The sequence below is a fragment of the Phytophthora cinnamomi genome (genome assembly GCF_018691715.1).
Source record: "Phytophthora cinnamomi strain GKB4 chromosome Unknown Contig7, whole genome shotgun sequence".
Classification (NCBI taxonomy): Eukaryota; Oomycota; class Peronosporomycetes; order Peronosporales; family Peronosporaceae; genus Phytophthora; species Phytophthora cinnamomi.
The window spans coordinates 511787-790646 of NW_027150940.1; the positions used below are offsets into that span (position 1 = coordinate 511787).

The 278860-nt window shown below is 53.3% G+C and overlaps 52 protein-coding genes across 58 annotated transcripts; 24 read left to right on the forward strand and 28 right to left on the reverse strand.

Moving 5' to 3' along the window:
• Positions 1–4742: 4742 nt before the first annotated feature.
• IUM83_11035 (Testis-expressed sequence 10 protein) lies at positions 4743–4952 on the reverse strand (the record flags this gene model as incomplete). The annotated part of the gene is made up of 1 exon (XM_067935571.1): positions 4743–4952. One exon carries the CDS (start codon positions 4950–4952, stop codon positions 4743–4745), a length of 210 nt encoding a protein of 69 aa, XP_067798716.1.
• A 1875-nt stretch (positions 4953–6827) lies between these two features.
• Positions 6828–10397, forward strand: IUM83_11036 (pyruvate carboxylase; the record flags this gene model as incomplete). Its single annotated transcript, XM_067935572.1, has 1 exon — positions 6828–10397. One exon carries the CDS (start codon positions 6828–6830, stop codon positions 10395–10397), a length of 3570 nt encoding a protein of 1189 aa, XP_067798838.1.
• Positions 10398–10875: 478 nt separating this feature from the next.
• IUM83_11037 (myosin-like protein) lies at positions 10876–14115 on the reverse strand (the record flags this gene model as incomplete). Its single annotated transcript, XM_067935573.1, has 1 exon — positions 10876–14115. The coding sequence occupies one exon, from the start codon at positions 14113–14115 to the stop codon at positions 10876–10878; it is 3240 nt and encodes a 1079-aa protein (XP_067798837.1).
• A 3768-nt stretch (positions 14116–17883) lies between these two features.
• Positions 17884–20608, forward strand: IUM83_11038 (Rho GTPase effector protein; the record flags this gene model as incomplete). Its single annotated transcript, XM_067935574.1, has 5 exons — positions 17884–19497; positions 19577–19680; positions 19752–19983; positions 20054–20332; positions 20411–20608. 5 exons carry the CDS (start codon positions 17884–17886, stop codon positions 20606–20608), a joined length of 2427 nt encoding a protein of 808 aa, XP_067798835.1.
• Positions 20609–20946: 338 nt separating this feature from the next.
• On the forward strand, positions 20947–21539 carry IUM83_11039 (uncharacterized protein; the record flags this gene model as incomplete). The annotated part of the gene is made up of 3 exons (XM_067935575.1): positions 20947–21211; positions 21281–21372; positions 21468–21539. The coding sequence occupies 3 exons, from the start codon at positions 20947–20949 to the stop codon at positions 21537–21539; spliced, it is 429 nt and encodes a 142-aa protein (XP_067798834.1).
• A 2260-nt stretch (positions 21540–23799) lies between these two features.
• On the forward strand, positions 23800–24168 carry IUM83_11040 (uncharacterized protein; the record flags this gene model as incomplete). Its single annotated transcript, XM_067935576.1, has 1 exon — positions 23800–24168. The coding sequence occupies one exon, from the start codon at positions 23800–23802 to the stop codon at positions 24166–24168; it is 369 nt and encodes a 122-aa protein (XP_067798791.1).
• A 74-nt stretch (positions 24169–24242) lies between these two features.
• Positions 24243–26663, reverse strand: IUM83_11041 (Dethiobiotin synthase; the record flags this gene model as incomplete). The annotated part of the gene is made up of 1 exon (XM_067935577.1): positions 24243–26663. One exon carries the CDS (start codon positions 26661–26663, stop codon positions 24243–24245), a length of 2421 nt encoding a protein of 806 aa, XP_067798792.1.
• Positions 26664–28508: 1845 nt separating this feature from the next.
• Positions 28509–29942, reverse strand: IUM83_11042 (Glycoside-Pentoside-Hexuronide (GPH):Cation Symporter Family; the record flags this gene model as incomplete). Of its 3 annotated transcripts, XM_067935580.1 has the most annotated exons (2): positions 28826–28835; positions 28894–29942. In XM_067935580.1, 2 exons carry the CDS (start codon positions 29940–29942, stop codon positions 28826–28828), a joined length of 1059 nt encoding a protein of 352 aa, XP_067798793.1. The 3 variants fall into 3 exon arrangements, with proteins under 3 accessions (XP_067798794.1, XP_067798795.1, XP_067798793.1); XM_067935579.1 differs by having other exon boundaries at positions 28509–29942; XM_067935578.1 differs by having other exon boundaries at positions 28509–29798.
• A 1883-nt stretch (positions 29943–31825) lies between these two features.
• IUM83_11043 (Serine protease) lies at positions 31826–32896 on the reverse strand (the record flags this gene model as incomplete). The annotated part of the gene is made up of 1 exon (XM_067935581.1): positions 31826–32896. One exon carries the CDS (start codon positions 32894–32896, stop codon positions 31826–31828), a length of 1071 nt encoding a protein of 356 aa, XP_067798796.1.
• A 163-nt stretch (positions 32897–33059) lies between these two features.
• On the forward strand, positions 33060–34151 carry IUM83_11044 (putative serine protease family S33; the record flags this gene model as incomplete). Its single annotated transcript, XM_067935582.1, has 1 exon — positions 33060–34151. The coding sequence occupies one exon, from the start codon at positions 33060–33062 to the stop codon at positions 34149–34151; it is 1092 nt and encodes a 363-aa protein (XP_067798790.1).
• Positions 34152–34446: 295 nt separating this feature from the next.
• Positions 34447–35198, forward strand: IUM83_11045 (WW domain; the record flags this gene model as incomplete). The annotated part of the gene is made up of 2 exons (XM_067935583.1): positions 34447–35091; positions 35166–35198. The coding sequence occupies 2 exons, from the start codon at positions 34447–34449 to the stop codon at positions 35196–35198; spliced, it is 678 nt and encodes a 225-aa protein (XP_067798737.1).
• An 874-nt stretch (positions 35199–36072) lies between these two features.
• IUM83_11046 (Maintenance of ploidy protein mob1) lies at positions 36073–36867 on the reverse strand (the record flags this gene model as incomplete). The annotated part of the gene is made up of 3 exons (XM_067935584.1): positions 36073–36533; positions 36601–36668; positions 36761–36867. 3 exons carry the CDS (start codon positions 36865–36867, stop codon positions 36073–36075), a joined length of 636 nt encoding a protein of 211 aa, XP_067798738.1.
• A 151-nt stretch (positions 36868–37018) lies between these two features.
• Positions 37019–38428, forward strand: IUM83_11047 (Phosphotriesterase-related protein; the record flags this gene model as incomplete). Its single annotated transcript, XM_067935585.1, has 2 exons — positions 37019–37600; positions 37673–38428. The coding sequence occupies 2 exons, from the start codon at positions 37019–37021 to the stop codon at positions 38426–38428; spliced, it is 1338 nt and encodes a 445-aa protein (XP_067798739.1).
• A 240-nt stretch (positions 38429–38668) lies between these two features.
• Positions 38669–39205, forward strand: IUM83_11048 (NUDIX domain-containing protein; the record flags this gene model as incomplete). Of its 2 annotated transcripts, XM_067935586.1 has the most annotated exons (2): positions 38669–38892; positions 38967–39036. In XM_067935586.1, the coding sequence occupies 2 exons, from the start codon at positions 38669–38671 to the stop codon at positions 39034–39036; spliced, it is 294 nt and encodes a 97-aa protein (XP_067798740.1). The 2 variants fall into 2 exon arrangements, with proteins under 2 accessions (XP_067798740.1, XP_067798741.1); XM_067935587.1 differs by having other exon boundaries at positions 38669–39205.
• A 2889-nt stretch (positions 39206–42094) lies between these two features.
• Positions 42095–43510, reverse strand: IUM83_11049 (CENP-b protein 1; the record flags this gene model as incomplete). The annotated part of the gene is made up of 1 exon (XM_067935588.1): positions 42095–43510. The coding sequence occupies one exon, from the start codon at positions 43508–43510 to the stop codon at positions 42095–42097; it is 1416 nt and encodes a 471-aa protein (XP_067798742.1).
• A 50397-nt stretch (positions 43511–93907) lies between these two features.
• Positions 93908–99348, forward strand: IUM83_11050 (pectin methylesterase; the record flags this gene model as incomplete). Its single annotated transcript, XM_067935589.1, has 4 exons — positions 93908–94165; positions 94235–94372; positions 94470–94494; positions 98351–99348. 4 exons carry the CDS (start codon positions 93908–93910, stop codon positions 99346–99348), a joined length of 1419 nt encoding a protein of 472 aa, XP_067798764.1.
• A 296-nt stretch (positions 99349–99644) lies between these two features.
• Positions 99645–102481, reverse strand: IUM83_11051 (Retrovirus-related Pol polyprotein from transposon TNT 1-94; the record flags this gene model as incomplete). Its single annotated transcript, XM_067935590.1, has 2 exons — positions 99645–99685; positions 101362–102481. The coding sequence occupies 2 exons, from the start codon at positions 102479–102481 to the stop codon at positions 99645–99647; spliced, it is 1161 nt and encodes a 386-aa protein (XP_067798844.1).
• A 435-nt stretch (positions 102482–102916) lies between these two features.
• Positions 102917–103645, reverse strand: IUM83_11052 (Retrovirus-related Pol Polyprotein from transposon TNT 1-94; the record flags this gene model as incomplete). The annotated part of the gene is made up of 2 exons (XM_067935591.1): positions 102917–103148; positions 103410–103645. The coding sequence occupies 2 exons, from the start codon at positions 103643–103645 to the stop codon at positions 102917–102919; spliced, it is 468 nt and encodes a 155-aa protein (XP_067798854.1).
• Positions 103646–103816: 171 nt separating this feature from the next.
• On the reverse strand, positions 103817–105047 carry IUM83_11053 (Zea mays Retrotransposon Opie-2; the record flags this gene model as incomplete). The annotated part of the gene is made up of 3 exons (XM_067935592.1): positions 103817–104210; positions 104306–104463; positions 104550–105047. The coding sequence occupies 3 exons, from the start codon at positions 105045–105047 to the stop codon at positions 103817–103819; spliced, it is 1050 nt and encodes a 349-aa protein (XP_067798768.1).
• Positions 105048–110659: 5612 nt separating this feature from the next.
• Positions 110660–112006, reverse strand: IUM83_11054 (uncharacterized protein; the record flags this gene model as incomplete). Its single annotated transcript, XM_067935593.1, has 2 exons — positions 110660–111052; positions 111125–112006. 2 exons carry the CDS (start codon positions 112004–112006, stop codon positions 110660–110662), a joined length of 1275 nt encoding a protein of 424 aa, XP_067798755.1.
• Positions 112007–114892: 2886 nt separating this feature from the next.
• Positions 114893–115643, reverse strand: IUM83_11055 (Choline/Carnitine O-acyltransferase; the record flags this gene model as incomplete). Its single annotated transcript, XM_067935594.1, has 2 exons — positions 114893–115059; positions 115112–115643. The coding sequence occupies 2 exons, from the start codon at positions 115641–115643 to the stop codon at positions 114893–114895; spliced, it is 699 nt and encodes a 232-aa protein (XP_067798843.1).
• Positions 115644–125954: 10311 nt separating this feature from the next.
• On the reverse strand, positions 125955–128795 carry IUM83_11056 (Proline rich antigen 2; the record flags this gene model as incomplete). Of its 2 annotated transcripts, none has more annotated exons than XM_067935596.1 (9): positions 125955–126112; positions 126869–126898; positions 126980–126998; positions 127835–128022; positions 128094–128246; positions 128321–128392; positions 128455–128541; positions 128635–128730; positions 128792–128795. In XM_067935596.1, the coding sequence occupies 9 exons, from the start codon at positions 128793–128795 to the stop codon at positions 125955–125957; spliced, it is 807 nt and encodes a 268-aa protein (XP_067798766.1). The 2 variants fall into 2 exon arrangements, with proteins under 2 accessions (XP_067798766.1, XP_067798767.1); XM_067935595.1 differs by lacking the exon at positions 126980–126998 and adding an exon at positions 127003–127019 and having other exon boundaries at positions 126834–126898.
• Positions 128796–132398: 3603 nt separating this feature from the next.
• Positions 132399–133551, reverse strand: IUM83_11057 (uncharacterized protein; the record flags this gene model as incomplete). Its single annotated transcript, XM_067935597.1, has 3 exons — positions 132399–132441; positions 132503–132603; positions 132679–133551. The coding sequence occupies 3 exons, from the start codon at positions 133549–133551 to the stop codon at positions 132399–132401; spliced, it is 1017 nt and encodes a 338-aa protein (XP_067798842.1).
• A 478-nt stretch (positions 133552–134029) lies between these two features.
• IUM83_11058 (uncharacterized protein) lies at positions 134030–134681 on the reverse strand (the record flags this gene model as incomplete). The annotated part of the gene is made up of 2 exons (XM_067935598.1): positions 134030–134386; positions 134448–134681. The coding sequence occupies 2 exons, from the start codon at positions 134679–134681 to the stop codon at positions 134030–134032; spliced, it is 591 nt and encodes a 196-aa protein (XP_067798846.1).
• Positions 134682–135715: 1034 nt separating this feature from the next.
• On the forward strand, positions 135716–136957 carry IUM83_11059 (Carbohydrate-binding protein; the record flags this gene model as incomplete). Its single annotated transcript, XM_067935599.1, has 2 exons — positions 135716–135884; positions 135966–136957. The coding sequence occupies 2 exons, from the start codon at positions 135716–135718 to the stop codon at positions 136955–136957; spliced, it is 1161 nt and encodes a 386-aa protein (XP_067798845.1).
• Positions 136958–137589: 632 nt separating this feature from the next.
• IUM83_11060 (putative secreted RxLR effector protein) lies at positions 137590–138054 on the reverse strand (the record flags this gene model as incomplete). The annotated part of the gene is made up of 1 exon (XM_067935600.1): positions 137590–138054. The coding sequence occupies one exon, from the start codon at positions 138052–138054 to the stop codon at positions 137590–137592; it is 465 nt and encodes a 154-aa protein (XP_067798753.1).
• Positions 138055–141904: 3850 nt separating this feature from the next.
• On the reverse strand, positions 141905–143134 carry IUM83_11061 (Inositol oxygenase; the record flags this gene model as incomplete). Its single annotated transcript, XM_067935601.1, has 1 exon — positions 141905–143134. One exon carries the CDS (start codon positions 143132–143134, stop codon positions 141905–141907), a length of 1230 nt encoding a protein of 409 aa, XP_067798754.1.
• Positions 143135–144172: 1038 nt separating this feature from the next.
• On the reverse strand, positions 144173–144523 carry IUM83_11062 (putative secreted RxLR effector protein; the record flags this gene model as incomplete). The annotated part of the gene is made up of 1 exon (XM_067935602.1): positions 144173–144523. The coding sequence occupies one exon, from the start codon at positions 144521–144523 to the stop codon at positions 144173–144175; it is 351 nt and encodes a 116-aa protein (XP_067798743.1).
• Positions 144524–147030: 2507 nt separating this feature from the next.
• Positions 147031–148819, reverse strand: IUM83_11063 (Inositol oxygenase; the record flags this gene model as incomplete). Its single annotated transcript, XM_067935603.1, has 2 exons — positions 147031–148562; positions 148669–148819. The coding sequence occupies 2 exons, from the start codon at positions 148817–148819 to the stop codon at positions 147031–147033; spliced, it is 1683 nt and encodes a 560-aa protein (XP_067798833.1).
• A 3580-nt stretch (positions 148820–152399) lies between these two features.
• IUM83_11064 (TKL protein kinase) lies at positions 152400–153986 on the reverse strand (the record flags this gene model as incomplete). Of its 3 annotated transcripts, none has more annotated exons than XM_067935606.1 (1): positions 152400–153986. In XM_067935606.1, the coding sequence occupies one exon, from the start codon at positions 153984–153986 to the stop codon at positions 152400–152402; it is 1587 nt and encodes a 528-aa protein (XP_067798749.1). The 3 variants fall into 3 exon arrangements, with proteins under 3 accessions (XP_067798749.1, XP_067798750.1, XP_067798751.1); XM_067935605.1 differs by having other exon boundaries at positions 152400–153872; XM_067935604.1 differs by having other exon boundaries at positions 152400–153635.
• A 2319-nt stretch (positions 153987–156305) lies between these two features.
• On the reverse strand, positions 156306–158378 carry IUM83_11065 (TKL protein kinase; the record flags this gene model as incomplete). Its single annotated transcript, XM_067935607.1, has 1 exon — positions 156306–158378. One exon carries the CDS (start codon positions 158376–158378, stop codon positions 156306–156308), a length of 2073 nt encoding a protein of 690 aa, XP_067798752.1.
• A 574-nt stretch (positions 158379–158952) lies between these two features.
• On the forward strand, positions 158953–161043 carry IUM83_11066 (Eukaryotic translation initiation factor 3 subunit; the record flags this gene model as incomplete). Its single annotated transcript, XM_067935608.1, has 1 exon — positions 158953–161043. One exon carries the CDS (start codon positions 158953–158955, stop codon positions 161041–161043), a length of 2091 nt encoding a protein of 696 aa, XP_067798747.1.
• A 989-nt stretch (positions 161044–162032) lies between these two features.
• Positions 162033–162859, forward strand: IUM83_11067 (Protein Kinase; the record flags this gene model as incomplete). The annotated part of the gene is made up of 2 exons (XM_067935609.1): positions 162033–162120; positions 162216–162859. The coding sequence occupies 2 exons, from the start codon at positions 162033–162035 to the stop codon at positions 162857–162859; spliced, it is 732 nt and encodes a 243-aa protein (XP_067798748.1).
• A 552-nt stretch (positions 162860–163411) lies between these two features.
• Positions 163412–164683, forward strand: IUM83_11068 (uncharacterized protein; the record flags this gene model as incomplete). Its single annotated transcript, XM_067935610.1, has 5 exons — positions 163412–163427; positions 163490–163908; positions 163983–164144; positions 164212–164452; positions 164517–164683. 5 exons carry the CDS (start codon positions 163412–163414, stop codon positions 164681–164683), a joined length of 1005 nt encoding a protein of 334 aa, XP_067798746.1.
• Positions 164684–165367: 684 nt separating this feature from the next.
• On the forward strand, positions 165368–165832 carry IUM83_11069 (SMG9 protein; the record flags this gene model as incomplete). Its single annotated transcript, XM_067935611.1, has 1 exon — positions 165368–165832. The coding sequence occupies one exon, from the start codon at positions 165368–165370 to the stop codon at positions 165830–165832; it is 465 nt and encodes a 154-aa protein (XP_067798832.1).
• A 174-nt stretch (positions 165833–166006) lies between these two features.
• IUM83_11070 (SMG9 protein) lies at positions 166007–176263 on the forward strand (the record flags this gene model as incomplete). The annotated part of the gene is made up of 3 exons (XM_067935612.1): positions 166007–166045; positions 166116–166980; positions 176169–176263. The coding sequence occupies 3 exons, from the start codon at positions 166007–166009 to the stop codon at positions 176261–176263; spliced, it is 999 nt and encodes a 332-aa protein (XP_067798850.1).
• Positions 176264–178404: 2141 nt separating this feature from the next.
• On the reverse strand, positions 178405–179522 carry IUM83_11071 (ubiquinone/menaquinone biosynthesis methyltransferase ubiE; the record flags this gene model as incomplete). The annotated part of the gene is made up of 4 exons (XM_067935613.1): positions 178405–178542; positions 178626–178688; positions 178785–179262; positions 179341–179522. 4 exons carry the CDS (start codon positions 179520–179522, stop codon positions 178405–178407), a joined length of 861 nt encoding a protein of 286 aa, XP_067798849.1.
• Positions 179523–180079: 557 nt separating this feature from the next.
• Positions 180080–180385, forward strand: IUM83_11072 (Lysosomal thioesterase PPT2-B; the record flags this gene model as incomplete). The annotated part of the gene is made up of 1 exon (XM_067935614.1): positions 180080–180385. One exon carries the CDS (start codon positions 180080–180082, stop codon positions 180383–180385), a length of 306 nt encoding a protein of 101 aa, XP_067798852.1.
• IUM83_11073 (transient receptor potential Ca2 channel (TRP-CC) family protein) lies at positions 180193–190187 on the reverse strand (the record flags this gene model as incomplete). Its single annotated transcript, XM_067935615.1, has 8 exons — positions 180193–180257; positions 180327–180362; positions 180545–180707; positions 187105–187224; positions 187292–187344; positions 187411–188229; positions 188503–188626; positions 188694–190187. 8 exons carry the CDS (start codon positions 190185–190187, stop codon positions 180193–180195), a joined length of 2874 nt encoding a protein of 957 aa, XP_067798851.1.
• An 11068-nt stretch (positions 190188–201255) lies between these two features.
• Positions 201256–201693, forward strand: IUM83_11074 (ATP-binding Cassette (ABC) Superfamily; the record flags this gene model as incomplete). The annotated part of the gene is made up of 1 exon (XM_067935616.1): positions 201256–201693. The coding sequence occupies one exon, from the start codon at positions 201256–201258 to the stop codon at positions 201691–201693; it is 438 nt and encodes a 145-aa protein (XP_067798821.1).
• Positions 201694–201714: 21 nt separating this feature from the next.
• Positions 201715–204141, forward strand: IUM83_11075 (ATP-binding Cassette (ABC) Superfamily; the record flags this gene model as incomplete). Its single annotated transcript, XM_067935617.1, has 4 exons — positions 201715–202407; positions 202464–202562; positions 202623–203157; positions 203231–204141. 4 exons carry the CDS (start codon positions 201715–201717, stop codon positions 204139–204141), a joined length of 2238 nt encoding a protein of 745 aa, XP_067798853.1.
• Positions 204142–204254: 113 nt separating this feature from the next.
• IUM83_11076 (ATP-binding Cassette (ABC) Superfamily) lies at positions 204255–205106 on the forward strand (the record flags this gene model as incomplete). The annotated part of the gene is made up of 1 exon (XM_067935618.1): positions 204255–205106. The coding sequence occupies one exon, from the start codon at positions 204255–204257 to the stop codon at positions 205104–205106; it is 852 nt and encodes a 283-aa protein (XP_067798745.1).
• Positions 205107–216535: 11429 nt separating this feature from the next.
• Positions 216536–216949, forward strand: IUM83_11077 (Serine/threonine-protein kinase Nek2; the record flags this gene model as incomplete). The annotated part of the gene is made up of 1 exon (XM_067935619.1): positions 216536–216949. One exon carries the CDS (start codon positions 216536–216538, stop codon positions 216947–216949), a length of 414 nt encoding a protein of 137 aa, XP_067798822.1.
• A 970-nt stretch (positions 216950–217919) lies between these two features.
• On the forward strand, positions 217920–218247 carry IUM83_11078 (uncharacterized protein; the record flags this gene model as incomplete). The annotated part of the gene is made up of 2 exons (XM_067935620.1): positions 217920–218124; positions 218222–218247. 2 exons carry the CDS (start codon positions 217920–217922, stop codon positions 218245–218247), a joined length of 231 nt encoding a protein of 76 aa, XP_067798848.1.
• Positions 218248–226220: 7973 nt separating this feature from the next.
• Positions 226221–231155, reverse strand: IUM83_11079 (reverse transcriptase; the record flags this gene model as incomplete). Its single annotated transcript, XM_067935621.1, has 1 exon — positions 226221–231155. One exon carries the CDS (start codon positions 231153–231155, stop codon positions 226221–226223), a length of 4935 nt encoding a protein of 1644 aa, XP_067798847.1.
• Positions 231156–231274: 119 nt separating this feature from the next.
• Positions 231275–232324, reverse strand: IUM83_11080 (putative Polyprotein; the record flags this gene model as incomplete). Its single annotated transcript, XM_067935622.1, has 1 exon — positions 231275–232324. One exon carries the CDS (start codon positions 232322–232324, stop codon positions 231275–231277), a length of 1050 nt encoding a protein of 349 aa, XP_067798756.1.
• A 3581-nt stretch (positions 232325–235905) lies between these two features.
• IUM83_11081 (Nitroreductase family) lies at positions 235906–236720 on the reverse strand (the record flags this gene model as incomplete). Its single annotated transcript, XM_067935623.1, has 3 exons — positions 235906–236315; positions 236391–236541; positions 236613–236720. The coding sequence occupies 3 exons, from the start codon at positions 236718–236720 to the stop codon at positions 235906–235908; spliced, it is 669 nt and encodes a 222-aa protein (XP_067798880.1).
• A 909-nt stretch (positions 236721–237629) lies between these two features.
• On the forward strand, positions 237630–237926 carry IUM83_11082 (ATP-binding Cassette (ABC) Superfamily; the record flags this gene model as incomplete). The annotated part of the gene is made up of 1 exon (XM_067935624.1): positions 237630–237926. One exon carries the CDS (start codon positions 237630–237632, stop codon positions 237924–237926), a length of 297 nt encoding a protein of 98 aa, XP_067798757.1.
• Positions 237927–238584: 658 nt separating this feature from the next.
• IUM83_11083 (M96 mating-specific protein family) lies at positions 238585–239928 on the reverse strand (the record flags this gene model as incomplete). The annotated part of the gene is made up of 1 exon (XM_067935625.1): positions 238585–239928. The coding sequence occupies one exon, from the start codon at positions 239926–239928 to the stop codon at positions 238585–238587; it is 1344 nt and encodes a 447-aa protein (XP_067798758.1).
• A 23361-nt stretch (positions 239929–263289) lies between these two features.
• Positions 263290–263720, forward strand: IUM83_11084 (uncharacterized protein; the record flags this gene model as incomplete). Its single annotated transcript, XM_067935626.1, has 3 exons — positions 263290–263477; positions 263561–263586; positions 263716–263720. The coding sequence occupies 3 exons, from the start codon at positions 263290–263292 to the stop codon at positions 263718–263720; spliced, it is 219 nt and encodes a 72-aa protein (XP_067798759.1).
• Positions 263721–268368: 4648 nt separating this feature from the next.
• Positions 268369–268773, reverse strand: IUM83_11085 (Coiled-coil domain-containing protein; the record flags this gene model as incomplete). Its single annotated transcript, XM_067935627.1, has 1 exon — positions 268369–268773. The coding sequence occupies one exon, from the start codon at positions 268771–268773 to the stop codon at positions 268369–268371; it is 405 nt and encodes a 134-aa protein (XP_067798760.1).
• A 2280-nt stretch (positions 268774–271053) lies between these two features.
• Positions 271054–271503, forward strand: IUM83_11086 (polyprotein; the record flags this gene model as incomplete). Its single annotated transcript, XM_067935628.1, has 1 exon — positions 271054–271503. One exon carries the CDS (start codon positions 271054–271056, stop codon positions 271501–271503), a length of 450 nt encoding a protein of 149 aa, XP_067798761.1.
• Between the last annotated feature and the right edge of the window lie 7357 nt (positions 271504–278860).

Genomic DNA, 278860 nt, shown 5'->3' on the forward strand with positions numbered 1-278860 from the left:
CCTCCCGGCTGCTGAGTACTTTCGATATGTTGCGAACCACGGCAGTCGGTCTAACATTCTCTTTGGGCACATGTTCCTTGCCACAGTACACTTCAACTCTGCACACATTAACACGTAGAGCATGTCAGTCATATTCACCATAGAAAAGAGCATAGGACTACTTTACTTTCCTTGCACAGTACGCCATAGTAGAGCAGCAGGTCAAATAAAAGTTGGTACCCCACTTGTTAGGCTTCTCCTTGTTGTAGACTTTCAGTGGGTTGAACGTGCTCTTGTTGGGGATCATCCCTACGTCAAACGAAACACTAGGGTCAAGGCGGTACCCACGGCGAGAGGTAGTCTCAATGGCTTGTAAAACTGGGCGCATCTTCCAGGATTTGTCATGAAGTGCACCGGGGCTTTCGTTGTCGTTAAAGGAAGCGAATAATTTCTTCGTAACGTGCACGCTACATGTAACGTCCCCATGTCCCTCGAGGCACAGTTCCGTCATCTGTAGTTGACCAGTGCTTTGCTACACCATCATGCATCGGACACATCGAGCGGGAAATCAACAGACTGATCACCAATTCGTGGGGTCGAACTTGATCGTAGCTCCTGAGATCCGCTTCAATATCAGCTAATGTCGGCACGCTCGCGCTTGGGTCACGCTGCCGTGCTCTATAAATCATTTCGATTTTCATCCGCCTGTGCTGGGATCAATTGTTTCCGATATCGATTCGTATCTTCCGCGATCCCAAGTCACAGTGCCTTTGGAAGAAAGTAGAACAATCCGAGCGGCGAGTCTCCAAAAGCGGCCGCAGACATCGCTGGTCCCCAAGGGCCTGTGTAGTAGTCTGCTGGAGCTTTGAGTCTCAGTTGATCTGCAAATAATAATGCAGCAAGTGTTATGTCAGATGGTCAGACCAAATTAAAATCAAGGGAAATTCTTGCCTGAATACTGCATGTCGTAGATCTCCCAACTTTCAGTCGCAATGTTGCGAAGTGCATCATTGGTGACGCCAAAGGTTATGTCTGCGATGTCATCCTCCCTGTCGCTGGAATCTACGTCATCAGCGTAGCACATTGGTTCAGGAACTTCCACTTCCTCGTTTGAGCCTTCGCTAGGTGCCTCCTTCGATCCGTAGCCACGATCAAGATCCTCAGGGCACAAATTGATATCATCATCGCCGACGGGATGAAATAATTATTGCGTCTGCATGCCTTCCAAAACGCTGTCGCGGTCAAATGCTGATGGTGAATCATCAAGCTCCTCGTTCTCATTGCTTTCGTTTCTTCGAGCAGCTGCAGGCGAAATTGTGTTGTGGGCAGCGCTTGAGGCAGCAGCAGTCTATTCTGCTGCATCAATGTGTGCCATAAGCCCTTCCTCCCCTATACGAGCCACAATTTTTTTAGGTTGAAAGGGTTAATGAGTAGTGAATACGCCGTGATGAATAAATAGTTACATACCTTCAAAATAATCAACACCGTGAGTGAGGTGCGATAGTCGCCTTTTTCCAGGCACCACAAAAATGGGTGTCAACCTTCGAGGTGTTGGTTTTCTTCTCTTCCATCCATTACGCGACAGTTGTCTCCACACATCCTTACTCAGCCCAACACTGTTTATCGCAGTTGACTGTGTGTACTCCGACAACGCATTACCCATCGATCCCCCTAGTAGGGGCGCTGCCACGCTCCTCTGCGTACGCGCTGCTGGCGTCGTTTCCACGCGCTGTGCTGCGGCTTCTAACCCGTGTACGCCGCAGGATTGGGTAACCCGCGTACTACTTGTTGACCGTCTTATTGAAGTTGTTCTGGTGGATCGGGTTGACGCTGCTGCCGTCCCGGTCGCTCGCCCATTGGTCAGCGTTGGTGTCGTCAGTAACACTCCCCCTTGCGTAAGAACTGCAGGCGCCTTCTCCATATTCGCTGCTGCTATTTCTTCCGCGTGTACACCGCTAGACCGGGTACTTCTTGTAGCTCGTCTAGCCGAAGAAACTCCGGTAGACCGGGTAGCAGCCGCTGCCGTCGCCACCACACCCCCATTATTAATACTGCAGCCGTCAATGCAGCGCCCGCGTTAGTCAACGCTGCTGGAGACTCCGAGCACGCCGCGCTTGTCATCACTGCCGCCACCGCCGACGAAGCATCGTGGTTGGGCGTCGCTGCCGCCCTTGTCCGCGGTGCCACCGTCGACGACGCAGCACCTTCGATGGATGTCACGGCCGCCGCCGTCGATGCAGCATCCTTGAATGTCACTGCCGCCGACGACGACGCAGAATCCTGGTTAGTCGTACCCGCTGTCATTGACACCGAGCCATCACAGGGGTCGATGCCGCCGCTGCGTCCGTACGTGCACCCTACATATTCCAAGCTCTTTGATTGTTATACAAATCAATTCTGTAAAATCCCTATGGTTATGTTTTGTATCCACGCAATCGCTAATCCAGCATACAAAGTCGCATATGCGAAACAAATTGCCAGTATCAACCTTCCTGATAATTATTCATGGTAAATTCCGCCGAAGTTTGTATTCTGTATCATACAGAATATAGGATTGAATGGGTTGATATCGCTAAATATAAGCGATGCTTCGCAAAAAAACTTATTCGCACTTTACGTGCTCCCAAAACTCACGTGGTAGTTAACTTTAGGGCGGCGTTACGAGGGTTAAAAAATACGTCGAGATAGACAGCAACTAGAGCTTCATTTTTAAGGTATCGAGCTACGTCAACGGACTACACCTTTTCCAGTCCAAATTCACCAGGAACAAGGCCAAGTTCACAAAGAACAAAATCAAATGCACTGAAGCCCAAGCCAAATGCACAAAGGGCAATGCCAAATCTATAATCCTTAGAAAAAGAATGGTATTGCACTACGCGTTTAGATAGGGTGACCCAATGCAAGGATTGGAACCTGATTCCCTCTATTGTTACAACCCATATCATCACGTCTCCGACCGTGAATGCAACTCCGACCAGAATCCGACCATATCACAGAACTTTATATCGAACTAATTTGGGGAGGTTTTCGTAAATAGGATGACAGCAGGTAATTACGCGCGTAAATAACCTAACAAATGAGTGGTGCACGCGTAAGTTTGACTGCGCCGTTTGCCCTGCGCACTCAGTGCTCGATTGACCACCCGGGAGGGTGAATTGAGGGGGTTGTGCCGCGCATCGGTGCACCTAAGAGGGTTGTCGCTTCCACGAAGAACTGTGGTCGTTAATTCCCCGTCGAGCACTCCAGTGTAAAGTATCATGCGATGTTGTTGTCTAACCCCCACCGATGTAGCTCAATGGAAGAGCCCCCGAAGGGGATGAAGGTGGTTCGATTCCACCCATCGGTAAAATTTCTATGATTGAATGAACGATGCAGACCTCCACGCAAGCGGGCGGCATCAACGGAAGCAAGAACAACAAACACGAGGAACAATGACTGTGCTATTGTGTTGGACTATGGGACTTGTTTGAGTGTGTTTTGATGGTGTACTGGTGCAGGATCTACAACTCTTCCGATGGCAAGGCGCTTCCGATAGTCTCCGATGAGAACGTTCAGGCTTCCTTCGCGATGCAGGTGCCGAAGCGCTTTCAACACAGCGCAGGATCCTGATGAGGGTACGTTTCGCAACCGCAAGAACGCCATCACCTTGCCTGATGCTAACTCCCCAAGCTGACGAACATCGTCCTTGTAGCTGGGTGACGATTCGTCGAGCACGTATCCATCTTCGATAAAGAGCTTCAAGAAGGCCACAAGCTGCTTGGCGTCTGATTTTTTGTGCTTGTCGTTGCATCTCCAGCCGCGCGGATCTCCTGCATACCACGCAAACCAGGTGTCGGTTAGCGGTTGCAGCTTCGAACGGCGTCTGCGCTTCTGGGGTACGTTTGATTCTTCTGCTCTCACTCGCTTCGATCCTTGCTCACCTCGTCGTGCGATTATATCGTCTTTTTTACTGTCGTTTGCAGATTCTAACGAGTTTACGCGTGCTTCCAGTTGTCGATTCAGCTCGATTAAGCGTTCAATCAAGGCCGTTTGATGATCGAATGCAGCTTTCGCTCCTTTACTTCCTTCGGTCATGTCTTCAGTGACTCCGTTTGCTTGGTTTGATGATCTTGCGAGCTGATGTGACCAGTGAGCAGGTTGGTCGTCGTCACTCCGGATTCCTCGGCGCAGTGCTCAATCTTCGCGACTACTTTACCGCGTGGGTTAATCTTCAACAGCGACGGATAGTGAAGGATCAGCGTCGCAGTCAGCACTTCTCGCACAGCAGCGCTGATGTTGAAGGCCGGATTTCCCAGTGAGTGGCTTGCACTGAATATTTTATGGCTGACTTCATGGATCTGATCTTGCGTAGTCGAGTCGAAGGCTTCCAGTGACGGTAGCACAGAGGTTTGCTTTGGTGCCATACCACTGAGCACCTTCGCAACTTGGTGGTCATCCTTCGGTGTATTGAAGACGTATGCAAATGCCTTGTTTGTCGTAGTCATGTTCCAGGCTCCGCAGTCGAAGATCCACTGCGCTGTCAAGTCCGAGCAAGCGTTTGCATGCTGAGCACCTCCTCGGCGAAAGGAGTGCGAGCTCAGCGGTTCTTCCACTCCAGCTGGACCCGCAACTCGATCGAGGAGACGATTAACTTGAGCGTGGATCCCAAGAGGTGATGGTGTCCTGGATGAATTCGACTGAGCTGGTGCACTTGAAGGAGTTTGGTAGCATGCCAGCGCAAGCGCAAGAGCCAGCAACGGACACGACCGGAAGTCAGCGTCAATTCATCTAGCAGCCAGCACTTCACCTGTCGAAACGCCAAACTTGTCCATTGTCGTCAGGATGATGGCGCTTGCGCGGCTCGGTTCGGCAAAGATCATGGCGCCAACGTGCTCGAGGCTGGTCCCTTCGCTCGAGAGGAAGCGCTCGAACGCCTTTACAGCGGTCGAGCGCGCGCGCTTGGTGTTGGCGGGCTTGAGATCGTTGAGGCTCATCGTAATGGGTCGGAGAGGGAGGTGATATCTAAATGGTATGTGGCTGGGCGGCCTTCTCTATACAGATATACATATCTGAGGCTTGCTTCCGACCCGATACGTCGGAGTTAAGGGGGTTCCGACCTCTGTCTAATACTGAGCTTTTATTGGTAAAAAATACGAGCTATGTCTCGAGTGGATTGGTGGAAACAGAATCAATGCAAATCATTGGTCAATATTCACGAAAAAACGCCTTACAAAAGATCAGTGAGGTCGGAGAGATGATGTTATTCATCCATAGCACCCAGCTGAGCTCGACGGGGCTCTTCAACCAGGCTAGTGCTACTCCGCCTGCTTTGTGTTAGCAATGAACTTCTTTCCCATATCGCGGCAGTGTTGCTATGCACGTCGCGTCGTTTACACACTCGAGACAGGTCGGCTAACAGTGTGGTAGCTGCTGAAATCTGGGAGATATTTTTGCGTATTTGTCAGGGTATACGATTAAAAAGGTGTACGGTACATGCTAAGTGCATTTTGACCTTGCACTTTGTGGATTTGATTTGAGATTCGATGCATTTGATTTTGTTCGTTGTGAACTTAACGTGGAAAAGGTGTATTACAGCCTGAGTTAGGGAAGCTACAGTGAAGTGCCGATTCTTACGTGGGCCGCAGTAACTGTTGCAACCTGGTGCACAACTCGCTGGTATTTATGACACTGGCTGCTGGTACAGTATGGTACATGTATGCCGGTGACCGGCATACGCGACGCAGAACCGGAAAAACCTCCCAGCTCGGCAAAGCTCCTGCACTTGCTCGTGTATCACTTTTGTATGGTCCTCCGTTTTTGCCCTTGACCTGCACCTAATCGAGCTGATTGGATGCCGATGCAAGAACGGTGCGCGTTGCTGGCGTGCATTCCCTCTCCATGGTGCCAAAGCCTGTGGTGCGTTTGTGCCTGAATTCCGGTGGGCGTGCTGTGCTGTTCCCGTCCTGTTGTCGGCACAAGAATGCAATCGCGCGCTGAGAAACGTTCCTTTGACAAGCACCACGGCACCAGCACCGCAGTCGCCGCGAGGAGTTCTGTGTCCGGACGGCTTTCCAGTGCAAATACTCACCGGTTGGTTTCAGCGAGCGATGACGGCTTCAGCCGATACGCAAGTCCAACCGGAGTGACGATGCTAGGCGAGATTTGTCGTAGCAGGTTGAAGCGCAAGATCGCAGGTGTTGCTTGGCCTCGACGGTCATATGCAACTTCCGCGCTGGTCGAACGCGGCACGCAGCGAACCCTGGTGGTTATGTTTTTCTGCTTGGCCGATCCCCATCTCCTCGAGCGGCACGAGCAAGCAAGCCTTCCGCGGCGGGTTTACACGCTGGTCCAACTGGCGCCGTGCAGGTTTGCATGCTCATCCCGGGCGGGCCATGATTTCAGCGTTGCGACGCCGCCTCATCTCCTTCCGCGGCAACTCGCCCAGCTGGGCGCCGGGCAGCAACAACCGGGGCAGCCTTCATCCTTCAGTCTCGGCGGGTGACAGCGGCTCGTTGCGCCGACAACCACCCGCACCCAACACTGTCGGTGCCTGTCGTGGCCGGCGTTTGAAGTGGAGCCCGCGGCCGGTCTTTGCCACGTCAGAATCCATGTGCCGCACACAAACGGGGCCATCTGGTTACGGACATCTTGAACTTTGTATGCTGCCCCCAAAGGTCGTGACACTCTCCGTGTCACCGACGGGGGCTGGCGGCACCAAAACGTATCTTCCCCAGCAGCTCACGTTGCGCCCTCACCACCTCACGTTCATTCGCGATTTCGCCGCCGAGGGCCCGCACGCTCTTCCTCCGCTTCCGCCTCGCCTCGTCCCCGCGCCTCAGCGTTCGGCTCTCGCGCCCGAATCCCTCGCCATGCTCCGCTCGCAGCGCCTTCTCGTCAGCCGCCGCGCCGGCTCGAGCCTCGCGCGCCTGCAGACGCAGCAGACGCGCGACTCCAGCACCATCAAGAAGCTCATGGCTGCCAACCGCGGCGAGATCGCCACGCGCATCATGCGCGCCGGCAACGAGCTGGGCCTGCGCACCGTGGGCATCTTCTCCAAGGAGGACCGCTTCACGCAGCACCGCTACAAGGCCGACGAGAGCTTCCTCGTGGGCGCGGGCAAGTCCCCCGTCGGCGCCTACCTGGACGTGGCCAGCATCATCCAGATCGCCAAGGAGAACAACATCGACGCCATCCACCCGGGCTACGGCTTCCTGAGCGAGAACGTGGGCTTCGCCGAGCAGTGCGCCAAGAACGGCATCAAGTTCGTGGGCCCCACGCCCGAGAACCTGCAGCGCTTCGGCGACAAGACGGCGGCGCGCGAGATCGCCATCGAGCAGAAGGTGCCCGTCGTGCCCGGCACGGACGGCCCCGTGCACACACTCGAGCAGGCGCGCGCCTTCATCGACTCGGGCGTGGGCTACCCCGTGATCATCAAGGCCAGCATGGGCGGCGGCGGCCGCGGCATGCGCGTCGTCACGTGCGCCGAGGAGCTCGAGGAGAACTTCGAGCGCGCCAGCTCCGAGGCCCTGGCGGCCTTCGGCGACGGCACCGTCTTCATCGAGCGCTACGTGGACCGCCCGCGCCACATCGAGGTGCAGATCCTCGGCGACGGCAAGGGCAACGTCGTGCACCTGTTCCACCGCGACTGCAGCGTGCAGCGCCGCCACCAGAAGGTGCTGGAGACGGCCCCCGCCGTGGGGCTGGACCCCAAGACCGAGAAGGCCATGATCGACGACGCCGTGCGTCTCACCAGTGCCGCCAAGTACCTCAACGCCGGCACCGTCGAGTTCCTGGTGGACCAGCAGGGCCGCCACTACTTCATTGAAGTGAACCCGCGCATCCAGGTCGAGCACACGATCACGGAGGAGATCACGGGCATCGACCTGGTGCAGAGCCAGATCCGTATCGCCGGTGGCGAGAGCTTCGAGGACCTCGGTCTCAGCCAGGACAAGATCAAGCCGCGCGGCCATGCCATGCAGTGCCGTGTGACCACGGAGAACCCGAGCACGGGCTTCCAGCCCGACTCGGGCGTCATTGAGGTGTTCCGTAGCCCCGGTGGCATGGGCATCCGCCTCGACGACGGCCCTGGATTCGTCGGCGCTCACATCACCCCTCACTACGACTCGCTGCTGGTGAAGGTGACCGCCCGTGCTCTGGACCGCGGTGACTGCGCGCACAAGTTGAAGCGCGCGCTGTCCGAGTTCCGTGTGCGTGGTGTGACCACCAACAAGAGCTTCCTGGCCAACGTGCTGAACCACCCGGACTTCATCAGGGGTGTTGTTGACACGAGCTTTATTGCCGAGAACCCGGACCTGCTGCTGCCGTCCAAGTCGACCAACCGTGGCCAGAAGATGCTCAAGTACATCGGCAACACGATCGTGAACGGCCCGGAGAAGGCGCTGGGTGCCACTGGCCCCGCTCCGTCCAAGGTTGACCCGATCGTTCCTACCCTGGACGCCCCGCCTGCCTCTAAGGAGAAGTCTCTGCGTCAGATCTACGTGGAGCAGGGCCCGGAGGCGTTCGCGAAGGCTGTACGTGCCAAGAAGGGTCTGCTGCTGACCGACACTACCTGGCGTGATGCCCACCAGTCGCTGCTTGCTACGCGTATGCGTACGCGCGACATGCTTGCTATCGCTCCTGCTACTTCCATCGCCATGCGTGACGCCTTCTCGCTCGAGATGTGGGGCGGTGCCACGTTCGATGTGTCCATGCGCTTCCTGCGCGAGGACCCGTGGGACCGTCTTGCTCTCCTGCGTGAGGCCGTGCCGGACATCCCGTTCCAGATGCTGCTTCGTGGTGCCAACGCAGTTGGCTACACGAGCTACCCGGACAACGTCGTGTACAAGTTCTGTGAGAAGGCCCAGGCTACGGGCATGGATGTCTTCCGTGTGTTCGACTCGCTCAACTACCTGGAGAACATGAAGCTGGGCATTGATGCTGTTGGTGCTGCTGGCGGTATTATCGAAGCTGCTATGTGCTACACTGGCGATGTCTCGGACCCCACGCGTGGCCCCTACAACCTCGAGTACTACCTGGACTTCGTGCGTCAGCTGGTGGCCCAGGGCATTCACGTGCTTGCCATCAAGGATATGGCTGGCCTGTTGAAGCCGCAGGCTGCGCAGATCCTTATTTCCGCCATTCGCAACGAATTCCCAGACCTACCGATCCACGTGCACACCCACGACACTGCCGGCACCGGCGTGAGTTCCATGCTTGAAGCCGCGTACGCCGGTGCAGATGCCGTTGATGTTGCCTCGGACGCCATGTCGGGCACGACGTCGCAGCCCTCGATGGGTGCGGTCGTCGCGGCGCTCAAGGGCTCCAAGTATGACACCGGTGTGAAGTCGGAGGACATCATGGAGCTCAACGACTACTGGGAGACGATGCGTGGTGTGTACGCGCCGTTCGAGTCTGGCCAGAAGTCGGGTTCTGCCGATGTGTACAACCACGAAATGCCCGGCGGCCAGTACACGAACCTACTCTTCCAGTCGAAGCAGCTCGGTCTTGCGGGTCAGTGGCCGGCGATCAAGCGCGCTTATGCTACCGCTAACCGTCTTCTGGGAGACATCATCAAGGTGACGCCTTCCTCCAAGGTGGTGGGTGACTTCGCCCAGTTCATCGTGCAGAACAAGCTGACGGAGCAGGAGGTGATCGACCAGGCCGAGACGCTTTCGTTCCCCAAGTCTGTGGTGGAGTACTTCCAGGGCTACCTGGGTATCCCGCACCACGGCTTCCCGGAGCCGCTGCGTTCGCGTGTGCTGAAGGGCAAGGTGCTGCCAAACGGTCACGAGATGTTCGAGGGCCGCCCTGGTGCGGAGATGGAGCCGTACGACTTCGAGGCGGCTGAGAAGGAGCTGAAGGAGCAGTACGGCGCGGACAAGATCCGTGATGTTGACGTTATTTCGCACGCTATTTACCCGGACGTGTTCGCGGGCTTCATGAAGTTCAAGGACGAGTACGGCTCGATGCACTTCCTGGACACGCGCACGTTCCTGACGGGTCTGGAGGTGGACACGGAGGTCGAGGTCGAGATGGAGCACGGCAAGACGGTGTTCATCAAGCTGATTGCTGTCGGTGGCGTGAGCAAGAAAGACGGTCTGCGCGATGTGATCTTCGAGCTCAACGGTCGTCAGCGTGTCATCAAGGTCAAGGATGAGGCTGCTGGTGTGTCTACGGTGACGAAGCCGAAGGCTACGGGCATGGCTGGCTCTGTCGGTGCCCCGATGCCGGGTGTTGTGCTCGATGTTCGTGTGAAGAAGGGCGAGAACGTCAAGGCTGGCGATGCCCTGCTTGTGCTGAGTGCTATGAAGATGGAGACTGTTGTGGCCGCCCCCGTGAGCGGCCGTATCGTGTCGATCCACGCCGACGTCGGCGACAACATGCTTGGCGGCGACCTCCTCGTGGAGATTGACGAGACTGGCGATGATGAGGAGGAGTAAGTTTATCCAGCCGCATGGTGTTGCATGTACGAAGTTAGTGCTGGGGAGGATAAGTAAAATGAATCATTCGCTTTGGTATCATCAACTACTCTGCACCTAGGTTGCTTGCTGTCTTCCTTTCGTAAGCATCACCGCAGGTACCTTACACAAAAGTATTTACTATCCGGATACATAGAAGCTGATGGTGTCATCGAATGCTCGGTTGCCACCAGGAGCGACATCAAAACTTGTTGTCACTGACAACTTGTCAGTGCAAAGCTACGAAGGTATAACATGCAAACGAACCGTTAATTTGTTGTTTGTATGCTGGATCTGCTACGCTACGCCGACACCACTTCATCGTGGCATGAGTTCACGAACAACTTCCTGCATATGTACGTGTAAACTGTTTTTCTTTCTGTTGTTTGGTCTCGGGTGCCTTTCACCCGAGAATTGAGCTTTTATCGCGACCATTTCCTCCATCACTTACTCTCGGCGGTTAGATGATGCCAACCTTGACAAGCATCGTGTGACGGTCCACCTTGCTCCACTCCGAGTCCTTCATCGATCGGTCGAAAGCGAACTTGACCTTGAGCTGCTTGCCCTTCGCGGCGTAAAAGTCCAATTCGTCCGAGAACTCGACAGGAAGCTCACGCCCATACGCCTTCTGGATACGAGCGCGGAGCGCCTGCACAACCTCCGTCTTCTGGGAAACCTGCACCATCAAGTCGATTTCTCCCTTCACACGGAAGATGAGGTAGTTGTCCGGCTGCGTGCTCATCGCAAGACCCGTGAGGCGAGCCAACTCAAACACACGGCGCTCTTTCGGCTGCTGGATCTTGTCGGCCTTCAGGTTGAAAACACGGCTCTCGCTGATCATGAGCACACGTGTCTGGTGCGCCCAGCGCTCGTTCACCTTCTCCACAGTGCCCAAGAACAGCAGCTTTTCCTTCTGGCCACGCCCGCTGCCAGCCTTGGCACCACGGCCTTCCGTATGAGCCTGGATAATGGATGCGTAGGCAGGGAACTTGTTCACGCCAATGTAATCGCCGTGGTACGTACGGTCCAGCGAATCGCGACGGCGCTTCTTCTTGCCCAGGTAGCGCTCAAACTCTGTGCGCACGCCGAGCAAAGCGACCTTGCACGATCTCCACATGTCGTTCGCAAGCTGCTTGCGCGTCTTGAGGCCACGGTAGCGCTTGCTAAACACGATTTGCGCCCTCTTGAGCTCCAGGAACTGGCGGCGCTGGGTGCGCGCTTGCACGAAACTCTGCATAAAGAGCACCGAGTTCAACTCCTCCTCATGCTTCAGGCTCTTCACCAAGCGGCTGTTGTTGACGTTAAGCAACTTGGTGGACACAGCATCCCAGTTGCCATACAGCTTCGCGACGTACTCCTTGTTGGCGGCACCAGGCACACGCATGCGGCGATCCTGGCAGTTCTTCCACACAGCGCCATACGCGGTGAAGAGCTGCTTGGACGCAGCCGAGAACGCACGAAGAGCGATGCGGTTCTTGTAGCGACGCCAGGCGTTCTCGATAATGTTGACGATCACGGGAATACGCTCTTCGCGCAGGATCTCCAGAGCAGACAGCGCCTGTGGGTGACGCAGGAAAATTTTGTTACGACCAAGACAGAAGCATCCAAGTGTGTTCGAGTCCTCTTCGAACGGAATCAGCTCGTTCTTGTTGTCCGGGTCTCGCACACCAATTCCAGCCGTCGTAAGCAGGTCCACCGCAGCCTTGCGGCTCGAGTGGGCAACCGGGTTCGGCCAGGTGGACTCCGACAGGAAGCTGTAGCGCTTGATGAACGGGCCGTACGGCTGGCTGTAGCAGAAACCCTGGCGACGCACGCTCAGGTTTTCCACCAGACCAAGGTATCGAACTTGCTCAGCAACAAGTTCCTTGTTCACGGCCAGCGGCTGCTTGTTCTCGTTGGGCTTAATACAACGGATGTAGTGCGGGTTGCAACCATCCAGCTTCTCGAGCAAGTCGGCAACCTGCGTACGGAACTGCTGCGAGGTCGACGGCGGGCGCTTGAGCTTCTGCTGCTTGGTGCGCTTGTCAAGGAAAACCTCGCGCACGAAGGCATTCGACGAGTGTTCCATGCCGTCCTGCAGGTCGTTGAAGAACGTGTCCACATTGGCATCGAAGAACAGCGTGACATCGTACTCGACCTTGCCGGCGTAGTGAACAATGCCGAAGTTGGGGCCACGCACACGGGATGCAATATAGTGCGGGTTCCTCGAGTGCTCGCTGTTGTAGCGCTCAATCAGCTCCAGGTCCGACAGACGCGCGATAGCGCACTGCTCGTCCAGCAGCGGGAAAATACCGTGCTGCTTGGGGTCCTCGATCAGGTCGCACACGACCTGGTTGTTGAAGAACTTGATGTTCTGCCAGCTCAGACCTTCACGACGGTAGCCCTCCTGCTCGCTCTCGAGCGTCTGGCTGATGAAGAGCTGCTGCAGCTTCTCGTTCACGTAGTTGATGCAGAGCTGCTCGAAGGCGTTGACCTCGAAGATCTCGAAGCCGTAGATGTCCAAGATGCCGATGCTGTTGTTGATGTCGCGCTTCTTGCACGTGACGTTCGTGTTGATGCGCGCGACGATCCAGTCGAAGATCTTCTCGTAGAGCGAGCGCATGATCGAGTCGCAGACCTTCTTGGCCTGGCGGGCGTCGAACAGCACCTTCTGGTCCTCCTTGTAGATGTTGACGATGCGGAAGGTGAGCAGGGCCTCGAGCTTGTCCTTGTCGATGCCCATGAGGCTCGCGGCCTTGGCGAGCGCGTCGCGGGCCTCGGGGGTCTCGATCGCGGCGCGCGGGTTGTGCGCCTCGTCCGTGGTCTGCTCGAACTGCACGTTGCCGAGCCAGAGGATGGCGGCGAGCTGCTGGAAGATGTCTCGCTGCTCGGCGTCCGTGATGCCCACGGCCGTCATGTTCTCGCGCACGTTCGTGTAGTTCTCGGCGTCGTCCACGCCGTCGATCGTGGCGTCCTCGTTGCCCAGCACGTCGAACTGCTCGGCGCTCTCGGGCAGCTGCCAGGCCTCGCGCTCCGCGGGCGTGGCGCCCGAGAGCAGCTGGTAGAAGGCGTGGAAGTTGCGCTCGCCCTCGGCCTGGCGGATCACGCGGCTGCGCTCGAGCAGGTAGTTGTCGATGTAGCCGCCGATGACCTGGCCCACGCGGTTCATCTGCAGCACGATGTACTTGCCGAAGCGGCTGCTGTTGTTGTTGCGGATGGTCTGCGCGTTGCCGAAGGCCTCGAGCACGGGGTTGCTGCCCCAGAGCACGTCCGTCACGTGGCTCGTCATGTCGTCCGCCTCCTTGCGCTGCGCCACGGACATGCGGCGGTTGGCGATCACGGCGCTCTTGGCGCGCGAGCGCGTGCTGATGGTGGTCAGGTAGCGCATCACGTGCTTGGACGTCTCCGTCTTGCCGCTGCCGGACTCGCCCGTGATGAGCAGGCTCTGGTCCAGCCCGAAGCGCATGAGGCTCGTGTACGCGTTCTCCGCCAGCGCGAACGGGTGCGGCTCGCACAGGTGCAGCTCCTTGCCCTGGAACGCGTCGATCATGTTGCGCGCGTAGATGGAGTCGCCCCCCGGCTGCCGCAGCAGCTTGTACGGGTTCATGGCGATCAGCACCGGCCCGAGGAACGTGTAGACGTGGCCCTGGCGGTAGCGCGTCACCAGCTCGTCCACCACGTGGGCCTCGTCCACGGCGTCCACCATCAGCAGGTCCTTCATGGCTGGCGGGGGTCACAGGACCAAAGGATCAAAGTGCTGCTATCGTCTCCCTCGCTTCGCTCCCGAGCGCTCTCTTTGCCGAATGACGATGGCGAGGGGGACGCTGACTCCCCCCCCCTTGAAGCACGGGAAAAAGTGCGCGACGAGACCTGCGAGAAGTAGTTAAGTTAGTGTTATGTGCGGGTTGGTGGATAGCTGAGAGAAGTGATACCCTGCGGAACAGGATGGATTCCGGATTTGTACGCGCTAAAGTGCGCGTTTCTAAACGACCGTTTGGGCCTTTCCGTGTCAACAACACCTCAACCTGGGCCGGCTGGAACACCCCCGTGGACACTATGCCGCCGTCGTACCTACCTACCGTATCTCTCCATTGTGCTGCCCTGGGCGCGCAAGCTTTGATACGGGCCCTCGCGACGCTTCAACCGCGTCGAGACGAGCTGAGCTCCCTCTGCGGTCGGGGACCGCTGGTGAATCTAGGGCGGTAAAGGCCCGCGCCGTACCTTCCAAGAGGGGCCCTCGGCTTTTAACGGAGACGCTGGTCAGCCCAGTGACGGGGTCCCAGTCTGGGAGCTCGTTGCGCTTGCCAATCCGACGGGCAACCGAACGACCGACGAGGCCTGCAACAACGGCGCCAACATTGAAGAGAGGGCGATTGCTGAACTGATTCAGGGCAGAGCGCGGACGCCGCAGAGGAAGATGTTCCCCCTCCGCGCCGAGGATGTGAACCCGGATCAAAGGCAAATTTGCTTGAGCGGGCGCAGCCAGCGTCGGCAACTGCGGCGCGGCCGGCGTGAATCCGACCGAGCATCGGCACCTGATTGCGCCGGCCGCGGCTACCAAAGCAGGGCCAAGGTTGAAGACCCGATCAGATAGAAACGTTTCTAACGATGGGTGTTATGTGACCCTCGCAGAACAAGACTGGTGTGTGGGGGTTGATCCAAGGCGTTGTTCGTGTTTCTATCTTGTTGCCGAGGACCTTGGTGTGCGAACGAAGACGCTTGACTCCGTTTGCCGTCTTCGAGCTCGAATGGCGAGCTTCCAGTACTGATCGCAGCAACGGTAAAGTGGACCAACTACTGGTCGCAATCCGCTCCAAGTCTACGACGGTGGCAAACTCTCAAACTGCATGGACAATTGGTCGACTCCACGATGGTGACGCTTTCATGAAATCCCGCTGGAATGGGGCCATACTTAGTACAAGGCGAGGAGGGGTGCCAAGGGGGGAGTGGCGTCTCGCTGGCATCGTCAAGGGGCCGACTGTGGGCCCGGGTGTCGAGGACGTTGCGATGTGCCACTTTGGTTGGTCGTGGCAATTCGCACCGAAACACACGGGCATCTGATCGACCTTTTCATCAGGACGAGTGGATGCTATCGGTGCGATGACCCATAACTATTACACGTGGGCACGGTTTGGGTTGCGGCAGCGCAATTACCTCCGACCGATGGCAGCTCAAAGCCGCTTTGAAAACGAGGTTTCACGGATGCGACGGACAACTCGTGCAAGGCTGTAAAAAATGGGGAGTCGCCCATGTATCAAGATCATGAATGGCTCGTGCATCGAACCTCTACGAAATTGTCCGTGGTTTCATATTTTGCGCTTGGATGCTGGTGTTGGTTCAATAGCGTGCGCGTGGTCATTGGCTTCAAGCGTGGATCAGCAACCCTCGCATTGTTTAATTCTGCGTGCTGCGTGAAATGGAGGCTACACTTGAACTACTGGCGGGATGTTGCTGAACTCGAATGAATGACTTTCGCTTTGATCTCCAACGTACTATACGTACTGCGCAGTCAGCATTAGCCGGGCCAAAACAATGCGCTGCGCACCGTTGTTGTGGGTTTAGTGTGCGAAGGGCATCCAGGGGTGTTGCGTCTGGAAAGCAGTTCTTTTTTCTTCCTCCATGTTTAGCCTGCACGCAAGCCAACGACACAGCTTGTACGCAAACCAGCATTTTGTTAATGCGCAACTCACAGCGTGAAAGTCGTAAGCGATCTAGTTTTCTGGGGAATCAACATAATAAACCGCGCCACTGCCACCAACGGCAACAGAAGAAAGCAAGGCGTTTAGTCGATAGCGCATGATGGCATAGCTCGTTGGACACCCAACGCCCGACTTGCTGGTGTGTTGCAGCTTTTCGCAGTAAATTTGTTCACGGAGAGTCGAATGGTGAAGCCATGTATTTTTCACTTAATCATCTTCGGAAAGTGTTATCCGACGAAAGTGATGCTGTCTGCTTGAAGAACGTGCGAGTTTCGGCGAACATTAACCTCGGCAATCCCCATGAAGCGGGAAGATCGGCTTACGCCAAGGCAAGCCTAAGGTGTTGTAGATGTTTTGCTTTCGTGTGTAGGACTTTGTCGCTGTTCTCAAGGCGCCGTGTATCACGCTGCGCAAAGTCCATCCTAATCGATTCACATGTCACCGGTCAGCTTGGCCCTGATCGAAGCTCGGCGATCGCAGCGAGCTGACGACCCGAAAGCACCAAGAGCTCAGCATCTCTAGCAAACAGGCGCAGGTTCGGGGATCCAGCACAACTCAACGGCGTGACCACACGTCGAACTCTCCCAATCTCGGCCGCACCAGCACCGCGGAAAAGTGTTGAGGCCGGCGACACCTCGTCGACATGGCGCAGCGTGAATCGCGTGTCCAGCTTGTCAAAGCGTGACTCCCGAAATGCTCGGGCATTTTGGCCAGCAATCGTTGCTGCCGGCTGCAACTTGCAGCTCGCCGGTGCATGCAGGTGTTGCAGCTGCCCATGTTCTCTCTGTGAGGGAGCATTCAGATGGGGCGCGACTGGATTTGAGGCTCATGTTCGTCGGAACAAAAGTTAAAAGCGGCCGGCAATGTGCCGTTGAAGAGCACAGCATTCCTCCCCAGCTATGTCCTGCCGCAGCGCGCTTGCGACGTGGCTGCACAGTGGGCACCTCGCTTTCCCGAGGCAAAAGTGCGGCGGCGGTCCTCCTCGAGGCCTGCAACCATGGCCCAATGCCTCCACCAACTTATCCGGTGCCAACGATCCACCAAAATTTGCAACGTCAAACCGTTTCAAAGGCACCGATAACGGACCCCTTTGGATGTCCTTCAAAGGGCATTCGCTGCTGATACCGACTCGACGTGTCCTGAAGTAGTTACTACTGCGCCCGTCCAATTGATTTTCTGTCCAAATGTTGTCAACATTCACCCACATAGTCGGGCGGAGCAGCCTCCTCACCAAAAAAGTATCTTTGCCGTCTGATATGCTCAGGAACATCCGAGGAACGCGAAACGGCTATAGCCCAGGACGGATCAGGCCACTGCAGTGCATGTACATTGCAATGAGTCCATTTAACCAGAGCCCGCGAGTCTGTGAGGTAGCTGGAGCTCTCCAGGACTCGAAGGAGCCGCAGAAGTACATGACCTGCTTGTGGTGCACCCGCTTCATCATGCGTACCAGCATTGCAGTGCAGTGCAATGCGCGGCAGCACTGCGGCGCCAAGCTGCCCGTGCAGACGCGGGTCTCTGCCACGGCCTCTCGCCTGGCTGCTGGTGCCTCGCGCCCGATGGGCATCTCGCCGTTATCGCCGCTGCGGCGAAGCTTCCGCAGGGCATCGCAGGGGGCGAGGCGGCAACGGACGGGGCGGCTCATTCGCTGGCTTGCGGCGTGGCGCCCGAGGTGTCTCCGCTTGACTGTCCCTGCGCATTCGCGCTTTGTAGTGCCGACAGCCTCTCGCACCCGTACGTACCCGACCCTGGAGGTGGCCGAGCGAGGTGCTTGCTAGTTGCTACAGCCGATGGGGAACAGCGGGAGCCGCCCGGTCTACGACGGGCCCGGCGGAAATTTCGTGCGCGCCGACGCCGCCGCAGTCGCACTCGACTGCGGTGCCTGCCCCTCGGTGTCGACAGGTGATTCCTGGCTCATCTTCCACCTCCTGCTGAGCTTCGTGCTCGTCGCCTACGTCCGCTGGAGCCGCGTGACAATCCACAACCACGCCTGCAACGAGCGCGAGCTGCCGCCTTGCTGCCGACGGCATCTGCAGCAGCACCACGTCGCAGAAGAGGTCGTTGAAGAGGAGGAGGAAGAGCTCGAAGTGGCGGAGGAGGAACCCGAGCAGGAGAAGGAAGAGGAGATGGAGGAGGCTGACACCAAGGAGAACGAGGTGTTACAGCCCACTGTGACTATCCCGACGCCGACACCGACGCCGACACCGCCTGCACTGTCGGCTGAAGAAGAGCTGGCTGCTGCCAGACTGATAGCTCTTCGGAGCGAGTACGCGCCGTACCTGCAGATGCTCAAGGTCGGACTTCCGAGAGTCGTCGTGAACCACAAGATGCGCGCTGAAAACAAGGACCCGGCCGTGCTGGACGAGCTCATTGCGACGACACCGAAGGCTAGGAAGGTACCAGCCCCCATTGAAATCCCGCCGGTTGTAGAACCGGTGGAGGACGAGGACCCGGAGCACAGGCAGAAGGTCGAGGCTTTCCAGCGGATGATCAAGGTGGGCGTCCCGCGACACGTCGTGGAGATGAAGGCAAGGAGAGAAGGAGTGGACCCCGCTGAGCTGGATGGACCACTCTCGAGTAGAGTCCGTTCGGTCGCTGCCGATGACAGTGATTTACCGGCGCCCGCAACGCTAGCGACCCGTTCCAGACGGTCCAGCGTCAGTTCGGTCGTGTCGACAGCACCCTCAACACCCGACGCATTGGCCATGCGCTCTGCATCGACGGTGGCTACTAGCAACGGACGCGCATTGGCAATGATGGCGCTCCGCAAAATGAACACGGGCATGCGCAAGAAATTGCACTGGTCGACTACCCTGAACACAGGCGCGATCGTCCCAGCCCAGCGACGGGATTCGCTCTGGAGCCGAATTCATGACAAGTCGAAGAATGACCGTGTGTGCATCTCAACTGAGAGTCGGCGCTGGATGGAAAAACTCTTTGTCAAGGTCGTTGCCAAGGCCAAAGCAGGACGTCGGCGACGCACCACCAGCGGAGACAGCCCCTCGTGTAGCCCCGCCAAGACGAAACAGACATCGTCGTCACGCTTTGGACCAGCAAAGCGCGAGCGGGCAAATTCAGACCCGGCAGTTTTCGATGGCGAGCCGGGCGAGATGGAGGCTGAGCCGGATCCGGAGGAGGAACAAGTCGCGGAGAAGGATCCCGGCAGTGCATTCCTGCACCGCAAGCTGTATGTCGTGCTTCTTGACCACAAAAAGTCCCAAAACATTGCCATTGTGCTCGCGCGAGTGAAGCGCTCGTTTCCGGAGTTGACTCACGAGATTTTGACGCTGAACTGCAACGTGCTGTCGAGTCCAGCTCTGCAGTCGCTCATTGACATGTGGCCTGATAGCGCGGAGCAAGAGGCCATCGACCAGTTCGATGGAGACGCCTCAGCTTTGGCTACGGTGAGCGAAGTGCAGTGTTTTGACTTTGCAATCTGCTGGCCGATTGTTTTAACCCTTTTGATTCTCTTGCGTATTTCAGGCCGAACAATTTTTGATGGTAGCTCGCAAAATCCCCAGAGCGCAGCAGAAGCTGCGTTGTCTACAGTTTAAGATGGATTTCACCCCGCGGGTCGAGGAACTTCGGTGAGTTGTATGCGATGGATCGATCTCATGTTGGTGTACGCACATGCTTACACCTTTTGTTTGGATTGCAGTGGCAACCTGAAGCTGCTTATCCGCGGCATCCAGCAAGTCTGTTCGAGCGATCGTTTTGCTGGTGTGCTCGAGTACATCTTCCACTTGGGCAATTTGCTCAACTTTGGTGAAGGGGTGGAGTACACGGAGTGGGTGAAGAGTATCTCCATCAGCTCATTGGCAAAGCTTTCCTTCACCAAGGCCTACGACGGACGAATTTCCTTCTTGCAGTATGTTATCCAGTCCGTCGAGGTAAGTTTTGTTATCCTCTATAACTGAAGAGCGAGGGATCCATCTGACTGTGCTGCCTTTGCTGCTATAGCGTGACGAGCCGCACCTCGCATTATTTGGCGACCAACTACCACTTATCACGAAGTGCAGCAAGCTGTCCGTCCAGAGCCTCGTCACCGAGCACCAGTCTCTCAAAGGAGGTCTTCGAATGTTGATCAACGAAACACAAAAGGCGGCAGTATTCAAAACGGACGACAACGATCTGCGCGAAGAGTTGGCGCAATCGCGAGAAAGTATGAGGCTGTACGCCGTCGAGGTCGAACAAGAACTTAACAGCGTACAGGAACTCGTCAACCAACTGGAGAGAGAGGTAAACGCCCTTGTACATTTATCCCCGAGGCATCCTTCACAGGTGCTGACTGTGGTGCTTGTGATTTGGTATCTGCAGAGAAAGCACTTTTTGAACTACTTTGAAGAAGAGGACACACTGCCGATCGACGAGCTCTTGGGTTTCATCGCCTCCTTCACCGAAGAGTACTCCCGCGAGCGTCAGCAACTCATTCTTCGAGCTCGAAACGCGCAGAAGGCCAGCCACAACCGCTCTGCGTCCGTCAACACGTTGCCCCGAAAGCGTCACAGCCTGTAAAACACCACCACCGCCTCTATCTTATCTAGTAATCGCCCGCGACCAGCAAGGCCGGCGCGATTAAATATTGCGAATATGAGACTTTCAAAGTCATGCCTCGAGTCATCAATTCATCGAATACAACTGCTCAACACCGCCCGAAGACAGCGTACACACCACGGTTGATCATGAAGGAGCTTGAGATGACCATCACTTGATCTAAGGACGCAAATTCGATGGAGATCTATAGGGAGTATTAAAAGGAAGCGGCTTCGCTACTGCCCACTGGTAAGATGGTCGTCGGCGTGGGCCACGTTCACGCTTAAGTTCCGCAAAGACGAGCTCGTCGAGACCAATTCATGGCTTCTAAGGAGAACTTCGCTCCCCGTGAAGTCGTGCTGTACCCTGCGAAGCACGACGGCAATTGGCTGAACGCCCGCAATGTCGCCGCGCTGAAGCGAGGATCCGTCCCTGCCATGGTTCAGGCGATCACGCCGCCAAGCAACCAACTGGACCCTAAGTTCCCGGTTGTCGAGACCGTTTTCGGTGCAGAGTTCGCCACAGTTCACCGTAAAAGTGACCTTCACGTTCTCGTCGATGTCCGCAAGTGTTTTTATTACTATGGTACGTCATGTGATTCTGACAATGTTACCAGCCACTTTGTCTGACTTATTGCGTGCGTGTGCAATCTAGCGTTCATGGTGCCTCTCGGCTGGAGCTCCTGGCTATTCGGCGTCGTAGCCTTCGTCTTGGGCATCTACCTGTGCAACCATGGCGAAAACCTTGTTCGAGGAGTCCTTGCTGGCCCAACGGGAAGTTGCTGTGGCGACGTAATGTGGTGTCGAGCGTCGTCCTGGAACTCGCTAACGTTTGTGCTAAGCGGAAGCGCGACAAGCACGAGGGGCATCTCAAATATGGGACGTTCCAAACCGTCCATGGCCTCGTGGCGTAACGCTACCGAACAACCGGTGAAAACAATATATTTTTGTTGAGTGAATAAACGATTGAATGAATTCTTGGATTCTTACTTCCCTTCCTGTTTGTTGCTTAAGGCGTGACGACGCTCGATGAGGTCAGAGCGGTTGATCGTCTGCTTCTCCTTTTGATGAATAGCGATAGCGCACTCTCGGTTCGCTGGTCACCGCCCAAGCTTCGTTCGAAGAAGCCCAGCACTCCCATGCACGGACGTTCGGCGCAAGGCTTGACAGTTCTTTCTGACACAACACCGATGATAAAGCAGTTCTCACGCGGAACCTCTAGCCAATGCAGTTTTTCGATAGCAAGGAACTCGGAGCCGTCTTCCTCCACCACTTTCTGGATCCCAAACGCTCTCAGCGCAGCCTTTTCGATGTAAAGCTTGTCTCCATCCCACGTGTAGCTATCCAGCAAAGTCATTCTGCACCGCGGCCCCAGTGCCATGTCGACGCAGCATGGTGCTGTGAAAGTCTCCCAGGTTCGATTCCTCCAAAATACGAAGACAACGGAAATTGTTGCTCGAACAACCAGGAGATATGTCATGAGGACAACAACGTAAATTGTGTGCCAGATGAAACTCCAGAAATAATAGGACACGTCCAACGCGGTTGGGTTGGACTTCTTCAAACCGGACCGGTTGAGTGCCACTAGCAAATGGTTTTGGATAGCAGCAGTCATTAACTCGCCAAAAAGCGAGGATTCGTAGCTGAACAAGAGCCTCTTGATCAGCATCCGCGATCTCTCGCTCAGCCATTTCGTGCTTTCGATGATTTCCCACATCAGCAAGAGAAGCCCAGATAAGTTGTAGCCTATGGAAATGTACTGCGTCTGAGCATTAATACCATCATGCGCAATTAGCAGGAACAAGTCACTCATGACGCCTTCAACAATCAAGTACAGCAGCGCAAAGCGATGGTAGTTCCTGGCTCCGTGGGCTGAGAGCCGCATACTTTCGTACGCGAACACAACGGACTCGTTTCGATGAAGTCTTTCTCCAATCCGCTCGCATTTCTGCCCATAGCGATTGCATGAAATGAAGCTTCGACGCAGGACAAGAGATCGATACAGGATCCAAATTCCACCAACGATGCCATACCAGTACGAGTACCTGTAGGTCGTGCTTCCCGAGTCGTGGGCCAGAAAAATGCCGTTGATGTCATACGTTCCCAGCCCATTCACAACGGCATAGGCCGTGTTGTCCTTGGTGCAGAATGAGCCTTGAGCTTCCTCGTAGAACGAATAGTAGCCGAAGCTCCCGTGATATAGGTATTGTTCAAATGGGTAGCTGTCGTTCCAGCAGTTTGAAGGTGTCGTGTGGAAGGGGGCATTGGTTCTGGAGCTCCCTATGCGATATCCTCCGTGAAGATTATACTGTGGAACCACGACATGGCAAATTCGGCCGTTCTCAGTGTTGTAGTAGTGTGTCGGGACGATGTTCCACCACACTTGAGCCATGAGGAAGCCTGTGGCAGAACAAAGCTCGGTTAAGTTGGCTGTCTCTCGAGATGCACCAGGAGGTGCAACGAGATTTTCGTTGATCTTGTGCGGCGTCACGAACTGCAGATAGCTGCGTACTTGAAGGATGAATGGTAGCAATCCGACACCACACCACGCTGCCATTAGCATCCGACGAGCTGTCATCAATTTCCGGATTTCCGCGATCGCCGGGCTTGTCTGCTCTCTTCGAGGCCCTTCTTTGAGCGTCGCAGCCTTCGTTTCCTCCATCGTTGGTTGCGTACTAGCTTCGGTAGTTCAAGGCAGGAAATGCGATTGCTGGAGAAAAATGAAGAATGCGAACTCGCACGCGGAGCGGGTTGATCGTGACGGTAAACACATTTTCTGGGCGTCATTTCGAAACGAATGCGATTGACCGCTCGTCGGTTGAGTTTTGATACGTTTGTTTCACTTACTACTGACTTTAGCCTGCGCGTGCAGCTGACGTACTCGTGTCTTGAGCCAACTCGCACGAACTGAGTCCAATTTTGTTTTTCCGAGGTGAAGAGCCAACCGAGACCTCCTACCGCGAAGCGTGTGCGTACGCCGCTGTGCCCGCACACCATGTTCATCTGCACTGAATCGTATCTCGGATCGTTCGTACATGAACCAAGGACTCGGTAACTGCGGTATTTTTTAAGACAATCGTCCGTCCCCACTTCAACTTGACTTTATGTAGCGCACACCACTTTGTAACGGATCTGGTCATTTGTGTCATCTCAGGTCGGGACAGTCTCCGCAGCATGGGGAACGCTCAGGCCGGCAAGGGGTTCGTGTACTCCAGCAACGACTACCAGCTCGCCATCGAGGCGTCCAAGGAGCTCGAATACCTGCTCGAAAAGGAGTTCGGCGCGTTCGGCCAGGGGCTGCACGAAAAGGTCTCGTCGGTGGAGAGCGCCGTCCCCGTGCCCACGGTGCGCTCGATCCGCTACGTTGCGACTCTGCGCAACCGCCTCATCCACGACCGCGACGTGAGGGCGCTGCCCGACCGTCACAAGTTCATCCAGAAGTTCGACGACGCCATGGTGGAGCTCAACGTTATCATCGAGAAGAAGCGACTCGATGCAGGCGGAGGCGAGACTCCCGCTGCTCCTGGATGCATCATATCGTAAAACGTCTAGGATTCATTCAGACCCACGAACTTTACATACGCTAACTACCCCCGTTCATACAGCTAAAGTGTCGCTTACTTGTTGGCCTGCAGGAGCTCGATCTGGCGGGTGAGAGTGGCCAGGTACTTGTTGCAGTCTTCCTGCGTCGTGAGCGGCGAGCACATAAGGTACAGCACGTTGCCGAGAGAACGCGCGTACACACCGTTCTTGCGCAGCACCTGGATGAGCTCGGCAGCCTCCGTGGACGCGTACCCGGCGTTCTCTGACGCCAGCTCCACACACGCCACAGTGCCGATAGCGAACGTGCGCGCGATGTACGGCCGGGTGGACAGCTCCGTGAGCGCGTCTACGTTCCAGTACGCACGCGTGGCGTCCTTCGTAGGAGCGCTGGCGTCGTTGAAAATCTGGTACATGTCTAGCGCCGTCACGGCGGCAGCACAACCCATCGGGTACGCCGTGAACGAGTGGCCGTGCAGCAGCGCCTCGCCCTTGGAATCGGCGTAGAACGTGTTGAAAACTTCCTCCGACGCAAGCGTGGCAGCCATCGGGACTACACCGCCAGTAAGCAGCTTGGCGTAGCACGAGATGTCGGGGTCGACGCCGAGCAGGTCACGAGCAGACTCCACTCCGAGACGCCACCAACCCGAAAACACCTCGTCATAAATCACCGGGATCTTGCGAGCACGGCACTCCTGCACCAGCATGCGCTGGTACAGCGGATCCACCAGGAACATACCGCCAGAGCCCATCAAAACGGGCTCAATAAGCGCAGAGCCCACACGAACCTTCTTCTCCTCGGTCGTGTCGATCATGCGAGCCACGTGCTTGCGGTACACATCGGCCAGCGGACTCTGGTCACGAGAAGCGTCAAACGCAGCGTTAAGAGACGGCAGCTTCTCCTCAGTCTGCGCGTTGCCGGCGATTTCAGGGTCGATCGAAATCACGTACTCGCCGTTACGCAGCGCCATTGTTGGGACCTTCAGGAAAATACCTTCCGGGCGGTACCAAGGGTGCTGTTTCTCATTGAACACGCTCTTCTCCGCCACGTTCATCACGCCCAGTGTGTCGCCGTGGTAGCAGTTGGCCTGAGCAAGCGTGACCATCTTGGATCCTGTCGCCTCATCCGACATGAACTCACTGTACTCCAACTTGTGATCCAGCACGTACTTGCGGAACGCCATCTTCAAGGCCACTTCCACAGCAGTCGATCCATCATCCGAGAAGTACACGCGCGAGGCCCAGCCCTTACCGACCGAAGCAAGGAGCTTCTCACTCAACTGCAACGCGGGCTCGTGAGCATTCTCTGGGAACATGACGTGGCCGTAGCGACCTGCAGCGTACGCCAAAGCCGTCGCCATCTTCGAGTTGCCATGTCCGACACCCTGCGTCCACCAACTGGCGCATGCATCAAACAGCGGCTCGACGCTGTTGTTGTCCGGGCGGTAGACGCTGAACTCATCCCCGTGGGCCGAGTCGATCATGGACAGCCTGCCTGCCTTCTTGTGCTGCGTGAACGGCCACCAGAATACCTGCTCCGCGCGCTCCTCCATGCGCTTGAAGCTGTCCAGCCGCGTCTGATGGAACGCCTTGAGCGCCTTGTTCACGTCGGCGAACACCTCGCCGTGCTGCGCGAACCAGTTGTCGAGGGGCTCGGGCATTGGCGGGACCGCGTCCATCGTGAAGATCGGGATGCCGAGCTCGCTGGTGCGCGGCTCGAGCGCCGCGGCATTGTCGAGCCCGTCCTGCTCAATAAGGCAGACGGCTGCCACGTCGTACCCGCGGATCAGCAGCGTCTCGAGCGCCGACATGGTCGTGGAGATGCCTCCGAGCTTGCCGTCGCCCACCAGTACCACGGGCAGACGCATGCCTCGGTACACGTCCACCTGGAACCTCATGGAGGCCGAGGGGCTGCACACACCGCCCGCCGTTTCCACGAGCACCAAACTGTCCGCAGCCTTCGCGCCGTTCACAGCATTAACAGCCTTCAACTTGTCGGCCAGCAGCTCCAGCAGCGCCTCGTCCGTGATGGTGTGGCCCTCCATCTGTGCCGCGAGGTGCGGCGACACCGGGTTCTTCCACGAGAAGAGCGTGGAGCACTCGAGCTGCCCCTGCTGCGTGTCCCGGAGCAGCGCGTGCTTCTGCACGAAGGACGCGTCGCCCGGGAAGGAGCCGGGGATGTCGTCGTCCGTGCCCGTCTGCAGCGGCTTGATGTACTCCACGCGGCCCCCGCTGGCTGCTGCGATGGTGGCGGCACTGCGGCAGATGCCGGCGGACACGATCGTCTTGCCGATGTCCGTGTTGCTGCCGAAGACCTGGAACACGGGCGTGTCCAGGCTCAGCGCCGCGGCTCCTTGTGTGCGCAGCTGCTGCTGCTGCCGGGCCAGCGCGTCGGCGCCGCGCCGCGTCTCGCGCACGCCCACGTGGTACTTCATGGCGGCTCGCTGCGGCCTGCGCAGCGCGGCGGCGAGCGGGCGGTGGAGCGGCGTGGACAGCATGAGGACTCGGGGGCTTGGGGGTATGCGGCGGATTGGCGACTGACGGACGTGATGGATGAGGCGCGTGCGTGTCAACGGCGTTGATTGCGCGCGAGCCTGCGAGATGTTGTGGAGGTTGAAGACGGAGGCGGCGGGGTATAAGGTGATGGAGGGAAACGACAGCTGGTCGGAGTGGCGCACACGATGTTAAACGGCGGAAGTGGGGCGAATTCGGAGCGATGATGCGGCTGGAGCACAGGCATGTTGCAGAGTGACGTCAGTGCGGTCGAGTGGAGAGGATGGATGCGCGAGGACGAACGTGAACGAACATTGTGCACACTGACATTGCGGCATTGCAAGACAATGGAATGCGCATGTTGGAAATTGCAGCTGATGACTTATTCGTAGTTATATTTATTCGTAGTTTTAATTAAGTTGTTGTTTTGTATGAGAGGGGGGTGTTGTTGATCATCAAAAATATCTCCCAACTTGATGGTACCCTGTGTACATGTACTATCTACGATCTGTTACACCGATCCCCGTGGGCCAGTGGTCAAACCCTGACGCGGAGACCGGGAGGTATTACCGGGATCGATCCCCGCCGAGTGCGGGACTTTCCACGGAGGCCGGAGATAGGCAATATCTTGGACGAGCAGCCACTCCGTGGAGTGGTCCGCCCTGCCAACCCGCACCCCGGTGTACTCCCAACCAGAGCAAGCCTCAAGCCTGGTGTGTGGGTTCTGGTGGCTTAAATCTCTACGATCTGTTACTGTACCGCTCTCAAGGGAGATATTGAAGCACACCAACTTGACCGCGCCCAGCTCATCCAAACCGGCGGAATATTCTGGTTGAGGTAATCGTCCTGTTCAACTATTTATATGTATCGTTGTGAGAAGATGTATCGAGCAAGACCGAATAGTATTCGCTTCACGTATGCTAGTGGAGCCGACGCGTGGGGCCCTCATCTTCGCCTTTCAGGATACTACGTGCCTAGTATTGCGACAAGATGTGAAATCAGCGTGTGGACCAACAACTGCGATGCAAACTCACTGCCAGGTTTCAGATCTCGACAGGCCTTCATATTACGGGTGACGTGATGAAGGTTCGCATGGGTTTAGCGGGATGTTCGGAGTTACACTTGATTTGGCCCTCTCGAACCTCACGTCCCTGTTCATGACGGGACCGTCGGAGGCAGACGCACTAATTGCGGAAGAACTTCAGAATACGGTCGCCCCGGCGAACGCGTACCGCCCCCGTGCTGGTCGTGCAAGGTGTCAACGATACGGCCGTTTTGCCTGAGACCGCGGAGCAAGCGTACAAGACGGCGCGCAGCAACAGAAGAAAGGTGTACCTGATGCTTTACCCGAAGCAGGACCACTCGGGTGTCCTCACTGCTGCTGTCCGGGACTGGCTGCAGTGGATGTCCAACCGCTTCGACACGGCGGGTGTGTGCTTAAAACAAATCAAACAAGCTTTTGATTGCGGGCACGTTCGCGCTGCGCCGGAAGTTGACCTCAGCTCGATCACTCTCAACGACGAAGTCCTCCGTTGTGACTTGTAATTATCTACCAAGGACAGATCGTGTATGTGAACACGCGCGTTCAGAAATTCGGCAATCTAACCTTTTCTACTAGAACACGCTCATATACCAATAGAAAAGGTTGGTGAGTCTCACTGCCCTGCTCACCCCTGAACCCGAGTCGAGTTCAGCCTGAACCCCTGAACTTCAGGGGTTGCCCGAGACGCGTCTCGGGCAATGGTGTAAATTTGAAGTAGACTGCAGTTTGGCAATTAAAACGTCTCCCTGGATTTACACAAGGTGATATTTTATAGGGAAAGAACTGGGCGTTGGGATCGTCGCCGCACCTACATCGAGTACATCTTCATCTTGAAGAAGAGCAGCGCGGTGATGAAGCCAAGAGCGCTCATGACGCCGCCGAGGAACACCGGGAGCTTGTAGCCCAGCGACGTCTCCACCAAGACGGACCCGATCGCAAAGTTCAGCAGCTGGCCGAAGCAATTGGCCGAGTTGAGTGCACCGACGTAGATGCCGATCTCCCCCTCGTTGCCGAAGACGTGGATGATGACCGGCACAATGAGCGTGAACCAGGCGGACTGGGTGATGCCGGTGATGGCGACGACGAACACGTTGAAGCTGACGCTACTGGTCCAGGCCATGATCATCAGCAACATCTGCGGGATCGTCGAAAGGGTCAGGACCCACTTGACACCGAACCGGTGCACCAGGTACGGCAGCGTCCACGAGTAAAAGTAGCCCACGATGTTGAACAGCAAGTCCGCTCGTCCGCCAGCGATGCTGACTCCGTCATTGTACTCCTTCTGCTCGGCGGTGCACGGGTTGCAGGAGTCGGCGTTCTCAGCCGAGCCGTTGTACACCTCAAGGCCGAAGAACTGACCCTTGTTGCCATTGTACGCCGTGTAGCCGTACTCCACGAAGAAGAAACATACGCCGTAGATGGCGAGCACACCGGGCAGCGTGCGGATGCCGTTGTAGACGGAGGCGAAGGCACGGCCGATACGCTTCCAGGTCGAGACGGCGTCCACCTTGCTGGGGTCCAGCGGGGTCTCCTGGGCGAACACCACAGCGACGGTGATGCAGATGAACATGGTGCCCGACAGCATCCACATGAACTCGTGCATAGTCTCGTGGGCGGCTCCGAAGAACTCGATGTAGCCGGCGACGAGGATCGATCCGAGCGTGGACCAGGCCGAGCCTAGAGCAGCGCCGGTGGTCTGGCGATCTCCAGCAAGGTCGGCGACGAGCAGCATGGCCGGAGTCAGCACGACGTTGACGGTGATGTCCATCCAGAGGTAGAAGAACACGGTGAAGACCGCCGTCCACGTGCGGTCGGTCTTCTGGCCGTCGGTGCCGTCACCGTGGTCGCCCAGAGCTTCTCCCATGTCTCGGGTGTAGCTCATGGCGATCCAGCAAATGATGCTGAGGATGCCGGCGACGATGAGAAAAGGTCTGCGGCGACCCATTTTGGCGGTACTGCGGTCACTGAGCACGCCAACGCTGGGGCCGACCAGCAGGCCGACAATGGGGCCAATGAACTGCGTCACTTGCACGGCGAAGTTGGGCAGCATCGTCGACAGGTACGGGCCCAGCGCAGCCCATTGGGCCGACCAGGCCATGCTGATCGCCAAGCCCGGCAAGGAGGCCGCGAGCAGCAGCCAGATCGGCGGGTGCGACAGCGGGGCCTGGTCACCGCCGCCACCTTTCATGGTCCCGGGCTTGGGCGAGTTCTGCAGGTCGTAGCCTTTCTCGATGTCTGCCATCTCTGGTCAAGCTGGAATTGGGGTCGAGTCGATCCACGTGAGCGAATTGGAGAATGACTACGAGCTGGAAAGATGCTGCGGGTTGCTGTAATGTAGCAGAGCCAGCCCGTGCGGTGGTGCCTGTTATTGACTATAATACATGTATCCTGCGTCCATAACCACCCGTGATACTAGCAACACATGCACAACCCCATAACACCATAAACAGCAAAGCTTCTGCTGTTGAGCATGAGCAGATGGGAAGCTGGGTCGCCATTGCCGCAGCACTTGGAATTTGCGGCGGGAGGAACGGATTGAACAAGTGGAACAGCGGCGGCAGGGGATGACCAGCCAGCTTGTACTGTACAATAACTCGGTTAACGCTCTTGTCTGCTTCGCTGCCACGAGGACGTTGCCAGCGTCTCGATGGACAAGAAGCATTACATGTACAGTACCACCAACACATTGCATGATGCAGCCTCAAGTCGACGGAGGCCACCCGCGTGGAAGCGGTGCCCTCCCGTTAAAACTTGCAGCTGGTGATGAACCTGCACACTCTCCGGACAGGAAGTAATCAGCTGATTTGATCTCTTCGTCCTCTCTGCCCCCGTTCAGTGAAGCACCGCGGCCAGCTGGGGTCTCGTTGTAATACATTCCGAGGGGAAAATGACTACATGTTCTGCATTAAATTTGTGATATGGTTGTGAGTCAGGAACCGGCCTCAGGCCGGTTCCTAACGGGATCATGCTCGGATCATGATCCTCTTTATAAAGTGCTGATTGGCTGATTAGAATACATCTGGAGGGTTCGGTATGACATATATAAAGTGCTGATTGGCTGGTTAGATCTAACCCAAGAGCGTGATCCACTTTCGGATCACGCACGGATCACAAGTTGTGATTCACCACAAATAACAAGCTAGCACAATGAAGGTGTCTCGGATTTCCGCGTGTGTTGCCGCGGTTGCGATAGCGAACGAATACAGTCGCCGAAAACGTGCGAAAGTTGTTAAGCGTGACCGCCTAAACTGGGAACGTCATAGAGAATTGTCATAGTCGTTGTGAATGCTATGATAATCTAGGAAAATAGACTTGGATTCACTATGGTGGGAGAGTAATGTGCCAGATTTACAGCGCTTGTGATACGGAGGAAATCACTTACGTATGAAGGACAACATCGCTCTGTTCAAGCAAATGGATAAGATTATGATCGCGCCGTTTGAGGTGAAAGAATGGTTGGGCCACACAGCAAAACCGCCGCTTCTTATGAAGACGCCTCGGAAGAGGTGATTACATAATATATAATATGCGTGGCATATTCGAAGTACTGGCGCCGTCAGCATGATCGCTGAAAGTCCGGAATCGAGCGAGTCATGCTCCGATTGAAGAGGATATTTAATTCGAAGTGAATGGTCAGCTGAAAAATGCGCCAGAACGTGCTGCTGTTCGATAGAGCCTTAGGGCACACCAAGCAGCGGATAGAGCACGGAGCTAACATCAGAATTCATTTTGCTATCCGCACCACTGGTAATACATTCGTTTCATACGATGTGTTCGGAGTTCTAATTGGATCCTTCGCATGTTTCAAGTTAGGCAGTGTTCAATTGCTGCGATAAGTGAATGCCACAAACCGCCTTGCCTCATCTCAGCGAGAAGCTTATGTGAAGCCTTCGCTTCCGCAGTCGATCGAGCTCAGAATATCACCTTGTATGTATCCACTTGACGGGTTGGCTATCAGGTGTGCTTCCCTAATTAAAATGAAAACCCGACATGCGCGACAGCAATGAGCGCCACGACTTCAGCTGGAGCAAGAATCCAGTACTGGCTACTGAGTCGAGAGGCATAGCCTAGAAACTGTGACCACCCGTGCTGTTCGCGCAAGTATGCCCTTGTAACCCGGGCGAGTTATAACAAACTCTGTGTTGAGTGTTGTTCTCCTTCGTCGTCTTCAGCCAAGACATTTTGGATCCACTTGGTCAAAGCCCCTGCAACTTGCTCTGCTCGGGTCTTTTGCACATTGTGGCCTCCACCAGCAAACGCAAGACGCGGACCAGGATAGCACAGTCGAGCGAGCTCTAGCGGGATCTCTTCCTCCATGAATTCATCGTTTTGCGACCACGCGACGAGAGACGGCAGCTTCTGTCTGCGTAGCGTATCAACTTGCTCTCGAATCACGCCAAAGTCGGTGGTTCCTGCACGTACAAGACCGGCAACGTAGTGTCCCGGTGGTGCATCTCGAGGGAAGCCCAACAGTCTGGTGTAGATCATCTTGACGAACGGCGGTATCAACGCATTAACGAGTGGATTCCGCATCCGCATTATGTTGACAACCATTGCACTCTCTTTTGGTCGTAGCACCTTGTGAGGTCGACAGCCTGCAGGAGCCAGCAACGCCATCCCTCGAATCTTGATCTCGTTGCGTGGGTTACTGTGATACTCGTGTCTCTCGGTCGCATGTAGGGCGGCCATATTGATCACAGTGTGCGCACCGAAGGAGTGGCCGACCAAGAACACACTGTCGCTTCCCTCTTGTCCTGCACAGAGCGTCTTCACCGCTTCTAGAGCCAACCCAGCAGTCGGTAGCGCGCTGATGTCCTCGAGATAGTGCTCTTTCGCAACCTTTGAGCCCGCGTAGCCTGGCAGGTTGATCCCAATGATCCTCAAGTGCGGGTGGTGCTCCAGCACCGGAACGAGGTGGCGGAAGTCGTTGTAGCTGCCTGGAGCGCCATGTACCAGCACAATTGTCACCGGCGCTTCGTGGCCACGCAACGCTTCTTCTAGCGGCGGGACGTCGGCGTATTCGAGCGCGCACCGGCCGCGAATGTCCAGATACTCTGGCGAAGGAAGAGGCGGCGGCGGAGCGCGAGCTTCACGCGGGGATGCCACCTCCACTCGAGGCAGGAAGTCCCAGCGGTCGTACGACTTGCGCGTGATAGCAGACGAAAGCAACCGCGCGCGAGGAACGCGCCGCAGCATTGTCCAGTTCAGATCCAGTCCGACGTAATGTCGACTCGACACTTTGGATCTATGTACGCGCGGCGTGAGGTTGCATTTCTGAAGGAGACCTTGCAGCTGTGGGACAAAGGCTCACCATCCTTGTAGGCGCGTCACTCGGGAATCAGAGACCAAGGTGCCAAGCATGAAGGCGGCGGTGCGCTGTGTCGGAAGAGCTGCCAGGCAGCGCAGCGTTGCAAGTTTCAACCGGAGATTCCCGAGATCGCTGATAGCCCAGCAGCAGTTGGTGTCCTCGACTCGTCCAGTTCTAGCTGCGGCCTCGTTCTCTACCATCACGGACTCTGCTGCTGCTGGCAAGCCACGTCGCCCTTCGTCTCCGCCGCTGCCGGAGCCGAAGTTCATTGACGTGGACGGCAAGTGCACCATCGAGTACATCGACGTCAAGCCTGAGGATCTTACTGCCGCGACGCCGACGTTGGTGCTGATCCATGGCGCGCCGGGGACGTACCGAGACTTCCGTCACATCATCCCGCTGCTGAAATACCGCGGCGTGCGCGTCGTTGGCGTGAACCTCCCAGGTTTCGCAGGCTCGACGGTCTTGGACACCACCAACTACTACGAACACATCAGCGCGGTGCCGTCCGTCCAGCTCACGTACAGGGCCATGCAGGGCGTGCTCAAGGACAGCGACAACGTGTTCGTGCTCGGCCACTCGTTCGGCGCCCACGCCGCTGTGCACTTCACGGGCATCAACGCGGACGAGCAGCAGATCGGCATCAAAGGATTGGTGCTTCTCGCTGGGGCGGGACACCGGCCGCACCACGCGCTGAGCCCGCGCTTGATTGACTTGCTGTGGAAGATGCTGCGGTCCGGCGTGCCGGCGGTGGAGACTGCGTCCAAGTGGCTCGTCCGCCAGCTCTACATCAAGTCGTTCAAGTTCCCGGACAGCAAACTGCCCGACTACTTCACGGCTGGCATCGTGCGCTGCGCCACCGCCGACTTCGCGCTGTTCGCGCAGCACCTGGAGAAGAACCGGTCGCTGCCCAGCTTCCTGGCCTGGGCCAAGGACGACGCGCTCATCGAGGAGGACATCTTCCTGGACGTGGGCGCAGTGTGCCACCCGGGGCCGCGCCTGGCCTTCGAGCGCGGCGGCCACAACGTGCAGAAGACCAAGGCCAGCTTCCTGGCCGACGAGCTCGCCGCCTGGATGCAGAACGTCGTACAGGGCAAGGAGCGCGGCGAAGTGTACTCCACCAGCGTGGACATCCACCCCTGAGTACACATCCTGGATAGACTTGTAGTTGCAGTGCCGTCCGTGTCACTGCAACTTGACCATACAGTGTACATGTAGCCATGTGTGCAATCCCACCCTTCCTCCCCTTCCCCTCGCCCTTCTCCCATTCGCCAAAACGCCGTCTCCAAACTCCCTCATTGGCGGAAAGTCCGCGACGTACCAGATTTCGGGCACAGCTGTCGCATGGGAGGAGGAATCAGCTTCCGCTCCTTCTTTCGAGATTCTCTCGACCAGTAGCTTCCATAGCCCAACTGCTCTGTATCAATCACTGCAGGCCATGACGCTCTCGTCGCCGACGCTCCCCGCGCGCGGCAGCAGCGGCAGCGACCCCGCCAGCTACCTGGCCAAGCCTCGGCGCGCACGCGGCAGCGTGGACTCCACCACGTCGTCCAGCGGCGGCGGCGGCAGCGCCAGCAGCTCGGTGCTGCGCGTGTCGCGCGAGGTGGAGAACATCGGCGCGCGCGTGCCCATGTCCAAGAAGCGCGTGACGTGGCGCTTCGTGCTGGCGGGCTCGGAGCAGGTGCACACGGTCATGCTGGAGCACAGCCGCATCTCGGCCAAGAAGCGGCTGAAGCTGGACGGCCGCCGGCTCTTCAGCTCGGACGCGTACGCCACCAACTGGCACTACGACTTCCACGTGGGCGCGGAGGCGCTCGCGCCCTTCCGCGTGGTGATCCGCGACGTCAAGTCGTCGGTCGTGGACCAGGGAAGGCTCGAGACGGCCTACGACCTCGTGGCGGACGGCGTGGCCTGGGACCAGCTCGCCGAGCGGTTCCTGCCCGTGGCGCACCGCCACCACACGGCGTCCGTCTGGAGCAGCGACATGTACGTGCGGCGCGTGGAGGACACGCGCGGCGAGCTGCTCAGCGACGGCGACGAGCGGCCGCCGGGCACGCTGCTCACCTGGACGTTCGCGTTCGGCGTGAGCGGCGGCGTGCACAAGCTGGAGCTGAGGGACCTGGAGAAGGGTGAGTTCGTCGTGGTGCTGGACTGCAGGGAGCTCAAGAGAGTGAGCTTCGACGACATTGAAGGCGAGATGTGGGAGTTCGAGTACGACCTGGAGGACCAGCACGAACTCGACTTGGTCGTGGCGCTCACGGACGACAACCAGAAGACGTACGACTTCTTCATCGACGGCAGCGCGTGGAAGGACATCAGTCCGACCAACTTCGTGCTGGAGTCGGGGTGGTACCCGGTGTATTCGCGCTCCAGGAGCGCCGTTTACTTCCGCCACGAAGGCACGGGCAACACCCAGTGGGAGAAGCCCGTCGTGGACCGCGCGGACGTGCACGCTAGCCGACCACTGCAGGAGTTCGAGCAGGTGTCGCCCGGGTCGCAGGGACTGGAGGATCTGATCCATGGCATGCATGTTGTTACAACGATTAAGGAGGAGGCGGATGACGAGCCTGACAGCGAGCAGGAGCACGCGCCGCAGCTTGTGCCGATGAAACAACCATTGCAACCTGTTCAGGAAGTGCCGGAGGTGCAGGAGGCGAACCTTATTGACTTTTCCGACGTGGCTGTGCACTCGTCGCCGGTGAAGAAGCCGCAGCAGAACGGATATGAAGGCTTCGACCCGTTCAACCCTGCCACGCACGCAGGCTTCGTCCACAAGGAACAGAGGGGCCCGCAGTCGCAGCCGCAAGTGGATCTGCTGGGACTTTAGAGGAGACAGACAAGTCCGTGTCAGGTCTATCTGGTGAGTTCGAGCGACTGCTGTGCGTGCATGAAGCAGTGCGTTATTTATGTTCAGGAAAAAGGTTCGTAGTTGCATTGATAATGAGGCCGATAACTTAGCAGAAGTGCTTTCAGGCAGGTGCAGTGATCGGGTAGATAATGCCTAACATCAGCTAATTACGTGAGGTCTTTCTTATTGTGTAGAGGGTGTTTGATGCGATGACGCCTAGTGCAGTAGCTTCTTGATGAGCTCGTTGAGCGGTTCCTGCTCGCGTTTGTCCACAAGGTCGAACTGCGTGACGAAGGCTATGAAGTGCTTGAAGCACGAGTTCAGATGCGCCTCGGCACCAATGCTGACGATCTTGTCGAAGTGCGAATAGTACACGTGCGCGTACACTCGGAAGAGGCGGCGGAAGATGTTCTTCACGACCGACTGGAAGCCACGGCAGTACGGAGCTCCCTCGCGTGTTGGGAAGAGTGTTTCGTCGCTGAGCAGCTCCTCGACCCACGTCATGAGCATGTCGATGTACTCGGGGGCCGCGAGCTTCGCCGGCGTCTTGTACTCCTTGCCGTCCTTCCACAAGTACTCGAACTTAGGCCCAGCACGCATCTCAGGGCACGACGCGCACGTGCAGAACTCAAGTATTGTGCCGTAAATGATGCTGATCTCGTTGAAGAAGTCCACCGCTGACACAGAAGTAAACTCCTCAGCCTAGCATTATCTCCAGTAGAACGTCGATGAGCTTTAACGTACTGTGGACAGCGAGCCATTCGTTCAGGTCCTCCCCGTCGGGTAGTGCGACGGCATTCCTCATATCCCCACTGCGTCCCCCACAACAACAGCAACAACGTGAGACCCTAAAAGGCAACTAGTTCGTCTACAACTTCAGCAAAAAAGAGTGATGGTGCCGTACTTGCCCAGCGTGGCCTGCGCCTGCTTGTGGAGGTCGTAGCGCTTGGTGCCGTGGCTGTGGCTCTTCTGCGGCCTGAAGGTCTTGTTGCGGTTGAACAGGTTGTTCATCGTCACTAGAGTCTTCTGTTCACTTCCAACCGGTAAATGAACACCTCCATCAGCCTCTTCAACGCAAGTGTAGCCATGAATAGCCTATCACCACAGAACCGTTACGCTGGTCGAATTCGTACTTAGCTACGCTCACGGTCTCCCCTACGTAATGATCCGCGGCATCCGTGAGCTCGTGGGCCCCGAGAGTGTGGGGGTCACCCTCCCCCACGAGCACGTTCTGCACAACATCGGGGCTCTGGCTGCAACCACCGACTCTAATGCAGACCTGGAGATCCGCACCGAAGACTTGATCGACTACCGTCGAGCGCCTTTTGCTCACGGGGGGCGCAACCTGCTGCTCCAGAAGGAGGACGAAGCTTTTCGAGAACTCGAGCGACTGCAGCAATGCGGAGATGAGAAGCTGAAGCCCCTGGTGGTGGACGTCACGCTGCCGGCGGAAGGACGCGACGTGTTCGTGAAGGAGCGGCTGCATTTGGCCAAGAGGCTGAAGGACCTGACTCTGCTGACGGTCACGACGTTCGAGATTGAGCGGATCACCGACGAGTTTTCCATCGGGTTGTCGCCGGAAGAACAGAGCGAGCGCATTGCCAAGACGCTGGAGGCGGAGCTGATGTTCGGTATTGAGAAGGCCGGAGTGGTGGCGTTCCCAGGCACGATGTACCAGCAGATCCACGTGAAGAGCGGACAACTCAGTGCGAAGGAGGAGATTCTGGTGCACGGTCTTGCGATGGTACGAAGTTGATACGGACGCGTTTGTGCGTACTTGAGGTTGGAGCTGACGTCGGTGGTGCTGTATTGACAGGCACAAGCGCAAACCCATGCTCCGCTTTATCTGTCGTTTTCCAAGGATGAGGCCGGAGAGACGACTGGCCTTGAGCAGTCTGTTCAAGTTTGGATTCGAACGCTACTGGATGCAGGCGCCGAGAGCAAAAAACTTGTCGTTTGTCATGCCGATCGCTGGTGTGGGGGAAGTCTCCAGGGCCCTGAGTATGCGTTTCTGCTGCAGTTGCTTGGCTTGGGTGTTTCGGTGCTGTTTGATCTCGTTGGTCTGCTGGCTGTGAGCGATGTGGTGCTGGTCAACCCAACCATGACGAACGTGTCGATTCCTTTTGAGGCTTCTGAACGAGAAACCAGTGAGCCTCCTCCTGATAGCCGGCTCGTCGAGTGGATCGCCAGCCTCCTGAAAGATCAGCCAAGGTATTTGCCGCAGATTCTCCTGTCGACCAATGTTCACCAGCGAATTCAGTATCGCCGCTACGGAGGAGGAGGCTACGCATATCTGTTTGAGAACTTCAAACATCGTCTTATGCGTCAAGGCGTCAATTCAATCCAGTGGGATGAGATCGTCCATGCCAATATTGTGAACTTGCTGGCTTGGTACGTGCCTCCAGACGCCCCACCGATCCCGAAAAACTACCTGCAGTGCTCTATCTGTGGAAACTACTTCGAGCCAATCGAGGGAGAATACTTCACCAAGTTCACGTTCACGTACTGCGGAACCAAGTGCCTTCGCCATCATAGCCGACAAAAGTTTGCCCCGCTTCCACCTAAGAAGTAAAATTGAGTGCGCGGCATATAACTAGTGTCTACTGGCACTATTAAGACCTGTGAAGAATCGAATATATCACGCGCATTTTTGGTTAAAAAAAATACTGGTGGTGCTATAATCTAGTACTTTTATTATTTTAATAAGTATTACTTAAGTACTTAAAAGTAAAATGTGTCCGTAAGGCATTCGTATTTAGCGTGATCGCCTGCTTGCCAAACCTGCCATTGATAGATCGGCCATCTTGCCAAGATGATCCCCAAGATGATCTTGGGGATCATTGTGCTAGATCGTGAAGACAAGATGCTGCTATTGCAGCATCGAAACGGAGATCACTGGTCGTTTTGCAAAGGACACAAGGAAGACACGGACACGTCGGACATCCACACGGCGGCCAGGGAACTGTTCGAGGAGACCAAGCTGCGAGTGCCCAGTTTGTGGATGGAGAGCGAGTCGTGGGAGGAGTATTGCACCCGGTGCTACCGAGAGTTCTTCAACGACCGCACTAGCAACGAGGAGGAAAACTATATCGATCGCATCACGCCATCAGATCCCAGAACCCGGCCCAGGATGTTTCGAGAGGAGTACAGATTCAGGAAGCACAACAGGGAGGTCGTTAAACGCGTTGATTTCTACGTCGCGAGAATCCGTGACCCCGCTGCACTGCAAACCCAAACCGAAGAGATCTTAAATTTTTGTTGGCTATCACTGGACCTAGTCGAGGATCAACTGAACTACGCCGAGGACCGCGAATTGTTCAATCGCGTCAAACAAGCGATATCGAAGTAAACACCTCGTTGTTAGAGAAATTCGAGAATGCGCAGTTTACTTCGGCGGGGTAGCGAAGAAATTTAGCACAGCGTTTATTCATAGGGTGGGATGGAGATAAGAACGAGCGATGTAATGAAACCCAATTAAGCCTAGCGCGGAACTGTGTCCTTCTTCATTGTCGTAAGAGCTGGCAAAGGGAAGATGCCAAGCTTGCTGTGTATCTTACCTGGTTGTAGATCAGCAAGGGTCGTGCACGAGCCTCGGCCCCCTCCACCGCCACTTCCAGACCCCAAGTATCTTCAGATCGAAGGTATTTGTAAGATCGAGTACGTCGATGTCGAGCCAATCCAACCGAAGGGCCATTGTTCAGCCACAATCGTGTGCGTTCATGGCGCTCCTGGAAGTTTTCGTGACTATCGATACGTTATCCCAATGCTTGCCGAGCAGCAACCTGGTCTTCGTATCATCGGTGTCAACCTCCCAGGCTACATGGGGTCGGAAGTGGAAACGTCCCGCTACCTCGAGACAGTCTGTGCTCTACGAGCTGCAGAGGTAGCGCTGCAAGCAATAAGACAGCTTTGCACCTCAATCGACAATGATGGAGGAGATATATTCCTCATCGGCCACTCCTTTGGAGCCCATGCGGTGATCAACATGGCGTCGATGAACGAGACGCAACGAATTGCCGGCGCAGCTGTCAACGTACTCAAAATTCGAGGCATTGCGTTGATAGCACCAGCAGGATGCGTGCCGCAGCGAATGGTAAAAGAAATACCCATAAAGATTATGGTCATTCTCCTTCGATCTCGCAGTGCAGTCGTCGTGCGCCTGGCGACACGTTTCGTCAAGTATCTGTATACCGAGATACTTGGGTTTCCCAGAAGGACACCGGCTACTTCGTGCGTTGCGGCAATAATTCGGGCAGGCACAACGAAATTCCCATTGATTCGAGCACAGGTCACTATGCTGAAAGAGGCTACAATGCCTGTGTTCATTGCATGGGCTCTCGACGATGTTTTGGTAGAGCCTTCGATTCCGGAAGAACTCGGCAAGCTCTCACATGTGGGACCACGCCTTGAGTTCGCTGGCGGAGGCCACAATATCCAGAAGACTCGAGTTGAGCAGATTACAGCTGACTTGAGTTCGTGGATCTCTGCCACCTTAAGGGGGTGTAGTGCTACTGAGCTCGGGATGACCCAGCACTTCCCATGAGCAATTACATTAGCAAAAACTGGGAGATTTTGAAAGTTTTGTGCACAATTCAGCCCAGCGAATTACTACATAGAAAAAAATCACGATTCGTATATGAACGACCCCACCTTTGAGCCATTTTTTCTGCGCGTGATCATAGCTTGCGTGAGTGTGTGACGACACTCATGGAGGCATGAAGGGCCTCTCCACAAACACTGCTCGCGTGAGTGCGAAGGAGGTCAAAGAGGCTACGAGTAAAGATTCTGTCGAGAGGGATGAGCGGCTCAGAAGCGAATTTGCTCCCTGACAGCGACATCTCCGGGTCAAGTTATCGTGTTCGGATTATCCAAGGACGGTTGAACCTTGAGAATTCAGGCATAGGCACGATGCTGCGTGCAATGTTGCGAGCGACTCCAGTCTTTCCCGCGCCTTGCATCAAGACACTTTCTCCAAGCAACTGCAGGATTCGCAGACACTACTCGATACTCAACTTGCTTCCGAGTAGAAAGGAACTGGTTCCGCGGGGGAGTCGAACACAGCCACCTCCGTTGCCGCCGCCGAAATATGTCGGGATTCAAGGTCACTGCACACTTGAGTACGTCGACATCCAGCCCAGTGGCGAGGAGCCTCTGGCGGACAAACCTGTGACGATTGTGATGCTGCATGGTGCCCCCGGCAGCTACCAGGACTTCCGCTACCTCATACCACTCGTGCAGCGTCCCCGGGTGAGGATTGTTGGCATCAACCTCCCAGGCTACGCGGGATCCACCGTGGCTAAGTCGCATTATCTGGAAAGCATCAGTGCGCTTCCAACGGCAAAGTTGATACTTGACGCACTAAAGCAACTGTGCGGAGGGGCCGACGGGGACGAGAATGTATTCATGGTAGGCCACTCGTTCGGTGCACACACTGCGATCAACGTGGCAGCGCTGAATGCAGCGATGAAGTCGACATCCCAATCCAAAGCCTCCATAAATTTTCGTGGAATGGCACTGTTATCTCCGGTCGGCTGCAGTCCTCACCATGTAATGCGTCCTCGGGCTAACGCGCTGGTGATCAAGATGCTGGATTCGGGGAACCCACTGCTAGTCTCTTTCGCGTCTCACGCCGTCAAAGCTATCTACACCAAGCTGTTGCGCTTCCCCACGGACTGGCCCGTGGATCCATTTATTGCGGCCGTTGTCCGCGCTGGAACCACTGACTTTGATCTTGTTCGCGAGCAAGTCGCTCTTCTGAGCAGTCTCAACTTGCCTACACTGATCGCGTGGTCGCAATCCGACGAGTATATCCAAGAAGAAGTTCCATTAGAGCTGGAGCAGCTATCCTATGCTGGCCCCCGCCTCGCATTCGCAGGTGGTGGCCACAATATCCAGAAAACTCGAGTCGAGCCCATTGCAGACGCTATCAACGGTTGGATTGCGGATGTGTTGTCAAACGAACATGTACTCGTGAACAAGAACACGACGCAATTTCTGCCGTAGCAGGATCACTGGAGGCCAGGAGCGTTCGAGCAATGACAAAATATACCATCTACCGATAAAAAAATGTTTACGCAGAGATACACCGACACCAACCAACCTCCACATAACAGGGAACTCGTTTTTTCCCACCACACTAGCATAGCTTCTGAAATGCCAATACATCGTATCACCAAAAACATTTACCCCTAGTATCGTGATCATACTTGAAGTAACACCGTGGACACTGCGTTATGATCTACGTGTTTCCACTTCCTCGACATCGCACCCGGGCAAATTCTATCACTCGTTGGAGATCAGGAGCGTCGATGCCATTGGCAAATGCGTACGCTGACAACTGAATAGCGGCTGCAAGTGCATCTCCATGACTGAGCGACTTCACTTCAGTTCGATCGTCGTCCTTCTCTACCATGCCGTCACACTCATGCTGTGGATGGGTCGCACGTCGAGACCGTGGGGCCGGCGGCAATTCCTCAGACAAAGGCATCCATTCCGGAACATTTTTCTCAGCGTTAATATACTCCACTCCAGTCATAGGCTCACTCGGATCAACCAGGGCGATTATTCTGTCCAACATGGTCGTATCTAGCGGGATCTTCGGCACATTGTGCTGTGGGAGCAGTGCCAATGTATCGCCCGAAACAATGCCGGTATGAGCCCAACAGTTACTGATGAAGTGAGTCGCCACGTGCTGCCAGGACTGAACAATGTGCTTCACAGCAGTAAGCAGTCCCATTTTTGCTTCAGTATCCCCCAAATTTCCACCGGAGCGTCGGTGGTCCAGCATCCACTGAACACCAAGTGCCTTCACGTGAACTTTGAATTGCTGGATGATGCCCGCTCGCATTGGCTGAAGGTGGGCCGGGGTACTGGGTGGCAGAAAATGCACTCGAACATTGGACAACTCAATCTCCGTCGTGCCGTGACACGGAGCGTTGTCCACCAACAGTAGCACGTGTCGGTCTTTCATCAACGCGTTGAACGCGTGCAGCCAGTCGGTAAAGTTGTCTCCCGTCATCCAGGCTTGGGCGTTGGCATAAAGCCGAACTGGAATTTGGGTCCCCTCGACCCCATTTTGCTCGCTGTGGATCACCACGGGCTCCAGCTTCTCGCTGCCGTCCATGTTACAGCACAAACCGATGCTCAAATGTTTTGGTCTTTTGGTCTCGGCAACTTGAAGTTTCCTCGGCGGCATCTGATAAAATAGTCCCGTCTCGTCCAGATTGAACACGTCCCGCGGCTCATAGTCGTCGATCAGTCTGCGCAGATTTTTGAGCGCCCCAAAAGCGTGGCGCTGTTTGAACCGGAAGACCCAGGATTTGGTCACGGACTGGCGCCCCTGCAGCAGCTCGTTGGCTTTTGTGCACAGGACCAAATCGCTCAGATCGCCCAGATCGGGCGAATTGAGCACAAATTGGTACAGGTCCCGCTCCATTTGGGGAAAGCGGCCTTCCTGATTGCGCTTGGCGTCAGGATTGAGGCTCGAGTCCTGCGGCGCCCGAAGGATGGAGCCCACGGTGGAGCGGCCCAGTAGGACGGAGAAGCGCAGCTGCGCCCAGCGAATGATGTCTTCATGGGTCAGGTCCGGGTGCGCTCGGTGGTACAGCCGCAGCTCCGCCTTCTGCGCCACCGACAAATGGGTACGGCGCGGCATGCTGGTTTGGGCACTTGGGGTGGAACGACTAATGAATGGAAGTAAGGAATTTGATTGGTCAGTAAATAAGTAAAATTATCTAATTGGTGGAATATATATAGACAATTCCCGGCCAAAATTGCAATTCCTGATCTACTGTATTTGCTCCAGCGCATCGGCGATTGGCAAAAAAAGGCAGAGGATAACGCCCATGTATTCAAATAGGGTTAGGTAACCGGAACCTGGATAATAGCCATATTTCCCCAGGTTTCGACCATGTTACACACAAATAGATTACGGATAAATTACGGTGATGGTAATATATGATGTCCATGTTTTTTCATCTCGATACATGGCCAAAACATGTTGGCAGTACAACATGAAAATTGAAGACTGACCGGTGTACCGGCTTGTCGGAGCCTGCTTAACTCAGATAGTGCATTACTTGAACCTGCTTTAAGTAATGGATACATTGTAGATGTGGGCAAAACACGGGGAAACATCGTCAACATGTACGACATGGATAACATGGTCAAACCAGCAATAACATGGATAAACGTGTATTAACGATCTTAACTTCTCACTTGCCCGCGCTGTTGGTATCGTTACATTCGTCGCTGAAGTCCTCCACAGTCTGCAGGATATTCCAACGTCGACGTAATAGTCCCTGTGCAGTGTAATCGTTCCTTGCCTCCTTATCCAAGCGGCGCCAGAAAAACAAAAGAATGAACAGCCCGCAGTTGTTACTGTCTTTCTGCATGGGACTGTGAACTGGGGTTACCTTGTACGTGTAACGGGGTTACACGCACAAGTGGCTACAAGCCACTTGTGAATTTAACAGATAGGATATCTGTTAAGAGTTTTAGATACTTCCTCACCTTGGTGTAAGACACACCAATGGATACATTGAAGTGGGCCACCACAATGAGTGGTCCACACCTACCCAAAGATCCTATTGGTAGAAAGCATCATCTTTCTACCAATCAGAGACATGCATATTAGCGGGGCTCTGACAGCCAGCCGCTGTCAACCCCTTTCATAGATGATAAACAGCTTTTAGCAGATTTAGGAGGAAGATCAATTTACGAACAATACAGTTCTCATTTTACCTTAAACTAGCTACTTGGAGTCTTATCTAAGTTAAATTATATTTGTGTATTCAAATATAATTGACCTAAGTAATTACTAAGTACTTACGCTTCCTCATACACGTAGCGCGACGTGTAAGCAAAAGTAGTGAGTCAAGTTAGACCCACTACACCTGGTAGCACTCTGTAGTCCGTCCAACGACCGACTGCTTGACGTTCGTAGGAGGTGTACGAACGCGGAGCCGAGAACCACATGAGCACGGAGGTGCCCATGGAGAGCTCCAACACGCCTGCAACGCATGTTGCACGCGCTGACTGCCCCCACCTGTCTGACCCAGAGTGGGAAGCCCTCTAACGGCTGTCAACAGTCATTGGAGAAGCGGCGATAGCTACGATGCTGCGTACGCTATCGCCTACGGAGCAACATGGTGTTGCTCTGGGGTTCATCATGAAGGAGCAGCGTGATGCTGCTTCCTCAGTGACGGCGTCGTCAGGGACGACACCGCGTGCTCAATTGTTGAAATTGAGCGTAAGCAATTACGTGGGAAGAGAGGACGAGCCTCTCCTCCGATGGCTTGTCGAGCTCGACATAGCCATAGCGGCTCGACGCATCGTCGACCCGCTGTCGAAGGTCGCGTTCGCCATGTCCTGCCTTGGCGGACGCGCAAGGAGTTGGGCGTATGGGCGCCGACTCTCCGATCCTACGTGCTTCAGCACGTACGAAGTATTCAAAGAGGAGCTCAGACAAGCGTTTGAGCCCCCGCAAAACGAGTTCCGGTCGAGGGCGGAGTTCCTCGACCTTCAGCAGGGTAAGCATGACGTTCATGCTTACGCGCAGCGCGCACGATACTTGGTCTCAAATATCGTGACCAATCCAATTGACGAGGCGACTAAGGTCGTCACGTTCATGAAGGGACTTAGAGATGGGCCCGTGAAGACCTGTAACGGGGTTACACGTACAAGTGGCTGCAAGCCACTTGTGAATTTAACAGATAGGTTATCTGTTAAACGTTTTGGATACTTCCTCACATTGGTGTAAGACACACCGATGGATACATTGAAGTGGACCACCACAGTGAGTGGTCCACACATACCCAAAAGATCCTATTGGTAGAAAGCAGCATCTTTCTACCAATCAGAGACATGCATATTAGCGGGGCTCTGACAGCCAGCCGCTGTCAACCCTTTCATAGATGATAAACAGCTTTTAGCAGATTTAGGAGGAAGATCAATTTACAAATAATACAGTTCTCATTTTACCTTAAACTAGCTACTTGGAGTCTTATCTAAGTTAAATTATATTTGTGTATTCAAATATAATTAACCTAAGTAATTACTAAGTACTTACGCTTCCTCATACACGTAGCGCGACGTGTAAGCAAAAGTAGTGAGTCAAGTTAGACCCACTACACGTGGTAGCACTCTGTAGTCCGTCCAACGACCGACTGCTTGACGTTCGTAGGAGGTGTACGAACGCGGAGCCGAGAACCACATGAGCACGGAGGTGCCCATGGAGAGCTCCAACACGCCTGCAACGCATGTTGCACGCGCTGACTGCCCCCACCTGTCTGACCCAGAGTGGGAAGCCCTCTAACGGCTGTCAACAGTCATTGGAGAAGCGGCGATAGCTACGATGCTGCGTACGCTATCGCCTACGGAGCAACATGGAGTTGCTCTAGTGTTCATCATGAAGGAGCAGCGTGATGCTGCTTCCTCAGTGACGGCGTCGTCAGGGACGACACCGCGTGCTCAATTGTTGAAATTGAGCGTAAGCAATTACGTGGGAAGAGAGGACGAGCCTCTCCTCCGATGGCTTGTCGAGCTCGACATAGCCATAGCGGCTCGACGCATCGTCGACCCGCTGTCGAAGGTCGCGTTCGCCATGTCCTGCCTTGGCGGACGCGCAAGGAGTTGGGCGTATGGACGCCGACTCTCCGATCCTACGTGCTTCAGCACGTACGAAGTATTCAAAGAGGAGCTCAGACAAGCGTTTGAGCCCCGCAAAACGAGTTCCGGTCGAGGGCGGAGTTCCTCGACCTTCAGCAGGGTAAGCATGACGTTCATGCTTACGCGCAGCGCGCACGATACTTGGTCTCAAATATCGTGACCAATCCAATTGACGAGGCGACTAAGGTCGTCACGTTCATGAAGGGACTTAGAGATGGGCCCGTGAAGACCTGTAACGGGGTTACACGTACAAGTGGCTGCAAGCCACTTGTGAATTTAACAGATAGGTTATCTGTTAAACGTTTTGGATACTTCCTCACATTGGTGTAAGACACACCGATGGATACATTGAAGTGGACCACCACAGTGAGTGGTCCACACATACCCAAAAGATCCTATTGGTAGAAAGCAGCATCTTTCTACCAATCAGAGACATGCATATTAGCGGGGCTCTGACAGCCAGCCGCTGTCAACCCTTTCATAGATGATAAACAGCTTTTAGCAGATTTAGGAGGAAGATCAATTTACAAACAATACAGTTCTCATTTTACCTTAAACTAGCTACTTGGAGTCTTATCTAAGTTAAATTATATTTGTGTATTCAAATATAATTAACCTAAGTAATTACTAAGTACTTACGCTTCCTCATACACGTAGCGCGACGTGTAAGCAAAAGTAGTGAGTCAAGTTAGACCCACTACACCTGGTAGCACTTCGTAGTCCGTCCAACGACCGACTGCTTGACGTTCGTAGGAGGTGTACGAACGCGGAGCCGAGAACCACATGAGCACGGAGGTGCCCATGGAGAGCTCCAACACGCCTGCAACGCATGTTGCACGCGCTGACTGCCCCCACCTGTCTGACCCAGAGTGGGAAGCCCTCTAACGGCTGTCAACAGTCATTGGAGAAGCGGCGATAGCTACGATGCTGCGTACGCTATCGCCTACGGAGCAACATGGAGTTGCTCTAGTGTTCATCATGAAGGAGCAGCGTGATGCTGCTTCCTCAGTGACGGCGTCGTCAGGGACGACACCGCGTGCTCAATTGTTGAAATTGAGCGTAAGCAATTACGTGGGAAGAGAGGACGAGCCTCTCCTCCGATGGCTTGTCGAGCTCGACATAGCCATAGCGGCTCGACGCATCGTCGACCCGCTGTCGAAGGTCGCGTTCGCCATGTCCTGTCTTGGCGGACGCGCAAGGAGTTGGGCGTATGGACGCCGACTCTCCGATCCTACGTGCTTCAGCACGTACGAAGTATTCAAAGAGGAGCTCAGACAAGCGTTTGAGCCCCCGCAAAACGAGTTCCGGTCGAGGGCGGAGTTCCTCGACCTTCAGCAGGGTAAGCATGACGTTCATGCTTACGCGCAGCGCGCACGATACTTGGTCTCAAATATCGTGACCAATCCAATTGACGAGGCGACTAAGGTCGTCACGTTCATGAAGGACTTAGAGATGGGCCCGTGAAGACCTGTAACGGTTACACGTACAAGTGGCTGCAAGCCACTTGTGAATTTAACAGATAGGTTATCTGTTAAACGTTTTGGATACTTCCTCACATTGGTGTAAGACACACCGATGGATACATTGAAGTGGACCACCACAGTGAGTGGTCCACACATACCCAAAGATCCTATTGGTAGAAAGCAGCATCTTTCTACCAATCAGAGACATGCATATTAGCGGGGCTCTGACAGCCAGCCGCTGTCAACCCGTTCATAGATGATAAACAGCTTTTAGCAGATTTTTAGAGGAAGATCAATTTACAAACAATACAGTTCTCATTTTACCTTAAACTAGCTACTTGGAGTCTTATCTAAGTTAAATTATATTTGTGTATTCAAATATAATTAACCTAAGTAATTACTAAGTACTTACGCTTCCTCATACACGTAGCGCGACGTGTAAGCTAAAGTAGTGAGTCAAGTTAGACCCACTACACCTGGTAGCACTTTGTAGTCCGTCCAACGACCGACTGCTTGACGTTCGTAGGAGGTGTACGAACGCGGAGCCGAGAACCACATGAGCACGGAGGTGCCCATGGAGAGCTCCAACACGCCTGCAACGCATGTTGCACGCGCTGACTGCCCCCACCTGTCTGACCCAGAGTGGGAGGCCCTCCAACGACTGTCAACAGTCATTGGAGAAGCGGCGATAGCTACAATGCTGCGTACTCTATCGCCGACGGAGCAACATGGTGTTGCTCTGGGATTCATCATGAAGGAGCAGCGTGACGCTGCTTCCTCAGTGACGGCGTCGTCAGGGACGACACCGCGTGCTCAACCATTAAAGTTGAGCGTAAGCAATTACGTGGGCAGAGAGGACGAGCCTCTCCTCCGATGGCTTGCCGAGCTCGACACAGCCATAGCGGCTCGACGCATCGTCGACCCGCTGTCGAAGGTCGCGTTCGCCATGTCCTGTCTTGGCGGACGCGCAAGGAGTTGGGCGTATGGACGCCGACTCTCCGATCCTACGTGCTTCAGCACGTACGAAGTATTCAAAGAGGAGCTCAGACAAGCGTTTGAGCCCCCGCAAAACGAGTTCCGGTCGAGGGCGGAGTTCCTCGACCTTCAGCAGGGTAAGCATGACGTTCATGCTTACGCGCAGCGCGCACGATACTTGGTCTCAAATATCGTGACCAATCCAATTGACGAGGCGACTAAGGTCGTCACGTTCATGAAGGGACTTAGAGATGGGCCCGTGAAGACCTGTAACGGGGTTACACGTACAAGTGGCTGCAAGCCACTTGTGAATTTAACAGATAGGTTATCTGTTAAACGTTTTGGATACTTCCTCACATTGGTGTAAGACACACCGATGGATACATTGAAGTGGACCACCACAGTGAGTGGTCCACACATACCCAAAAGATCCTATTGGTAGAAAGCAGCATCTTTCTACCAATCAGAGACATGCATATTAGCGGGGCTCTGACAGCCAGCCGCTGTCAACCCTTTCATAGATGATAAACAGCTTTTAGCAGATTTTTAGAGGAAGATCAATTTACAAACAATACAGTTCTCATTTTACCTTAAACTAGCTACTTGGAGTCTTATCTAAGTTAAATTATATTTGTGTATTCAAATATAATTAACCTAAGTAATTACTAAGTACTTACGCTTCCTCATACACGTTGCGCAACGTGTAAGCTAAAGTAGTGAGTCAAGTTAGACCCACTACACCTGGTAGCACTTTGTAGTCCGTCCAACGACCGACTGCTTGACGTTCGTAGGAGGTGTACGAACGCGGAGCCGAGAACCACATGAGCACGGAGGTGCCCATGGAGAGCTCCAACACGCCTGCAACGCATGTTGCACGCGCTGACTGCCCCCACCTGTCTGACCCAGAGTGGGAGGCCCTCCAACGACTGTCAACAGTCATTGGAGAAGCGGCGATAGCTACAATGCTGCGTACTCTATCGCCGACGGAGCAACATGGTGTTGCTCTGGGGTTCATCATGAAGGAGCAGCGTGACGCTGCTTCCTCAGTGACGGCGTCGTCAGGGACGACACCGCGTGCTCAATTGTTGAAATTGAGCGTAAGCAATTACGTGGGAAGAGAGGGCGAGCCTCTCCTCCGATGGCTTGTCGAGCTCGACACAGCCATAGCGGCTCGACGCATCGTCGACCCGCTGTCGAAGGTCGCGTTCGCCATGTCCTGTCTTGGCGGACGCGCAAGGAGTTGGGCGTATGGACGCCGACTCTCCGATCCTACGTGCTTCAGCACGTACGAAGTATTCAAAGAGGAGCTCAGACAAGCGTTTGAGCCCCCGCAAAACGAGTTCCGGTCGAGGGCGGAGTTCCTCGACCTTCAGCAGGGTAAGCATGACGTTCATGCTTACGCGCAGCGCGCACGATACTTGGTCTCAAATATCGTGACCAATCCAATTGACGAGGCGACTAAGGTCGTCACGTTCATGAAGGACTTAGAGATGGGCCCGTGAAGACCTGTAACGGTTACACGTACAAGTGGCTGCAAGCCACTTGTGAATTTAACAGATAGGTTATCTGTTAAACGTTTTGGATACTTCCTCACATTGGTGTAAGACACACCGATGGATACATTGAAGTGGACCACCACAGTGAGTGGTCCACACATACCCAAAAGATCCTATTGGTAGAAAGCAGCATCTTTCTACCAATCAGAGACATGCATATTAGCGGGGCTCTGACAGCCAGCCGCTGTCAACCCGTTCATAGATGATAAACAGTTTTAGCAGATTTTTAGAGGAAGATCAATTTACAAACAATACAGTTCTCATTTTACCTTAAACTAGCTACTTGGAGTCTTATCTAAGTTAAATTATATTTGTGTATTCAAATATAATTAACCTAAGTAATTACTAAGTACTTACGCTTCCTCATACACGTTGCGCAACGTGTAAGCAAAAGTAGTGAGTCAAGTTAGACCCACTACACCTGGTAGCACTTCGTAGTCCGTCCAACGACCGACTGCTTGACGTTCGTAGGAGGTGTACGAACGCGGAGCCGAGAACCACATGAGCACGGAGGTGCCCATGGAGAGCTCCAACACGCCTGCAACGCATGTTGCACGCGCTGACTGCCCCCACCTGTCTGACCCAGAGTGGGAAGCCCTCCAACGACTGTCAACAGTCATTGGAGAAGCGGCGATAGCTACAATGCTGCGTACTCTATCGCCGACGGAGCAACATGGTGTTGCTCTGGGATTCATCATGAAGGAGCAGCGTGACGCTGCTTCCTCAGTGACGGCGTCGTCAGGGTCGACACCGCGTGCTCAACCATTAAAGTTGAGCGTAAGCAATTACGTGGGCAGAGAGGGCGAGCCTCTCCTCCGATGGCTTGTCGAGCTCGACACAGCCATAGCGGCTCGACGCATCGTCGACCCGCTGTCGAAGGTCGCGTTCGCCATGTCCTGTCTTGGCGGACGCGCAAGGAGTTGGGCGTATGGACGCCGACTCTCCGATCCTACGTGCTTCAGCACGTACGAAGTATTCAAAGAGGAGCTCAGACAAGCGTTTGAGCCCCCGCAAAACGAGTTCCGGTCGAGGGCGGAGTTCCTCGACCTTCAGCAGGGTAAGCATGACGTTCATGCTTACGCGCAGCGCGCACGATACTTGGTCTCAAATATCGTGACCAATCCAATTGACGAGGCGACTAAGGTCGTCACGTTCATGAAGGGACTTAGAGATGGGCCCGTGAAGACCTGTAACGGGGTTACACGTACAAGTGGCTGCAAGCCACTTGTGAATTTAACAGATAGGTTATCTGTTAAACGTTTTGGATACTTCCTCACATTGGTGTAAGACACACCGATGGATACATTGAAGTGGACCACCACAGTGAGTGGTCCACACATACCCAAAAGATCCTATTGGTAGAAAGCAGCATCTTTCTACCAATCAGAGACATGCATATTAGCGGGGCTCTGACAGCCAGCCGCTGTCAACCCGTTCATAGATGATAAACAGTTTTAGCAGATTTTTAGAGGAAGATCAATTTACAAACAATACAGTTCTCATTTTACCTTAAACTAGCTACTTGGAGTCTTATCTAAGTTAAATTATATTTGTGTATTCAAATATAATTAACCTAAGTAATTACTAAGTACTTACGCTTCCTCATACACGTTGCGCAACGTGTAAGCTAAAGTAGTGAGTCAAGTTAGACCCACTACACCTGGTAGCACTTTGTAGTCCGTCCAACGACCGACTGCTTGACGTTCGTAGGAGGTGTACGAACGCGGAGCCGAGAACCACATGAGCACGGAGGTGCCCATGGAGAGCTCCAACACGCCTGCAACGCATGTTGCACGCGCTGACTGCCCCCACCTGTCTGACCCAGAGTGGAGGCCCTCCAACGACTGTCAACAGTCATTGGAGAAGCGGCGATAGCTACAATGCTGCGTACTCTATCGCCGACGGAGCAACATGGTGTTGCTCTGGGATTCATCATGAAGGAGCAGCGTGACGCTGCTTCTCAGTGACGGCGTCGTCAGGGACGACACCGCGTGCTCAATTGTCATTAAATGGAGCGTAAGCAATTACGTGGGAAGAGAGGGCGAGCCTCTCCTCCGATGGCTGGTCGAACTCGACACAGCCATAGCGGCTCGACGCATCGTCGACCCGCTGTCGAAGGTCGCGTTCGCCATGTCCTGCCTTGGCGGACGCGCAAGGAGTTGGGCGTATGGACGCCGACTCTCCGATCCTACGTGCTTCAGCACGTACGAAGTGTTCAAAGAGGAGATCAAACAAGCGTTTGAGCCCCCGCAAAACGAGTTCCGGTCGAGGGCGGAGTTCCTCGACCTTCGGCAGGGTAAGCATGACGTCCATGCTTACGCGCAGCGCGCACGATACTTGGTATCAAATATCGTGACTAACCCGATTGACGAGGCGACCAAGGTCGTCACGTTCATGAAGGGGCTTAGAGATGGGCCTGTAAAGACCTATCTCTTCCGAGAGTACCCGAGTACTCTCGAAGCTGCAATCACTCTTGCCATGCAAGAAGAGTTTAGCCTGCGGCAGGCTAAACTCCATGTAAACGTACCGAGGCCGCAACCGCGCCCGGTAGCGAGGACGGGAGGTCCGGAGCCAATGGACCTCTCGAGCGCAACAACTGCTGGTTACCAGCAGCAGGGAGGTAACGTGCGATGCTTCCGCTGCGGAAGGATCGGTCACTTTGCACGGGAGTGCACAACTCCCATGCCCCCTGGAGGTGGCCGTCGTGGCGATGCTAGGCATCGCCGCGGACCAACAAAAAACGCGAACATCCAGTAGGCGCGGGGCGCCCTACTGGTAATACAGTCGCGCGTGCCGACATCGGGCACGCGACACTGAGGACTGCAGCCCCCAGTGAGACCAGCTCTCACTGCAAGAAACAAGATGACAGGCCGAACCTAGTCATCTTGAAGGTTTACTCGAAGAGAGCGAGTGACTCTCTTCGAGCTTTGGTAGATTCAGGCGCGTCGAACAACTTTGTTCGACTACGAAGCCTGCCGAGACTTGACTTCGAGGAGGTAAATGTACCTCGAAGTCTTCTGGAGGTACGACTGGCAACAGGTGCCATCGTGAAGACTGAGAAGCGCGTCGTGAACGTGGGCTTCTCGTACAAACAACGAGTGTTTGTCGAACACTTTATCGTCCTGGACCTGGACGATAAGTTCGACGTGGTAATGGGCATGCCGTGGCTTGCACGGCATGATCCGGTGATAGACTGGAAGAAGCGCACGCTCGTGCGCTTCGGACGCGACAGCGGAACAGAGAGCGATGGCCCTGTTACTGCAGCGCGCGCACCTGCTGGTGCGCGCGGTTACTCAGTCGAGACAGCGCTTTATGCTGCTGTCCCGGAGTGCCCAAGAAGTGCGCGAGGGCGCGCACAAGTGAGACCCACGTCGGCAATGCTGCCGACGTCAGAAGAAAAAGATATGTTGGTTCCGGGAACCAACACCCACGTTCAAGCGTGTAAGGGACAGTCCCTGACCCGAAGCGGTCAGGTCGACAACGACGCGTCGGCTCCGGGAGCCGACGCACCCTCAGTCATGAGGGGCTCCGCCAATGAATGGCGTCGAGGTGACGAAGGCGTGTCAACTCCGGGAGTTGACGCTGCAAACAGTGCGGACGGTTGCAAACGTACCGCACTGACGCAATTTGTATGCTGTCGTGCAGTCGGGCTGCACGACGAAGCGCCATGCGATCAAGCCGGGCTTGATACCGCGCGCCCGCGGACAGGGTCTGCCGGCGAAGGGACACATTACCGTGCAGCCGGGCTGCACGAAGGAAAATGCGGTCAAGCCGGGCTTGATACCGCGCGCCCGCGGACAGGGTCCGCCGGCGAACAACTGTCCACGGCCGGGCCTGGACAAGAAGAACAACTGTGCGGAGCCGGGCTCCGCACAACAAGAAGACGGCGCAAGCGGAAAACGCTGCGCAAGTCTCGGTCCGGGACCGAGACGCAACAAGAGCAGCCTGCTGGGCAGACTGAGGCGGTGACGCCGAATGTCAAGACGCTAAGCGTCTTGACGCGCACCGATACTGGATTCCAGTATCGTGACATGGAACTCGCTAGTCCTCCGACGACGGCGTCGGAGTTGACTTCGTTTCCAGCCATGAGCTGGAAGCGCTTCACGCGCGACTTGCACGATGGACGCATCGAGCAGGTCTGCGTTCTTTCGAACAGCGAAAGAACGAAGAGCGAGAGCGAAGAGCTGAGGCAGCTCTTCATGGGAAGTACCACTAAGAGTGAAGACACTCTCAGTGCGAAGACGAAGCGAGAGCGCTTCGAGGAACAAGGTCGGGACTCGCTGAAGTCGAGTCCCTATTACGAATTATTGAGGGAGTACAAAGACGTACTCCCGGAAGAGATTCCTGCGGAGCTTCCGCAGGATAAGGGCATTCAGCACGAGATTGATCTCGTGCCGGGCACGAAGTACTGTGTCACGCGGCAGTGGCCACTGCCGCGAGAGCAAGTGAAAGCGATCGACGACTTCTTTGAAAGTCGTCGTAAAGCAGGACAAGTGCGGGAATCAAAGTCCCCGCACAGTGCTCCGACGTTCTGTGTCAAGAAGCCACAGGGCGGATGGCGCATCGTTCATGCCTACAACAAGCTGAACGATGCGACGGTACCGGCGCAGACGCCGATACCACGAAAAGATGTTATCATCGATTCGATGGCCGGGAGCACCGTTTACAGTGCTCTCGACTTGCAAGATGGGTTCTATCAGATCCTAATGCGTGAGAGCGATATCCCTCTCACGGCAGTGAGCACGCCAAGCGGCATGCTCTGGGAATGGCTAGTAATGCCACAGGGGCTTAAGAATGCCCCTGCGACTTTCAACAGGTGCGTGACGCACTTGTTGCGCTCGGTGCGCGACTTCGCACCGAGCTACTTCGATGATGTATTCATCCACAGCCGGGCTGTGGACGGGAAGACCGACGTAGAGATGCACAGGGTGCATCTCCGGCAGCTACTTGAGCTTATGCGAAAGCATAAGCTCTACGCGAACCTGAAGAAGTGTATCTTCGGGGCGAGCGAGATACCCGTCCTCGGGTGTCTCGTAGGGAAGAATGGTGTCCGCCCTGACCCAGAAAAGGTCAGAGTGATTAACGAATGGCCAACGCCTTCAAGTGTCAAGGAACTGAGGCAGTTCCTTGGCTTGGCCACGTACTTGCGCAAGTACGTGGAGGACTATGCGGGCAAGATCCGCCCGCTGTCACAGCTTCTTAAGAGGGAAGCTGTGTGGAATTGGACACCCGATTGCCAAAAGGCATTCGATACAGTCAAGCGGGGCTTGACTGAGGCGCCGATCTTGGCAGTGGCTGACCAAGATCGCCCATTTCACGTAGTGTGTGACGCATCCGATTTCGCGATCGGATGCGCGTTGATGCAGCACGATCACGAGGGCCGTGATCGTGTCGTCTACTACCAATCGCGTCAGCTGAAGCCAGCTGAGCGCAACTACCCGGTGCATGACAAGGAACTCCTTGCCATGAAGTATGCACTCGCAAAGTTCCGAGTGTATTTGCTTGGGAGTAGACCATTTGTGGTCTACACCGACCATGCTTCACTGCGTACCGCAGTGAAGTCACCACACATTTCACAAAGAATGGCGAGATGGCTCTCATTCGTTGCGGAGTATAACTTCCGGGTCGAATACAAACCCGGAAGATTGAATGTGGTGGCCGACGCGTTATCACGTCGGCCGGACTATGCAGAAGCTGTTGACGTCAATGCCATTGACGCCATACGATCGAGCAAACCCACATCATCTCTGTTGGATGATGTGAAGGCCGCGTACGCGCACGACGCGGACGCGAAGCTCTTGCTGGCCTATGGCACAGCGCCTTCTGACAAGTCCCGTCAGAAGCTGCCCAAGCACCTTCGAGCGCGTGCACACCGCTTTCGTGTGCACGAAGGACTGCTACTTTACAACGCAGTCGACGACAACGCGGATCGCGTTGTCGTGCCAAATGACCATGACCTGCGACTCAGGATCATGTACGAGTATCACGATGCCCCGACTGCGGGACATCTCGGACGTGAGAAGACATACGTCCTTCTCACGCGCGACTTCTACTGGCACCACCAGTATAGTGGGTGCGCAAGTACATCCGTGCTTGCGAGGTATGCCAACGCGTAAAGCCTGCGCCAATGGCGCAGGCTCCTGTAATCACTACCGACTCCGTCGGAGTGTTGGAAGTCCATATCTTTGGACTTCATCTTTGGTCTTCCCCGGACAGCGGAGGGAACACCGGTGTTGTGGTCTTTGTAGACCGTTTCAGCAAGATGGTACATCTTGCTGCGGTGCCAGCAGAGGTGACCGCGAAGCAGACGGCCCGTCTGCTCGTCGACATGGTGTTCAAACACCATGACATGCCGTCCGACATCGTGTCGGACAGAGACCCGCGCTTCACAGCGCACCTGTGGCAAGAAGTGTTTACACTTCTTGGGAGCCAGCTTTCCATGTCGACTGCGGATCATCCGCAGACGGACGGTCAAACCGAGCGCGTGAATCGCGTGCTCGTCGATATGTTGAAGAGCTACGCTCACTCGTTCCACTACTGGAGCGAGTGCTTACCGATGGCAGAGTTTGCCATCAATAACTCAGTGCATGCCTCGACAGGGCATACACCGTTCTACGTGAATGCCATGCGGCATCCACGTCTACCGAGTTTACTCGGAGTGATGGCTCCCACTTTAAGTGGGGGAGGATCTACGACTGCAATACAGCAGCCGCAGAAAACCGCTGACACTTGCACAGTGTCAGCTGCAACAATGGACAAACCACATGAGTCTGCGCAGGGCGCAGACTCCCCCAACAACAAGGCCAACTACCACGGGTCTGCGCAGGGCGCAGACACCGCAAAGAACCACGCAGAGGCCGGGTCTCTAGCGGAGAGCGAGCTGAATGACTTCAGCTCGGATGCAATCAGTTTCATCACCAAAAGACAAGCCGTGATTCGGTTTGTCCAAGACACTATAGCAGCTTCTGTTGACCAACAGAAGCTGAACGCAGACAAGGTGGGCAGAGGCAACACAAATGAATTTAAAGTTGGTTCATTAGTTTTGTTAGCTACACAAAACCTGCCTAGACATGCAGTTTCGGATTTCGGAGCAAGCAAGCTTGCTCCGCGCTTCATCGGGCCGTTCACTGTGTTGGCACGGCACGGCAACGCATACACGCTAGACATACCGTCTAGCATGCGCCTCCGTCCGACCTTTTACGTCGGACGGCTGAAGCCATACCTGCAGCACGAGCCATCTAGCTCTGCTGACCCGAAGCCTCGGCAGGAGCCGAGGCAGAAGCGGAGGACCTGGCCTCGGCGACGAGCAGCCTCCCCTCCAGCGCGCGGACGCGCTGGAGCAACCCCTTCATCTGGGTCCCCAGCTCGACCTGGATATTCGAGGCGGTCTGCGAGACCGCCGCGACTTAAGCCTTCTGGTTCGCCAGCTCCTGCTTCAGGGCGGCGAACTCAGCGCCTACAGACGCTCCACGACGGCCACCCGGTCGTGGAGAGGCGCATACTGATCAGCCCGGGGCTGATCATACCCGGGGCGTGTTCCCACCACCGCCACCGCCGATCCGTGACGCCCGCGGCTCAACCCGCTGGATTGTTGAGCGGATTGTTGACCATAGTATCCCGAAAACGAACCCTCAAGGGGCTCGTTTTCGTATTCGTTGGAGAGGATTTCCTCCCCATCAAGATACATGGGAGCCGCGGAACGTCTTGCTGGAGGACGTTCCGGAAATGGTGAGGGCGTACGAAGAGCAGTACGCGCTGGCGCAGCGGAAGTAACACGAGCGCTGCGATCATCGCTAGCGCCCGAACCCTCACGTGCTAAGAACTTAGCACGGAGCTCTTTGAGACTCTCGGGCACACGGAACGACGTGTACCCGTTCAGGTCGCGGTCGCTCAAGCGGACCGCGCCTGGAAAGCACTTCGTGCACTGAAAGCCCTCGGGCACAGCGCACGGCACATCTGCCTCCTCAGCAGCAACATGAAGTTGATCCAGCTTTCCACGCTTCGAGTACGTCTCGAAGCGATCACGCGCTTGCTTAATCCGATCACGGTAAGCACTCGGCCTCTTGTTGAAGTTCTCAACAAAGGCGTTCCAGCTTTGACAAAGTGCCTGCCATTCGGGCACGTTGCTGCGAGAAGAGGTCTTCTTGCTTTGAAACCATCGGAGCTCATGAAAGAGTCCGATGTAGTAATCGCGCCTTTGATGCGTTTCCGCATCAAAGTGCAGCTCGGCAGCCACAGCGTCATCTTTAATGGCGCTGCATACGTACAGCGGCACCTCATTCGGAGGTACCGAGTTCCCAAACCGGTCCGCGATCTCGGACGCGGACGGCATCCATGGATCGCGCGCTGCAGGCGCAGCGCGCGGAGAGCCTTGAGCTTTAACATCACGCGCTGCAGCAGCAGCGCGCGGAGTACTGAGAGCCCCAGCTGAAGCGAGTGGGGTATCACTCCCAGTACGCGAACGCTTCGAACTCGAAGCGTCCGATTCGTCCCTTTCACGCGGGCGAACGTTCTTGGCGTGAGGGTCGAGCGATTCGCTCGACACTGAGTCTTTACGCTTTGAGGGCGAGTCCTCCTCGCCCTCCATGTCTTCATCGTCGTCGTCGAAGTCGACGACGTCACCGTACTTCGCCTTCTGGCGTTCGAAGTAGTCGTCGATGGAGAGGTGACTCCCCATCGACTTTGCGGACTTCTTCTGAGGCGCGCTCATCGTTGAATGAGCGCGGATTTCTTCTCCAAACGCGGAAAATTGACGAATGGTCAATTCCAAAGATTGACGTGCGGGGACCCCGCGCGTCTAACCTTAAGGGGGGGATGGTGTAACGGGGTTACACGTACAAGTGGCTGCAGGCCACTTGTGAATTTAACAGATAGGTTATCTGTTAAACGTTTTGGATACTTCCTCACATTGGTGTAAGACACACCGATGGATACATTGAAGTGGACCACCACAGTGAGTGGTCCACACATACCCAAAAGATCCTATTGGTAGAAAGCAGCATCTTTCTACCAATCAGAGACATGCATATTAGCGGGGCTCTGACAGCCAGCCGCTGCCAACCCCTTTCATAGATGATAAACAGTTTTAGCAGCTTTTAGAGGAAGATCAATTTACAAACAATACAGTTCTCATTTTACCTAATCTAAGTCACTTGGAATCCTTTCTTACTTAACTTATATTTGTGTATTCAAATATAATTAACCTAAGTAATTACTAAGTACTTACGCTTCCTCATACACGTTGCGCAACGTGTAAGCTAAAGTAGTGAGTCAAGTTAGACCCACTACAAGACCTATCTCTTCCGAGAGTACCCGAGTACTCTCGAAGCTGCAATCACCCTTGCCATGCAAGAAGAGCTTAGCCTGCGGCAGGCTAAACACCATGTAAACGTACCGAGGCCGCAACCGCGCCCGGTAGCGAGGACGAGAGGTCTAGAACCGATGGACCTCTCGAACGCAACAACTGCTGGTTACCAGCAGCAGGGAGGCAACGTGCGATGCTTCCGCTGCGGAAGGATCGGTCACTTTGCACGGGAGTGCACAACTCCCATGCCCCCTGGAGGTGGCCGTCGTGGCGATGCTAGGCATCGCCGCGGACCAACAAAAAACGCGAACATCCAGTAGGCGCGGGGCGCCCTACTGGTATTGCAGTCACGCGTGCCGACATCGAGCACGCGACACTGAGGACAGCAGCCCCCAGTGAGACTAGCTCTCGCTGCAAGAAACAAGATGACAGGCCGAACCTAGTCATCTTGAAGTTTTACTCGAAGAGAGCAAGTGACTCTCTTCGAGCTTTGGTAGATTCAGGCGCGTCGAACAACTTTGTTCGACTACGAAGCCCGCCGAGACTTGACTTCGAGGAGGTAAATGTACCTCGAAGTCTTCTGGAGGTACGACAGGCAACAGGTGCCATCGTGAAGACTGAGAAGCGCGTCATGAACGTGCGCTTCTCGTACAAACAACGAGTGTTTGTCGAACACTTTATCGTCCTGGACCCGGACGATAAGTTCGACGTAGTAATGCGCATGCCGTGGCTTGCACGGCATGATCCGGTGATAGACTGGAAGAAGCGCACGCTCGTGCGCTTCGGACGCGACAGCGGAACAGAGAGCGATGGCCCTGTTACCGCAGCGCACGCACCAACAGGTGCGCGCGGCTCACCAGTCGAGACAGCACTTAACGCTGCTGTCCCGGAGTGCCCAAGAAGTGCGCGAGGGCGCGCACAAGAGAGACCAACGTCGGCAATGCTGCCGACGTCAGAAGTAAAAGATGTACTGGTTCCGGGAACCAATACCCACGTTCAAGCGTGTAAGGGACGGTCCCTGACCCGAAGAGGTCAGGTCGACAACGACGCGTCGGCTCCGGGGGTCGACGCTGCAAACAGTGCGGACGGTTGCAAACGTACCGCACTGACGCAATTTGCATGCTGTCAAGCCGAGCTTGATACCGCGCGCCCGCGGACAGGGTCCGCCGGTGAACAACCGTCCATGGCCGGGCCTGGACCAGAAGAACAACTGTGCGGAGCCCGGCTCCGCACAACAAGAAGACGGCGCATGCAGAGAACGCTGCGCAAGTCTCGGTCCGGGACCGAGACACCACGAGAACGGTCTGCTGAGCAGACTGAGGCGGTGGCGCCGGACGTCGAGACGCTAAGCGTCTTGACGCGCACCGATACTGGATTCCAGTATCGTGAAATGAAACTCGCTAGTCCTCCGACGACAGCGTCGGAGTTGACTTCGTTTCCAGCCATGAGCTGGAAGCGCTTCACGCGCGACTTGCACGATGGACGCATCGAGCAGGTCTGCGTTCTTTCGAACAGCGAAAGAACGAAGAGCGAGAGCGAAGAGCTGAGGCAGCTCTTCATGGGAAGTACCACTAAGAGTGAAGACACTCTCAGTGCGAAGACGAAGCGAGAGCGCTTCGAGGAACAAGGTCGGGACTCGCTGAAGTCGAGTCCCTATTACGAATTATTGAGGGAGTACAAAGACGTACTCCCGGAAGAGATTCCTGCGGAGCTTCCGCAGGATAAGGGCATTCAGCACGAGATTGATCTCGTGCCGGGCACGAAGTACTGTGTCACGCGGCAGTGGCCACTGCCGCGAGAGCAAGTAAAAGCAATCGACGACTTGTTTGAAAGTCGTCGTAAAGCAGGACAAGTGCGGGAATCAAAGTCCCCGCACAGTGCTCCGACGTTCTGTGTCAAGAAGCCACAGGGCGGATGGCGCATCGTTCATGCCTACAACAAGCTGAACGATGCGACGGTACCGGCGCAGACGCCGATACCACGAAAAGATGTTATCATCGATTCGATGGCCGGGAGCACCGTTTACAGTGCTCTCGACTTGCAAGATGGGTTCTATCAGATCCTAATGCGTGAGAGCGATATCCCTCTCACAGCAGTGAACACGCCAAGCGGCATGCTCTGGGAATGGCTAGTAATGCCACAGGGGCTTAAGAATGCCCCTGCGACTTTCAACAGGTGCGTGACGCACTTGTTGCGCTCGGTGCGCGACTTCGCACCGAGCTACTTCGATGATGTATTCATCCACAGCCGGGCTGTGGACGGGAAGACCGACGTAGAGATGCACAGGGTGCATCTCCGGCAGCTACTTGAGCTTATGCGAAAGCATAAGCTCTACGCGAACCTGAAGAAGTGTATCTTCGGGGCGAGCGAGATACCCGTCCTCGGGTGTCTCGTAGGGAAAAACGGTGTTCGCCCTGACCCGGAAAAGGTCAGAGTGATTAATGAATGGCCAACGCCTTCAAGTGTCAAGGAACTGAGGCAGTTCCTTGGCTTGGCCACGTACTTGCGCAAGTACGTGGAGGACTATGCGGGCAAGATCCGTCCGCTGTCACAGCTTCTTAAGAAGGAAGCTGTGTGGAATTGGACACCCGATTGCCAAAAGGCATTCGATACAGTCAAGCGGGGCTTGACTGAGGCGCCGATCTTGGCAGTGGCTGACCAAGATCGCCCATTTCACGTAGTGTGTGACGCACCCGATTTCGCGATCGGATACGCGTTGATGCAGCACGATCACGAGGGCCGTGATCGTGTCGTCTACTACCAATCGCGTCAGCTGAATCCAGCTGAGCGCAACTATCCGGTGCATGACAAAGAACTCCTTGCCATGAAATACGCACTCGCAAATTTCAGAGTGTACTTGCTTGGAAGTAGACCATTTGTGGTCTACACCGACCATGCTTCACTGCGCACCGCAGTGAAGTCACCACACATTTCACAGAGAGGCTCTGATTCTTTGCGGAGTATAACTTCCGGGTCGAATACAAACCCGGAAGATTGAATGTGGTGGCCGACGCGTTATCACGTCGGCCGGACTACGCAGAAGCTGCTGACGTCAATGCCATTGACGCCATGCTATCGAGCACACCCATGACATATCTGCTGGACGATGTGAAGGCCGCGTACGCGCACGACGCGGACGCGAAGCTCTTGCTGGCCTATGGCACAGCGCCTTCTGACAAGTCCCGTCAGAAGCTGCCCAAGCACCTTCGAGCGCGTGCACACCGCTTTTGAGTGCACGACGGATCACTGTTTTACAACGCAGTCGACGACAACGCGGATCGCGTTGTCGTGCCAAATGACCATGACCTGCGACTCAGGATCATGTACGAATATCACGATGCCCCGACAGCGGGACATCTCGGACGTGAGAAGACTTACGTCCTTCTCGCGCGCGACTTCTACTGGCACCACCAGTATAAGTGGGTGTGCAAGTACATCCGTGCTTGCGAGGTATGCCAACGCGTAAAGCCTGCGCGAATGGCGCAGGCTCTCTTGCAATCACTACCGACTCCGTCGGAGTGTTGGAAGGCCATGTCTTTGGACTTCATCTTTGGTCTTCCCCCGGACAGCGGAGGGTGTAGTGGGTCTAACTTGACTCACTACTTTAGCTTACACGTTGCGCAACGTGTATGAGGAAGCGTAAGTACTTAGTAATTACTTAGGTTAATTATATTTGAGTACACAAATATAAGTTAAGTAAGAAAGGATTCCAAGTGACTTAGATTAGGTAAAATGAGAACTGTATTTTTTGTAAATTGATCTTCCTCCTAGAACTGCTAAAACTGTTTATCATCTATGAACGGGTTGACAGCGGCTGGCTGTCAGAGCCCCGCTAATATGCATGTCTCTGATTGGTAGAAAGATGCTGCTTTCTACCAATAGGATCTTTTGGGTATGTGTGGACCACTCACTGTGGTGGTCCACTTCAATGTATCCATCGGTGTGTCTTACACCAATGTGAGGAAGTATCCAAAACGTTTAACAGATAACCTATCTGTTAAATTCACAAGTGGCCTGCAGCCACTTGTACGTGTAACCCCGTTACACCATCCCCCCCTTAAGGTTAGACGCGCGGGGTCCCCGCACGTCAATCTTTGGAATTGACCATTCGTCAATTTTCCGCGTTTGGAGAAGAAATCCGCGCTCATTCAACGATGAGCGCGCCTCAGAAGAAGTCCGCAAAGTCGATGGGGAGTCATCTCTCCATCGACGACTACTCGAACGCCAGAAGGCGAAGTACGGTGACGTCGTCGACTTCGACGACGACGATGAAGACATGGAGGGCGAGGAGGACTCGCCCTCTAAGCGTAAAGAATCAGTGTCGAGCGAATCGCTCGACCCTCATGCCAAGAACATTCGCCCGCGTGAAGGGGGACGAATCGGACGCTTCGAGTTCGAAGCGTTCGCGTACTGGGAGTGATACCCCACTCGCTTCAGCTGGGGCTCTCAGTACTCCGCGCGCTGCTGCTGCAGCGCGTGATGTTAAAGCTCAAGGCTCTCCGCGCGCTGCGCCTGCAGCGCGCGATCCATGGATGCCGTCCGCGTCCGAGATCGCGGACCGGTTTGGGAACTCGGTACCTCCGAATGAGGTGCCGCTGTACGTATGCAGCGCCATCAAAGATGACGCTGTGGCTGCCGAGCTGCACTTTGATGCGGAAACGCATCAAAGGCGCGATTACTACATCGGACTCTTTCATGAGCTCCGATGGTTTCAAAGCAAGAAGACCTCTTCTCGCAGCAAAGTGCCCGAATGGCAGGCACTTTGTCAAGCTGGAACGCCTTTGTTGAGAACTTCAACAAGAGGCCGAGTGCTTACCGTGATCGGATTAAGCAAGCGCGTGATCGCTTCGAGACGTACTCGAAGCGTGGAAAGCTGGATCAACTTCATGTTGCTGCTGAGGAGGCAGATGTGCCGTGCGCTGTGCCCGAGGGCTTTCAGTGCACGAAGTGCTTTCCAGGCGCGGTCCGCTTGAGCGACCGCGACCTGAACGGGTACACGTCGTTTCGTGTGCCCGAGAGTCTCAAGAGCTCCGTGCTAAGTTCTTAGCACGTGAGGGTTCGGGCGCTGGCGATGATCGCAGCGCTCGCTCTACTTCCGCTGTGCCAGCGCGTACTGCTCTTCGTACGCCCTCACCATTTCCGGAACGTCCTCCAGCAAGACGTTCCGCGGCTCCTATGTATCTCGATGGGGAGGAAATCCTCTCCAACGAATACGAAAACGAGCCCCTTGAGGGTTCGTTTTCGGGATACTGTGGTCAACAATCCGCTCAACAATCCAGCGGGTTGAGCCGCGGGCGTCACGGATCGGCGGTGGCGGGGTGGGAACACGCCCGGGTATGATCAGCCCGGGCTGATCAGTATGCGCCTCTCCACGACCGGGTGACCGTCGTGGAGCGTCTGTAGGCGCTGAGTTCGCCGCCCTAAAACAGGAGCTGGCGAACCAGAAGGCCCAAGTCGCGGCGGTCTCGCAGACCGCCTCGAACATCCAGGGCGAGCTGGGGACCCAGATGAAGGTGCTCCAGCGCGTCCGCGCGCTGGAGGAGAGGTTGCTCGTCGCCGAGGCCAAGTCTCCGCTTCTGCCTCGGCTCCTGCCGAGGCTTTCGGGTCAGCCGAGCTAGATGGCTCGTGCTGCCGGTATGAGCTTCAGCCGTCCGACGTAAAGGTCGGACGGAGGCGCATGCTAGACGGTATGTCTAGCGTGTATGCGTTGCCGTGCCGTGCCAACACAGTGAACGGCCCGATGAAGCGCGGAGCAAGCTTGCTTGCTCCGAAATCCGAAACTGCATGTCTAGGCAGGTTTTGTGTAGCTAACAAAACTAATGAACCAACTTTAAATTCATTTGTGTTGCCTCTGCCCACCTTGTCTGCGTTCAGCTTCTGTTGGTCAACAGAAGCTGCTATAGTGTCTTGGACAAACCGAATCACGGCTTGTCTTTTGGTGATGAAACTGATTGCATCCGAGCTGAAGTCATTCAGCTCGCTCTCCGCTAGAGACCCGGCCTCTGCGTGGTTCTTTGCGGTGTCTGCGCCCTGCGCAGACCCGTGGTAGTTGGCCTTGTTGTTGGGGGAGTCTGCGCCCTGCGCAGACTCATGTGGTTTGTCCATTGTTGCAGCTGACACTGTGCAAGTGTCAGCGGTTTTCTGCGGCTGCTGTATTGCAGTCGTAGATCCTCCCCACTTAAAGTGGAGCCATCACTCCGAGTAAACTCGGAGGCGTGGATGCCGCATGGCATTCACGTAGAACGGTGTATGCCCGGTCGAGGCATGCACTGAGTTATTGATGGCAAACTCTGCCATCGGTAAGCACTCGCTCCAGTAGTGGAACGAGTGAGCGTAGCTCTTCAACATATCGACGAGCACGCGATTCACGCGCTCGGTTTGACCGTCCGTCTGCGGATGATCCGCAGTCGACATGGAAAGCTATTCCCAAGAAGTGTAAACACTTCTTGCCACAGATGCGCTGTGAAGCGCGGGTCTCTGTCCGACACGATGTCGGACGGCATGCCATGGTGTTTGAACACCATGTCGACGAGCAGACGGGCTGTCTGCTTCGCGGTCACCTCTGCTGGCACCGCAGCAAGATGTACCATCTTGCTGAAACGGTCTACAAAGACCACAACACCGGTGTTCCCTCCGCTGTCCGGGGGAAGACCAAAGATGAAGTCCAAAGACATGGACTTCCAACACTCCGACGGAGTCGGTAGTGATTGCAAGAGAGCCTGCGCGAATGGCGCAGGCTTCACGCGTTGGCATACCTCGCAAGCACGGATGTACTTGCGCACCCACTTATACTGGTGGTGCCAGTAGAAGTCGCGCGTGAGAAGGACGTAAGTCTTCTCACGTCCGAGATGTCCCGCAGTCGGGGCATCATGATACTCGTACATGATCCTGAGTCGCAGGTCATGGTCATTTGGCACGACAACGCGATCCGCGTTGTCGTCGACTGCGTTGTAGAGTAGCAGTCCTTCGTGCACACGAAAGCGGTGTGCACGCGCTCGAAGGTGCTTGGGCAGCTTCTGACGGGACTTGTCAGAAGGCGCTGTGCCATAGGCCAGCAAGAGCTTCGCGTCCGCGTCGTGCGCGTACGCGGCCTTCACATCATCCAACAGAGATGATGAGGGTTTGCTCGATCGCATGGCGTCAATGGCATTGACGTCAACAGCTTCTGCATAGTATGGCCGACGTGATAACGCGTCGGCCACCACGTTCAATCTTCCGGGTTTGTATTCGACCCGGAAGTTATACTCCGCAAAGAATGAGAGCCATCTCGCCATTCTTTGTGAAATGTGTGGCGACTTCACTGCGGTGCGCAGTGAAGCATGGTCGGTGTAGACCACAAATGGTCTACTTCCAAGCAAATACACTCGGAACTTTGCGAGTGCATACTTCATGGCAAGGAGTTCCTTGTCATGCACCGGATAGTTGCGCTCAGCTGGCTTCAGCTGACGTGATTGGTAGTAGACGACACGATCACGGCCCTCGTGATCGTGCTGATAACGCGCATCCGATCGCGAAATCGGATGCGTCGCACACTACGTGAAATGGTCGATCTTGGTCAGCCACTGCCAAGATCGGCGCCTCAGTCAAGCCCCGCTTGACTGTATCGAATGCCTTTTGGCAATCGGGTGTCCAATTCCACACAGCTTCTTTCTTAAGAAGCTGTGACAGCGGACGGATCTTGCCCGCATAGTCCTCCACGTACTCGCACAAGTACGTGGCTGGCCAAGGAACTGCCTCGGTTCCTTGACACTTGAAGGCGTTGGCCATTCGTTAATCACTCTGACCTTTACTGGGTCAGGGCGGACACTATTCTTCCCTACGAGACACCCGAGGACGGGTATCCCGCTCGCCCCGAAGATACACTTCTTCAGGTTCGCGTAGAGCTTATGCTTTCGCATAAGCTCAAGTATTGCCGGAGATGCACCCTGTGCATCTCTACGTCGAGTCTTTCCGTCCACAGCCCGGCTGTGGATGAATACATCATCGAAGTAGCTCGGTGCGAAGTCGCGCACCGAGCGCAACAAGTGCGTCACGCACCTGTTGAAGGTCGCAGGGGCATTCTTAAGCCCCTGTGGCATTACTAGCCATTCCCAGAGCATGCCGCTTGGCGTGCTCACTGCCGTGAGAGGGATATCGCTCTCACGCATTAGGATTTGATAAAATCCATCTCGCAAGTCGAGAGCACTGTAAACGGTGCTCCCGGCCATCGAATCGATGATAACATCTTTTCGTGGTATCGGCGTTCGCGCCGGTACCGTCGCATCGTTCAGCTTGTTGTAGGCATGAACGATGCGCCATCCGCCCTGTGGCTTCTTGACACAGAACGTCGGAGCACTGTGCGGGGACTTTGATTCCCGCACTTGTCTCTGCTTTACGACGACTTTCAAAGAAGTCGTCGATCGCTTTCATTTGCTCTCGCGGCAGTGGCCACTGCCGCGTGACACAGTACTTTCGTGCCCGGCACGAGATCAATCTCGTGCTGAATGCCCTTATCCTGCGGAAGCTCCGCAGGAATCTCTTCCGGGAGTACGTCTTTGTACTCCCTCAACAATTCGTAATAGGGACTCGACTTCAGCGAGTCCCAACCTTGTTCCTCGAAGCGCTCTCGCTTCGTCTTCGCACTGAGAGTGTCTTCACTCTCAGTGGTACTTCCCATGAAGAGCTGCCTCAGCTCTTCGCTCTCGCTCGCCGTTCTTTCGCTGTCCGAAAGAACGCAGACTTGTTCGATGCGTCCATCGTGCAAGTCGCGCGTGAAGCGCTTCCAGCTCATGGCTGGAAGCGAAGTCAACTCCGACGCCGTCGTCGGAGGACTAGCGAGTTCCGTGTCACGATACTGGAATCCAGTATCGGTGCGCGTCAAGACGCTTAGCGTCTTGACATTCGGCGTCACCGCCTCAGTCTGCCCAGCAGGCTGCTCTTGTTGCGTCTCGGTCCCGGACCGAGACTTGCGCAGCGTTTTCCGCTTGCGCCGTCTTCTTGTTGTGCGGAGCCCGGCTCCGCACAGTTGTTCTTCTTGTCCAGGCCCGGCCGTGGACAGTTGTTCGCCGGCGGACCCTGTCCGCGGGCGCGCGGTATCAAGCCCGGCTTGACCGCATTTTCCTTCGTGCAGCCCGGCTGCACGGTAATGTGTCCCTTCGCCGGCAGACCCTGTCTGCGGGCGCGCGATATCAAGCCCGGCTTGATCGCATGGCGCTTCGTCGTGCAGCCCGGCTGCACGACAGCATGCAAATTGCGTCAGTGCGGTACGTTTGCAACCGTCCGCACTGTTTGCAGCGTCAACTCCCGGAGTTGACACGCCTTCGTCACCTCGACGCCATTCATTGGCGGAGCCCCTCATGACTGAGGGTGCGTCGGCTCCCGGAGCCGACGCGTCGTTGTCGACCTGACCGCTTCGGGTCAGGGACTGTCCCTTACACGCTTGAACGTGGGTGTTGGTTCCCGGAACCAACATATCTTTTTTTCCGACGTCGGCAGCATTGCCGACGTGGGTCTCACTTGTGCGCGCCCTCGCGCACTTCTTGGCACTCCGGGACAGCAGCATAAAGCGCTGTCTCGACTGAAACCGCGCGCACCAGCAGGTGCGCGCGCTGCAGTAACAGGGCCATCGCTCTCTGTTCCGCTGTCGCGTCCGAAGCGCACGAGCGTGCGCTTCTTCCAGTCTATCACCGGATCATGCCGTGCAAGCCACGGCATGCCCATTACCACGTCGAACTTATCGTCCAGGTCCAGGACGATAAAGTGTTCGACAAACACTCGTTGTTTGTACGAGAAGCGCACGTTCACGACGCGCTTCTCGGTCTTCACGATGGCACCTGTTGCCAGTCGTACCTCCAGAAGACTTCGAGGTGTATCTACCTCCTCGAAGTCAAGTCTCGGCAGGCTTCGTAGTCGAACAAAGTTGTTCGACGCGCCTGAGTCTACCAAAGCTCGAAGAGAGTCACTCGCTCTCTTCGAGTAAACCTTCAAGATGACTAGGTTCGGCCTGTCATCTTGTTTCTTGCAGTGAGAGCTGGTCTCACTGGGGCTGCAGTCCTTAGTGTCGCGTGCCCGATGTCGGCACGCGCGACTGCATTACCAGTAGGGCGCCCCGCGCCTACTGGATGTTCGCGTTTTTTGTTGGTCCGCGGCGATGCCTAGCATCGCCACGACGGCCACCTCCAGGGGGCATGGGAGCTGTGCACTCCCGTGCAAAGTGACCGATCCTTCCGCAACGGAAGCATCGCACGTTACCTCCCTGCTGCTGGTAACCAGCAGTTGTTGCGCTCGAGAGGTCCATTGGTTCCGGACCTCCCGTCCTCGCTACCGGGCGTGGTTGCGGCCTCGGCACGTTCACATGCAGTTTAGCCTGCCGCAGGCTAAACTCCTCTTGCATGGCAAGAGTGATCGCAGCTTCGAGAGTACTCGGGTACTCTCGGAAGAGATAGGTCTTCACAGGCCCATCTCTAAGTCCTTTCATGAACGTGACGACCTTGGTCGCCTCGTCAATCAGGTTAGTCACGATATTTGATACCAAATATCGTGCGCGCTGCGCGTAAGCATGGACATCATGCTTACCCTGCTGAAGGTCGAGGAACTCCGCCCTCGACCGGAACTCGTTTTGCGGGGGCTCAAACGCTTGTTTGAGCTCCTCCTTGAATACTTCGTACGTGCTGAAGCACGTAGGATCGGAGAGTCGGCGTCCATACGCCCAACTCCTTGCGCGTCCGCCAAGGCAGGACATGGCGAACGCGACCTTCGACAGCGGGTCGACGATGCGTCGAGCCGCTATGGCTGTGTCGAGTTCGACCAGCCATCGGAGGAGAGGCTCGCCCTCTCTTCCCACGTAATTGCTTACGCTCCATTTCAACAATTGAGCACGCGGTGTCGTCCCTGACGACGCCGTCACTGAGGAAGCAGCGTCACGCTGCTCCTTCATGATGAATCCCAGAGCAACACCATGTTGCTCCGTCGGCGATAGCGTACGCAGCATTGTAGCTATCGCCGCTTCTCCAATGACTGTTGACAGTCGTTGGAGGGCCTCCCACTCTGGGTCAGACAGGTGGGGGCAGTCAGCGCGTGCAACATGCGTTGCAGGCGTGTTGGAGCTCTCCATGGGCACCTCCGTGCTCATGTGGTTCTCGGCTCCGCGTTCGTACACCGCGTACGAACGTCAAGCAGTCGGTCGTTGGACGGACTACTAAGTGCTACCAGGTGTAGTGGGTCTAACTTGACTCACTACTTTAGCTTACACGTTGCGCAACGTGTATGAGGAAGCGTAAGTACTTAGTAATTACTTAGGTTAATTATATTTGAGTACACAAATATAAGTTAACTTTAGACAAGACTCCAAGTAGCTAGTTTAAGGTAAAATGAGAACTGTATTGTTTGTAAATTGATCTTCCTCTAAAAATCTGCTAAAAACTGTTTATCATCTATGAAAGGGTTGGCAGCGGCTGGCTGTCAGAGCCCCGCTAATATGCATGTCTCTGATTGGTAGAAAGATGCTGCTTTCTACCAATAGGATCTTTTGGGTGTGTGTGGACCACTCGCTGTGGTGGTCCACTTCAATGTATCCATCGGTGTGTCTTACACTAATGTGAGGAAGTATCCAAAACGTTTAACAGATAACCTATCTGTTAAATTCACAAGTGGCTTGCAGCCACTTGTACGTGTAACCCCGTTACAGAGGGAATACCGGTGTTGTGGTCTTAGTCGACCGTTTCAGCAAGATGGTACATCTTGCTGCGATGCCAGCAGAGGTGACCGCGAAGCAGGCGGCCCGTCTGTTCGTCGACATGGTGTTCAAACACCATGGCATGCCGACCGACATCGTGTCGGACAGAGACCCGCGCGTCACAGCGCACCTGTGGCAAGAAGTGTTTACACTTCTTGGGAGCCAGCTTTCAATGTCGACTGCGGATCATCCGCAGACGGACGGCCAAACCGAGCGCGTGAATCGCGTGCTCGTCGATATGTTGAAGAGCTACGCTCACTCGTTCCAATACTGGAGCGAGTGCTTATCGATGGCTGAGTTTGCCATCAATAACTCAGTGCATGCCTCGACCGGGCAAACACCGTTCTACGTGAATGCCATGCGGCATCCACGTCTACCGAGTTTACTCGGAGCGATGGCTCCAGTGTCAGCTGCAACAATGGACAAACCACATGAGTCTGCGCAGGGCGCAGACTTCTCGAACAACAAGGACAACGACCACGGGTCTGCGCAGGGCGCAGACACCGCGAAGAACCACGCAGAGGCCGGGCCTCTAGAGGCGGTCTACGAGACCGCCGCGACTTGGGCCTTTTGGTTCGCCAGCTCCTGTTTCAGGGCGGCGAACTCAGCGCCCTGCAAACGCTCCACGGCGGTCACCCGGTCGTGGAGAGGTGCATACTGATCAGCCCGGGGCTGATCATACCCGGGGCGTGTTCCCACCCCCGCCACCGCCGATCCGTGACGCCCGCGGCTCAACCCGCTGGATTGTTGAGCGGATTGTTGACCATAGTATCCCGAAAACGAACCCTCAAGGGGCTCGTTTTCGTATTCATTGGAGAGGATTTCCTCCCCATCAAGGTACATGGGAGCCGCGGAACGTCTTGCTGGAGGACGTTCCGGAAATGGTGAGGGCGTACGAGGAGCAGTACGCGCTGGTGCAGCGGAAGTAGTACGAGCGCTGCGATCATCGCTAGCGCCCGAACCCTCACGTGCTAAGAACTTAGCACGGAGCTCTTTGAGACTCTCGGGCACACGGAACGACGTGTACCCGTTCAGGTCGCGGTCGCTCAAGCGGACCGCGCCTGGGAAGCACTTCGTGCACTGAAAGCCCTCGGGCACAGCGCACGGCACATTAGCCTCCTCCGCAGCAACGTGGAGTTGCTCCAACTTTCCACGCTTCGAGTACGCCTCGAAGCGATCACGCGCTTGCTTAATCCGATCACGGTAAGCACTCGGTTTCTTGTTGAAGTTTTCAACAAAGCGTTCCAACTTTGACAAAGTGCCTGCCACTCGGACACTTTGCTGCGAGAAGATGTCTTCTTGCTTTGAAACCATCGGAGCTCATGGAAGAGTCCGATGTAGTAATCGCGCCTTTGATGCTCCGATCGAGAGACCTGGTGTGGATCCGGGGCCTGTTGTTGCCTTTTCGCAGGCGTTCCTTTCCTCTTCCTTTCCTTGAGTTTCTTGCCGCTTCCTATAGCGGGATCGAGTTCGGCTGAGAGGTGAAACGATCGCCGGCCAAGCAAATAACTCCGGTCGATCGAGTGCTTGCACACAGACAGTTAATCACTAGAGCAAGGAAAGCTGGCCAATGTATTACTCCAGACTTAACCCAAACTGCTAGATCAACTACCTTCTCCTTGTAACTTGGTCGGGGCCAATATGATTCCCCGAGATGTGAAGACTTGTGCCCTTGGATGCAAATTCAGCTCTGATTTATGTTTAGTCTGCGTCCTCCTACAGCATACCGTTCCTACTCTGATCCTACAACTCGACGTCAACTGGATTCGTGCTCTGGCTGTGCCCTCAGATGCTTCCCATCCTCCGCCGATCGGCGATCTGCCCGAATCTGTTTGCCGATCGGCGATCTGCCTCGATCCGTATACCCGATAGGCAATCCGTCCCGATCGGCCGCCAATCCTGCCCTGTCTGTAACGGGATTACACGCACAAGTGGCTACAAGTCACTTGTGATTTTAACAGATAAAATATCTGCTAAAAGTTTTAGATACTTCCTCACCTTGGTGTACGTCACACCAATGGATACATTGAAGTGGGCCACCACAATGAGTGGTCCACACCTACCCAAAGATCCTATTGGTAGAAAGCATCATCTTTCTACCAATCAGAGACATGCATATTAGCGGGGCTCTGACAGCCAGCCGCTGTCAACCCCTTTCATAGATGATAAACAGTTTTAGCAGATTGAGGAGGATCAATTCACAAACAATACAGTTCTCATTTTACCCTAACTAAGTTACTTGGAGTCTTTATTTGGTTTATATTATATACTTGTGTACTCAAGTATAATTAACTCAAGTTATTACTAAGTACTTACGCTTCCTCATACACGTAGCGCGACGTGTAAGTTAAAGCAGTGAGTCAAGTTAGACCCACTACATATTGCGAGCAAACCACAAACATGTTTGCGATAGATCATCGCGTGTCTGCACGGTAGCTTCATCGTCGATGAAAACTCGCAAGTACACAGCCAGTTGAACTTGTCAACGCGATGCGTTCTGCCATCACACCGCAACGTAACGTACAAATCATCGTCTTCCACGGTGTATGTAGCTTTAGCGTCAACCTCTTTCGCAAACTTGTACTCCGTCATAAATACGTCAGCCAGCCAGGGACTTGTCATCCCGAGGAATTGGTTCAACTCTTCGTCAGACTTGATATTTCGCTGCGTTCCCGGTGTGACCACACGCGTAACACATCTTCTTTTCGGCGCTGGTACCTAATTACTGCATCCAAGCGCTGCTTCATAGACATTGAGCTGTGTAGGTCAGCCTTAAGCTTCCCGAATAAATTCTCCAATCGATTGTTGGTGTTGTTGCGAAAATGTGGAAGTCCATTCGATATAGTGTAACCCACATATCTTTTGAAGCCATCCAATTGGCATCAAAGTAGCTCCATAATGTAGTGCGACCCTCACGGCATGCAAGGGCTTTGAACGCCTCTGCGTGGTTCTGCAACTCCTCAGACGACTTTGAGTACACCATGTTCGATACACAGAAGTCCATCTGCGTCAAAATGGCACTTGAATACGTCCCGTACTTTTTGTCATCTCTAAAGGCACCACGCAGCCACTTTATCACATGGAAGTGACACAGTAGAATGCGCACACCGGGAAACATAGTTCTCAACACCTCGATTTCGTTGAGGTCTTTGTCAACCATGATCAGTTTGGTCCGCTCACAGTCGTTTGCTGACCGAAACGGCTCCACAACCTTTATCATGGACCAGTCTGCATTTCGCTCGATTACCGAGTGTTGTACGGCTTGCCCATTTCCGAATTGGTCCATAACCATTAGCGTGCACAACTGGTAGTTGTATCTGTAGATTTCCATCGAAACATGGCGAAACATAGCAACCATAGCCAAATCATGGTTAATCCACGTCCAGACATAGAAAACATGGATATCGTGAAAAACATGGACAATGCATGTACCTGTTCGTCTTGTAGGTGCTGTCTATGAGCAGAATCTCAGGGAGTCTCCGGTACAACTTGCGCATGTGCTGCGAGCAAATGGACACGACGGCAGTATCCCCGGTCGCATTCTCATCAACCGAACAAACGCTTCCAGGTGCCCCCAGCTCAAAGTTTACCAACAATTCAACAACTTGATCTTCGTCGGACAATGTATCACCTACCGTAACATTCACCACATGCACCTTAGTCGGCATGCCGTAGCTCACAACATCTTAAATTAACACGCGCCCGACTTCTTGATTCTCGCAATCATGTTGTGCACATCGGTCAACTGCACGTAGTGAGGCGAATTGGCACGAATGTGCTCGTAAATGCGACTCGCCTTGCTGACCCTTGCAACCATAAGCTCGATGTCCTTCATAATCGGCGCGTTTTCTGGAACTTGACGCACCGAAGGGTAGCTGCGATAACATTCTTGTGATACCGGGTGACAATGACCGTAAAACGCATTCTTGATTTGAATCCGCCAATTGCCACTTGAACGTAACACCCACTGAGCCCAGAAGCGCATCTGGCATCCAACCCCTTTGACCTTATGTGCAGGACGCAGCCCTTTAGATCGTGTGCGTGTTTTCCACCAATGTGTGCATATGTACACGCGCTGGTACGGGTCCAATCCCGGTGGTACAAGCGGCAGCTCAGCCTTGGGCTTTCCAGCGTGAACTTTCATGGCTGCGATCTGGCGATTGCGTAACGTCATGTTCTGCGTCTCGCAGATTACGATGACGTAAGCGTATCTTGTTGATACTTCTCCAAATAAGTGTCAAATGCATCCCACGTCCGGTGGTACGTTTTCAAAGCTGAGACGTAGTAAAGTTCGTCGTTGTAATCAACAAACGCTCTTTTACGACTACCACGAGATGCCCCAGAAGTCTGCTCACTGCTCCCGGGATCATCGTTGCCAGCGGCTCCTTCTTCACCGGGGCCGGGGGAGGGGGGAGAGGTCCGCGCTCTTCGCGACGCGTGGCCGAAATGGGTGGCCGGAAAAATGAAATGAAATTTAAAATGCATAAGTTACACACATGGACAACATGGTCAGAATCATGTATAAACATAATGTGTAAAACATGGACCGTATGTTTTCCGAGAAAAAAAAACTTTCTAGCTTTAACAAGTACTACGTAGTAGAATGCAAGATTCCAGGTTGAAGTGAACAAGTACACCTTTTCCAGCCCAAGTTTGTCAAGAGCAACTTAAATTCATCAAGAGCAAATTCGATGCCATAAAGAGCAAGAGGATTGCAGTGGCGGAACTTGCGGTGAAGTCCTATCGTAAGGACGAGCTCGAAGAAGCCATAAGGGTTGTTTGCGAACTTTCAAGTCTATTTGGCGTGGCACGATTGAAGAATGGTTCGTTGACCACGACGCGGACAATCTCCCACAACGAAGAGACTTCGTTGTAGAACACCTCACGGCGCAGCAAGCGATTCACCAAGCGATTTTGCGATCCAAAACATTGTCGAATGTGCTGACATTTATATAGAATGTTAAGGGATTTTGACTATATGAATTTGGTCTAGGACGAGAGCTTGATTATAATATAATCCTAAAAAGTTCACATATTATGTGGACTTTAGGAGACGATTTCTCCGTTGATTTCGATCTTCGTGCCACATACGATACATTGCTGTAAAACCAATACGCCTAGCTTCTTGGTGATACCTCCACGAGCGCGCAACTCGATTTGGTAGTAAATGTGCAGCGTAATTTGTGGATTTTTGTGGCAAATTGATTACCCTTACTTTTCTATAAATCGTATTCGAGTACGAATCGCTGTAAGGCGTACATGGTCAATCAGCACCAAGTAGTGCACATTAGCCGTCTCATGCATGATTTAGCGCATCTAGCACGAATAAGTATCCTTATGGAAAGTGCAATTTCCGAGCCAAACCGGCTTCGAAACACGATTTGAGCAAATCGCATTCAAAGCCTCTATGCTTTATCACTAAGTACGAACACTAATTAGTGCACTAAACAGGAGGGCAAAATGGATGCAAAGCAATATAATATGGCGAGTATTCGGACGACGCAAGCGGAACACAACGAAGTGCTGTGAAGAGAAAGGGTCGGATGTTCTCCTCGCCCGGGTATTCTTGGCTGTCTGACCTTCTGACCGTTGCTATCTTCTGCTGTACTTTGCCTATGCAGGAAACCCGAGCATTCAGGCGCGAGGAAAGCTTCCGCAGTAAGGAGCAAAGTAGCGAGAGTTCCTTTAGGAAGAGTAGCCGTAGCACACAAAACACATCGAACAGCGTCCGTAGTGACTCGGCAATCTACATGCAACAGGACGCTAGCTTCCATCACATCCCACGGGCTATGATCAACAGTGCAGTTCAAGCCTCGGCTCTTTTTCAAATGAACTGCTCGAGATGCCGCACTGATGGAAGCTGCTCAGAACGCCGCGTTCTATTAACCCTTTCGTTCGGCCATACACTTCTATATTAAGCTGATCTATAGTGAAATCAAGTCAAATCTGTAAAAAGAGACATTATGTCTGGTTCTTACTGATCTATTCGTAGAGGTTTTGCTAAGTAAATCGAGTTATAACAGGATTTCTTATAAGAAGTGCAAGTGTTTTGGCGATCCTTCAACAAAATGGGGCATTAAGTATGGTTCTGCATACGACGCATCGATTTGCCGAAATAAATCTTGCATGATTGCTATTCGTCAAAAACCAAGCACAGCTCACCGTTTTGGTAGTACCGTGCGGAACGCCAACATTCAGAACAAGAAAACTGCTTTCCAACCGCCAATCGCGTAGCAGAAACACAAGCGGCGTGCCATCCTCGTGCTGAGCTCCACGGTGATAGCCAGGATTGGAGCTATCTGCCTTCTCGCTTCGACGCAGTGATGCAGCCGCCTTCGAACATACTGCTGCTGGTCTTCAGCGCCAGTTCTCTGGACGCGACTCGCTGTCCGTCATTCTCAGTGTCGATGTGCCGTTACAACAGCTTCAAGACCACGTTGCAGGCGGTCATGATCGCGAACACAGCGCCGCCCTCTTGAACACCAAGGGCGACAACCGCACGGGCTTCGTGCGCAGTTACACTTCGAGAGCAATCTCGAAAAGAAAAAAATGCTTTGGCATCAAGAGATGTAACCTGCTACTGTAATTCGAACCTAAATCAGCACAACACTTGTTCGCTGGGTGCGATTCTAATCTGGTAGCGGTATGTGCCCAAGCTCGATCACATCTACTAATTCGTTTGTTTGTTGTACTTACTAAGTGTGGGGTATTTCACTACACCAGGGTGCACCTACCATACGGGTGTTTCAACTCAAGATATATCGCTGCGACTGTGTAGTAAATCGTAACTTGTTGGCTGGGGGTATCGTTCTCATACGTGTCAATGACTGCGAGTGTTTTATACTATCAATTTGTCAGCTTTCTGCTAGTACCTGAATTGACGGATGGGATTCGCGCATTTCGCGCCCAGAAAGTGGTGCCCTCTCAAGAGCACCCAATGTATGTTCATGTGATATGTATCAAAGAAGACTGGAGGGATAATTTTCTGCTGGATTCTTTATGCTGCTAATGTGTGAGCCGTTGCTGCTGTGACGACAGGCTGTAGCTTGTACCTAACGAGAGGACGATTCTACAAACAAATTATCGCAGCTGGAACGTATAGAAGACATGTCAAAGCTATTCACCGCTTCGCGTATACATCGAGTGATATGAATTTTGCTGGACACGTGCATTTTCACTGAAGCTACATCTCCCAGGAGAGCGGCCTTGAATGAGAGACCCGGTAATATCAATGTGCTTCTAATATCCACCCCAACCTCCTCAAACTCTACGGCGTCTGCGACTTTGGTGCCGATCGCTACAATGTCTACGAATACGTGGCTCACGGTCAATTGAGTAGCTATCTCAACCATCAATGGAACGGATCTGTGGGCGACCCCTTGAAACCGGTGTGGAGAAAACTACTGGAAGTGGCCCAAGGATTGCATTATCTTCCCGAACGCGGACTCGAGCGCGGAAATCTGAAAATTAAAAATATGCTGGTGGATGGAACGGCATCGTCAATCATGGTGGGTTTGGTGACAATGGGGTTCCGCGGGAGGATGGACGTGGCGATGAATGGTTTGCCATCGATATTTTCGCGTTGGGTTTGTGTATTGTGGAGCTGGTGGACGGCCACGAAGTGCACTGAAAAACAATGCTGCCTGCAACAGCCCCAGAACTTATCAGCGACCAGTGGCGTTTAGTACGGCACTGGTGCAATTCGATTCCACAGGAGAATCTAACTGTCGATGCGGTAGTTCACAACGTTAGCCCTCTACTCTATAGTCTCACTACTAGCTTTCAGCCTGTACATTCAGATTCAGTCGGTAATGGCCTTTGAGTATGAGCGATGCCCATATGTAGGAAGGAACACGTCAGTGCATGAGTCTTTGTAAATACTTTTGACGCTAAATGGATGAGTTTTAAAAGCATGAATTATTTTATGAATACCTATTCTAACAGGTACACGATGTAGCAAAGCTATCAGCGTCCTCTGTGCTCTCCGGGCAGCTGGTTTCGTTGGTAGCACATCGGGAACGATCCTTGTTCCGCCGTCTGATAAATTGAGCTTGGGCTTTATAAATCGCTGAGCTTCGAAGCAAATTCCCACCAAGACTGTATACTTTTCGAGGTAAGTAGTAGTGCTGAAACTTTTGCCAGCAAGTCCAAGATACTTCTTGACACAGGTGTGATTTCGTGCTATCAACTGAAGAGGAGCGCTTACATAGCGCGACGTGGTGTGTCTCGCAAAAATCGGTTTTTTGAGTAGGGACTCTCCCCTCAAACCTACACACGGTGCACTCACGCTTCGCCCTGCTCCTGTTCTTCAAAATTACTGAAGATTCTTTAGCGACACAAATAGGTACTGCGCTCTCCGTTACGCTGCTTCTATTGCTTTCGCTGAGTGATTGAATGACTTGAGTAGATGTGGGATCTTCTCCGGCGTATGCAATACCCTCTGCAGGACTCAACCACTTTTTCCAAGATCCATCAAAAAGTTCGCGAACGAGCTCAGCGACAAACACACGGTGTGGATCACGTCCCTGGGGCACGTTACTGTCTTCGCAATGCGAGCTATCACTACCACCATCATTGTTCAACCCTCCAGCTGCAAGTTCGTGACAAATGTACGCGTTGCAACGTGCAATATCGATAGCAGACATGGCCACCTTTTTGTGCCATTTTTTGAATGAATGCCCGTCAGCGATAGAAAATCTACCACGAAGCTGGTCGTGGCGATCAACACCCTGCATGGCAGCGTTATATTCGCTGACACACGTTGGAGCTTCAAAGCCCACACGATCCTGTTTGATTCTACGCAGAACGGTAGTAGTGCTGGAGTCATCAGCGTTCGATAATGTTGACTATCGACCCGTCCATCCAACTTGCCGCTACAATATGCTTGTCCAAACACACACCTTGTTTCATACTCCCTCGGTCCTTATCCACTTTTGGGTCAAGCATGGTGAAGTGCGGGAAATGCTTACTGGACGAGCGAACTGTTCCCCGACCATGTAACCCAACTGAACGCAGACTCTCGAGAAGCAAACAAGAAGTATAAAAATTGTCCGTGTTTACAATTCGACGTGACCCCTTCAGTGAATTCGTTACTTCCAGTACGTGTCGTCGTATTTCTGACGATTTTTTTGTAGCCTCTGCCAACCGAACAATTTCAGAAGTCTCTAGTACACCTTCCAGACGGTCGTGAAGCTCACTGTCACAATGTAGCTTGAAGTCTACCACAAACCAGGTCGTCGAACAGCAGCACATGTAAAATTTGAAGTGGTACTTTCCTGTTGGTTTTCGTGGATTATACACAATTATATGCCTGGCATACTTGGATCTGCAAGCCACGCTGGCCTCATCGACCGCCACGTTACGGCCCACAACAACGTGGCGCTTGCAACGTGTTTTCAGGATTGTAAGTAGGGGGCGAATTCTAGCAGCCGGATCCCGCTCTATTTCTCGCGGCGTCACCTCTGCGCGAAAAGCTAAATTCTTTCTGATGTATATGAATCGATTCCACACCATAACACCCGCCATATTGGTTGAACCTGACCCGAGAAATATTCTTGATTCTTCGTTGTCTCTCCAATAGTTCTTCATTTCGCCTTTATCAACAAGAGACATGTACCAAAGGATACCCAAAAATATCATGAGCTCATCCAATGTAATAGGCTGACGGGAAGCATTGCCTCGTTCAACTGCATAAGCATTACTGAATTCGACAACTTGTTTCCAGAACGAAATCGGAAGAAACGCAAAAAAACTTGAGGTCGCTGAGTGACCAAAGTACTTGCGACTACTTTCATGCACCTTAGTCTTAGTAGACCCGTCGGCATGGGTAAAAAAGCCCGCTGGCTGTTCGAGTGATCCAGTTGGTACAAATGTCATAGATTCGATAGCTTCAACTTCATCGGGGCTCAGTGCGATCTGAAGTTCTTTCCTACCGCGAAATGCACTCAATTCTCGGTAGTCTGCTTCATCTAGTTCCTCATACTCCTCGGTAAGAGCCGGAATGTTGGAGTACTTGGGCACCATACTGCACAGTGAACTCCACGACTCCATAAACTCTATCTGACCTCGATGCAAACGAACAAACTGGGCGACACCACGAACTACAACGTCTTCAGATATTCCGTGAACGTGGTCTTTCGATTGGAAGGCTGTGTTTGTCCACTGCAATTTGAACATTGGTGTTGGAACCTTTACACGTTCACCACTTTCCATTTCTTCAATTACATAGCGAGTGATGATACCGGTGAGATATGCTGCTCCTACATCACGGTAAGATTTTGCTGGCATCCACGATTCTTCGGCAGGCGAAAACGAAACCTTTGCGTTGATAAACCGATCCGCTGAAATTTGGATTCTGCGCAGGAGCTCGGATCTGAAAGTGGCATCCACGTTGCTGGTGGATTTCTTTCCTTTCTTTTTGCCTTGAACACAGATGAACTTGAGCCAGGCTTTCTTGTATTTTTTCTTCGTGGGTGGCGAAGTTTTCTCTGAAGACGTAGCGCTTGTCCTCTTCAACGGAGAGGGATGCTTTGCTTTTTGCCGTTTTCGCTTGGTATGCTCTGTTATCGTTGTTGCGCGATCACACGTTTTGACCACCGCAATCGAAGTTGTCTTGCGTTTCGTGAGTGGCATAGGTACTGTTGTATTGCTCAGCGCCGACACAGGCACTAGGTCTGCCGCATGACCATCCAAACTCGGTTGTGAGTCCCTCCTTGCTGTATATAAATGATGGGTCCAAATAACTTCGCTTCGGTTTGCTGTAGCCGCCATGTAACATTTTTCACTACAATAGCATGACTCCCCAAAGTTAACAATCGCTTCACCGTTGCTGTCGTGAAGATCAAGTCTAGCGCACACATCATGCGAGCAGAAGTGGTGCATGAATGCACCACAATTCGAACACGAACGCTCGAGAGAGCACTCCATCTGACAAACAACGCATACTGCAGCAGAAATACTTTGCGCTAAACTGTGTTGAACGTTACTCCACGCGTCACTATGAACTTCAGCATCCTTTTGTTCCTCCAAATCATGTTCGCTCTGTGGAATCGCTTCGCGCGTACCACATGGAGCTGGAATCGACCCACTAGTTGCACATGCAAAGAGGCTTCGATTACCACTGACTTGCGATTTAGGCACACTCAGATTGGTAGATTGGTCGCGTTCACGTCTAGCACCAGCTGTCGCGATATCCATAGCCTCCGTGTCTCCATCACGTGACGGCTTTTCTCCACTCAACGATTCGTAGTGCTCGACAAGGCTCTCCTCGCCAAGAAAAAATCGCGGCCTTCTTTGCCATTGACATTTCCACCAGGAGGAATATATCTGTAACGGTTGTCTAGGCTCCGACGTTGAGGTGGCTTCGAATCCCATCCCGCGCGATGTAAAATCCGCCACACGTCTTTGAACCTCGCTGCATCGACTACATTTAAAAGAGCACGAATATAGATTAGGAGACACCAATTTATACGCCGTCATGATATGCCGCAATACCTCGTCTGCCCGATATAACGACAGGTTGAGATTGACCTCGAGTAATTCGACGAGGCGAATCATTTTCCATCGTTTGGCGAAGGCCAAACCGTGTACAATATACGCTGTCTAGACGGTTTGTTGAGGAATGAGCGGCTCCTGCGGTCGCTCCGATCATGAACAGTCTGGGGAGGACTAAATATCTCGTATTTTGTATGTCAGCCTTCGTGTGGTGGGCTGAGGGCTTCCAAAGATCTTCATGGGTTCATGAAGATGGTTCATGGAAAGAAACCCACTCCACCCCACGGAACTGAATATGGCTCGTTACATGAATTCAACTATGAGTACGTTTATTTACGTGATTGCCTAAAGGCTCAAAATCGAGCTGGCGTGCAAGGCGACCGGCTTCGCCTTCACCTCGGAACGACTTACATGGCGTCACGTCTTGCCACCAGCACCTCTTTTCGGCGCGCCTTGACGTCGCTATCGGGGAGCAAGTGTTGTATGGACAAGCTTGAAGTCGAGCAACTCTCCATCAGCCCCCGAACCCGGTGAGGAACGTCTTCAGATGATCACACGCCTCAAGTGTGAAAACGACTCCCAGCGCTTGTCCAACCGCTACAAAGACCGCATGTGACGCATCTCGTCCAGCGAAGGCACCAACCGAGTCGGAAACCCGACGGCGTACCCTTATCCCCGAAGTCCAACCGTTGGATAATGGCAGCGAACGCGATCAGACGTGGGTGGGATGAAAGCCATCGCAGCGCGAGAAACGGCGTCCGGCACTGGGTAAACATGGCCGCTCAATAGCGCTTGGTCCACGCGCGGTGTCATGTAGCGCGGCAGCGCGGTCGGTCCGGTGTGGCGTTCCTTCCCTGGGTTATGGCACTCGTTGTCACGCGGCGCCGTCCAACCCAGTCGTCAGTGTGTTGTGGTGGATAAGATCCAATGTGCGGGTGGGCGTAAGAACCAGCATTGTGAGTTTCAGGAACCGGCACGTCGCTCGGAGTCTAGCATGTCGCCATCCAACTTGCGTAGACTTGGTGTAGAGCATCGCAACGTTAGCAACTCAAGTGTGGTGCTTACAACGCCATCGCGGATCCGTCATCCGGGCACTCACCATCGAGTACGGGGCTGTCCACGTAGATGTATCCAGCAAAAGGCACCACAAACGACGGAATCTGGGGCACGGCGCTCGTTGCTGAGTGTGGAATCGCCTAAGAAGATAACGCTCGGCGTCGTGCAGTACGGCACGACAGAGCGATCAATCCGGAGTAGTGTTGGTAGATTCGCCGTTGGTCCGACATCCGGGTCACGGTACACAGCTTCGAGCACGGAGCTGTCCAGTACAGCGACCTCGGCGTCGAGTATGACGTCGCCAAGGGGCGCTTGAATAGTCGGCAAATGATGTACGGGATCAGCATACGCGGACCGACAGCGTGGGAGTGGCGAAGTCGTACGAGCGCATGATGCAGGCGTGCCGCATCAGCCGTATGGAGTCGACGCGGCAGCATACGGGCACCATGCTTGGTACAGCTTGGAGGCGACACGGACGTTGTGGAGTTGTGGGTGAAGCCGCACGGTGAAGAGCGTTCGTTGCAGCGGTCTCTTGGACAATGTGTGCAGGCCGAGGTAAATTGGAAACTGAGAGTCGATCAGCAATTGGAGATCTTTTCGCGCCACAGAGCATCAGAGCCATCGAGTGCCCGTTTAGATCTGGCGCGCGTGGTTCCGTCAATCACAGTCTTTCATTCAAATATGAAAGATGTTGATTGGCGGAACCGGACCAAAGCGAACCCAAGGAAAAACTTGTGGCAAGATGATTGGCGGAATTTGCCAACGCGAACCCCAAGACGAAACTCAGCACCGATCTTTTGTCAACTTCAACTTCGCGCCAACGCCATGCGTTGGCGTGGTTGACCCTAATGTACATGTTACACTATTAAATAAATTGATGATATGTGAAGTTAGAAAAAAGGAACTGAGTGTCCTCTGTTTGAATCGGTATTATTGAATTCGTAAAGACTGATTTCTACGACGAGGAATCCAAGTATTATTTCGCCTTGCGACAGCCCAGCAATAGGAAGGTCCCAAAATTGGCTGGAAGCGAATTTGATGCAGAACGCACCCAAGACACCGACCAGCATACCGACGGGGTTTCTGCTCAATGTGAATGCTGGAACAAGTCACTTCGGTAACGATATCATAGTCTACTGAACCTCATAGGGCATATGTGTATCGCCGTCTCCTCCATTTCAATTGTTCAGTATGAATATATTCCGCTTCGTTTTCATTAAACATAGGTCGTTCAGTAAATCTTCTCTATTGCGATATTACAATATTCAATTAGGTGTACGAGCCGCGGCTTCTGTAGATGTAGCTCAGTGCGTGATCGGTTTGGTGGTATTGCCAACCGTGAATGTGCGAGCCTCTGAGTAAGCGTTTCCTGCTTGGGTAACTATTACCCCAGCTGGTTCCGATCGCAATGTCGACGGCGGGTCAAGGAAGGAAAGATGTATGCGTGTTTTGGTTGCTGTAACTGTATAGCTCACCCCGAGAAAGGATTGGTGAGTTGACCAACCAACGACTACCGTAGTTTGTATGACCTTCTGAGTATGCGATTTTTTCTGGGGTGACATTGACCGAATATTGCCGCTGGTCGTTCCGACCAACAGCGGGCCGCTGGTCATTCCGACCAACAGCGGGCCGCTGGGTGAAAGGTGCCTATGTCGCGACTGCCGTAGATGTAGCTCAGTGTGAGATCGGTTTGGTGGTATTGCCAACCGTGAATGTGCGAGCCTCTGAGTAAGCGTTTCCTGCTTGGGTACCTATTACCCCAGCTGGTTCCGATCGCAATGTCGACGGCGGGTCAAGGAAGGAAAGATGTATGCGTGTTTTGGTTGCTGTAACTGTATAGCTTACCCCGAGAAAGGATTGGTGAGTTGACCAACCAACGACTACCGTAGTTTGTATGACCTTCTGAGTATGCGATTTTTTCTGGGGTGACATTGACCGAATATTGCCGCTGGTCGTTCCGACCAACAGCGGGCCGCTGGTCATTCCGACCAACAGCGGGCCGCTGGGTGAAAGGGGTGCCTATGTCGCGACTGCCGTAGATGTAGCTCAGTGTGAGATCGGTTTGGTGGTATTGCCAACCGTGAATGTGCGAGCCTCTGAGTAAGCGTTTCCTGCTTGGGTACCTATTACCCCAGCTGGTTCCGATCGCAATGTCGACGGCGGGTCAAGGAAGGAAAGATGTATGCGTGTTTTGGTTGCTGTAACTGTATAGCTTACCCCGAGAAAGGATTGGTGAGTTGACCAACCAACGACTACCGTAGTTTGTATGACCTTCTGAGTATGCTATTTTTTCTGGGGTGACATTGACCGAATATTGCCGCTGGTCGTTCCGACCAACAGCGGGCCGCTGGGTGAAAGGGGTGCCTATGTCGCGACTGCCGTAGATGTAGCTCAGTGTGAGATCGGTTTGGTGGTATTGCCAACCGTAAATGTGCGAGCCTCTGAGTAAGCGTTTCCTGCTTGGGTACCTATTACCCCAGCTGGTTCCGATCGCAATGTCGACGGCGGGTCAAGGAAGGAAAGATGTATGCGTGTTTTGGTTGCTGTAACTGTATAGCTCACCCCGAGAAAGGATTGGTGAGTTGACCAACCAACGACTACCGTAGTTTGTATGACCTTCTGAGTATGCGATTTTTTCTGGGATGACATTGACCGAATATTGCCGCTGGTCGTTCCGACCAACAGCAGGCCGCTGGGTGAAAGGGTGCCTATGTCGCGACTGCCGTAGATGTAGCTCAGTGTGAGATCGGTTTGGTGGTATTGCCAACCGTGAATGTGCGAGCCTCTGAGTAAGCGTTTCCTGCTTGGGTAACTATTACCCCAGCTGGTTCCGATCGCAATGTCGACGGCGGATCGCGGAAGGAAGCAGTTGTGGTTACTGTAGACGTTCGGCACGCTGTGATTTAACAAAACACTATACTTTCAGGCCATTTATATATTTAATTGTATGAAATGAGTTAGGAAATCTAGGGTGAAATTACTACCGGAAGTATAACAATTAGCGTACCGGTCCTATCTATACTAGCGCACGCAGTAAAGCTGTGACGTGAAGTTGAAGTTGACAAAAGATCGGTGCTGAGTTTCGTCTTGGGGTTCGCGTTGGCAAATTCCGCCAATCATCTTGCCACAAGTTTTTCCTTGGGTTCGCTTTGGTCCGGTTCCGCCAATCAACATCTTTCATATTTGAATGAAAGACTGTGATTGACGGAACCACGCGCGCCAGATCTAAACGGGCACTCGATGGCCCTGATGCTCTGTGGCGCGAAAAGATCTCCAATTGCTGATCGACTCTCAGTTTCCAATTTACCTCGGCCTGCACACATTGTCCAAGAGACCGCTGCAACGAACGCTCTTCACCGTGCGGCTTCACCCACAACTCCACAACGTCCGTGTCGCCTCCAAGCTGTACCAAGCATGGTGCCCGTATGCTGCCGCGTCGACTCCATACGGCTGATGCGGCACGCCTGCATCATGCGCTCGTACGACTTCGCCACTCCCACGCTGTCGGTCCGCGTATGCTGATCCCGTACATCATTTGCCGACTATTCAAGCGCCCCTTGGCGACGTCATACTCGACGCCGAGGTCGCTGTACTGGACAGCTCCGTGCTCGAAGCTGTGTACCGTGACCCGGATGTCGGACCAACGGCGAATCTACCAACACTACTCCGGATTGATCGCTCTGTCGTGCCGTACTGCACGACGCCGAGCGTTATCTTCTTAGGCGATTCCACACTCAGCAACGAGCGCCGTGCCCCAGATTCCGTCGTTTGTGGTGCCTTTTGCTGGATACATCTACGTGGACAGCCCCGTACTCGATGGTGAGTGCCCGGATGACGGATCCGCGATGGCGTTGTAAGCACCACACTTGAGTTGCTAACGTTGCGATGCTCTACACCAAGTCTACGCAAGTTGGATGGCGACATGCTAGACTCCGAGCGACGTGCCGGTTCCTGAAACTCACAATGCTGGTTCTTACGCCCACCCGCACATTGGATCTTATCCACCACAACACACTGACGACTGGGTTGGACGGCGCCGCGTGACAACGAGTGCCATAACCCAGGGAAGGAACGCCACACCGGACCGACCGCGCTGCCGCGCTACATGACACCGCGCGTGGACCAAGCGCTATTGAGCGGCCATGTTTACCCAGTGCCGGACGCCGTTTCTCGCGCTGCGATGGCTTTCATCCCACCCACGTCTGATCGCGTTCGCTGCCATTATCCAACGGTTGGACTTCGGGGATAAGGGTACGCCGTCGGGTTTCCGACTCGGTTGGTGCCTTCGCTGGATGAGATGCGTCACATGCGGTCTTTGTAGCGGTTGGACAAGCGCTGGGAGTCGTTTTCACACTTGAGGCGTGTGATCATCTGAAGACGTTCCTCACCGGGTTCGGGGGCTGATGGAGAGTTGCTCGACTTCAAGCTTGTCCATACAACACTTGCTCCCCGATAGCGACGTCAAGGCGCCGAAAAGAGGTGCTGGTGGCAAGACGTGACGCCATGTAAGTCGTTCCGAGGTGAAGGCGAAGCCGGTCGCCTTGCACGCCAGCTCGATTTTGAGCCTTTAGGCAATCACGTAAATAAACGTACTCATAGTTGAATTCATGTAACGAGCCATATTCAGTTCCGTGGGGTGGAGTGGGTTTCTTTCCATGAACCATCTTCATGAACCCATGAAGATCTTTGGAAGCCCTCAGCCCACCACACGAAGGCTGACATACAAAATACGAGATATTTAGTCCTCCCCAGACTGTTCATGATCGGAGCGACCGCAGGAGCCGCTCATTCCGCAATTTACCCCGTCGACATCAGATCAACAACAAGAGAGACATACTCCACCTGAGTTCTGAGATCAACCATGGACGACCGAGTGGACAAGATTCGCGTTAGTCACTCCAGCGTGGTTGTGTAGATATATCTAGATTTCTGATGGGCAATGTCGCAGTTACCTTTTAGAGCAGGCGCCTCAGCATCCAATGGACGGCGAATCTACGTAAACTCAACACTCTCGGTAGCGCTTTTCTACTATTGCAGTCCAACCAAAGTGAACTTCGACTCGTTGCTCCCTGTGTTTGTGCCGGCCAAAGATCGAGTATAGCCGAATCCGTACAATTGAATGGGTTGTAAACGCTTGTAGACTAACAGAATGTGTCTGTTGTAGGTTTTCGAAACAGCGTTCGGGTTCACTGAAGACATTGACGACTTTATCGACATGTTACCGGTGAAAGAGATGCACTCTGTCTATAAAGCAGTCTGCTCAGGAAACGAGAAGCGCTTGCATGACTGCTTGTGGATGATGCACTGGCTTCAATTATCCATGGATATTTCAGGGGTAAGAGTTTTAGTATGCATCGCACTTTCAGAAACAAGAACGCTCACAAAGCCCTTTCGTGTTACAGATAACTCGCCAAATGATTCGTGACCGTCTCGAATTTCTCAAAGATTTTCTTGTGCGCAAAGGAAAGTTTCTTGATGCGCATATTGAGCGTGGAATCAAGATGGCGCTAAACCCTTCGAATGACGAGAACGTTACGTCAAAGTACCGGTTTCAAGGCCTTATTTATGAGAACAAGTTCAATGGCATACAACACCTATGGACGGCGATGAACGAAGTGGACATCATCGCGGATCAGTGGCGGTTGGAATTGACTTGGGGGCCGTGTTCATGCACAAAGTGCACGTATTATCGCACACCTGCATGGCAGCAAGAGCAACCGTCGGAACTGGCGTACGAAGCTCTAACGCTCAACCAAGTTTACAAACTGGTAAGCCGTTGGTAATGGCGCTGAAATACATGTTGATACGGTTGTGCTGTGATATTTATTGTTTTTTTCATCTCTAAGATGGATAAGAGCATCTCCACCACCGCGGGAGCAAAGCGTTTGTGGAAGCCACCGTAGCGTTCCGGAAATTGGTCAGTGTGCCCCTGGCAGCGTATTCTCAAACAAAAATGACAACTCCACGTTGCAGGCGCCGTACAGAGCTACCACGTGAGAGTGATTCAGTCAAAACCAGCCATCCGTCTCATGTTTGAAGATTGTCTCGCCTCAACTCGAAACGTTTTTGCCGTCTCGACTTGAAGCACCCGCTTGATCACCAGTGATGAGTCGAGCCAGGTCCCTCGATGCGCCGACGCGAAGGCGCCACGGCCTAGAACTGTATCGCTGGTTCGCAACTCTACTTCATGAGGATGTAATAACCGCACAGGTAGAATCAGTGGCGTCCTTGTAGGACCTGAAATGGTATATTCGACTCCGGACACCGCACCTTCAATCATCGGGATCTCTTCATCTGCGTACTTACTCGAATAGCGCCGCCGCTCGAACTCGAGAGCTGCACAAAATCCCTACACTTGCCTCACCCAACTGTCCACATCGAACTGGTCACTGCCTTTCTCTTCCAGCTCTTTCAAAGTTGCAGCAGTATCCGGTACTGCTGCGCACAACGCTTTGTTCTTGATGTCTGCGTAGTATTCGCCACGGTGGCATTGATCTTATTGGCACGATGGCGACCTTCTACTTGAGAGCACAGCGGCGTTGAAGCACGCCTTGTCCAGCATGGATCTGTATAATACGATGGCGACCCTGCTGAGTCTGGACACCGTCAAGATCAGGGCGGCGTTTGCCAACGCACCCAGCTCGTACTACGCATACATCCGCTCCATCTACGAGCGCAGCCTTGAGCATGTGCTCATCGAGACGTCCCTCACCGTCTTCGTCATCTACACCACGTTTGGCAAGCGCGACAAGCCCAAGGGCACAGCCGTCAAGCTCTCTGAGCGCGAGATCGACGCCCTGTGCGACCTGTGGACGCCTGAGACCATCATCCCGCCCAGCGCCATGGTGGGCGATGTTGAAGTTAGGCTCGTCTTTGGAAATAAATGTGACTCATACTATTGCATATATGAAGAATGATAGTTCCAATTGGCAGGCAACATGCTAAATCGTGGGTGCCTGGCAATTCTTCACTAAGTTTTTGAGAATAGTATACTAGAACCCAATGAGCCTAAGTTCTCCTAAGCTTATTAAGCTTACCTTTTCTTTTTACCGCCTTCCTCTATAAGTCATTTTCCAAGCGCTAAAGACTGCTGTATCCGTGTTTAACAGGCTCTTAATAAAGCCAAGCGTTGAGGGGACTGGATATCACAACCGTATTTCCCCGAGACAGTATCTTTTGCTCTGTATGCATTTACGCGAAGTCACACTGCAATGCATTTCCGTCTTATTGACACGTTGAACGGGCTATGATGCCTTTACATAAAGTTCATTCTGACATTTGTGAACCCGTGGCTGTTCCTAGTATCATATATCTGGTCGTCCCCGAGCATAAGAAATGTTATCGCCTGATGAATGTTAACTCCCATGCAATTGTCTACAGTTCCGACGTGTTTTTTTTAATGAAGACAGTTTCCCATCGTTAGGTCAGAACGATATTCATTCATCAACACAAGTATACAACTAATGTCCTCAACAAGTTCAAACACCTTGTCACATACCCAACTGCGACACCATCAGACCGCAGCGCTAAACTGACGAAAGCCATAGGGCCTACCACTCAAGAAGAGAGGGAGGCGATGAAAGAAGTTCCCTACCAAGACGTCGTTGGTCGTATCATGTACCTGATGGTTGGCATTCGCCCCAATCTGGCATTTTATATATGCGCGAGTTAGCCAATTCTTGTCCAATCCTGGAAAGGAATACTGGAAGGCAGCGGTAAGAGGTCTTAAAGCCTTTCGGGTACAACAGATCAAGGTCTACTACTCGGTGGGCCACTATCTGCTGATGCCAACAACTTTGCTGATCATCTGACAGCTTACAAGACTCAGACTATGCTAATTGTCCTGACACGAGAAGGTCGATTGGCGGATACGCTACGATGAGCGGAACAAGTCCAGTGTCATGGCTGTCGAGAAAGCACCACACCGCAGTGCTCTCGACTACAGAAGCTGAGTACATTGCTTTATGTCATTGCATGCAAGAAATTATTTTCTTTTACCAAATCACTTGACAAGAATCAGTTCAGAACGTTAAGAAATAAGCTAGGAATGAGATCCATTAATTCGCTAACAAATAGATAGGTCAACACACTAACACAAGTGAATTCACCATTTCACAACAATTATTTTATGAGTCACAGGACAGCTTGAGGTTTCCCCTAACAATAGGTTTACTCGTAGCGTCTTATAAGGTTTTACCCTCATTTAGGTTTCTCTGGCACACTCACCGAATATACAACAATAAATAGTGAACATGAGTGACAGAGTCAATGAAGCAAATTTATTATCTGCTTAAGCCTGAATGACAACCTTGCGCACGAACATCACCGCGTCAATCCACCCGCCATAACGTCCCAAGGTCTTCTTGGCATCGCCATCGTGCACGGTTAGCTTCCGTCCGCTTACGTGAAGAGCAAATGCATGCCCGACGCCCATAGTACTTTGAGCTCCAACGACGTAGACCCCATTCTTGAGCTTGAGACGCCGGATTGCTGCAGCACCTCGGTGCCCGGACTGCTGGTAATTGAACTTGAAGTCGGGAACCGATAGGGGTGAACCGGCACGTTGTAGCTGGTTGAGGAAGGCGCACGTCTGTTTCCAGCTGATGCCACGCGAAATGTCCACGCCGCGAGCCGCAGCACCCTCCTGGAAACGCTCAACTTCTTCACTTGGCACTGCCGACGGAGAACCCTCAAGGACGGCAGCCTTCGCCAAAGCTTCAAACATGCACGTGCCATTGATGTTGGCGCCCAGCACAGCTTCGTGATGCGTTCGTGCCCAGACGAGAAAGTCGCCCTCACGCCCGGCATCAACCCACTCGTCCACGATGGCCATGGCGTCACCAAAGCCATCCTCACGAAGCTTGGTGGCAGGTTCATCCGTTTCGGGGCGCTGTCCTCCCACACGAGTCTTCCACACCACGGTGTACTTGATATCGGCGCCTGTTCCGACACGGTCGCGGAGGTAGGCAACCTTCCACTTCCTCGCCATGGCCCTGGCCATACTTGCCTCGGCATAGCCTGCTCGCACTGCCAGCTGCCGCTTCGGAGGCCTGCCACCCACGGATATCTTTGCTGTCTGCTTCGTGCGAGCCATTTTTGCAGAGAGCTACCAAAACTCTTAGTCAAAAACAACTAGGACACGAATCAAAAGCAAGAAGTAAGCAAAAACAGTATATTTTCTGCTTAAGCTCTGGGTGGCAAGTTGCTAAATGAGCCAGTAACGATCAAATGCGGACCGCACCGTGCGGCCCGAACCAATCCCTTGCAGATCACAGAAAGTATCCCGTCTGGATACCCATGAATTGACGGGACATCCACTCCAAAAACTAATGACTCTAAGAACTAATAGAATTTTTGCAAACGGCCTTATTTGAGAATTTGCCGAGTCGTACACACTTGTCCCGATCGGCAAACCGACCAGCTGACCCCCCTCACGAGGAGAGCTCAAATCCGGTCTCGGATTAGCCGTAGGCCCTCTGGAAGCGCCAGAAAACGCAAAAAACAAGTTTCGGCCTGGCGGTTTTGTCGATTTACAAAATCTGACTGAGCGATTTTGCAAGGGATGTGCATGCAAATTATGACCAATAAGAATGATCCCTGACGACGAGCCAGAGATGCTGTTAGGCTCGTCTTTGGACATAACTGCGACTCGTAATATTGCATACATGAAGAATGATAATTCCCAGCGACATGAAATGTGCTAAATGGTTGGTGCTGGCAATTCTTCACTAAGTTTTTGAGAACGGTATACTAGAACCCAATGAACGTCAGTGCTCTACCTCCTTCCTCTACAAGTCCAATTCCCACGCGGCGTCTACAGTCGATGAAGTTCCCGCCCTCGCACGTGAACGAGGACTCGTTCTGCGACGGCTGCGGCATGGACTCCATCGTGGAGAACATGTACTCGTGCTCCAAGTGCGTCAACTACCACCTGTGCGAGACCTGCTACCAGCTGGGCATTCATGGCTTCGAGGAGTCCAAGCTGCTGCTCGAGGTGCGCGAGGACTTCGCGCTGCACAATGTCATGGACGTGTCCAAGAACAAGGTGCCCGAGGAGGTCTTCACGGTGCTGCTCAAGACGGTGTGCCGCGGCGAGGTGGACTAGTTCAACTTCCTGGCCAAGTGGATCACGGCCGTCGTGCTATTCCAGCCCATCAATACGCTCGAGGTGCGCGGCATCGAGATCCCGCACCTGGACGCCGAGACACGCGGCACGCACGTGCAGCTGCTGACCCCCGTGCTGGCTGACCGCACGGACCTGGAGGTGTGCGTGGAGTGGTTCTGCCCCGTACGTCCGAAGTTTTTTATTTCGTGCTTCTCGTATTGTTCTCAGAATCTTGTGACTGATTTGTTGTGCGGTTGCCGGTGTATTGACGATGAACTAGGACGCCGACAACATGGACATGCCCGGTGTGCAGCGCCGGATGGAGACCATCCGTATCTGGGTGGCCACTGACAAGGATCAGAAGTCCCCCTTCGCCATGAAGGAGGGTCTCAAGGACGAGGACACCGAGTCGGACATGTCCCCGACGAGCTCCAGCGGAGACGTCATTGGCTCTCCTGGCCCGGCCAGCCCTGCGTCAGAATCGCCGTGCGTGACACCCCCGCCGTCCCTCTCGGGGGTTCGCCGCAAATCCACGGGAGCGACGTCAATGACTTCCGAGTCGTCCTCGCAGGTCTCTCCCCCGCGCCTTGATGCGCTGGCGCTCACCGACAAGGTCGCTGAATACACGTACGAGGTCGACGACACGCACGAGATCCTCGAGTAGGACATCGCGCAGATGATGGGGACCACCGACTCGATCACCTTCCCGGGCACGGAGGCCACTTCGTCCTCTGGCGGCGTTTGCCAAACGTGGCGACCACATTGTCATGGATGAGGGCTGTAACGACTCGGTCCTGGTGGACGCCATCCTGGCCCGCTCCACAGTGATTTACCACAAGCACAACGACATGGAGGACCTGGAGCACGTGTTGAAGCGCGTGCGCGACGAGGACAAGCGCAAGAACCGCGGTTCGGACTGCCAGCGCCGTGACGGGGGGGGGCTTCTAAACTGTGTACTGTAGGGTTACTAAAAATGCGGTAAGTGCGGCACATGTAGAGAAATAACTCCAACTCGACAAAGAATACTTTTTCAGATTCACTCCATAACAACTGCAGGGAAAGTTCTCCGCTACAAATGTATAAGATTAGAATATGCTATTCTCAATACTGAATATATATTACTCCGGCCGGGGTACTGAGTATTAGATGAAATGCCCCAGTGCAATTCAGTTGTACTGTAGCAGATGCTTTGAGCTGTGGCATTTACCCGACAGCAACGACAACCAGGGACATATGTTCGGTAAAGACTCCTTTCCATAGCAAGCTGTACTCTTCCGCGCAGTCTATAAAGTCCTATTTCCCGCTTTCACTTCCAATTTGGTGGACCATCGGCTTAGTAGCCATGGTCCCGTCCCGAAACCGAGCCCGACGCACCCAAGAAGAGCTCGACAATCAAGCCCGTGAACGCTAGAAGCAGCTTTTTGTCCAAGAGGAAGCTCCAATAGAGTTTGAACAACTGTGGAACACTCTGGAGGACCCCATTCCTGCAACGCTTCATCGCTTGGGCTGCATACAAACAAAACAATCGCAGACCAGGTTAGAATGAGAAGGTATTTGCACATGCGCATCAATGCTTAAGAGCTTGCTCGTCGTGGTGGACATCTTGGACAATTCGTGACACGACGGGCACTTGACCGCCGACGCGCCATTCTTCACGATCAGGTGCAGTGGCCGCAGCTCGTCGATACCAGACAGGGACTGGTCGACTCGCTCCCGACTCAACAGAGCGCACCGACGGCGTTGATGGCCTCTTCTTCTCGCCACAACATGCTGGCATCACTGACTGACTCGTCTTCTTCACCGCAGCCAGCTGCAGATAGCGGGGGTACACAATCTCCGCGCGACTCAATCAGCTCAATCGCGTTGCTACAGTTCACACAAACGAAGTCTGGCTCCCCCGCAGAGATCCCTTTCGAGCCATCGCTGAAGCTGTTGTCCTCCACGACGGATGGAATCGTGTCAATTGCCTCCGAGGAGGAAGTATCGGACGCAACAGCGACCGACTTCTGGCAGTATGGGCACAGCATCACGCACAAATTGGCGTTGGGGTCGATTGTGTCAGCCACCACAGGACATTTTCCAACCGCCGGGCGAGCGTCGGCAGCAGCAGCCTGCTTGACAGTGACTGCAGTACCGAGTACGGGTCGTCATGATTTTGTTTGCCTTTTGGCACCCCCTCGAGGCGACGGTCGATACTACTGCCGTAGGATAGTAACTGCGCAGTACGCCGACTAGATTCCTGAGTCTGAATACACCTTGCACGCTTTTCATTGAAGGTTCACCATCCCATCTGTTTGTTACAAATCTAAATCGACCTACCAGAGTCCATGCGACCTTGGGTACCCCGTAATTGAATTTAGGTTCTAATACTCCAAATATCGTGCGTAGAGCACAGTGTTAAACGAGCTCCAGATATGATTGTCTCACGCTGCCACTACCATTGTCGAACACTACTGCCCGGATCGAGGGACCAGCCCAGCCTGCCGAAGTGACGGGCTGCTCTAGTTGGGATGCCCTCGCCTTCACATTCTTGGCGAGTGGGATCGTCGACCGCTTGCTTGACATTGTATAAAAGCCGTTGTGACAGGAATAGCGGCAGCGTGCGACTGGTCCGGTGCATTGGTGGCTGAAAACTAAAAAGCTCTCACCTCTGCCATTCGTTCGATACCGACAGTTCCACCGGGTTTATATTTTGTGCTACTTTTATTTTCTGATCCAATTTTTAAAACATGGCTAGATTTCTATTTTGTGAAGGGTTTGTAATCGGTGAAAATCCGTTATATCTAATACACGTATTCATGGATCAGTATCCGTATCATTGTATTGCCTCCGCGGATTAATATCAGCCGATGTACTCAGCCTTAGCGTGGATCCAGGATCGGGATTATATTACTGATCAAATGCCAGATGCTCCGAACCGCTGAAAAAAATTTGCTGCGATTCAGTATGGTATTCCGAAGCAAGGTAGCTGCACGTGAGACAAATGGCCGCCTACGGTACGCGTGCCGCAGGTGTTGGACTGCAAAGGATACGCACGGCGAGCAATGGGGAAGCAGATCTCTGCGTACATTACGCAGAGATCCGTTTACGCAGAGATCCGTTTCCTCATTCCTCGCCGCGACGTCCTCATAAAATCAGCGTATGGGTGCCAACACGAGCATGCCATATGACAATCCATTTGATGGTCGTTGTGCAGACAGCTGCAGTACGAGAAACGGATCAAACTTCCGCTGTCAAAGCTGAACCATGTATTTTAATACATGCTCCGTATGTATTGATTAAATGATGAAGACGCTTCCGCTGTAGAAAACAATGTGTAAGACGGTGCAGGTGTCGGATGATTGTACAGAATCCCAAATCGTCAGAGCTAGGGTGCTGATGCTTCAAGCGTTCGAGTCGTGCAAACGTGCCAATTGTGGCCGCGACAATCGCTCCCCGTGATTCCTGCTTTTACAATATGGTATGTCACCCGACTGAAATACCAAATTTATACCACACTGCTAAATTGCCAGGGAGATGGTAACGAAACTATGCTCAGATGATCGAGAATGAAGTCTTATCACTCAGTTCGTATAATACGTTGGGATACTCTCGTTGTAGCTCGGTTTGTCACTGCAGCTTGACTCCTCAGGGCACTGTAGACAAAAAGGCGCTGTACATTATTGCTCCAGTCACTTTGGACAAGTGAACTACAAGGACAAGGAATACCCGTGTAAGAACTCAAAATAAACCGTCTTGCCGCGGAATGTATTACAATCAGCGATGCGGACAAATTGTCCCATCCTAAAGTTAATCCATACAGTTTGCCATATCGAAATTTGGAGAGTTTCATTGACCTCCCTTCATGTTACGCGCACCTCTACTTTCACATCCCCTGCCATATCTGCTGATTCAAATTTTACAACCTCAATAAAATACTGTCTTCTCTGATGCCATCAATAATCCCTAGCTAATCAGATCGTGTACCTATGCGCATAATGGTTTTAGCGCTCTCTCGGTGGCGCACGGCGTGGTTCATGGATAGGCGATCCAAACACCAAGGGTATGGCTAGAACTGGTTTTCCAGGAGCATGCAGACTCCTCACTTCCCATTTTCCTGTTCACGAACCAAGTCAACTCAAGCAACCATGCGCATTTTTGCCCTCCCCCTCGTGGTTATAGCCAGCCTTGTCGCAAGTGCAGCCGCCTCGTGCACCGGTCCCCACGCTCGTATTCAGCCTCCCATGGGTGCCATTGTCGTCGACCCCACGGGAACCTACAGCGGCAGCTTCCGTAACGTTTCAGAAGCCGTGGGCAACGTGCCCAACACGACCGACGAGCACACGATCTTCCTGTATCCGGGCGTCTACCACGAGCAAGTCTTAATCTCGAAGCTGAACGGACCTCTGGTGCTGCAAGGTTTCACGTGCAACACGACGTCGTATGCTGCAAATGAGGTGACCATTACCCACGCGAAGGCCCAGCGGGACATTCCTCCTGAAATTACGAGTGGACGTAACGACCTGACCAGTACGCTGCGCCTAAAAACCAACAACGTGAAGGTGTACAACCTCAACGTCGCCAACACGGCTGGCCGCTTCGAGAAGGATGGCCAGGCGGTTGCCACCATCGTCGAAGGCAACAACTACGGCTTCTACGCCTGCAACTTTACTTCGAACCAGGACACGGTGTATGCGAACAAGGGCCGAGAGCTCTTCGCTCGCTCGTACATCAGCGGTGACGTCGACTTCATCTTTGGTACCAAGGCGGAGGCGTGGTTTGAGTCGTGCGATATTGAGCCTGTTGGTCCAGGCTGCATCACGGCTAACGGCCGCGTCAATGAATCCAGCCCGTCGTTCTACGTATTCAACAACGCACGCGTGTTCGGCTCCAGTGGCAACGGAACGGCTTACCTAGGCCGGCCGTGGCGTCCTTACTCGCGCGTTGTTTGGCAGAACAGCGAGCTCAGCGACGTGGTCCATCCGGAAGGCTGGCAGCAGTGGAATAAGGACAACAACACGGCCAACGTGTATTACAAGGAGTATAACAACAGAGGTCCTGGTGCGGCTACCGAAAAGCGCGTCTCCTTCAGTGGGCAACTGGATGCTGCTGTAGCGATCACGCAAATTCTTGGCAACAACTACTCGAGCGAGTGGTGGGTTGACACCACCTTCTTGTAAGCGGCATGCGCGGATTACTGGGCAGGAAACACCGGGAAACACCCAAATCCATTCTTTCTTTTGATAGTTAGTATTGTGATCAACATAGATGTTTTTAATGCGGACAGCTCATCAAGCATGTTGGCCGCTCGGATATTGCTCGTTTTCAATGGATGTGGCATCATCAAATCGTGGTCCCTCAGAAAGACTAGGGGGGCGTGAGCATTGTGGTCGATTTGTATTCCCATTCAACGACAGTAGGCATAACTCAACGTTAACTCGTTGTCTTAGCAGCTATTCTATCTTAAATCGACGAGTTAGCCTCCTAACACAATGATGGGCTTATCGCCATAATTTGCTAAAACAACGAATTACGTCGTTGATTAGACAGAAAGCATGCAAGACACAATACCTGTACATATTGGCGCCCCATTCTGTAATAACTTATGTTCGTACTATTACTGCAATTATTTTGAGTGCAATGCACCTTTCAGGAGCCCTGGGATAATTTTACACATGGAAGATGTGACTTTCAAAATGCGATAAGTAAATTTAAGGGTAATAGAGGTCTTTTGCACTCGACAACGCCCTAAAATCACCTAAATTGTACGTATTACACACATTTCACAACCTCAGCACCAATATCAGTTGACTATCACTTGGGGTCTTCACCTAAGCCTTGGAACCTCGAACCTCGAAAAAAATAGTGACATTTTCCAGGTTCGAGGTGAAATCACCTTCACGTAAGCCCGATTTTGCCCTGGAACCGCGAAAAACCGCTCAAAACGTTCGCAGAAAACCCCACTTCAGTGACCTAGTTAGAGCGACCTATTTTGGTCCCTAATATAAGCGCTTGCCGCACTATGTGGCCCACACACCAAGATCCCCCTATCTTCAAGGGAAGAAGTGTCGTTGGAGAAGGAGTATCAGCATGACGAGGTGGAGCAGCACAGCGAGGAGACTGAGCCCGTGCCGATAGAAGATAGGAAGCGAAACTGGCGGGAGGAGGCGATGCTGGCTCTTGTGCGCGCGTGTCCAAAGGGTTACGTGACAACGCCGAGAAGACCACCATATATAACGCATCTACAGCGCGTACATGGTGGCCGTCCTATCAACCAACCGAACCGAAAATAAGATGGTGGGTCTTCAATGTTACGCGATGCTTCTCTGTGAGGCGGATAAATCAAAAGTGCATTGGTTTAGAGATTCTGTTTGCCTCCTTTCTGGTTCATGTATACGCATACGACGTCGTCCTTTAAGGTCCACTGGCCAACGCCCGCTGGCCACGCCTCCACTGTCACCGCGTCCAGGACAGTGGGGCAGGCTTGCGTGCAGCTTGTACCAGTATCACGCCGCCGATTTCCACACCTCACCCACAAACAGCACGCGAGCAGCTTTGCTACCCGGTACTCGCTAGGCAACACATGCCACACGTGCGTATTCGGGCTAGAGCCTTAGTGAGCAGATCGGCAGGCATTTCACCCGTCGGCAAATATTGCACTGCAATCGATCCCTCTTGAAGCAAGCTCTTGGCGGCCTTGAACTTGACGTCCACGGTCCTATGGGTCTCCGATAACCCGTGTCTCTTCAATCGGGCGATGGCGGGCTGACTGGCCATGCACAGCGTCAACGGTGTGTTCCGGTGCATGACCTCGTCGACGATCAATCGCACCATCATTGCCACTTCGATGGCGACATCTGCGGCGATGTACTCAGCAGCTGTGCTTGACTTCGCGACGACAGTCAGCTTCTTGCTGCCCCAAGCGACTGGACACCCGAAAAGGAACACGACGTGTCCGGAGAACGACTTCCTGTCCACGCGGTTGTTAGCCCAGTCAGCATCGGACGCCACCGTGATATCGTCGCCGCTTGGTTCAAATCGTAGCTGCATCGATTTGGTTCCGTGTAGGTAGCGGAACAAAAACTTCACCGCAGCCCAAGCCGCTTTCCTTGGTGAAGCGCAGTGCCTTGACAACTGACTCACTGCGAAACTGGTGTCCGGTCGGCTCACGCGAGCCAGATACAGAAGCGCACCGACAGCTTGACGGTACGGCTGGCGCTGCATGAAGGTGGTCTCTTCCGGACTTCGAACTTGATCTTCCAAGTCCAAACGCGTGTTCGGCACCATGGGTGTACTGGCTGGTCGCGTCTCGTCAACTGCAAAGCGGTGCAGCATTTCCTGCACGTACGCCGCTTGCGAGAGCAGCTGGACGGACTTCGATGGTCTCTCCACTCGCATGCCGAGGAACTGGTCGGGCTCGCCGAGGTCCTTTACGTGGTACCTGCGACTGAGCGCAGCAATAAGACGGAGCACTTGCTCCTCTTCTTTGTGTGCGATGAGGAGGTCGTCTACATACAAGCACACTAGCAGAAGTGAGTCATTCACATAAGCAAAGTACAGACACGGGTCTGCGCGTGTCGGCGAGAGCCCATACTCCCTGAGGAAACCATCAATTTCCTTGTGCCATTGTCGACCTGCTTGACGAAGTCCATACAGCGCTTTGCGTAGCCGCCAAACCAATCCAGTATGCTCTACGTCTGAAAATCCCGGCACGGGACGCATGTAGATTTCTTCGACGAGATCGGCCTTCTCATAGGCCGATGACACGTCGCCCTTGCGCACGTGCAGCTCGAGCCTCGCCACTATAGCCAAAAAGATGCGAATCGTGACGAGTGCAGCTACTGGAGCATAGGTGTCCAGGAAATGCAGGAGGAACTCTTGTTTGTCACCCCTGGCGCATAGTCTCGCCTTGAATCGAGCACTATCCCCGTCGGATCCCAACTTTAACCGAAACTGGAACATATGATCGAGGATCTTGGCATCAGGCGGGGGATCAACCCATTCAAAGGTCCCGTTTTCAAAGAGGGCCGCGATTTCCTCCCTTATGGCCTGTTCCCAGCGGGGCCATTGAGAGGATCTCTTGGCCTCAGCCAAATTCATCGGCTCCCGAATGACTTCGGCGAGCACCGAGAACGCATGTGCCTGATCCTCGTTTCGTTGCGCAATACGCTTGGAGCGTCGAGCGGCTGTCAGCTGCGATGGAGCTGGGGCAGCAGTGACCTCAGCACTAGAATCTACTGCATAGGAGTCATCTTCATCAGTTGCGTCACCGAGGTCTTCATCCTCATCGACTGGGTTGAGTTCGTGTACCATTCGGCCAAGCACACGTACGTCTCGAGATTCGATAACACTGCGGTTGGGGCCTGGAATGTGAACTTGGAAGCCCTTTATTGAATCGTTGCAGCCGACGAAAGCTCCCAGCTCTCCACGAGCGTCAGTGAAACGGAGGTTTTTGCGTCTGATCTCCGGTGGAATGCGTGCCACTACGGCCTGCCCGAAGATGGGTATCTTACTCAGGTCAGGTTTCCGGCCAAATATCCGTTCGTGCGGAGTGACACTGCTTCCAGCCTTTGGTATGCGATTGCGAATGAAGGCTGCATGCTTCAAGGCATCTTCCAACAACCAGTGGTGAAGACCCGAGTCCGCTAACATGGCGGACGCCATCTCAGTGAGCGTACGAATAGCTCTCTCCGCAACTCCGTTCTGGAACGATGAATATCTCGTCGTGTGCTCATGAAGTATTCCCGCTTATTGGATCAGCTTGCGGACGTCCTTATTCAAGAACTCGGCCCCTCCATCAGTCCGCAGCACATTTATGGAGGAGGCCTGCACCTCGGCGTGGCGCACGATTAGAGCAAGGAACTGCTTGATAGCTTGGGCAGCTTCAGACTTGCGCTTCAGACCGTAAGCGCTCACATAGTCTCTCCACACGACCACCATAATGTACCGCTTTCCATTTCGAGATTTCGACACAGGGCCACTACGATTGGCGTGACACACTCCGTCAGCAACTTCATCACTACTAAACTTGCGAGAGGGAGCAGGCACTTTGGTCGACTTCATCAGAGCTCAAATTGTGCAGATGTGAGGTTTGGTTCCTCGAGCCACCTTTAGTCCCTTTACTGCTCCACTGGACACCATCTACTGCAAAGTACCGTAGTTCATGTGTCCGAGTCGTCTATGCCAGCTCTCCAAGTCCCCTCCGAGCACTGCAGCGGAGGTGGCGCTTGGCGGAGCGTACCCAGCGTCTTCCTCGGTGATCACCGAGTACACCCCATTTAGTAGGCGGGCCACGCAACCAACTCGACGGCGATTACCGTTGTACACCGTGCCGCTGGACTCGGAAAATTCAACGCCGTGACCAGTTTTTACAAGCGTGGACACCGCCAGCAGTGTGCTCTCGAATCCAGGCACATAGTAAACGTTATCCACAACAAAGTCTCGTCGAATGGGGTTGCCACGGCCATCGTCCACCATGGCGTGAACGTTCAGTCTTCCTTTGGCCTTGGCCACTACCGTTCTTCCATCCGCGACCTTTACCGCCAGCGTTTGGTGGCTGTTGGTGATGGTCAAGGCGTCCAGTCGGCCCGTCACGTGGTGGGATGCGCCCGAATCCAATAGTATAGGGCTCCACCTGACGCCAACACTTCACTCGCTCCCACTGGATTCGTTCACAAAGGACTGGGCTGCGGCTTGGTTTGCTTCGGCCTTCTTTTCCTTGGCTTCAGCATCGCCGGATAGGTATCGGCGATGGTAGGCAGCGGTGTGTCCGGCTTGGCCGCACACGTAGCAGGTGAACGAGGCCTTCTCGCTTCCAACGTTGGTTGCTGTCTTCGTCTTCTTCTTCTTCTTGCGCTCGACAACAGCTGCTTTGGCTTCAGCGGCGCGTTTCTTCGGGTTCTTTTTGTCCTTTGCCGGCGTCTGGTGCAGCTTCTTGCTTGCGGGTTTCGTAAACTTGCTCTTTGCCGTGGGTGCTGTATGAGGCGCAGCCTTCGCCTTCTTGCGTTCCGGGAGGCGTCCGTCCGTCTCCGCCTTACGGTGACTGCGACCTTCAACTGTTCTTCAGGCTTTTCTTCTTCCAAGCTGATATTCGTCTCTAGGAAGTCAGTGAATTTGGGATATGTGTTGCGCACAAACGCAACGAGGGCGTGGCGCGCATTCGCGGGAACAGCCTTTCCACCCTCCAATGCATCTGCCATCTGACGGAGCCGGTCCGCATACTCGCGGTACGTCTCGTTCCAGCCCTTCCGCTCCTTATTGATGCGTTCGGCGATTCCACTCCGAGCAATACAGGCCTGAATTCGTAGGTCAGCGCATTCGCTCCGTCCGAGTAAAACGCCGCAGGGTTGGCGGCACGCCAGTCGCGATACCAACGACGCACCATACCCGTGAGGTCCATCTGCTCGTCGAGATCCTCACAGAACTCACGAGCCTTGGCGTCGAAGCTTCCAGACGCTACAGTGCCATCAAATCGTTCGACCTTGATATTACGTAGGTCAACCTTGTCAGAACGCTTTCCGGGTTCGGCGGCGGGGTTTGTACCGGCCTCGCCGTCTGATTCGGCGTCACCGTTCGGTTCTTGTTCGGGCTGTGGCTGCGAGCGTTGATTTCCGCCGTCACTGCGGTTCGCTCCGAATGCAGCAGCCAAAGCGGTGAGCGCAGGGCCCGCGCTAACAATCTGGGCCATGATTGCGGGGTCGAGCGCTGCGGCGATCGCTGGGGCTTCATCTTGCACAGCGGGCTGCGCAGCGACTTGTGGCGCATTGGCGGGCTGCGCGGCAGGCTGCGCAGGGTTAGCTTGCGCTGCGGGCGGTATTGGGTTGGCTTGCAACGCATCGTTCGCGGCCGCTGCCGCTCTTCCACGAGTGCTCATTACCATGAGCGAGTACGGCTGTTAACCTGTTACGCGATGCTTCTCTGTGAGGCGGATAAATCAAAAGTGCATTGGTTTAGAGATTCTGTTTGCCTCCTTTCTGGTTCATGTATACGCATACGACGTCGTCCTTCAAGGTCCACTGGTCAATGCCCGCTGGCCACGCCTCCACTGTCACCGCGTCCAGGACAGTGGGGTAGGCTTGCGTGCAGCTTGTACTAGTATCATCCGCCGATTTCCACATTCAAGAGATGCACCGGTTTGTCTGCGTCGTCAACGCAGCTCGGATTCGAGGGAGCTCCGGTCGACCTGATGGGTTTGAACAGCCAAAAAAGGAGATGCGATCACTCAGGTATTGCTAGGATCTACCGGTCCTCACGCTCCGCGTACGCTTCAATCGTGTGTATCCCCATGTCGAAAGCATTGTGCAGCAGCTTTATCGAGTAGCTTTATCAAGTGACAGGTCGTACCTTCTAAACTCGATGCACATAGCGCTGACTATTAGTTCGAGGTTCCAGGACAGAAGTGCGTGAAACCACCTCTAAAAACAATCTTTGGAACTTTTTTCCAGGTTCGAAGTTCCAAGGCTAAGGTGAAGAGGGCCTGGCGACTACACGATTGCAGGAATGCTCGAGGGTAATGCCTCTCCGCAACGAGGCTCTGCTCTGGCGTGGTCCCTCGAGACGAAATAGGTTTCGCGTTGTGGACGCACTCACGAGATGATACTCCGCTCTGGGGAGGGATACATAGTGGAGACGCTCGCGTGGAGGCTCAACATGCAAAAAAAATAATCCGATGGCACTGGTCAACACGTCCACACTCTGGCGAGGAAGGTTTGGATTCGCTTAAACCCTGCAACCTAGACGATCTCATTGCCTACCACTGTGATTGGTGCGAGCGGCGCGTTTAAACGTGTTTTTAGGGTGATTGGTGGTGACGGTGCGCGAATACTACATCTTCATCATCGCCTTGGGCCCCTTGGCACCGCAGCACACTTGAAACCTCCTTTGTGTTCTGGTACGCCTTACTTCCATTACCTCCGTCGCACCACTCGGACTAAAGTTAACTTTGTGACGTGGTGCAGTTTGAAGACACTAGAACACGGCAGATTGGGAGCTGGAACTCCCACCAAGAACATCGTGTATTGCTTGTTCCTGAGAGTGCTAGTTGAGAACTGACTCTAATCCACCCGCCTTCACCTGCCATTGCTACCAGTCCAGGAAAGCCAGGCAACCAATCCCAACACTACAGGATCCAGCAAAAGAGCCTAGTTAACCTTTTGTCTCCTACCCGTACGCGCGGCCTCCGATACCGTAATAATCGGGCCCAGTGCGACACAGTTTCCCAGTCATAATCAAATGCAGCAAAAAACCTCGTAAGGTTTTTCAAAGCGTTCGCTCGGATGACATCCGTCCCGCACGGTTGGTTGCGGTACCTCCCTCGCGCCATCGCAGTCGCACAAGAAAATGAAGAAGAGGCCGAAGAACAATAACAAGCCGAAGCTGAAGGTGCGGTCTCTCGGAAGTCATGCTCGATACTCGTTTCTTGATATTTTGCTGATGATGATCGTGTACAGGGTGCTGAGGCCTCTAAAACGGCTTCTGTTGTGAATGTTGCTATGCGGCTGGGCGTCCACCGGTCATCTGTGTACCGGTGGAGAAAACACGATGCTGCGCTAGCTGCTGGTAAAAAGACTGGTAGCAAGTTCTACGTGCGTACGAGTAGCCATGAAGCTCTTCGCGTGCGAAATCCCGTTTTAGAGAAAAGGTGCGTAAAACGTTTGTTTGTTCGATTATCTTCGGTTAAAAATTAACTCTCGTGTTTTAGACTTCTAGATTATGTAGCCGAGATGAGAAAGAATCGCAAACTTTGCGTAACCACGAAGTGCCTCATTCTAATGATGGCTAAATTTGATCCAGATTATGTTCGAGTGCGCAAATACGCTGCGCTGCGATCGTGGACTGCGCGCTTCCTCAAGCGAAACCGACTTGTGGTGCGCCGAATTACCCACAAAGACAGCAGGACGAGAAGTGAAATGCAGGTCAGTTTTCATGAAGAAATTAATCTGGTTTTGAACACTAAAGTTTTGTCTTTTTTTAGGAATTTGCTGATTCCATTCCTAATTCCGTGAATGTGGCAGTTAAAATGGATGATGTTCTATCGTTTCACACATCCTACAATGCAAAATACTCGGGTCTTTTCAACATGGACCAAACGGCTCTCTTCATGGATAACCCCGGCAAGTTGACTATCGATTATCCCGGGACAAGAAATGTGGACATAATACAAGGTAGTGTGGAAAATGGAGGGCGTTGCAGCATATTGTTATGCGCGTCGGCAACCGGCGAAAAGCTGCCACCGTTTGTGGTTTTTGCTGGCGTACCTGGTTGCCGCGTTGCAGATGAAGTGACGGCTTCATCGTCTGGCAGCGCTGCTGTGGAGCACACCGTGTAGCAGAAGGCGTGGTGCGACCATGCCATTATGAAGGAGTGGATCGCTTAAGTTTGATATCGCTGCTCTTTTTATTTCTGGCTTTTTATTAACATTGTGTTTAGATTTGGTGTCCTAGTGCCGATGGCTGCCGGATGCTGCTACTCGACACTCTCAAGGTTCACAAAATGACAAGCATCCGGCAGATCCTCGAGGATGACTGCGCCACCCAAGTTCAGTATATTCCTCCGGGAGTTACTGGACTGTGTCAGCCAATGGACGTAAGCGTGATGGCCTCTTTCAAGAAGAAAATTCAGTGAGTATTTCTATGGATAATTTATTTTAATTTTAACTGACGCTGTAATGGTACTGCAGGGATCTCTATCTGAAATACCACATTGATCATCCGTTCCCTGCTAACGCTGCAGAAAGACGTGCCATACTCTCTTTTCTCGTAGCCAAAGCATGGGATCTCATAAAGGTTAAGACAATCGTGAAGGGCTTTCGAATGGCGAAGCTCTTGCCAATTGGCCCCGCGATGATCATGGTGTGTTTCGGACATTTCTACAACCACTGCCAGAGATGACCATCACAGACGAGGAGGAAGATAACGATCAATAGACGCTAAACGCAAGTTTTTTTAAAGTCTTTTTTCTTAATATTTTTTAGGAGGGGAGGGGGTGTCACCCATACGTCTGCCGGTGTCGTACTCAAACTGTTTGTCGCACTGGACCCGATTATTACGGTAGTTCAATAGGAAAATTTGTATAAAATTACATATGGATAGCAGAAACGCTACGCGGATACGAAATCCGAGATTTGACGATCTTAGCCTACGTTTTCGAGGTATTCTGAGGAAAACTTTGTTAGCAATTTTTTGTGCGATCCTTGCTCATTTCCAGTATCTCTAAGTTGTGTCTAGCTCACTATGTGATCATCTTTCCACTGTGCTAAGCTGTTTCTCCGTTGCATCTCTAGTTCTCTCAAAACAAAAATTTGGTGATTTTTATCGATTTGTCCAACTTCCGACAGCAATGTTGGGCTGATGCGTAACTCGAATCGATCCAAGGAAAAAAATGAGTACTCTTCAGGTTTTCCTCTTTCTCCTCATCTATTTTTTTGTCTATTCGAGCTCTGTAGCGCTCAAACTTTGTTCTCAAGGTTGAGCCTACCCGTACGCGCTGGAGACTCACTATCCTACCCCTGGAGACAAAAGGTTGAGCTTTGCTCAGGATACAGGTGTTCCTACCCTCATCACTCGCAGTACTCCAAGAGTATTCCTCTTGGAGTACTGAAATAGCGTTTTCTGCCCAGCAAACAAAAAAACTAGTACTAATAGAGAATACCGCACTGTACGGTAGTAGTATTTCTAAATCGGGTAGTAGTATTATCGTCGGGTACTATTTTAGCAGGTACTAAACGCTACAGCAGATGGTAACAGACGGTTCTGCTGAGAGGCCCGCGTGCGCAGCGTGAGGAATTTTCATAATACAGTAGAAAACTACTGTTTTGTTTCCCGGTGAGTGCGGACAAGTGCAGTACTGACCCAGTAGTTACTAAGTTCGTTCATCAAAGCAAATGTATTTAGCCGTCACCCTAGTGCTTCGCCTATTTGGAAGCGCCCTAGCTCTCTGGATTTTAATCCAGAGTTGTTGGGGCGATCCCAAAAACACTCCCAATTTTGAAATGATAGCACCCCAACAGATTTATATCTGCATTAAACCGTTGCAATCATTTCACACCAAACTGAATGTTGCTTGTAACTCAATACACATCCAACACAATGATGGTCACGAAACACACTCACAAGAGCAACAACCAGAAATACCTACAATATTGCATACTATAATGTTACATATTAACGTTACTTAGCTCACAGTCCTGTCGTATGGAAGTTAGTTTGGTGCAACGACAGCACGCGGAGCTAACGGGTGCATGGTTTCTCTCCCACCCAACGGGAACTAGCTCACTTTCGTTTTTGCGGCATAAAACACACAGGACAAGACCTACTCTCACCGCTGTGGCTGATGCTTCAACGCATTCGAGAGCTTCGCGCGCAGGAGGACCATGCTCTTGACTGCACGGCTGTTGAACTTCGTGTTCTAGCGACAAAACCCGTCGAGGGAAATCATACTCCAGTTCGAGCTACGATGCGTCTTTACGGCAAAACGATGTTTGTGGGTGAAGTGTACCTGACAGTGTGTGATAATTGCTCACGCGCTGAGTTTGACGAGTCAAACAACGAGCTCGAAAGCTTGACGCATGGCGACCAGCAAAGCCTGGTCTTTCGCGTCTTAAAACGTGGACCGTCAACCAAAGCGGTGTTCACACTATCCACAAGTATGTCGAAAGCATGAAATTACCATACTGGCTATTTGCAGCTTGAGGCCTCAGAGCGAAGCGGAGGTCTACAATTACTTTAATCATCACATAAATTTTAAATATAAAATTTGAAAAACTGACTTGCAAATCCAGAGCGTCTCAAAAGAGCTCTCAACCTTGTTATCAGGTTAAATATAGAGCGATTCTCGACAATGCAATTCTGCACCGCCAGTGTAAGTGAGTTGGTGAAACTGCAACGTTATCTCATGCGAGGGGAGTAGGTCCCAACTCAACTCTTGATTTTCGTGGTCCATGAAGGAAGTGTAATGTTTTATGATAAAATATTTGACTTGATCCGAAGGCAATTTCCCCAAAGTAAACAAAGGCCAACGATAGGAAATAAATCAGAGGAGAAAGGTTTATGATCCCGTTGTTGGTGTAGGACGCTTCCTGTCAACTTAGCACCAGTTACATAATCAGAATGATCTCAGCAAAGACATCGTAGGTATAGATGTCTCCGAGAGTGTAGCTAGCGTTTTCAATGGATCCACACCAGGCATTCATCCCTTGATTGATTTGCACTAGAGTTTCATCCGTTTTTGTATAATACACGGTCATCCCTTTTACACTAGTTTTTATTCTTTTCTCCTGCACAACAATTGACAGGCGCGGTTGAACATACGTTCGTATTGCAAGTAGCAGCAGCCTCCGCTAATCCAGGCCTAAAGCATAGTATTGGGTTCGGTCTCCATTGGAGACTTCAAAGTATCTATTATCTACAAAAAACTCTCATCAATGCTAATCAACGCGAACAAATCTCTTCAACAAAGTAGATTCGAGGAACACCTTGCGGCTGATATTATAGATTAACTCGCTCGTATCAACTGGTCCTCCACGTCGTTATTGTGGCGAGTGATATTATTTTCCCAGTGTTCGAGACCAATGTCAAGCCTGGGGTCAGAAACCTCAAAAGACACACCTCCCCCACGAATTTCCGCCTCGCGGTGAGTCTGCATCACTGTTGTGGGGCCTAGCGACGATAAACCGCCGCGCTTCAAAACCATTCGAGTCGTCTCGACGAGTGCGAGCGACATATTCTCGTAAATTGGTTCAATTAGCGACCGCTTGATGAATACAACACGGCCTTTTTCCACGTACTTTCGCGTCACAACACGCATGACGACACGGAATTCCAAGCCTTCTATGGACAGCGCAAAACAGAAACTCGTCATGTGGGTGTTGCTCTCGGCAGTAAAATTCTACAATAAAAAAGCATACTTCGTGAGCAAGAAGCCGTAACAGCATCAAGGCGAGAACCAGTGGAAACTCACCTGTAAGAAGTAAAGGCTGCTACTTCCGGATTCCATCTTCTCCCGTGTCCAGATCACCTTGGCTGTCTTACGGAGATCGAATGGCAGCGCGTAGCTATCCAGAAATTCCACAAACTTTCCCATAGCCCGGGACTGTAGCGAGTTATTTCTCCGACCACAACAAGGCAGCTCCATCATCCCAGTCTTCTCAAAGAAAGCGTCCACACCTTCATACATCTCGTCCAAACCCGCCACCAGCTGGTTGAACACCTCCTTGTTATTCGCTGGCGGCGTGATGCCTCTGATGTCTAGCCGATACTGCTTGGTGAGGTCCATCGACGACGACACCAGGTCCTCTTTCAACTTCCTCTTGATGGTTCGCTGCAGACTCTTGGCCTGTTGCAGCTGGAGCTTCAAGACTTCGTGCAGCTTGGCGTTCTCCTCTTCACTCCTCTGCCGCACCATCGACTGGCGACCTGCGATCCCCTCCCAGATGACCGACGCCTCCGTCTTGTGTGCAGCTTGTGGCTTGGCTGTACTCTTCAGTCTCAACGTCTCAATAGCGGTGGGGAGGGTCGAGTGCACACCCGCAGCCAATTTCAGGCGCTCGAGCTCGGCCGACAACTGCTTCACCACTTCCCTCAGCGTCAAAACTTCTTCCTTGCGGCGCTGTCGCCACGATTTCTTCTTGTCGGTTGCGATTGGTCTCTCCGGGGAACTGGCGGAGCTGGTGCTGTCGGACCAGGCGACCAATGTATCACACCGCGTCGGGGTCGAGGAATTAGAGGAGACCGTGGGAGCTGGCGCATCAACTTCGTTGTCCATTTCGCAGTCGGCCAGGAACGCCAGCACGGACGACTCGTCCATGAGGAGATCCTCGTCACTTGGGAGCATGGTCGACATACTGCGGGGGTCAGCGGTGGTGTGCCGCGCTGCGAATTGAATTGTCTTGGCACTCGCGCTGGGCTAGCGGGACTGCTGGTCTGACTGACCGCTCTGAACTACTCGTGGAGTGGCGTCTGAAACGGATAGCCTGTAGTATACGGTGCTGACAGGGCTTAAATTAGGCTTAAAAGAACTGTACGAAATGATTTCTCGGTTTATCGGGTGTTGTAGAGGTTTCGGTACTGACTGTACGTCCCACATGGGCAATCATTTAGGACGGAACGAAAGCGGAGTTCTCTGGATTTTATCCAGAGTCCTTAGGCGGCACACAAATAACCGACGACACCACCGTTTACTACTTACTACCTTGGCGGATGCCACTCAGGTGCCATTATTCTCCAATCGAAATACCTGCTGAATATGATTCGTCGGTTCGGTTCAACAGGTGCTTGACTGGACGGTGATATTGAATTACCTGTGCTCTAATCAAATTATGCCGGTGTGTTGACCCATCCAGTTATTATTAAGTTAAAAAAACTATTATTTCAAATAACTCGTACTCCAGTATAATACCTGTGACAGGTAATTTATCTGATCACTCGAGCGACATCCGCGGATTTTTGCCGCGCTCAGGCAACATGCAGTCCTCGTGGAAGGGAGGGCCGTTCATTAAGACAAAGTTGTGCGCCGCACGAAGTGAAGCTCTGAAATTTCGTGGCCTAAATTTGAAGGAGCAGAATTAACAAAGCTACGCCCTGCCTCGATTTGTTTATTTCTCGTAGCCTATGAGACGTGGACGCGGTCGCAGGCAAGCTCTAACAAAGCCATGCTTCGCCCGGAACTGCTCTGGATTTTAATTTGCGGACCGCACAGCACAACAATAGATAAGTTCTTGCTGTAGTATAGTACTGCTCTCATCTTTTTTCTTTAATAACAGGAAATAGGTAGTTTAGTTGTTTCTTCCACCGCACGACTGCCCCAAACGGATATAGTACAGTAGTCGGAGCTAAAACAGAACTACATTGCAATACTAAATAGGAAATTCGCCTTCACTTTTTACCAGTCACACTCCGGTAGAGCACGGTTTGAAACTGATACTCTATTATTGTGCGTTCGATTCAAAATTTTCAAGAGCGATTGGTTGAATCGATCCAGCGAAACCGATCCGCCAATCGCCCGCCTATCATCAGGAATGATATTTATGCATGATTAGAGGCTTTCCTCTTGTAAGCTGGGGGGTTGCAGCTTTGCAGTTCCGGAGTCGCATCATGGTGGCCAGTCACGGAGGTCGCCACGCCAGCCCAGTGTTACGCGTGTCTCGCCGTACCCGTTGCGAAGCCGCGCCCCGACACCAGGCAGATCTCCGTCGACCTCGCAGCCCACAGTGGCTCCACACACATCTCCATCGAAAACAGACACCCGTAGTCAAGGAGCATGACCTCTACAAGTGGATGCAGCAGCGCTTCGGCAGCAGCGGTCTCCAGAGCTACGAGCTCCGGCAGCACCCGTTACAGCTTCGCCTGCACGAGCCGTTGGTCTGTTGTCAGCGCCTGCAGCTACACCAGCTGCATTGCCAGTGGACACGTCGCTGCCACGACCAGGGAGCGCACTTGACGCGGCAGCAGAACCAGACCAAGCAGCTCCAAGTCATCAGTACCAGTTGCTGTTGCGGCTGATCGTGAAGGCGACCATCGCCCAACGCTATACGTCAGCTGAGACCCTCGACGACATCGTTATCAACGGAGGATCCTTCCACGAGATCATTCAGAAGATCGGGAGCTTGTTCAGCGGCCGCATCAAGTGCAGAGCGGTGCGGACGGACGGCGAGTGCTGTCGAGACCTATGAGGTGGGCGAGTGGGAACGTGTCATGCAGTTCAGGGCCAAAAAGAAGGTGGTTGAGTCTACCAAGTCAGAACAGGCATGGAAGCAGTGGCTGCAAAAAATGCGAGGGCATTCAGTGACGCTCGTAATCTACGAGTATGGATTGTCGATTGCCAGAGCTCAAGATCGCGATGAATTTGTTGCAGCCTGCACACAACCTGAGGAGACCGATCGTGCTGGTGCAACCGCTGAGACCTCGTTGCGAGATGTTGTGGAGAGACTCCAAGAGCAATGGGGGGGGGGTGCTACATTCCAAGGTGAGAGTGTTGTTTGGCGTATGTGGGCCAACCATCTCACGCGGAATCTCAACAGGTCGACGTGGGACGCCGCGGTTCATCAACCACCACCAGAGTATATCGCGAATCTGCTTCGACTTGTGGACACCCAGGTGGAGCAACACATGGTCGATGTTACTCGGAAGGCAAATGTGGCTCTAGACGTTGTGGAGGCGACAATTTCCGACCACCAGCAGCTGCGCCAAAAATGGGATTTGTTTGGACAGTATCGCGATAAAAATGAGCGCCGTTTGGAGGTTCGCAAAAGTGTTATCATGGGGTTTCTGCGCGACATCACTCCTCCTGCTCGTGACGAAGTGATCGACCCTCTCCTTCTAATTGAGAACGTCGAAGACAGAGCACGCAGAGTGAGAAAAGAAAGAGGATTGCCTGTTGACAAGTTTAAGCTACTCTTACTATTCTAGTTCCGTAAATTCTAATTCATCTTGGTTGCTTTAGCTAGCGGCGGGTTCGGCTCTGTTCTCATTTGAAAGAGGTCCAACAGGATCGAAGTAACCTTGTTTCTTCCATCCGCAGTGGTCAAACACCTTGCTCATGTCAAAAGCTTTAAAGCGTTGAAACGTCCGAACGACGAATGGAGTTAAATCTCGCCCGCTAGCTTCTGAGTAGTGCCATCGAAAAGAACGCTTGACGTATCCGAAGAGGAACTCGATAGGATCAAAGAACGGACAATACACCGGCAGGAAGATCACATCGACACCGACATTTCGTCGATAGTGAATAATTTCAGGGTGACGGATGGTTGTCTCCATCCATGATCCAGATTGAATTCGGCCCAGGGTACTGGCGTATCGGCCCCTTCTCCGCGTGCACCAGGTCTTGACAGCACTTGGTGAACCCCAGCCGATCGAACGTGCCTTCCGAATTGAAGTAGTCGATAATGCCGTTGACGCCTATAAAGGCCAGGATCAATAGCCGGGGTTTTCTCTCGAAATCGCCACGGACGGGAATTTTTTTTCCCTCGGACGGTGTAGCCTCGCTGGCGAACCATCCCTCTGTTGTAGAATGACACCTCGTCGAGGAAAACGTGGTTCTGGTGGTTCCAGTCGAGGTGGCTGAGTTCTTCCACGAAACGGAAGACGTCTAGCTCCTTGATGTGAATCGCCCTGCGCTCCAACACCTTCCACGTCAGACCAATCGAGTGGATAATGTGCCACACTGAGGCCTTGGAGATCTCGGTGCCGTGAGCTCGTCTGAAGGCATCCTGATCTTCATCTAAGTAGGAGAGGGGATGGAGCTGGTAGTAGTTAAACAGCCAGATGCGTTGCTGGTTCGTGTACTTCCTCTCTCGGGTGGTCCGAGCACGCTGGAACACTCCGGTCTCGTAGTAGATTTGCAGCCAATTGCCGGTCGTGTGCTCGGTCTTATTAAAGACGTGGGCGAGATGGTTTCTGGTATACCCGAGCTTGAGGTGCGCGTAGAGGCAGTGGTAGACAGTGCTGGGGTGCGCGTGCTGCCGCGTTACCGCTGCCTCCATCTTGAGTTGACTGTGCTGAGTGCACACTCGGACGCTTATGTCGAATATTGGCCAATTAGCGTCTAAGTTTAATTCGCCGCCTGATTTCGTGACCAGAGCCAAACCGCACCCGTTTGGAAATTTTGGACAGAATTGACAATATTAGTACGTTAGACTGGACATGCATATGGGTCTGCACAAGGAACTGTGTCAATAATACGGACGTGTTAGCCCGCGCGGACCGTATTGATACGATGAACCAAAATTGTCTGGATTATTGGTCAGATAATTTTATTCTACACCCAAATTGTTGCACTTTCGCAACCTAAGTCGCACGTTTTGATCGAGAAATATTGGCAATCCGTGAATCTTGAGAAAGTGCCCTCAAGCCACCTATGTTGTAAAGTTTCGTTCAATTCACTTGATCATGGCATGCATTCTTTTTACGTTTCATTTTACTTTCCGCGCTCAAGGTGCACTCCAGTCCACATGTATGAGTTTCTCTATCCTCCGTACCTGCGGCTACGGCTGTAGTATATTTGTCTGGTTTAGTGGAAGAATAGCCATTTACAGATCAAGCTCTGCTGTGTCCAAAGCTGCACGAGCAACTCCCCGAGCATTGTGAAGTAGATATCAAGTGGGCGTCTGAACAGGCAAAGCAAATCAAGGCATACACTTCGTTGGAGCAACCAATTTGAGTTTCTTTTCAACACAAACAATACAAACCATGCCCTCGACTACTCGGTGAATCATCAAAATGAACGTGTCAGACAAATATATATTGTGTGTTACTTTCATTTAATGAAGTCCGCGCGGAGCGGGGCGGTGTCTGGGGAAACAAGACCAGAGCTCGGATCCCACTTGATGCCGGAAAATGTTTCGACGATCGATTCGGCTGGAATACACACTGTAGCACAACAAAAAACAAAAGGGATATTGCGAAATTCTCGTCCACTTCTGCCGCAGCTCATCATGGCGGTCATGCGCGCGTTTCATCTTGCCAAACTAGGCAATCCATCATGGCGGTCACGCACAGTTTCACCTTGCCAAACTAGGCAATCACCGGGGGTCACGCACCATAGCGCTCTTGCGTATTATATATATCACCCAATTCTATCAGGATTCATAGCTCGATCGAGCAACCGTCCCGGTTTAACCCCTCCAGCGCGAGGCCTTTTGGTTCTCACCATCTCACCTATTCCTACACACGTTAAGGTTTGGCAATAGGATGTGCATGCATACTGTAACCTTATTAAATTTTATCGTGTCTGTAGCAAAGCCGGTTCACCCCCCCCCCCTCCCACCCCTATATGCGCTATCGTGTCGCTGTCTTGCAAAAGTGTCTCATTAAAGACACGATTTCAACCGTATCGTGTCTGTTGAGTACATAATCTGCACACACAAAGATATAAATAGTGCGAAAGAAAAGGCAGGCTTCTGGCGACATGTCGGAGCAAGTAACAGATGGAAATGCACAAACAAAAAGTATATTCAATGCAAGTAAAAAAAAGAGTCAGAGACCGACTTCTCGCCATCAACGACACGCGCGCTTGTGCTGAGACGAAGTGTCACTTCTCCCTTCATTGCTGGATTCGCCCGAGAACCCGCCATCGCTAGCATTGCCACCGGTACGTTTCTTAGGCTTTCGGGCTCGAATCTTGCGTTTGTTCCGTGATTGAGGAATCAATGAACCATTTTCCAATGCTTGTGCCAGATCTCGAAGCACGACATTGCCACTCCGTTGCTTGAGTGCTTCACCTTGTTGCAGAGAAGCACTCGAGCTGCCAGAGCGGTTTTCGACGCCGACTTTAGCTTGCACTCGCTACAGAAGAAGGTTGTCTCGCCGCTACGTGCTTCCCCGTCCTTCTTGAGCACTGAGCATACCTTGCAAGCGCGTTGGCGGCGTTTACTAGCCTGATTAGCGCCTCCCACTCTCCACTCATCGGTCTGAATTGGAACATGCTTAGCATTGGCTTCGCGCGCCATTGTAGGTGTTGACTGGAGCCCCCGGTGCCTCAGCAGTTGACGCCAGTCCTCAGGTTGTAGCTGGCACAGCTCCAGGTGACTGCTTTAGGATCTGGACGTGTGGCAGCTTTGGGTTGCCTTCGCGAACTTGATGGCAGTTGAACACGATGTAGGCATTGATAATGACGAGGTCGATCAGACCAAGAAACAGTGACTTGTAGTATTTCTTGTAACGCAGAGCAAGCTGCGGGGAGTATCTGTAGACACACATTGTATCAGACACGATAAGTAAAAGTCTATAAAGCGTAGAATACACGATAAGAAACCTTGCCTTTGTATTCGTAGTTGATCGTGCACGTCTACGCCTCCCATGAACGTCTGATAGTCTTTCACGACCCTTGGGGCCATCACTTCAGCCCCTTCTCCTGTCAGGGGGTCACGCCGCACAATTCGGTCCTGCTTCGATCTTTCTCCAGTCGCCAGCACGTGGACGCCTTGTTTGTCCCAGCACCGGATTGCCTTCATTTCAGGAAAGTGAACTGAGGTAGTGTAGTGGGTCTAACTTGACTCACTACGTTTGCTTACACGTTGCGCTACGTGTATGAGGAAGCGTAAGTACTTAGTAATTACTTAGGTTAATTATATTTGAATACACAAATATAATTTAAATCAGATAAGATTCCAAGTAGCTAGTTTAAGGTAAAATGAGAACTGTATTGTTTGTAAATTGATCTTCCTCCTAAATCTGCTAAAACTGTTTATCATCTATAAAAGGGGTTGACAGCGGCTGGCTGTCAGAGCCCCGCTAATATGCATGTCTCTGATTGGTAGAAAGATGCTGCTTTCTACCAATAGGATCTTTGGGTAGGTGTGGACCACTCATTGTGGTGGCCCACTTCAATGTATCCATTGGTGTGACGTACACCAAGGTGAGGAAGTATCTAAAACTTTTAACAGATATTTTATCTGTTAAAATCACAAGTGGCTTGTAGCCACTTGTACGTGTAACCCCGTTACACCGCCCCCCCCCCTTAAGGTTAGACGCGCGCTGTCTCCGCACGTCAATTTTCTGAATTGACCATTCGTCAATTCTCCCCGTTTGGAGAAGAAATCCGCGCTCATTCAACGATGAGCGCGCCTCAAGAGAAGAAGACTCCGAAGTCGGTGGAGAGTCATCTCTCCATCGATGACTACTTCGAGCGCCAGAAGGCGAAGTATGGCGACGTCGTCGACTTCGATGACGACGATGATGACATGGAGGACGAGGAGGACTCGTCCTCAAAGCGCAAAGACTCAGTGTCGAGCGAACCGTTCGACCCTCATGCCAAGAACATTCGTCCGCGTGAAGGAGACGAATCGGACGCTTCGAGTTCGAAGCGTTCGCGAACTGAGAACGATACCCCACTCGCTTCCGCTGGGGCTCTCAGTACTCCGCGCGCTGCGCCTGCAGCGTGCGATCCATGGATGCCGTCCGCGTCCGAGATCGCGGACCGGTATGGAAACTCGGTACCTCCGAATGAGGTGCCGCTGTACGTATGCAGCGCCATCAAAGATGACGCTGTGGCTGCCGAGCTGCACTTTGATGCGGAAACGCATCAAAGGCGCGATTATTACATCGGACTCTTCCATGAACTCCGATGGTTTCAAAGCAAGCAGACATCTTCTCGCAGCAAAGTGCCCGAGTGGCAGGCACTTTGTCAAAGTTGGAGCGCTTTTGTTGAGAACTTCAACAAGAAGCCGAGTGCTTACCGTGATCGGATTAAGCAAGCGCGTGATCGCTTAGAGACGTACTCGAAGCGTGGAAAGTTGGAGCAATTCCACGTTGCTGCGGAGGAGGCTAATGTGCCGTGCGCTGTGCCCGAGGGCTTTCAGTGCACGAAGTGCTTCCCAGGCGCGGTCCGCTTGAGCGACCGCGACCTGAACGGGTACACGTCGTTCCGTGTGCCCGAGAGTCTCAAAGAGCTCCGTGCTAAGTTCTTAGCACGTGAGGGTTCGGGCGCTAGCGATGATCGCAGCGCTCGTACTACTTCCGCTGCACCAGCGCGTACTGCTCCTCGTACGCCCTCACCATTTCCGGAACGTCCTCCAGCAAGACGTTCCGCGGCTCCCATGTACCTTGATGGGGAGGAAATCCTCTCCAACGAATACGAAAACGAGCCCCTTGAGGGTTCGTTTTCGGGATACTATGGTCAACAATCCGCTCAACAATCCAGCGGGTTGAGCCGCGGGCGTCACGGATCGGCGGTGGCGGGGGTGGGAACACGCCCCGGGTATGATCAGCCCCGGGCTGATCAGTATGCGCCTCTCCACGACCGGGTGACCGCCGTGGAGCGTTTGCAGGGCGCTGAGTTCGCCGCTCTGAAGCAGGAGCTGGCGAACCAGAAGGCCCAAGTCGCGGCGGTCTCGCAGACCGCCTCGAATATCCAGGTCGAGCTGGGGACCCAGATGAAGGGGTTGCTCCAGCGCGTCCGCGCGCTGGAGGAGAGGTTGCTCGTCGCCGAGGCCAAGTCCTCCGCTTCTGCCTCGGCTCCTGCCGAGGCTTCGGGTCAGCCGAGCTAGATGGCTCGTGCTGCAGGTATGGCTTCAGCCGTCCGACGTAAAAGGTCGGATGGAGGCGCATGCTAGACGGTATGTCTAGCGTGTAAGTGTTGCCGTGCCGTGCCAACACAGCGAACGGCCCGATGAAGCGCGGAGCAAGCTTACTTGCTCCGAAATCGGAAACTGTATATTTAGGCAGAGTTTGAGTAGCTAACAAAATCAATGAACTAACTTTGAATTCATTTGTGTTGCCTCTGCCCATATTGTCTGCGTTCAGCTTCTGTTGATCAACAGAAGCTGCTATTGCATCTTGGACAAACCGAATCACGGCTTGTCTTTTGGTAAGGAAGTTGATTGCATCCGAGCTGAAGTCATGCAGTTCGTTCTCCGTTTGAGGCCCGACCTCTTGCGTGGTTCTTCGCGGTGGCTGCGCCCTGCACATACCCGTGGTCTTTGTCCTTGTTGTTGGAGGAGTCTGCGCCCTGCGCAGACTCATGTGGTTTGTTCGTTGTTGCAGCTGACACTGTGCAAGTGTCAGCGGTTTTCTGCGGCTGCTGTATTGCAGTCGTAGATCCTCCCCTGCTTAAAGTGGGAGCCATCACTCCGAGTAATCTCGGTAGACGTGGATGCCGCATGGCATTCACGTAGAACGGTGTATGCCCGGTCGAGGCATGCACTGAGTTATTGATGGCAAACTCTGCCATCGATAAGCACTCGCTCCAGTATTGGAACGAGTGAGCGTAGCTCTTCAACATATCGACGAGCACGCGATTCACGCGCTCGGTTTGGCCGTCCGTCTGCGGATGATCCGCAGTCGACATTGAAAGCTGGCTCCCAAGAAGTGTAAACACTTCTTGCCACAGGTGCGCTGTGAAGCGCGGGTCTCTGTCCGACGCGATGTCGGTCGGCATGCCATGATGTTTGAACACCATGTCAACGAACAGACGGGCCGTCTGCTTCGCAGTCACTTCTGCCGGCACCGCAGCAAGATGTACCATCTTGCTGAAGCGGTCGACGAAGGCCACAACACTGGTATTCCCTCCGCTGTCCGGGGGAAGACCAAAGATGAAGTCCAAAGACATGGCCTTCCAACACTCCGACGGAGTCGGGTAGTGATTGCAAGAGAGCCTGCGCCATTCGCGCAGGCTTTACGCGTTGGCATACCTCGCAAGCACGGATGTACTTGCGCACCCACTTATACTGGTGGTGCCAGTAGAAGTCGCGCGTGAGAAGGACGTAAGTCTTCTCACGTCCGAGATGTCCCGCTGTCGGGGCATCATGATACTCGTACATGATCCTGAGTCGCAGGTCATGGTCATTTGGCACGACAACGCGATCCGCGTTGTCGTCGACTGCGTTATAAAGCAGTATTCCGTCGTGCACTCGAAAGCGGTGTGCACGCGCACGAAGGTGCTTGGGCAGCTTCTGACGGGACTTGTCAGAAGGCGCTGTGCCATAGGCCAGCAAGAGCTTCGCGTCCGCGTCGTGCGCGTACGCGGCCTTCACGTCGTCCAGCAGAGACGACGTGGGTGTGCTCGACCGCATGGCGTCAATGGCATTGACGTCAGCAGCTTCTGTATAATCCGGCCGACGTGATAACGCGTCGGCCACTACATTCAATCTTCCGGGTTTGTATTCGACCCGGAAGTTATATTCCTAGAAAAAATGAGAGCCATCACGCCATTCTTTGTGATATGTGAGGTGACTTCACTGCAGTGTGCAGTGATGCATGGTCGGTGTAGACCACAAACGGTCTACTTCCAAGCAAATACACTCGGAATTTCGCGAGTGCATCTTTCATGGCAAGGAGTTCCTTGTCATTCACCGGATAGTTGCGCTCAGCTGGCTTCAGCTGACGCGATTGGTAGTAGACGACACGATCACGGCCCTCGTGATCGTGCTGCATCAACGCGCATCCGATCGCGAAATCGGATGCGTCACACACTACGTGAAATGGGCGATCTTGGTCAGCCACTGCCAAGATCGGCGCCTCAGTCAAGCCCCGCTTGACTGCATCGAATGCCTTTTGGCAATCGGGTGTCCAATTCCACACAGCTTCCTTCTTAAGAAGCTGTGACAGCGGGCGGATCTTGCCCGCATAATCCTCCACGTACTTGCACAAGTACGTGGCCAAGCCAAGGAACTGCCTCAGTTCCTTGACACTTGAAGGCGTTGGCCATTCGTTAATCACTCTGACCTTTTCCGGGTCAGGGCGAACACCATTCTTCCCTACGAGACACCCGAGGACGGGTATCTCGCTCGCCCCGAAGATACACTTCTTCAGGTTCGCGTAGAGCTTATGCTTTCGCATAAGCTCAAGTAGCTTCCGGAGATGCACCCTGTGCATCTCTACGTCGGTCTTCCCGTCCACAGCCCGGCTGTGGATGAACACATCATCGAAGTAGCTCGGTGCGAAGTCGCGCACCGAGCGCAACAAGTACGTCACGCACCTGTTGAAGGTCGCAGGGGCGTTCTTAAGTCCCTGTGGCATTACTAGCCACTCCCAGAGCATGCCACTTGGCGTGCTCACTGCCGTGAGAGGGATATCGCTCTCACGCATTAGGATCTGATAGAATCCATCTCGCAAGTCGAGAGCACTGTAAACGGTGCTCCCGGCCATCGAATCGATGATAACATCTTTTCCTGGTATCGGCGTCTGCGCCGGTACCGTCGCATCGTCCAGCTTGTTATACGCATGAACGATGCGCCATCCGCCCTGTGGCTTTTTGACACAGAACGTCGGAGCACTGTGCGGGGACTTTGATTCCCGCACTTGTCCTGCTTTGCGACGACTTTCAAAGAAGTCGTCGATTGCTTTTACTTGCTCTCGCGGCAGTGGCCACTGCCGCGTGACACAGTACTTCGTGCCCGGCACGAGATCAATCTCGTGCTGAATGCCCTTATCCTGCGGAAGCTCCGCAGGAATCTCTTCCGGGAGTACGTCTTTGTACTCCCTCAATAATTCGTAATAGGGACTCGACTTCAGCGAGTCCCGACCTTGTTCCTCGAAGCGCTCTCGCTTCGTCTTCGCACTGAGAGTGTCTTCACTCTCAGTGGTACTTCCCATGAAGAGCTGCCTCAGCTCTTCGCTCTCGCTCTCCGTTCTTTTGCTGTTCGAAAGAACGCAGACCTGCTCGATGCGTCCATCGTGCAAGTCGCGCGTGAATCGCTTCCAGCTCATGGCTGGAAGCGAAGTCAACTCCGACGCTGTCGTCGGAGGATTAGCGAGTTTCATTTCACGATACTGGAATCCAGTATCGGTGCGCGTCAAGACGCTTAGCGTCTCGACGTCCGGCGCCACCGCCTCAGTCTGCTCAGCAGACCGTTCTCGTGGTGTCTCGGTCCCGGACCGAGACTTGCGCAGCGTTATCCGCATGCGCCGTCTTCTTGTTGTGCGGAGCCCGGCTCCGCACAGTTGTTCTTCTGGTCCAGGCCCGGCCATGGACGGTTGTTCACCGGCGGACCCTGTCCGCCGGCGCGCGGTATCAAGCCCGACTTGACCGCATTTTCCTTCGTGCAGCCCGGCTGCACGGAAATGTGTTCCTTCGCCGGCAGACCCTGTCTGCGGGCGCGCGATATCAAGCCCGGCTTGATCGCATGGCGCTTCGTCGTGCAGCCCGGCTGCACGACAGCATGCAAATTGCGTCAGTGCGGTACGTTTGCAACCGTCCGCACTGTTTGCAGCGTCGACCCCCGGAGCCGACGCGTCGTTGTCGACCTGACCTCTTCGGGTCAGGGACCGTCCCTTACACGCTTGAACGTGGGTATTGGTTCCCGGAACCAGTACATCTTTTACTTCTGACGTCGGCAGCATTGCCGACGTTGGTCTCTCTTGTGCGCGCCCTCGCGCACTTCTTGGGCACTCCGGGACAGCAGCGTTAAGTGCTGTCTCGACTGGTGAGCCGCGCGCACCTGCTGGTGCGTGCGCTGCGGTAACAGGGTCATCGCTCTCTGTTCCGCTGTCGCGACCGAAGCGCCCGAGCGTGCGCTTCTTCCAGTCTATCACCGGATCATGCCGTGCAAGCCACGGCATGCCCATTACCACGTCGAACTTATCGTCCAGGTCCAGGACGATAAAGTGTTCGACAAACAGTCGTTGTTTGTACGAGAAGCGCACGTTCACGACGCGCTTCTCAGTCTTCACGATGGCACCTGTTGCCAGTCGTACCTCCAGAAGACTTCGAGGTACATTTACCTCCTCGAAGTCAAGTCTCGGCGGGCTTCGTAGTCGAACAAAGTTGTTCGACGCGCCTGAATCTACCAAAGCTCGAAGAGAGCCACTTGCTTTCTTCGAGTAAACCTTCAAGATGACTAGGTTCGGCCTGTCATCTTGTTTCTTGCAGCGAGAGCTAGTCTCACTGGGGGCTGCAGTCCTCAGTGTCGCGTGCCCGATGTCGGCACGCGCGACTGCATTACCAGTAGGGCGCCCCGCGCCTACTGGATGTTCGCGTTTTTTGTTGGTCCGCGGCGATGCCTAGCATCGCCACGACGGCCACCTCCAGGGGGCATGGGAGCTGTGCACTCCCGTGCAAAGTGACCGATCCTTCCGCAACGGAAGCATTGCACGTTACCTCCCTGCTGCTGGTAACCAGCAGTTGTTGCGTTCGAGAGGTCCATAGGCTCTGGACTTCCCGTCCTCACTACTGGGCGCGGTAGAGGCCTCGGTACGTTTACGTGGAGTTTAGCCTGTCGCAGGCTAAACTCTTCTTGCATGGCAAGGGTGATTGCAGCTTCAAGAGTACTCGGGTACTCTCGGAAGAGATAGGTCTTCACGGGCCCATCTCTAAGTCCCTTCATGAACGTGACGACCTTGGTCGCCTCGTCAATCGGATTGGTCACGATATTTGAGACCAAGTATCGTGCGCACTGCGCGTAAGCATGAACGTCATGATTACCCTGCTGAAGGTCGAGGAATTCCGCCCTCGACCGGAACTCGTTTTGCGGGGGCTCAAACGCTTGTCTGAGCTCCTCTTTGAATACTTCGTACGTGCTGAAGCACGTAGGATCGGAGAGTCGGCGTCCATACGCCCAACTCCTTGCGTGTCCGCCAAGGCAGGACATGGCGAACGCGACCTTCGACAGCGGGTCGACGACGCGTCGAGCCGCTATGGCTGTGTCGAGCTTGACAAACCACCGGAGGAGTGGCTCGCCCTCTCTTCCCACGTAATTACTTACGCTCAACTTTAATTGTTGAGCACGCGGAGTCGTCCCTGACGACGCCGTCACTGAGGAAGCAGCGTCACGCTGCTCCTTCATGATGAACCCCAGAGCAACACCATGTTGCTCCGTAGGCGATAGCGTACGCAGCATCGTAGCTATCGCCGCTTCTCCAATGACTGTTGACAGCCGTTAGAGGGCTTCCCACTCTGGGTCAGACAGGTGGGGGCAGTCTGCGCGTGCAACATGCGTTGCGGGCGTGTTGGAGCTCTCCATGGGCACCTCCGTGCTCATGGGGTTCTCGGCTCCGCGTTCGTACACCTCCTACGAACGTCAAGCAGTCGGTCGTTGGACGGACTAAAAAATGCAACTAGGTGTAGTGGGTCTAACTTGACTCACTACTTTTGCTTACACGTTGCGCTACGTGTATGAGGAAGCGTAAGTACTTAGTAATTACTTAGGCTAATTATATTTGAATACACAAATATAATTTAAATAAGAAGGTATTCCAAGTGACTTAGAATAGGTAAAATGAGAACTGCATTGTTTGTAAATTGATCTTCCTCCTAACGGAAATTACGGAATAATACCCCGGGCACTATTTAATAGTACCCCTCACAAAATCTCGAAAGGTTACTCTGTATTACCAAAAGGTTACATCGCTACCTTAGCTTACTCGTCGATCAGTGCAGCATCATCAAGAGCGTCGTGCAGCTCGTCCAGGTTAAAGTCGTCCATATCCTCGTGGTCCTCGTCAGCGGCTTCCCAGCTTGTACAGAATTGCTCACCATACACGTCGTGCTTCGCAACGTGCCAGTCCAGGTAGCTGTCTGCAAACCCAGCAGCAGAGACTGAGTTAATGACAGTGTTGCTGTCAGTGAAGTGAGGTGTAAAAAGATGACTGGTCATCAGAGCAGGGTAGGGTACGTGAGTTACTGTAGGGTTACTACCGGGTTACTCTGAGAGGGTACTATTTGGGTAGAGGGTATTAATCGGGAATTTCCGTTAAATCTGCTAAAACTGTTTTTCATCTATAAAAGGGGTTGATAGCGACTGGCTGTCAGAGCCCCGCTAATATGCACGTCTCTAATTGGTAGAAAGATGCTTTCTACCAATAGGATCTTTGGGTAGGTGTGGACCACTCATTGTGGTGGCCCACTTCAATGTATCCATTGGTGTGTCTTACACCAAGGTGAGGAAGTATCTAAAACTCTTAACAGATATCCTATCTGTTAAAAATCACAAGTGGCTTGTAGCCACTTGTACGTGTAACCCCGTTTCAGGTAGCCACATCATAGGTGCCTCGCTCGATGTCTGCAGGTCGCTTGTTTGACGCTCTTCTCCCATGTTTTTTTAGTTTTTTTGGGAGTATGGCTTCACACAGGCCACGCTTGTTCATTATAATAGTCCCCACTCTGTAGATATTCATCGATAGCAATTGCATTGCCAGAACCACTGAGGAGTAAAACCTATCAGTTACGATCAGGCGGAACGCGCGCGGTCCGGCGGACACGAATACTTGGCGTAGGTTTCGCACTACCGCTGCCGGACCAGACTTCTCGTCGGGCGGTGTGCTCCCGTCATACGTTTGGCGCTTACCGCAGTAGCCTTCAAACCTGTATGAGACACAATAGGAACATGGTTAGCATGTAGCAGACATGATAAGATAACTTATAAGCCAAAAAAAAACAGCGTGCCTTGAGGAACGCTATTTGCCTACCGGATGCAATACGCGGTCTGTGAACAGCACAGCATGAAAAGCTTGGTACCCCATTTATGCGACTTATCCTTCATGTAGACACGCATGCGGTTGAATGAAGACCTCGATGGAAGCATCAAATGCCATGACGGGTTGCGGAATGAAGTTGCTCTGGAACGTTTGTTGGAGCGTAGTAATGACAGGTCGTAGCTTCCACGCGCGATCAGTCGTAGCATGCGCGTCATCATTTCTGCTAAAGTGCATATTGCGTGACAGGTGAGCGAACCGATCCCGAGTCAAAAATGGGTTGAAACACCCACGGGGGATGGCTCCTTCGTCTGTCGTCCTCCAATGGTTCTCAAACTTCTCTTTGTTTGGGGAAATCGTTCTTGCAATCAACAGGCCGATGAAAACGCAAAATTCTCGACCCGAAATGTCGGGCGCAGCAAGCAACCGGGCTTTGATTCGGTCAGGAGACTGCACAACAAAGTCGGTATCCTGTCGACGGCGATCTTGCTCTCTAGCGTGTTGAGCAGCTGCACGCTTGTCTAAATTTTCCAAGAAGTAGTAACTCTTGCCGGCAATATCCTCCCACATCTGGGGCGGCGCAAACAAAAAAAAACGCCCCCAACGCCGTCGAAGCAGCAGCCAATGCTTCATCAGTGGGACCGTGCTGTCCCCGGTAGATATTAGGGTAGTCATCACTTATCCAAGTATTCGCTCGTGATTCATACGGCTCCCCCATGTATGGAAACGGAGTACAAATGTTTGGAACGCTCCATCCATTGAATTTCATATCCTTCAAAATGTCCGCATGCACACTGCCCCGGTTGATAGCACCCAACCCTCCCACCGCTTCGACTAGCGACGGTTCGAACTGCACGTCAGAGCTGATGCCACCGTCCTCCACCATGTAGTCAGCCTCGCCAGCGCCAAGGTCCTCATCTTCATCAATGATCGACGTGCCCTCGCTTTCTCCACCCGAGTCCAAAGCTGCATATCCCGTCACGTCTTCGCCAGGAGCGCGAATGTTGGGGTCGTCTAAGAAATACACGGACACGATAAAACTCAATAACATGTATCCATAACGTGTATATACATCATAAGCGTACCCAGTGCAATTGTAGCATCACCATTTTTGGTTTCCTCAACTTCTGCATCCGACGCACTACCCATCGAGCCGTTGCCATCGTCCACGAAGCATTCACTGCGGTCCGACAAACCTCCATCGTCAAACTCGGCGGCAAGGTTGCGTCGGGAAGTTTCTATAGTTGCATACAAAATGACCAAATGTCAAAAATGGCTCGGATACAGCTAGTGTGTTGAAGTGAAGTCGTACCATCATGTGGAGATGTAGCTATCAGTGATTCGGAGTTTTTCTCGCTGGCGGGGCTACTGGGGGCATCCATCCCTCCATAATATATTCGATAGTGTTAGAATCAAGCATGTATGGACAACTTAAGTCAACCGCACCTCCATTTGATGATTCGTCATTGATCTCGGAAGCAACATCCACGCTAGCAACTCTCGGCGCGGGTACCGACCCTCCACCACCTGGCACTGCGCCCGGATTCGCCGAAACCGTTCCCGGATTTGTATAAGATACGATATTATTAGAATCAAAGCGTGTAAAGACAATATAAGCCTGCGCACCTCTGTCACGTGTTGCTGCTTCCTTTTCCTGCCCATCCGCTCTCTCATCGGTGGTCGTGGTTTCTGAAGGCTTCACGGCTTGCTTCTTCATCTCCTCTGACAGGTCAATCTATGTTAAACGCAAGAATTATGCCTCACAATTGCCACAAATGCTTACCCAAGTCTCCAGATAGCCCATCAGCTCCTTCTCACCGACGAAGAAGTCCACGCCTCGCTTGTCTTTCTTCGTCTTGCCCGGCTTCAGGTAGGTATGTTCGTTGGAAAGGCCCGTAGGCGCTCTCGAGCGCCAGCCTTCTCGGTACAGCTCACGCCAACATGCTTGAAATCCAGACATCTGCGGGGTTGCCGGGGAAATTCTCGATATAACGGCTGGCGTGTGGTGACAAAAAATACCTGTAATCCCCAGCACTGATTTGTGTCCACCCCATCTCGGACCTCTATCCCTTAATTGTTGAACTGTACGACTCTTGCACGGCATCCCGGGAAGGATAAGAAATAAGCCTAGCCCTCATTGACTTAACCTTTGTATGTTGTCATACAAAAACAAAGTATAAAATCCTTAACGTGGCTGATACAGGATAAGCATCTTAACGAATCGTGTCTCATTCAGGCTCTCGCGTTGGGGGGTTAAGTGACAACGATCTAGCATTAGCGCTTCACTGTATAATCATATTCTTATTTTCGCACGCTCACCGCTAAATTCAGAGCTGTTCCGGGCGAAGCACGGCTTTGTTTCCTTCTCAAAAGAGAAATTCTCGACAGTGCAATTCTGCGAAATTCCTCGACCCTGGTACGTGGGTTGGTACGTTATCTCATGCGAGGGACCAGAATGATCTCAGCAAAAGACATCGTAGGTATAGATGTCTCCGAGAGTGTAGCTAGCGTTATTAATGGATCCACACCAGGCATTCATCCCTTGATTGATTTGCACTAGAATCTCATCCGTTTTTGTATAATACACGGTCGTCATCCCTTTTACACTAGCTTTTATTCTTTTCTCCTGCACAACAATTGACAGGCGCGGTTGAACATACGTTCGTATTGCAAGTAGCAGCAGTCTCCGCTAAAACAGGCCTAAAGCATAGTTTTGGGTTCGGTCTCCATTGGAGACTTCAAAGTATAGATAAATGGATTTCGTCGTGCAAAGTGCACGCAGTCTATTTTAGAAAATATTTGGAGACTTCAAATCTAGTGAACAGTCGCACAACAGCATCATGGAGGCCCTGGACGCTCGAGTTGATGAAGTACTCGGCAACACCACCGCAGCGTCCACCAAATACGCGTACTGTCGTGCATTGATACAGCTTGCGGGGTGGTTATATGCCAACACAGATCGTGATCACCGTGAAGTCCTGTTTACAAGGCAATTTCTCGCACTGGAGTCCGTCAGTGATGACAGCATATCTCAATGGTTCACACGTGAACCTTTGGAGAGCCCCATGGACCTGCAGGTGCTAACGACTAAGGATTGCATGCGCTATTTAACCTCGATGGAGCAGCACGGTACAGGAGGGAAGTCCACGTTTGGTAATGTTCGCTCGGCTTTAGTGTATCTGTACGCTACGACTGAGCACTCACGTCCTCATGGTTTTGACCGCCAAATGAAAAGATTTTTCAAGGGACTTCATCACACTGTTGCCCGCACTGCACAGCGAAACAACGAGCGACTTACTGAGGGTAAGGAGCCGTTCTCATTTTCGATGTACAAAGAGATTGCCAAAGCTATGCTGCGCTCAAGCAAGAAGAAAGAAGTTTTTGGTCACTCCTTTTTACTTATTTGTTGGATTTTAATGTACTGCGCTAAGAATGCAGCAACCATTCGACATGCACATGTTTCGTGGCAAGAAGATGCCGTTACCATAAAATTTGCACACGTGAAGAACGACCAAGACGGTAGTCGTCCTCGGGGTCCTCGCCATATTTACGCCAATCCGACGATGCCAGAGATTTGTCCGATTTTGGGCTTGGGGATTTATTTTGCTGTTCTGGGCTTCGCCAGCGATGGAAAATTATTCAAGGGTGGAAATCAATACAGTCGATTTCTCAAGTTACTGAAACGTGTGCTAAGTGAAGACGTATTGCAAATTGTGCTATCAAAGTTAGGGATGACAGTGAAGGAATTTGGCACTCACTCGGCGAGGAAAAGAGCTTCTACATACGCTAGCAGTTGCTCAACATCAGGTCCGTCCGCTGCGTCAATATGCCTTCGCGCTGGCTGGACTCTTCCTGGGGTCCAGGACAAGTATGTGAGATTTGAGGCTGCTGGTGATATGATTGTTGGGCGCTATGTGTCTGGTCTGCCCTTTGATTCACCAAACTTTGCTACATTACTCCCATTTTTTAGCCCAGTAACCAGCTCTGAAGAAGATCGATTGGAGCTAGAAAAGCGTTTAAAGTTTGCTATGGATACCGTCTATTCTGGAGCACCACCAAGCTTGCGAATGGTGTGTCAGTTCGGTCTTGCTTCAATACTGTATCACTTTGTGTTCTTACGCGAGCACTTGCCACATAATCACCTGCTGTTCACTACCTCTTTATCTACACCATGCAATCGATCGCATTTTGAGTGGCTTCGCCAACGAGTTGTTTGTCGTAATTTTCAAGTCAATGATCCCATCACTCCAAGTGGAATTCCTCCACATGTGGGAATAATGGTCACCTTGGCACAGTACAACGCGGAAATTGATTCGTTAAAACAAGGTCTGACTAATTCCTTCGCGAATACTCTTAAACGGCACGTTCATGGTTCAATAACGACGATCGAGGCGTTGGAATCAGCTTTTGCTGCGGTTCTTGCTCGTTCACAACTTAGTTGTACCCATTTAGCTGGCGAACAACCGGATAGAAGGACTGTTGATGTCGTTTCCACGACGGAATCACCTCTCGAGCTACAGCAATGGGGTGGTGGCTTTCGCCGAGTTGCAGAAGATTTTGTACTTCCTAACGGGACACTCCGGCTAATATGGCAGCATTGGTGTGTTGGATCACCTGCACTACGGATACTGTCAAAGCATGACATGGCTACCCGAGTTGGAAAGGTTCGCCTGGCTGAGCTCCAGCCACTGATGCAAGTTATAGAAGGCTTACTATCAAACACCGAGCTGCGCCGAGCTAAAAGCTCTACCGACTGTGCTGGCCTTCTGTACGAGCAGATCAAATCTCGTCTTCCGTTTTCGTCTGTGTCTAGTAGGGGCAGAGAACGAAGATTAGATCACTTGTCGTGGAAAACACTAGCTAGAGAGATGAGCACCCAAAATTTACGCTGAAAAATGTATATTATCTTTCTTTTTTCGAGCTGATCACGCATCGAGTCCCATCGTGCAAATTGCACGATGAATTCTAGTGAATGATTGCATTCTCGTGAACCCACTAGCTTTTTGTATGCCTGAAATAACTGCATTCGGTGAAATCTTCGTGCACAGTGCACGAAGAAATGCATAGAAACCACAAGTTTTACACGACGTTTTCCTGACAAGTATCGATTATCTACAAAAAACTATCATCAATGCTAATCAACGCGAACAAATCTCTTCAACAAAGTAGATTCGAGGAACACCTTGCGGCTGATATTATATATTAACTCGCTCGTATCAACTGGTCCTCCACGTCGTTATTGTGGCGGGTGATATTATTTTCCCAGTGTTCGAGACCAATGTCAAGCCTGGGGTCAGAAACCTCAAAAGACACACCTCCCCCACGAATTTCCGCCTCGCGGTGAGTCTGCATCACTGTTGTGGGGCCTAGCGACGATAAACCGCCGCGCTTCAAAACCATTCGAGTCGTCTCGACGAGTGCGAGCGACATATTCTCGTAAATTGGTTCAATTAGCGTCCGCTTGATGAATACAACACGGCCTTTTTCCACGTACTTTCGCGTCACAGCGCGCATGATGACACGGAATTCCAAGCCTTCTATGGACAGCGCAAAACAGAAACTCGTCATGTGGGTGTTGCTCTCGGCAGTAAAATTCTACAATAAAAAAAAAGCATACTTCGTGAGCAAGAAGCCGTAACAGCATCAAGGCGAGAACCAGTGGAAACTCACCTGTAAGAAGTAAAGGTTGCTACTTCTGGACTCCATCTTCCCCCGTGTCCAGATCACCTTGGCTGTCTTACGGAGATCGAACGGCAGCGCGTAGCTATCCAGAAATTCTACAAACTTTCCCATAGCCCGGGACTGTACCGAGTTGTTTCTCCGACCACAACAAGGCAGCTCCATCATCCCAGTCTTCTCAAAGAAAGCGTCCACACCTTCGTACACCTCGTCCAAACCCAACATCAGCTGGTTGAACACCTCCTTGTTGTTCGCCGGCGGCGTGATGCCTCTGGTGTCTAGCCGATGCTGCTTGATGAGGTCCATCGACGACGACACCAGGTCCTCTCTCAACTTCCTCTTGATGGCTCGCTGCAGACTCTTGGCCTGTTGCAGCTGGAGCTTCAAGGCTTCGCGCAGCTTGGCGTTCTCCTCTTCACTCTTCTGCCGCAGCATCGACTGGCGACCTGCGATCCTCTCCCAGATGACCGACGCCTCCGTCTTGTGTGCAGCTTGTGGCTTGGCTGTACTCTTCAGTCTCAACGTCTCAATAGCGGTGGGGAGGGTCGAGTGCACACCCGCAGCCAATTTCAGGCGCTCGAGCTCGGCCGACAGCTGCTTCACCACTTCCCTCAGCGTCAAAACTTCTTCCTTGCGGCGCTGTCGCCACGATTTCTTCTTGTCGGTTGCGATTGGTCTCTCCGGGGAACTGGCGGAGCTGGTGCTGTCGGACCAGGCGACCAATGTATCACACCGCGTCGGGGTCGAGGAATTAGAGGAGACCGTGGGAGCTGGCGCATCAACTTCGTTGTCCATTTCGCAGTCGGCCAGGAACGCCAGCACGGACGACTCGTCCATGAGGAGATCCTCGTCACTTGAGAGCATGATCGACATACTGCGGGGGTCAGAGCGGTGCGGTGCCGCGCTGCGAATTGAATTGTCTTGGCAGTCGCGCAGCGGGACTGCTGGTCTGACTGACCGCTCTGAACTTTTCGTGGAGTGGCGTCTGAAACGGATAACCTGTAGTATACGGTGCTGACAGGGTTTAGATTAGGCTTAAAAGAACTGTAGGAAATGATTTCTCGGTGTATCGGGTGTTGTAGAGGTTTCAGTACTCCCACATGGGCAATCATTTAGAACGGAAGCGAGTGTAATCATAGTATTACGCGACGCCGCAAGAATCCAGCGTTGTGGAGAGTAAATCCATGGTAGTGGCATGCATCTCTACGTCTGGTCGGGTATGCATGCAGTGTGTACCGCTCGAGCTCTGGTGAGAGCTTTCGTGAATTCTTCAGAACGACCGAATAGAATCACGCACCAGCATATCCTCGACGCTGAGGTTGAAGTGAGCGATCGAGTTCTCTCAGGCGCGAGCCCCGCCTTCGTAGTACGGAGTGGTCCTCCAGCTCGAGTGCCCGCGCTGAGCTTTTCCGTGACTCGGCGCTTCGTGGTCCGTCGCTCGGCAGTGTGTTTGCAGCACTGTTGTCGGTCCTGTCGCGGATGGCTTGCCGCGCTTCAAAAGAAGGCGCGCTGTCTCCTTAAAGCAAACGGCGAAAAGGTCCTGGATCGGCTGGACCAGCTTGCGCGTGATGAGCACCGTCCGGTCTTGCTCCACGTACTTTCGAATTGCGACGTGGACAACTACTGACATCGCCCGGCCGTGCCTTGTAGTGGTGAGGCAAGCGCTCTTTAAGCGCGTGTTCTCGTCTGCGGTAATATACTAGAGAAGCATTAGGTTTTGTGAGCCTGACCAACGCTTGATGAACATTGCAGCGACGTACCTCTGCAAAAATCGCGTTCGATTCTCCCAGCGGAGTCGTTTTGAGCGCCCAGATCGCCTGCTCGGTCTGCCGAAGGTCAAATGGAACTGTGAAGCAGTCCAAGAGCTCGAGGAAAATGTTTCTGTCCGCGTGGTTTGCCGAGTCATTTCGTCGTCCAGGACATGTCACTTCCTGCATCTTCACCTGCCTGAAAAACTTGTCGAGATTGGCATACACCTCGCCCATTCCGGTCATGAGGTCGTTGAAGACCTCGCTGTTTCGAACCGATGGGATAACATCCGCCGTACCGAGGCTTGACTTGGGCGCAGCGAGTGGCCGTAGCCGCCTCTTGACGGCACGCTCGACCGCTTTAATCTGCGATTGATGGCGCCGCGCAGTCGTGTATTCTCCTCCTTGCTGGTTTCCAGCCGCACTAGCTGCCTCTTCGTTAGATCCTCCATCAGCGACGATAACCTGGGCCCTCGCGAAATCGAGGTGGATTCATTTTCTCCTGTCGGAGAGTGTCTGACAGCTCCGCTACTAGTCGGCGCAACTGCAGAGCTTCTTCCCGGCGGCGCTGGTGCCACGACTTCTTTGGCTCCAATTGCGGACAGTCGATGTCATTGGGCTCCTGAGACTGGTCAGATCTCGACACTCCGACGGGAGAACCTAGTAGGGCGTCGTATTTTTCGAGAATAGCTGACAGGCTGGGATCGAGGTCCAATTCCAGTCCGTCGATATCCCAGTCGTTGCCATCTTCGTCTGGTGGCACGGCATTCAGCTTTCCAGCCTGAATATACGAAGACTGAGCGTGGCGTCTTTCGGGTTGTCTGCGATCGAACGCAGCGGTTGGACCATTTCGCCGCTGAACACTTCTCCAGGTCGAGCGACTAACAGCGCTTCGCCGGTAACGAACGGGTTGATTTTTTAGATCATTTGGTCATGGGGGGCATGAATACAAGAGCTGGCTGGCCAGCCACCCCACGCAGTTCTCATCGATTCTTCGCAGTACTTGCTCACCACGTCCTGTGCGGAACAAACAGGGTACCCGCGGATTGAGACAAACGCCAAATGGTCTCTGCCATAGCTCCTGCAGGCATGTGAAGAACGCCGGGGTCACCATGAGGTTCATGAGACTGTAGCCATCTGGAGCACTGCCACGTACAGAACTGGATGGCAAAAGTGGGAGAGATGCTGTTTAAGTTCGTGGCGACGATTCTCTGCCAAGCGGCAGCCACCTGCTCCTACTTCAGTTTTCACTTTGAGCGCTTCAGTTACAACACCAAGCGATGGTTCGGTCGCCGCCCCGACGCTACGAGGATGAATCGGAGACGTCCGCGTGCTACTACCCGCCCAACGACATGGGCCCGTTCCTGTCGACGTCGTACAGCCAAAGCGTTGCCCCACACAAGAAAGAGCGCAAGAAATTGCTCAAAAAAGCGATCCCCGTCGTGGGCGGTGCGTTGTGTTAGTTTTTTAACGACGGTCTCCGATTTCTCCCTACACTAACTCTGTACGTGTTTACTGCTATATGTGCAGGCTTCGTGGTGCTCGTAGTCGTCATCGTCATTATTGCAGTGACTTTGCACAAGTCAAGCAGCTCCGATGAGAAGTCCAGCTCTGGAAATAGTGGGAATTCCAGCTCCTCTTCCGGGACTTCAGAGTCTTTGTCGTCGTCTTGCTCCCCCGTCGCTGCTAAAGACCGCACTGTTGCGTTCTGGCAGAGTGAAGTGGCTGGGTGTGACAGTGTTCCGGACGGCGTCACGCACGTTGTTTTTGGGTTCGCTCTTGTCGCCGATGGTGTTATCGTGCCTTCGTTCCAGTCGACCGACGCCAACATCTCGCAGTGTGTGGAGCAGCTCCACGCCCGGTGCATTTTGGCGATGGCGAGTATCGGCGGATCGACCAACAATCAAAACATGTCGGAGGTTGCCAACGCTACGCTGTTCGCGGAATCTGCAACGGCTTTGGTGTCGAAGTTCGGGTTTGCTGGGATCGATCTGGACGATGAGACTGTCGGGGCAGAATTCAGTGCTGATCGAGCTGTTGGGATGTTGAAATCTATACGTGAAGCGTTGGACACGGCTGGAAACACGACAACGCTTCTGACCTACGACGCTTATTTCTACGAGGGGGACGCATCTGTTTGCTCGGCGGAGGCGACTGCAGCGTACTCGCGTTGCTTTCCCACTGGGATTCTGGACTATGTCGACTGGGTGAACATCATGGCGTACAATGTTAACTTGGACAATGAAACTGCAGCGTCAATTTATGCTGCTGCCGAGAGCACTACGTTCGCTGCCTGGGGGACTCAGTTGGGTGGGAACTTTTCGCTGGCTACGATCGGTCTTTGTGTCGGTGGAGGGTGCGCCTATGGTCCTGGACCCAACGCCACGGTCATAGCCGAGTGGGAGGAGTTCGCTCGCCAAGATGGACATGGCGGCATGATGATTTACTCTGCTTCGGCTGAGGTAAGTGATGATTTCCCAGTTACTCGGAGTATTATCAGTACGACGTTTAGCTCAAGTTAGTGCAACCGATGCAGTAGGTTTTACCTCGTGGGCGTATATTGGATAATTACATGTATACGAAGCATCTTTTGAAAGACGAGGTTTTGAAGAGAAGCTTGTTTAAGTTAATACTTACAAAGTAAGCTATGTTGAGGCCGTGCGTTGATGGAGATCGTGTTTTTGGTTATTAAATATTAAATTTTAATGCTAAATGCATGCTACGCTTGTGTTTCTTTTTTGTTCCTGATTTTTCAACCAAGAGCTGAGAAGCAAAGTGCGGAAGCTTTCAAGTTTCGTGTTTTAATAAACTGGCCCGGCTTTCAAAAGCATGAAAAGAAGTCTATTGAAGCAGCATCTGGCGACTGGAGATTTGGAACCAGGAACGTTAGTCACGGTGTTCAATGTGCCTCAGCGCTCCCTGCCCGCGCTTCGGAACGCATGAGCACTCGTATAATTTCTCTATACGAGTGCTCATACGTTCGGCAGGGAGCGCTGAGGCACATTGAAACATGGGCAACCCACATTAACGATGTAAGTAGCTTCATCTGCGTACATCCAGAACGGAAAAAGAGGAACAAAGTGAAATGACTTATAATGGTAAGTAGAGCTTTATTACGCGTTCATTGGAAGGTATCTACGGTAATTAGCAAAATTTAATGGTGGGATCGCCGTACCAACTTCACCAAAGACGACCATTTGGACTTATTGGCCTTAGCCTTCTTGAGCGCCTCAAGCGCCTCCGCCCTGGCGTGTACTTTCCGCGCGTTTCGTAAGAAGTCTTGATAGGCATTGAGCTTCTTGTACTCGTCTGTCATTAAAAAATCGTTCAAGCCCGTTGCGCCGGCCTTCGTGAGGTCATCCCTTTTGTCTTTAACACCCAGCTTTATGGCGTATGCGTCTTCGTTTAGCCCCTCCGCCATTAGGGCTTTCATTTCCTCGATAGTCAGAGCCGGAGTCATGGCCCTTTCTTCGGAATCAGCTATAGTTGTGCGGTGAGACCTCAGACGGCGCTGGGTTGAACCCACTTTCGATTGGTTGTCCGTCGCGGTTGCAAGAGCTTCGCTGGTGAACAGGCAGGTCGCCGCGATCACCACCACCAAGAGCTGAGATAGACGCATGAGTGCCTTGGTTGGGACCGGGAGCCTAAGAGCTGGAGAGTAAATCCTGAAATGTACATTCGTTAATGCGGGCAGGATGAGGACCAATCGATGCGAATCTCATTGCAACACCGTCATCACCCATAACGTACCGAGACCGTCGTCATCCGTATTTGAGATCTCCTACCATTCCAGAGAGATCTTGTAGATTGTCTTATTATATTGTAAATCGGCCGATTTAGTTGCTTATTAAGATTTGTAACCCCCGATTTGCTAAATCCGACACCCTAATTAAACTGGGGTGCCTCGATTTCGCCTCAAAGTTACTAACAACGACGACTACGGAGGCAACTCGTATGAATTGGGCTTACAATCGCTAATCGCTACATATAATCAGCCGATTTAGCTTGGTATTCAGACCGAATGCCCGATGTTCAACCGACATTCGGTCCGTGTAGCTAAATCAGCCGCAATTTATTCAGAGAACAATCGTTGCAGTGGCTGTCGCAGTATCGCGTCCAACTAATTGTACAGGGTTAATGACACGAAGAAAACAAATGGAGCTGCGCACGGCTGCACCTACACGATCTCGATGAGTGTACTACAGCATAGATGCCACCACTGCTCGTGCCTGAGGTATATGAATACAGGTTAGTCATAATTATGAGTCCAACGAAAGATTTGTACTCCGATTACAATCGAGATACCCCCGATTTAGAAGTCTACAAATCGTCTGTGAGCGGCCAATTCAACAGGACAAACTAATCGAGTTTTACGATATAGAGCATCCGGGATTGAAAATCTGATCGGGAGACGGGATAAAACACTATGCAACCGAATCGCGGTTTGTATGGAATGAGCATCATCTCTGGGGAACATGTTGTTCCTAGGAATACTGAAAACGGACATCGCCGATGAAATGTACTAGTAACTTTCTATCGGCACGCCACACGTGATGATGTGTACAAAGTTTGTACACACTATTACTAAAAACATCACCATGGCTGGTCTTTTTTACCATGGTCCAGCCGGATTACGCCACTAACTACAGAACATCCTCTCTGCAGTGGTATCCCAAATAGTGATACTCTCTGGTTACTAGTAGTACTGTTAGTGGGTTCTCCGGGTATTGTGATTCCCGGTCAAATTTGCCTGGCTGAGGCAGTTAGCCCAATCGATCCAAAGGGCCCCAATACAAATTCAAGTCAGTAAGAGCCTATTCTCTACACAGCTGGGGATGGATATGGTCGCAGTGAGAACGCGTCTCTAGTTCCAGTGCTGCTGGAGATGAATACCAAAATTAGCCAATCACACGTTACCGAGTTGTGCGTGCACAGGTTGAACTGAGGGTGGGTTCTCAAAATCCGCTGGTTCGGGCCGCCGACCTGTCAGAAGCCGTGGTCGTCGACAAAGCATCGCTAGCCACCAGGAAGGAAGCTGCGATCAGCACCAACACTTGAGAGAGATGCATGAGTCCAACGGTTAGAAATGGAGAAGGGGCGCGAATTTAAAAGTGAGGCAGAATGATAGTCCGTGGTAAGCATTGACCACTGGATTGGTGTAGTCAACTATTGATCATTGCCAAGGAACTTTCTCATCCGAGATGTCATCCCATCTGCCCTATAGAAAATATGCAACCGGAACCCACACACCAAGTTTGACGCTTGCTCTGGTGGGGATGCCTGTGGCTCTCCGACCCATTTCGGGACCGGGTTCCGATACCCCTCATTACACTATGGGGAATTTTCGAAACTTGGGGCCTCCAGTCCACCCAAATATCCTACACCAGGGTGCGGATTGGCAGGGCGGACCGTTCCACGGAGTGGCAAGATATTGCCTATCGCCAGCCTCCGTGGAAAGTCCCGCACTTGGCGGGGATCGATCCCGATACCTCCCGGTTTCCGTGTCAGGGTGTGACCACTGGCCCACGGGGATCGGTGGCTGCCCTATACAAAACCTCGTTGTGCTGTTCCTGTATAGTATGCGATTGCCGTCCTCAACAGCAAATGGACTTTTTGACGGCAACAAGTCCCATACATATTACTAGTTGAGTAGCTGCTACACACTACGTACGGATGGTGATGATTTTTTTAATTTTTCAATGCAAAGCTATAGATTTAGCAACCTACGTAGCTGATCGGTGTAATTCGTTCAGTCGAATTGTGCAAAACGTGTTCACACTAGGTATGCCCCCTTCACAAACCGAGGGAATTTTAGAACCCGGTTTCTTTTCTTACCGTAACAAAGATGAATCCTACCGCGGAATTCGATCCACTTCGCGATACCTATTGCCTGAGCATCGGACTCTAGCATACATCTTTTGTTGCACCACGCGTGTTTTGGAGAATGAAACAAGTAATAAAAGTATGCAGGTTTTAGAGTGTGTTTCTTTTTTTATATTTTTTTACGTAGCAGCGACAGGATAGAGTCTACGACAGCATGTGTACATTTTCCAACAATCAACACTACACCTTTGGGGCTAGTTGTGCATTTCGATAATTAGGGTGCGGAGTGGCGGGTTGAGCTCAACTGGGAGAACACGTTTCGCTGGCTCGTTAGTACGGATACGGATTTACTCGACATCGGTCAAGTTAAGCGATGATACCCGGTTCAGTTTATTCCAGATGGCTCGAGAATATTAGTGTATTTTTTAAACCCAAATATCCTAGTTCCTTACTATAATAACTGTAGACCTGCTCGGTCTACAATACCACGCACCGAAGCGTAAGAAATAGAGTAGACATTTAACGAACAGGTTCTGTTATTCGCTTAGACGTAAGAACCCACCGTTGTCTTTAATCGGAACGATTCCACATGTTGCTTGTTCAGAGATCAGGCACTCGCATCGACCAACTTGCATAGAGACAGCTTAGCGGTCGTAATCCTTGGAGGGCCCTTACTCTTTTGCTTCTCAAGAATTTCGTTGGCCTTTTCGAGATGCTCGCCGTACTTCTCGTGTTGTTGCAGGTACATTGCGTTGGTCTCAACCAACTCCCGATCGATGCACAATTTTCTTCGTTAGTTATCTCGAGAGCTGGACTCGTTCTTCAGTTTCAGCTTCATCCTCAGTTATCTTGTAGTGAGGGTGGGTTCTCAGAAGTCGCTGGCATGGTTCTTCAACGTGGTCGGGGGCCGTGGTTGTCGAAAGAGCATCGCTGGCGACCAGAAAGGAAGCCGCGATCAACACCAGAACTTTCATGAGTTCTATTGCTTGAGTGAATTGCTAAGTGAGAACCAAGTCAGAGGGGATGCGGTAGGAGGATAGGATTTGTGTTCGTCAATAATGTTGACGAACTTTAAATGAAGAATACACCCTACCTTCGTCTGAATGATAGTTTTAAACTATCTTACTGAAAAGAGCGAATCAGGAATTAAGAGCATTTAGTGCTGAGACGATTGCTAACCTTGGCGCCGCATTGCTGGGACGGCAGCAGCAGTGTCAACCGGCTCAGATTATGATGACCCTGGCTTACGAGGTGGAATAACGGAGGCAAATATTACAGGGCCGAAATACGCTGGCGAGATATTACGGTACTGTGGATGCGAGCCAATGTGAAGGAGTTAATCGAACGGATGGTTGTACATGTAGCTGGTGCGTACCGTACCGTTATAACTCTGACGTTGGTGCCATGACTTGATCAGACCATAGGAATCAATAACTTTTCACATGCCACATCACTGTCGGCAAAAACTTGAGTATGAGTTTGTTTCCGGAAGACAATAGGGCAAGGCTAGTTCCAACGTCATCAATTCGTTCAGGGGCACCTGCGTCTGGGATCTTTGTATGTATACTCTGGAACGAACAACGCACGGTTTACGCATTATCCATTCCTTCATAAAATTAACTGATGCAAATACACCTCGCATCTGTTCACCATTGCAACGTGTCCGGCAGATACTTTTCCGCGAGTCCAAGGTAGTACATGAGCTCGTCCTCGACGCTGGTTTTCTGCACTGTGCTCTCCGACACACACGCCACTTTGCCGAGCGAGCTGATCCATTCCTTGGTGTCCACGTCCTGAGGCGCGCAGAGGTCGTCGTAGTTGTCCTGCTCATACCAGGTCTTGAAGGACCAGAAACGGACGACGTCCAGAGCTTCCGCCGGCAGGGTAGTCCTGTTCCGAGACAGCACTTGATGCAGGTATTCATCCGGCGTCCAGGGCAGCACAACGTGCTCCAATCCACACTGGCTACCCGCAGTACCGCCGCCGCCACCTTTCTCAGCATTGCAGTGGTCCGAATTCAACTCGTTAAGCTCTGGGAACTCGATGGAGCTCGGAATGGGTTCCCCCACGACCCACGTCGAGTTCTTGGTCATCCACTCCTGCGCCGAGATGCTGCGCAACACGGCGTTGTCGTCGTCTGTCCAGCACAAGAACAACATCCCCAATGCACGCAGGAAAACTGCGAGCTGCAGCCAGTCCGGGTGTCCGTCGTCCTTCACAGCAGTGGCACTAGCCAGCATGTACTTGATCACCCAGCTATTCTGCCTCTCGGCGTCCCCTGTCAGCTCCATCACGCACTTGCACGCTTCGGGCACCGACATCCGAGCGTGGCTCAAATCCCCATATATCGCCACTTGGGTCTTCACGAACGCGGCGGTTTGGTACTTCCTCATGATTTTCACGAAAAGAGGCTGCGGGTCTGCCTTGTTGCAGACCAACGACATGATCTCCCCTCCGTCCCAGGGCACAGGGTCGTTCGACACTTGCACCTGTTTCTCCAAGGGATCGATGCACAGATAACTCCCGTGAAAACTGCGAAGTGCCACACCTCCGGCGACTTGCGCCGCACTCTCGGCATGGTGCGGCACCACCTGGAACGTCTCCCACGTCGAGTTTAAGGGTCGATCAGCCAGAATGGTGCCGTCCTCCTCCACGCATAGAAATTTCCCGTGCACACTGCGCAGGAAAACCTCCCCCGTCGCCCCCAAAAGGGTCTGCCACATGCACCCATTGCCTTTGGAGCTCACTTCGATGTTGCCGTCCTCCCCGGCCACGAGGCACGTGCCGTCCGGGGTCTGCAGCGCCATCATGCAGAACCAAGTGCTTTCTTTGGGGCGCACGGGGAAAAAGGTGCTTTTCTGGAACACCGATACCATCGGCACTTTGCGCAGACGCTCATCGCCGTACGACGCTTATTTCTACGAGGGAGACGTATCTGTTTGCTCAGCGGAGGCGACTCCGGCGTACTCGCGTTGTTTTCCCACTGGGGTTCTGGACTATGTCGACTGGGTGAACATCATGGCGTACAATGTCAACTTGGACAATGAAACTGCAGCGTCAATTTATGCTGCTGCTGAGAGCACTACGTTCGCTGCCTGGGGGACTCAGTTGGGTAGGAACTTTTCGCTGGCTACGATCGGTCTTTGTGTCGGTGGAGGGTGCGCCTATGGTCCTGGACCCAACGCCACGGTCATAGCCGAGTGGGAGGAGTTCGCTCGCCAAGATGGACATGGCGGCATGATGATTTACTCTGCTTCGGCTGAGGTAAGTGATGATTTCCCAGTTACTCGGAGTATTATCAGTACGACGTTTAGCTCAAGTTAGTGCAACCGATGCAGTAGGTTTTACCTCGTGGGCGTATATTGGATAATTACATGTATACGAAGCATCTTTTGAAAGACGAGGTTTTGAAGAGAAGCTTGTTTAAGTTAATACTTACAAAGTAAGCTATGTTGAGGCCGTGCGTTGATGGAGATCGTGTTTTTGGTTATTAAATATTAAATTTTAATGCTAAATGCATCCTACGCTTGTTTTTCTTTTCTGTTCCTGATTTTTCAACCAAGACCTGAGAAGCAAGTTTCCTGTTTTAATAAACTGGCAAAGCATGAAAAAGAATATATTGAAGCAGCGTCTGACGACTGGAGATTTGGAACCAGGAACGCTAGGCACATTGAAACATGGGCAACCCACATTAGCGATTTAAGTAGCTTCATCTGTGTGCACGATGATGAAAGGTGGAGTAGCAGCATTGTCACTTCACTTCCAGAACGGGCAAAGACAAGTTTTTTCGAGGTACTCGTTCAATCAATCGCTTAATCGTAACCAACCTCTAAAACGTGTTGTGTCTAGTCAATACGGCTTGTTCAGGACTTGACACTCTCGTAGCGTCAGCCTTGCTTAGCTCGGGGAGACAATCAAGAGCTCTTGATCCTCGGTGATCCCTTGCTCTTTTGCTTCACAAGAATTTCGTTCATCTTCTCGAGGTACTCGGCGTACTTCTCGTGCCTTTGCAAGTACATCGGGTTGGCCTTGACCAACTTCCAATCGATGCCCACTTCCTTCACAAGTTCCTTCACTTGACTCCTAGAGAGGGGGCCCCTCTCTTCCGTGTTAGATTCATCTTCGGTAACCTTGAACTGGGTATGGGTTCTCAAAACCCGCTGGTTCGGGCCGTCGACCTCGTCAGAAGCCGTGGTCGTCGACAAAGCATCGCTAGCCACCAGAAAGGAAGCTGCGATCAGCACCAATACTTGATAGAGACGCATGAGTCCAACGGTTGGAAATGGAGACTTGATAGCTGGGTCGCAAATTTAAAAGTGAGGCAGGATGATAGTCCGTAGTAAGCTTTGACCACTTGACTGGTGAGGCAGCAAGTGAGATAAGCAAGTCAGCTATTATATTTGGCTAGCATGACAAAGCTTAATACTAGATTGCCAAATACATAGTGTAATCCGCATACAGGTTTACCATACTCTACCTCACTATAAGTGCTGTTTGCACTCGTGTTGGTCTGTTTGGACCGTGTTACTGTATTGTCGCCAAATCGACTATGAATATGTTGCCATTATCGTCAATCGAAATCCATCCTCATGGAGGAGGCTGCACAACTTGTTTGTTGTTATACGGATACCTTGTGCCACAAGGTATCCGTATAACAAAACCAGCGCAGCGAATTTGATTTAAGATTATACGTTCACAGACCGACCCAGCCAATCCTCCGTCAAGCTTCACCAACAAGTTTATTTTCTGCTGTACACTAGCAGTGAGTTTGCAAGTGCTAGATACCGGTACAGCTAAAACTTGTGCGAGCACTACATATACATGAATGGGATCACTACTTATGGACTTAAGATGTCTAGTCGTCGTTTTGTTGACGATGCCAGTCACGTCAACGCAATTGCACAGCACGTTACACTCTTGAAGAACATCCGGGATGACACTTAAGCTGGGGCCCAAGCGTTCTGTTGCACTGATCAGACGACATCATATTTTGATTCATACTAAACGCTCACTAAGAAAGGTGACCGCACTTAGTTTCATATGAGTGCTATACAGCAACTGACAAGAAGGCCAGGGGACTTAAATCCTCTCATAACTTCACGCCGCTATCGTGCGTATTGCGGTGTTTCTTCCCAACTTGAGCGCTCCAAATAAACGTAAACTTAGGGCAAACAAATCCTATGGGGGCAATTTGCTCTGCAGTGCGCTTGCATTTGCTTTGTCGCAGAGGGTTGTCCACGATCCATGGTAATCCACTGTAATGTATTACGCTTATGCGGCAAATCTGTCACATCCTACGATTGAGAAGTACCAGTATCTTAGTAAAATAGACGTTCAAGTCGTAAACCTGATGATCCCTTCACAAAACAAGGGAACGTCAGAATGATTTCTATTCTCACCGTAGCAAACATGGATCCTACCGCGGAATTCGGTCCGCTTAGCGATGCATTTTGCCTTGAGCACGTCTGATTCCGTGGACATATCGGACGCTAACATGCATCTATTGTTGGTTTTGGAGAAATGAAACTCAAGTAATAAAAGTACTTTAGAATACGTTTCTTTTTTCTTCTTCTTTTTTTCTTCACCTAAATTGAGTCTATGATAGCAGGTGCATGAGATAAGGAGTGTTTGGTCTGCAAATTCACTTGAGTACCGGTATCGGCTTTAGTTGACTGTGATGGAGAACTACTAGACAACAACTCTGAAACAAAAATTTACACTGCTACTGAGAGCACTACGCTGGCTGCGTGTAACGCAGTACGTGAGAAACTCAACTGGGAATACACGTTTCGCTGGCTCGTTAGTACGAATACGAATTTACTCGACATCGGTCCTTTGTGCACTTCAAGTGCTCCAAATTCAAGGCTAAACGATCCCATAAATAGCCGCGCTTTCGCTCGAGAAATGGCGCGGCCAGCAACTCATTCAGTAGCAGCGTGGCGATTTGATACTTTCGCATCTTCTCGTACAAACCAACCGCAGTGTGCAATATACGAACCAAGTGATAGCCAGCGTTGCACTTGGCAAAGAAGACAGGAATCCACGACAAGCCATACCCAGCTGCCTACATCCACTTCAGATTTGCCTGAAGACAGCCTCTGCTCGCTAGCACCAGGTCATCTAGCGACTGCATCTTTTCAATCTCGCCGTAAAACTGTCCCCAACTGGCTGGGGCGTGAATTGCTAAGTGAGAACCTAGTCAGGAGCAATGCGGTATTGGTGTTCGTCAATAATGTTGACGAACTTTAAACGTAGAATACACGCTACCTTCGTCTGAATCATAGCTTTAAACTATCTTACTGAAAAGAGCGAATCAGGAATTAAGAGTTCATTTAGTGCTGAGACGATTGCTAACACTGGCACCGCATTGCTGCGCAGTATCGACCAACTCAAATTATGATGGCGGGCAGAAATACGCAGCGAGATATTACGGTACTGTGGATGCGAGCCAATGTGAAGGAGTTAATCGAACGGATGGTTGTACATGTAGCTGGTGCGTACCGTACCGTTATAACTCTGACGTTGGTGCCATGACTTGATCAGACCATAGGAATCAATAACTTTTCACATGCCACATCACTGTCGGCAAAAACTTGAGTATGAGTTTGTTTCCGGAAGACAATAGGGCAAGGCTAGTTCCAACGTCATCAATTCGTTCAGGGGCACCTGCGTCTGGGATCTTTGTATGTATACTCTGGAACGAACAACGCACGGTTTACGCATTATCCATTCCTTCATAAAATTAACTGATGCAAATACACCTCGCATCTGTTCACCATTGCAACGTGTCCGGCAGATACTTTTCCGCGAGTCCAAGGTAGTACATGAGCTCGTCCTCGACGCTGGTTTTCTGCACTGTGCTCTCCGACACACACGCCACTTTGCCGAGCGAGCTGATCCATTCCTTGGTGTCCACGTCCTGAGGCGCGCAGAGGTCGTCGTAGTTGTCCTGCTCATACCAGGTCTTGAAGGACCAGAAACGGACGACGTCCAGAGCTTCCGCCGGCAGGGTAGTCCTGTTCCGAGACAGCACTTGATGCAGGTATTCATCCGGCGTCCAGGGCAGCACAACGTGCTCCAATCCACACTGGCTACCCGCAGTACCGCCGCCGCCACCTTTCTCAGCATTGCAGTGGTCCGAATTCAACTCGTTAAGCTCTGGGAACTCGATGGAGCTCGGAATGGGTTCCCCCACGACCCACGTCGAGTTCTTGGTCATCCACTCCTGCGCCGAGATGCTGCGCAACACGGCGTTGTCGTCGTCTGTCCAGCACAAGAACAACATCCCCAATGCACGCAGGAAAACTGCGAGCTGCAGCCAGTCCGGGTGTCCGTCGTCCTTCACAGCAGTGGCACTAGCCAGCATGTACTTGATCACCCAGCTATTCTGCCTCTCGGCGTCCCCTGTCAGCTCCATCACGCACTTGCACGCTTCGGGCACCGACATCCGAGCGTGGCTCAAATCCCCATATTTCGCCACTTGGGTCTTCACGAACGCGGCGGTTTGGTACTTCCTCATGATTTTCACGAAAAGAGGCTGCGGGTCTGCCTTGTTGCAGACCAACGACATGATCTCCCCTCCGTCCCAGGGCACAGGGTCGTTCGACACTTGCACCTGTTTCTCCAAGGGGTCGATGCACAGATAACTCCCGTGGAAACTGCGAAGTGCCACACCTCCGGCGACTTGCGCCGCACTCCCAGCATGGTGCGGCACCACCTGGAACGTCTCCCACGTTGAGTTTAAGGGTCGATCAGCCAGAATGGTGCCGTCCTCCTCCACGCATAGAAATTTCCCGTGCACACTGCGCAGGAAAACCTCCCCCGTCGCCCCCAAAAGGGTCTGCCACATGCACCCATTGCCTTTGGAGCTCACTTCGATGTTGCCGTCCTCCCCGGCCACGAGGCACGTGCCGTCCGGGGTCTGCAGCGCCATCATGCAGAACCAAGTGCTTTCTTTGGGGCGCACGGGGAAAAAAGTGCTTTTCTGGAACACCGATACCATCGGCACTTTGCGCAGACACTCGTTGCCGTTGTAGAGGAAAAGCACTGTAGCGTCGGCAACTTCCGCGAACCCCCAACCCCGATAGAGACCCACTAAGCGGCCGTGACGCTTCGAGTCCTCCTCGGCCTCCAAATAGAGCGCCCTAACCTGCTTCTCCTCTAACGTGGCCAGCGTGGCCAGGTACAGCACGCGCGCCAGCCCCAGGCCGCGGAACTCCTTGTTCACCACCACGGACTTGACGTGCGCCGTCCCGTTCTTCTCCAGCGTGAAGATGAGCTTCCCCACGGCGCCGCGCTGAGTGGCTGCGCAATTAGCGTTTAGAGTTATACAGTTCGAGTTAGAGAGAGTTAGGGATAAAATTTACGCTAATTGCACTGTATTACGGTATGGTCACGCCAAGTCACGTACAGGCGAAAAGCACCCAGCGCAGCTCCTTGGAGCGCCGGTCGTCCGTGAACTGCAGGCGAAAGCGCGCGGCGGGCGCGGGCAGCGCCTCCGTCACGGGCGCACAGGCCCCCAGCGGCGGGGCCAACGATAGTGATAGCGACGCGCTCTCCATCCTTTTCTTTGGTCGGCGAAATGACGAATGAATGAACGGGTGTGCGGAAAAGCTGGAGGAGAGGTGCCTAACCGCAACACGAAAAGTTCAACCACCTCCCAAACCATACGACGCATGGGAAGATGGCAACTTCAACACCAACGGTTCGTGTGCGAGGACCTACATGTAAGTGTAGTTGCCGGTGCGATACTGTAGCGTTGAATAGCGTTAATTAAGGTTTCGTGGTGGAAGGTCTGCGCTGCAGTTTCCACATGGCGCTAAAGTCGCTTTTCCCACTCGCAGGTTGTGCTGGGGTGTATGCGTTCGTGCTGCTCCTGCGTGGGCTCGGACTTGACATTGAAGTTGACACCGTCGACGGAGGTCGCGGAGCCAACACGCTGGTTGTCAGTGGGTTTACCGCGTTTGACGGACTGAAAAATGCCAGCGATGAGGTCCCTGAGGAAGGCATAATTGAGTGTTGGGGCTGGAAAGAGCCTCCCAGTCGACTTTGCCGCGTCGGGGAGGCTGCAAAGGTTGAGGGCGCGAATTGTGTCGGAGGCGAGGTTGCTTTCGATGGGCTGGAGCCGTAGGTTGGCGACCCGCGGTTGGATAGAGGTGCTGCTGAGCGCTCGAAGCAAATGTTGGAGACGGACGGACGCCCGTGACTCGGTTTGCCTAGCGACAGTGGGGTGGGAGAAAACAGTCGCGAGATGGCATTGTTGTGGCCTTGTTGCTGTTGCTGGTGCTTCTTGTCCTTGATCCGTCGAGCCAATTGAGTCGTAGGTAGTTCCAGTATCCGGGTCTGAGTGTCTTTGAGGTCGCCTCCAGTCGCCTTTTTCGGAGATCCAGAGGTGGTTGGACGGGTTACGGGCTGCCACGGTTTGTCCGTGACGAAGTAGGCTGGGCTACCCTGTTGTTGCTGTTTGTCCACTGTGTCGAGGTTCCAGCGGTGCCGTTCGAGCAGCGAGTTGCGGATACTGTGCAGACTTGACAATGGCAGTCGCCTCCATCCGCGTTCTGAGAGTTCCAACATTTGTACGCGGGTCGAACACATGAAGACGGTTCTGGCGAGATCGATGCTGGTTGAAGTGGGTGACGCCGGCCCGCTCGTGGCAGTCACTGCAGCTAACGTAGCGGCGACGTAGTTGTTAGCGTGTGTTGATGATGTCGTAGCAGGTGATGTTGGAGAGGACGGCGGAGGTGGCGATGAAGGTTGGGCACCACCATTGTTCGTGGTGGGAGAAGTGGCAACTCCAGTTGTTGACGTGGAGGCAATTGCTCCCGCTACCGAACCGCTGGCTGATAGCATGTTTGCGCTTGCAATAGCAACGCCGAAAAACTCCTGTGGGCCGATGGTTGCTACTCGCACGAGTACTTCTTTTGTCGAAGTAGAATCGATTGCTCCAGAATTTACCGTGACCTCAGCGACCGGTACAGTTCGGCGCAGATACACAACGACTTCCCCGCTTTTCACGATGTAAAATGTACGCAAGTGCACGGGTTCTTGCAGGAATATGTGTCGAGGCTCGTAAAATTGGTCCTGGAGGTCGTGTGCCACTCGGATGCACTGGGCAAAATCGCTGTCGCGAAGAAAGCTCAGTGTCGCGAGGAATTCTGCGCGCTCAACCATGGCATGCTGCACAGATACGCCAGGTATCAGTTCCGTCAGGGCTTGCAAGTGTGGGCGCTCCAGTACTAACAGGTCCACTTCACATGCCGCCAGGGCTGAGGCTGATCGCTGAAGACGCGTGACAAGTGATAACTCACCAAACGATCCACCGGCGGTAAGTGTGGCTAGTACATCATACTGCTTGAGAGCAAGCCCCGGTTGAAGCGTGTTGACGTCCTCGTTCACAATGTTAACGTTTCCTCTCAAGATTAGGAAGGCACGGCTTTCGATCTTGCCCTGCCGAAACAAGAACTTGTCTTTTTGAACAGTGAGAAAATTGGCAAAGCGAGCAATCCCCCGGGCAAGTGTGACCTTATCCACATGCGCAGGACGATCGAACTTGTCGACAAATGCTGTAGGCTCTAGTAAGCGAGCCATAAAGCTGATCTCAAAGGGAGAGCGCTCGTTTGGGGGAAGCGACAGAACTCGTCGAGTTTCCGCGCGCGTAATACTGAGCGAAGAAGCAGGCTGGTCCCAAGCCACGCGATCGGACACGAACGGGAACTCGTCCGCCAGTGTCGGCTCGGCGTTAATTCTTCTCAACAAGTCCAAATACAGTGTTTTGCCTTCGAACTTCTGCATGTAGGCCGCCTTGAACTTTTTGACGAACATTTCGAGGTGGCGAGACACTAACGGGTTCGCCAAGTGCAGGTTACGCGTTTTGACTACGAGATTCCACTCTTCCATGAGTGACATGGCAAGTAGTGCTTCAGCATCGGCGTCGACTGCACTTACACCATTCAGCTGAGAAGCTCCAATGTACACCTTTCGTGAAATTGCAACACAAATCGCACTACCTGCAGCGAGCACATGAGCGGTTCGAGGTCGGCATAAGATCCCCATTTCTCCAAACCCTTGGTAAAGTGCCTTCCTGCACACGATCGACGTTCTCACACCCGTATCTACTTCCTGTTCCTCTACATTGTGTTCACCGCGTCTCGGATCTCTCAGAGGTTCATCCAGCACGACGTCGGCTTCACCTTCGGCCAATATGAAATATCGATCGTCATCCTTGTCGCCTTGCTGAATAATCCGCCCTCCTTCTTCATAATGCTCAAGCGTGCAGCGATCCAGCAGATATTGTCTTTGGCGAGCTGAAAAATGCTGAAATACTCGCTGTTTCGCTAGAACACCGTGCATTCGCAGCAAATGCCGATGCAGCATTAGTTCATGCACGGGGGCTAGCAGCCTAGCAAATGCTGCCTCTGGAAGCACAAAACACGACACATTCCCACTAGCCACAGCATTGAGCATTCTCGACACCAATCCTTGCAGCAGAGATTCTTCACCAAAGTACTCGAGTTCCTCGTGCTTGTGTAGCTGAATCTCCATCTCGGCTTCAACCTGGGAGCGCCTCCGCGAACTGCGTCGAGCGAAGACGACTCCACCGGAGCTGTCCATCGGAATAAATCCCACTGGTCGCGCATTGCTCATGGCGCGAGACCGCCGGCGTTGAGTGATTAATACTTTGCCTTCCTCGATGAACAACACGTCACGTTCTGGTTGGCCGTGGGAATAGATGTATTCGCCATCAACGTAGGTCGCGGGCTCCAATGCGCGCAACAGTATACCTTCGGAGCAAAATCCCTCTTTCACGACATGCGCCAGGATCGGAATTCGACGAATCAAGCGGCTCTTTCGCACGGTCTCGGGTGTGGTTGCTTCACTCTCGTTGCCGCTGGTGTCCATAGCGTTGGGGAATTGTGGAACACGTACTCACGGTCGATGAGTCAAAAGCTCGATCACAAGCTGATCGAGAAATTGATCGTGTCCGTTTCGCAGGGTCTTCATGTGACTTCATCCAGCTATTGCTGGCGGGATCAACAGTGTTTGGTTTGTACAATGCTTTGCTTTATCATAAATTAATTGGGCTTCCTGCGAGCTGCCAACGCTCGCGCTCCTAATGTTCGGCGACTGCATTTCGTCGACTGATCACGACTCCGTCTGAGTCTCTTTCGTGTTGGCATCTACGGCGATAACTTTAGAGTGTAATGGTACAGGTGCAGGTGGCAGTGCCGACCCAGCGTCGCCGTCTTCGATGTCAATGTGCGCTGCACTTGGAGATGACGCTGAAGCTGACGAAATGATACTGCCAGTATCATCGTCAGCCACTGTCGGCATTGGTTGTTTGAGCAATTGCGGTGCGATGGAGGAACGAAGTTCGAACGCAACCTCCATCGCTGTCGGCCGCGCTGCAGGATCCAGGCTTAGACACCGCTGGGCTAGTGCGCGGATCGCTGGCGGACAATCATCGCGGAAAGTGGGAAGCAGTTTGCCCTCCGACACGAGATGGACGATCTGCATGCTGCGCATCTTGGCGTGGCGACTAAACCCGTAAGGTAGAGCGCACGTATCGATCTCGGAAAGCACCACGCCAAACGAAAAGAGGTCGCTCTTCTCATCGTAGCGCTTGCCCTCTAACACCTCCGGCGCGCTCCACAGGATGGTGCCAATGCCGTTAGTCATGGTGTCTTCCACTGAGCGCTCACGGCTCAGTCCGAAGTCGCTCAACTTCGCGCGTAACCGGCGATCCAGCAGCACGTTCTTGGATTTGAGGTCGCGATGAATCACGATAGGCACCAACGAGTGCAGGTACACCAACGCCTCCACAATATCACTGCTCAGCGTCAGCTTCTCCCTGTTCCAGCTCAGTTCCTTCTGCGCGATCGGGTTCGCTAGCAGACTTTCCAGGTCTCCGCGAGGCATGTACTCCGTGACCGCACAAAGATGTAAAAGTGACTGCCAGGCCACGCCGCAGAAGGCCACGATGCGCGGGTGAGCTAAGAGCGACGCCATCCTGATCTCCTCTGCAAACTGCTCCAGCGCCTCCGGGTCCTCCCGCTTCGTCGGCAACAAGCACTTCATCGCCACGTAGCGAGCCTCATATTGTCCCAGCCACACCTCGCCACTGCCTCCTTTGGCAAGCAGCCGCAAGAAGTGGAGCTGTGCAAACGAAATGCGCTTCGTCACAATGGCAGGGTCTGACACAAAACCACGTAGAATAGGGCTTTTGCGGCACAGCTGGTCGTTGGATAGCGTGATCTCGGCGCGCGTGGTGGCCACAAGGGCTGAAGTGCCGCGAATTCCTGGGGAGCGTCGGCTTCTGGGTCTCGCACCGAAGAACACCTCCATGGGCGTGAGTCGTTCCTCGTCCGTGGCTCCCGCCATCGCTAAGGTCGGTCCCCCCAGCAAGTGCGAGGTCGGGGACCAGCTCCCGTCGTCCCAGGATCCTTCCAGAATCGCGCGGTCGTACGCGTCCTGCAGCCACGCGCGCGAGCGGCTCAGCCACCACACGGACGTGGCCAGCCCTACACACAGCAGCATCGCCACCGACAGCAGCACGATGGCCGTCGTGGAGAACGTCCCCGCGGACGGCGTCGACGCGAGTTCCAGCCACGCGTTCATCGCCGCGCCGGGCGAGGCCGGGCACAGGTCGATCTCTGTAAAGTTGCTTCCACCGGCCGTGCTTCCGCTGCTGCTGCTGATGTCCACGTCGTCCGCCACGCCTCGACACGGCAGGATGAACTCCGTGTGCGGCTGGCACGACTCTGTCCCTGTAAAGCTGGCGTCCGTCAGGTGCACGGCAAAGAGCGCGTCGCTGGCCTGTGTGTCCTCGGGCGTGTGCCTCCTCAGCACGGGCTCGGGCACGTCTGAGCTGCGTCCGTCCTCGGCCCAGTAGACCCCTGCAAACTGCTTCTGGCCGGCCATGGCCGACGCGTACACCGCGCACCTGGTGAGCGGGATCACGTGCGTCGCGGGGCAGTCTGCGGGCAGGAAGTGGCCGATAATGCCGCAGTTCTCGACGCCGCACGCGCTGCTGCTGCTGCTATTGTCCGCCGAGTCCTGCAGCGTCTGGACCTCCGCCAGCGCCGGCAGCAGGTCGCCCATCCCCTGGCTGCAGGCCGTGAAAATCTGCACGAGCTGCACGTCGTCGCCCGCGTCCGACGCCGACGCGCTGCCGACGGGCGCCGCGAACACGAAGCCCGAGTCCCAGAGCAGCGCGCGCTGCATGAGGCCCGACAGGTCGCTCCAGGCCAGCGAGTAGCTGGACAGGCGCGAGCGCACGGCGCTGGGCAGCGCGCCGGAGCTCAGCGACAGCCTGGCGGCCGAGCTGCCCGCCGAGTCGAGGTAGTACAGCCGCGCCACGAGGTCCCCGGCGGCGCGCGCGTCGCGTACGAGCAGCAGGAGGCACAACAGGCACAGCAGGGGCGTGCGCCGCCGCCGCCGGTAGCGCGCGAGCAGGAAGAAGGCGCCGCGCCGCCGCACCGGAACCATGCGATTTGCTGCGGAGTGGCGCAATATTCGAGCGCCCCGGACGCAACAGCGACTTGGCTTGAGTGGCAGAGTCGTAATTTTGGAATGGGGGTGTCTTTGTTTTGGACCGGCCGCCGGCTTTTTGGGGCTGGACGGGGCGCACCTCGAGAGTAAGAGCGGCGCACTGACAAAAGGTGCAGCGATTCAGCCTGCAACGCGGCGACGCGGCGTAGTTGCTGTTGCGGCTTGCAGACTCTGGTGGGAATGGCCGCTTGGCGAGAACGTAGTGAGTAGCTAGCTAGCATGGGCATGAGACTTCGCATCGGCGCTCTGCGTTTATACACTGGTGGTGTCACATCTTGTTTTCTCTCGGTGTCTCATCAATTGAGCTCCAGCGCCGGAACTCAAAGACGGGATTTTGTACTCGGGCTTGGAAGCGAGGCAGGTCAACAATTCTTCTCGTTGAGTAAAGTGCATGCCAGCCGCGCTTCCCACGTACCAGACGTATAGCCACCTGTGTGCCCTAGGCAGCATGGGGTTCTACAGTACCGTAGTGATCAATCAGGATTCTCGTGCTTTATTCCGAGCCTGCAGACATGTGCTTGGCGATCGATGGTTCAACCTCGACGACAAGCCTTGCTGCTGGTGCGCAAACTGACATGGCTGCGTAAGTACCATCAGTTGTCTAAAGCGCGGGGTCTTACTTTACAGGTCACTTCATAAAGCGAAGCCGCATGTGGTAAAGGTTCAATTGCGAGAGGGCGGGAGGTGGGACCACCGACCGGCTCGCGAGGTCACGGCCGACGCGTAGACGGCCAGGAGCGCGCAGACATGGTGGCGAACGCCTCGGGGCGGCACGCATAATGCGCTCCACGGCGGCGGGGATCACTTTGCTCTGACTTACTAAGACCCTTAGGGCAGTGATGTCCACGCTCAAAATGACAACGATGACGATTAGGGTTCGCGTGACTTGCCTTTTGTATAGAGAGGATGGGGAGATCTTTGTCTTTCGGCCATAGAACGGAGCGATGGCGTCTCGAAATCACAAATTGCGCACGCCCTGGATGATGTCGTTGCGGTCCGCTTGGCGAGGACCCCGCTCACCTGCTGCGCGGGCCTGCTTGCTTGGCACGCATCGCAGCAGCACGCTCCACTCGGCAGAATGCTGGACACTATCCGGATAGGTACATACACTCGCCTCGAACTTCGAGGCTCGAAGTGCAGTCGGCAGTCATTTGGCGGGAAGCGCGCCGATCCTTGAAGCGTTGCGCTCAAGGTTCCTACCGCAGCGCAAGCACCGCAAGACTTGCCTCAGAAGAGGCGCCAGCGAGATTAACTCGCCGCCGTCACGGCGGCGTCATGGGCTCGATGACGGGACCTTGAACCTAATCGACAAGTCGGTGCCAGCGCTAGCATCGGCGGCTGTGGCAGGGCTTTTGGTCACTTGAGAATAAATAGATACACTTGCATGGGATGGCTAATTCAGGTTTCGTCAGGTAAATCAAGCAAAAGATACTTAGTGTACGCTACGCCCATCGCTGAGGCTACAGGTTGACATGGCTACAGTACACGCTGCGAACAGTGCTAGCTATCAGCGTCGAACCTCATGTTGCGGGCGATGTTGCGCAGCGTGAAGACGATCTCCAGCGCGTTGGGGCGCTGGCTGGGCTCGAACGACGCGCAGGCGGCCGTGAGCTGCTGCAGCGGGCCGGGGCAGTCGGCGCGCAGCTGCGGCTGGACTTGGCCCGAGGTGGCCAGGTGCATGAGCTGCATCGTGGTCAGGTGCCGCTCGCTCACCTCCGCGTTGAGCGTGAATGGCGGCAGGCACGTGTCCAGCTCGGACAGCACGATGGCGTACGAGTACACGTCCGCCTTCTCGCTGTAGGCCTCGCCGCGCAGGATCTCGGGTGCCGTCCAGAGCAGCGTGCCCACGCCGTTGGTCATCGTGTCGTCCGACGAGCGCTCGCGGCTGAGCCCGAAGTCGCTCAGTTTGGCGCGCAACCGGCTGTCGAGCAGGACGTTGAGCGACTTGAGGTCGCGGTGGATGATGATCGGCATTCGGCCGTGCAGATAGGCCAATGCCTCCGCGATGTCCGTGGCAATCCCCAGCTTCTCCTTGTCCCACGTCAACTCGTCCTTGCGCTTCGAGTTGATCAGCATGGACAGATCTCCTTGCTCCATGAACTCGGACACGATGCACAGGTCACACACGCGGTTCCAAGATAACCCGACGAACCGGACAATGTTGGGGTGCTCGAGAGCCGCCGCGAGTCGCACTTCATTCGCGAACAACATTACGTTATCCTCGTCGTGGCGCTTCTCGGGTAGGAGCTGCTTGATGGCCACTATCTGTGAGCCGCAAGTGCCCCGCCATACCTCTCCATTAGCCCCGCGCGCGATCAGCTTGTCGAACGTGAGGCAGTCGTAGGCGATGCGCTTGGACGTAATTTTCGCGTCGGCGATGAATGTCGCCAACTGGATCGACCGTCGCCGTCGAGATTCGTTCAGAGAATTGCAAGGGCTGGTCTGTGGACTGGTGATGCCGTTTGTTTTCCGCTTGGAGCGCGTTGTCGTGGCGCTCGCGTAAACGGTCGGAGACGCCGCGGCATTCTTCTCTTCGTCTCGTTTCTTGCGATTCACGTGCACCGCTATGAGGGTTCCTACCGCAGCTGCGAGCAGGATGAAAAGCACCACAAGGATGACGGTATCGCCCGAAATGCTTGTGGATGCATTGGTCGAGAGCGTCGTGGTGGAGGCTGCTGAGCTGCTGGCTGTCATGGACTCGCCCGAAATCTCGCTCTGGAGCCACAGGTCAACGAAGCCGCCCCGAGAAGGAAGACACCAGGGGTTGAAAGACTCCTCGTCGAGGTTGTGGAATTGTACGCACGGAACGACGAAGAACGGGTCTGCCGGGCAGCTCTCCGTGGTGCATGGTAATGGTGCGTCTTGGTTGATCGTGAAGAGCACATCGGTCTCAATCGTGTAATCTCCTATAGACCCCGAGCCAACGACTTCTTCAACGCCAGCGGAACCCGAGACTCCTTCTTCTGTGTGCTTGTATAGTCGAATGTCCGGGACTCCTGCCAAATCTCCATCTTCAGCCCACAGCGTAGACGACACTGCATTATCAATATCCGTTGCGTTCTTCTCCACTGCCGCGATGCCGCACTGCGCCGCCTTCCACACAGTTGTGAGCGAGCACGTCGAGCCTGCAAAGTACAGCCCAGTCGAGTCGCACGTCTCCATCGGACAGTCCTTGCCTTTGTACGCGTCGAACGGCGTTAAAACCACAGCCATAGACTCGTTGCACGGCGTGTACACCTGCACCAACCGGCCGCCGCTGGTCATGACGAGCCCTGTATCCCACAGCAGCGCGCGCTGCAGGTATCCGGAGAGTGAGTCCCATCGGACCGATTTCTCCTCGAGTCGCTCGAGCAGCGAGTCCGGCACGTTACTTAACACGATCTGGGGCGCGGCGGCGTCTGCGGCGCTCCCACTGGCTGCGCTCTGCTGCTGCAGCTGGTGGAGCTGCGCCGCGACGTCAATGACCGCGCCGACTCGGCAGTGCCACTGGGAGGTCGTCACCAGCAGCAGCGCACATACCTGCTTGGCGCCTCCCGGGGCTTTCCTTCGGCGGTGGTGGCGAGCGTGCTGCATGCGCCGCCGCTAGAGAGTGTTCTACTGGAGTTGTGCGCAGTAACTAACACCCACGGGCAGCTCCGCACGGCTCCGAATGCGCAGCTCCGAACGCGCGAACTCCGAACGCGCGTGGCATGGGGCAAGAAGAGGACAGACAGTCAGGCATCGCGCCGTTTCGCGCCGTTTCGTGCGCATAACGGTTGCGGCGGACTCGCACCTTGCAAGTGAGCACCAGCCGCGTAAGTCAGCGTCCGCAAAAGCGTACTGATGCATGATACTGCTTTAGCGCTTTTATGAGGAAGATTTTACTGATAGGTGATGGTACTCAGCCAATCACAGGTCTGCGGCGAGTGCGAATCTAGCCGTGACTCGCGTTGGCTCGACAGTTAAGTTCGTAGACATCCTACAATCGATCTGATTGGTCGACATCCCGACCAATCAGCATGTTTTGTAGGCAATCTCTTTTATAGCTTCCAACCTATAGTTTATCTTGAAGAGTGTATGCCGGGTGCAGGGGTCGCAACGACTGGCCGTGAGCGGAGTGACCCCCCCGAGATCTCCATCATCTTGTGTTTGATCAGGTCTGGCAGAGATGGCGCCCACGACGTTCGAGCAGAAGCTGGCGCAACTGAAGCGCGAGGCGGAGCACTACGCCGACTACCTGAGCGACGAGGAGGTGGAGGATGAGGTGACGAGCAAGGCGCACGAGGAGGCGGACTTCTGCAACGACTACAGCATGGCCGTGGTGGTGGGCGGCCTGCCCGTCGTGGACGAGAGCAAGCACGGCAAGCTGCTGAACGTGGTCAAGAAGATCTTCGGCCAGGTGGGCGCCGTGGTGGACATCCACATGCCCTTCGGCGCCGGCGGCAAGACCACGGGCTTCGCCTTCGTCGAGTACGAGCAGGAGGCGCACGCCAACGACGCCGTGCGCACCATCAACAACTTCGCGCTGGACAAGCGCCACACGATGCTCGTGAACAAGTACGAGGACATCGCGCGCTTCCAGCAGACGCCCGCCGAGTTCAAGGCCCCCAAGGTGGACAAGTTCGTGGAACCCAAGAACCTCAAGACGTGGCTCACGGACCCGGCGCGCCGCGACATGTTCGTGCTGCGCCACGGCTCCGAGACCGAGCTCTTCTGGAGCGACAAGGGCGAGATCGAGCTGGACTACGCCGGCGACCGCGAGAAGAAGAACGGCAAGCAGTGGTGCTCGCAGTACGTGCTCTGGTCCCCGCAGGGCACGTACCTGGCCACCTTCCACCCGCAGGGCATCGCGCTCTGGGGCGGTGACAAGTACGAGAAGGTGGGCCGCTTCGCACACAAGAACGTCAAGCTCGCGGTGTTCTCCCCCAACGAGAACTACCTCATCACGGTGAGCGAGACGGAGCAGGACTCGGCCATCATCATCTGGGACGTCAAGACCAGCAAGATGATGCGCGCCTTCCCCGCCGGCAAGCCCTCAGGCGCCAAGGGCGAGGTGGTGCAGGGCCTCATGACCCCGTTCAAGTGGAGCGCCGACGACAAGTACGTGGCACGCCGCGGCAAGGACGTCATCAGCATCTACGAGCTGCCGTCCATGAAGCTGCTCGAGAAGAAGTCGCTGCGCGCTGAGGGCGTGCACGACTTCTTCTGGTCGCCCACCGACCCCATCCTGGCCTACTGGGCGCCCGAGGGCAACAACGTGCCCGCGCGCGTGTCGCTGGTGGAGCTGCCGTCGCGCCGCGAGGTGCGCCAGAAAAACCTGTTCAACGTCAGCGACTGCAAGCTGCACTGGCACCCGAACGGCACCTTCCTGTGCGTGAAGGTCACGCGCCACTCCAAGTCCAAGAAGACCATGTACACGAACTTCGAGCTCTTCCGCGTGCACGAGCAGCTGGTGCCCGTCGAGATGCTGGAGGTCAAGGAGAACATCGTGGCGTTCGCGTGGGAGCCCAAGGGCACGCGCTTCGCCACCGTGCACGGCGAGGGCCAGCAGCGCCTGAACGTGTCCTTCTACGACATGGACGGCGGCAGCAAGTCGGTCAAGGAGGTGACGCTGCTGTACACGCTCAAGGACAAGGCCTGCAGCCACCTGTACTGGTCGCCGCTGGGCAACAACATCGTGCTCGCCGGCCTGGGTGAGATCAACGGCCAGCTCGAGTTCTGGGACGCCTCGGAGCAGCAGAGCATTACGGTGCAGGAGCATTTTAAGTGCACGCACGTCGAGTGGGACCCGTCGGGCCGAGTGGTGGCGACGGCCGTGTGCCAACCGCTGGACAACTCGTACTACAAGTTCACGATGGACAACGGCTACACGCTGTGGACGTTCCAGGGCAAACAGCTCCTGGAGGAGAAGAAGGACGCGTTCTACCAGTTCCTGTGGCGTCCTCGCCCGCGCACGCTGCTGTCGGACGAGGAGTACAACAACGTGGTGAAGAACCTCAAGAAGTTCGAGAAGCGCTTCGACCAGATGGACCGCCTCAAGGAGCGCGAGCGCCTGGCCGCCGAGAAGGCGGAGCGCACCCGCCAGGAGCAGGAATTCCAGGAGCTGCTGCAGAAGCGCCTGGCCTCCGCGGCGGCGCGCCGCGCCGAGTACGTGGCGCTGCTGGACGGCTACGACAGCGAGGACGAGAGCGAGTACATTGTGCAGAGTCACACGTACGACGACGTGCTCGACATCAAGGAGGAGGTCATGCGCAAGTAGGCCAGCTCCGCCGTAGCTGTAGCTGTAGCCACCTCCTCACGAGATGGATATTTAACGATGCAACTCGATGGCAACTCGTTGCGTGGTTTGCTGTGTTCATTGTTGCGTGCCTTCCTGCAGTGCCTCGACACTCGTCGTACTTAGCGTCTGCAGTATGGATTTTGCTAGCTTGTCGCAAGGCTGAAGGGTATGTCCGACGGTAGGGATTTTCGGCTTGCCGATCGTCCAGCAGCCCAAGGCCTGTTGCCGCTGCCGCTGCCCTCGCGTTGCGGTGCAGACTACGCGCCATCTGTGCCGTGCCACAGCTGGGCTCTGCGATGGTATATGTTTGTGAGACGCCTTGGTGGTTGAAGCGCGCTTCAAAACGCCGGCACCGGACTGCAGCCCGCGGTATGAGCACATGCGCCTTGCCGATGCAACTTTGGTGTCAGCCAGCACGCGCGCGGGCAAATTTGACCTTCACGGCCGGCGGCGCTCACACAGCGCGGATGACTCTACCTGCACCGACGCAGAGCCCGGTTGGGCTCCTGCGCTTTTTGCTGCAGGTCTGCGGTATGCAGTCTTAATTCAGTGCGTAAATATAGGCATACTCAGCGCCATATAAAACGACCCTATTATTGTAGTCTACTGAATTAACTATAGTCCGCTCCAAATGTATGACGTTGAAGTGCTTGTCTAGTTCACCCCTAGCCCTGCTTGAGAATCGGAAGAAGCGAAACAACAGCACATCAATCCACATGCAATGCTAGAATATACTATATATTGAAGGCTAACTGTAATCAAAAATGGATTTGAATAATATACTGTATGACGATGTAAAAATTCATAGAAACAGCAGCGAGATCGATGGTAGAGAAGGGGCGCACGCGCCCTTTCGCTCTGCCGACTCGTTTCCGCGCTGCTTCGTTCGCATTCGTTCAAAAGCGAATTTACCAGAGCACTGCAACGACCTCTTCCCCACCTGCACCAAGCGCCACCACAACCTCTACATGGGTGTCAGCCGCGTCGTCACCACCGCCGTCCGCGAGGAGCCCGCCTCGGCCGTCGTCGAGCAGCTCCAGGTCGCCCCGCCGCCGCGTACGTTGCATTCCTCTCTTCCGCTGTTGCCTGTTTCGCTCGTCGCTCACCATCCGCATGCCTCTTGCCCGTGTGCTTTGTCTTCCGCCCCGCAGTGATCATCCTGGACTGGGACGACACGCTGCTGCCCAACACGCACCTGGCCAAGCTGGGCTTCTCGTCCGAGGACGAGGCCTTCGAGGTGCCCGCCGAGCTGGCGCCCGTGCTGGAGGAGCTGGCCGCCGAGGTCGAGAGCTTCCTGTCCGCCTGCCTCAAGCTCGGCGTCTGCTGCATCGTGACCAACGGCCTCACCGGCTGGGTGGAGCGCTCGTGCCAGCGCTTCCTGCCCAACGTGGCGCCGCTGCTGGCGCAGATGACCATCGTGAGCGCGCGCTCCAACTTCGAGAGCGCGTTCCCGGACCGCCCCATCGAGTGGAAGATCGCCGTGTACCGCGACCTGCTGGCCAAGCGCGGCTTCCTGCAGCAGCCCCCCGTGGAGACCCACGGCGCGTACGTGCAGCAGCAGGAGCGCGCGCCGCAGCAGGTCATCGCGCTGGGTGACTCGCAGGTGGACCGCTGCGCCGTGCAGTACGTGGCGCGGCGCACGCCCAACACGCAGCTCAAGTCCATCAAGCTGCTGGACAACCCCAGCATGACGCAGCTGCAGAAGCAGCTCCACCTGCTTGGCGGCTTCCTCGTGCAGCTCAACGGCCACGACGAGGCGCTCGACCTCGAGCTGTCCAACGAGATGCTGCAGTGAGCGCGCCACGCCGTTGAGCCCGGCCATCAAGCCGCACCCTCCCCCCAAGCGCTATCCATATATCTATATATCTAAAGGACCCACGGCGCAGTCGATAGCGACCGCCGTAGCAGAGTAGCGAGTAGCAATGTCGTCCACATTTCCTTGAAATCTAGAAAACAGCAGTAGAATACAATCTCCACTATTTAACCCGTGCTACGTGTGTGTGTGTGTGTGTGTGTGTGTGTGGTTGCTCTTGCCTATTGCGCTGATGTGGCATTCTGCTTGGGCGCAAATGCTGAAGTTCGCGTGCCATCGAGATCTGTCCAGTCGAGCGCGTTTAACACCAGCACCTTCCATCTACAGTACATATATTGCTTGCCAACATTGTCGAGCCAAGACTCTCTCGGCAAGTTGCCGCGAACGAATGGTGAGCCAGCCGTCCGCCACCGTCCGTCCGTGGCCGACATGTTTTTTTTCTCGCCGGCATCTCGCTCTCGGCACGCCCTATCTTTGGCCCGCACCGGCGACTTAAGTCGTCCGTTTGTGCGCGCTGCAACAACGACGAGCGCAATGCCCCGCCGAGCAGGTGCGTGGGCGCGAGGGATCAGCACGATGGGGAGCGCCGGATCTAACGCCCGCTTCAAGCAGGCAGGAGGCCGCGGCACGCGCCGCCGAGCGAGCTGCTGCTGCCGCCGCTCAGAAATCCAGCCAGGTGTGGCAATCAGCGCGAGGCTGACGCCGACACCACGCAGTGGGACGGCCGGCACCGCCGACGGAGGCCGCGCGAGCCGCAAGTCGCCTTCGTCTACCTGCCGCCAGTCTTCCCCACCGACACGGGGCGGCGGCGGCGGCACCGCAGCAGCAGCAAATGCAGAGCGACCAAGCCGCTGAGATGCAGCAGCAGCAGTGGCGACGAAGAATATGATAGCAGCGGCAGCGATAGCGATGGCAGTGCGTCCAGTGTAGAGATCGAGCGGCCTGCTCGAGCTGCCTCCATGCGCAGCCAGCGCATGCGCTCGATCGCCGCCATGTCCAAGTTGCAGCACGCCGCCGCCGCCACGATCCAGGTCCTGTCGGTAGCTTTCTTGTCGATGGCGACGTCGGCGGTTGCTTACATGTACATAATGTATTTCCCCTGCAGCGCGAGTATCGCTTCTTCCGGCGGCGGCGGGCGGGGCGGCATCGTCGGAACCTGCGACTTGCGCGGCAGGCGCAGGACCTGCTCGACGTTTTTCTGCTCCAGGAAGTGACCAGCATCGTGCCGACTTGCTTGCTCGACGTCCTGCGCGAGACACGCCTGCAGGTGGGTGGACCTTGGCCTGCATGCATGCATCCATTATCATCTCACGTGGGTGGTCGCTGTTGCTCAGGAGGCCACGACGACCAAGCGCAGGGAAGACCTCGCGGCCTCGCTGGCCGGCGGTGTGCTCGCGTCGCTCGTCGACGAGTGTATCCGCGACGTTTTCCATGACGTGCTGCAGGCCATGGTCAAGTCATACTTTACCCAGCAGATCGACCTGTCTCGCGCTGCGACCCCACCGGCACTCGCCGTGGCTGCTGACGTTCTCGACGACTGGACCAAAGAACTCGCGGCCGACCTGCTTCCAGAAGGTACGAAAAGCGCCAAAGGAGCCTGAACCTCCCGCCTGCTCACTCCTGTCCTGCGTTGGATCAGTGCTCGCGGAGTTGGCGTCCGAGTACACTGCACGGCAGCAGCTTGATGTCGTGTGGGAATCGCTACTCCACGACCAGCTCCAAACCACTGCATCTGACGCCATCGTCGCCGTCACACTCGACTCCGTCACAACAAGCATAGCCTCCCCTAGCACAAACGATCTTTAAGCCAGCCAACTACACAAAAAGAGACCCCATCCGCACCTGCACCGGAAGCTACAGCTTAGGTGGTCGGTGTGGGTTGTCTATCGCGCATTTTCCTCACGACGAAGTTACATCGCACGAAGCGAAACGCGATCAATTGAGCGAAGACTTCGCAGTGGTGGCGTGTGCTTATGATCATATGCGGGTGAGCACAAAGCGATGGGTATTTACTTGTAGCCTGGTTCTCCTTGTGTCTCGTAATTATGAGCAAGTTGGGAACATTTTCCTGGTTTCAATAATTCGAAACGGGGAGGTGGCATCACCACTCAGGTGGCAAGTTTTTCAGCGAACTGAACCTGTTCCCAGGGATACTAAAAAAGAGAGACATTGGTGGACGAAAGCTATGTTGGAAAGGTGCCAATATCAAGCATTTCGAGAACTTCCTGCCACAATGAAGCGCTTCCAGATGGGCCACACGGCCAGATGACAGTATCAGCTAGATACAACAGCGTTATGAAGACTTAGCAGAAGCTGCTGCTGGCGTGGTTCCTCCTCGACACGGTTCCGTTCATCCTACTACTACCATAAGTTGAAGTGGCTCATGTCACTACCCCACCCACCCCGCGATAGTGCCCTCCTCCTCCATCCAGCCAATCAAAACCTCCGCTAGTTGCGACCAACCGTCACTTCCTCACCTGTTCGACCTGCATGGCGACGCCCTTCGTCTCGAGTCTGCGCACGTCCCTGGGCGCCACCGGCAGCGGCGCCGTGGTGTCGGCGTCGTCCGCGGGCAAGTCGGCCATGGCGTCTCTGTTCTCGGAGCTGGACCTGGCGCTGGACGCCAGCGGCGCCGTGGTGGCCGGCGGCCGGTCGGCGGCCAAGGACCTGCTGGCCTCCAAGAGCGCCGAGAAGCAGGCGGAGGCCGCGCTGGACGCGGAGCGCGCGCTCAAGCGGCAGCAGCAGGAGACTCAGAAGCAGAATCAGAAGAATCAGCCCGTGACGGCTCTGAGCCAGGCGCTGGGCCTGTTCGACCAGGAGCTGGACGAGCGCGACGCCTTCGTGTCCCGCAACACCAAGCGGCGACAGAAGGGCGGCAAGAAGGCGCGCGGCGCGGCCTCCACCACGGCGGCGCGCGGCCGCCGCCAGCGCCAGGACAAGTACCGGCGCGTGTAGCAGAAAGTAACTTAGCCAATGTATGCCCCCAGTTTTGCCACATTCAAATAGCCTCACTTGCTTGCACTATAGATAATTGTGGTGGTCGGATGTCTTTATTTACGGGATATACACTTGGCGAGCTAGGTTCGTTCACCGCTCGCCAACTGTCAGTCCACGCCTAAGAGCGCAATTATGGATCGCGAGAGCACCCCGCAGAAGCAGCGCCAGAAGGTGAGCCGCCTGCCCCGCGCGCGCCCACGCCGCCGCCTCCTCACCTCTCTATTGGCTCTCTATATTGCAGCGCAGCGGCAGCAACCGCCGCAACAGCAGCGCCTCCGCCGGTCATGGCGCCCCGTCCCGAGCCAGTATGGGCGCGGCTCCAGGGCCAGGAAATGGGCCCGCGCGCGCGTTCCGCGGCCCACAGCGGCCGCGCAGCCGCACGACAGCCCCCGCCGCCATCATGTCCAAGCCGCCGTCCATGCTGCTGCGGCCGCCGAGCGGCGCGTCCTCCGGCGTGCTCTACGAGCCCGATGCTCCCCAACTGCAGGTGAACACACGACTTAGTGGCAGTTCGGTTTCAAGAGCACCGTCTCCACACACTTTAAGAGCAAGTAGCTCTCCAGGGCCGAGGAGAGCGTCGACTATTCAACAGACCAAGATTGTACCTCCAAGCACCAGTGTGAAGCTCATCACACCGCAGATGCAGTTCGCCACAGACCTGTCGATGAAATTAGGAAATTGTTTAGAACTTACAAATTTCACAGTGGTAGGGGTGATGGGGCTCGAAGGAGTGGGGAAGTCCACGGTACTGTCGTTGCTGGCGGAGAAGGACATTGGAGGACAGAAGGAGACGATTTTCTCGACAAGAAGCTTGGAGGCTGTGGTGATGGACCACCACGAAACCACTGGAGTGGATTTGGCAATTTCCATGGTGGGCGGGTCGGGCCACCCCACGATTCTGCTCGACTCGCAACCGCTATTGAGCAGCTCCATGCTGGCTGACGTGCTGGATCGCAACGAGAGCCTGAGGTTCGGGGCTCTTACGCCCGAGCAACAGGTGGAGGCTGCGTCGTACCAGATCGCGGTTTTCTTGTGTGCCATTTGCCACTATGTGGTGCTTGTGCATGACGGCTTGGCATTTCAGGTTTCAGCCTATGATCTTCTACGTAAGATCGAGCAGAAGTTTGCGCAGTGCCGACTGCCCAGTGTCTCCGGCAGTAGTCACAAGCACGCAGCGCAACTCATGTTTGTGGCGAATAACGTGGCGGACTCCGAGTTGCTGTACCGTGAAAATGAACTCCTTTCTGCCCATGAGCGAGCGCTCGAAGCTGCGTGGCCGGAAGCACAAGTTCGCGTGCCATACAAACTCTCAAGCTATAGTGACCCGACCGATGAACACAATGCTGGTTTTAGCACGGCGTCATTTGTATTCCCACATAGACAGCAACAGTTTACTCACTGGGTCTCGATCTCTACGAGTGGAAATACGACGAAGGCAGCAGACCGCAGCAAGAAACAAGCCGTGATTGGTAGCTACAAGTATTCCAGTTTTGATGAAGCGGCGAAAAATTTCCAGCGATTCGTACTGAGCTTGCCGAGCTCGCCTTCGTTTACATCGCAAACGGTGCCGGTCTCGACGACGACACTCGGATCGAAACCGCTGCCACCGCCGCATGCGCTATCATTGCGTGAATGGCTGAGCAATGCTTCCCGTGTATTCGAAGGTGTTCGCAAAGCGAGCTGCTTTACAGCCGAGTACACATCCTCACGTGATCACCACTGATACTGCTTTGAGATCAGGAAAGTGAGAAATGGCTGAGAGATGCAAGGTTGAAGCAGCCACAATAACGATTTTTTGAGATCTTGGGGCTGTACGTCGTTCATAATGCGTGCTGAGTGATTTGATCGCTGAGCGGGTGAACATTTACTCTCCGACGTAATCAAGTCGGCATGACGTTGAGTGATAGAGGAGACGGTGAAACTTTATTCCCCAACTTGGTGCTTCCAGTATCACAGGCCGGACCTCCCAACTTACGATCGAAAAAGCTGACTACACCTGTACAACAAGGACGCTCAGCGCAAGATTCAACACGTTCATCGGATACGGAGCCGATCACCACCAAATCATCTGCCCGTACTTCAAACCAATGCAATCTGTTCAAAACGAGGAACTGGCTGCCATCGTCGTTCTCCATTTTGAGTAGACCGAACGACTTCAACGCATCCACTGTGTAGTAGAGTTTTCCGTTATCCCACTGGTAACCTGCCAGCTTGGTCATCTTGTTGCGGATTCCGTAGGTCGTATCGATGCAACATGGTGCCCAAAAGATATCATGTACTCGACCATGTCTCCAGCGCACGTAGGTGACAGCACGGAGTATTCGCACGAGCATAATGAATCCGAGGAGGGTCAACGCCAGGACTCCGTGCCCTACCAAACCCCAAAAGTAATACGATACGGCTTCTGCGACTGAATTCGTCTGCTTCATATCTGATCTATTCAAAGATGTCATAACATGTGACTGCCAAATAGAACTCACAAGTTCCCCGAGTAGAGAAGATTCGTAGCTAAAAAGTAGGCGCTTAAGGAAAAGTCGGTAGTCCTCTCGCAGCCACCCCATACTTTCCACCATTTCAAACAGCAGCAATAGTATTCCAGACAAATTGTAGCCGAGAGAGAAATACTGTAGCCAAACGAAAGAACCGTCGGTTGCTGCAACCAAGAACAAATCGCTCATTAGACCTTCAAGGAGAAAATACAACAGCGCCAGTCGATGATAATTTGTCGCTCCGTGAGCGGATAATCGCAGATTTTCGTGTGCGAAGATCGTGACAGCTTTTCTTTGAAGCCTTACGCCCATTCGATCGCATTTACCACCGTAGTGCTTACATGCAACGTAACATCGTCGAAGGACGAGACCACGGAAGATAATCCACATTGCTCCTGTTGTACAGTACCAGTACGACCACCTGTAGCCAGCACTAGCTTGATACTGTGCTAATGCTTTTCCATTGATATCGAACGTACCGAGTCCTAAGACATGTGAGTAAGCCGTGTTGTCCACGGCGCAGTACGTGCTGACCAGCTCGTCGTAGAAAGAGAAATAGCCAAAACTGCCATGATAGATGAACATTTCGGCCGGATAACTTTCGTTGGAGCAACTGGATGGCGCGGTGTTGTATGCTTTTACCTTAGTACTTCCCATTAGGACGTTCCCATGACTATTATATTGAGGAACCACGAAGTGGCACACATGTCCATGTTCCAACGCGTAGTAGTGCGTCATAGTTACATCCCACCACACTTGGCCAACGTGAATTCCCCTCATAGGACACAGCTCGATCAAATTGTCGGTTTCCGGCCTCGTGCCTGGCGGCACTATTAGGCTCTCGGTTATTTTGTGTGGCGTGGCGAATTTCAGGTAGCCGCGTATCTGCAAACTGAACGGCACAACGCCGACGAAGAGCCACGCTACCAGTAGCTTCCGCCGAGATGTCAAGATACTTTTGTCTCGAGTCGGTACTGTAAGTACACCGTGCGGTCCATCTTGAAAAGAAGCCACTCCACCTAACTTCATGGATCACAACAAGGTTTGATTTGGGCAGGAATTAGACAGATATGAAACGGACATCGCCTCGCCACAGATAGACCAATACATCAGCATCCCCCGTCCATCCAAAAAGGTGAACGCTTGTCGTGTTTCCAAAATATTTGCTAGCTCGAATCAGGTCGTTATTAAGGGTAATGAATGAACCGGTTTTCTTCCATAACGCTTACAGCTCCCTCAGTGGTCTACCAACTGACCACCTATCGTCGTAGGTCGCAGCATGACTGGTTGTGTAAACTTTCGGCCACAAAAGTAAAGCCTCTCCAAAAATGCATCACGTCACAAAGGCAGCTTATGATACTTTCCAGGATAACTTACAGCAGCACAATTCGATGATGACTTGTCGCTCCGCCTGCTGATAATCGCCGAGTTGTACGACTTTCTTCGACACTACCAGTGTAGCCAGTACTATCAAGGTCATGAGCTGATGTCGTTCCATTGGCGTCGATTGTCCCAACTCCAGTGTATACAGTAACATCCAAAGCGCAGTAAGTAGCAACACATTCATCGTAGAAAGAAAAGTATTCAATGCTACCGCTTTCGCACTAGGTGCTGTGTGGAACGCTCGCACCCTGGCATCTCCTATCAAAACGTTTCTGAGGCAGTTGTATTCAGGAACCACGAAGTGGCAAACGCGACCATACTCCAACAGGTAGTAGTGCGTGGCCTGCACATGCAGTAGCAGCTCCGCATAAAATCACCGAGACCTTGTTATGTAGTAGCACCAGGTACAGACCTAAAGACCAGCAACTTCGCCCAGCAGTGTCCAATGGAGATAATTACTATGCTGACGAAAAACCACGCTACCAACAGCTTCCGCTGAGATGCCATAGTGTTGTTGCCTCGAGCTTGCGCTTTAGCTTTACAATGTGGTTTAGCTGGAAAGCAGAGCCCACTCCCCCACGTTATGAGTCGCATAATTGAAAATGGAGAACCGGTCTCTCAACTGGGGCGTGCACGACGAACGTCACAGGTAGGCGACTTAAGCCCCTCAAGACTTCAGTGCACTTGTTAGCGATAATTCTACTTGAGCAAGTTTTATTGAACAAGAACACAAATTAATCGGTAGGAGACAGAGAAGAATGCAGAATTTTGCCCCCACGAACAACAATCGATCGGAATCTCTCGGAATCGCCTAGAGGCCCACCTAGGTTCCTGTTGAAAAAGCTGACCACGCCCGTGCAAGGTCGCTCAACACACGGTTCTACGCGCTCGTCGGCTACGGAGCCGATCACCACCAAATCACTCGTCGGCACTTTATACCAATGCTGTTTGTTGAAAACGAGGAACTCATTGCCATCCTCCTCCTCCATTTTGAGCAGCCCGAACGATTTCAACGCATCTGTGTTGTAGTAGAGTTTTCCATTCTCCCAGTGGTAGCCTGCCAGCTTCGTCATCTTGTTACGGACTCCATACGTCGAGTCAACGCAACACGGTGTCCACAGGATCTCACGTATCCGGCCATGTTTCCAGCGTATGTAGGTTACCGCCCGGAGTATCCGTACAGACATGATAAACCCGATGAAGCACAACACAATTGTTCCGTGTCCCACCAAACCCCACAAGTAATACGATACGGCGATCGCAACTGAATTTGTCTGCTTCAGATCTGACCTGTTCAACGACGTAAGGATATGTGATTGCCAAATTGCATTCAGGAGTTCACCGAGCAGTGAAGCCTCGTAGCTGAAAAGCAGGCGCTTAAGGAAGAGTCGGTAGTCTTCGCTTAGCCAGCCCATACTCTCCACCATTTCAAACAACAGCAACAGAACTCCAGACAGGTTGTATCCAAGCGACACGTATTGGAGCCAAATGAAAGAGCCGTCGGTTGCAGCAACCAAGAACAAATCGCTCATTATACCTTCCACCAGTAAATACAGCAGCAGCGCTCGTTGATAGTTTGTCGCTCCGTGTGCTGATAATCTCAGATTTTCGTACACGAAAATCGTGGCTGTCCTCCGCTCGAGATTCACAGCCATTTTATCGCATTTGGCGGCGTAGCGCTTGCATGTGATGTAACATCGTCGAAGAATGAGGCCACGAAAAACAATCCAGCTCGCACCACTGATGCAGTACCAGTAAGACCACCTGTAGCCGTCACTCGCATAATGCTGCGCTAAAGCTTTTCCATTGATATCATAGGTACCCAAGCCAGCCTCGTGTGAGTAAGCCGTCTTGTCTACGGTACAATACGTGCTGACAAGCTCGTCGTAAAAAGAGAAGTATCCAATGCTGCCGTGGTAGATGAACATTTCGACGGGATAGCTTTCGTCAGCACAACTGAGTGGTGCTGTGTGGAGTGGTTTGACCTTGGCTTTTCCCATAAACATATCTCCGTGGCTATTGTACTGAGGAATCACGAAGTGACATACGTGCCCATGCTCCAATGGATAGTAGTGCGTCATAGCTACATTCCACCACACTTGGCCAACATGGAGACCCTTCATTGGACACAGCTCGATCAAATTGTCGGTCTCGTGCCTCGTGTCTGGTGGCACTACTAGGCTCTCGGTTATTTTATGTGGCGTGGCGAACTTCAGGTAGCCGCGTATCTGCAAAATGAAGGGTATCACGCCGACGCAAAACCACACTATCAGGAGCTTCCGCTGGGAATTCAGAACACCGTTGTTTGGAGTTGGCGCTGCCGGTTTAATACGCGATTCACATGGCAAGGAGAACCTTTTCCCCATCTCCTTCAATAGCAAACGCTTAGGAGTCACCGCTGAAACCGATACCGCCACAGAAAAGAACTTACGGCAAGTTTCTATAAGCTTTCAGGCAACGTTAGGAGACGTTTTCTCAGTTCTGTGAAGGCGATAGATAAGAGCCATCTCATAGAAGTTGAATTAGCGCAGACCAATGAATGGTTCTAATCGAGTGTTGTTTCAGTAAGTGCCTACCCCAACTCTATCAGGAACCAGAAAACATATGTTTTCAGTTTGCGAATCGAAGTACCTAGAATAACAGTGTAGAACGAGTAAAATTATTATTATTAATTGATATGTGGGGGAATTACACTGAGTGTTGAGGGAGAAGGAGAAACTTTGTTCCTCACACGAATAACCGCCGAGGTAGGAATCTCGGCATCGCCAACCGGACCTCCCAAGTTACGGTTGAAAAGGCTGACCACACCCGTGCAAGGACGTTCAGCACATGGTTCCACACGCTCGTCGGACACGGTTCCGATTACCATCAAATCATCCGTTCGTACCTCAAACCAACGCAGCTTGTTCAGAACGAGGAATTCAGTGCCATCTTCTTCCTCCATCTTGAGCAGCCCGAACGAGTTCAACGCATCCGCTTTATAGTAGAGTTTCCCGTTTTCCCAGTGGTAACCCGCCAGCTTCGTCATCTTGTTACGGACTCCAAACGTCGTATCAACACAACAAGGTGCCCAAAAGATCTCACGTATGCGGCCATGTTTCCAGCGTACATAGGTTACCGCACGCAGAATTCGCACAAATGTGATGAACCCAATAAGAACGAGAACAATAATGCCATGACCCACCAAGCTCCACATATAGTACGACACCACCACTGCAGTTGGCCTTGTATTTTTAATGCCAGACCGATTGAGCGATGAGAGAAAGCTGGGCTCCCCGACTGCACTAAAAAATTCCCCAAGCAGCGAGGATTCGTAGCTAAAGAGCAGGCGCTTAAAAAAAAGTCGGGTGTTTTCTCTCAGCCATCCCATTCGCTCGATTATTTCAAAAAGCACCAACAGTACACCTGATAAATTGTAACCTAGAGAGGCGTACTGGACCCAGGCAAACGACCCATCGGTAGCCGCAAGCAGAAACAAATCGCTCATGAGGCCTTCAAGAAGAAAATACAGCAACATCACTCGCTGGTAATTAGTTGCGCCGTGTGCTGATAATCGCAGGTTTTCATGTACGAAGATCGTGGCTGCCTTGCGTCGAAGGTTCGCGCCCATTTGATCGCATTTAGCACCATAACGTTTGCATGCGATATAACATCTTCGCAGCACCAGCCCACGAAACACTAGCCAGATTGCGCCAGCGATGCTGTACCAGCACGACCATCTGTAGCCGTCACTACCGAGGTCATGTGCTAAACCGATTCCATTGATATCAAAGGTGCCGACCCCAGCAACGTGAGTATACGCCGTGCTGTCCATAGTGCAGTATGTACCGACAAGCTCATCATAGAAAGAGTAATACCCTACACTGCCATGGTAAAAGTAGAGCTCGACAGGAAAACTTTCGTTAGCACAGCCTCTCGGTGCTGTGAAGAAGGGCTCCACGTTCCTGTTCCCAATCATAAAGTTGCCATGACTATTGTACTGAGGAACAATAAAGTGACACAAGTGGCCATGCTCCAGAGTGTGGTAATGTGTGGTATCCACACTCCACCAGACATGGCCAATGTGAAATCCCTTCATTGGGCACAGCTCCGTTAAATCCAGCGTCTTTGCCTCTGCCCCTGGTGGCACTAGCAGATTCTCTGTGATTTTGTGCGGCGTTGCGAATTTCAAGTAGCTCCAAGACTGCAGGATGAGTGGCAACAAACCGAGGAAGAACCATGCCACCAACAGCTTTCGCTGCGCCGTCATAATACTGTTGTATTGAGCTGACGCTGCCAAATAAGCTTGCGGTCCATCTCGAAAGGAGAGAACACTTCTTGACTTCATGAGCGACAGCAAGTTTTCGAAGCCAATGTGGTTAACAACTAAAACGGACACTGCGCTGAGCCACAGATAGATCTCGTCAGTCCGCCCAGCCTGTTATAGAATAGTTTTCTTTGTCCAGTTGAGATTCGTTGTCCAGTTAAGAGGCTGGAAACAAATTCAGTGTTCTTGGCCGTAGCATAATTCTGCTCCTGCCGTGGATCAGGCGTGGACGCTGTCTCCCCGTTTCAATTAATGGCCCACCCAAACTGCGATCCAAAAAGCTCACCATGCCCACACAAGGTCGTTCAATGCACGGCTCCACAAGCTGTTCTGTGACGACTCCAATCACAACCAAGTCATTTGTCGGTGTCTTCAACCAATGCAGTTTGCGTACGACTAAGAACTCGGTGCCATCCTCCTCCTCCATTTTGAGAATACCGAAGGCTTTGAGCGCGGCAGCGTTATAGTAGAGTTTTCCACCCTTCCACTCGTATCCTCTCAGCATCTTCATCTTGTTCAGCATTCCGAGTGTAGTATCGACGCAGCACGGAGCTGTGAAAATGCTCCACCACACTCCATGTTTCCAGCGCATATAGGTGACTGCACGCACAACCCGTACAAACATGATGAATCCTATGAGCGTCAAAACGATGGAGGCGTGACCTACTAATCCCCACACATAGTAAGAAACTGCGCGAGCCGCAGACCCAGATTTTTTCAAGTCTGAGTGGCTCAATGATGTGAGGAAATGCGACTGACCGATTGCACTCAATAGCTCGCCAACTAACGAGGACTCGTAGCTGAACAGCAATCGTTTAATGGCGAGACGGGTGCTCTCACGTAACCAACCCATGTTCTCGATCATCTCAAAGCACAACAACACCACACCGGATAGGTTGTACCCGAACGAAATGTATTGTACCCAAGAAAATATTCCTTCAGTTGCGACGAGAAGGAACAAGTCACTCATTATACCTTCGACCAAAAGATATAGAAGAACTACTCGATGGTAGTTCGTAGCTCCGTGTGCCGACAGGCGCATATTCTCGTGGACAAACACCATCGCCGTTTTCCGGTCGAGATCTTCCTCCAATTGATCACACTTTTGTCCATACCGCTTGCATGCAACGTAGCTTCGACGATTGACAAATGCGCGATAGACAACCCACATAGTGCCTACAGTAGCATACCAACCCGACCACCTATAGCCGTAGCTTCCCATGTCCTGAGCCAGCAGCCAGCCGTTGATGTCATAAGTGCCAAGGCCATCTATGACCCCGTGAATAGTGTGATCTTTGGTGCAGTACGCGCCTGAAACTTCTTCAAAGAATGAGTAGAATCCAATCGTACCGTGATAGAAGTACAAGCGTACGGAATAGCTGTCATTAGCACAGCTTGCTGGAACCAAGTGAGATGTCTCCGCTTTCTCGGTCTCTACCAAATAGTTGCCGTGGCAGTTGTATTGTGGTGAAACGATATGACAGAGCTGCCCGCGCTTTACGTTGTAATAATGGGTAGGTTCGAGATTCCACCACACTTCCGACATCTGAAGTCCGAGAGCAGGACACAACTCTGTCATGTTTTTCGTTAAGGCTTCTGCATCTGCCGGCACCACCAGGCTCTCGGTGATCTTGTGCGGGGTCACGAATTTCAGGAAGCTTCGTATTTGGAGAATGAGCGGGGCCAGACCGACAATACACCACGCCAGGAGTAACTTGCGTTGTACAGTCACGAATCCAGAGCTTCGTTCCGGTTCACGATAGGAGGAAAGCCGTGGAGGTACTTCATTGAAGCAGTGCACTCGAGCTTGTTTCATCGCTCTCACTTAGGCTTGACGAATCGAGCTGGAATGGGCCAACCGAAACGGCCAGTCCAGATATATTTGCACAATGCAACCAACACCCCGTGACTTGCTCTAGAATTTCAACTAGCGAGACTCTGAGCTGATTCGAGATGCCCTTCGGGTGTTCTGTAATTGTGTGTCTCCACCTCACCACGATGCTATTCGCTTATTGGCGACGCGTGCGCTATTGGGGCTGTCGCGCGATCACCATTCTCTCAAAGTCTTGAAAAGATGCAGGTTTTTCTGATATGATTAACAGCGACCTTCTGTTAGAGGAGAACACCGACATTCACGTGCGCATCCGAGAATCTGCTTTCGATTTGATTTCTCACGTGACACACCGAGCGTCCAACGTCGTGATCAACTAGGCAACGGACCCTACTGTGAGGACGATTGAAAAGGCAAGCATTGTTACGAATACCAAAATTACTGACGACGAGAACGAGCTACTTCAGCTAATTCACGACTACCTCGTCACGAAAGGGTTACATCTTGCGGCATCTGCATTGTCGAAGAGGCCAATATTCACGTTGAGAAGCAAAAGAAAGTATCCTCCACAGACGATGTCCAGACTTCTCGAAGAGAAACCAGCCTGGCTAATGGAGAAACAAATCCTTCCATTGTGATAGACTCGACACCACGGAAGAAACACGTTGTTGCTGATCAAGAAGTGCCACCCGATGTTGTAAGTCGACGCGAATGTGGATACTTAAGTGGGGATGATACACCCCGCCCGAAGAAGCCGCAACGAGCTTCATCGTTGGGATCAATCGTGCCCGAAATTCAAGTCGGAGAGCTTACTGAAAGACCTCGTCTATCAGTGAAAATATCCCGACGGATAGATGGGAAAACCAAGGCCCCCACACCTGCCACGCCTTATCGCCAATCTAGAAAACAAATGCGGGCATATCTTGAAAGAAATTTGGTCTAGTGAAGGCATTTCTCCATCGTTTCGTGAAATTCGCGCTTCAATCGGAGCAAAATGCCTTCAAGAGATCGACAGATGTACCCATTTGCCAGGAGTGCCTTCACTTTCTGTACCTGTTATAGAAGCGAAAGTTCATCATGCGAGAGGAGACCGACAGGAGGGTAACTTCCAGGCTGCAGCTGACGAATACTCACGAGCGATTCAGCATAAGCCTCATTCAAGGCGTGCTTCAACCGTGGTATTGTGTTTGACAAGATGAGGCGATTTGATGCAGCAGTGGAGGATTACACCCAGGCACTGAAGATGGATCCGCACAACGCCTTTGAGGAATCTCTCTTGACCGAAGCGGTGATTACCAGGGTGCTCTTGCTGACTTCACCAGGGCAATTGAGCTTCTACCGATCAGTGCTGACTCCTAACACAACCACGAGTTCCGCCACCGTAAGCAAGGAAACTTCGAGTTGGTTATCGCTGACTCAACCCGGAGCGTTTCAACTGCGCATACTCATACGACAAGTTCGAATGCTACGAAGAAGCAGGGCAAGACTACACGGTTGCACTGTGCGTCGAGCCCGAGAACGCCAATGCTTATCACAACCGCGGAAGCACGTACGACAAGATGAAGGACACTACTCGGGCTATCGCTGACTTCGATCGTGCCATCACGCTTCAACCGCGCTCCGTGTCGAGTTTTAATAGCCGAGAACTTTGCTACGACCAGCTAGGACGCTACGAGGAAGCACTTCAGGATTTTGCCAAGGCGCTCGCACTGGACCCGCGTAGCGCTGTATTTTATCACAACCGTGGTTACTACCTCCGGAAAATGGGGAGCTTCGAGAAGGCTATATTTCTGCTCTTGCACTCGATCCACGCAACGTTGCTGCGTATAACAATTGAGGCTATGCTTTAAGGAAGCTCCGCCGCTCCAAGGAAGCCGTTGCGGACTACACGACGGCATTCACCATTGATCCGCAGAGCTCAAGAACCCTGAGCAACAGAGCCTACTCGCTGTCGGTCTTGATGAACTTTCGTTTCTACAACAGGTACAGAAAGTGAAGGCACTCCTGGCAAATGGGTACATTCGTCGAGCTCTTGAAGGCATTCTGCTCCGATTAAAGCGCGGATTTTACGAGACGATGGAGAAAACCCTTCTCTAGATCGAAGTTCTTTCAAGATACATCCTCATTCGTTTTCTAGATTGGCGGCAAAGCGTGGTAGGTGTGGGGGCCTTGACTTTCCAGTGCTTCGAAGAAGCCACAGCCGATTACACGCAATTGTTAGCGCTCGATCCGCAAAACTCCTACTCACACCACAACCGTGCCATTTTGACGGACAAATGTAGGTGAGCGAGACCTAAAATGATGCACAAACCGAGGCGAGGCGACAAATTTAGGGTGATTAGGAGTCGAGCATTTTACCTCTGTCGATTCGTGTTCACATATGCATTCCTATATCACGCGAGCCTCAAGCTGCTTCGCTGCTGAACTTGCTGTTGATAGATGCAGATACCTTCCCAGGTGCATGGGGGCTCCCAGGTTTGGTTCTCTAAAGCGAGTTTGTGTAATCTCGCGTGGGAACGGCTTAGAACTTGAAGCCCGAGTGCATGGCCGTCACTCCGAACGTGAAGTTCGTGTACGTAACGCGCTTGAAGCCAGCGTCCTCGATCATAGCTTTGAACTTCTCCTGCGGCGGGAACTGACGGATGCTCTCAACCAGGTACTACACGCAACAGCACAGCAACAAAGCGCGTCAACCCGACGCCACAACCCACTACAACCACGAACAAAAAAAAATCTAGTCACCTGATACGACGGGCGGTCATTGGCGACCTTCTCGCCCAGCAGCGGGATCACATTGAAGGAGTACTGTCACCAATACCACCACCACAAAAAAAAAAAAAAAAAAAAAAACATCAGGAATACCATCTCACCCCCCACCAACCTCCCAGGTCCCCCACTCACCGCGTCGTAGATCTGGCGGATGAGCGGGTTGGGCACCTGGCTGAACTCCATGCACATGAAGCGGCCGCCCGGCTTGAGCACGCGGTAGGCCTCCTGGATGGCGCGGTCCACGTGCGTCACGTTGCGGATGCCGAAGACGATGGTGTAGACGTCGAACGAGTTGTCCTCGAAGGCCAGGTGCTCGGCGTTGCCCTCCACCCAGCGGAAGAGCGCCGGGTCCACGTGGGGCAGCACTCTGGGCGCGCGCTCCTCGCCCACCTGCAGCATGGACGAGTTGATGTCGCACACGGTGATCTCCGAGCCCTGGACGCCGCTGGGGGCCTTGGCCAGCTGCTCCGCCACGCGGAAGGCGATGTCCCCGGTGCCGCCGGCCACGTCCAGACACTTGAGCGGGCCCACGGGGTGCAGCGCGTCCACGAATGCGTCCTTCCAGACGCGGTGCATGCCGCCGCTCATGAAGTCGTTCATCACGTCATAGCTGCGTCATAACAAAGTGTGAGAGGTCGGTCGAGTCGGTCATATCCGGGCGTATAAAATTAGACGGGCTCAGGCGTACCGCTCCGCCACCTTGTGGAACACGGACGCCACCAGCCGCTCCTTGTCCTCCTCGGGCACCTGCTGGAAGCCGAAGTGCGTCGTGGAGCCGGAGCTGGAGCCCGACGACGCCGTGGACAGACCGCGCAGCAGGCGGGGCGCGCGGCGCAGCAAGAGCGACGGACGCATGGGCACGAGCGGCATCTTGTCCACGCAGATCTGAGGGCGACAACGTGCGTGGCGATGAAGCGCAAAAGCCGAGCTAAGTACGACTTGGTGGTCAGATGGTGTACCGTGTTTATGGTACATGGATACACACCTGGGCTCACACGTCGCAGATTTAGTCGTTAACTCGTTCGAGTAAAAGTATCCTGCCAAATGCGCGGAGACTTGACATGTCCATATAAACTGTAATATTTCTCTACCCAGTTTCTTCAACCACGAAACCTTCATGCGGCACCATGATCCCCTGCAGGTAGCGGCCTGAAGCTTGCAATCCATTTTGGCACCGACTCAAGCCCACCCACCCGCTGTACCAGCCACCGATGAAGTTCTGCGATCTTCTTCTCGGACGTGTTATCCCATGTGTCCAGTATCTAAAGCGTTGGTGCCATCACTGACGTGTCAAATGTCTTCTCCCACGGCCTCTCCGACGTCCCCACCGCGGGAGACAACTCTGTGGTGAACCTCACTGCTGAAGGTCGCACAGTTGTGTCTCGCCCCGCTTGCGACTTGTCCTGCTCGTTGCCCCGGTTCGGGAAATGATGCTCAATATCTTCGTCTCCGACGACGGCTACATCTTCGTCGCTCACTCACAAGGTGGGGCCATCTCGCGAGCTGTGATCGAGGAAATGGGCGGCCACCAAGTGAAGCGCTACATCAGCTTGGCCGGCGTGCAGAACGGCATCTTCAACGGGTCCAACGATGCAGACGCCCTGACTTCTCCCGGAGTGAGCTACCTCAACTACATCGTTCCGGCCGAGGTCTTCAGATTCAGGAAGTACGCACCTGAGGATGCCTGCGACCGGGCTTGTCTATACGGGTCTAAGTTGTATAAGCCAGAATAAACTACAACGCGAACCTTGCTCTACTTTGCCGTACAGCAGCCTGTAGATTTTTCAACGACAGAGAACTTGAAACCTTGTTTCTCACACGGAGTGTACGCATGATGTTTTCGTCAAGAGGGCCACCTAAGCTCTGATCGAAGAAGCTTACAACGCCCGTACACGGTCGTTCGGCGCACGGCTCCACGTGATGCCCCGACACACTCCCAATTACGACCAAATCTACCGCCGGCACTGTGAACCAGTGGAGTTTGCGCAAGACCACAAACATGGCGCCATCCTCCTCTTCCATCTTGAGCAAGCCAAATGCTTTCAGCGCCTCCGGCTTATAGCACAGCTTCCCATTGTCCCAGCAGTACCCTGTCAGCAGCATCATCTTGTTGCGCATGGCAAATGTCGTATCGACGCTGCATGGCGCCGTCAAAATTGCCCAAACATGGCCATGTTTCCATTTCAAGAACGCCACAGAACGGAGCACGCGTACGAGTAGGATAAACCCAATTATGGTAAGAACGACGATGGCATGACCCACTAAACCCCAAAAGTAGTAAGAAACAGCAACGGCAACCGAGTTGGAGCGCTTCAGGTCCGAGCGACACAATGATGTGAGAAAATACGACTGGCCGATCGCACCCAATAGTTCACCTACGAAAGCCGATTCGTAGCTGAATAGCGATCGCTTCATGGCGAGACGGGTGCCTTCACGTAGCCACCCCATATTATCAATCATCTCGAAACACAGCAACACCACACCTGATAGGTTGTAGCCGAACGAAATGTACTGGAACCAAGAAAATATTCCTTCCGTTGCGACGAGGGAGGAACAGGTCGCTCATGATTCCCTCAATTAAGAGATACAGGAGAATAATCCGATGATAATTTGTGGCACCATGAGCCGACAAGCGCATATTCTCGTGGACGAACACCATAACCGCTTTTCGCTTGAGGTCTTCGCCCAATTGATCACACTTGCGACCGTATCGTATGCAAACGATGAAACTTCGACGTATGACGCATGCGCGATAGATGATCCACACCGTTCCCACGGTGGCGTACCAACGTGACCATCTTGTTCCATAGCTTCCAGTGTCTTTAGCGAGCAGCCACCCGTTGATGTCGTATGTGCCAAGTTTGTCAATAGCCCCGTACATCGTGTGGTCTTTGGTGCAGTAGGTGCCTGCAACCTCTTCAAAAAAATGAATAAAACCCAATAGTGCCGTGGTAAAAGTACATATTCAATGGGTAGCTGTCATTGACACAGCTCGCTGGCACGGATGAGTTAGCTTCCGTTTTCTCAGTTCCAACCAGGTAGGTGCCACGGGAATTGAACTGTGGCGAAACGAGATGGCAAAGTCGCCCATGCTCCATCTCGTAATAATGTGTTGTCTCGACATTCCACCATACCTGCGACATCTGAAGACCCAGCGCAGGGCACAACTCCGGCATATTTGCAGTCAGCGATTCTGCATCTGCCGGCACTACGAGGCTTTCGGTGATCTTGTGTGGGGTCACGAATTTCAGGAAACTTCGTGCTTGAAGAATTAGTGGGACCAACCCAACGACGCACCATGCCAAGAGTAATTTGCGTTGCACAGTCACGTATACATTGCTTCGCTCTGGGCCATGGAGGGACAACCGGCATGGAGATTCTTCATTCGTGCAGTGTACTCGCACTTGCTTCATCTTCCTCAATCGATTATACACGTTGGACAAGTTCGAAACCTTGATAAATGGAAACGGACAGAACGGCACCACCTAAAACGGCACTACCTAAAACGGCTCACCTAATATATTCAGGTTAGCCTGTCCACTTTTCAAGTAACAACCTGGAGAGTCTTCAACGTCGGAGAACTGGACACCATGTTTCTAACACGAATGGGCTGTACGATGTTTCTCCCGGTTGACCCAGGAGGGCCACCTAAGCTCCGATCGAAAAAGTTGACCACGCCGGTACATGGTCGTTCGGTGCAGGGCTCCACGCATTGCTCCGAGACACTTCCAATAACGACCAAATCTATAGTCGGAACTTTGAACCAGTGCAGTTTGCGAAGAACGAGGAATTCTGCGCCATCTTCCTCTTCCATCTTGAGCAACCCAAATGCTTTGAGTGCCTCCGGCTTATAGCACAACTTTCCGTCGTCCCACCAGTATCCTGCCAGCATCATCATTTTGTTGCGCAACGCCAACGTAGTGTCGACGCTGCATGGTGCTGTCAAAACAGCCCAAACACGACCATGCTGCCAGCGAACATGTGTTACGGCACGTAATATTCGAACCAACATAATGAAGCCGATAAGAGAGACGGCAATTATGCTGTGGCCCACCAAGCCCCAAAGGTAATAGGACACTGCCCGGGCGGTCGATCCTGAATGTTTCAAATCCGAACGACTCAAGCATGTGAGGAAATGCGCCTGGCCAATAGCACTCAAGAGTTCACCCAGCAGCGAGGACTCATAGCTAAAGAGAAGGCGCTTAATGAAAAGCCGAAAGGTTTCACGGAGCCACCCTAAGTTCTCAATCAATTCGAACAAAATCAACAGTAGTCCGGACAAATTGTAGCCGAACGAGATGTACTGAAACCAGGCGAAGATTCCATCAGTTGCTACCAGAAGAAACAGGTCACTCATAATTCCTTCAACCAAGAGATACAACAGCACGATCCGATGATAATTTGTCGCCCCGTGCGCAGATAAACGCATGTTCTCATGGACAAATACCATCGCAGTCCTTCGCCACAGTATTTCTTGCATCTGATCGCATCTGCGTCCATAACGCTTACACGTAATGTAGCTACGCCGTAATACGAGAGCGCGATAAATAACCCAGATCGAGCCGATCGTTCCATACCAATATGAAATGCGATAGTCGTCGCTGCCACCATCCTTAGCGAGAAGCCACCCGTTGATATCAAACGTCCCAAGCTTATTGATCAGTCCATATACCGTGTGATCTTGAGTGCAATAAGTGCCCATAACTTCTTCGTAATAGGAGTAGTATCCGATGCTGCCATGGTAGAAAAACATCTCAACCGGGTAGCTGTCGTTCGCACAACTCGACGGCGTAGTGTGGTAGGCTTGTACTTTTTCAGTTCCCACCATATAGTTGCCATGGCAATTGTATTGTGGTGAAACGAAGTGGCAGAGCCGTCCATGCTCCAAATTGTAGTAGTGCGTTGTCTCGGCGTTCCACCACACGTGGGCCATCTGTAGACCTAGCACAGGACACAACTCGGCCATATTTTTCGTCTCTTGTTCTGCTCCTGCTGGAACCACCAGAGTCTCAGTGATCTTGTGTGGCGTCACGAACTTCCAAAAGCTTCGTATTTGGAGGATTAACGGTATCATACCAACGACGAACCAAGCCGCAAGCAACATTTGTTGCGCCGACAGGACAGCCGCGGATGAGGCCGTCTGAATTGCGTGCACTTGTTTCGCGTGGACTTTAACCTTCTTCATTGCAACTGCGATTCCTTGACTATCTATGATAGCGCCTCGGCTATTAAAAGTGAGCCGCTTGAAACGGCAACCTCCTCCCTACCATCTCAAAATAAGCCTTGGGCCCGGACTTTCACACTTGTCGATTGTCATGCTTTGAAGGCGACAGCTCGCTATTCTTCGAGTGTGTGATCGTGGTTTCAGCAAACAAGACTCCTACTTGAAGTGCTATTGGTGGGCATGATGGAGTCATGATGGAGGGAATACACTGAGTGATATGCTGCGAACGAGAACAACACTCTCCATTTCAACACCACCCCCTCATTTTTCGGTGTTCCCAGTATAATTCCCGTGGGCATTGTACTGAGGTGCCCTCGTAGGACACAATGCCGTCAAATTAATGGTCAGCCCATGGGGTTCTGCTGGGATCAAAAGAGCCTCGGTGATTTTGTGGAGTGTCGCGAATCTCAGGATGCTCCGAGTTTGCAGCACAAACTGCAACGTGCCGATGAACTGCCAAGCTGCCAATATTGTAGTCACAAAGTGAGTGAGGGGTTTGCATGTATACGCACATGACTTTAGTGCAGTTCTGTTAAGGCCGGCTTCGACGCAGTGCACCCAGTTTTGAAGATGATCTCGCCAGTGTGAAGCGCTAAGGTTGGCGATAAAATGTCCACTGGCAAGTTGAGTACACGGCATCTGCGGCGCTGAATGGGACGATAAAACTGCTAGACACCAATAGGCGCTGGTCAGTTGAATCTGCAATGTTGCAGTCGTCAAGACGCTGGGACTACGTTCAATGGAGCTGGGCCAACAGCCATGTGTGTATTTCGACGAACGAATAGAACACGGCTACTTCCTGGCTGCCCGGGAGCCCCCCCCCCCCCAAGCTGCGACAACAAAACTGACTGTTCGTGTGCAAGCGCATTCACGGCATGTCTGTACCAGCCTTTCAGATACGCATCCGATTGCAACCAGATTATCCGTCGGGACTGTGATTCCGTGTAACTTATAGATGGCTATAAACTGCGCCGTCATCTTCCTCCATTTTCAGCATACCAAACGCCTTCAGGCCTTCTGATTTGTAAAACAACCGCTCACCTTCCAATCGGTAACTACCCAACATGATCATCCTGCAGCGTGGGCCTAACCCAGTGTCGATGCAGCACGGCTTCGTAAATATCGATAGCGTGCAATTCCTCCATAGCACGTACACAACCGCCCAAATTACAGATATGACGAACCCAATTAGCATCATCACGTAAACCGTATGCCATAGTAAACTCCACACATAATAAGATACTGCCATAGTCGTCTGCCTTGACTCCTTCAGATCCGACCTATTAAGCGCAACAAGAAGATGCTGCTGGACTGCCGTACTTAATTAAAAACTCGCCCAGTAGTGACGATTCGTAGCTGTCGACCAAGCGCTTTACCATTCGCTTCCTCTCATTCAGCCAATCCATGCTCTCAACAATTTCCCACACCAAGAGAAGCATTTCGGACAAATTGTATCCGATTGAGATGTACTGCATTTCAGTGAGTAAACCGTCGTGCGCGATCAACAGAAACAGATCGCTCATCAAACCCTCAATCAGTAGATACAGCAACACAAACCTTTGGTAGTTTTTCGCACCATGCGCCGCTAGACGTAGATTTTCGTGAACGAAAACCATGGCAAATTTTCTATGAAGGTCCTGTCCCATCTGGTCACACCACACATGCGTCCATAGCGTTTGCACGCAATGTAGCATCGACGTAGCACGAGAAAGCGGTACAGCAGCCACACCGTGCCGACCGAACCGTACCAGTACGAACTAAGATACCTTAGACTTCCACCGTCTCGCGCGAGAAACCACCAATTAATGTCAAAGGTCCCAAGAGCGTTGACAACTGCGTAACCTGTTCTATCCAACGCACAATACGTGCCTTCTGCCTCCTCGTAGAACGAGTAGTAGCCAAGGCTGCCGTGATAGAAGTAGTTTCACAAGCATAGCTACAGTTGGCACAGCTACGCGGGGTTGTATGAAATGAGAGACTTAATTTCCCAACACGATAACCACCATACAGGTTATATTCGGGGACCACGACATGGCATATCCACCCGTGTTCAACCATGTAGTGGTGCGTCGGCTCAACATTCCACCACACTTCAGACATCATGAATCCAGTAGCAGGACACAGCTCGGCTAGATTTATCGTTTCTCTCTCTGCGCCCGGGGATGCCATGAGCGTCTCAGTGATTTTGTGAGGCGTGACGAATTTGAGGAAGCTTCTTGTCTGCAGGATAAAGGGCACCATTCCTACGCCAATCCAGGCCACAATTAGCATTCGCTGCGCGATCATCAACCCGCGAGTTGGCACCACTCTTTGGTCTAGATGTTCTGACTCGAAGGAGAGTACTGGCGACTGCTTCATTACGCCTTGTCTTCATGCACGGCAACCGGAACGTTCACAAGTCCAATTGCGAGGTATCATGTTTCTTCGCCATACGAAACGTTTCAGTGGCCACGTTTGAGATCATACATGTAATATCGTTCTTGGACCAGGATATCGAATTCACTCCCGCTCGTCAATTGCAACGCAGCTACCTACCACACACTACGCACTAGGTGCCAACATATTCATCCCGCCACCCATACTGGTTCGTTCCTGCTTCAGTCGTAAATGATCCACGAGACGACCGACGCTGCGAGTCCAGCCACCGCCATCCACAAAATAAAACAGTTCGGAGCGCGCAAGAGTGTACATCTTGCTGAGGTCAAGAAAGTTACTCTGGACGAGAACAGGGTACACGCCTTTCCGTGGGTGAACTGTTTGGGCTGCAGTGACAATTCTGGTCATCGTGGCGATCAGCTGCTTCTTGACAAGCTTATTTGCCTTTGCTTCATCGGATCCTTTCGCTCCGGAGGATGGTGGAACTTCAACGAGCATGACAACACCACGGCATAGATTCATCTGTTCGACTAAATGGTTTTCATCCAGATCGCGGCACTGAAAACCAAAACCTTCGAGATCTGTTTTCACACGTATCCGCAGTGAGCTCGCGGCGCCGAGCGGCGAATAAATGAGCATTGTATTCTGGTCTTGCCCTAACGCAGCATCCAATCCGTTTGTCGGACTTCCGTCGCTGCTGGCTACTCCATCATTTATTTCATTCCTGGCAGGCAACTTAGCCCTTTGACGCCGCCTTCTTCGGCGTGGCATGAGAGAGACCAAATTTTCGCGCTCTTCCTTGGCAAGGTGCCGCCCATCTTTCATGACTGAAATCATGAGTGGACGTGTAACCTGCCATCTTCTAGCAAATGCAGCCTCGTCAATATCAAACACCACCGCTCGAGGACTCTCTTGCCGCCTCGCGATGATAAAGTCGTTAAATGGGATCCGATTCTTGTACGGAATAAGCGACTACGTTCAGGCAATGCACTCCGTAAGGCTTTACGCAAAATTAGGCAGAAAAGAATGCCAAACGTACCTCTAGCGATGCCATTGATGCTGGGTGATCTTCCTCTACAATTAGACCCAAAACTGCAGCAATATACGGCAATGTTAGCTGAAGAATGAGACCATCTTAACAGATGTGATCCACTGTACCTGGTTTGCGAAGTAGCTTGGCGAGAGCAAGCTCCTTGAGACACCATTCAGATTTGGTGTAGCCATCGCACACGATACTGAGAACGAGCGAACAATTATTAATTCCACGTGCAATTTCCTCTCGCCAAACTGCACCGCCACCAATCCCGCTCGGATCCATTGTATCCATCCAACAGGTAAGCTGTTCTTGGCTTTCCAAGTGCTCTCGAACTTTTTGAGCAAACTGCGCATGCGTGTGCGTATACGAAATCATGATCTTGCGGGTTCCAGCCTCTTTCTTCAGCAAAAATTGTAATTCAGTCGACGTCGTGCAGTCCACAGCTCGTTTACCAACATCGTTTGTAATCATCATGCTGGATCCACACTTGATTAGCGACACAGCGGTCTGCCTGTTCTCGCGCTGCAGAGCGATATGCAGTGCCGTGTTTCCGCCTGACACCTGAGTTCGAAGGCTAGCCCCCGCAGCCACTAAACTGGAGAAAATAGATGAGTCCACACCTTCTGCTTCCGCGGCGAAACATACGACGGGAATCCCCTCGTCATCTTCAGCATCAGCTTTGGCGTTGTAAGCCAGCAGCAACGAAACCACCTCGTGATGATTGTTTCTGGCCGCCCAGTGCAAGGGTGTGCGTCCATCACGATCTTTAGCGTTGGGATTAGCCCGTTTCACTAGCAACAGCTTCGCAGCTTGGACTTTGCCAACAATCGCTGCCCAATGCAGCGGTGTCCTACGATGTACACCTTCGACGCGCTCGCCCAGAGTGTCAACCTGAATACCACGAGCAAGTAGGCACTTGATCTTTCCGATGTTATCCGTTGCTGCGGCCTCATGCAGCGGGGTCAGCGCAACATCACCACCACATTCCAGCAAATAGTCACTTAAGTCTGATCTCAGCGTGAACGTACTTTGTTGCAACGGCGTTGCATAGGTCCTAACCAAACCAGTGAGCGCTACCGACGCAACTTGAAGAAAATTAGCACCATTTGCTACTAATAAACGTAGCACTTGAGGGTCATCCGCCACAAAGATAGGTGGTAAAACGGCTGCGGGGTAGTAGAATGAGGCCCGTGGCAACGCATTCACATTCGCACCCTTGATAATAAGCAGGCGAACGATATCAACGTAGCCTTCCGCAACGGCGCCGTGGAGCGGAGGAAGCAGTACCGAGCATAGGAGCGCCTTTAGAGGCGATCGAAGGCCATCTTGTGTTCGAACCTGCAAGAGTATCAATACAAGTCAGCAACATCGATCTGCATTACCCAGATTGCGACATTCAACTTACCAGGATGCGACTAATGATTTTGAATACGAGGCCAACATTGAAGTTCACACGGACAACTTTGTCAAGGACGTTAACGTCCATTCCATGCTCCAGCAGTAACTCAACAACTCTGATGTTGCCTCGTTTGACAGCAATATGAAGCGGATTCTTCCTCGACTTGGCGAAAGCGTAAAACCACAGCAGTGGCGGTTTGTATAGATCCTGGATACGGTCAATCCTGTACTTCGACTGCATCTCAGCCAGGAGTGTCTCCACCGTGAGAACATCACCGCGCGCCACTGCACGGTAAAGCAATTTCTTGAACTCCTTCACGAGTCGAGTGCGCTCACTCCTGAGCGGTAATGCTTTCAGTGCTTTGAACCAGTTCCCCAGCGCGGACGTGTGCGATGAGTCGTTCGAGCTGTCAGCCTGCAGCTTCAGGTGCGTCAAGAAGCGGCAGAAAACCACGATCTGTCGGAGCAGCACCAGCCAGACCACCGTCGCCGAGTAGAAGAGTATAATCTGCCGCGGCGGCAGCTCATCATGGCACTCGACGATCACGGGCACATTGAGCAGCTGGTTCACGGCCACGTACATCATGAACCCGAGCTGGACGGTCACGATCATCTCGCAGAAGAGCAAGTACGGCCTCCGGATCATCCGCTTGTCCCTCGCCCTGTAGAGCGAGAAGAACTCGTTGGGGAACACCACGGGCGCGATGAGCACGATGTTGGGCAGCCCCACGAAGTGCATGGTCATGAGCAGCTTGAGCCAGTGCCTGCACTCCCTCCTCTGCTCGGGGTCGTCCCGGGGCTCTCTCTGCGGCCGGTACGTCAGCTGCACGAGCACCACGGCGAACACGTTGAGCAGCACCACGAACAGCGAGCAGGCCACGAGCCAGCCGGCGAAGTACGAGTTGCGGACGTCCCCGACCTTCCTCCTGGTGCTCTGGCCGAGCTTGGCCAGCACCCAGGCGTAGGGCACCTGTCTCCGGGTCTGCGGGCCGGCAGCAGCGTCGCCCTCGTCTCCTACAGCGACCTCGGGCAGCCCAGAGCGCCGCGGAGGCCTCGGGATCTCGCGCCGCTCGCTCGAGGACAGCAGCGCCAGCCCCGACGTGGACGCGGACGAGTCCGAGGGCGGCGGCGGCTCCACGCGCACGTCCAGCGGCTCGTCTTGGCTCGAGTTCTGCCGCTCCGAGGCCGCTTCCAGCGCGTCCAGGCCGCCGATGGCTTCGTCGTCGCTTGCGGCCAGCAGGCACGGGTCGCTGCTGCCCTGCGGCGGCCGGCGCGGCTCGTAGCCGAGGCTGGAGCTGCGCGGCAGCAGCGAGAACGCGCGGGCTGTGGGGCTTTGAGCGCGCTTGGCCTGCGTTTGCGGCGACGCAGCGGCGAGCTCGGGGCTGCTGGGGCTGCTGGAGCTGCTGCTGGAGCTGCTGGAGATGGAGGTGCTGCTGCTCATGAGCTCCAGCAGCGCCGGCAGGGACGCGCCCGTCGCGCGCGGCTCCGACGACGTCTCCATCCAAAGTGGCGGAATGGATTTTATTGGCGTGCCGGAGGAAAAAATCCGGGTTTTTTTGGCGGTTTTTTTTAAGTTGGGAGGGTGGCAGCTTCAACTTGGGTGTAATGTCATAAGGGTATTAATACGTGACAAAGAATTTTGTGGTTGTGCCAGTTGGCTTACAGAGCCATGTAGTTCTTTTTGATGTTATGATGCAAGAAGTGGATCGATTTGCCTGACGTGGATGTAGGAAGCTGGGCGATTTCGAACGTCGTCTGCCACCCCGCCGAGCTCTCGATCACAAAAAGTCACAGTACCCGTGCAAGGACGCTCCGCGCACGGTTCGACGCGGTGATTCGATACGGCTCCGACGACGAACAGGTCGTTGTGAGAGATTTTAAACCAGTGGATTTTACGTAACGCGAGATACTCCGCGCCGTCCTCTTCCTCCATTTTTAAAAGGCCAAACGCTTTCAGCGCGCTTGACGTATAGTACAGTTTGTTGTTTTCCCAGTGATATCCCCCTAGCAAGAACATTTTGTTGCGCAACTTCAGTGTCGAGTCGACGCAGCATGGAGCTGTGAAAATGGCCCAGGTGTGGTGATTCAGCCACACATAGCACATCGCCCACAGCGCTCGCACCGATATCACAAGCCCTATAATGGTGAGCACGAAAACACCGTGGCCTACCAGACTCCACGCATAGTATGACACTGCTAGCGCTACGGGTCTTGATTGCTTAAGATGCGAGTGATTCAAAAGTGTAAGCGAGTACTGCTGTAGTGCTGCAGTAAATACCTCCCCGATGAATGCAGTTTCGTAACTAAACAGTAGTCTCTTGATTCGCACCCGCCACTTCTCACACAGCCAACTAGTGCTCTCAAATATTTCGAACACCATGACGAGGATCGCACTCAAATTGTAGCCCATCGACACGTACTGTATCTTCGCTAAGAACCCGTCGTTCGCAATAAGAAGAAATAGGTCGGTCATGATTCCTTCAATTAGCAAGTATAACACAGCAGCGCGGTGGTAGTTTGTCGCCCCGTGCGCAGCAAGGCGCAGTTGCTCTTGAACGAACACGATTGCTTCTTTTCGGTTGAGATCTTCATTCATCGCATCACATATGCGGCCATGCCGCTTGCACGAAATAAAACATCTCCGCAGCACAAGCACACGGTAAGTAAGCCAAACTGCACCGCAGAAACAATACCAGTACGACTGGCGGTAGCTGCCACTTCCGGTGTCTTCAGCTAAGATGGCCCCATTAATATCGAAAGTTCCAAGTCCCTGTCCAACGATATACGCGGTGTTATCCTTGCTGCAGTAGCTGCCGATTTGTTCTTCATAAAACGCGTAGAATCCAATACTACCGTGATAGAAATACTGCTCATACGAAAAACTATCGTTCATACAGCCACTCGGCGTCGTGTAGTACGCTTTCACTGTAGGGTCTCGAATGAGAAAGGTCCCGTGGACATTGTACTGAGGCACGACAAAGTGGCACAGGCGACCGAGCTGCGAGGAGAAATAGTGAGTTGGATCGATATTGAACCACGACCCAGACAAAAGCATGCCGTCTACAGGGCAGGCATCAGTTAGATTCACTGTCTGCTTCTCCAGGCCTGGCGGCACTACGAGACTCTGGGTGATTTTATGTGGTGTCGCGAATTTCAAGTAGCTTCGGAACTGGAGGACAAACGGAACCACGCCTGCTACAATCCACGCGATTAGTAGCTTATGCTGCACAGTTATAAACCTCTCCACCCTCCTTTCCATAGCAGCGTCGCGTGGAGAGATTTCAGTGCTACAGTGAACTTTAGCCTTCTTCATCTCCGACACAGTTCTGTTGTGTAAAATAGTAGCTGCTGTCTGGAGATGCCATTTTCGGTGCGATCTATTCCAGAAATGAAGGTGAAACGATTGCGCTGCGTTGTTGATTCGATAAATCCTGTCTGTCCTTGTGGGATTGCTGTCAAAAGGGTTAAGACCTTCCAGAAATCAAAGGCGTGTAGACCAAGCTCGAAAAATGAAGGTACAACATCTGAGTACACGCGGAGGGCCATCGAGTACTTATTGGTTTGGACCCTTGCACTTCCCGTATCTGGAGTATTGGCCCTGTCAACAAAACAATATTGCAAGCAAGTCACATGGGCAAACGTAGCAACATGCGCGTGGACATCACTTGAAAGGAAGCCAAGGTATATAGGATTCTCCGACTTATGTATGACTCAGCACGGATCACCATCAAAACTAAAGCCTCAAAACTGCTTTTCCATAACTAAGTCATGGGTGAATTATTCCTGACGTCGATGTAGAGTGAGTGGCGGCTTCCAGTCGGAACGGGTGCACCGCTCAATCTTTGATCCCAAAATCTCACGATTCCCGTGCAAGATCGCTCTGGAAACGGTTCAACATGATAAGACCCTGAAGCAATGAATTTTACGTACCACAAGGAATCTGCGCCATCTTCCTTCTCCAATTGTAGCAGTCCACACGCTTTTAACACGCTCGTCGTGTAGTATAGATTGCCGTTTCCCCACTTGTAACCCCCAACAAAAACACTTTGTGGTGATTCAGCCGCACATAGCACATCGCCCACAGTGCTCGCACAGATATCACAAGCCTTATAATGGTGATCACAAATACACAATGGCCTACCAGGCTCCAGGCGTAGCACGATACTGCCTAGTCTGGATTTCCTCACGTGTGATCGATTCAAGAGCGTAAGCGAGTGCGGTTGTAGTACTGCGGTGAAAACTAGTCCAACGAACGCGGTTTCATAGCTAAAGAGTAGTCTCTTGATCCGCACGCGGCTCATGACCTCGAACACCATCAATATGATTGCAGAAAGATTGTATCCCAGCGATACGTACTCTACCTTTGCGAAAAAAAAAACGTCGTTCGCAATGAGGAAAAACAAGCCAGTCATCATCGCAAATATAACACTGCAGCCTGATGGTAACTGGTAGCTCCGTGAGCAGCAAGACGCAGACGTTCTTGAACGAATACTATCCATTGATATCAAAGGAGCCAAATCCCTGACCAGCAATTGATCACTGGCGCAGTAGCCACCTCGTTGTTCTTCATAAAAGGCGTAGAATCCAATGCTGTCGTGGTAGAAATACTGATCACATGATAAACTATCGTTCCTTCAGCCACCCGACGTCGTGTAATATGGCTGTGTTGTCGCGGATTTTATACGATAGGTTATACTGGGGCATCACCAAGTGGCTCAGTCGACCTTGCTGAACGGAGGTATGGTAATGAGTGGGTCGATGTATCTCACAAAAACATGCCTTCGACAGGGCATAAGTTGGTCATCTTCTTCTCTAAGCCGGGTAATATAACCAGACTCTGGGAGATTTTGTGCGGCATCGCAATTTTAAGTAACTTCTGGGCTGGAGAAGAAATAGGAGCACGCCCGTGATGTACACACGAGTAACTACTTGTTCTTTACTGTAAAAAAAAACGCCGAAATCGTCCATCCATCCTAATATCGTGGGGAAGAATATCAGTGCCACAGTGAATTTTCTTCCTTCGTCACTAATTACGTGCTTGTCGTGTGAACGGGTTCAAGCGGTTCGCAAACGTAAAGACTGATCTATTCCAGAATGAAAACGACACCGATAACAACGCTTTCGCTAACCATTTTTTTAATGTAGGGGATTACCCTTTGAAGTGAGGTTTAAGGTTCACTTATTGCTGTTGTTTCCACCGAGGCTCTTCTTACTTGAACGTATAGTGGCCGACGACTGACCGATCCGTCGATAGTCCCTCCTAATTTATGCTCAAAGAAACCTACTTCACCTGTGCATGGGCGCTCGTCACATGGCTCCACGCTCTGTCCCGAAATCATTCCAATCACAAACAAATTATTCCTGCTCGGTTCCAACCAATATTGTTTCTGCAGCACGAGGTACTCGGAGCCGTCCTTCTCCTCAAGTTTAAGCAAACCAAAGGCTTTTAGAGCGTCCACCCGGTAGTACAACCTCCCGTTGTCCAAGCGATAGCCTCCCAGCGATGTCATCTTGTTACGCAGTTTTAGGGTAGAATCGACACTGCATGGCTCTGTAAAAATCGCCCGCGTGTTGCGACCATATCTCGACCAAACATACCCCACAGCCCAAATTGAGCGAACCGACAGGACAAAGGCAACAAGCGCTAGAACGAAGATGCCATGGCCTACTAGGCTCCAGAAGTAGTAGGATACGGCAAGGGCTGTAGAGTTAGACCTTTCCAAAATGCTCGTTCTGTTTAGCGCCGTGATCATTTGCTCCTGCAAGGCTGCGCTCAGAAATTCCCCTAGTAAAGCCGTCTCGTAGCTGAACCATAAGCGCTTGAAAAATAGGCGATGCTTCTCTCGCAGGCACTTGGTGTTCTCAATGATCTCGAAGATAAGCAGGAGAAATCCTGATAGATTGTAGCCTAGCGACACATACTGGATCTTCGCCAAAAACCCCTCGTTTGCAATGAGAAGGAACAGATCTGTCATAATCCCCTCGACCAGTAAGTACACTAACGCGATTCGGTGATACATCGTCGCTCCGTGGGCCGACAGCCGAAGATTTTCTTGAACAAATATTACCGCTTGTTTTCGACTAAGACTCTCGTTCTTCTCGTCGCACATTCGGCCGTGGCGTTTGCATGAAATAAAACTTCGCCGCAACACAAGAGCTCGATACGTGATCCACACCGAACCAACGAGTCCGTAGTAATACGAATGTCGGTATCCCTCGCTTCCGGTGTCATTAGGTAGTAACGAGCCATTGATGTCGAAGGAGCCAAGACCGTTGCCACGAATGTAAACAGTGTTGTCTTTCGCGCAATACGTCCCTGATTGTTCTTCGTAGAATGAATAATACCCAATACTCCCGTGGTAAAAGTACTGGTCAAACGTGTAGCTGTCCTTGGCACAACTAGTCGGAGTAGTGGCGTACGGCACGATTTTCGAGGCCCCAATCAGATAATTCCCGTGAGTGTTATACTGTGGCGCGACGAAATGACAGATACGTTTGCCGCCAACCAAGTAGTAATGCGTCGACTGGACGTTCCACCAGACACCTGACAGGATCAATGCTTGCACAGGACAAAGCTCTCTAAGATTTGCAGTCTCTTTCGCGGCGCCCGCAGGTACAATGAGGCTCTGGGTTATCTTGTGTGGCGTGACGAACTTGAGGTAGCTGCGCATCTGCAGGGCAAACGGAACAACGCCGGCAAACAACCATACCAACAGTAATTTATGCTGTGCTGTCAAGATGCGATTCCGCCGCGGTGGTGGTGGTCCGTGAGGTAGAGAACCCCCGTTGTCGCAGTACACCGTCGCTTGCATCGCCATTAGTACGTTGTAGTAGACACAACCACTTTTAAATGGACGTGGCCAGAAGCGTCAGGCAACCTGTAACGGATCCCTCGATGCACGTTTAATGACACGATGGTGCTTCCTTGAATAAAGTTAACCCTTTAGCTACGAGATTAACGATATCAACTAAGAGGACGGGAAAATATTGATTAAATCTAGGCTAGGAGCGATCTGACTATTTACTCGTACCAAGCGCCTGTACGGATTCGTCGCGACCTCATGAGCTTCACCGCCTAAGCTCTCAGTGAAGAAACTAACGATGCCGACACAAAAATGCGCGATACAAGGTTGAACGCGGCCCTCATACACCTATCCAATAACGAGAAAATCATTTCTCGGTACCGAGAACCAATGCAACTTACGTACTGCGATGAACTCGCCACCCTCCTCCGTCTCCATCTTCACAAGCCCAAACGATTTAAGCGCGTCAGGTTGATAATATAGTCGGTCGTCCACCCAACGATAGCCCCCTAGCGTTGTCATCTTGTTGCGGCGTCCCAGTGCGGTATCAACACAGCATGATGTCCAGAAGGTGGCCAGTGTTCGGTGTGCCCACCACACGTACAGAATCGCCCAGAGTGCCCGTACCAACATGATAAACCCGATGACAAACACAACAAATATCCCGTGGCCGGCGATACTCCAGACGTAGTGCGTTACGACCAGGTTTACGTTGTTGGAGGACTTGAGCAGACGTGATTTGTTGATATGCGTGAAAAATGTCTGCTGGAGAACTGCTCCGAGGATCTCGCCGAGTAGAGACGATTCGTAGCAAAAGAGAAGTCGCTTGATAAAAACCCGAGTTCTTTCGCGCAACCAATAGGTGCTTTCAATGATCTCGAATGCCAGCAAGAGCAGTCCGGATAAATTGTAGCCGAGAGAAACGTATTGAACCTTTGACAATAACCCGTTGTTCGAGACCAGGAGAAAAATGTCACTCAGGAGACCCTCGATAAGCAGGTACAGCTGCAGCACTCAATGTAGTTTCGTCGCATCATGCGCTGTCAGACGGAGTTGCTCATGAACAAACACGACTGCCTCTTTTTGCTGTAACCCAACGCCCATTTGATCACATCGTCACCCTTATCGGTTGCACAAAACGAAGCTTCGGCGGAGGACTAGACCACGATAGGTGACCCAAATGGCGCCAATCGTGCCATACCAGTAGGATTTCCGATAATCCGTGCTACCTCTGTCTTCAACCAGATCAGGCCCGTTGATGTCACACGTACCCAGACCTTTTGCCGCAACGCACGCGGTCTTATCGCCGACACAATACGTGCCTGTTCCCTCCTCGTAGAACGAGAAGTATCCGAAACTACCGTGGTAGAAGTACCAGTCCATCGAATAGCTGTCGTTGGCGCATCTATGTGGACTTGTATCAAACGGCGGAACTTTCGTAGACCCTATCAACAGGTTTCCGTGAATGTTGTATTGTGGAATCACAAAATGGCATAGTACTCCTCGTGGAACGTTGTAGTAGTGAGTGAACTGAGCATTCCACCATACTTGGCCAAGGTAAACGCCTTCAAGCGAACACACCTCCGTCAGATTTAAGGTATCTTTCCCAACACCAGCAGGGACCACCAGACTCTGCGTGATCTTGTGTGGCGTCACGAAATTCAAGTAACTTCGCAGCTGTAGGATGAACTGTATCAACCCCAGGAAGGCCCAAGCTGCTGTCAGGATGCGGGACGATGTGATAAAACTGCGTCTTTGGGGCGTCAAGGAACTTGATACCGGAACATGAGGTGCCTCTAGCTGCTTCATTACCATCACCTTTTGTAGGGTTATGGTGAAACGGATGCGCCTGCTCGTAATTTGGTTGTAGGCGAAATTTGTACCATGGTTTCGTGAAGTACTTTACTCCTACACACACATATTCTACTACATTCCCTTTTGTTAACGAGATACACCACTAATTCCAACGACTTCGCTAAGAGGATGGGAGTGCATTTAGTGTTTTTGGATCTGCTGATACCTTGTTTCTCACGCGGGTGAAAAGGGATCGACGAACCTCATTTTGACTCGAATCACCGCCCACACTCTGGTCGAAGAAGCTGACCATTCCAGTGCAAGGTCTTTCGTCACATGGTCCCATTCCTTCTCCAGCGGTGAATCCAATTACAAACAGATTATCGGTTGGAACCTCAAGCCAGTGAATCTTGCGCAACATTGCGAACTCCGATCCGCCCTCCTCTTCCATCTTAAGCAGTCCAAATGCTTTTAGCGCTTCTGTGGTAGTACAGCTTTTCATCCTCCCAGAGATAACCTCCAAGCATAGTCATTTTGTTGCGCAAAGCCAGCGTGGTGTCTACACAACACGGCGCGAAGAATATCGCTAGTCTTCGATGCTTCCAGGAGACGTAAACGAATGCCCACACGGCCCGGATGAATATTATGTAGGCAATGAGGCCCAGAACAATGAATCCATGCCCTGCTAAGCTCCAGGCATAGTAGGAGATCTCCAGCGTTGTGGGCTCAGAACGTTTTAGACTGGATCGATTCAGAGTTGTGATATAGTGATGCAGACCGATGACACTTAGTAGCTCTCCTAGCATTGATGACTCGTAGCAGAAGATTAACCCCTTAAAGAATAATCTCCATCTCTCAGGCAGCCACTTCATGTTTTCTATCATTTCGTATACCAGTAAGACGACGCCAGAGAGATTGTACCCAAGAGATACGTACTGAACCTTGACGAGTATTCCATCTTGAGCTATCAGCATGAATAAATCGCTCATCAGCCCTTCAATGAGTAAATACAACATGACCGCCCGGTGATAATTTGTCGCTCCGTGGGCTGTCAAGCGCATATTTTCTTGAGCAAAATCGATCCGTTGATGCCGTAGGTCCCGAGTCCACGTACGCGCACATAGGCAGTTTTATCGAGGGCACAGTACGTACCCTCCGATTCATCGTAGAACACGTAGTAGCCGATACTACCATGATAAGAGTAATATTCGAGGGGGTAGGTCTCATTGGCGCAAAATGATGGAGTGGTTGAAGAAGCTTGGGTCTTTGTAGGCATCAGTCGGTAATTTCCATGAATGTTGTACTGGGGGATAACGAAATGGCAGAGTCTCCCATGCTCCACCTCGTGGTAGTGAATGGCGTCAATGTTCCAGTGTGCTTGAGCGATGTACAACTCCTTCATAGGGCAGCGTAAGTCTAGATTTGCCGTCTCGCCTTCCCAACCACTAGAGTCTCCGAGATTTTGTGCGGCGTCATAAACTTCAGGTAGCTTCGCGTTTGCAGTAGAAACGGTAGCATGCCCACGCAAAACCAAGCGGCTATAAGCATTCGCTTTGCCGTCAGCCGACGCCGTACCGGTGTTGCTCCTGAGAGTAGCCCACGATGCTGTGGACTTGAACAGGCTTCATGGCCTTGCAGCTTCACTTAACACTGAACGCGAGAAAACGAGAATAATCGCCAGGGGTTAGCACCCCAAGTGCTTTCCACGACAAAACTACTGGAAACAGATGCGTCCGATAATGATAGGCAAGTGTTGACATTTGTGCACGTTGCATTTGAGGTGATAGATAGTTCAGCTATATATACGATGGAACTCGGAAATTAACAAGATGGGGCAGACCAAGGTGCACTCCCTGCAAAGTACCCGCGCAGTTTCTGCAAGTATCACGACTGGCTATAGGATGTTGCTGGCAGCCTGGTTCGTGGTGGGAGTGGTGCCTTTTAGTCTCCAGCTGCGAAGTTTCCTGAAATTCGCGACACCTCACAAGATCACAGAGACGCTGGTACCTCCACTAGGAGCTGAGAGAAACACAACGAATTTGAGAGAGATTTGCTATGCTAAAGGCTTGCAAATGGCGCAAATTTGGTGGAACATCGATATTACACACTACTACAACGTTGACCAGGGACAGCTTTGCCATTTCGTGGTGCCGCAGTACAATGTTCACGGAAACTATTTGATTGGAGACAGCAAAGTCGTGCCATTCCACACGACTCCAGCTAAATGTGCAGATAACAGCTACCCCGTGGAGCTCTTCTTCTACCACGGCAGCATCGGATACTATTCTTTTTACGAAGAAGTAGCGGGGACCTATTGCGTCATGGATCAAACGGTTTATGGTCTTGTAGGCGGGCTTGGAACTTACGATACGAACGGCTACCGCTTGGCCAACGACGCTGGAAGTGAGGCCTATAGGTGGTCTTACTGGTATTGCTCTGTCGGTACGGTGTGGATCGTGTTCCGAGGACTTGTTTTAAGACGAAGTTATATCGCGTGCAAGCGGCACGGGCGCAGATGTGACCAGATGGAGGAAAACCTGCGGAGGCAGTCGGCGACGGTCTTCGTGCACGAGAATTTGCGTCTGTCTGCGCATGGAGCTTCAAACTACAGTCGTTTAATTCTGCTTTACCTGCTAGCGGAGGGTCTCATGAGCGATCTGTTCCTGCTTGTCGCCACGGATGGCGCTTTTGCCTGGGTCCAGTATGTCTCGCTGGGCTACAATCTATCTGGCGTAATTCTGCTTCTGTTTGAGCTTTTGGAGAACATGGGGTGGATGCGCGAGAGCTCTCGACTTTTTATCAAGAGGTTGTTGTTCAGCTACGAATCCGCGTTACTCGGTGAGCTGCTAAGCGCAATATGCCAACCTCGCATTCTTACAGCACTAAATAAATCGGAGTTTCGAAACTCTGGATCCACTGCAGTTGTTGCATCCTATTACGTTTGGAGTTTGGTGGGTCATGGTGCGTATATTCTAGTTCTCATCGGATTCATAGTGTTGGTGCGAGTGTTGCGAGCAGTTAGCTTCGTTCGCTGGAAACATGGCTACACCTGGGCAATTTTCACAGCACCGTGTTGTGTAGACAACACACTCAGTATGCGCAACAAGATGGTGATGCTGGGAGGTTATCGCTGGGAGAGCCGTAGACTCTTCTACAAAGCAGAGGCGCTGAAGGCGTTCGGTCTTTTAAAGATGGAGGAAGAAGACGGTGCTGAGCTGCTGGTTCTGCGAAAACTTTACTGGATCACTGTTCCGACGATGGATTTAGTCGTGATAGGAACTGTGTCGGGACCGTGTGTGCAACCATGCACGGAACGCTTGTGCACGACGGGTATTGTGAGCTTTTTCGATCGAAATCTGGGCGGTGATGGAAGTGAGGTGGGGCACCCGCCACGGTTTGTTCGAGTGAGGAGCAGAGTGGCGTTGTCTATATTGGAACCGAAACTTACTGCTCAACGAACCATGATGTCACTACCAAGTCCACTGAATCCTCATATATAATGTGGAGGGCGGAGCCTGGAGGAGCATTTCAATGAATACTGTAGTTGGACTTCGCAAAAATCTCTTTAAGCTTTACTTACCTCAAAGGGGATGAGACGGAAAATCTCGCCAATCGACGGTATCAGAATTCATATTGGTGATCGTGCAGGCACCACATCCAGCAGCCTGCCTTATAGCTTGCGGTGCCTTCGGTTACATGCATATACCAGAGGTAACACTTCAATAGCCTCTAGTTGGTCGATGGGGCATTGCTCGACGTCGGTCAGGTTTACTTTCCAACTTGCAGCCTTCAAGTCACTTCACCGTCTCAAAACCCGAGAAAAATGCCGCCGTCGTCAATCCCGAGCGAGCCAACAGAGTCACTAACGACAGGCGTTGGTCCTTACGCTGTGCACGATGAATAATCCACCAAAAGGACCATGAGCCAGAGCAGCTCGAAATCCGCTTCAAGAACCTCACGCTTGGCGCTGACATGGTCGAAATTGACGAAGCTGTCGACACGGAGCTGCCGACCATCAAAAACTACGTCAACAAGCGATACGGCGGTTGTTGCACCAAGAAGACGGTGGTGCGGCGCCAGATCCTCAAGGGGATCAGTGGCGTCTTCAAACCGGGCACCATGACGCTCGTGCTGGGGCAGCCTGGATCAGGCAAATCGGCGCTCATGAAGGTGCTGAGCGGCCGGTTCCCCATGGACAAGAACGTGGTGCTCGAGGATGAAGTCACCTACAACGGCACACCTCGGGACGAGCTGCTCCAGCGGCTCCCGCAGTTCGTGTCGTACGTGGCTCAGACCGACACGCACTTCCCCACCCTCTCGGTGCGCGAGACGCTCGAGTTCGCCCACACCTTCAGCGGTGACACGAGCACCAACTCCACTGACACCGTCATCGGTCTGCAGGCCTGTTAGGACACTGTCGTTGGCGACAACATGCTGCGAGGCATTTCTGGCGGCGAGAAGAAGCGCGCGACTACGGGCGAGATGGAGTTTAGGAACAAACTCGTGTGCTTGATTGACGAGATCAGCACGGGCCTGGATAGCGCCGCCACCCTCGACATCATCAGCACGCAGCGCAGCATCGCCAAGAACCTCCACAAGACGGTGGTCATCTCGCTGTTGCAGCCTTCCCCCGAGGTCTCCGCGCTCTTCGACGACGTCCTCCTGCTCAACGACGGCGAGGTGCTCTACCATGGCCCCCAGGAGCGTGTCGTAGACTACTTCAAAGGATTGGGCTTCGTCTGTCCGTCGCATCGCGACGTCGCTGACATTTTGGTAGACCTCACCACAGATGCCCAGAGTCGATACGAAAGCGACCTGCGAGGAAAGGAACATCCGCGAGAGCCGAGCGAGTTCGCCGGGATCTGCACTAGCTCCGAGATGTACGCTGTCATGCTCTCAGAACTCCACGCTCCTTCCCACCCGACACGACTCGAAGACACCAAGTTACACGTGGCTGCAGCCCCGGAGTTCCATCAGTCTTTCTGGGAAGGCACCTTGACGCTCATGCGTCGCCAGCTCATGGTGACAGTCCGCAACCGAGCCTTCCTACGTGGTAAGGCGGTGTTGCTGATCCTGATGGGTCTGCTCTACTCCAGCGTCTACTACCATTTCAACTTTGAAGACGTACAGGTCGTCATGGGCATCATCTTTTACTCGATCGTGTACCTCGCTCTGTACAGACACCCATTTTGCCTGTGTACTTCGCAGATCGAGACGTGTTCTACAAGCAGCGACGCGCCAATTTCTACCGCACAGCGAGCTACGTGGTCTCCATAAGCGTGAGCCAGATCCCAATCACATTGGTGGAGAATATCGTCTTCGGAACATTCGTGTACTAGATGGGTGGCTTCGTCCAGACTGCGGGGGCGTACGTTTTGTTCGAGGTGCTGTTGTTCCTGACCAACTTGGCCTTCTCCGCGTTCTTCTTCTACATCTCCTGCGTCACCGTTGACGTGCACGTGGCCAAGCCACTGGCGATGGTATCGCCGTTGATTTCAGTGCTCTTCTCCGGCTACGTGGTAACTCGGACGCAGCTCCCGGACTGGTTCATCTGGGTATACTGGATCGACCCCATCTCATGGGGGCTTCGCAGTCTCGCAGTGAGTCAGTATCGCCACGAAGAGTTCGATCGGTGCGTCGTGACTGAAGGCGGCACCAACTACTGCACCGAGTACGGCATGAACATAGGTGAGTACTACCTGAACTTCTACGACATCCAGACGGAGAGGTTGTGGATCACGTACGGCGTCATTTTCAACCTCGTCACGTACTTCCTGTTCATGTTCCTGGCGTATCGAGCACTGGAGCACGAGCGCATCGAGACGGCCACCAACCTCACGGCTCCCAAGAAACCACCACCACCAAATACGTCACGTCGAGCTGGGCACACCCAAAAACCTAAAGGAAGCGAAATTGGCACGCACTGGTGACGAACTCATTGTTCCAGTCTCGAATCGCACGAAAAATTTCGTGCCGGTCACCGTCGCGTTCCAGGACTTGTGGTACACCGTTCCCGACCCAAGAAACAAGAGCGAGTCCGTCGACCTGCCCAAGGGCGTCTCCGGTTTCGCGCTTCCTGGCAAAATGATGGCTCTCATGGGCGCCACAGGAGCTGGTAAGACCACCTTGATGGACATGATCGCTGACCGCAAGACTGGAGGCAAGGCTCGTGGTAGGATCTTGCTGAATGGCTTCCCCGCCTCAGACCTGGCCATCCGCCGATGCACGGGGTACTGCGAGCAAATGGACATCCACGCCGACTCGGCCACGATTCGCGAGGCGCTGACGTTCAGCGCATTCCTCCGTCGAGGCAGCGACGTGTCGTACGAAAAGAAGTACGACTCGGTGGTGGAGTGTCTTGAATTGTTGGAATTGGACTCCATCGCCGACCGTTATGTGCGCGGTTGTTCAGTGGAGCAGCTCAAGCGCTTGACCATTGGAGTGGAGCTGGCTGCGCAGCCCAGCTTGCTGTTCCTGGATGAACCTACCAACGGTCTGGACGCTCGAGCTGCCAAAGTCATCATGGACGGTGTGCGCAAGGTGGCGAACACCGGTCGGACCATACTGTGCACGATCCACCAGCCGTCCACCGAGGTCTCCATGCTCTTCGACAGCCTCCTGTTGCTCCAGAAAGTCGGCGAGACGGTGTTCTTCGGCGACGTTGGAGACCGCTGCCACGACCTCGTCGCCTACTTCGAGAGCATTCCGCAAGTCCCAAAGATTCCAGTAGGCTACAACCCAGCGACGTGGATGCTGGAGGTGATCGGTGCTGGCGTCGACAACTCGGCCAGCTCAAACGTTGACTTCGCGCAGTGTTCAATACCAGCAGCCTCAGGGCCATCATGGACGAGAACTTGAGTAAGGAAGGCGTGACGGTGCCTGTTCCCGGCCAGGACGAGCTGTCCTTCGCCAACAAGCGTGCAGCCAGCAACCTGACGCAGGCCTACCTGGTCACATAGCGCTTCTTCCGCATGTATTGGCGCGTGCCGACCTACAACTGGACGCGCATCATGATGTACACGGCCATGGGTCTGCTCTTCGGCCTCGTGTTCGTAGGTGCAGACTACAAGTCCTATCAGGAGGTGAACAGCGGCCTCGGCCTCATCTTCTGCACCACGGCGTTCTTGGGCATCGTGTCCGCGTCCGAGAAGAGAGCTCCGTTCTACCGCGAGCTAGCGGCGCAGACGTACAACTCGTTCTGGTACTTCCTGGGATTCACGCTGGTCGAGATCCCATACGTGCTCGTGTCAAGCCTGCTGTTCATGCTCGTGTGCCTGCCGCTCGCGGGCTTCACGGACTTAGGAGACCTGGCGTTCTACTGGATCAACTTGACGCTGCACGTGCTGTGCCAGATCTACTTGGGTCAGCTGCTGTCGTTCGCCATGCCGAGCGTGGAGGTCGCCGCGCTCTTGGGCGTGCTCTGCAACTCCGTCTTCGTGCTCTTCAAGGGCTTCAACCCGCCGGCCAGCGCCATCCCGCACGGCTACCAGTGGCTCTTCGACATTGCTCCACAGCGCTACTCCTTCATGCTCTTCACCGCGCTGCTCTTCGGGAACTGCCCGGACGATGAGTACGCACAAGTAATCCAGTCGTTGCGAACAGGAACGACATTGGACATGACGGAGTTTGCAAGGGGCTGCCACATCCTCGAGAACGCCCCGCAGGCCGTGGGTAGTGTCCCCATTCGAGCTTATCTCGACAGCATCTTCAACGTCCGGCATGAAGACATGCACTACTACATGTTCATCAACATCATGATGATCCTGACGCTGCGCTTCCTCGCCCTTCTAGCGCTGCGCTTCATCAACCACCAAAAGAAATAGGAGGATAGCTCCTACGCACGCACAGTGCTCGTACAATTTCGTGTAAGTTCATCCAATGCAAGTTTCCACCGTGATACACTCCTCAACGTTCTCATTTCTGCAATGCCTGGTCCACCAGCATGTTTCCCATCATTTCATTGCTCGTCAAAATGTTGGCGGACGTGGCGCTCATCATGCACTTGGTCAGCGCAATTGTCTTGGCGGCGCAATGGCTGGGTCTTCGTCGAGAGAAGGCGGCACTGCTCCATTTGTGCCCAAGCGAGTAATTATAATTATAATATATGTTTTAACATCTTAACACATATTTCTTCACTGAAAATATAAATTAAATAATTGTATTCGAATATTGAACTAACAGTCAATTGGATTTAACTCCTGGTGTAGCGAGCTACTTGTGACGCCACGATACTATCCGAATAGGAACTTGTATTAGCTCTAGGTGTAGCAGGATGAGGCAAACGATCTTGCATGCTAGCACAGGTAGCTGAACGTGTAGGTGCAATTGAAGGGGTTACTGATCAAGCATTGTTAGCGGCCATGACGCCAGTAGCAATAACTCTCCATTTGATTCAACACCAATCTGCAAAATTTAAATAAAGCAAAAAGAAAGTGCTGCAAGTGCCTGCTTCTTTGAGATGCCGTTATCATCTTTAGTATTTGCAATAAAGGAAAGCACAAACAGGTGAGGACGAGCAAGGACCAGGAATAGGCGGCGCAAATACGTTCCAAAATACGATGTGTGTAGTGTCGTCAGCATCGACAAGCTGAACGTGAACGTGTAAGCCGGCAGCCTTGCTGTCGCCGACTTGCTCTTGAAATTTCGAATTGTAAAGTGTATTCGTTGGTTAACTTCTCGCTACCTTCTTCATGCATGTTATGTAGGACCTTCTCTCCCTGTGCTATCTAGGTAACCACTACATGTTGATTTCCGTCGACTCTTGCCACAGGTCGTGAGTTTCATGACGGCGGTTATCTTCATCCCGTCGTCGTCCGTTGCAGTCGGCAGCGGATCACCAACTGACAGTCCACTACAATATGACCACTTGAATTCGGTTGTAGTCTTGATGTGCAATGTAGTGGGTCTAACTTGACTCACTACTTTAGCTTACACGTTGCGCAACGTGTATGAGGAAGCGTAAGTACTTAGTAATTACTTAGGTTAATTATATTTGAATACACAAATATAATTTAAATCAGATAAGACTCCAAGTGACTTAGATTAGGTAAAATGAGAACTGTATTGTTTGTAAATTGATCTTCCTCCTAAATCTGCTAAAACTGTTTATCATATATGAAAGGGATTGACAGCGGCTGGCTGTCAGAGCCCCGCTAATATGCACGTCTCTAATTGGTAGAAAGGTGCTGCTTTCTACCAATAGGATCTTTGGGTAGGTGTGGACCACTCATTGTGGTGGCCCACTTCAATGTATCCATTGGTGTGACTTACACCAAGGTGAGGAAGAGTCTAAAACTTTTAACAGATATCCTACCTGTTAAAGTCACAAGTGGCTTGTAGCCCCTTGTGCGTGTAACCCCGTTACATGCAAGCTCTTGTTGTGATAACTTTTGCGTTTGAAGAACCCTCTGCCTATTGGCGATGGCTTCGTGGCCAACATCATTGACCGCGTTCAGCAGGTCGCACGTGTCGACAAACGGTCGACAGAATTCTCGTGCATGGACCTGACCACACTTCTGGCGGACCACTCCATCGTAACCACCACCTAAAGTCGCGTGTGCAGATTCTTTGAAGCTTGTGCGCAGTCTCCATGGTCTGCAGGTCGTTCAGAGACTCTAGCGGCTTCTTAGTCGTGCGTGTCGAGGAGGAGCCGGCCACTTGCTGGAGGCGGCTGGGTGGCTATCCTACAGCGCGCCTAGAGTACACACACAATAGCATCACAGAACAGCCTCACTGTAGCTAGTACAACACACGCATGTACCCTGGGGAACTTGCATCAAGCAGTACGTTGCTCGCATCGCGACGGCGATCCTCGTAGTTACCCTTAGCTTCCGGCTGATTGTCTTTCCGTCTCGCGATGCCCGCTCACCACAGCTCGATCCGGGACCACAAAACATTATCACCAATGTGGAAGTTTACTGCGTGTGCTGTTCGTAGATTTCGTTGATTGTGTCGATTCTGCTTTTCGTTTGCCTGCTCCAATTTCTTGTGCATGTTGTGGAATTTCTGGCGGAGGGCATCAACTTTGGCTGAAATTGCGGAATGAATGTCATCGAGCACTCTTTGCCCTCACCCGAGGTCACCACGATGCTCTCAAGCGGTGATGGCTTCTTCAGACCAGTGAACATCTCGATCGGAGCCAGATTCACCAGAGATTGAACAGGTGTCTGGTTTAGGTTGGCTTGGATGAGGGATAGACTGTCTACCCATTGCTCTTGGCGGAGCCGGAATTCCAGGGTCATTACTCCCAGTACCTGCAACATATCCCTATTGATGGGTTCAACACAGCCATTTATCCAGGGGCAATATCCAACGGTGAATTCTTGTCGGGTTTGGGTGCAGCGACATAGCTCATTCAACGATGAGCGCGCCTCAAGAAAAGAAGACTCCGAAGTCGGTGGAGAGTCATCTCTCCATCGATGACTACTTCGAGCGCCAGAAGGCGAAGTATGGCGACGTCGTCGACTTCGACGACGATGATGAAGACATGGAGGACGAGAAGGACTCGTCCTCTAAGCGCAAAGACTCAGTGTCGAGCGAATCGCTCGACCCTCATGCAAAGAACATTCGTCCGCGTGAAGGGGACGAATCGGACGCTTCGAGTTCGAAGCGTTCGCGAACTGAGAGCGATACCCCACTCGCTTCCGCTGGGGCTCTCAGTTCTCCGCGCGCTGCTGCTGCAGCGCGTGATGTCAAAGCTCAAGGCTCTCCGCGCGCTGCGCCTGCAGCGCGCGATCCGTGGATGCCGTCCGCGTTCGAGATCACGGACCGGTATGAGAACTCGGTACCTCCGAATGAGGTGCCGCTGTATGTGTGCATCATCATCAAAGATGACGCTGTGGCTGTCGAGCTGCACTTTGATGTGGAAACGCATCAAAGGCGCGATTATTACATCGGACTTCTCCATGAGCTCCGATGGTTCCAAAGCAAGAAGACATCTTCTCGCAGCAAAGGGCCCGAGTGGCAGGCACTTTGTCAAAGTTGGAATGCTTTTGTGAGAACTTCAACAAGAAGCCGAGTGCTTACCGTGATCGGATTAAGCAAGCGCTTGATCGCTTCGAGACATACTCGAAGCGTGGAAAGTTGGAGCAGCTCCACGTTGCTGCGGAGGAGGCTAATGTGCCGTGCGCTGTGCCCGAGGGCTTTCAGTGCGCGAAGTGCTTCCCAGGCGCGGTCCGCTTGAGCGACCGCGACTTGAACGGGTACACGTCGTTCCGTGTGCCCGAGAGTCTCAAAGAGCTCCGTGCTAAATTCTTAGCACGTGAGGGTTCGGGCGCTAGCGATGGTCGCAGCACTCGCACTACTTCCGCTGCACCAGCGCGTACTGCTCCTCGTACGCCCTCACCATTTCCGGAACGTCCTCCAGCAAGACGTTCCACGGCTCCCATGTATCTTGATGGAGAGGAAATCCTCTCCAACGAATACGAAAACGAGCCCCTTGAGGGTTCGTTTTCGGGATACTATGGTCAACAATCCGCTCAACAATCCAGCGGGTTGAGCCGCGGGTGTCACGGATCGGCGGTGGCGGGGGTGGGAACTCTCCCCGGGAATGATCAGCCCCGAGCCGATCAGTACACGTCTCTCCACGACCGGGTGACCACCGTGGAGCGTCTGCAGGGCGCTGAGTTCGCCGCCCTGAAGCAGGAGCTGGTGAACCAGAAGGCCCAAGTCGCGGCGGTCTCGCAGACCGCCTCGAATATCCAGGTCGAGGTGGGGACCCGGGTGAAGGAGTTGCTCCAGCGCGTCCGCGCGCTGGAGGAGAGGTTGCTCGTCGCCGAGGCCAAGGCTTCTGCTTCTGCCTCGGCTCCTGCTGAGGCTTCGGGTCAGCCGAGCTAGACGGCTCGTGCTGCAGGTATGGCTTCAGCCGTCCGATGTAAAAGGTCGGATGGAGGCGCATGCTAGACGGTATGTCTAGCGTGTAAGCGTTGCCGTGCCGTGCCAACACAGTGAACGGCCTGGTGAAGCGCGGAGCAACCTTGCTTGCCCCGAAGTCCGAAACTGCATGTTTAGGCTGGTTTTGAGTAGCTAACAAAACCAATGAACTAACTTTGAATTCATTTGTGTTGCCTCTGCCCACATTGTCTGCATTCAGCTTCTGTTGATCAACAGAAGCTAAAAGACAAGCCGTGATTCGGTTTGTCCAAGCTGCTATTGCACCTTGGACAAACCGAATCACGGCTTGTCTTTTGTTAAGGAAGTTGATTGCATCCGAGCTGAATTCATTCAGCTCGCTCTCCGCTAGAGGCCCGACCTCTGCGTGGTTCTTTGCGGTGTCTGCGCCCTGCGCAGACCCGTGGTCGTTGCCCTTGTCGTTGGAGGTGTCTGCGCCCTGCGCAGACTCATGTGGTTTGTCCATTGTTGCAGCTGACACTGTGCAAGTGTCAGCGATTTTCTGCGGCTGCTGTATTGCAGTCATAGATCCCCCCCACTTAAAGTGGGAGCCATCACTCCGAGTAAACTCGGTAGGCGTGGATGCCGCATGGCATTCACGTAGAACGGTGTATGCCCGGTCGAGGCATGCACTGAGTTGTTGATGGCAAACTCTGCCATCGATAAGCACTCGCTCCAGTATTGGAACGAGTGAGCGTAGCTCTTCAAAATGTCGACGAGCACGCGATTCACGCGCTCGGTTTGACCGTCCGTCTGCGGATGGTCCGCAGTCGACATGGAAAGCTGGCTTCCAAGAAGTGTAAACACTTCTTGCCACAGGTGCGCTGTGAAGCGCGGGTCTCTGTCCGACACGATGTCGATCGGCATGCCATGGTGTTTGAACACGATGTCGACGAACAGACGGGCCGTCTGCTTCGCGGTCACTTCTGCCGGCACCGCAGCAAGATGTACCATCTTGCTGAAGCGGTCGACGAAGACCACAACACCGGTGTTCCTTCTGCTGTCCGGGGGAAGACCAAAGATGAAGTCCAAAGACATGGACTTCCAACACTCCGACGGAGTCGACAGTGATTGTAAAGGAGCCTGCGCGAATGGCGCAGGCTTTACGCGTTGGCATACCTCGCAAGCACGGATGTACTTGCGCACCCACTTATACTGGCGGTGCCAGTAGAAGTCGCGCGTGAGAAGGACGTATGTCTTCTCACGTTCGAGATGTCCCGCAGCCGGGGCATCATGATATTCGTACATGATCCTGAGTCGCAGGTCATGGTCATTTGGCACGACAACGCGGACCGCGTTGTCGTCGACTGCATTATAAAGCAGCAGTCCGTCGTGCACCCGATATCGGTGCGCACGCGCACGAAGGTGTTTGGGCAACTTCTAACGAGCCTTGTCAGACGGTGTTGTGCCATAGGCCAGCAAGAGTTTCGCGTCCGTACGCGGCTTTCACATCGTCCAACAGAGACGATGTGGGTTTGCTCGATCGGATGGCGTCAATGGCATTGACGTCAGCAGCTTCTGCGTAGTCCGGCCGACGTGATAACGCGTCGGCCACTACATTCAATCTTCCGGGTTTGTATTCGACCCGGAAGTTATTCTCAGTAAAGAATGAGAGCCATCTCGCCATTCTTTGTGCTATGTGTGGTGACTTCACAGCAGTGCGCAGTGATGCATGGTCGGTGTAGACCACAAACGGTCTACTCCCAAGCAAATACACTCGGAACTTTGCGAGTGCATACTTCATGGCAAGGAGTTCCTTGTCATGCACCGGATAGTTGCGCTCAGCTGGCTTCAGCTGACGCGATTGGTAGTAGACGACACGATCACGGCCCTCGTGATCGTGCTGCATCAACGCGCATCCGATCGCGAAGTCGGATGCGTCGCACACTACGTGAAATGGGCGACCTTGGTCAGCCACTGCCAAGATCGGCGCCTCAGTCAAGCCTTGCTTGACTGCATCGAATGCCTTTTGGCAATCGGTTGTCTACTTCAACACAGCTTCTTTCTTAAGAAGCTGTGACAGCGGGCGGATCTTGCCCGCATAGTCCTCCACGTACTTGCACAAGTACGTGGCCAAGCCAAGGAACTGCCTCAGTTCCTTGACACTTGAAGGCGTTGGCCATTCGTTAATCACTCTGACCTTTTCTGGGTCAGGGCGGACACCATTCTTCCCGACGAGACACCCGAGGACGGGTATCTCGCTCGCCCCGAAGATACACTTCTTCAGGTTCGCGTAGAGCTTATGCTTTCGCATAAGCTCAAGTAGCTGCCGGAGATGCACCCTGTGCATCTCTACGTCGGTCTTCCCGTCCACAGCCCGGCTGTGGATGAATACATCATCGAAGTAGCTCGGTGCGAAGTCGCGCACCGAGCGCAACAAGTGCGTCACGCACCTGTTGAAAGTCGCAGGGGCATTTTTTAAGCCCCTGTGGCATTACTAGCCATTCCCAGAGCATGCCGCTTGGCGTGCTCACTGCCGTGAGAGGGATATCGCTCGCACGCATTAGGATTTGATAAAATCCATCTCGCAAGTCGAGAGCACTGTAAACGGTGCTCCCGGCCATCGAATCGATGATAACATCTTTTCGTGGTATCGGCGTCTGCGCCGGTACCGTCGAATCGTTCAGCTTGTTGTAGGCATGAACGATGCGCCATCCGCCCTGTGGCTTCTTGACACAGAACGTCGGAGCACTGTGCGGGGACTTTGATTCCCGCACTTGTCCTGCTTTACAACGACTTTCAAAGAAGTCGTCGATCGCTTTCACTTGCTCTCGCGGCAGTGGCCACTGCCGCGTGACACAGTACTTCGTGCCCGGCACGAGATTAATCTCGTGCTGAATGCCCTTATCCTGCGGAAGCTCCGCAGGAATGTCTTCCGGGAGTACGTCTTTGTACTCCCTCAATAATTCGTAATAGGGACTCGACTTCAGCGAGTCCCAACCTTGTTCCTCGAAGCGCTCTCACTTCGTCTTCGCACTGAGAGTGTCTTCACTCTCAGTGATATTTCCCGTGAAGAGCTGTCTCAGCTCTTCGCTCTCGCTCTCCGTTCTTTCGCTGTCCGAAAGAACGCCGACTTGCTCGATGCGTCCATCGTGCAAGTCGCGTGTGAAGCGCTTCCAGCTCATGGCTGGAAGCGAAGTCAACTCCGACGCCGTCGTCGGAGGATTAGCGAGTCCCATTTCGCGATACTGGAATCCAGTATCGGTGCGCGTCAAGACGCTTAGCGTCTTGACATTCGGCGTCACCGCCGCAGTCTGCCCAGCAGATAGCTCTTGTTGCGTCTCGGTCCCGGACCGAGACTTGCGCAGCGTTTTCCGCTTGCGCCGTCTTCTTGTTGTGCGGAGCCCGGCTCCGCACAGTTGTTCTTCTGGTCCAGGCCCGGCCGTGGACAGTTGTTCGCCGGCGGACCCTGTCCGCGGGTGCGCGGTACCAAGCCCGGCTCGACCGCATTTTCCTTCGTGCAGCCCGGCTGCACGGTAATGTGTCCCTTCGCCGGCAGACCCTGTCTGCGGGCGCGCGATATCAAGCCCGGCTTGATCGCACGGCGCTTCGTCGTGCAGCCCGGCTGCACGACAGCATGCAAATTGCGTCAGTGTGGTACGTTTGCAACCGTCCGCACTGTTTGCAGCGTCAACTCCCGGAGTTGACACGCCTTTGTCACCTCGACGCCATTCATTGGCGGAGCCCCTCATGACCGAGGGTGCGTCGGCTCCGGGAGCCGACGCGTCGTTGTCGACCTGACCTCTTCGGGTCAGGGACTGTCCCTTACACGCTTGAATGTGGGTGTTGGTTCCCGGAACCAACATATCTTTTTCTTCCGACGTCGGCAGCATTGCCGACGTGGGTCTCACTTGTGCGCGCCCTCGCGCACTTCCTGGACACTCCGGGACAGCAGCATTAAGCGCTGTCTCGACTGGTGAGCCGCGCGCACCTGCTGGTGCGTGCGCTGCGGTAACAGGGCCATCGCTCTCGGTTGCGCTGTCGCGTCCGAAGCGCACGAGCGTGCGCTTCTCCCAGTCTATCACCGGATCATGCTGTGCAAGCCACGGCATGCTCATTACCGCGTCGAACTTATCGTCCAGGTCCAGGACGATAAAGTGTTCGACAAACACTCGTTGTTTGTGCGAGAAGCGCACGTTCACGACGCGCTTCTCGGTCGTCACGATGGCTCCTGTTGCCAGTCGTACCTCCAGAAGACTTCGAGGTACATTTACCTCCTCGAAGTCAAGTCTCGACAGGCTTCGTAGTCGAACAAAGTTGTTCGACGCGCCTGAGTCTACCAAAGCTCGAAGAGAGTCACTCGCTCTCTTCGAGTAAACATTCAAGATCACTAGGTTTGGCCTGTCATCTTGTTTCTTGCAGTGAGAGCTAGTCTCACTGGGGGCTGCAGTCCTCAGTGTCGCGTGCCCGATATCGGCACGCGCGACTGCATTACCAGTAGGGCGCCCGCGCCTACTGGATGTTCGCGTTTTTTGTTGGTCCGCGGTGATGCCTAGCATCGACACGACGGCCTCCTCCAGGGGGCATGGGAGCTGTGCACTCCCGTGCAAAGTGACCGATCCTTCCGCAACGGAAGCATCGCACGTTACCTCCCTGCTGCTGGTAACCAGCAGTTGTTGCGTTCGAGAGGTCCATTGGTTCCGGACCTCCCGTCCTCGCTACCGGGTGCGGTAGCGGTCTCGGTGCATTTGCATGGAGTTTATCCTGCCGCAGGCTAAACTCTTCTTGCATGGCAAGGGCGATTGCAGCTTCGAGGGCACTGGGGTACTCTCGGAAGAGATAAGTCTTCACGGGCCCATCTCTAAGACCCTTCATGAACGTGACGACCTTAGTCGCCTCGTCAATTGGATTAGTCACGATATTTGATACCAAGTATCGTGCGCGCTGCGCGTAAGCATGAACGTCATGTTTACCCTGCTGAAGGTCGAGGATCTCCGCCCTCGACCTGAACTCGTTTTGCGGGGGCTCAGACGCTTGTCTGAGCTCCTCTTTGAATACTTCGTACGTGCTGAGGCACGTAGGATCGGAGAGTCAGCGTCCATACGCCCAACTCCTTGCGCGTCCGCCAAGGCATGACATAGCGAACGCGACCTTCGCCAGCGGGTCGACGATGCGTCGAGCCGCTATGGCTGTGTCGAGCTCGACAAGCCATCGGAGGAGAGGCTCGCCCTCTCTTCCCACGTAATTGCTTACGCTCAATTTTAATGATTGAGCACGCGGTGTCGTCCCTGACGACGTCGTCACTGAGGAAGCAGCATCACGCTGCTCCTTCATGATGAATCCTAGAGCAACACCATGTTGCTCCGTCGGCGATAGCGTACGCAGCATCGTAGCTATCGCCGCCTCCCCAATGACTGTTGACAGTCGTTGGAGGGCTTCCCACTCTGGGTCAGGCAGGTGGGGGCAGTCGACGCGTGCAACATGCGTTGCAGGCGTGTTGGAGCTCTCCATGGCCACCTCCGTGCTCATGTGGTTCTCGGCTCCGCGTTCGTACACCTCGTACGAACGTCAAGCAGTCGGTCGTTGGACGGACTACAAAGTGCTACCAGGTGTAGTGGGTCTAACTTGACTCACTACTTTAGCTTACACGTTGCGCAACGTGTATGAGGAAGCGTAAGTACTTAGTAATTACTTAGGTTAATTATATTTGAATACACAAATATAATTTAAATCAGATAAGACTCCAAGTGACTTAGATTAGGTAAAATGAGAACTGTATTGTTTGTAAATTGATCTTCCTCCTAAATCTGCTAAAACTGTTTATCATATATGAAAGGGATTGACAGCGGCTGGCTGTCAGAGCCCCGCTAATATGCACGTCTCTAATTGGTAGAAAGGTGCTGCTTTCTACCAATAGGATCTTTGGGTAGGTGTGGACCACTCATTGTGGTGGCCCACTTCACTGTATCCATTGGTGTGACTTACACCAAGGTGAGGAAGAGTCTAAAACTTTTAACAGATATCCTACCTGTTAAAGTCACAAGTGGCTTGTAGCCCCTTGTGCGTGTAACCCCGTTACATGCAAGCTCTTGTTGTGATAACTTTTGCGTTTGAAGAACCCTCTGCCTATTGGCGATGGCTCCGTGGCCAACATCATTGACCGCGTTCAGCAGGTCGCACGTGTCGACAAACGGTCGACAGAATTCTCGTGCATGGACCTGACCACACTTCTGGCGGACCACTCCATCGTAACCACCACCTAAAGTCGCGTGTGCAGATTCTTTGAAGCTTGTGCGCAGTCTCCATGGTCTGCAGGTCGTTCAGAGACTCTAGCGGCTTCTTAGTCGTGCGTGTCGAGGAGGAGCCGGCCACTTGCTGGAGGCGGCTGGGTGGCTATCCTACAGCGCGCCTAGAGTACACACACAATAGCATCACAGAACAGCCTCACTGTAGCTAGTACAACACACGCATGTACCCTGGGGAACTCGCATCAAGCAGTACGTTGCTCGCATCGCGACGGCGGTCCTCGTAGTTACCCTTAGATCCCGTCGCTTGGGTGGTTGCCAGCAACTGGCTGGTATGAGTTAGCGCTTCAAGAGTGACCTAACCCTCTAACGGCTCATTTTAGAAAATTGAGCGCTTCCACGATGCATAGCTAAACAAGGCGGCAAAAAAGTTGAAAACGACAGTACCTGGTACCTTTCCTAATCTGTTAGTAATTTGGTGCAAATAAAGGCTTTTATATTAGAGACCACGGCAAACGATACGTTCTTATCAACCTAAGTACGAATCGCGATTTAACCACATGAATCGAACGAGCTGTGCCTTGTGCCTCTGTTAAGCTATTGATCGTTACTAAATGTTGAGAACACGTGGAGCAACATCAAACGAAAAAACAGATCTCCATTTCCGGATCCCTGAAATCTCGGATTTTATTTCGGGCGTGACATCAATATTTTACCATTTATCTCATTGGATATTGCCGGAAAGCTCGTGTAAAAAGCAATCGAATTAGAGTTGTTTTCAATTTCTACGAGTGTTCTTAGCTTTTAAATTTTTGATGTCCGGTTATGTACGAATTTTGATTGGTCAACTTTAAACGCGATTATCTCGAAAATTCTAAATGGTTAATAAGTACCATTTTGTTTCCCGTGGTCCCTCCTCATTAAATGAGGTGAGTTGGAACATCCTGCTTTGATCGCGACATAGAACAATTAGTACAAAGCGTGACTGAAAGGCCCCAGCGCACTAAAAATGAGGGTATGTTTCAGATGCAAAGCCTGGAAGGCGGCGCGAATGAAATTGTGTTTTCCACACTGAATATTCGAGAAGCTCGAGCTCCGCTCGCCAGTCATCTCGCACTCGGGAATTCGATAAGAAGCAGAATCTCAACAAGAAGGGGGGGGGGGGCTTAATAACTACCATGACCACGAACAACATGAGCACCGGCGCTACGGCTAACTCTTCGCCTCCGTCCAAGGCTGGCGGAGCCTCTTCGGACAGCGAAAGAATCGCACCCGACGTCGTCGACGTGACTGGCGGAGACGCGACTGGAGGAGACGAGCCATGGACTGCCTCGTCTGCCCGTCAGACGTCGGAACCCCCTCCTATCCGGTCTAGCAAGCGCGCCAGCAAGAAACCCGCGAGTGCTGCCGTGGAGACTGCAGCGGTGGCCCGTAAGGGGAAAAAGAAGGCTGTGAAGCGGAGCTCTGCCGGGGCGGATGAGACCGCTCCACGCAGAATGTCGGCGCGCGTCTCCACCCTGCCGTCCGACGAGTCGGACATGGAGGACAAGGTCCCAATCCCGGCGGCAGCCCACCCGAATGACGGTGAATAACCGGCGACCCCGCGTGCCGCGGCGACATCGCTGAGGTCGCTGCGTCCACAAGCAGCGGCGGAAGGTGCAGCGGTGGCTGCCGCATTGCAGCATTCTACGGGGTCTTCCGCCCCACCAACGCCGCAGTCAACGCCAACTGTACAGCCTGGCCCGGCATAGCCTGCGGCACGAACGACAAGGGCACCGGCATACCGCACAGGGTTTGACCTGGAAAGGTTCTAGCAACTTTCGACCCCGCGGATCGAGCGGGCAGCGGGCACATGTCGCCCACACCCAGGGCCCCCCCAAAAAATATTGTTGCTGCAGTAATTTTGATAAATAACAGCAAGTTATTTATTTTCTCAATCATGCCTAGATGTGCCCGTTATTTATGTTGGGCCACATTATTTCAGGTAATTTTATGTGTATCAAACCCTAAATTATTTCTTGCAGCGCCCACCCAGTCGTTCTGCTGTTCCTTTACAAATTTCTGCAAGACCACTTTCAATGTTTCCTGTTGTAGTGACACCAGCGTGGCTCGCATCACGTTCGGACATGAACGTCATGGTCTGATGCCAATCACCTTGGAGATGATTCTTTTCTTACGAGAAAACACTGCCTATTGGGACGCCAAGACGGTTGTTGAGGCCATGCACTAGTAACTTCGCTCTTCATTCAATACACGTGAATGTGCGAAAAACCTGTGGCTCTGTGTTCTTATTGACACCAATTACTCAATTATTTATTTACCTTCTTGCGCGCAGGTCATAAAGTATGTTTGGTGCAGCCTCGACACTTGCCATAATTTATCCAGGCTCGAAGCCCATGATAAATGTAAATGTTATTTTAGGGTCCCCTGCCCACACCCATGGTCAGTGGCGTCCGCATGGCAGCGCCTCATGCATCCGGCCCAAATGTGCGGGAAGATAACTCGGCAGTGATGGTTGCACTCCGAGAGGAAAATGCCCGACTTCAACTACTCCTGCAGTCGATGGCAGGCGACCGCAACGAGCTCTCCATCGACGGCGTGGGCACGGTGCCTAATGAGAGGGGCGAGCTCCCACCGCGTGAGCTCTGTTCTCTGTCCTACGCCAGCTTCCCTGAAGGCCCCAAGAAAGCGAAAGGTGAGTACAACCCACCTCAAGCTCATCTGTTGGCTGGAGGGAGGATGTTTAAGCTGTACTCACCGCAAGAAGGTAAGACCTTGTCTCCAATGACTTTTGTGCTGTGGATGAGAGAGGCGGACTGCATCAAGTTCGTCGTTACTCCGGCAGTGTTGATGGCTCTATTCAGTGGACGGCTGGGTTCCCGCGGCCTGACACTGCTACACTTTCGCGAAGTATCCGTGATGGACACTCTTGAAAATGGCTCAAACAACTCGAACTTTGCGAGCGCCTTCAGCTCGTCGGCTGTGCTACCACCGGCCCCTACTCGGTGTGACTCGTACGATGATATTTTGGATGGCATTCATGGCCCCGCAGCCTTCGGCAATGAATATTGGTACATGACCATGTACGGAAGATTACTTCTCGTCTACGTGTGTTCGTTGCAAAGAATAAGTCCGCGGACCCGGGCAACAACCCAACGAGAGTGCGGCTGACCCTGCTGTATGCGAATAAGTTCCTTGGCGATGCACTGGGACACTTGCAGTCGAACAGTCCGCAGTGGTGGAACGGCTACAGCGAGGCGCTCCGCGCAATTGATTATCGGTCCCCAGAGTGGACCTTCGCGCTGGTGAGTGCGCTGACCTCGTCTGATCGATGCGCCGGACACGAACACCGAGAAGCAGGGCGCATGTCACGTCGCGAGTCAAGCCGAGGACCAGCTGTGCCTGTCGATATCCGTCGCCTCCTGCTTATCAACCGTTGCGACCAGGAGCTGTGCCTCCTTAACGTCGCTGGGCTGCCGTGCTCGGGGGGTCACCCACAATCGTTGTGGCAATCGGCGTCGCGCCCACAACTGGCCCGATAGGCTTCCGGCTCGCGTGCAGGAGTGGGTGGACAAGACATACGGTCGGCCTCGACCGTGTTGAGGTTAGGGCTCGTCACACAGCCCTAGCCGAAGTACCGTGTGGACCCTTTATTCTAATACTGAAAGGACACGCGCAGTACAGTGACTCTAAACTTTGATATTCAACGTCAAATGGTTGGTAGGCACGATATTTATCTGTGTTTTAGGCAACCACATACTTCTCTCGAGTGAGCAGCAAGACTAGCTCCCTGCTCCATAACTTACTTAATCTCACTCCTCCTTTTACCGTCTTTTCTACAAGTCCTTCTCTCAAGCGCTGAAGCCTACTACATTAACAGGTCATGAGTCCCAGCCAAGTCTCGAGTGACGACTTCCCCCGACTTACCGGGTCAAGAAATTTCGACGTGTGGAAGACCCGAGTGACGGCATCGCGTGATGGCAAGCACCTCCTCGGCTTCGTCACCAAGAAGGACTACGACGGAGTGAGCGATGACGACGACGAAGATGAAGATGGTTCGTCAGACAACGCCGACATGTCCGACGTCGAAGACCCTCCCAAGGCTTCTACTCCTGTCGATTACGACTCTCAAGCCGTCGACTATGAGTCAAGCTCCGAGGAGGACGAAGCGGCCAGCGACGAGGACGGCAAGACAAAGTCGACACCCAGCCCACCCTCACCTATATGCTCGTTTTCGCAGCGGAAATCGCAGCGCCGAGCCAAGAAAGAGAGACCAGCACCGCTGTCATCCCGACGCTTGCGCCACATGGAAGCACAAACCAAGGCCTTCCTGATGAAGACTATGGACAACACGCACATCCGTCTTGTCAAGAACCTTCACTCGGCTTACGCCATTTTTCAAGCCATCTGCAAGAAGTACGAGGGAGCCGCGTTCCATGGCGACCCGTACTTCATCCAGCACTTCCTCATGGAAACCAAGTACGAGGAAGGGAGTGATGTGAACGAGTTTTTCCTCGTTCTCGAAGACGCGATGAGAGCCGCGTCCAAGGCGACCGAATCGGTCCTCACGGATGGACAGAAGTCACTGTACCTGTTCCACTCCATGCCAGCGTCGTGGAAGGACGATCTGCGCATCTGGAAAGGAAATCGGAAGTACATCCCGTACGATGAACTCAAGATGAGCATCGAGAATAAAGTCCGCAAGATGGAGGCGCAAACGCGCTACTCTCTGGCGAAGGGTACTCCTGAAAGTCGAAGGACCAAGGATGAACGTGCACTTATTGCACCAGAGCAACCCACATCACGTGGTACGTCCTACGGCGAAGTATGCAGCTACTGCCAAAAGCCATATCATCACATTCGACTATGCCGTGGGTTGCAGAAGGATCTCCGCGATGGCACTGTCAAGGCGGGCACCGTTCTACCAGCGAATTTCGAGTTTCGCGGCGGAAATCTTCGCAGGTCCCACCCTTACGAACGACATGACAACAATTCGGGTCGTGGCCGTGGATCATGGCAGAAAGGCGGCCGAGGTCGGAACAACGGCGGTCGTGGCAGCTACAACCGTGGCGCCAACGACAAGAGACAACAACTGTCTCACCGTGAAGAAGGAGGCTACAGCCAAACTCGCCGTGATGAGGCTCGTATTGCGGTTGCCACTGTAATCAAGCCGGCACCACCTGCCATCAGCCCCACCGCTCAAGCCAGCGCTAGCTTCGACTCCAACTGGACCATCGATTCAGGGTGCACGAGTCATGTCACTCAGCATGCTGAATGGTTCTTCTCGAAGAATCCTGCCTCCGGTTTCATCACCGGCGGCGGAAAATCCGAGAATCCAATTGAAGGAACCGGCGATGTCGTGCTCCAAGTCACCGACTCAAAGGGACAACACCGCCAACTCACGCTGCGCGACGTGCTCTACGCACCTCAACTGAAGTTCAACCTTTTATCGGTTCCTGCAGCAGTGGAGCATGACTTCCGCTTCACATTCCAGCGCGCCGTATGCACGGTGCAGTCGGACCAAAGGTTCAATGTCAAGGCAGAGAAGCCTACCAGTGCCAAGCTGTACCAGTTCACGGCCTCGCCGATCAAAAAGCAAGAAGTCCACGTGGCCATGTCAGGTAAGCCCACTGCTATTATGCTCTTGCACAAACGCCTAGGTCATCCTAACTTTCGTGTCTTACAGGCGCTGACTAAGGACCAGGCGCTTAAGGGGCTCGAAGACACAGCCGTAGTTCCCCGAGACAATTTCTTTTGTTCTGCTTGCACTTATGCGAAGTCACACCGCAATGCATTTCATTCCAATATACATGTTGAGCGTGCTACCATGCCTCTACATAAAGTTCATTCTGACATTTGTGGACCGCTACCTGTTCCTAGTATTAGCGGGTGCCGGTACTTCGTTGTCTTTATTGATGACTTCACTCGCTACATGTTCCTATACCCTATCAAAGCACGGAGTCAGCTATACTCCTGCTACGAGAACTTCCGGATGAAAGCGTTGAATATCTTCCGCTCAGACATTCATCTTCTTGAGTATACAGGCCCCTCAGAAGATAAGGATATTCGGGTACTTCAAGCCGATAATGCCAAGGAATATGAAAAATTTGGTCGAATTATCTTTACACGGTATGGAACACATGCACAATTCTCAAATGCATACACACCGCAACAAAACGGTGTAGCCGAACGACGAAATCGCACGATCCTACAACGCATCCGTGCTCTCCTACTCGATGCCAAACTACCTAAGATGCTTTGGGCGGAATGTGCTACTCACGTCACTACACTACTAAATATGACACCTAGCGAGAACACATATCGACGCACTCCTTACGAACTCTGGTACAACCGTAAACCCAGCATGGAGTATCTGAATGTATTCGGCTGTGCAGCATACGCTCACGTGAATGACATCTACAGGGACAAGCTCGATGCTCGAGCTAAGCTATGTGTTTATCTGGGTATTCCCGAACATAAGAAAGGCTATCGTCTTATGGACGTAAAATCTCATGCGATCGTCTACAGTCGCGACGTGGTCTTTAATGAAACCAGTTTTCCAACGATTGGAACCGTTGAGGATACCTCCGAACCACTGCCACTGCCACTACAACTTGCCGCATCGACAGATCCAGCCCCATCGACAACTACAGACGATACACCTGTAGAGGCGGAACATACACCGCAGGTCGGACCAAGTGACGAGACTATCCCACTTTCATCTGATATCGCAGCGACGCCGAAACCGCTTCCATCACTGAGAAATGCCCTTGAACGTGGCACAATAAACTATTCCTTCATATCGGAGACGCCTTCTACTCCTCCACATCGCTCAACTAAACGCCCTCGGTACGAGGATGAAATAAATCTGACTGAGCTAAATTCTAAGGAAGATTCCGAGGAAGCAGCAGAACGTATTCACTCAGTTCTCAGCCTACTTGCTATCCGCTACGTGCCGGAACCCAAAACATATAAAGCAGCAATGGCATCTTCATACGCGAGAAAATGGCGAACAGCAGCCGAATCCGAATACCAGTCCCTTACGAAAAATAAGACGTGGGTCCTTGTCCCTCCGCCGAAAGGCCGGCGAGTTCTCCAAAACCGCTGGGTCTTTGTTGTCAAGTATACTGGCACTGGCGAGATAGATAGATTCAAGGCCCGTCTTGTTATCAAAGTATTTTTACAACAGTATGGTATTGACTACGACGAGATATTTTGTCCTGTCATACGGATGGAAGTGCTTCGCCTTCTCCTCATCATAGCTGCGCTTCTTGATTATGAGATCCATCAGATGGATGTTACAACTGCCTTTCTCAATGGCTTCCTATATGAGGAAATATACATGGCTCAGCCGCAGGGATTCACTGCCCCTGGTCAAGAACACTTGGTGTGCAAACTATTAAAAAGCCTCTATGGTCTTAAACAAGCACCTCGTATTTGGTATCAGACATTGTCTACCTTCCTAGAGAGTCTCGGTTTTCGAAAGCTGATTAAGGATCGCTGTGTCTTTATGGCGACATTTGACGGACGGGTCTGCTACATTGCAGTCTACGTGGATGACTTGCTTATTATCGCTCCCACGGTTAACCTCGTATGTCGTATTAAATCGGCCCTGAAACAGAGATTTTCAATGACAGATTTAGGGGAGGTGAAATACATCCTCAGCTGGTCAATCGAACGAAACCGCAAAGACAAAACCATTCTCATTCATCAACGCATGTATGCAATAAATGTCCTCGACAGGTTCAAACACCTCGTCACATACCCAACTGCGACGCCATCAGACCGCAGCATTAAGATCACAAAAGCCATGGAGCCCACCACTCAAGAAGAGAGGGAGGCAATGAAAGATATTCCATACCGAGAGGTCGTTGGAAGTATCATGTACCTCATGGTTGGCACTCGCCCAGATCTAGCATTCTATAAGCGCGAAGTCAGCCAATTCTTATCAAATCCTGGAATGGAACACTGGAAAGCAGTGATAAGAGGTCTAAAATACCTATCAGGCACAACAAACCAAGGTATTCTGCTAGGTGGATCAACATCTATTGACGCCAGCAATCTAGCTGATCATCTGACAGCTTACACGGACTCAGACTATGCCAATTGCCCTGACACTAGAAGATCAGTTGGCGGATATGTCACAATGATCGGAAAAAGTCCGATATCATGGCTATCGAGAAAGTACCACACGGTAGTGCTCTCGACTACGGAAGCAGAGTATATCACATTATGTCATTGCATGCAAGAAGTCATATTTCTTAAACTACTACTCAAAGAGCTTGGGTTTTCTACTACTAAATCGACAGTTATTATGGAGGACAATCAAAGCTGCATTAAGATCGCTACCAACCCGGAACTACACGGACGATCAAAGCATATTGACATCCGTTATCATTTTGTTCAAGAAAAGGTAGAACGACACGAATTCAACGTCGTTTATTGCAATACCAAGTCGATGGTAGCCGATATCTTCACGAAAGCACTAGACAAGCATCAGTTTCGAAATTTGCGTCGCAATTTAGGTATGCATTCACTTCAGACAGCGACAATTAGCAACACTTAAGACAACTAGAGACACTAACTCAGTTAATCGTAGCACTTCAATGCATATTGAGTCACGGGTTATATGTGAGGTTTCTCCTACAAGGTTTACTCACGATGCCCTATAGGTTTTCCCCTCTCACGAGGTTTTCCTGGCACACAGCCGCCAAATATATACAGCATACATGAAGCAACAATAAAGCTACTAATAATAATGTGATGCACTATGAAGCATAACCCCTTGACATCAGTGCAAGCCATGATACCGGTCACAGCGTCGCCAGAACACAAGTGTACTCACCAATCAGCGCAAGCAGCAGTTGCAGAGGGCTACCAAAGCCCTTAGTCAACCGCAATTGCACTGCTCAGTGAAAACAGTGTTCTTTGCGGGATTCGAACCCGCGGTGTCTGGACTGCGATCCAGACACGCAAATCACTACGATACGATTTGCCAAGCATAAAAGTGCTGGCTCAAATCCTCCGGATAGTTCCCTGATGACGAGCCAGGGAGGCTGTTGAGGTTAGGGCTCGTCACACAGCCCTAGCCGAAGTACCGTGTGGACCCTTTATTCTAATACTGAAAGGACACGCGCAGTACAGTGACTCTAAACTTTGATATTCAACGTCAAATGGTTGGTAGGCACGATATTTATCTGTGTTTTAGGCAACCACATACTTCTCTCGAGTGAGCAGCAAGACTAGCTCCCTGCTCCATAACTTACTTAATCTCAATCCTACTTTTACCGTCTTTTCTACAAGTCCTTCTCTCAAGCACTGAAGCCTGCTACATTAACAGACCGCAACCGTCGCTGACAGAGCCGAGAGGTGGACAGCTCGAGGACCTTTCGGAGAGACACTCAAGTTAAGCAGTCAAATACATTGTCTTCTGCTAATGATGTGGCATCGAGCTCAAGTGTGCACGCACGACAACGGAAACTAATTGCAAAAACTACCCCAATCGACTCGCACTTCAAGGCAACGCGGAATTTACCGGCTATACAGCCACTCTCGGCCATACAGCCACTCTCGGCCATACAGCCACCTTCGGCCACGCAGTCATCTCGTGCCAACCATCCAACCTCGGCTATACCTGTACAGCTAGATGTGGCTACACCGGTACTCACGAGCCTACCGCCACCGGCGAACGCACATGCAGCAGCCCAAATGGAGGCACCCAAGGTAGGCATTTCCACAGCGAGGCCTGAGGAAGTTGTGCTTGGGGGCGAGGCGAATGGCCGGTCGGTACAACAGCGTGCGTCAAGAAGTAATGTGGGCGTTCGCTCCGCGGTTGCACCCCAGTATCGACGCTCAACTCGACTGCGTCCGGTTATCTCGTCCCAGGTGGCGGCATGCCTCGGGGAAAATGCTCAAGCCCGGAGCCAGCTTATCGAGGCTATCCGAAGGGCTCAACTGAGTCTAACTCTGCGTCGCATTGGCTTCACTGCCGGTCACAGAGTACCCTATCTCACTCAGTGGGCAAGATGGAACTGCGTTTTTGCTGAATCGGCCCCTACAAAAAAAGGGTCCTCTCCGAGTTCGTGCGCCAAACGAAGCCTACGCTGACCGACGTCGTCGAAATGATTCGAGGGCAGACGCCGGACGACTACCGCCCGAACAAACTGATGTGCACTGCTGTGATTGAAAGGCTGTGCACTGGGTACGAGCGACTGGAACTGCTAAAAACTATTGCGGCAGAAAATGTTCGCGTGCGCGTCAACGAAGAGTGCGGATATCGAACAACTCGACTGCAAATCATCGAAGGCGATTAAATGTGCTGCGGAAAAAACATTCGAAAGGAGCAAGACTCGTGGCGCTGTCTGGTGCTCGACAAGGACATTCTCGATCTCTGGCCTGAAATTGTTATAAGCCCCTTCGGAGTGGTGGACAAGGCTGGCGGCGACCCCACCACGACCGGGCGAACCATCCACGACCTGTCCTACCCGGGAAAGCTCTCGGTCAACGACATCACGGATCAAACCACGATACCAAAAGCAGACTACATTCACTGTGATGCAATCGCTGAAGATGTAACGGGCTTGAGGCCGCTACCGACTTGCACAGGCGCGTAGGAAATAAGACTCTGATTGAGTGTTGGGACTGTCGCGGCACTCGAGACCGTCCCAACCATTAAACCTACACGGGACTGTGATTGGCCACCGCGCACTCGCGATGGCACCCGTGTGACAGTAGCCTGTCACACCATCCTCCTCTCAAGGGTGGACATGCATGTATGTAAAAATCTAGGGCGGGTCTTGCGCGGCATGGTCGTGTCAGCTTCACATTTGGATCGGAGACGATATTGTGCTGCGCTTGACGCCGCTAGGCGCGGCGGACGTGCGCCGCGCCGTGTGGAGGACTTGCCGCAGATTCAAGGCTTGCCTCGTACGCCGCCACGCAGTCCGGTACATCCGCCAGGAGGACCGCGCGTGGCTCCCAACTATCCGGCATCGGCCCCAGCCACCGCACAAGATACTGGCGATGCGCAGGAACTGTTCCGTCGCGGAGCCGCGCGCCGCGACCCCGATGATCAAGTTGAGGAGCAGCGCGGCTATCGTCGTGTCGGAGGATCGCCTCCACGATGTGACGAACATTGCCCGCACTATCCACAAGCGGGGCCGGACCATCACGTTCAAACGGAGCATAGTCGCTGGCAGGACGCTGCGACCGCGCAGCGTCTCGATCGTGTGGCGCGGCGACTGGACCAGCTGGAGCGCGAGAATCAGGAGCTGCGTCACCGGGTGCGCCAACAGGAGACGGCGCATTATCTGGGTGATCACCGCGGGAGCGCCGGTGATTATCAGCGTCGTTGGGGATAGTCGCTGGGTGGTAGCGCCGCAGCCGACCAACGTAAAAGGTAGGGTGTAGCCGTAAAGCCGTAGGTAGTTGCAACGTATAGGCATCACCTAATACCTTCAACACCGTGAATGGTCCAATAAAGCGTGGCGCGAGCTTGTTCGCGCCCAAGTTCGTCACTAAAGTGGGTTGAATACCGGACGTGGACAATAACACGCGGTCGCCCACGGCAAATCTCTCCATGTTCTTGCGGCCTCGACGATCTGCATTCTCCTTTTGGCGATCGACCGCAGTCGCGATCGCATCGCGGACATAGCGAACCACTGAGTGGCGCCGCTGCAGGAACTCGTTGACGGCCGCTGCATCGCGTGGCTGCGACTCCGGATTGGGGTCGAAGTTTGCGGGGGAAGGCGCGGCGACTTCCACCGCGCCCGGCGTGTCTTGATACCCGATTGCGCGACGACGCTGACTTGGATCGATCAACGTTCGACTCGTCCACGCTGCGATATCCGATGGTGTCGCCCTCGTGGCGGCACGCGTCCGCATCCCTCTTGCTGCAACCCGAGCTCCATGTCGTGTGGTGACTCCGTTCACTCGTGCGGAGTCAACATCGTGAGTGTTCTCACGACCAGTGTTGTCGGAAACTGCTGTGCCTTCGTCGGCTGGCCCATAGAGATCTATCGAGCGCTCCACACCGAGGAGCGCTGGAACACGCGGATGTCGTCCGTAGTTGATGTAGAACGGGGTGAGCCCCGTCGATGCGTGTTCGGCATTGTTGATGGCGAATTCGACCATGGGCAAGAAGGAGCTCCATGACTTGAATGACGTGGCGAAGCTCCTCAGCACATCCTCGATGACCCGGTTCGCGCGTTCAGTCTGGCCGTCCGTCTCTGGATGCGACGCGGTAGACATCGCCAACCGCGTTCCCATCAACTTGAACAACTCAGTCCAGAAGGCGGCGGTGAAGCGGGGATCTCGATCTGACACAATCGAGACCGGAAGACCGTGATGTCGGTAAACGATGTCGAGGAAGATCGCCGCGGACTGTTGCGCGGTGACGGAGGCGGCGACCGGAGCAAGATGCACCATTTTGCTGAGTCGGTCAACAAAGACGAGAACACCAGTGCGGCCTTGCGGGTCCCGAGGCAGCCCAAAGACGAAGTCCATACTCACCGAAGACCACGGTTCCGCTGCCACGGGCAAAGGTCGAAGCGGAGCCTGCTTTGACGGGGACGGCTTGACACGCTGGCACGCTTCGCAGGAGCGTACCCACTTCCGTACCCACTTGTACATATGCGGCCAGTAGAAGTCCCGGGACAGCGACGCGAATGTCTTCTCGCGTCCGAGGTGGCCGCCGCTGGGCGTGTCATGAAACTCGTGGATTAGCCGAGCTCGAAGATCGTCGTCCAGCGGGACGACGATGCGTGGCGGGTCCGAGCGATCGACGCAGTAGGTCAGAAGGGCTCCATCCAGTCCGTAGCGATCGATGCGGGCGCGGCTGCGTGGGGATAAGCGGCGCCGCGCCACTGCTGATGGATCTCTAAGGTACTTGATCATCTCGGAGCACGCCGCGTCCTCCTCGTACGCGGCCGTTATCAGGTCATGAAGCGGGCTGGTCGCTGCAACCTCGACCGCAGCGACTTCTTCCGCGACGCACACAGCACATTCGTCGTCATCCTCGTCGCCAACAGCGTGGCGACCCGACTGCACGTAGTCTGGCCGACGTGAGAGCGCGTCGGCGAGGATGTTGGTCTTGCCCGGCTTGTAGTGTACGACGAAGTTGTATTCGGAGAACAACGAGAGCCAGCGCGCCATGCGCTGGGACAAGTGGGGGCTCTTCGTCGCTGTCCGCAGCGACGCATGATCTGTGTAGATAGCGAAGGTCTGTTCGCCCAACAGATACACGCGGAACTTGATGAGTGCGTAGCGCATGGCTAGCAGCTCCTTGTCGTGTACAGGGTAGTTTCGCTCCGCCGGCTTCAGCTGACGCGACTGGTAACTCACCACACGTTCGCGTCCCTCATCATCAAACTGCATTAGGGCGCAACCTATTGCGAAGTCGCTTGCGTCGCATACCACGTGGAAAGACTTCGAATGGTCGGGCAGCATCAGGACAGGCGCGGTGGACAAGCCCGCCTTCACCGCGTCGAAGGCAGCTTGGTGATCGGGACGCCACGACCACATGGCGTCGGCCTTGAGCAGCTGGGACAGCGGACGGATGGTCAACGCAAAATTCTTCGAGTAGTGGTGGAGGTACGTCGCGAGACCCAGCCACTGTCGGAGCTGCTTCTGGTCCTGAGGTGTAGGCCACGCACAGATGGCCTCGATCTTCTCGGGGTCAGCACGGACACCATCTTTGCTGACGTAGCTCCCGAGCACAGGAATCTCGGGGGCGCAGAAGATACACTTCTTCAAGTTGGCGTACAGCTTGTTCTCCCGCATCACCTCGAACGCCTTCCGCAGGTGTTGGAGATGTACCTCGACGTCCGTCATGCCGCCCTCGGCACGGCTGTGAATGAAGATGTCGTCGAAGTAACTAGGCGCGAAGTCTCGGTACGGCCGAAGCAAGTTGGACACCATGCGGTTGAAGGTGGCGGGTGCATTCTTGAGCCCCTGTGGCATCACAAGCCATTCCCACAACATCCCGCTAGGCGTGCTGACCGCTGTCAGCGGCACGTCAGCTTCGCGCATCAAGCTCTGATAGAAACCATCCATCAGATCAATGGCACTGTACTTGGTGCTGCCAGACATGGTGTCCAGTACCATGTCCTTCCTCGGGATCGGCGTCTGCGCCGGAATAGTGGCGTCGTTGAGCTTGTTGAAGGCGTGGACGATCCGCCATCCGCCGGTTGCTTTCTTCACGCAAAACGTCGGGCTGGAGTGTGGGGACAGGCTCTCTCGCACGTGGCCGGCTTGTCGGCGACTCTCAAAGAAGGCGTCGATGGCCTCGACTTGGTCGCGGGGAAGCGGCCACTGTCGCGTCACACAGTATTTCGCACCAGGCACGAGGTCGATCTCGTGCCGAACTCCGCGGTCGGGTGGAAGAGTGGCTGGGACCTTGTCCGGGAAGATCTCCATGAACTCACGCACAAGCGGGGCGACTGGGTTGCCGGCTGCTTCAAGTGCCGGCACCGATTGAGCTGCGTAGCGTGCTTGGCGTGCACTCTTCGGCTCAGCCCCTTTCGGGCGCATCCTCGCGTGGGAAGCTGGGTCCGACGCGCTGGCGTCGACGACCGCGATGGACTCAGTGTCTTCGGCGACGACCATGCACACTTGCTCGATCTGGCCCTTCTTCAAGTCGCGGAGGAAGTGTTTCCACGAGAGCCCAGGCAGCCGAGTGATCTCGGCGGCGTCGCACGGAGGACGTGCGGCCTCGACGTCACGTATTCGCAGAGGCGTCTCCGCGTCGTCCCCCACCAGGACTGAGATCACCTCAGACTCAGTCTCGATCGGGTCCGCCGATGGCGCACGAGGGCGGGGTGGTTTGCGACGGCCGCGACGGCGAACCGGACGCAGAGTGTCATCTGAGGCTGCCGATGAGAGCCCACGCTCGATCATGGCCGCTGAACTGGGACGCCGGGACACGACATCGGCGCCTGGACGTGCGTCGCCGTACACGACCGCGTCAACTTCATCAGGGAGCTCCCGCTCGACCACTCGCGGGAACTCATGCTCGACCGCGCGTGGGAGGCCACGCTCAACCACATCTCCTTCAGGGAGCTCCTGCTCGACCACTCGCGGGAACACATGCTCGACCGCGCGTGGGAGGCCACGCTCAACCACATCTCCTTCAGGGAGCTCCTGCTCGACCACTCGCGGGAACACATGCTCGACCGCGCGTGGGAGGCCACGCTCAACCACATCCTCTTGCTCTTCACCACTGGAGAGCCACTGCTCATCCGGACGTGGGAACCCATGCTCAACCACGCCAGACACGTCTTGAGACTCCTGCTCAAGACCAGCGCAAGTTGCGTGCTCGCACACCGCACACGAAGGGCCATCGCCCACTTCAGGTGCAGCATGGGCCATGGAGTTGGAGTCCATGACGGCAACGTGCGGCCACTGGTTAGGCGTTCCGCACAGGAACGCCAACACTGCATTCACATCGATGTCTCGGGGTCGGACTGTGCCAGTCAACCAGTTGATCTCAGGCTGGTGGCGGGCAAGCCACGGGATGCCGAAGACGCAGTCGAACGAGCCGCTCAACTCGATCACCAAGAACTCATCGGAACTACGGAACCCATCGAACTCGTACGCGAAGGTCGCGGAGCGTCGGGGCGTCCGCCGCGGCTTCCCATCAGCGTACTTCACGATCATGTCTCCAGGTCCTTCACGAATGTTCATGTCTCCCGGTAACACCGACAGACTCTCGGCGCGAACGAAGTTGTTCGTCGCGCCCGAGTCCAGCAGTGCGCGAAGCGGGCGCTTCGCGTTGTCAACGTGGATACTGAGCACGATCAATCTTGAGTCACTGCCGGATGTGGTGGCAAATAGTCGTGCATGAAGCACGGGAGGGCTAGGAGGAGGTTCGGCCACCAGAGAACCATCGCTCCTTCCACGACCAGTAGGGCGCCCCGCACCTACTGGTTGTCGCCGTTTTTTGGAGCGGCGACGTCGTTCGCGATTGTGACGTTCGCCTGCATGGGCGACGGCGCGCGGCACACGGCCGCGCGGTGTCCCGGTTTACCACAGCGGAAGCACAGCATCGGACGCGGACTGTGCGTCGATGGCGATGGTGTTGCTCGAGACGATGACGTCGGCCCCCGGCGTCCACCGTAATGCTGAATCGCATCCACCTCCATCGGCTCCGGCTCAGGCGCCGGGTCCCGAGAGACGTCGAATGCCTGCGACGCCGTAACACTGTAGTCTTCGCGTAGCGCAACAGCGAAGGCCTCTTCCAGTGTCGATGGAGTCTTCCGAGTCAGGTAGAAACGCTGGTAGCCAGCGTTCATGCCGGATATGAAGACATGGACTTGTGTAGCCATGTCCACTGGATGCGATGTGATGCACGACACGAGGTGCCGCGCGCGCTGGATGTACTCGAGCATGGACATGTGTCCTTGCTTCAACGACAAGAAGGCTGATCGCTGGACGCTCTCATCTTGGGGCGGCTCGAAGGCGAGTCGCAGGTCTGCCTTCATGGATGCCATAGTCGGGAAGCAGGAGGCGTCGGCGACGAGTTTGCCGAGCGCCCATTCTTTTGCCTTTCCTGCCAGCTTGGACAGGAGAAAGCGAGTGCGCGCGAGCTCGGTAGACAGCTGCCGAGCTTCAATCGCAATGTCCACCTCGCAGAACCAGCGGTTCAGGTGAAGGCGGCCCTTGCCTTCACCGCTGTACGTGGAGACATCGAGCTTGACGATGTCGGTCTTGTTCTTGGTCGACGTGGGAGTCGTCGCACGCTGACGAAGGTCAGCGAGCTCACGTGCCATGAACTCCTGGGCAGCCAGGCGTTGTTGTTGTTCCGTGCCGGCAGTCAGTAGTGTCTTGACGACACCGTCACCTGACACTGCAGCGAGTCTGTGCAGTGCCTCCCACTCGAACAGCGACAGATGAGGAAAGCTGGCGTGTTCAAGCGACATGCCGGTCGCCCCTCCGAGGGTGGACGCGTCGTTCATCGACGTGTCGTTCATCTTGGTCGTTGGACGGATCACAAAGTGCTACCAGGTGTAACGGGCTTGAGGCCGCTACCAACTTGCACAGGCGCGTAGGAAATAAGACTCTGATTGAGTGTTGGGACTGTCGCGGCACTCGAGACCGTCCCAACCATTAAACCTATACGGGACTGTGATTGGCCACCGCGCACTCGCGGTGGCACCCGTGTGACAGTAGCCTGTCACACCATCCTCCTCTCAAGGGTGGACATGCATGTATGTAAAAATCTAGGGCGGGTCTTGCGCGGCATGGTCGTGTCAGCTTCACATTTGGATCGGAGACGATATTGTGCTGCGCTTGACGCCGCTAGGCGCGGCGGACGTGCGCCGCGCCATGTGGAGGACTTGCCGCAGATTCAAGGCTTGCCTCGTACGCCGCCACGCAGTCCGGTACAGAAGAAATCATTCGGCTTGATGAAGAGTATCCTAACACTGAGGTTAAGGTCATGGCAGATGACGTGGCTTCCGCTTTCCGCAATATCAGCATACATAGCGGCAGTGTCCGCTGGTTTGCAGGTCTAATTGAAGAGGACGACGCACTAATTATCGATCTTTGTTGCCCGTTTGGCTGGACCGGATCGCCAGGCTACTACGAAGTTGTGGGGGGAGCTATCGCATATATTCACGGTTCTGACACCAATGCAGACTATTCAAACGGTTTTTTTTTTACTACCACTGGGTGGACGACCATGTAAATACCACCGCAGACGCTCGCACGAACTGTATCGACATCGAGCGGTCACTACGTTTCGCCATGACCGCGATGCTGGGGGCTAGCGCTGTCAACGAAGACAAATTCGAAAAGCCCCCGTCTCCACTCGACTCCTGGAAACGTGTTTTCGGTCACTAGACCTCGTGGATCCAGCGGCGCATGCCCTTGGGGGGTCATGTGCTTGGCGTTCTTCTTCCTGCTCAGACGGTCCGAAATCGTTGCTGTCACGCAAACGTCTTTCAAGTGGTTCACGCTTCGCGCTGAAGACATTTCCATGATCGATGAGCAAGGCGAGTGCACGCGTGCCCCAGACCTTGCTACGCTGTGTTGATCAAGCTGCGTGGGTCCAAGACAAATCAGAAGGGGTCAACTACGGTGAGGAAGCTACAGCGTTCCGGTCACGAGCTCATCTGTCCCGTGCTTGGAGCTCTACACCTCCTCCAGTCAAGGAAAATCCTCCCACAAGATATTCCGGCTGCTGTCTACCTCTCAGCGCACGGGATCCCAGCCTGTGTTACTACAAAAGAACTCGCTAGTGCGATAAAAAAAGCAGCTACCGAGCTGGGGGAAGATGCCAGCACTTCCAGTTCCTATTCATTACGGGCAGGAGGCGCCACCCATCTTTATCGAGCTGGGACCGACGCCATGACGATCCAGTTTCACGGGCGGTGGGCGTCAAAGGCATTCAAGAGCTACACTCGCCTGCGCAACGAGTCGGTTTCCAGTTTGTCGAGCAATATGATGCAAGGCTCCAAGGGTGACTCAACACTACATTAGTGGACGTTCATTGCATGACCATCTCGGACTAGGGGTAAGCTCTCCTCGTCCCCTGGTAGTATCGAGCTGATGGTCATAGCTAACTAAGCGCCCACTAATCGTAGATTGAAGTTGCCCCTATTGAAGTGGAAAGGGCACGGTTCTAACCCAATGTGGCGCAATTATAATATATATTATATAATATGATCTAAGTTACTGTAGCCAGTTTTGATAGAAGACTGGCCTGAACCAAATACATGTAATTGGTTTACTGTGATATCATATCATAATGAATACCGGTAGGGTCCATGTTCATGTGGTATAATTCACGTTAATATTATTAAATAATGGAATAAGCCAGGAAGCCTTTATATTCTGAGTAACATGCACAGGCATACAGTGGTTTTCATGCAAATTGTTTGGGAAGGATGTAGTTGTCATGCAAAACGCCCAACTCGTTATCTCATCGTCGGGATAGATGATGAGAAATATTTCTCATGAAATGATACTGTAGCTGAGGTTCAAAAGTAATACAGTATCCGAAGTGTTCAAGATGCGGAGTCGCGAAATATCACGAGAGTGAACGACGCGAGCATGAACCCCTCGTCCTCTGAGCCCCCTGCCGTCGATCTCGTTACATACATATTAATAGTACTAAGCGTACGAATTTCAATAAAGAAACTACAGGCATATAATGTGCACTTTTTATCAGCGCACATTATAAATGTTTGTCTATTATATTTGTTTATTTATCATTTGGACGTTCGTGTAGAGTATCCATGGGCAAAATGTAATACAGTCAAACCTGTTTATATGATCCTCCCTATTTGAGCCTTGCCATTTATTTGATGCAAGCTTTGTTGGTACCAAATATGTTACTTTGTTTTTGTATAACCGCTGTTTATATGTATACAAGGCATATGAGTCACATTTTGGAGGACCAAATTAGGTCTATCCTGTTTATTTGATTCACACTGTTCATGAACACACACTCTTCAAAGCCCCCACTGCTCAACGCCCAACACCCAACGCAAGCCCCCTTCCCTCGCAATGTCTCCTCGCACCTGTCTGACGCTAGAACAAAAGTTCCAAGTGCACCTAAAGCTCAAGCAGAATCCTGGCATGAACAACCCCATGCTCGCTGAGTGGATTTGACAGCGATTTTATCGAGTGGGAGGGCGCTGTGAGCGCTAGTGAGTATCTGGCAGTGGACGAGGACGTGCCTGCGCACGAGCCAGATGTGATAGTGGACGAAGCAGCAGGAAGTGATGCAGTTTCGCAGGACGAGCAGGAGGAGGCGGAGGAGGACCAGGAACCCACAATTCAACCTGCCATCGCTCTGAGACACTGCATGGAGCTGTCTGCATTTCTGCTTCAATGCGGAGAGCAGACTGATAGAGAGCGAAGAGCTTTACAGACCGTGACCGCTTTGCTTCGGGAGACTACGGTGAAGGCAAAGCGGCAGGGAATTATGCGGTATTTCTTTACGTGTACCACATATTTTTTTTTAACTGAGTCCATTTTATATGAGTCATTGTTGTAGATGGCCACCAACGGGGCCTCATATAAACAGGTTTGACTGTAGTCTGTCAAGTAGGTTTGACCCCAATACCATGTGTTGCACAAACACTGCTGGCGGGTTTTTACAGTATTGGTTCATCCAAAAGCTGAAGACAATGGCTGACGGTTTGTACACTCGATCACCGCCATCAGTTCCAGCTGGATCACGACGTGACAGGACTTCCGTCTTGGGTTCTTGCTGAGGTTTAGAATTTTAGGTTAAGTTTGTAACTCAATTATCATATTTCCCTGTGAAGAAAGAGTGACAGCGAAATTTACAAACTCGTTCGTGATGTACACTACCTCACGCCATACCATCGGCGAATCAAACGCGCCACTATACGTACATGTAGCAGGCTGCTACTAGCACCATACATACTTTGTCTCGTCGCTAAAGGCTAACCTGTAAGCCTCCTACGTTGCAAAAGAGCCTATCAGACGGAATCACAATGCATTGAGTTTTATCGTGCCAACAACGATTCGTGCTCTCTTACGCTAGTGCACGAAGGCGCTTGTGCAAGCAACCTCTTTCTTACTCCTTCTCGAAGAACTTCTCCAGAGACTGGCCGAACTTGCCGTCGAAGAAAACCTCCGAGGACGGGAAGCGAACTGATGGTTTGGCAGGCTTCGCATCGGGGTTGGCGTAGCCCAACGCCACCACCACAGGAATGCTATAGCGGTCGGGAATGTCCAGTACTTGCTTCACCTTGGCTTGGTTCAGGCCTTCGATGGGGCACGTCGCGAGGCCGTGCACCTGGGCGGCGTACAAGAAGGTGGCGGCGGCAAACGTCGTCTGCTTGTATGCCCACGCCTCGGTGGACACGTTCGGGTTGTGCTCACCCGAGAAGAGCTCCACGGCATGAGGGACCTTGTTCACGAGAGCCTCAGGGGCGCCGTTGTCGCGGCCGAGCTGCTGCAGGCGGGGCACGTTCTTGCTGGGTTCTGTAGTGACACAAACAGCGATCGCGTCAGTAACGCGTCAGCATCATCAGGGCTCGACGCGGTGGTGTGCAGTACCGCAATCGGCCGCGAAGACGACGGCGACGGGGGCCTCGTTGATTTTGCGAATGTTGCTGTCCATCATGGCGCCCGACAGCCTCGCACGGTCCTCAGCCGAGCGCACCACGATGCATACATAGGCCTGCGTGTTGAATCCGGTCGGGGCTCGCTGTGCAGCAGCGACTTTTTTAGTCAGAACATAGACAACTGATCCACCGTGAGGGGTGACTGATCGATCACCTGCGTGAGCTTGAGGATCTCCCGGAGGGTTTCGGCCGGCACGGGGTCGGACAGGAAAGACTTGCACGCGAAGCGCTCGCGAATCGCAGCTCCCAGGTGTTTGGCCATCGTGGTATTCGGTGAGTGTGCAGTGAAAAGCAAGTTGAAAAGTGACGCCGGAAATGCCCCGGCACTGAGTGCCTGGTACGTAATCCAGTTTTGATTCTGTTAGCGAACCTGTCAGACCCAACAAACATTTTGCACGAAAAGCAACACGCAGGAAATGACCCAGCCCCCAGTGTCTGGTGCGTATTACGCACTGCGTAATCAAAATTTGATTTTGTCCGCGATAACAACCATTTTTCCCGACTTGTAAAACAGCTATCTGCTGACACTTTTGAGTGAAATATCCAGTATCCCAGCCTTCGCCCGTAGAACTCGGGTGAACTGAGCAGGCAAACTATAATAGTGCTTCGGCGGACTACTCTTTGGACACTTCGTGCTATTCGAGGAGCCATTCGAGTCACCTGGACAACGACGAATGGGACACAAATGCCCTGTTGGGGACTGACAAATGTGACCCAAATACGGAAGCGCTGGACTGCCAAAGGTGGGGCTGGACATGCTGCTGTTCAAGCGGCTGTCGATGCAAAGTTGCAGACCTCGAGGTGGGCACGTTCATGCGCCGCGAGGAGATTCATCCAGCACGTGGCTGCACAGATATTTGATGAGTTGGCGGGCGGTGACGTCTCGTACCGAGAAGTAGAGCGTGTGCTGGAGACCAAGTGCCAGGGTGGACACACACAAATTGCTGGCGCATCAGGGCGTCAAAATGGAGTGTTTTGAAGGGAGGGTGCTGCCTTTCGACCTGCACGCGGTTGGTGACGCGTGGTGGAGGCGCTGGCACAATTATAGAGGACAGCGCTCGGACGAGACTGCGGGCGACGACATGGTCAGAGAGAGTTATGGGCTGGAGATGGTCGATGTGAAAACTGGTAGGTGCGTGTCGCGCTGTGTAGTCCACAGCGTTACTCTATCATGCTCTTCACCGCACTGCTCTTCGGGAACTGCCCAGACGACGAGTACGCACAAGTAATCCAGTCGTTGCGAACAGGAATGACATTGGCCATGACCGAGTTTGCAAGGGGCTGCCACATCCTCGAGAACGCCCCGCAGGCCGTGGGCAATGTCCCCATTCGAGCTTATCTCGACAGCGTCTTCAACGTCCGGCACGAAGACATGCACTACTACATGTTCATCAACATCATGATGATCCTGACGCTGCGCTTCCTCGGCCTTCTAGCGCTGCGCTTCATCAACTACCAAAAGAAGTAGGAGGATCAGGGGACCCTAAAATAATATTTATATTTGTCATGGGCTTCGAGCCTGGATAAATTATGGCAAGTGTCGAGGCTGCACCAAACATACTTTATGACCTGCGCGCAAGAAGGTAAATAAATAATTGAGTAATTGGTGTCAATAAGAACACAGAGCCACAGTTGTTTCGCACATTCACGTGTATTGAATGAAGAGCGAAGTTACTAGTGCATGGCCTCAACAACCGTCTTGGCGTCCCAATAGGCAGCGTTTTCTCGTAAGAAAAGAATCATCTCCAAGGTGATTGGCATCAGACCATGACGTTCATGTCCGAACGTGATGCGAGCCACGCTGGTGTCACTACAACAGGAAACATTGAAAGTGGTCTTGCAGAAGTTTGTAAAGGAACAGCAGAACGACTGGGTGGGCGCTGCAAGAAATAATTTAGGGTTTGATACACATAAAATTACCTGAAATAATGTGGCCCAACATAAATAACGGGCACATCTAGGCATGATTGAGAAAATAAATAACTTGCTGTTATTTATCAAAATTACTGCAGCGACAATATTTTTTTTGGGAGCCCTGAGCCTACGCACGCACAGTGCTCGTACAATTTCGTGTAAGTTCATCCAATGCAAGTTTCCGCCGTGATACACTCCTCAACGTTCTCACGTCAGCAGCATTTCTGCAACGCCTGGTCCACCAACATGTTTTCCATCATTTCATTGCTCGTCGAAATGTTGGCGGACGTCGCGCTCACCACGAGCTTGGTCAGCGCAATTGTCTTGGCATCCTGTTGGATCTCTGGATCCGAGATGATCGGCGTGAGGTGGTAGCACGTAAGCACGCGGGTAACAGCCTCTCCATCAGCATTCGCACCATCAGTGCTCTGCGGCTTCATCAGCACATATCCCTTCAACAGGAAATGCATGCCGCGAACCAGCTCCTCGTCGAACGTGAACGGCTCAATGTACGAATCCCAGACCATCACAACGCGATTGCTTTCCACGTATCGCCGCAGCACCTGCTGCACGTAGAATGTCGCGCACCTACCAGTTTTCACATCGACCATCTCCAGCCCGTACCTCTCTCTGACCACGTCGTCGCCCACAGTCTCGTCCGAGCGCCGTCCTCTATAATTGTGCCAGCGCCTCCACCACGCGTCACCAACCGCGTGCAGGTCGAAAGGCAGCGCCCTCCTCTTATCATACATTTCAATGCTCAAGCCCTCCCGCAGCAGCGGCCAGTGCGTCTCTATCCCCACTGGCACTGGACAGTTGGTCTCCAGCACGCGCTCCACTTCTCGGTACGAGACGTCGATGCTCGCCGCCAACTCGTCAAATATCCGCGCAGCTACGTGCTGGATGAAGCCCGCAGGGATCTCCACGCGGCGCACGTGCTTGCCCGTTTCAGACTCGGAGTTCTGCAGCGACAGCCGCCTGAACAGCAGCTTCTCGACGCTCTTGACCAGCTTGAACTGGGCCCTGCACTTGTCGCGGAGGCGACTGTTCTCCAGCTCCACCTTGAGGCGGCGCTCGAGTTGGCGAGCACAGATGTCCTGCCACACTTTGGGCGGCTTCTGGTTAGAGGAGCGACCGTTTTCGTGCTCGAGGGGGCAGCCAACTGCGCCGCGGTTGGTCTGCAACTGCTGCAGTTTGAGATCGAGACCGTCAACCTCCGCGCGCAGGCGGCGCAACTCCTGCAGCTTCTTGCTGCGAGCCTTGTTGGGGTCGTAGTTGCGTTTGGGTCTGGTGTTCCGCTTGGTGCGTTTGGGCTGGGAGTTGGGGGTCGCGACGGAACCGTTAACCGAAGAGGTGGCGACAGTGCCCAGGAAGGCGATATCGCTGACCAGAGCATCAAGCAGAGCCTCTGGGTCCCATTCGTCGTCGTCCAGGGGCGGTAGAGATGCCATATCACTAGATGGAGGGACAGTGCCAGGCGATGCAATGGCTGGGCCTTCGTCGAGAGAGGGCGGCGCTGGCGCCGGTAGTACGGACTCGTGCTCTTGGCGCGACATTTGTGCTAAGCCTTATTGTGCGTTGCAAACGTTTTGTCGTTTTCACTTGCGCTTATAATAAGCTGAGGTCGATTTCTAAAATAAAACGAGGTCGATAAAAAGGACAGATAGATATCACGAGGTTGCACGAAAGGCATCATATGAGAGGCATTTTATCAAAAGTATCACTAACGTGTTTTTGAGTTTTTTTTTGTAATTGGCCTTGAAAGTTGGTGAGACCAGTTTCTACGGAGCAGAGAAAACGAGCAAAAACAAAACGAACTCCTGTAAAAGCATGGCGATGGAGACTGGATCGATGGCCCAGGAGGCGACAGCAGCTCGATTGAAGAAGAAACCGTGCCTCCCGCGAGTGCAGTTGATGCTCTAGCTGTCCCCGAGGGCGGTCCTCTTCTGTTTGGAAGAAGAATGGTCGATTACCGATTAGTGGTCTTCTCAATTTGCTAAGTAGTAGTGCTATCTTCTTGTCGTTTATTCGATCAGTGTCTGGAATACGATACCTGTAAGGCTGAGGGCGGTCCTCTTCTTGAGGAGCTAAAAGACGTCGATTGGTAACAGTTTCATAAATGCAATCTAGGATCTTCTAGCCCAGAATTTTAGCTTTTTGAAACTAACACATACTTCGAAGTAGTTTTTAGTTTTTGGTGGTCGGCTCTCGTTGCCTCGGGCAACCGGCCGTAACTTCTCCTCTACTTCGAGTTTAGATTCAGTGAATAGCGTTAGAGGAAGCCAAGACGCCGCGCTTGCGCCCTGTGCTCGTCGCTGAAACATCTCAAATACACGATAGCGATACTTTTGATAAAATGTCTCTCATATGAACCACATGAACCTTTGCCGGGTTCACGGTATCACGGAGGCAAAGCCGGAATTTTGTCGTTGAATTCCCTCGATGCAGATCCCGTACCGCCATCATTTCACGCAGCCGTGGCCGGGCTGCCCCGTTTCCATTATCCACTATTTTGCAACGCTTCAAGTAGACTCCCAGTGGGAATGGCCAAAAATAAATATGCCCAAAAGTATTTGTGTATTTTCGTACAAATACTTTATTTTCGATTTGATACTATTTAATTCTGAAATTTAATGTCGACAAATTCTAAAGTTTGGAAATCTATTGCTGCACCAGCCAACTTACCGAGCCGTATAGACATTCGCTGAGAGATTCGAAAGCCGTACCCCACTTTTCAATTAGCACCCAGTCCTGGATCATCCCGCACACCTCTCGCCTACACGATGGCTGACCCAGTAAGTCCGCCTTCACGCCCAATCAAATATCCTACTTCTACATCAAGCCCTGCTTAAACGAGCAGGGAGACCCCACGTGCTAGTACCGGTGCAAGACCTGTGGGAAGTGTGGAGTAGCGCCTTCGCAGTTTTGCGCAAAGTGGTTGTAACGGGGTTACACGCACAAGTGGCTGCAAGCCACTTGTGAATTTAACAGATAGGTTATCTGTTAAAAGTTTTGGATACTTCCTCCCCTTGGTGTAAGACACACCAATAGATACATTGAAGTGGACCACCACAATGAGTGGCCCCCACATACCCAAAAATCCTATTGGTAGAAAGCAGCATCTTTCTACCAATCAGAGTCATGCATATTAGCGGGGCTCTGACAGCCAGCCGCTGTCAACCCTTTCATAGATGATAAACAGTTTTAGCAGATTTAGGAGGAAGATCAATTTACAAACAATACAGTTCTCATTTTACCTAATCTAAGTCACTTGGAATCCCTTTTTATTTAACTTATATTTGTGTATTCAAATATAATTAACCTAAGTACTTACTAAGTACTTACGCTTCCTCATACACGTTGCGCAACGTGTAAGCTAAAGTAGTGAGTCAAGTTAGACCCACTACACCTGGTAGCACTTTGTAGTCCGTCCAACGACCGACTGCTTGACGTTCGTACGCGGTGTACGAACGCGGAGCCGAGAACCGCATGAGCACGGAGGTGCCCATGGAGAGCTCCAACACGCCTGCCACGCATGTTGCACGCGCCGACTGCCCCCACCTGTCTGACCCAGAGTGGGAAGCCCTCCAACGACTGTCAACAGTCATTGGAGAAGCGGCGATAGCTACGATGCTGCGTACGCTATCGCCGACGGAGCAACATGGTGTTGCTCTGGGGTTAATCATGAAGGAGTAGCGTGACGGTGCTTCCTCAGTGACGGCGTCGTCAGGGACGGCACCGCGTGCTCAATCATTAAAGTTGAGCGTAAGCAATTACGTGGGAAGAGAGGGCGAGCCTCTCCTCCGATGGCTTGTCGAGCTCGACACAGCCATAGCGGCTCGACGCATTGTCGACCAGCTGTCGAAGGTCGCGTTCGCCATGTCCGGCCTTGGCGGACGCGCAAGGAGTTGGGCGTATGGACGCCGACTCTCCGATCCTACGTGCTTCAGCACGTACGAAGTGTTCAAAGAGGAGCTCAAACAAGCGTTTGAGCCCCCGCAAAACGAGTTCCGGTCGAGGGCGGAGTTCCTCGACCTTCAGCAGGGTAAGCATGACGTCCATGCTTACGCGCAGCGCGCACGATATTTGGTATCAAATATCGTGACTAACCCGATTGACGAGGCGACCAAGGTCGTCACGTTTATGAAGGGGCTTAGAGATGGGCCTGTGAAGACCTATCTCTTCCGAGAGTACCCGAGTACTCTCGAAGCTGCGATTTCTCTTGCCATGCAGGAAGAGTTTAGCCTGCGGCAGGCTAAACTGCATGTGAACGTGCCGAGGCCGCAACCGCGCCCGGTAGCGAGGCCGGGAGGTCCGGAACCAATGGACCTCTCGAACGCAACAACTGCTGGTTATCAGCAGCACGGAAGTAATGTACGATGCTTCCGTTGCGGAAGGATCGGTCACTTTGCCAGGGAGTGCACGGCTCTCGTGCACTACAATGATGGCTGTCGTGGCGATGCTAGGCATCGCCGCGGACCAACAAAAAAACGCGAACATCCAGTAGGCGCGGGGCGCCCTACTGGTAATGCAGTCGCGCGTGCCGACATCGGGCACGCGACACTGAGGACTGCAGCCCCAGTGAGACCAGCTCTCGCTGCAAGAAACAAAATGACAGGCCGAACCTAATCACCATGAAGGTTTACTCGAAGAGAGCGAGTGACTCTCTTCGAGCTTTGGTAGATTCAGGCGCGTCGAACAACTTTGTTCGACTACGAAGCCTGTCGAGACTTGACTTCGAGGAGGTAAATGTACCTCGAAGTCTTCTGGAGGTACGACTGGCAACAGGTGCCATCGTGAAGACCGAGAAGCGCGTCGTGAACGTGCGCTTCTCGTACAAACAACGAGTGTTTGTCGAACACTTTATCGTCCTGGACCTGGACGATAAGTTCGACGTGGTAATGGGCATGCCGCGGCTTGCACGGCATGATCCGGTAATAGACTGGAAGAAGCGCACGCTCGTGCGCTTCGGACGCGACAGCGGAACAGAGAGCGATGGCCCTGTTACCGCAGCGCACGCACCAGCAGGTGCGCGCGGCTCACCAGTCGAGACAGCGCTTAATGCTGCTGTCCCGGAGTGTCCAGGAAGTGCGCGAGGGCGCGCACAAGTGAGACCAACGTCGGCAATGCTGCCGACGTCAGAAGAAAAGATGTGTTGGTTCCGGGAACCAACACCCACGTTCAAGCGTGTAAGGGACAGTCCCTGACCCGAAGAGGTCAGGTCGACGACGACGCGTCGGCTCCGGGAGCCGACGCACCCTCGGTCATGAGGGGCTCCGCCAATGAATGGCGTCGAGGTGACGAAGGCGTGTCAACTCCGGGAGTTGACGCTGCAAACAGTGCGGACGGTTGCAAACGTACCGCACCGACGCAATTTGCATGCTGTCGTGCAGCCGGGCTGCACGACGAAGCGCCATGCGATCAAGCCGGGCTTGATATCGCGCGCCCGCAGACAGGGTCCGCCGGCGAACAACTGTCCACGGCCGGGCCTGGACCAGAAGAACAACTGTGCGGAGCCCGGCTCCGCACAACAAGAAGACGGCGCAAGCGGAAAACGCTGCGCAAGTCTCGGTCCGGGACCGAGACGCAACAAGAAACAATCTGCTGGGCAGACTGCGGCGGTGACGCCGAATGTCAAGACGCTAAGCGTCTTAACGCGCACCGATACTAGATTCCAGTATCGTGAGATGGAACTCGCTAGTCCTCCGACGACGGCGTCGGAGTTGACTTCGCTTCAGCCATGAGCTGGAAGCGCTTCACGCGCGACTTGCACGATGGACGCATCGAGCAGGTCTGCGTTCTTTCGAACAGCGAAAGAACGGCGAGCGAGAGCGAAGAGCTGAGGCAGCTATTCATGGGAAGTACCACTGAGAGTGAAGACACTCTCAGTGCGAAGACGAAGCGAGAGCGCTTCGAGGAACAAGGTTGGGACTCGCTGAAGTCCAGTCCCTATTACGAATTGTTGAGGGAGTACAAAGACGTACTCCCGGAAGAGATTCCTGCGGAGCTTCCGCAGGATAAGGGCATTCAGCACGAGATTGATCTCGTGCCGGGCACGAAGTACTGTGTCACGCGGCAGTGGCCACTGCCGCGAGAGCAAGTGAACGTCGTCGTAAAGCAGGACAAGTGCGGGAATCAAAGTCCCCGCACAGTGTTCCGACGTTCTGTGTCAAAAAACCGCATGGCGGATGGTGCATCGTTCATGCCTACAACAAGCTGATCGATGCGACAGTACCAGCGCAGACGCCGATACCACGAAAAGATGTCATCATCGATTCGATGGCCGGGAGCACCGTTTACAGTGCTCTCGACTTGCGAGATGGATTCTATCAGATCCTAATGCGTGAGAGCGATATCCCTCTCACGGCAGTGAGCACGCCAAGCGGCATGCTCTGGGAATGGCTAGTAATGCCACAGGGGCTTAAGAATGCCCCTGCGACTTTCAACAGGTGCGTGGCGCACTTGTTGCGCTCGGTGCGCGACTTCGCACCGAGCTACTTCGATGATGTGTTCATCCACAGCCGAGCTGTGGACGGGAAGACCGACATAGAGATGCACAGGGTGCATCTCCGGAAGCTACTTGAGCTTATGCGAAAGCATAAGCTCTACGCGAACCTGAAGAAGTGTATCTTCGGGGCGAGCGAGATAGCCGTCCTCGGGTGTCTCGTAGGGAAGAATGGTGTTCGCCCTGACCCGGAAAAGGTCAGAGTGATCAATGAATAGCCAACGCCTTCAAGTGTCAAGGAACTGAGGCAGTTCCTTGGCTTGGCCACGTACTTGTGCAAGTACGTGGAGGATTATGCGGGCAAGATCCGCCCGCTGTCGCAACTTCTTAAGAAAGAAGCTGTGTGGAAGTAGACAACCGATTGCCAAAAGGCATTCGATGCAGTCAAGCAAGGCTTGACTGAGGCGCCGATCTTGGCAGTGGCTGACCAAGGTCGCCCATTTCACGTAGTGTGCGACGCATCCGACTTCGCGATCGGATGCGCGTTGATGCAGCACGATCACGAGGGCCGTGATCGTGTCGTCTACTACCAATCGCGTCAGCTGAAGCCAGCTGAGCGCAACTATCCGGTGCATGACAAGGAACTCCTTGCCATAAAATACGCACTCGCAAAGTTCCGAGTGTATTTGCTTGGGAGTAGACCATTTGTGGTCTACACCGACCATGCATCACTGCGCACCGCAGTGAAGTCGCCACACATATCACAAAGAATGGCGAGATGGCTCTAATTCTTTGCGGAGTATAACTTCCGGGTCGAATACAAACCCGGAAGATTGAATGTAGTGGCCGACGCGTTATTACTTCGGCCGGACTATGCAGAAGCGGTTGACGTCAATGCCATTGACGCCATGCGATCGAGCAAACCCACATCATCTCTGTTGGATGATGTGAAGGCCGCGTACGCGCACGATGCGGACGCGAAACTCTTGCTGGCCTATGGCACAGCGCCTTCTGACAAGTCCCGTCAGAAGCTGCCTAAGCACCTTCGAGCGCGTGCACACCGCTTTCGTGTGCACGACGGACTACTGCTTTACAATGCAGTCGACGACAACGCGGATCACGTTGTTGTGCCGAATGACCATGACCTGTGACTCAGGATCATGTACGAGTATCATGATGCCCCGACCGCGGGACATCTCGGACGTGAGAAGACATACGTCCCTCTCATGCGCGACTTCTACTGGCACCACCAGTATAAGTGGGTGCGCAAGTACATCCGTGCTTGCGAGGTATGCCAACGCGTAAAGCCTGCGCCATTCGCGCAGGCTCCACTGCAATCACTACCGACTCCGTCGGAGTGTTGGAAGTCCATGTCTTTGGACTTCATCTTTGGTCTTCCCCCGGATAGCGGAGGGAACACCGGTGTTGTGGTCTTTGTAGACTGCTTCAGCAAGATGGTACATCTTGCTGCGGTGCCGGCAGAAGTGACCGCGAAGCAGACGGCCCGTCTGTTCGTCGACATGGTGTTTAAACACCATGGCATGCCGTCCGACATCGTGTCGGACAGAGACCCGCGCTTCACAGCGCACCTGTGGCAAGAAGTGTTTACACTTCTTGGGAGCCAACTTTCAATGTCGACTGCGGATCATCCGCAGACGGACGGTCAAACCGAGCGCGTGAATCGCGTGCTCGTCGACATTTTGAAGAGCTACGCTCACTCGTTCCAATACTGGAGCGAGTGCTTATCGATGGCAGAGTTTGCCATCAATAACTCAATGCATGCCTCGACAGGGCATACACCGTTCTACGTGAATGCCATGCGGCATCCACGTCTACCGAGCTTACTCGGAGTGATGGCTCCCACTTTAAGTGGGGGGATCTACGACTGCAACACAGCAGCCGCAGAAAACCACTGACACTTGCACAGTGTCAGCTGCAACAATGAACCAACCACATGAGTCTGCGCAGGGCGCAGACTCCCCCAACAGCTAGACCAACGACCACGGGTCTGCGCAGGACGCAGACACCGCAAAGAACCACGCAGAGGCCGGGCCTCTAGCGGAGAGCGAGCTGAATGACTTCAGCTCGGATGCAATCAGTTTCATCACCAAAAGACAAGCCGTAATTCGGTTTGTCCAAGACACAATAGCAGCTTCTGTTGCTCAACAGAAGCTGAACGCAGACAATGCGGGCAGAGGCAACACAAATGAATTTAAAGTTGGTTCATTAGTTTTGTTAGCTACACAAAACCTGCCTAGACATGCAGTTTCGGATTTCGGGGCAAGCAAGGTTGCTCCGCGCTTCATCGGGCCGTTCACTGTGTTGGCACGGCACGGCAACGCATACACGCTAGACATACCGTCTAGCATGCGCCTCCATCCGACCTTTTACGTCGGACGGCCGAAGCCATACCTGCAGCACGAGCCATCTAGCTCGGCTGACCCGAAGCCTCGGCAGGAGCCGAGGCAGAAGCGGAGGACTTGGCTTCGGCGACGAGCAGCCTCTCCTCCAGCGCGCGGATGCGCTGGAGCAACCCTTCCCCCGGGTCCCCAGCTCGACCTGGATATTCGAGGCGGTCTGCGAGACCGCCGCGACTTGGGCCTTCTGGTTCGCCAGCTCCTGCTTCAGGGCGGCGAACTCAGCGCCCTGCAGACGCTCCACGACGGTCACCCGGTCGTGGAGAGGCGCATACTGATCAGCCCGGGGCTGATCATACCCGGGGCGTGTTTCCACCCCCGCCACCGCCGATCCGTGACGCCCGCGGCTCAACCCGCTGGATTGTTGAGCGGATTGTTGACCATAGTATCCCGAAAACGAACCCTCAAGGGGCTCGTTTTCGTATTCGTTGGAGAGAATTTCCTCCCCATCGAGATACATGGGAGCCGCGGAACGTCTTGCTGGAGGACGTTCCGGAAATGGTGAGGGCGTACGAGGAGCAGTACGCGCTGGCACAGCGGAAGTAACACGAGCGCTGCGATCTTCGCCAGCGCCCGAACCCTCACGTGCTAAGAACTTAGCACGGAGCTCTTTGAGACTCTCGGGCACACGGAACGACGTGTACCCGTTCAGGTCGCGGTCGCTCAAGCGGACCGCGCCTGGAAAGCACTTCGTGCACTGAAAGCCCTCGGGCACAGCGCACGGCACATTTGCCTCCTCAGCAGCAACATGAAGTTGCTCCAGCTTTCCACGCTTCGAGTACGTCACGAAGCGATCACGCGCTTGCTTAATCCGATCACGGTAAGCACTCGGCCTCTTGTTGAAGTTTTCAACAAAGGCATTCCAGCTTTGACAAAGTGCCTGCCATTCGGGCACTTTGCTGCGAGAAGAGGTCTTCTTGCTTTGAAACCATCGGAGCTCATGAAAGAGTCCGATGTAGTAATCGCGCCTTTGATGCGTTTCCGCATCAAAGTGCAGCTCGGCAGCCACAGCGTCATCTTTGATGGCGCTGGATACGTACAGCGGCACCTCATTCGGAGGTACCGAGTTCCCAAACCGGTCCGTGATCTCGAACGCGGACGGGATCCATGGATCGCGCGCTGCAGGTGCAGCGCGCGGAGAGTCTTGAGCTTTGACATCACGCGCTGCAGCAGCAGCGCGCGGAGTACTGAGAGCCCCAGCGGAAGCGAGTGGGGTATCGCTCTCAGTACGCGAACGCTTCGAACTCGAAGCGTCCGATTCGCCCCCTTCACGCGGGCGAACGTTCTTGGCGTGAGGGTCGAGCGATTCGCTCGACACTGAGTCTTTGCGCTTTGAGGGCGAGTCCTCCTCGCCCTCCATGTCCTCATCGTCGTCGTCGAAGTCGACGACATCGCCGTACTTCGCCTTCTGGCGTTCGAAGTAGTCGTCGATGGAGAGATGACTCCCCACCGACTTTGTGGACTTCTTCTGAGGCGCGCTCATCGTTGAATGAGCGCGGATTTCTTCTCCAAACGCGGAGAATTGACGAATAGTCAATTTCGAAGATTGACGTGCGGAGGCCCCGCGCGTCTAACCTTAAGGGGGGGATGGTGTAACGAGGTTACACGCACAAGTGGCTGCAAGCCACTTGTGAATTGAACAGATAGGTTATCTGTTAAAAGTTTTGGATACTTCCTCACCTTGGTGTAAGACACACCAATAGATACATTGAAGTGGACCACCACAATGAGTGGCCCACACATACCCAAAAATCCTATTGGTAGAAAGCAGCATCTTTCTACCAATCAGAGTCATGCATATTAGCGGGGCTCTGACAGCCAGCCGCTGTCAACCCTTTCATAGATGATAAACAGTTTTTAGCAGATTTTAGAGGAAGATCAATTTACAAGCAATACAGTTCTCATTTTACCTAATCTAAGTCACTTGGAATCCTATCTTACTTAACTTATATTTGTGTATTCAAATATAATTAACCTAAGTACTTACTAAGTACTTACGCTTCCTCATACACGTTGCGCAACGTGTAAGCTAAAGTAGTGAGTCAAGTTAGACCCACTACAGTGGTCCTCACAAAAACCTAACGCGTCCGAATAGCGGTCACGTCGGGCATTTTCTCCGGTTCTTGAGTAGCGCACCTCAGGCGGCGACTTGGGACAGGCAATCAAGCTGAAACACCAAAAGTGTTCCTTGTTGACGTTACGTTCGTGGGGCGTGTGGCGGTTATCGTGACCGGCGTTTCCTTGGGCTTGCGTCAGTATATCCCCAACGCGGTGTGGTGTGCGGCGATTATCGTGCCAGCACGTTTCTTCGCTGGGCGCGCGGTTATCGTGGCACGCTTGCAACGGTATCATTTAATGTATCCCTCCTATTGGGCATACGTCTGAGTAAGGTGAGTGCCCGAATCCACCAAGCGCCGGGAAGCCGGGTTTTCCGTACGCCTCTGCTTACGCTTGGTGGCCCTTGAGACACAACGGAAGTAGATCCGGTAGAGTGCTACAAAGAAAATTCGGGACTGAGCCTTATTCTATCCTATGCTGTCTACTGACTACCTTGAAGTTTGCTAAGCTTCGGTTACATACCTATCCCTACGCCTGTCGTGTCTCCTACCTTCAACTTGATTTATGATTCCTGGAAAGGGGTGGTCCTAGATTGAGTTTTTCCCGATCTTGAGCCGGCTGGATCGGGGTGCTGGAACTGCGCCCGAGATCGGGGTCCCCGATCCTGACTCGCTGGATCGTGGAGTCAGAGACCAGTGCCCGATCAACCCGGCGACCCTGCCTGACTCCGGTCTTAGCCGCCGCCCCTTTCTCGGAAACCTTCGTCTTGGATGACGGTCACCTTCTCTCATCTCCTGGGCCAACGTTCTGTTGCCACACTGCGGCACGCCTTCACTTCGGAGGGCGCTCTATTGCAGGAGCGTCAATCCTTAGACCATTTAGGTTGTCATCACGAACAACGTAGTAGTCTGCGTTGGAATAGTACACAGTAATGCTGGTAATAGCATTACGGGTTTTTCGCTTGTGTGCTGGATAATAAATGCCTTCAATACAATGCTGCCTGATTTGAACAAGAAGCTCTGCAGTCACTGGTCCAGGCGAAAAATACCGAATGGACTCTGATCTGATGTCACATGCGCATTCCACTAGTATTTTCGGCAGTATTCCAGCCAGAACATGCCCTGTTGTTGCTCGGAGGTGAAATAGTGCTGTGGCCTTTATCCTTCGATGGTGCGCTTCGAGTGGGTTTTGGTTTGAGACAACACCAGGAGTTTCGCTTGGTGCAGCAAACTACAAATCCCAACGCTATGTGAGATACTCACCCTCTAACCACTGGGCGTACTGCAGCTCACCGAGGGTCGTCCAGTTCCCTGTGATAAGTTCTGACAATGCCTCAAACTGCTCCTTCGATCTTGATTCACATAAATAGTTCAGTTGTGGCTTGATAATGTAGTGGGCCTACTTTGGCTCACTACTTTAGCTTACACGTCGCGCTACGTGTATGAGGAAGCGTAGGAGTTTGTTAATAAATTGAATTAATTATACTTGAGTCCACAAGTATACTGTAAATCAAATGAACACCAAGTAGCTAGTTTAAGGTAAAATGAGAACTGTATTGTTTGTAAATTGATCTTCCTCCTAAATCTGCTAAACCTGTTTATCATCTATGAAAGGGGTTGACAGCGGCTGGCTGTCAGAGTCTCGCCAATATGCACGTCTCTAATTGGTAGAAAGATGCTGCTTTCTACCAATAGGATCTTTGGGATGTGTGGACCACTCATTGTAGTGGCCCACTTCAATGTATCAATTGGTGTGACTTACACCAATGTGAGGGAGTATCTAAAACCTTTAACATATATTTATCTGTTAAACCATAAGTGACAATTGTCATACACAAGTGACAGTTGTCATGCTCAAGTGACTTTTGTCATGCACAAGTGACTGTTGTCACTTGTGTGTGTAACTCCGTTACAGATAATGTCGTTGTAGCGTTCGGTATTGATGAGCAAACCTTTATTTTCTCGTGCTTTACGGTGAAGATGGGACCGGCTATTCAGGAGTTAATGCCAGACCAGATCTCGCAAAACGCGTTGGCAATTAATGTTGAGTGATCCATCGAGCCATAGTGAAGACTTACCGTTCCACAAAAAAAAAAACTCTTCGCAACGCTCTTTAGTGACCGTAAAGAGTCGCGAGTACGCAAAAGCGGTCTCCGTGCGGACAATACATATGAACGACATCGGATAAAACTTCTGCTGATACTTGTGGGTTTCCGTGTATCGAAGTCCGAAAGTGTCAAATGAAACCAGGGTCCATCCACAAACGTGAAGTTCGTATGTGCCACTTGTAGCTCCCAACACTTGTCCATTTTCGATCACTTCAATCAAGAGTAAGCGACTTAATCTAATGTTTGCGAAAATTAGCAGTAGCAGAACGACTTCCTGCCTCAGTGTGTTTTCGGTCACGTCAACGACCCGCGACGTTTACTGTAATGATACAAACGCTTCAGATAGACCCTGCTGCCCAAGTAGATCGTGTTCAATCCAAGGCCATCGCAAAACCTCTAACGCCCCAGCGAGGGTCGCTGCAGGCCTAGATTCGTCGGAAATTCTCAAAATACAAAACCGTGTCCATACTGTCCAATCATGGTACGGGCAACAGTGCGAACTAACGTCTGCTGCTGCTGGAATCAAAGTGTGCATACCACTTCGCGACAAAAAAATCCACTTCAGCAATCTTCTGAATGCGAGCTTCAGCTGTGCAAGCAATACGGGAAGTATACTTCAAACGCGACGAATATTTATTGTTGTTCACCACTGCAAACCGGGCGTTGTCAAGGCCATCTAGAACTCGTCTTGCTTCTTGCATTGTGATGGATTTGACAGGATGAACCATGGTCACAGATGCGTTCAGCACCGTTGCTTGAGTCGCAGGGATCGCTTCCCCACTTTTATCACCAGACAGGCATTCTTCGTTTCCACATCCTCATCGCTCTGATGAACATCGTCATCATCATTGCTGCGGTTGTCGCTGGAAGACGTATGAACTCTTGTATCAACCTCATTGTGCTATTCTTGGACTCCAGTATCTCGGTCTTGCGAAGACGAGCTCGCAACCTTGTGCTTTGATGCCGTCGTGTAAGGGTCTCTTCAAAATCTTCACTTTCGGCTGGGGATACAGACACATCCTCAAATCTTCTGTCGGAGTCCGCCATAGCATCCCGTCAGCATTGGTTATCCCCACTCCCTTGCGGTATAGAAGAACGCTCCGGTTAACTTTTGAACTGCTAGTTTCAAAACTGAGGACATGCGCCTAATGAGTAATCAGAAGATTTTTGATCTTAATTACAGCTTGTATCTGAGCGCACGGACGAGGCGTGCGACTGTCCGAAAATGGGTGACTTCCAAAAATCACTCAAGCCTCACATGTGTCTTGGAACATGTGAAGGACAAGTGATGACACATACGTCGCACAAAGGTGACACAAACGACGGTGAGACGACTTTCACGTCTGAGCAAACTTATGCTAACACAAATGCTGAATTCACACCTATCATCAGTTCTTAGGACTGTGGTTGCGTATTTTACATTTTGCCCCCCCCCCCCCTGCCGCTCAACACTTGAGGACGATGGCCCCTGTCATGTAGTACTCTGTGCAGACGCCACTTTTCAGCCAGCGTCTCACCAATAACTTCGACAATACGCTCAACACTCATTAGTCATGGCTAACACCGGGAAAAAGACAAAAGGGAAGAACTTCCGTGCCGCCGAAATAGATTGTACGTTCATTTTGACCATACTGGCTTTGTATGTATAAACCGAACGTTCCTCAATAGGTATGCTAGCCCTAGTCGAATCAAGTCTCCCTTTCGGATCTGAGCAATGGGCGAACATTGCGTCCTCGTACAACGCTCACCTACCTTCTGAATGGCCTGAGCGGGATGGAGACAGCTTTAGCCGCAAGTTCATGTCCTTGAAGAACAAGTGGAAGCCTACAGGGGACCCAGACTGCCCTTCGGAGATTAAGCGTGCTAAGATAGCCTTCAGGAGAATCTAGGCCCGCTATGCAGTTAGCTCACTGAACGACGACGATTCAGAAGAAGTAGATCTGGAACCAGAAGGGGATTCATACAGTGACGGTTTTTGTAACGGGGTTACCCGCACAAGTGGCTGTAAGCCACTTGTGTATTGAACAGATAGGTTATCTGTTAAAAGTTTTGGATACTTCCTCCCCTTGGTGTAAGACACACCAATAGATACATTGAAGTGGACCACCACAATGAGTGGTCCACACATACCCAAAGATCCTATTGGTAGAAAGCAGCATCTTTCTACCAATCAGAGTCATGCATATTAGCGGGGCTCTGACAGCCAGCCGCTGTCAACCCTTTCATAGATGATAAACAGTTTTTAGCAGATTTTAGAGGAAGATCAATTTACAAGCAATACAGTTCTCATTTTACCTAATCTAAGTCACTTGGAATCCCTTTTTATTTAACTTATATTTGTGTATTCAAATATAATTAACCTAAGTACTTACTAAGTACTTACGCTTCCTCATACACGTTGCGCAACGTGTAAGCTAAAGTAGTGGGTCAAGTTAGACCCACTACACCTGGTAGCACTTTGTAGTCCGTCCAACGACCGACTGCTTGACGTTCGTACGCGGTGTACGAACGCGGAGCCGAGAACCACATGAGCACGGAGGTGCCCATGGAGAGCTCCAATACGCCTGCAACGCATGTTGCACGCGCTGACTGCCCCACCTGTCTGACCCAGAGTGGGAAGCCCTCCAACGACTGTCAACAGTCATTGGGGAGGCGGCGATAGCTACGATGCTGCGTACGCTATCGCCGACGGAGCAACATGGTGTTGCTCTGGGGTTAATCATGAAGGAGCAGCGTGACGGTGCTTCCTCAGTGACGGCGTCGTCAGGGACGGCACCGCGTGCTCAATCATTAAAGTTGAGCGTAAGCAATTACGTGGGAAGAGAGGGCGAACCTCTCCTCCGATGGCTTGTCGAGCTCGACACAGCCATAGCGGCTCGACGCATTGTCGACCAGCTGTCGAAGGTCGCGTTCGCCATGTCCGGCCTTGGCGGACGCGCAAGGAGTTGGGCGTATGGACGCCGACTCTCCGATCCTACGTGCTTCAGCACGTACGAAGTGTTCAAAGAGGAGCTCAAACAAGCGTTTGAGCCCCCGCAAAACGAGTTCCGGTCGAGGGCGGAGTTCCTCGACCTTCAGCAGGGTAAGCATGACGTCCATGCTTACGCGCAGCGCGCACGATATTTGGTATCAAATATCGTGACTAACCCGATTGACGAGGCGACCAAGGTCGTCACGTTTATGAAGGGGCTTAGAGATGGGCCTGTGAAGACCTATCTCTTCCGAGAGTACCCGAGTACTCTCGAAGCTGCGATTACTCTTGCCATGCAGGAAGAGTTTAGCCTGCGGCAGGCTAAACTGCATGTGAACGTGCCGAGGCCGCAACCGCGCCCGGTAGCGAGGCCGGGAGGTCCGGAACCAATGGACCTCTCGAACGCAACAACTGCTGGTTATCAGCAGCACGGAAGTAATGTACGATGCTTCCGTTGCGGAAGGATCGGTCACTTTGCCAGGGAGTGCACGGCTCTCGTGCACTACAATGATGGCTGTCGTGGCGATGCTAGGCATCGCCGCGGACCAACAAAAAAACGCGAACATCCAGTAGGCGCGGGGCGCCCTACTGGTAATGCAGTCGCGCGTGCCGACATCGGGCACGCGACACTGAGGACTGCAGCCCCCAGTGAGACCAGCTCTCCCTGCAAGAAACAAGATGACAGGCCGAACCTAGTCATCTTGAAGGTTTACTCGAAGAGAGCGAGTGACTCTCTTCGAGCTTTGGTAGATTCAGGCGCGTCGAACAACTTTGTTCGACTACGAAGCCTGTCGAGACTTGACTTCGAGGAGGTAAATGTACCTCGAAGTCTTCTGGAGGTACGACTGGCAACAGGTGCCATCGTGAAGACCGAGAAGCGCGTCGTGAACGTGCGCTTCTCGTACAAACAACGAGTGTTTGTCGAACACTTTATCGTCCTGGACCTGGACGATAAGTTCGACGTGGTAATGGGCATGCCGCGGCTTGCACGGCATGATCCGGTAATAGACTGGAAGAAGCGCACGCTCGTGCGCTTTGGACGCGACAGCGGAACAGAGAGCGATGGCCCTGTTACCGCAGCGCACGCACCAGCAGGTGCGCGCGGCTCACCAGTCGAGACAGCGCTTAATGCTGCTGTCCCGGAGTGTCCAGGAAGTGCGCGAGGGCGCGCACAAGTGAGACCAACGTCGGCAATGCTGCCGACGTCAGAAGAAAAGATGTGCTGGTTCCGGGAACCAATACCCACGTTCAAGCGTGTAAGGGACAGTCCCTGACCCGAAGAGGTCAGGTCGACAACGACGCGTCGGCTCCGGGAGCCGACGCACCCTCGGTCACGAGGGGCTCCGCCAATGAATGGCGTCGAGGTGACGAAGGCGTGTCAACTCCGGGAGTTGACGCTGCAAACAGTGCGGACGGTTGCAAACGTACCGCACTGACGCAATTTGGATGCTGTCGTGCAGCCGGGCTGCACGACGAAGCGCCATGCGATCAAGCCGGGCTTGATATCGCGCGCCCGCAGACAGGGTCCGCCAGCGAACAACTGTCCACGGCCGGGCCTGGACCAGAAGAACAACTGTGCGGAGCCCGGCTCCGCACAACAAGAAGACGGCGCAAGCGGAAAACGCTGCGCAAGTCTCGGTCCGGGACTGAGACGCAACAAGAGCAATCTGCTGGGCAGACTGCGGCGGTGACGCCGAATGTCAAGACGCTAAGCGTCTTAACGCGCACCGATACTAGATTCCAGTATCGTGAGATGGAACTCGCTAGTCCTCCGACGACGGCGTCGGAGTTGACTTCGCTTCCAGCCATGAGCTGGAAGCGCTTCACGCGCGACTTGCACGATGGACGCATCGAGCAAGTCTGCGTTCTTTCGGACAGCGAAAGAACGGCGAGCGAGAGCGAAGAGCTGAGGCAGCTATTCATGGGAAGTACCACTGAGAGTGAAGACACTCTCAGTGCGAAGACGAAGCGAGAGCGCTTCGAGGAACAAGGTTGGGACTCGCTGAAGTCCAGTCCCTATTACGAATTGTTGAGGGAGTACAAAGACGTACTCCCGGAAGAGATTCCTGCGGAGCTTCCGCAGGATAAGGGCATTCAGCACGAGATTGATCTCGTGCCGGGCACGAAGTACTGTGTCACGCGGCAGTGGCCACTGCCGCGAGAGCAAGTGAACGTCGTCGTAAAGCAGGACAAGTGCGGGAATCAAAGTCCCCGCACAGTGTTCCGACGTTCTGTGTCAAAAAACCGCATGGCGGATGGTGCATCGTTCATGCCTACAACAAGCTGATCGATGCGACGGTACCAGCGCAGACGCCGATACCACGAAAAGATGTCATCATCTATTCGATGGCCGGGAGCACCGTTTACAGTGCTCTCGACTTCCGAGATGGATTCTATCAGACCCTAATGCGTGAGAGCGATATCCCTCTCACGGCAGTGAGCACGCCAAGCGGCATGCTCTGGGAATGGCTAGTAATGCCACAGGGGCTTAAGAATGCCCCTGCGACTTTCAACAGGTGCGTGGCGCACTTGTTGCGCTCGGTGCGCGACTTCGCACCGAGCTACTTCGATGATGTGTTCATCCACAGCCGAGCTGTGGACGGGAAGACCGACATAGAGATGCACAGGGTGCATCTCCGGAAGCTACTTGAGCTTATGCGAAAGCATAAGCTCTACGCGAACCTGAAGAAGTGTATCTTCGGGGCGAGCGAGATAGCCGTCCTCGGGTGTCTCGTAGGGAAGAATGGTGTTCGCCCTGACCCGGAAAAGGTCAGAGTGATCAATGAATGGCCAACGCCTTCAAGTGTCAAGGAACTGAGGCAGTTCCTTGGCTTGGCCACGTACTTGTGCAAGTACGTGGAGGATTATGCGGGCAAGATCCGCCCGCTGTCGCAACTTCTTAAGAAAGAAGCTGTGTGGAATTGGACACCCGATTGCCAAAAGGCATTCGATGCAGTCAAGCGGGGCTTGACTGAGGCGCCGATCTTGGCAGTGGCTGACCAAGATCGCCCTTTTTACGTAGTGTGTGACGCATCCGATTTCGCGATCGGATGCGCGTTGATGCAGCACGATCACGAGGGCCGTGATCGTGTCGTCTACTACCAATCGCGTCAGCTGAAGCCAGCTGAGCGCAACTATCCGGTGCATGGCAAGGAACGCCTTGCCATAAAATACGCACTCGCAAAGTTCCGAGTGTATCTACTTGGAAGTAGACCGTTTGTGGTCTACACCGACCATGCATCACTGCGCGCTGCAGTGAAGTCGCCACACATATCACAAAGAATGGCGAGATGGCTCTAATTCTTTGCGGAGTATAACTTCCGGGTCGAATACAAACCCGGAAGATTGAATGTAGTGGCCGACGCGTTATCACGTCGGCCGGACTATGCAGAAGCGGTTGACGTCAATGCCATTGACGCCATGCGATCGAGCAAACCCACATCATCTCTGCTGGATGATGTGAAGGCCGCGTACGCGCACGATGCGGACGCGAAACTCTTGTTGGCCTATGGCACAACACCTTCAGACAAGGCTCGTTAGAAGTTGCCCAAACACCTTCGAGCGCGTGCACACCGCTTTCGTGTGCACGACGGACTACTGCTTTACAATGCAGTCGACGACAACGCGGATCACGTTGTCGTGCCAAATGACCATGACCAGCGCCTCAGGATCATGTACGAGTATCATGGTGCCCCGTCTGCGGGACATCTCGGACGTGAGAAGACTTACGTCCTTCTCACGCGCGACTTCTACTGGCACCGCCAGTATAAGTGGGTGCGCAAGTACATCCGTGCTTGCGAGGTATGCCAACGCGTAAAGCCTGCGCCATTCGCGCAGGCTCCACTGCAATCACTACCGACTCCGTCGGAGTGTTGGAAGTCCATGTCTTTGGACTTCATCTTTGGTCTTCCCCCGGATAGCGGAGGGAACACCGGTGTTGTGGTCTTTGTAGACTGCTTCAGCAAGATGGTACATCTTGCTGCGGTGCCGGCAGAAGTGACCGCGAAGCAGACGGCCCGTCTGTTCGTCGACATGGTGTTTAAATACCATGGCATGCCGTCCGACATCGTGTCGGACAGAGACCCGCGCTTCACAGCGCACCTGTGGCAAGAAGTGTTTACACTTCTTGGGAGCCAACTTTCAATGTCGACTGCGGATCATCCGCAGACGGACGGTCAAACCGAGCGCGTGAATCGCGTGCTCGTCGACATTTTGAAGAGCTACGCTCACTCGTTCCAATACTGGAGCGAGTGCTTATCGATGGCAGAGTTTGCCATCAATAACTCAATGCATGCCTCGACAGGGCATACACCGTTCTACGTGAATGCCATGCGGCATCCACGTCTACCGAGCTTACTCGGAGTGATGGCTCCCACTTTAAGTGGGGGGATCTACGACTGCAACACAGCAGCCGCAGAAAACCACTGACACTTGCACAGTGTCAGCTGCAACAATGAACCAACCACATGAGTCTGCGCAGGGCGCAGCCTCCCCCAACAGTTACGCCAACGACCACGGGTCTGCGCAGGACGCAGACACCGCAAAGAACCACGCAGAGGCCGGGCCTCTAGCGGAGAGCGAGCTGAATGACTTCAGCTCGGATGCAATCAGTTTCATCACCAAAAGACAAGCCGTAATTCGGTTTGTCCAAGACACAATAGCAGCTTCTGTTGCTCAACAGAAGCTGAACGCAGACAATGCGGGCAGAGGCAACACAAATGAATTTAAAGTTGGTTCATTAGTTTTGTTAGCTACACAAAACCTGCCTAGACATGCAGTTTCGGATTTCGGGGCAAGCAAGGTTGCTCCGCGCTTCATCGGGCCGTTCACTGTGTTGGCACGGCACGGCAACGCATACACGCTAGACATACCGTCTAGCATGCGCCTCCATCCGACCTTTTACGTCGGACGGCCGAAGCCATACCTGCAGCACGAGCCATCTAGCTCGGCTGACCCGAAGCCTCGGCAGGAGCCGAGGCAGAAGCGGAGGACTTGGCTTCGGCGACGAGCAGCCTCTCCTCCAGCGCGCGGATGCGCTGGAGCAACCCCTTCCCCCGGGTCCCCAGCTCGACCTGGATATTCGAGGCGGTCTGCGAGACCGCCGCGACTTGGGCCTTCTGGTTCGCCAGCTCCTGCTTCAGGGCGGCGAACTCAGCGCCCTGCAGACGCTCCACGACGGTCACCCGGTCGTGGAGAAGCGCATACTGATCAGCCCGGGGCTGATCATACCCGGGGCGTGTTTCCACCCCCGCCACCGCCGATCCGTGACGCCCGCGGCTCAACCCGCTGGATTGTTGAGCGGATTGTTGACCATAGTATCCCGAAAACGAACCCTCAAGGGGCTCGTTTTCGTATTCGTTGGAGAGGATTTCCTCCCCATCGAGATACATGGGAGCCGCGGAACGTCTTGCTGGAGGACGTTCCGGAAATGGTGAGGGCGTACGAGGAGCAGTACGCGCTGGCACAGCGGAAGTAACACGAGCGCTGCGATCTTCGCCAGCGCCCGAACCCTCACGTGCTAAGAACTTAGCACGGAGCTCTTTGAGACTCTCGGGCACACGGAACGACGTGTACCCGTTCAGGTCGCGGTCGCTCAAGCGGACCGCGCCTGGAAAGCACTTCGTGCACTGAAAGCCCTCGGGCACAGCGCACGGCACATTTGCCTCCTCAGCAGCAACATGAAGTTGCTCCAGCTTTCCACGCTTCGAGTACGTCACGAAGCGATCACGCGCTTGCTTAATCCGATCACGGTAAGCACTCGGCCTCTTGTTGAAGTTTTCAACAAAGGCATTCCAGCTTTGACAAAGTGCCTGCCATTCGGGCACTTTGCTGCGAGAAGAGGTCTTCTTGCTTTGAAACCATCGGAGCTCATGAAAGAGTCCGATGTAGTAATCGCGCCTTTGATGCGTTTCCGCATCAAAGTGCAGCTCGGCAGCCACAGCGTCATCTTTGATGGCGCTGGATACGTACAGCGGCACCTCATTCGGAGGTACCGCTCCCATACCGGTCCGCGATCTCGGACGCGGACGGCATCCATGGATCGCGCGCTGCAGGCGCAGCGCGCGGAGTACTGAGAGTCCCAGCGGAAGCGAGTGGGGTATCGCTCTCAGTACGCGAACGCTTCGAACTCGAAGCGTCCGATTCGTCCCCTTCACGCGGGCGAACGTTCTTGGCGTGAGGGTCGAGCGATTCGCTCGACACTGAGTCTTTACGCTTTGAGGGCGAGTCCTCCTCGCCCTCCATATCTTCATCGTCGTCGTCGAAGTCGACGACGTCGCCGTACTTCGCCTTCTGGCGTTCGAAGTAGTCGTCGATGGAGAGATGACTCCCCACCGACTTTGTGGACTTCTTCTGACGCGCGCTCATCGTTGAATGAGCGCGGATTTCTTCTCCAAACGCGGAGAATTGACGAATAATCAATTTCGAAGATTGACGTGCGGAGGCCCCGCGCGTCTAACCTTAAGGGGGGGATGGTGTAACGAGGTTACACGCACAAGTGGCTGCAAGCCACTTGTGAATTTAACAGATAGGTTATCTGTTAAAAGTTTTGGATACTTCCTCACCTTGGTGTAAGACACACCAATAGATACATTGAAGTGGACCACCACAATGAGTGGTCCACACATACCCAAAGATCCTATTGGTAGAAAGCAGCATCTTTCTACCAATCAGAGTCATGCATATTAGCGGGGCTCTGACAGCCAGCCGCTGTCAACCCTTTCATAGATGATAAACAGTTTTTAGCAGATTTTAGAGGAAGATCAATTTACAAGCAATACAGTTCTCATTTTACCTAATCTAAGTCACTTGGAATCCCTTTTTATTTAACTTATATTTGTGTATTCAAATATAATTAACCTAAGTACTTACTAAGTACTTACGCTTCCTCATACACGTTGCGCAACGTGTAAGCTAAAGTAGTGAGTCAAGTTAGACCCACTACAGTTTTGGCGACGCTGACCACGGACTTGAAGCCGTTTCGAGCGAGTCGGACGGCGCTGGTGGCGCTCCAGTGACCGATAGTGTGCATGATGAAGATGCACCAACTCCCCAGCGAGTTACTGTTGCGGAGGGACCCAGCACACCGTCACCACCGCGGCCCACCTCTAGCCGGGTCGCAACGTCCACGACTGCGGCTCTATCCGCAAGTGCTAGGGCCGGCCTAACACCGACGCAGTTAGCGCAACTTTCTACCAGAATATCAAGAGTGAGTGACTCGGGTATCACTTGAACCACCTTGCTGAGCCAAACAGCCCAACGGCGTATTTGTCTTGACAAAATGATGGATAAGGTGGATTCATATACTTTGCGCGGAAACGCCGGGGTGGAATCAAATTTGCTCGGAGTAATTATGATGATGAAGAAGCATCAAGCTGCTCGAGATGCTGAGGCTCGCCGTGAACGCGAAGAGCGGGAAGCGGCGCGCGAGGCTCGCGAACTCCAGTTTCAACTAGAACTGGCCCGTAGTCAAGGTGCCCGCGATGCCCAAAGCCAACAGCTGATGTTGTTGCTGATGGCCAAGATCTTTGGTGTACAGAGACCACCGGTTATAGTGGCGCCGGTTATACGAGAAAATCGACTATTAGAGCGCTTCCGTGAAATCCCGAATCGTGACATGGTAAAATCAAGTCAAATCGGCTATTAGGTTGGAAGTGTAAGAGAGCTCCCCCGCCAAACCAAAACCACACATTGTAAGAGGAGTGGGGGACAAGGGGCTCACTTTTAAAATCTATCAGGAGTACAACAATGATGTCGTCGCGTCAGCACCTCGCTCTTTACGAAAAGAACAAACTCCATCGCGTGGAACGCTGTTTCGGAGGCGACAATTCGACACTGCTTCATACTAGGATTGTGTCAACGAGCATGAACGCTAGCCTAGAGCGTGACAGTGAACCGACTAGAGAAACGGAGCATGGAGATCTAGAACTGCTGATATCTAGATTAGATTTATTGGATCCGTTGAGCGCGCCGAGCTACGTCGCTGTTGAAGGTGCTGTTGAGAACAAACCCGAGCGAGAGACGACACAAGCAAGTAGTCTTCGAGTGACAGTGTTTTCGCACGGCGAGGCACTAGTAGTGGCGCAACAGCTCCAGATATATTTGCCCAAGGATTGCGGGATACCAGCGTTATCAACGCCACCAGGAGAGTGGCAGTCACCTCTAAGTGCCAAACCTCCTCGTACTATCATGCGGAATATTAGTTGTATGTTCAAATGATAGGTTGTTGTCATGCGCAATAATAGTTCGTATGTTAAAATGATAGGTTTCCTCTCCCCCTACCCCATGCGGAATAGTAGTTTGTATGTTAAATAATAGGTTCCCTCTTATAACAGCAAGAAATCTATAAGAGGGCTTCGGGAGTTCGTGACCAAACACCTCCACTATAACCGGTGTTCTCTGTACCTCAACCAAGTGCATCAAATGAGTAGCTCGTAGTAGCAGCGTCTCCAAGGCGCTTAGTTTTTTGTGCATTTTCACTCGTGGCTACACCCATAATCGAGTTATGTTCTCTTGCATTTCAATCATTTTACACTAACATTTTCATGAAGCGTTGTCAATCGGGAAGAATTAGCTGAGTGATCGATCTCTTTTATTGCATATAGACGCTTCTAATCTGACTAATACCTGTCGTTCGCACTCGGATATTGTACAAGAGATAGATTTTCTCCAGTCGTAATCCACGTCGTTCGGGGTTGAAAGGAAGGGGCAAAAGCAATTGCCTTTACACCTTCGAGGCACAGCCCATCCCCCACTCTGTATCGAGAGGATTGTTCTTGGAACCATCCCCGATCAGAAATCGAACCGTTCGTCTGATAGGTATGACTCCTTCTTCACCGTTCAATGATTGGCTGAATTGATCAGAATCAGAATCTGACTCAGATTTCGACTCGTCCATGGCGCGACAATCTCCGGGGTGCGTTGGTTGTCGTCATCTTCAGTATCGGCATCGTAGTCGTCGGCGCGGTCGAGCTCGGGGCCGTCAAGAACAAGGCGGCGGAGGGAGACCTGGAGCATGTTGACTTGACGGGTCAGTTCGTCGCAGCGTCGACTCTTGGTGTCGAGCTGGTCGCGTATATCAGCGATGATTTCGCAACAGCAGGAAAAAGGTACGCTTCGTTCTTCTGCTGTTGTCGCTGTTGTTGCTCCTGTTGTTGTTGTTGAGACTCATGGTAACTGCTGGAATGATCAGGAATGACGATACCTACAAGGATACATGTACTTGGGCTACGTAGACAGTAGAACACATCTATTGTAGAAACTTTATCGCATTTTTCTATCTGTTATCTAATTTGCATCCCTAGCTACACTCAAATCTGACATATTTGCTGTACGTGTAATCTTTAGGCTAGGTACACATGCTCCGGAAACTATCATCCACGTCCCCTATGCTTGCCATCATCGTCAGTGTAGATGCAAATGAGAAGAAGCCGGATGAAATCCATTACTGCCGCAAAAATAAAGGTATGCCGACGTAAATGAAACGTATCCTTTTACTGCATTAATTTAAGTGGGGAATGACAAGATCTACCAGATAATTTTTGCAGAAAAGGTGCAGCAGCGTAACGAGCCCGGGTCGAAGCAAATTTAGTGTCCAGACTCGTTAATATCCTGTTCTGCAATCGCGAGCCTGCTCGATTTATTGCTCTTTTTTTTTTTACCAACGTACGCGTGTCGATCTAGGTGCATCCGTGTCAGTGGTGGAGAGGTTTGGGTAGGTTGTCTGTGCTGCATTCTTAGATAGCACATCCATTGAGGAGTTTGATAGCTTTGGTTTGACCCACCCTGCGTTGGACCCCACCTGCATCATCCCTGCGAGCACAGCGAAGCACTTAGCGAAGCGGCTACGTCAAATTTGGGCGTCTTCTCATGGAGCTTGCTGCCCGGCCCACATCCGCTTTACTGTGTCTGGGACCAACGACGAATACTTCTACAAGTACTGTAATAGACGGCGGGATGCTCTTTACATCCACTTGGACCTGCAGATAAAACGTAAATTGGTTGGTCCTGTGAATCGTGATCTGCCTGAAGACGTATTCTACGAGGGCACTCATAGAACGCAACGTGAAACTGAATCAGACACAAACCGCAAGAATAGAAATGACGCTGCTAAAGCAATTCGGAACGTTGGAAATGAGTCGTGGAGGTTTGCTCTTGCAACACACAAGCAGAGCGTAACGTACGTGTTTTGGTGATCAAAGAAGCTAACCGAGCGCAATACATACAACAAAGGCTGGCGCGAGACGAAAAGAGCGCTGCGCTGGAGGACACACTATTCTGGGCGATCGAATCCGATATCTTTATGAATGCCGCGATCGCGAGGCCAACGCAAGCATTCGTGAAGTCCTTGCAGAGGAAATCACAATTCTGAGAGAAAAGAGACAGAAACTGGTGAAGGATCTAGTATAGACTCTATTCATCCAAGTTCAGTCGAACCTATCTTGATCAATACGTTTGTTTGTTGGAAATTACCAGTGTAGCGCGTTCTTCATCATGTAGTACTTTCTTGCGGACTTTAGATGACGAGGAGCGATCTGTCGCTAGACGGTTAATGCAACAGCGGAGATTTTGGTTCAGCCGCGGCTGGTGCAGCAAGCAGAACGCTCCCGAACCGGAGCTCGTTCGAGTTCCTGGTGTTGCGCTTCGAGCAAGAGACAGCGGCGGGAGCAGTCGTCAACTGCCTCCAGGTCACAGACGCGGACAGTGGCGGTGGCAACGCACCGCTGCTACTCCTGGCGGTCACTTCACGGCGCCTGACTCGGTCGTTTCATATTTGACAACAACCAAGATATGCTAGACTGTCGACGTGGAAAATCTTGACCGCGCTCGATTTCGTCTTCCTTCGACGCTGGGGAATGAAAAGGATACAATTCTGTTATCAATCGATAAACTTCCTGTAGAATCAAAGCAAATACTCACTTACACGCTCAATTCACCGGCAGCAATGACGTCCGAACACTACTCTATATTTCACTTTAACAGTCATGCTACGGCTGGGCCGGAGTGAGCAGTGTAGTATATCTTTGTGCAGTTATTGATTCAACCTCTATGATGCCACTAAGAGCGTGTTTGCTACGCAGCTGGAGATGGAGATGCCACTTTCACTCGGAGTGTTTCGTCTCCTAATTGTCCAAATTACACGTCTTACAACGTGACAACGGGAGATAGTGTTTTTTTTGTCTCCTGCTTCTGGAGGTGAATACGGGTGAGGGTAGCTAGAGATGACCGCCAGGCTAGAAGAGGAGGAGGTTGTTTTGGTCGCAGCATGTTCAACTGTCGCTCAGGTCGCGGCTCTTTAGGGTCAGGAATCTGAAGATCCACCATGCCCCCGAATACGCAAGTATTCACTGTCACTGGCCTGCACTTATGCAATAGTCAGGTAGATATGAAGGTTGGTTCCAAGGGAATGTTCTCTGCACGAGAGTGACTTTCCTTCGAATTGCCTACCTTTTACGTGACCATGGCGTTAAATTCGCTGAAGTAAAAGCGAAGAAACATTCTTTTGAGAAGCGAGTGGCTGCTGCTCTTTATTTTTTGGACTCGATGGGAGGGTACCGTGAAATGGGTGCTGCAAGTGGTATGTCGTGAAGCTACGTGAAGGAGAGTACAACCGAGGTTGTTGGCGTTTGAAGGGAGCGGTCAATCGTGTCATTTCGTTTTCACGCGAACGTCGAGACTGGAAAGCAATAGGAGACGGCTTTGGAGTGCAACAAGGATACCCTGGTGTTGTTGGTGCCGTGGGCGGCTATATGATTGGAACTGACCGCCCTGATAATTTGATGGATTATATTGAAGGAAGTGCTACCCCGCATTAAATGTGCAGGCTTTCGTTACCACTGGCAGCTTATTTCTAATTGCTGAAGTGCGACCTGGTGCCTCGTCTGACAGCAAATGCTGGAAGTATAGCGTCATTAGGCGTACCCTCTACAATGCCATTCCCGCTAGAACTCATTTTATTGGTGATGCATGTTACGCTTTGCTTCCTGGCCTCATAGTGCCTTGCGACGAACTGGAAGTAGGACGTAGGCTATCGTATCGTCAACGAACTTTGAATTTCCACCGCTCAAGGACACAAATACCAGTCGAGAGTACGTTTGGAATTTGGAAAGGAAGAATTAGAATGCTTCAAGGCGTTATGAGCCAAGAGACACCTCACGCATCTGCTGATTTTGTAGTTGCCACGGTTGTTTTGCATAACCTCATGATTTTCTACCGAAACTCGGCAAGCATTCCTCGTTTTGTGGAAGATGAAGTGGACGATATTAATACTGATGAAATTCAGGATGCAAGGCAGCCCGAGATTGGAAAGATATAGCGGGACGGTATTGCCAAAATTATCTGCGACAAACCTCAGATTGTAGAAGGCAATTAGTTGTTAAGATTGACATTTTGATTTGTCAAGTGCTGTAAGAGAGTACTGAATGCCGAGTTTGCGCTTTCAACATTTCCTTAATCTCATGGAGCCAGTTTAATATCTTGGCGTTTCGGTCGTCTGCGGCTTGCGTCCTGGCAACCTTAAACGCGTCAGCAGCATTACTCAGCACCTCGCCAATAGCCCTCATGCCCTCGGTTGCTGCAGCCTTCTCCCGGTTTCGTTTGCGCGTGTACTACCTCCATCCGTTCGTGATTTGGAAGTATCCATGGTTTCCTCCATATCGAAATCTGCAGCGATATCTGCAGCCTCCTCGATCTCTGTAGCATCGCTCGAGAAGAATGGGTCTGAACCCGTACCAGCGCGATCGTCCCATTGCTCACACGTTGTGTCATAGGACGAAGGCGCCTTCAGAGGTCTCTCCATAGCATTGCCAGTTTCGTCAGACGTGACCCGATAAGCAGTGTATTGTTTGTGCATGCGTTTCAACAAAAACCATGACAGACACGACGAGCAATGAGCCATCCAGATTGAAGATTTTAACTGACAGGCACATACTTTTGACTCTCACTGGTATAGAGTCACCTCCAACCCCGAGTCGTTGCTGGTTTGTGCAGCGACCATGAGGCAGGAAGCAGCAAGCGATTTAGCGCTCCGAGTTCCCTGAAAGCGATGCTTCGTGTATCAACGCAGGTTCGCATCAAACTGCTAGCCGCATCTTCCGTCCAAGCAAACATCTGCTTGTTTTTTTTTGTTCTGTTGCTTGGGCGCAGCGATAGATTGCATTCTCTGCTTTGCGCGGTGTCTTGCTCTCTTATCACGAGTAGACGCAGCTTTAGGACACGAGGATGCCATTGGATGCGCCTGCATGGGCTGGTTTGTGCTTTGGAGCGTTTGGGTTGAAGCTGGTGTCGCGAACACAATTTGAGCGAACGCTAAAAACGTGGGTTGTGGGTCTTGGCTTTCTGCAGCTAGCGATAGATCTTCGTGTACTGACGAGGCTACAAACACAGCACTAGCTGCGCCTTGCGTATGGCTAGCAATCAGCGATATGGCTTCTGCGGCGGGGACAAGCGTGGTGGGAGAAGGCACTGCTGCTTGATGCATCCTAGTGGTGAGGAATGATCTGCTTGAATCGGTATATAATTGGTCATAATGATCCCGCTCCTGCTCGGCGTAGCGAACAAGCTGGAGGTGGCGACGGATCCATTTGGTGTGCCATCTTCATCTCCAGCTGCGTAGCGAACACGCTCTAAGACGTGAGAAACGCGGCGCGGGTCACGGTCGCGCTCCAGATTGTCGATATTGAAACAGGCGCGGACAAGCGAGCAATTTCGCAAAATAAACTCTTTCTCCGTCGAAGTGTGACTCGTGTTAGGTGCACCGTCCGGCACAAGACCAACATTTAGCTCTGGCTCCGAGGACGAGAGGTGCGTGAACTTGCCAATCCCACTGATCTTCATGATATCCACAAGCGTTTGCGACGGCGCAAATGATTGCTTAGTATCGGGCTATACGAAAAGTAAATTAACAGCAAATATGATTTTAGCACTCATATTTCCACGCACGCTAGCCTCCACTCTAATCTTCACCCGCAGGCAGCAGCCGCGACATACACCGACGCACACCTAGGACAGAGGCTCGCAGTAAGCCATATAGTAACTCCTGCGTTGACCCTCCCAGATTCTGGCTAAATCGCAAACGAACTGCCATGCCGCCTCGCCTGCCGGCACCAACATGTCGAACAAGACGTACATCTGCCCGCGGTTGGGTGGCGTGAAGCTCTGTAGCGTCGTCCCTTTGGTCGAGCAGAAGCAGAAATCCGCGCGGTACGGGATCTCCACTTTGAGGGCGGTGATGCGAGCGATAAAAGGCTCCCAGAAGCGCCCCGTGACGGCCGCGACTCCGCCCTCGATCACGTGCACGTGGAAACCCACGCAGGCGTCGTACGCCTCAAGCTTGGCAGGGCGGAAGGCCACGTCCAGCGCCATGACCATGGCCAGGCTCAGCGCCATGACGATAGGGAAGTTCATGCTGAAGTCGTTTCTTCAGCTCGTAGTTGAACTTGGTGGTGCGCCCACGACCCGTCCTCGAAGTGGGTGGCATCGCAGCAATCCAGGCCGTAGCGGCGGAGCTGCTCCACACGGACCGTGGGTCCCCTGCACCATGGCGTTCGAGCGCTCCTGTGACTGCGACTGCAAGCTCTCATGATCCGTCGGATCGCGCTGCGATTACTCGAATACCGGAGATGAATACTCTCGATGGTAATTGTACGGACATGTATCGATAAACGGACTTCTTTGCGCAGATTGAACGAAGCTTCGTGTAGAAACGTTGCTGTGCTGTTTCTAAGTTGAAGAAGCAGTTTGGGAACTGCATTGAAGCGAGCGACTAGTCGAGCTAGAAAGGCAGAATGCATGCGTCGAGGAAGTGCTGGCGAACACTATGTCAAAGAACACCAAACACGTAGCTGCTGCCAGCCTGCGATGGCTGCAACCGACAGCGGTGGGGGCAAACAACGGCTGCGTGAACACGCACTCGATGCTGGACTCGCGGTTTTCAAGCGCGATAAAGCTACACCTTTTCGAGACAAAGCACCGACTCGTTTGGTAAAGGGCTATTAGTACGCGTGGTACGTGAAGGAGAATCACTTTTTCCGGAACCTACCGGGACAGCGACGCCGCAGAGCTGTACAAGGAACTCTTCACTCGTGTAACTAGAGAATGCGTACACGATCGCTCCCCGAAAGCACCTACCACGAGCCCCATGTGTGTTGGTGCATTGTGAAGGTTACGTTCTTGGAAGTAGTGTTCGCCAGCACTCCCAGTGTGATCAGGATACCAACGTGAGGAGGGATTACCGCTGGGCAGCGTGTGAGCCAGACGACAGCATTGACCCGACGGGAACCGCTCCTTACGTTGGCATCATGGTCACACAGCACATTATAAGGCTGAAATCGAATACATGAGAAGAGGTCTCCCTAAACAGCTTGGGGATGGTCTTAAACGACATATTCGTGGATCTGTGATGACAATGGAGGCCATGGAGGTATGTCCGTGCTCGCTCAATATTTTGCAGCAGTCGTTCAGCAAATCTAGAAGGCGAAATTGAACGTTCTGTCTCTGATGTTACCCACCCCCCTCTCTTCAGCTTCAGCACTGAGGAGGAAGCTTTCACCGAGTACCGTCAGGATTCGTCCATCCGGTTGGGAACTCTTCACGTGATCTGGCAGCGCAGGTGTGGAGGAGAATGTCCTTTGCGCCTACTTAACAACCACGACATCTCTACAAGAGCTATGATAGTTCGTCTCGGGAGCTTTAATGGTTGATGAGAGTCGTTGGTAGTCTTATCACTTATGTGGAAATCCGCAGAGCGCATAATTCACTCGATTCGACAGACCTGTTATTCGCCAAGGTAAGAAATCAGTTGTCATTCTCGTCTTCTTCGGGGAAAAGAAGCGAACGGAGGCTGGAAAAGTTGTCATAGAATACATTAGCTGGGTGCTGAAAGTTCAAAATCGTACTTGAGTCAATCCATTCGATGGTTTCTGCCAGTCGGACAAATGGGTTATACTTCGTGCAAACACCACGACGTTTTCCAGTGAATGATTGCATTTCGGGCATTCGACATGGGTTCTGTAGGCGTGCTTTTTTGCATGCAGGGAAAACATCGTGCAGTCTGCATGAAGAAATCCAGACAAGACGCAAGCGTTGCACGACGCTTTCCTTATAAGTTGAAGTGCGAGTAAGACTCCGAACTCCATGCCCACCTTCTGCGTCAGAAAACCGAATGGCAAGTGCCGTGTCATTCATGCTTTTAACAAGTCCAACACTACAACCAAGAATGACACTTGTGTCGCGCTGTTGAAGGATCTGGGGGAGCACGGAGTTAAAAGGCTCAGACATTGAGTTGTCGGGGCGGTTGTGCGCGCGACTACATTACTACACCCTCGATGGCGGTGTAATTGGCCCTCCATTTACATAAGTAGCTAGACAACTTTCTGATATTGCATAACTAGGCATGGTCGGCACACGACTAACGTGTGCTGACTCGTCATCCTCTGATTGGCTCAAAGGTGGGGGAGCCAGACCCGCTTTCAGCCAATCAGCAGTCGATTTTTATGTGGGTGGTTCACATTAGCCCTAAGGGCTCGCGCCCCGGTCTAATAATAAATCAGAGTTGGATTTACATCGGACTTAAGACTTCGTTTTCAGTCTTACTGAGAACAAGACGCTTCCTCGATAGCTAGGTGTAAGCCGGTGACGGGCATACACCATGCACGTTACACCTGGTAGAACTTCATCGTCCTTCCCATGATCAAGTTCGAGATGAGTGAGAACCAGCCCGTCGGATCTCCAGCCATGATGCTGGAGCGTTCAGCCTTCCCCAATCTCCCCCCGATCGAGTGGCAGGCGCTCCACCGCCTTGCGGCGGTGTCAGGAGAAGTGGTCGTCACGTCGCTGCTGAGCTCAGCGACCCCCGACCAGCATCACCAAGCCATCCAAGCGTTCATGGTCCGCGAGCTCGCCGAATCAAAGCGGCGAGTACCAACTCCCTCGCAACCCTCACGGAACGACGCCGTGAAGATGGAGACCTCTTCATATTCTGCGACGGGCCCAGATCATCTTCTTCTGAACCGCTGGTTCAGAGAGACTGATATCGCTACCGTCTCGAGGGCGCTGTCAGCCAGAGTGAACTTCCTACTATCCCGTCTCTCCGGCAATGCCAAGAAATGGGTCCTCGGCAAGCTCGTCGTCGACTAACACGCGTTCTCGACTCTGGAGACACTCCAGAGTGACCTTCGTCTCGCATTTGAACAACCGCAAGACGTGTCACGCGTTCGGACGACGTTATTCGCCCTCAAGCAAGGCAAGATGTCCATGCGCGACTATGTCCAGAAGACGCGCCATCTCGCTTCGTGCATCGTCACGAAGCCGGACGACATGGCGTCCCAAGTCCATGGCTTAGTATCCGGGATGCGCGAAGGCATGACGCAATACTGTCTTACGCGGGCTGAAACGGTGACTCTGAAAGAAGCTTTCGCCCTCGCGTTACGCGAGGACTACGTGGTGACATCGTCGTATGCAATGCCAACCCTCACACAGACTCGTCAGTCGGGTCCTGAACCGATGGAGATCGACGCCGTTGAGGCGTAGCAGCGTCAGCAGTGGCCGTCCTCGAGGCGAGGACGAAGCAGACGAGACGACCGTCCGATGGTTTCCTTCCGGTGCCGGACGCCTGGTGTCGTGTAGGAATTCACGATTTTACGAGTCCTCGTCCCTCAGCCTCGACAAATGGGACGAGTCCTACCAACAACACACGCTTCCCTCGAAAGGTCGGCGAAGATTGTTGGGATTAAACCTGAAGACCAGGTCCGATCCCTTACACCGGGCTGGAAATATGCCTTGTGTTGAAGTATCGGTCAGGTAGGTAGAGCCGACACACATGCACCGCCAGCCACGAACAACGGCTGGGGTGCGTAAATATAAACGCTTTCGCGCTAAACCCACTATGGTCCCTCAGAAAGGAAGGGTACCGGGCCGGTCAAGGCCTTTGACAGGGGCGCCGAGGTTAAACCTCGGCCAAAGAGTCAAATACACTGGGGGGCCACGCCACGCACCCAGGTCAACGTACAGGGAGGACTCTCTACCTCCCAACACTCGACCACTATCCACTCTTGGCCTTACCAAGGCGAACTCTCGGTCAATGTACCTTAAGCTCACCGGCAGACATACCCCGCGTCGGCCGAGCGTATCCAGACCCTACAGCTAAGCTAGCTAGACTTACCGTAGACGGACTTGACCCTGATGACTTGGGGGGAATATTCTGCTCTGATTTAATAGTTAGAGGCGGTGAGGCCTCGACTATAACTAATCCCTAATGTCTATACAAATATCTAATATGGACCGAGCCTTCGGTCTAATCCTACAACCGGACGAGCCTTCGTCTAAAGTCCGGATTCCTAATAGGAGGCAAAAAGGGTATCCACTATGACTACCTGGAGGGCTCGGCGGGAATTTATTAGGACCCGCCATGCCCCACAGTCACTGACCAGTCTCCTGTCACTCTGGCGCGGTAAATGCGAGTAGCCAATAGGAGACCTCGGTCTTCTCCTCTCAAAGCCTCGATGCCGTTAGACCTCGGCGTGGCGCTTCACAATCAAAACCCAACACCACAACGGCCCCCACCTCGACACGAGCCTGCCCAAGTGGTGAGCGTCGTGGTGCGCTTCTCCTATCGCCAGCATGTCGCGCCCGCCGAGCCTTCGGCGTAACAAGTGTGTCGTCCCGCGGCGAGAGACGTCTGCCGTGAGCTCACGGTAAGCTACGCGAAGTGCTGCGGCTTCTCCTATTTTCCTTGCTGACATCTTCGGTATCTTCATCTGCTGCAGTATGACACGCATGCGCACACCGCGCCTTCGTCTACCGGTTTGCCATAGTCAACCGGCGCCTTCTCGGTTGGCCGCAGCCGCGGCGGTCTCAACCCTCGCCTCAGCCTCCAACAGCGGGGCGCCCCGACGTTTCGACAGAGTCGTCGGCCGAGCACTCAAGGGACGAGACTTTGATGGCGACCGAACCGTCAGAGATTCGGCCCCGAGTGTTGAATGCTCGGGCCTGATCGCTCGGGCGCGCCCAAATCGGGGCGACGCTTCAGAAGCGATATGGCGAAAAGGCGCGCCGAAGGGTCGCGTCTCGGAGTGTTGCCTCCGCTTCGGTGACGACCAAGCCGTTGTCGACCCGGCCCCAAGTGCCGAACTCTCGGAACCGAACGCGCAGGCCCGAACGCTCGGGCCTGAACACTCGGGTGGATAACTCGGGCGACGCTTCCGAAGCGGCGCGCCGAGGAGACATCTTCGCTCGGTCGCCTCCAACTCGGGCCACTGAGACCTCGAGTCCTCGTTTCCGCTTCCACGTTCGCAGCCGTAGTTAACTCAGAGTCACCGAGTTGTCGTAGCGTAAGGGTAGCTAGCTCTCAGGTTTTCGCTAATCGTCTTTTCATCATCTTTACGTATCTCGTCACCTTTCTCCAATCGTAATCTCCACTCGTAAGCTCGTTCCAAATTACATGCAAATATACAATCATTTTGGTGCAGTAGTCATTTTCGTCTGCTTGGGTGGGCTGCATCGCCCCACCGGCAGTTCATCATTCGCGACAGGTTGCGACTTGAACCATTTGCAACCGTCGGTCGCGGCGTTTCTCGCGCAAGTAGTCATACAGCAGGCCGCCGCAATACAAGTTGGCGGCTGGCTCCCACGAGGGCTCGTCGTAACCGGCCCACTTCACCAGGAACTCTCTGACCGAGCGCTCGGTGCTGTTCGAGAGTGGAACTCGATCGTCTAAGATCGCCTCTACCTCGTACTCGCCAGCGAGCTGGTCTGGCTCCCAGCTGTCCTCGGGCAGCAGCTCCTCGTCAAAGTCAAGTCTCGATCCCTCGGTGACCTCTGGGGTCAGCCGAGTTCTCGGTCGATCGCCGAATTCGCTCACAGCTTTTAATCGCGACACATGTACCACCGGGTAGAACCGGTATCCACTTCGATCCGGCAGCTCCAACTCATATGCATACTCGTCGACCTTTTTCTTGACACGGAAAGGTCCATGCCAGCGATGTGCAAGTTTCTTTGTCAGCCCAGATTTCACGCGCTCCATCTATAACCACACTCGATCTCCAGGTTTGAACAGAGAGTTCGCCACCGACTCTTCGTCGGTTCCATCAGTTCTGCCGACTCCCGTTCACCGTCGGAAACGTCGTCCTGTACTGACCCAAGCATGGCTTCCCTCTCCAGTCCGCTCAACGTGGCGTTATGCTTCTCAGCACGCCGAGCCTTCTCGGTCGCCTGATACTCTTTAGCCATAGCCAGGGCGATCTCTTGTTGTCGGTTGACTTCACGTCGCCACGCTAAGGCGTTGGACTGCCGGCCGAGCCCTCGCTTAAGAGACGAAGACATCGCTCGAAGACTCGATCGAGCGTCCCAACCATGCACGAGATAGAATGGGGTGTCCTTCCTTGTAGCATCATGCGAATTGTTGATAGCGAAGATGAGCTTTTCCACAATCTCATCCCAATCTTGCTGGAGCGGGTCCTCCGCATACACTCGCACAGACTACATTACGGTCTTAACCGAGCGTTCCTGCTGGCCATTTGCTTGTGGACGATAGCTTAGTGTAGCCCGAGACCTCGATTGCATCATCTCGGTGAATGCTTGGAAGACCTCGCTCATGAAACGAGGATCTCGGTCGTGACGTATCAACGACGGCGCACCGAACCTTCGGTAGACGCATTCCTCGAACACTTGTACCACACAGAGGGCTGAAGTGTCGGCCATGGCTTTGCCCATGACAAAACCCGTGAATGCGCACTGAAATAGCAACAGTGCGGTGTTCCCTCGCCGAGACCTCGGCAGAGGGATAACGAAGTCCATCGATACAATTTGTATCGGTCGCTCGGCCAGGATGCTCCCTGGTGAGTACTCACGGAATTGTGGGACGCTCTTACTTGAGCTACAGTCCGGGCACGAGCGCACATGCCGCTCCACATCAGCAAACAGGCCGATCCAGTAATAGTCCGCCTTAACTCGGTGGTAGGTGCGGACGATACCTTGATGTCCGCCCTCCAGTGAGTCATGGCAGCTCTGTAGGACCTCCTGGACCATCGTTGTCGGCACCACCATCCTAAATGTAGTCTCGTCGGTCCGTTCCTTTCCCCACCGACGGTTCATTCCAAGGAAATAAGGCAATCCATCTTCACTCAGTGCAAACTTGTCGGCCATTTTCCAGGCTTTGAGAGCGGCTTTGTAACTCAGATTTGTCTCTTCTCCTTTCAGCACCATCTTTAGGTTCGACCAGCGTAATTCTTCATCTTGGGCGGCGCTTATGCGTCGGCGGCGCTATTCCTGCACCACCGTGGGGTCAATGTCGTCAGCACTCGGTTCGTGCACCGTTGTTGCATCAAGCCTCGGTTGGGCCTGTTCGTTGTTTAAACCCTCGGTGTTGGCTCCAGTTGGGCCGGACGCGTGTTCTACGCGGCCTGGATCGATCACCGAGACTTCCTTCGCAAAGCGGACGTATCTTCGCCGCTCTTTTGCTTGGTGTCTGGTCACCGCGGCTACATGTCCTGATTCCAGTACAAAATCGAAAAAAGTTCGACTACGGTTTTGGTCGTGCGGTGTCAGTACTTGGACTGAGTTGACAGAACGTGTAGTCTCTTCCGCCGAGTTCTCCGAAGCGTCCGCCGAGCCTTCGTAGATAACTTCTCGGATTCGATTCAACTCCCTCAATTCTTGCTTCCTTTCATCACTGTCCACTACCACCGAGGCTTTCTTTTCCAATGTTTCGTTCGCGAGCGAATCAGCGGCCGCATTGAATTCACGTATTGCATGCGAGTATTTCACCGAGCGAAGTCTCGCCGTGAGTTCCTTGTGCTTGTTCAGTTGTGCCATTAACGACTCCTTACGACAAGCGATCACCCCTAGGGATTGCTGGATTGCGAGTCTCGAGTCTCCCACGATAACTAAGTCCTCGGCCCCAAGTTCTAGGGCCGCCGAGACGCCATTATTCATGCCGGTGTACTCGGCGAGGTTTATCGTCGTGGTCTCGAGAAAAGCACTCGCAGCGATCACTACACTCCATTCCGGGAGTTGCCACAAAATCCAGGCACAACTGCCATAGCCACCGTGTTTTTCGGTTTTGGCTGATCCATCGAACGAGAGTACAAAACCTCGGTGTGCAAGGGGTAGTCGCGCATATAGCAACTGGGGGTCCATACGAACAATCGGGGAACCACGTGTCGGTGGAGTCACCGGGGCCAGCGAGTCTTCGAGGTCGACGAAACTAGTAATGTTCGACTGCAAGAGTTGCGCAAAAGCGCAATCTTTCTTCTTAACTCGCTGCACCACCAGGTGCCACGGCGACAGTAATACCGCAAATTGGGTAGCTCGTCCAAACAGAGTCTTCGACTTGTGGACCCAGTCGAGTGTTGAAAATCGCGTGTAGACATGGATGGTCCGACCCGCGAGTTGGGTGTAACACACCTTCAACATTTGGAGCAGGGCCAGGACCTCCTTTTCGGCCGGGTGATAATTCATCTCTGCGTCCTTGAGGACTCGGCCGCAGAATCGTACCGGGTGCATTTTGCCACCGTGTTCTTGCATCAGCGTTGTACTGAGCGCCCACTCACTTGCAAAGAGTGTTACGTGGACCGCTCGGTCACGGTCGAAGTGTCGGATGATCGGTGCCTCACCGACCTTTCGTTGTAACGCAGCAAAGCTTCGCTTGGCGTCACTGAGGTCACCTCCGTCCTTGAAATCTTCATCCTTCAGCTGATATAGTTCCGCTCCGTATACTGCAAAGTCTTGGATGAACCGGCTGTAGTAGTGTAACGCACCGAGGAATGCTTGTACCCCTTTTTTCGACCGAGGAAATGGAAGCTCGGCTACTGCTTTGAGGTTTTTGGGGTCAGCTCTGATGCCTTTTCGCGTCACCTCATGCGACAAAAAATCAACCTTGGGCTGCACAAAGATGCTCTTAGTGAAGCTCACACTAATACGGCACTCTTCGAAGCGGGCGAGCAGTCGGTCCAAAGTCTCGAGGCAGTCGTCAAACGACTCACCCCCGAAGCAAATATCGTCCACAAATGATCGGCGCTCAAACACCGGGACTAGTGAGGACTCGTCGGGTTCTCCAGTTGCCAACATGTCGGCCGCCGGGCTATTAATGAGTTCCGCGACCGAGTCTTCGGCCCAAGTGCTGTCGCAGCTTGCTTCAAACTTCGTGGGTGTTTGGTTTGGGTCAGGTGACGGATCGTCCGACGGTTCGGCCCCGGTCCGTCCGAGGGTTCGACCAAGGTCTCCGTCACTCTCCTCCGCACACCGCATTAACTCTGCGTAGTGTTTCCATCCACCTTTCGGTTGGACAAAACCCCACAGTGCATTATCGAGCATGCGTTGGTAAATCATCGGTGCATTCTTTAGTCCAAAAGACATCCTGAGCCACTCAAAGTGACCGAGGGCACACACGAAGGCCGAGATTTGGCGAGCCTTCGTGGTCATCATGATCGCCCAAAATCCACTTGCCGCATCCAACGAGCAGTACCACAGATACTTCCCAAGGTCGGTGAGAAGGTCATCGACCAGAGGCATATTCCATGATTGCGGTGATGGCATTCACCATCTTGTAATCAATACACAGCCGGATGTCCTCGCCGTTCTTTTTCAACACAATCACGATTGGCGAAGCCACGGGTTGTTCGAAAACGCTATCAGGCCCGCCTTGAGCAGGCCTCGCAGTAGTTCGTACAACTTCCGTAGGTGCCGAAGGGGCACTCGCCGAGCTCTCTGTTTGATGGGCGAGTGTTCGTTCACATCGATATCACACACCACCCCATAAGCGGGCGGAGGCAAAGCATTTCCACTAGAGATCATGATCTTCTCGTGCTTCTTGAGCACTTCCACAACGCGATCCTGGTGTTCCGCACCCACCCCTGGGAGACGCACATTCGGCGCCGAGTAGTCGAGGTCTGTCACCGAGGTCTCCGTTAGGTCGGGAAGGAACGCCAGTTCGTGAGCGTAGTCCTCTAAGTTGATTTCATTGGGCATGTGCTCCGACGAGGGTTGATCACCCCCGTCATCTGCGCCCTCTTCCGTCGCCAACGCAGTACCTACAGACAGGTACGTCGCTTCTAGGGTATCCATCGAGTCTTCACCCGCCGACTCCTTGGCCGAGTCTTCAGGCAGCCCAGGCTTACGTTGGTAATAAGTGGATTCCGCCGCCTCTGGGGCCTCATCGGTAGACACGCTCAGTTCCGAGCCCACGTCGGAGCCATCGTCGCTGGGCTGGTCGAGCGTGACCTCGTTCGTAACTTTCGCCGAGGTCTCGGTACTAGTGTACTCAAGCTCGGTGCGCTGAGTAGGGAGCGCCGCCGGATCATCACCCACTGGTGAGCCGTCGGCGGCAAGTTGCTCCATCTCTTCGCGCCTCGCGAGTTCTCGCTCCCAACGCTCGGCGCAGCTTAAACGACCCACCTGACCCGGCGAGTCATCAAGCGGCCGAGGTTTTATTCCGGCCGGGGTTGGATAACTCGGCCGATTAACTGCCGGTGGTTGCGCGGCGAGCCACTTCTGGTAG